This window comes from Dasypus novemcinctus, unplaced genomic scaffold (genome assembly GCF_030445035.2).
Source record: "Dasypus novemcinctus isolate mDasNov1 unplaced genomic scaffold, mDasNov1.1.hap2 scaffold_106, whole genome shotgun sequence".
NCBI lineage: Eukaryota > Metazoa > Chordata > Mammalia > Cingulata > Dasypodidae > Dasypus > Dasypus novemcinctus.
The window spans coordinates 1,194,258-1,482,615 of record NW_026688145.1 but is presented as its reverse complement, the minus strand read 5'-3'; the positions used below and the strand labels follow the sequence as shown (position 1 = coordinate 1,482,615).

General features: G+C 39.5%; 1 protein-coding gene across 1 annotated transcript; it reads left to right on the top strand.

Annotated features, from left to right (window-relative positions):
- The first annotated feature begins 60,729 nt into the window (after positions 1-60,729).
- On the top strand, positions 60,730-263,291 carry LOC131277476 (zinc finger protein 596-like). Its single transcript, XM_058292524.2, has 9 exons — positions 60,730-60,951; positions 65,415-65,481; positions 66,072-66,163; positions 126,714-126,828; positions 243,013-243,105; positions 255,405-255,531; positions 256,774-256,875; positions 257,383-257,474; positions 257,924-263,291. Exons 5-9 carry the CDS (start codon positions 243,094-243,096, stop codon positions 259,160-259,162), a joined length of 1,572 nt encoding a protein of 523 aa, XP_058148507.1. The 5' UTR covers positions 60,730-60,951; positions 65,415-65,481; positions 66,072-66,163; positions 126,714-126,828; positions 243,013-243,093; the 3' UTR covers positions 259,163-263,291.
- The last annotated feature ends 25,067 nt before the right edge of the window (positions 263,292-288,358 follow it).

Below are 288,358 nucleotides of genomic sequence, written 5' to 3'. Positions count from 1 at the left end.
TGAGCCTATCTTAACCTGTGAAATGGGAATATTAAATACTGAACAAGGGAGATCTAGCATCTGTGTATATTGCTGAAATTTCCCAAGCCTACAGTTTCCAAAAACTGCCCAACATTATAAGGTAAGCTAAATAGTCAAATCACTTATTGCAACTTTCACATGCCTTGATTTCAATCTGTTGGGTGTTTTATATAAACATAAAATGACAAGATTTTCTTGAAACCCAAGTTTAATTCACATGTGTCCACTAGGCAACTTATGAATAAGGGGATCAAAAATTTAAACTGTAAATAAAGTAATAATGTTCCTACCTTTGACTTTAAGTCACCAACAGCTCTTTCAATCATGAATGATTTTCCCAGGCTTTTGTTTTAAGGATAAAAAGTGAAAATTTGTTTCTTAGTGTTGGCCGCCGCTGCGGCGCTGCAGGCAGGTCGCTGCAGGCAAGTCGCTGCCGGGGATCGGGCCTACGCCACGGCCGGACCGGGGCGACAGTGGGCGTCTCAAGGCTTGGGGGACGCGCGGTTCGATGGAAGAAGAACCACGGAGACGAGGTCTATGCGCAGGTCTGATTTTATTCGGGAAGTACATGAGGTTTTATAGTGTCATGGAGGCGGGGAGGTTGTGGGAGGGGCATGTCCGCGGGGCAGCTGAGGATTGGCTGCAGAGGCAAGGGCGGACCTGCGGTTTATGACGTAAGCCATTGATGGCAGGGGGGGGTTGTTTCCGAGGTTGTGCCGGGGCGGATCCGGGATGAGGGCAGTTGGAATGAGGCGGGGAGAACAGCGATCGGCTGGGAGGGGGAAGATAACAGTGGCTGGGAGGAGGGGCAGAGGGAGGCAGCAGCACAAACTGCTGCTGAGAAGGGCCATAATACAGGGAGGTTACGAGGAACAGGCGGGCAAAGTATAAGGAAGCGAAAGGCAGGGTGGGAGCAGGGGACATCTTAGTCAAAAACCTACACTGCCCATGACACCAGTCCATCAGTAGCATGAAAATCACTATCTGCCCAAGAAGAGGGAGCATGGGAAGATATCACCGAGGAACTGCCCGACAGTTGGTAATATGGAAATGCAATCATGTCGATTCAAGAATAATGACTGCAGTTTATTCAGTCCCATATATAGGGAAAATCCATAAAATGCCTAAGCCATATTCTTCTTTTACATGTGAACATTTTAATTTATTAATTAAATCAGAAGTGCCACAATCACAGAATTAAGGATGCATTTACAACTCAAGATTGGTTCACATCTAATAGTGGACAGTGTTTCAACCCAAAGTGTAGACATTAGTTTATTTTTGAACATTAGATGACATACATCCCTCCTGTGGCAGTTTAATATTATTTATGAACTCCAAAAAGAGATATTGATCATGGTTGTAATAACCTGGTCTGTTCCAGTGGGCATGATACCTCTCTGATTATATTAAATTTAAAGGTTTCACTGTTACTGTATTAAATCAAGATTAGGCAGATGTTCGTTCAGGGAGAACACAGAAAAAGATGCAGAGAAGAAGAATACAGAGATAAGCCTGATACTTTGGAGCTGAAGAAAAGAGAGCAGCTGAGAAGCCCTGAGAGCTCAGCCTCATGCCAGCCTACAGTTGAGATGGGAGGAAGCTGGGATGATGGAGCCTTAAGGGAAGAAGGAAGACTGGACCCTTGCAGACATGCCCACCATCTTGTTTCATCATGTGGCAAATGGCTTTGGGTAACAAAGTACCTCTTATAGTACCTTGAGAGGGACTCTTTAGGGCTTTCTGACAGTATGATTCTACCCCAAATAAATACCCTTTATAAAAGCCAACAGATACCTGATATTTTGCATCAGCACCACTTTGGCTAATACACCTGAAATAATGCTTCCATATTTTGAAAAAATTAACACTTTATTCAGAGCAGTTTTAGATTCACATGAAAATGAATACTTTAGATAGTTCTAAAGTTCTTACATCTTCCCCTCCCATCTTTCCCCTCCTTGCTCAGCATATTGCATTAGTTGTTTAGTTTGCACAATTACAGTGCTGGTTTCAACAATCCCTATGAAGGCTCAATATCTGTTGAAAAGCTCTGCAGGCTCTGACCAATGTATATTGTCTCATACTGTGGAAAACAGTGGAGAAATCCCTCAAAAAGTGAAATATAGAGTAACCATATGAGCAGCAATCTAACAAATCTATATACAGACATGTACACACATATATAACTATGTTTTGAAAAATGGGACTACAGATACTCTCAAACCAATGTTCATGGCAGCATTATTCACAATAGCCAATGACCACAACTATGCAAGTGTCCACCAATAGATGAATGAGCACCAAAAGAAAAAGTGCTATATCCATATAAGGGAATTCAACCACAGAAAGTAATGGAAGTTCTGAGACGTCCTACTACATGGACGACTCAAATTATACTGAGTGAAATTAGATGATACAAATGACAAAGAGTGTATGATTCTGCTTATGTAAAACATCTAGAAAAAGAAACAGAGAAGAAAGGAGGTTAAGGATTATTAATAGGAATTAGGGGGAAAGGGCAATGAGAGTAATACCTATAGATAAAAGAGTGTCCATTTCAGGTAATGAAGAAATTTTGGAGATTAATGGTGATGTTAAAGATTGTTAACCTAATTAATGCCAATGAGTTAATTATACCAAAAAAAATGATTAAAATGGGAATTTTCTTTACAGACATGTCAACTTATAACATTTAACAAAATCTTATAAAATACATGGGACAGGCAAATCCATAATGAACTTGAAGTCAAGGAGCTACAGGAGAGTACAGGGTGAGGCGGTGCAAGATAGCATCTGAGTGAGAGAACCTCATAATCCCTCCTGCAAAGAAGCGGCTGAGTAGGGTCGGAGTACTGCTGGACTGGGCTGTTTCGGGAGCTTGCAGGGCAGGAGGTGTCTGGATGTGGATTTGGTGAGACAGTGACAGAAGAGATTCTTGCAAGAGGTAGAATTTTGGGTCTTTTACACAGAGGTCAGAAGTCGTGGGTGGGACCCTTCCCCCTAGGGCTCGCGGCCTGGCTGCAGTGACCCCTGAAAACTTTGTTGTACTGGGGTGTTCCCAAACACTGAGCAGGCTGTTTTGGGGGCTTGCAGGGCAGGAGGTGTCTGGATGTCGATTTGGTGAGACAGTGACAGAAGAGATTCTAGTGAGAGGTGGAATTTGGGGTTTCTGACACAGAGGACAGAAGTTGTAGGCGGGACTCCTGCCCCTAGGGCACAGCCACAGCAATCCCTGAAAACTTTGTTGTGCTGTGGTGTTCCCAAACCCTGTGTTTACCGGATGCATGGTTCCCAGGTCTGTATCACCTAAACCCTGGTAGCCCACGCTCCAGAGACTCACACACCTTGAGTCTGCAACATCACGGCCTTCCCATTCCCAAATGCACTGTGCCCTAAGGTCCATCTGAGGTACGTGATTACCCTAGCCCTCTGTGTTTTTTTTGCTTTTTTTGTTTGTTTGTTTTTTGTTTTTTCTCCTTGAGCTTGGAGGAGTGTACCAGCTGACTTGGGGAGAGTCTGGGAAGACAGGGGAAGCAAATCTGCTGAAAAAAGGTTCAATTGATATAAACGTCCTGGGATAGGAAACTTGGTCTGGGAGAAGGTAGAGTCAGAAAATCAATTAGACCTCCCCTAACACACCTAAGGGGGAGGGCCTGTAGAACATGCTATCCAAGCTTCCAATAGCATATTTGGGGTTTCTGGTGAGGTGTAGGTGCTCTCACCTGGAAATAGTCATAGTCTTCTGTGTTGAGTTGGTTCAACAAGGACCCACTTTAATCTCCTATGGGACCTCTCAGGCAGCTTTCCTGCTGCCCTGGCAAAGAGAAGTGAGGAAGGGAGAAAGGGGGAAGGTCAGATCCCTAAGTGTATTATTTAACTGCAAATAGGATTCCTAGCTTGAAACGTTGGTTTTTGTTTTTTTTTGTTTTTTTTGTCCTGGTTGCTACTATTGCATTGTCTCCTGGTCTTTTCTCGCATTTTATCCCCCAAGGTCCTTTTTCATTTATTTAGTTTTTTTCTCTTTTTCTTGCTTGTTTCCTCCCCTTTTCTTTACCCCCCTTTCTCTTCTCTTTTTTCCTCTTTTCTCTCTTTTTCTTCTTTTTTATTTCATCTTCTTTATATAATAGGTGCTGCAGGGAGCACTTCACATTTGCTGCGCTTCCTCATCCTCCATTTCCTCTTTTCTGTGTGTATTGACTATGGCCACCTACACTACCCGCTTTTACCTACATCTTTCTATCCTCCATCATCTACTGTTTCCCTTACATTCCACCTATCTTTCTTTGAACCCCAAATTGTCTGACTTCTTATTTCTAATAACTTTGTTCTGTTTTCTGTCTTTTATCCACTCTTGATAGTATTGTCTTTCTTTTCTCTTTCTATCATGAAAACACTGGCCTTTTAATTCATTCTATATTCCTCCCCATATTCAGTTGACTGTCTCATTATAGGTACTCTATTTACTGCTATAACTCTACACAACTTACATGAGTCTAATATCCATTCTCCTAGATCTCACATTGTTGCTCTGTTAACATTTATTACCATTACTACTATAAAATTTTCTTTACTTACTCATTTTGCTTTCCCTGGCCCTAATACTTTCCTTCAAAGTGAACATAGCCAGCAACAAGAAAATAGAGTAAGAAGAACAAAGTGACAAAGAGAAGACCTAACATGCATGAACAACAACTAATTAATCTCCAACACTAGATAAAGAAGCTAAAGAACTGATTAAACCCGTCAAGATAAAAGGATGACCAGACAGCAACAAAAAACTACAAACCAAACCAATAATCAGGACAACATGGCTGAATCCAATGAACAAACTAAAAAGCAGGAAGGGGAACAGAATATCAGACAAGTAATTAAAGATCTCAAAACATATATTAGAGACCAACTTAATGAAGTAAAGGAAGAGATTAACAATATGAAGAAAACACTTGGAGAGAATACATAAGAAACTGCAGACATAAGCAAAAGGGTAACAGATATGATGGTGATGAACACCACAGTTCAAGAAATGAAAAATACACTCTCAGCAAATAGCAAGAGATTAGAAGAGGCAGAGGAGAGAATTAGTAATGTGGAAGACAGTACATCTGAAATCAAACAGATAGTAGAACTGATCGATAAAAAGATTGAAAAAATCCAGCTGGGACTTAGGGAACTGAATGAAAATGCAAAATGCACAAACATAAGTATTATAGGCATCCCAGAAGGAGAAGAGAAGGGAAAGGGGACAGAAAGGGTGTTGGAGAAAATAATGGTTGAAAATTTCCAAAATCTACTGAGGCAGATGGATGTACATATCCACAAAGCACAATGCACCCCAAATACCATAAATCCCAACAGGCCTACCCCAAGACATATACTTGTCAAATTATCCAATGCTCAAGACAAAGAGAAAATTCTAAAAGCAGCAAGAGAAAAGAGAGCCATCACATACAAGGGAGGCTCCATAATATTAAGTGCTCATTTCTCTTCTGAAACCATGGAGGCAAGAAGGCAGTGATATGACATAGTCAAGGTACTAAAAGAAAAAAAATTTCCAACCAAGAATACTCTACCCAGCTAAGCTAGCATTCAAAAATGATGGAGAGTTCAAAATATTCACAGAGAAACAGAAATTAAAAGAGTATGCCAACAAGAACCTTGCCCTTCAAGAAATACTAAAGGAAGTTCTACAGGAAGAAAGAAAAAAAAACAAGAGAGGCACAGTTGGTGGGGAGTGTAAGAGCAACAAAAAAGACAAAAAGAGAAGGAAAAAAACAAACAAAATATGACAAACACAAGTTGAAAAAAATATGACTACCATAAATAAATCCTTGAAAGTAGTAACACTGAATGTTAATGGATTAAACTCACCTGCAAATGATTCAGACTGGGAGAATGGATGAGGAAATATGACTGATCTGTATGCTGTCTACAAGAAACACATCTTAGAACCAGGGATTGAAGGAGGATGAAATTGAATGGCTGAAAAACCATCTTACAAGCAAACAATAACCAAAAAGAGGCAGCAGTAGCTGTGTTAATATCAGGCAAAATAGACTTTAAAGGCAAAACAATTGTGAGAGACAAAGAAGGATACTACATATTAGTGAAAGGGATAATCTTTCAAGAAGAATGAACAATCATAAATAGTTATGCTCCTGACAAGGGTGCCTCCAAATACGTGAGGCAAACACTAGGAAAACTAAGTGAAAGAATACATGCCTCTAAAATTATAGTGGGGGACTTTAATACACCACTATCAACTTTGGACAGAACATCTCAAAAGAGAATCAATAAAGAAACAAAAACTTTGAACAGTATATTAGAAGAGCTGGACCTAAGAGACATATACAGATCATTACACCCAAATACAGCAGGATATACATTTTTCTCAAGTGCACATGGATCACTCTCCAAGACAGACCATATGCTAGGCTACAAAGAAAGGCTCAAAGAATTCAGAAAGATTGAAATCATACAAAATAATATCTCTGACCACAGTGGAGTGAAGTTGGAAATCTGCAAGGGCCAGAGGTCCAGATTTCACACCAAGATATGGAAATTAAACAGCACACTCTTAGAAAAACAGTGGGTCAAAGAGGCAATCTCAAAAGAAATTAATAACTACCTTGAAACTAATGAAAATGATAATACAACATACCAAAACTTATGGGATGCAGCAAAAGCAGGAATGAGAGGGAAATTTATAGCCATAAATTTATACATCCAAAAAGAAGAAGAGCAAAACTTGAAGAACTGCACATTTGGAGGAATTAGTAAAAAAACAACAAAGTAACCCCACAGGAAGAAGAAAGAAATAACAAAGATAAGAGCAGAACTAAATGAAATAGAAAATAAGAAAGCACTTGAGAAGATAAACAAAACCAAGAGCTAGTTCTTTGAGAAGATCAATAAAATTGACAAATGGTTAGCTAGACTAACAAAGAAAAAAGAGAGAAGATGCAAGTACACAAAATAAGAAATGAGAAAGGAGATATCACCACTGACCCCAAAGAAAAAAAGACTATCATAAGAGGATACTTTGAAAAACTATATTTCAACAAAAATGACAATTCAGAGGAAATGGACAAATTCCTAAAAACATACAAGCAACCTATATTGATGAAAGAAGAAATTGATGATCTCAACAAACCAATCACAAGTAAAGAGATAGACTAAGTCATTAAAAACCTACCAACTAAAAAGAGCCCTGAGCCAGACAGTTTCACAGGTGAATTCTCCAAAACATTCCAGAAAGAACTAACACCAATCTTGCTGAATCTCTTCCAAAATACCGAAACAGGAGGAACATTCCCTAACTCATTCTATGATACCAATATTACCCTAGTACCAAAGCCAAACAAAGACACCACAAGAAAGGAAAATTACAGACCAATTTCTCTACTGAACCTAGACGCAAAAATCCACAACAAAGTACTTGTTTACTGTATTCAACAACACATTAAATGAATTATACACCATGATCACCGTGGGATTCATTCTGGGTATGCAAGGATGGTTCAACATAAGAAAATCAATCAATGTAATACACCAAATAAACAGATTGAAGGGAAAAATGACATAATTATATCTAGATGCAGAAAAAGCATTTGACACAATACAGCACTCTTTCTTGATTAAAAAAAAAACTGCAAAAGATCAAATACAAGGAAATTTTCTGAACTTGGTCAAGTGCATATATGAAAAACCCACAGCCAACATCGTTTACAATGGTGAAATCCTAAAATCCTTCCCTCTAAGATCAGGAACAAGACAAGGAGGCCCACTATCACCTCTTCTATTTAACACTGCCTTAGAAGTACTTGCTTGAGCACTGAGGCAAGAACCAGATATAAAAGGCATTCAAATTGGAAAGGAAGAAGTCAAAATTTCATTATTTGCAGATGACCTGATCCCATACATAGAAAACCCTGAGAAGTCTACAACAAAGCTTCTAGAACTCATAAATGAGTTTAGTAAAGTTGCAGGTTATAAGATCAAAGCGCAAAAAACAGTAGCATTTCTGTACACCAATAATGAGCAAGCTCAGGAGGAAATCAGGAAACAAATACCATTTACAATAGTCAATAAAAAAATCAAATACTTAGGAATAAATTTAACTAAAGATGTAAAAAACTTATACACAGAAAACTACACAACACTGCCCAAGGAAATCAAAGAAGACCTAAATAAATGGAAGAATATTCCCTGTTAATGAATAGGAAGACTAAATATTATTAAGATGTCTATCCTACCAAAACTGATCTACACATTCAATGCATTCCCAATAAAAATCAACACAGCATTTTTTACTGAACTAGAAAAACTAGCTAAGAAATTTATTTGGAAAGGAGAGAGGCCTTGAATAGCCAAAGATATATTGAAAAAGAAAAATGAAATTGGAGGAATCACACTACCTGACTTCAAAACATACTATATAGCTACAGTAGTGAAAACAGCATGGTATTTGCACAAGGAGAGACACACAGACCAATGGAACTGAAATGAAAGTTCTGATACAGATCCTCATATATATAGTCATATAACATTCGATAAAGCCACCAAACCCTCCTAACTGGGAGAGAATGACCTATTCAACAAATGGTGCCTCGAGAACTGGATATCCACATGAAAAAATGAAAGAGGATTACCAACTCACACCGTATACAAATATCAACTCAAGATGGATCAAAGACCTAAAGATAAGAGCCAAGACCATAAAGACTTTGGAAAGCAGTGTAGGGAAGCATCTACAGGACCTTGTAATAGGAAATGGCTTCATGAACTTCACACCAAGAGCACGAGCAGCAAAAGAACAAATAGATAAATGGGACTTCCTCAAAACTAAAGCCTTCTCTACCTGAAAGGAGTTTGTCAAGAAAGTGAAGAGAGAGCCTACACAATGGAAGAAAGTATTTGGTAACCATATATCTAATAGGAGACTTATAACATGCATATATAAAGAACTCCTATATCTTGAAAATAAAAAGACAAACATCTCATTTTAAAAATGGGAAAAAGATTTAAACAGAGACTTCTCCAAAGAAGAAATACAAATGGCTAAAAAGCACATGAAAAAATGCTCCAAATCTCTAGCTATTAGGGAAATGCAAATCAAAACTATACAATGAGATACCATCTTACTCCCACAAGATTGGCAGCTATGGAAAAAAACAGAACACTACAAATGCTGGAGAGGATGTGGAGCAATGGGAACACTCATCCACTGCTGGTGGGAAGGCAGAAGGATCCAACCATTCTGGAGGACAGTTTGGCGGCTTCTCAAAAAACTAGCTATAGATTTGCCATATGACCCAGCAATTCCACTGCTGGGTATATACCCGGTAGAACTGAAAACAAGGACACAAACCGATATATGCACACCAATGTTCATAGCAGCATTGTTCACTATTGCCAAAAGTTGGAATCAACCTAAACGCCCATCAACAGATGAATGGATAAACAAAATGTGGTATATACATACAATGGAATACTCAGCTTTAAGAACAAATATACTACATACACATGTGATAACATGGATGAATCTTGAGAAACTTATGTTGAGTGAAGCAATCCAGGCATTTAAGGACAAATATTACATGACTGCAAAGATATGAAATAAGTAAACTAAGGTGCCTCAGAGAGCTAGAGACTGGATGATAGGCTTAAAGGAAATTGGGGGGGTAGAGGAAGGATGTATGCTGACACCTACATGGGTGAAATCTATGATAAGGTGGAGGTAAGTATTTGTACAAGGAAGGGATAAATGGGGGAATAAGGTTACCTTTGGGTGGGGCTTTGTGGGCTTGAGGGGGGTTGGGATGGGAGGATGGGTAATATTGCTCAAGAAATTGGGAGTAGGGCAGGGAACATATAAACATAGGAGACTGTCAGATATTTGGTCGAGACTGAATAATGCTGAGAAAACTTTTTCAAAAATACAATAAGGAGGGTTACCTCTTTAAGGTGCTCTAAGGGGATAATCTGACACAGGACAGGCTTCTAGGGGGTGTGCTAGTGCTCATTTGCCATACTGGGTTATTTCACTGGATAGAGACACATATAACATGAGTGAAGGTATACCCACATCCTGGGGAGGATTGATGTTTTCAAATAGAAGAAATTGTATCTCTTGAGAGAAATGGTGGCTTCCAATGCATTGGGGCAGTTGAGCATTTCAAGCCCTCAACATTGTTGCAAGTATCTCTGAACATGGCCCTTCAAGCAATGAAGATTGACTGTCACTGTGGGCCCTGATGGGAGGGGCAAAGAGGTATTGAATAGATGGAATCAATGTAATTGTGTGGGCAATAGAAGAGTTCCACAAGATTACGCAAGAATGGATATAAGATATGTTAAATTACAACAAAAATGAATAGGGCCCAAAAGGCTAAAATGTAAATCATAATGAAAACATAAGATAACTAAATATTTAGAAAATTGTGTAGTCTAAAATATAAACCACAATGTAAACCCAATGTGACCTTGTTTGAAAGCTATTGTCATAATATCTGTACATCAATTTCAGTAAATATAGTATAAATATGTTTAAAAGATTATTGCTGTGGAAGGGAAAAGGGTTTTATGTTGGATATGTGCGAGTACTGTATATTGTATATATGAATTACTGTGATCTAAAACTTTTGTGACGACGAGCTTAATAATTAGGAAAAGAAAAAGAAAAAGAAAGCACGTAGACTCTGGGGAAAAGATGGAAGAAACTGCCCAGCCAATTTGCATACAGGGCAACACTTATTGCAGTGATGGAAGGCAAAACATAAAAAACAAAGCTTTTGCATTTTTTAATTTTTTGATACCCCAGTTTATTTTTACCTGAGTTTTTCTGAATTAATATGTATTCTATATCTAACCTTTAAACTCATCACTATATTCCATTTTACTATTAATGGGACATGGCAATATATTGGGCTTCATTTTTGAAGAAGTTTTGGATCACAGAGAGGTTCAACAATGGCAGGGGAGGAATACTGGTGTGGGATGTTATCGACAGGGGACACATGGTTAGCAGGGAGTTCTAGAGGGCATATATCCAGGGTACATAAAATTGTCTGGATATTTTCATAGTGGTTACAATTAAAAACAGCAACTGAGGGAGGCCTGAGTTCCTAGCCAGGGGAGCTCTATCAGTCCCTAAAGGAACAGGAGCAATCCCCCAAGTGCAACTAAAAGACCAAAAAAGAAGGAAGGTACAACAATGGGCCCTTGATACTAATGACTATGCTTGTAAGCCTGTACACCTGAAATAAGAACAAGGCCTAGAGCTGCAGGGTGCCTAAGAATTACCTCCTGAGAGCCTCCATGTTGCTCAAATGTGGTCAGTCCCGAAGCCAAACTCAGCATGTAAATGCGCTGACTTCCCCCCAGCATGGAACGTGACTCCCAGGGATAAGCCTACCTGGCAGCGAGGGATTACTACCAAGTACCAGCTAATGGTGTAAGTAGAAAATGATCTTGAATAAAAGGGTCAACTCGGACCACCAGAATATCTCAGTCAACATATAATATCAGGAGTTAAAAATGCTTTTTGACCTGAATAAAAGGGGGAAATGGAAAGGACATACGAGTTTATATGGCTATGAGTCTCCATAAAAGAGCCAGGAGGTTATCAGAGGGGTTGCCTTAAGCACACCTGAGCAGATTCCCAGAGACAGATAAAGTAGATACAACCCCAGGTATTGGTTATTCTGAGGACTACAGAGACCTACAGGTTCTATGGTCATGGCAAATGGAGTTTAGTACCATGTCCTTTCGCCCTACTTTGGAGTTTGTGTTTCTGTGAGATGGAGCTGGACTCAGATGTGATCTTTATTCACAAGCCTCTCCTGTTACTTTTCACGGATCTGTAGTTGGTGCTCAGCTTTGGTGTACACCCAGGGGACCTGAATCTCTGGACTGACCGTGTGATAGCCAGGTCCTGAGCCTCAACAGACTTGCAACTCCTACGCTCTGGTTTATTGGACTTACCCACTCAGCTAACAGGGAGGTGAAGAAGGTCAACCACCAAACCAGGGATCCAAGAGTGCCTACAACTGAAAGCAGGAGAATTGCATCCAGCATTCATGTGGAATCTAAACCCCTCTTGATATAGATGTGGAGTGAACACAACCATTCTAAGGTCCACAGGATGGAGGAATAGAGTATAGATTAGAGTGGACTTACTGATATGCTATTCATGAACTATTGTGATTAGTAATGGAAGAAAATGTGACACTGGTATGGAGAAAGTGACCATGGTAGCTGCTGGCAGCAGGGAGTGGGAGGAAAAGATGTGATGCAGGGGCATATTCGGGACTTGGAATTGTCTTGGGTGGTGCTGCGGGGATAGTTACCAGATATTGTATGTCCTCCCATGGCCCACTGGGTGGACTGTGGGAGAGTGTGGGCTATGGTGTGGACCATTGACCATGAGGTGCAGCAGTGCTCAGAGATGTATTCACCAAGTGCAGTGACTGTCTCATGATGATGGAGGAGGTTGTTATGGGGGAAGGAGTGGTTTGACGGGGGTGGGGTGTATATGGGGACCTCATATTTTTTTAATGTAACATTAAAAAAATAAAGACAAAAAAAGGAGATACAGGAAATTTAGTTGGGCTTCAAAATGGGCAGAAAGGTACAGGCTCTGTGTTTGAGTCAGTGTGTAATTTAGAACCATTATTAGATGAACTATTTCACATTAATTTAGATTGCCTTTAGCTACAAAGCCAAGGACTCTACTTCTGATAATTTTCCTATTCTCATTAGTCTTTCTCACACAGAGGAAGTCTGAGTAGCATCACATGCATGCTTTCTAACCAAACAGTCCTGATCACTATAGGTTCTTGTCCTAGTTAAAATTCCCCAGGTAATGTATGAATTGCAACCCAGTGTACTGACAGCTACTGTTTCCCTCAAGCTCCCATCGAAGACCTGAGGGAGGGGCCTCCTAGTGACAGGGAGATGAAGGGACTGCCTCTAATGCTGAAGTAAGGCCACCTGTTTTTCTCTAAGACTGTAATGTTTCTTTCTCACATTCCCTTTCACATTGAGTACAGATCTTACTACATGCTGCTGTTTTATGGAGGGAAGAACTGAAAGAGAGAATCCCTGACACAAGAGGGCTTTAAAAATGTCAGCATCTGGTTATAAACCAAATAGAAAGGTTATTTTAATTATCAGAGCACCATTTTCCCTCTTTTGACTAAGACTTTTGGAATTGCCTATTTTGGTAAATAGACGTGTGAATCACATACTCCAGGAAGAGCTTCAGCCTTTCCCACAAGTGTCTACCATATTTATTCATGGAGTCTTTGACTTTACCACTGCCTCCCACCTTTTTATTTAAATCACCAAGAATTGAAAACACAACACAACAGGATCCTATCTTCACTGTATTTTTTTTTCTGCATTGCAGGTAACCTACAGAGGAAATGAAAATGGTAACCACTCTGGGCTCATCCAAATATTGTGGGAAAAACTGAGATAAAACAGGGGGCTTCCCACAAGCCATAGGCTGTTGACCTAGCCTGATCCCAGCCTCACTGTGAAATGGGGATATGGGATATGATGAAAGGTTTTCCATTAAGGAGTTCTCTCCTTCCTTCCACAGTCCCCAGGAGTGGATCTGCTCCCTTTGGGGTTACAGTTTAGGCTGTGTGGAAGGCTTAAGGGATTCCATGTGTGAGTCTCCGTATTGTGACTGTTAGCTTGAGGGGGTGACTGTGTGAATTTCCCCCAAGTGAGATGGATTGCTCAAGCTATGGTGCTCCAAGGGAACAGACCTGAATGTGAACCGAGGATGTAGCACAAGAGACTGAGCTCCTGCCTACCACACGGGAGGTTTGCTTCTTGGTGCCTCCTAAAGAAGACAGAGAGCTTGCATGATAGGCAGGCATGGCAACCTGATCCAACAAGATAATGCAACAAGAGACACAAGAGGAAAAACATAATGACCTAAACAACAAAGGCAGGGAACAGAGGTGGTTTAACTGATTAGACACCTCCCTCTCACATCAGTGGTCTGAGGTTCAGTTCCCAGTGTCTCCTAAAAAAACAAAAGAAGATGGATAGAGACAGCAAGTGTAAACAGTGAGGGAGTAGGGAGAAATAAAGAAACTAAAATAAATCTTAAAAAAAACAACCAAAGAGAAGCCAAGAAAACAAACACAACAACAAAAAAAGAAACCATGCAAGGGACTTGCACCTTCTGTGCATGTGCTTACAATTGAGTCTACAGAGAGATCAAATTGTCCATCTTTATAAAGTGGCCTCCAGATCACAGGGCCTAGGGAAGCCAGCTGTGCAGATAACCTCAGAATCTGGCATACTTCCTTATGTCCACAATAAAGGAAAATCCACACTACTCTGCATTAAATCAAAGTCCTGAGAGTTGTGAGACATCACATAGAATGACCTGTCAACCCTCATGATGTCACAGCCAAGAGCTCTGCCACAGCACACAGGCATTGGGAAGATGAGTTAGTGCATTGGATTTTATCATTACCATGGATCCTCTAGATGCTCAAACCCTATGAGGGTCTCTGACAAGTAAAAACTCATATTTCACTTGGTTCTTAACCTGGTGTCCACAACGTCTGTTATAATCCAACTAGAGAGCAACCTTAGAGGCTGTTAGCATTTACCCTCTACGTCCCTCCATAATGACCGTCGAACTGTTAAAGGCCGAAGACGGAGAGTCAGTAAGTCAATGAATAAACACACCTGGTGGAGAAAAGGAAGACTGATGGAAAAATACACTGTTATTAAGTGATGATTTTTAAATGGCAAGATATCAATATTTTCATATCTATAATTATTATGTTTACCACAAAGATGAATGAGTAGAGGTAATAGAATGGACTGCCTGCAATTGAATTGATTCCACCAAAAAATCCTTGCCTCAAATCGAGTAGAAATTCCTGTAGTATATTTGGTTAATGCAGAGTCAGTTTATGCAGGTCTAAGGAGGCTGAAATCATTGGAGATGTAAAGAAGACACCAGCAAGGACTTCCAAGAAGTTGGCAGAGTGGAAAGACAGGGGACTCTCTCATCCTCCAGAAAAGTAGCTGGAGGACAGGCTGAAATGGACTGGAAAAAGATCTTCTAGGCATTGGGACAGCAGGAAAACACCAACAGAGGAACAGTGACAGCTCCTTAGACACAGCAGAAGCCATGAGGAGAGGACAGAGCTGTTTGCCTGATATTCTACAGCTGACCTTGTGAAGAGAGGCAATGCTTAGAGAGCCTCATAGCCTAGAGATGACCTTGTGGTGAAAACAGGAGCTGATCCTGGAAATTAACCACAATAGGAGAGAACCTGAGAAACCGAAGCCTTGCAGACATCAGCAGCCATCTTGCTCCAATACGTGGTAAAAGACTTTGGTGAGGGAAGTAACTTATATTTTATCGCCTGGTAAATAAGTTTCTACCCCAAATAAATATCCTTTACAAAGGCCAGCAGATTTCTGGTATTTGGCCTCAGCGCTCCTTTGGCTGACTAAGACACTGGGTCCAGAGACCAGTTTTGAGTAACTAACAGGGACAAGCCTAATGACCCAGGTTGAAACAAGAATCAAAGAGCAGCAATAAAACACAGACTCCCACCAACAAATCCCAAGAAAAGGGAAAGAAATTGAGCATCTGAGTAACCTGCATCCTAATCAGATGCCTAACGTGAGCAAAAATTTACAAGCCAGACTAAGAAAACAGAAAACATGGCCCAGGAAAAGGAATACATCAAAGCACCAAAAGACACACAAAACTTGAGAGAACTAATTAACAAGATGCGTGCAAATTCTCATCTCAATTAATGAGATGAAAAAAATATATGCTTAAGAAATGAATGACATCAAGAAGATACTGATCAAGCACAAAGAAAAATGTGAAATCTGACATAAAAAAGTAACAGAGCTAATGGGAATGAAAGACACCATAAGTGAGATTAAAAAAACACATTAAAGGCATAAAACTGCAAACCTGAAATGATAGAAGAAAGAATAAGTCATACTGAAGACAGAACAGCTAAAACAGGAGAGAGGAAAGAATGGAAAAAAATAAGCAAGGGCTCAAGGAGTTGAAAGACAATGCAAAAAGCAAGAATATTCATGTCATAGGAGTTCCAGAAGGAGACGAGAAAGGAAAAAGGGGAAAAAAGGGTATTTGAGGAAACAGTAGCTGAAAATTTACCAACTCTCATGAAAGTAATGAACCTACATTTCTAAGAAGCCCACCATATCCCAATCAGAATAAATGCAAGTTGACCTATTCCAAACACATACTACTCAGAAGGTCAAATGTCAGAGATAAAGAGAAAATTCTGAGAGCAGTAAGGGAGAAGGGTATCATCACTTACAAGGAACACCCAGTAAGACTCAGTACAGCTGCCTCATGAGAAACCATGGAGGCAAGGAGACAGCAGTATGATACAACTGGGATACTGAAAGAGAAAAACTGCCAGCCAGGAATCCTGCATCCAGCAAAACTGCCCTTCACATAGGAAGGTGGGTATAAAATATTCACAAGCAAGGAGAAACTAAGACAGTTCGTAAAAAAGAATCCATCTTGAAGGCTATATTAGACGACGCCTAGAACCTCAAAGAAAATGACAGGAGAGAGAGGCTTGGGAGAGAGAATAGGAGAAAGAATAGCAGAAAGGATAACCAAGAAAGGAAAAAGACAGACCGAAATCTGATGTGGCATATGATGACCAAAGAAGAAAATGGTGGAAATAAACAATGAACTCACAGTAATATCACTGAATGTGAATGGCTTAAACTCACCAATCAAAAGATGTACGCTGACAGGATGTACTAAAGAAAAAGCACTAGGCATCTATATGCTGCTTATCAGAGACACACCTTAGACCCAGGGATACAAACTGCCTGAAAGTGAAAGGTTTGAAAAAGATACCCGATGCAAATAGTAACCAAAAAAGAGCAGGGGTACCTATACTAATATTGGACAAAACAGATTATAATGGGAAAAAGTTATAAGAGCTATAAAAAAGACACTGAATATTAATAAAAGGACCAACCAAACAGGAAGATATAACAGATATAAATACCTATGCACCTAACCAAGGTGCCCCAAAATACGGGAAACAAACTCTGGGAAAAGTCAAGGGAGAAATAGGCACCTCTACTATAATCATTGGAGACTTCAATGCACCTCTCTCATCATTAGATAGAACTAGACAGAAGATCAACAAGGAAATAGAGAACTTAAACATCATGATGAGTTAGACGTAACAGACATATAGAGAATGCAGCATCCAAACTCAGAGGGTTATACATTCTTTGCACATGCCCATGGATCCTTCCCCAGGATAGACTACATTTTAGGGCACAATACAGCTCTCAATAAATATAAAAAGATTGAAATTAAACAAAGCACCTTCTCAGATGATCGTAAGGGAAGGAAACCAAAAATCAGTAACAGACAGGATAAAGGTGAATTCGCAAATGTGTGTGGAGGCTAAACAACACACTCCTGAACAACCAGTGGGTCAAAGAAGAAATTGCAAGTGAAATCACTAAATGTATTCAGACAAATGAAAACAAGATCACAACTTTTCAAAACTAATGGGATACAGCAAAGGCAGTCTTGAGACGGAAATTTATAGACCTAAAAGCCTAGAGTAAAAAAGAAGAAAGAGCTAAACTCAAAGACTTAACTGAACAACAAGAGAAACTAGAAAAAGAATAGCAAACCAATCCTCAAAAAAAGCAGAAAAAAAATTATGATTAGAGGAGAAATAAATGAAATTGAGGAGAAAAAAACTAGAGAAAATAAAAATCAAAAACTGGTTCTTAGAGATCAGTAAAATTCACAAACCCCTAACAAGATTAACAAAGAAAAATAAAGGAAGCAAACAAATACAATTGGAAATGAAAGGGGAGAAGTTATGACTGACCCCACAGTACTAAAAAGGATCGTAAGAGGATATTCTGCGAAAGTGTATGCTAACAAATTGGACAACCTAGATGAAATGGGCAAATTCCTAGAAATGCACAACCAATCAACACTGATACTACAGGAAATATAAGAACTTGAACCAATCATATTTAAAGTCACTGAATCTATCTTCAAAATCTCCCAACAAAGAAACTCCAGGACCATGTGTCTTCACAGATGAATTCTACCAAATAATTCAAAAAGAACTAACACCAATCCTGTTCAAACTCTTCCGAAAAGTTGAAGAGGCAGGAAAATAACCCAACAATGTTTATGAAGCCAACATCAACATAATACCAAAGCCAAATAAAGACACTGTAAGGAAAAGAAAATTACAGACCAATCTCTCTAACGAACACTGATGAAAAACTTAACAAAATATTTATAAATCGAATCTAGCAGCATATCAAAAGACGTATACATCACGACCAAGTGCGATTTATTCCTCGTAGGCAAGGCTGGTTCAACATAAGAAAATCAATTAATGTAATACACCACATGAATGAACGGAAGGAAAAAAAACCACATGATCATCTCAATCGAGCTAGAAAAAGCACTTGACAAAATCCAGCATCCTTTCTTATAAAAATATTTCAAAAGAGATGAATAGAAGGAAAGTTCCTTAAAACGATGAAATGCACACATGAAACACCCACATCTAACATCATAACCAGTGGGAAAAGGTTAAAGCTTTTCCTCTAAGACTGGGAACAAAACAAGGATGCCCACTAGCACCACTGTTATTCAACATTGTAACAGAACCGCTATGTAGAGCAATAAAAGAAGAAAAAAAATTAAAGGCATGCAAATAAGAAAAGAGGATGACATGATCTTATACTTAGAAAATTTTGAAAGGTCTACAACAAAGCTACTGGAGCTAATAAATGAGTTCAGCACAGTGACAGGCAGCAAGACTGACACAGACAAATCAGTAATGTTTTTGTTTTTCTACACTAGTATTGCACAATCTCAGGAGGAAATCAGGGGAAAATTCCATTTCCAATAAGACAGATTCCTAGGAGCCAATTTAACAAAAGAAGTACTTGACTACCATGGAGAAAATTACAAAATTATGCTAAAAGAAATTTTAAAAGACCTAAACAATCGGAAAGACCTTCCATGTACATGGACTGGAAAACTAAATATCACAAAGATGTGAATCCTACCAAAACTGATTTATAGATTCACGGCAATACGAACACAATTCAAACAATCTATTTTACAAGGAGTGCCCTGCCACACAGGGGTGGCCCCCGCATAGGGGAGCGACACACACAAGCAGTGCACCCCATAAGGAGGGCCGCCAAGCGCGAAAGAAAGTGTAGCCTGCCCAGGAATGGCACCGCACACACGGAGAGCTGACGCCACAAGATGATGCAAAAAAAAGATACACAGATTCCCGTGCCGCTGACAACAGAAGCAGACAAAAAGAACACGCAGCAAATGGACACAGAGAACAGGCAACTGAGGAGGTAAGGGGAGAGAAAGAATTAAAATAAATCGTAAAAGAAAAAAAAGGAATAAACTTGAAATGGATCGAAGACCTAAATATAAAAACAAATACCATAAAACTGCTAGAAGAAAAAGTAGGGAAATATCGAAAGACTTTGTGGTACATGGTAGTTTCTTGGACCTTACACCCAAAGCACAAACAACAAAAGAAAAATTAGATAAATGGGACCTCCTGAAAATTTGAAACTTTTGCACCTCCCAGGACTTTGTGAAAAGGGTTAAAAGGCAGCTGACTCAATGGGAGAAAATATTTAGAAATCTACATGTTTCATAAGGGTTTAATATTCAGGATATACAGAGATATGCTATAACTCAACACTAAAAAGACAAATTACCCAATTTAAAAATGGGCAAAAGACATGAATAGACATTTGTCCAAAGAAGAAATACAAATGGAAAAAACACATAAAAAAATATTCGACCTCATTAATGACTAGGGAAATGCATATCAAAACAACGAGATAGAATTTCAGAGCTATCACAATGGCCACTATTAAAAAGTCACAGAACTACAAGCGTTGGAGAGGATGTGGAGAGACAGCAACACTTACTCACTGTTGATAAGAACACAGAATGGTACAGCCACTGTGGAGGACTGTTTAGCAGTTCCTAAAGAAGCTGAATAACAGGGAGGTGAAGATGGTCAACCACCACACTAGGGAACCGAGAGTGCCTACAACTCCAAGCAGGAGGACCACATCCCTCAACCATGTGGATCTAAGCCTCCTCTCAATATAGAGGTGGAGTGGACATCACCAACCCAGGGTCCATAGGATGGAGCAATAAAATATGGATTAGAGTGAACTCGCCTATATTCTACTATAGACCTACAGTGACTCTAGCAATGGAAGAAATTTTATCATTGATGTGGAGACAGTGGCCACAGTAGTTGCTGAGGGCAGGGAGAGGGAAGAAGAGATATGATGTGGGGGCATTTTGGGGACTTGGAGTTGTCCTAAATGATATGGTAGAGACAGATGTAGGACATTATAGATTCCGCCATAACTCCGTGAATGTACTGGGGGAGAGTGTAAACTACAATGTAATCTATAATCCATGCAGTGCAGCAGTACCCCAAAAGGTATTCACAAAATGCAATGGATGTGCCACAAGGATGAAAGAGGTTGTTGATGTGGGAGGAGTGGGTGGGTGGGTAGGGTGTGGGGTATGTGGGAAACTCTTAGATTTTTTAATGTAACGTTTTTTGTGACAATAGAAAAAAAATTTTTTAATTAACAAAAAAAGAAATTGAATATAGATTTGCCACATGACCTTGCAACACTACTACTGGGTATATACCCCAGAAGAACTGAGAGCGGTGACATGAATAGACATCTGCACACTTACATTCATAGTGGCATTATTCACAATTGCCAAAAGCTGGAAACAACCCAGGTGTCTATCAGCTGATGAATGGATAAACAAACTGTGGGGTATAGATACGAGATGATATTATGCAGTGGTAAGAAGAAATGAAGCGGTAAACCATATGACGACATGGATTAACCTGGAGAAAAGTATGGTGAGTGAAGCAAGCGAGACACAAAAGGACCAATACAGGAAGCTTGCATTACTACGATCTAAATGTATTGTGTAAGATAATGTATGATTCCATTTACATAAAATACAAAAATAAATTAATCCATAGAAAAAAAATATATTTGTGTCAAAATAGCCAGAAATGGGATCTGTTGACGGCAGGGGAAGCATGGAGAGATCGAGAGGTGATGAATTCTTATTTGTTTTTAGTTTCTTCTTATTATTACTGAAATAATGAAAATGCTCTAATGATGAATGAGGTGATTAATGCACAACTATGTGATTGTGCTGAATATCACTGATCGACCACTGTGGATGAACTGTATGCTTTTGAAAAAAAAAAAACAACAAAAAAAGGCAAGCGGCATTTAAAAATGGGAAAATGTGTGAACGAACATTTACCAAAGAAGAAACATTTGATTCTTTTCATCGCTAGGAAAATACAGGTTAAAATCTGCTACACATACTAGAATGGTTAAAATCAAGAGACATAATACCAACTGTTAAAGAAGATGTGGAAAAACTGGAGCCCTTGTACATTTCTGGTGAGAATGCAAAATGGTGCTGCCACTTTGGGAAAAATTTTGTCAGTTTCTTAAAAATATAAGCTTACCATAATTCTTGCTAATTCCACTCCAAGAAATTTATCCAAGACAAATGAAATTGTGTCTATCAATTCCTAGGGCAAGTGCATAGCAGCCAAAACTGGGGGGAAAAAAAAAATGTCTATTAGCTGCTACATGGATAACAAAAGGAGGTATAGCCATAAATAGATCTGCACCTTTATCTAATTTTAGGCACCCTGAGCCTCCCTGGCGCCGAGAGATTACTATCTACTGAACTAGAAAAAAACCTTGAATAAAAGGGAGAAATGGTAAAGACAAATGAGTTTACATGGCCAAGAGACTTCAAATGAGTCGGGAGTTCATCCGAGGGTTTGCACTTACTCATGTCTCAGCAGAATCTCAGAGACAGCCAAAGTAGATACAACCCTAGGTCCTGGTGCTCCTGAGGGTTACGGAGACACACAGGTTCTACGGTCATGACAGCTGGCTCTGGAGTTCAGCGTCTTGCCAGGGGGCCCTACTTTGGAATTTGTGCTCCCGAGTGTGATGGAGTTGGACTCAGATGTGGCCTCTCTACACATGCCTCCTCTGTCACTTTGACTGAACCTGTGGTTGGTGCTGGGGCTGGTGTATGCTTAGGAGACTTGAACCTCTGCGCTGTCCACGTGCCAGCTGGGCCCTGAGCCTCATCAGAGTTGCAACACCTACTCTCCTGTTCGTTGCACTTACCCAGGTCAGCTGACAGGGAAGTGGAGAATGGTCAACAGCCACACCAGGGAACCGAGAGTATCTACAACTGCAAGCAGAAGGATAGCATCCATCAGCCATGTGGGATCTAACCCCCTCTCAATTTAGAAGTGGAGTGGACACTGCCATCCCAGGGTCCACAGGATGGAGGAATATATTAACAATTGGAGTGGACTTGCTGGTGTTCTTCTATGTAACTGTTGTGACTCTAGAAGTGGAAGAAAATATATCATTGACAGAGAGACGACGGCCACGGGAGTTGCTGAGGGCAGGGAGAGGGAGGAAGAGGTGTGATGTGGGGCATTCACTGGGTATAGTCACCAAATGCAATGAATGTTTCTTACTGATGAAAGGGGATGAGAATGTGGGAGGAGCAGGGGTAGGGGGCAGAGACTGCGATATATGGGGACCTCTTATGTTTCTGAATGAAACATTTTGTGTGATCTATTTATCTTTTAAAAAGCCAATAAAATTATTTAAAATAAAAAGCCACGTGTGAAATATGAATATGGATAAAACTGCATATATGACTGTTTTCTTTGAAATTAAACAAATGTATGTTAATGTCACAAAACATGAATATCGTAATGTCACTTATGTTAAGTAAAAGAAACCTGACACAAAGTACTACATACTGTATGATTTAATTTATATAAAACGTAAATCAGTTTATAAAGATGAAGTTGGATCGGTGGTTATGCAGGGCTGGGGAAGGACTGCTATAAGGGGCGTGGGTTTTTTCTCTTTAGAGTACTGAAGAGGTCTTCAAATTTTTGTTGTGATGAATGCACAATATTGTGATTATACTATAAGCCCTGATTATACACTTCGGAGAGATCATATGGCATGTAACCTCTACCAAAAGGAAGAGTGTCCCTGGGACCATGGGGAGCTCTGAGGGAAGCCAAGGCTGAAAGCTGTCCTGGGCCTCCAGTGCAGCCACAGCCAGGAGGGGACAGGATGGGAGTGGGTCCCTAGAACCCAGAGCTCCCATGCCCTGTGTACTCCCAGAAAGCAGAATGCAGTAAAACAGGGGAGGAAGACAGAAAAGGAAAGACTCACCAGGGCTTTGACCCAAAGAATGCAAACACCTAAGAAGAGGAGGAGCCCACACCTGCAGAGTTCTGGGGTCTGATACACACTTTTAGTTGCAACTGTTGTGATCCCGGCAAAATGCCCAGGCTGGACACAAACCTGCACCTGTAGGCCACTCCTGGGAGGGGTCCCCATTCACTGTGCTCCCTGCAGGCACACACCAGGTGTCAGTCACGCTCCCCTGGGTCTTCCCAGGAGCCCGTTCCCTGGGAGTGATCAATTCCCCTCAGCAGTGACCCCTTTAAGAGCCACTGCTGGAGACCAGTCCCTGAGCCTGACTTTTCCAGGTGGGAGGAGAAAGCCAAGCAGCCTCTGCCTGGCTCCAGAGGCAAATTTGAAGTGCACGGCCTGGGAAGGGGGTGCTGAAAGGGGAAGCACCCCAGGGACTTCAGAGGATCAGGAGGGCAGAGGGTGGGGCAAAGGGGTGGACCATGGTGGGGAGTGGGGGAAGGGGGGATGGAGAGGGGAATGCAAGGAGGGAGGGGGGACTGTGGAGGGGGAGAAGGGACCATGGAGGGGGTGGAGGGACTGCAGTGGTGGAGGAGGGGTCATGGTCTGGAAGGGCTGTGGGGGCAGGAAAGAGAGGAGGCAGGAAGGAATGGGGGGCAGGAGGGACTGTGGGGGGAGAAAAGACAATATAGGGGTGCAAGAGGGACCATGGGGGGCAGGGACAATGGGATGGAAAAGGGACCATATGGGAGAGATGAGGGTCCATAGGGGTGGAGGAGGGACTTTGGGGGAGCAGGAGGGATCATGGGGGTGAGAAGAAACTGTGGCAGGGAGGGACCATGGGGAAGCAGGAGTGAAAGTGAGAGTGGAGCGAGCATGGGGGGGTAGGAAGGATGGTGGGGGGCAGGAGGGGACATGGGGAACAGGAGGAGGCAAGGGGGGACAGGAAAGACCATGGGAGTGAGGAGGGACTGTGGGATGACAGGAGGAACAGTGGGGGGGGGGGGAGGGATCTTGGGGTGGAGGAGGAACTGTGGGGTTCCAGGAGGGACTGTAGGGATCATGGGGACAGAGGATCATGGGAAGGAGGGACCACAGAGGATGACCTTTGGGAAGGAGACCATGGGCAGGAGGATCATGGGGGGGAGGAACCCTGGGAGAGGAGGAGGGCCTTTGGAAAGGCAGGAGGGACCGTGAGGGGGATGAGGAACTGTGGGGGGAAGGGACTGTGGGGAGGCAGGAGTGAACAGGAAGCGATCGTGGAGGACAGGAGAAACTGTGGGGGAATGAAGGACCATGGGGAGCACATGAGGGACCTGGGGGGGGTGAGGGACCATAGGAGTGAGGAGGGACCATGGGGGGGAGGGTCTGGGGGGACAGGAGGGACTGTGGGGTGGATGGAAGAGGGAGCGTGGGGGGCCAAGAGGGAGTGGGGGGGCAGAAGGGAGGGTGGATGTGGAAGAGGGAGCATGGGGGGCAAGGAGGGACCATGGGGGGCAGAACCCTAGGGAGACAGGAGGAACTGTGGGAGTGGAGGGAGAATGGCAGAGCAGGAGGTACCATAGGGGGAACAGGAGGGTCCCTGGAGGGAAGAGGAGGAACCCTGGTGGGGAGAAGGTACTGTGGGGGGAGAGTAGAAACCCTAGGAGGGACTATGGGGGTGGAGGAGGGACTTTGGGGGGAGCAGGAGAGACCCGGGGAAGGCAGGAGGAACTGTGGGGGTAGAAGAAGCATAGTAGAACAGGAAGGACCTTGAGGGGAACAGAAGGGACCGTGGTGGGACAAAGGGGATGTTGGAGAAAACAGGAGGAACCTTCGAGGGAGGAGGGACTGCAGGGGAGAGGAAGAACTATGAAGAGGAGGAGGGGCTGTGGGGAAGCAAGAGGGACCATGGGGGGGCAGGAGGGTCTATGGGAGGCAGGGGGGAACAGTGGGGGGAAGGGACCATGGTGGGGAGGAGGGACCAAGGAGGGTCAGGACGGACCTTGTAGGGGCAGGAGAGTCCTTGAGGGTGAGGAGACCTTAGTGGGGAGGGACCTTCGGGAGGTGGGAGTGACCATGAGGGTGGAACGAGCATGGGTGGCAGGAGGGACCATGGGGGGGGAAGGAACTGTGGGGGGACAGGAGAGACCATGGGGAGGAGGAATGTGGGGTGGAGGGAATGGGAGGGCAGGAGAGACTGTGGGGGGAAGAAGGGACAGTAGGGAGTGAGGGACTGTGGGGGTGGAAGAGGGACTTTGGGGGGCACAAGGGATCTCGGGGTGAGGAGGGACCATGGGGAGGTGGGAGGAACTGTGGGGGTGGAGGTGGCATGGCGGAGCAGGAGGGACCATCCAGGAACAGGGGAGCCTTGGAGGGAACAAGAGGAGGGACCTTGGGGGTGAAGAGGGACCTAGGGGAAGGCAGAGGGTCCGCGGGGGGAGGGACGTGGAGTGAGGAGGGATCCTGGAGGACAGGAGGAACCTTGAGGGGGCAGGAATCGTGGGGAGCAGGAGGGGCAGTAGGGGGGGCAGGAGGGGCCATAGGGGGCAGAAAAGATTGTGGGGGTGTGGGATCACGAGGGGGAATGTAGGGGGCGAGGAGGGACTTTGGAGGGGCAGGGATGGAGAGGGGGGCAGGACGGCCTGTGGGGGGGAGAACCATTGGTGGGGACAGTGGGCGGGGATGATCATTGGGTGAGGGACAATAGGCAGGGAGGAGGAACTTTGGGGGGCAGAGGGGACCATGGGGGCCTAGGAGGGACCATATGCGGGGAGGGACCTTAGAACTGGGAAAGGGATCATGCTGGGGCTGGCGAAACAGTGGGCGGGGGGGGGGGAGGGAACATGGGGGGGATGTGGGGGGCAGGGACCTTGCAGGGGTGGGACTGTGGGGGGAGAGGGAGGCACTGTGTGAAGGAGGAGGGGCCACGGGGTTGGAGGAACCCTGGGGGAGGGACTTTCGGGGAGTGGGAAGGACGATGAGGGGGGAGGAAGGGTCCTGGGGAGGACAGCAGGACCGTTGGGGGGGGCGGCTGGAGGGGCCGTGGGGGTGGAAAAGAGCTTGGGGGGAAGGAGGGCCCAAGGTGAGGGGCAGGAAGGAGCGTGGGGGAGGGCGGGACGCCCTTCCCGTGGGCCGCGGGACCCTTATTCTGACACGGGCCCCGCGCCGCAGGCCAGCCGGGCTGGGCCGGGACCCCGGACTGGACCCTGCGCCCCCCGCCCGGCGCCGCCCGCGGAAGCAGCGCCCCCACCCGGCGCGGCCCGTCCGGGTCCCCAACAGGCCCTGAGGGCGCGCGGGACAGGGGCGCCGCGCACAACCTCCCGGGACCCGCGCCCCCCGCAGGCGAGCCGGCAGGAACGTTAGGGGGCGCGGGACGGGCGCCCCTCGACGCAGCAAGGGCAGGCCCGCGCGCCGCCTTCCCGCGCCTCTGGAGGTCCCCGCCCGCCTGCGCCCCGCCCCGCCGCCAAGTCGGGTCCCCAAACTTACTGCTACCGCGGGCCGAGGACACGGACGGGGTCCCGGGGCGCGGAGCCGAGCGCTCCCCGCAGCCCCCCACGCCGGCCGACGACACGTCCCTCCTGCTCTCGGGGTCCCGGGCGGCACCCCCAGAACACGCCAGCAGGTCCTCGTGCGCTCCCCAAACACCACGGGCTCTTAAAGGAGCCGCCGCGCCGTAGACTGGGTGAGACTTGAGGGGCCGGAGCTTCTGCGCCTGCGCCGGCGCCTGGGCCAATGAGCCCTAAGGGGGCGTGACCCTACCCTTGACGGACAGCGCCAGGCACCCAATCACACATTTTTGCTTTCAGGACTTCACCGTGCAAAAATCAAACACTTATGCACACCAATAACGGTCAATCTGAGGAGGAACTCAATTTTTAAAAAATCATGTATACTAGTAACTTAAAAAATCTCTTAGCTAGGAATGAATTTAACTAACGATGTAAATGACATGCACAGAAAACTATACAACACTGTTTAAGGAAATCAAAGAAGATGTAAATAAATGGAAGAATATTCCCTGTTTATGGATAGGAAGAATAAATATCATTAAGATGTCCATCCTACCCAAACTAATCTACAGATTTGATGCAATCCCAATAAAAATCAACACAGCATTTTTTACTGAATTGGAAAAACTACCTATGAAATTTATTTGGATGAGCAAGGGGCCCTGAACAAAGACATACTGAAAAAGGAAAATAAAATCAGAGGAATCATGCTACCTGACTTTGACCTGAATTGAGAGTTCTGATACAGATCCTCACATATACAGTCCCTGATGTTCGACAAGACCACCAAGCCCGCTCAGCTGAGAGAGAATGGCCACTTCAACAAATGGGGGTTGGAGAACTGGACATCCATATGCAAAAGAATGAGAGAGGAACACCAATTCAAACTTTACTCAAAAATCAACTCAAGATGGATCAAAGATCTAAATATAAAAGGCAAGGTCATAAAGACCTTGGAAGATAAGGTAAGGAAGCATATACAGGACACTGTGATAGGAAATGGCTTCATGAACTTCACATTCAAAATAGGAGAAGAAAAATAAAAAATAGTTGAAAGGGACCTCCTCAAAAATTAAAACCTTTTGCACCTCAAAGGAGTCTGTGAAGAAAGTGAAAAGACAGCCTACTCAATGAAAGAAAACATTTGGTAACCATATATCTGATAGGAGCCTAATACCCAGCATATGTGAAGAAATCTTTCATCTGAAAAACAGAGAGACAAACAACCTGTTTTAAAAATGGGCAAGAGATTTGAACAGACACTTCTCCAAAAAAGTACAAATGGCTAAATAGCACATGAAAAGACACTCAACGTCACTAACTATTAGAGAAACGCAAATCAAAACTACAATGAGATACCATCTTACACCAATAGACTGGCAGCTATTAAAAAACAGAGGACCACAAGTGGTGGAGAGGATGTGGAGGAATGGGAACCCTCATCCACTGCTGGTGGAAATGTAGACTGGTCAGGCATTGTGGAAGACAGAGTGGCCGTTTCTCAAAAAACTAACTACAGATCTGCCACATGACCCAGCTATTCACTGCTGGGTATATACCCAGAAGAACTGAAAACAAGGACATGACCGATACATGCACACCAATGTTCGTAGCGGCATTATTCACTATTGCCAAGAGTTGGAATCAACCCAAATGCCCTTCAACAGATGAATGAATAAACAAAACGTGGTATACACATACAAAGGAATGCGTACAATGGAATGAGTACAGTTGTAAGAAGGAATACAGTATTAACACACAGGATAACATGGATGAATCTCGAGAACCTTATGTTGAGCGAAGCAAGCCACATATTAAAGGATAAATATTACATGACCTCTCTGACATGAATTAAGCAAACCGAGCCGACTCAGAGAGCTAGAGTCTGGAAGAAAGGCTTACAGAAAATATAAAGGGAGAAGAAGGTTGTGAGAAAACACCTACACAGACGAAATCTATGATAAAGTGGAATTGAGTGGTTCAGTGAAGGGACGCGACAGGGGTGTAAGGATACTACTGGGTTGGACAGTGCAAGCTTGACAGGATCTATGTTGGGGCAGATGGATCAGAAGGAGGAAGGGGAAAATGTTGGGGGAGCGAACAGGTGAACACAGGGAATTGGCAGGTATGTGGTTGAAACTACAATGCTGAGAAAACCCTTTTGGCAACATAACAAGGAGGGGTTACTGGTTCAGGGGGTTGGATGGAGAGCATCTGGCACAGGATGCACCTGGAGCTGGCTTCTAGGGAGCGTGTGAGCGCTCATCTTGTCACAGTGTGTTATATCAGAGCCATACAATGCGTGGGAAGGTGTTGTACCCCCATCTTGGGGACGCCTGATGTTCTCAAACAGAGGGGAGGGTGTCTCTCAAGAGCATGGGTGGCTCCTAAAGGGGGAGGACAGTCCAGTGTGTCAAAGCACTCTCAGCATTGTTGCAAGTATCTATGAATCCTGTCCTTCAAGCAGTGAAGCTTGGTTGTCACTGTGAGCCCCAAGGTGAGGGGCAGAGATGAATAGAATAGATGGAAGAGGGGCAGCTGGGGGACAATGGAAGTGTTCTGCATGGTCCTGCAATGATGGATACAGGCCATGTTAAATTTCACTAAAAACTTATTAAAAAAATGTGTGGTCCAAAATGCAAATCATAATGTAAACTACTGACCTTGGTTAGTAGCTATGTTTCAATATTTACACATCAGCTGTAGTAAATGTAACATCCGCATGTAAGAAGATCATTGGTGGGGAAGGGGGAAATCGGGGAGGATGTTGAGTATATGGGAGTCCCTTGTATTCTGTATGTGACTTTACTGTGACCTAAAACTTCTTTGAAGACATAATGAAAAAAAATATAAAAATGTGGTAAGACACTGAGGAAGAAATGGAAGAGATGGCCTTGCCACTGTACATACAGGACAACACCTATCTATTATAGTGATGAAAGGCAAAACATCAAAAAAAATTTTTGTAGTGTTTTTAACTTTTTAATACCCCAATTTTTAAACTTTTTTTAGTTTTTTAAATTAATATGTATTTTCTTTCTAATGTTCAAACTAATCATTACTATTTCATTTTTCTATTAGTTGAATTTGGCAATATGTTAGGCTTCATTTTTAAAGAAGTTTTGGATCACAGAGGATGCAACGATGGGAGGGGAGGAGCACTGGTGTGGGGTGTCATTGATGGGGGATGTATGGGAGGGAGTTCACCTTGGCATTCATATAGGGTGTATGGGGTATTGCTGTAGTGGGTAGAGCTTCACAAGACAAGGGTCGGAGGGCTGGGTTCTCATCTGGGGAGCTCTGCCACATTCCCCAATGGAACACCAAGAATCCCCCAAGTGCAAGGGCAATGACCATTGTAGAAGGATGGTCCAATGATGGGACCTTGATACTGATGACTATGCTTTTGAGCCTGTTGTGCTTGAAATTTCAACTTGGCCTATTGTTGCAGGGTGCCTAAGAGTTACCTCTGGAATGTCTCCATGATGCTCCAGTATGGCCATTCTCTGACCAAACAGCATATAAATGCATTACCTTCCCCCAAGCATAGGACATAACTCCCGGGGATGAGGCTCCCTGGCACCGAGGAATCACAACCAAGCACCGCTGGTGATGAAACTGGAAAAAGACCTAGAATAAAAGGTGGAAATGGTAGAGACAAATGAGTTCATATGGCTAAGAGACTTCAAAATGAATCGGGAGGTCATAAGAGGGGTTGTGCTTATGCACGTCTTGGCAGGATCTCATAGACAGCCAAAGGAGGTACAGGACAACCCCAGGTAGTGGTGCTCCTGAGGGCTATGGAGACACCCTGGTCCTATGGTCATGGCAGATAGCTCCAGAGTTCAGTGCCTTAATGGTGGGCCCTAATTTGGAATTTGTCCTCCTATGTGTGATGGAGTTGAACTCAGATATGACTTTCCACACATGCCTCTTCTGTCCCTTTATTGAACCTGTGGTTGGTGCTGGGATTCCTCTATGCCCAGGAGACTTGGATCTCTGGGCCATCCATGTACCAGCTGGGCCCTGAGCCTCAGTGGTGTTGCAGCACCTACACTGCAGTTCATTGGGCTTACCCAGGTCAGCTGATGGGGAGGTGAGAAAGGACAACCACCACACAAAGGAACCGAGAGAGTCTACAGCTGTGGGCATGAGAGTCACATCCACCAGCCATGTGGGAAAGAAGTCCCTACTCAATTAAGTGAAGGAGGAGTAGGCACAGCCATCCCAGGGTCCTCACGATAAGAGGAATAAGATATGGACTAGAGTGTACTAACTGGTATTTTACCATAGAATTATTGTGACTCTAGCAATGGAAGCAATTATATCATAGATGTGGACACAGTGGCCTCTGTAGTTACTGAAGGCAGGGAGAGGGAAAAAGGAGATGTGATATGGAGGCATTTTCAGAACTTGGAGATGTCCTGAATGATATTGCAGGGACAGATGCTGGACATTATATATCCTGCCATAACGCACTGAATGTACAGGAAGAGAGTGTAAACTACACTGTAAATAACAGCCCATGCTGTGTAGCAGTGCTTCAAAATGTATTCGACCGCTGCAATGCATGTACCACACTAATGAAAGAAGTTCTTGATGCGGGAAAAGTGGGGGGTGTGGGGAGTGGGGCATTTGGGAACCCCCTATATTTCGTAATTAACATTTTGTGTGATCTATGTATCTCTTAAAAGTAAGTAAAAAATATACTTTAAAAAATTATCTAGGGGGCGGCAGACTTGGCCCAGTGGTTAGGGCGTCTACTATATGGGAGGTCCGCGGTTCAAACCCCAGGCCTCCTTGACCCGTGTGGAGCTGGCCCATGGGCAGTGCTGATGCACACAAGGAGTGCCCTGCCACGCAGGGGTGTCCCCTGCGTAGGGGAGCCCCACGCGCAAGGAGTGCACCCCGTAAGGAGAGCCACCCAGCGTGAAAGAAAGTGCAGCCTGCCCAGGAATAGTGCCGCACACACGGAGAACTGACACAACAAGATGACGCAACAAAAAGAAACACAGATTCCCGTGCCGCTGACAACAACAGAAGCGGACAAAGATGCAGCAAATAGACACAGAGAACAGACAACCGGGATGGGGGGAAAGGGGAGAGAAATAAATAAATAAATAAATAAATCTTTTAAAAAAAAATTATCTAGGCAAATTATGTTCAACCTGTATCAGTTTTGAAAGAATTGAAAGAAAGTTAAACAAAAAAGATTACCTATATAAAAACAATGATAGAGTTACAGGAAAAAATCCTGAGAAGTCACGCAAGTAAGAAAAGGATTACTTGTAATATAATATGTTTAAAATTTTCAACACTGCATATTGAAGTTCTTTGCATTTAAAGAAATTATGGGGAAACAGACTTGGCCCAGTGGTTAGGGCGTCCGTCTACCACATGGGAGGTCCGCGGTTCAAACCCCGGGCCTCCTTGACCCGTGTGGAGCTGGCCCATGCGCAGTGCTGACACGCTCAAGGAGTGCCCTGCCACTGCAGGGGTGTCCCCCGCGTAGGGGTGTCCCCCGCGTAGGGGAGCCCCACGCGTAAGGAGTGCGCCCGTAAGGAGAGCCGCCCAGCGCGAAAGAAAGTGCAGCCTGCCCAGGAATGGCGCCGCCCACACTTCCCGTGCTGCTGACGACAACAGAAGCAGACAAAGAAACAAGACGCAGCAAACAGACACAGAGAACAGACAACCGGGGGGGCGGGGGAGGGGGGGTAATTAAATAAACAAATAAATTTTAAAAAAAAAGAAAAGAAATTATGCATTAAATCTTAAGAATAAATACTTTCCTAGTTAAAAAAAAAAATGTAGAAGCCTATTGCTAACTGCCACGTCCTAAAAGAAACCTTCAAAATTTGTCAGGGAAAAGGAAAAAGATATAGATCAGAAAATTTCATCTTCTGAAAGAAAGTTAGAGCATCAGTGTTGGAGTAATGAGGTTTAAATAAAATATTTTATTTTCTAACAACAAAAAAAAAGTTAAAATGGTGACTCAGACTCTCAGCATGTGAGTCTAAAGGAACTTCAACCAGAGAAGACCAGCACCATGGACAGTTCTTCAAAGCTGTGGAGCAAATGCAAACAAGCCTGAGGCTTAGAGTGGGAACTGTTTTCAGAATCTGGTTCCATCCTGGTGGGATTACTGGTTCATATGGTAATTCCATTCTTAACTTTCTGAGCGACTGTCAGCCTTCCACAGCAACTGCCACTGCTTTTTATGGCCACCAAAAATGAGCGAATGTTCCTGCTTATCCGTATCCTCTCCAAGCCTTGTAACTGCCCGGGTTTTTTAATAGTTGTCATTTTAGTGGGTGTGAAATGGTATCAGATTGTGGTTCTGATTTGCATTTCCTTAATAGCTAATGATTTCTAGGATCTTTTCATGAGCTTTAGGGCCATTTATGTATCTTCTTTGGAGAAATGTCTATCCAAGACTTTTGCCCATTTTTAAATAGGTTGTTTGCCATCTTTTCATTTCAGAATTGTAGGATTTCTTTAGGTAATTTGAGTATTAAACTCTTACTGGATATGTGCTTTCCAAATACTTTCTCACTCTGAGTGGGTTTTCTTTTTTACTTTCATGATAAGGTCCTTTGATGCACAAAATTTTTAATTTTTATAAGATCCCATTTAGCTATTCCTTCTTTTGTTGCTTGTGCTTTAGGTGTCGAGTCTAAGAAACCATTGCCTAACATAATGATCTGAAGATGCTTCCTTATTTTTTTTCCTTGTTGTTTGTATAGTCCTGGTTCTTATATTTAGGTTTTTTAAGCATTTCGAATTAATTTTTGACTATGGGGTGAGACAGGTGTGCCCTTCTTTCTTTTGCCTATGAATAGCCAGTTTCTCTCAGATTTGTTAAAGACTATTCTTCCCCAATTTTTGTGAACTTAAGTCTTCTAAAAAATCATGTCTATAGACATTAGGCTCTATTTCTGAACTCCAAATTTAGAAATTAGAAGGTAGAAATTTAGGAAATTTCTAATTTAGAAGATTAGAAATTTTGAAGGTAGAAAATTGGTGTTCATGCTTGAAGGCTTTGATTCTACAAACCTCAGACGACCATGACACAAAAACCTCATCGAAGGTTTGTGGAAACAAGCTGATGGGAATGGAAGCAGGGCTGGATCACTGGAGGACAGCAGAGGGGAACATCAGAGAAGGAGTTAAGGGAAGAATGGGAAAAGAATGCACAACTAAGAATTACAGTAGAAGATCAGTTTTGGTAAAGAAGGAATTAACACTGGGAACCTGAGGTGAGCCTATGCTGTCATATGTTGTTAGGGGTTTTGGAAGAGAGGGTAGGAGACATGAGAGAAGTATAGGCGCTGGTGCTAGGGAGGGAGGGGCTTGAACAGACCTTCTGATGGAGCTCAGGTTTGGACAGTGGATCTCACAAGGGCAAAGACCTCTGCAGTGAGGATGGGATATGTACTCCCTCATGCCACACACTTCCATAACCTCCCAAATAATTTTATTTTCCTAATTCTTCAAAAGATGCATTCAAGAGAGACAGGCAAGACAGTGGCAGAGTAGGGAATCTCTAAGAGTCAGCTTGCCCTACAAGTAATCTGAAAGGATCTATCTGAACCCCCTGATTGGTGGGGCCCAGGAGACAGGCAGAGAACTGTGTAACATCATTGGAAGAACTGAAGGATAAGGCTGGCCATCTGTGGTGAAGATTTATTAGTAGCCCACTTCACACTGTGGAGGCCTGTGCCCATTGCCACTGGTGGCCACCTTGGGAGCCACTCCCTGGATGGAGCTGGAAACTCCATTTCTCAACAACAGGGTACGAGGAGATGGTGGGGCACTGACTTCAGATATTGATTAACAAGTTTAGTTGGCTAGAGTCCAATTCTAAGTAAACCTAAAGTTTGAACCTGTCCAGGTCAGAAAGAAGCAGGAAACATTCATTTTAATTCCATCCCTGGCAGAAGTCAAAGGGGAGCTGATTGAAAGTCATAGTGACTTACTGTTTGGTAGGGATCAGATTCCTTCCATCTAGGTAAGATTATTGCCCAAGTCTATGCTCCAATCCCACTCCTGACAGAGGAGGGAAGTGGGTGGTGCTTCACCAGTCCCTTCTGGCAACTACAGACAGTTTCAGCTCACATAGCAGGTAGCATAGATTACTGCCCACACCTCTGGCGCCATTACTGCCCCCAGCGGTGGAGAAATTTGGGTGGAGCTTCAACAGTCTCCCTGGGCAACTGCAGGCACTTTCAGCCTGCATAGTTTAGAATAGCGACCACACCCTAAGTTCTTACCTTATCTCTTGCACAAGAGAAATGGGGGCAAAACCTTTTTAGTTACTGGGGCAATATGAGCAGTTTCAGCCTGCATGGCTCAGATTACCACTTGCACTCTTGGTGCCAACTTCACCACTGTCAGGGTAGAAAGGGCAAGAAACAGAAGAATACCAGCAGAAAAAAATTTGATTGGTTAAATATGAGCTATTACAAAGTCTTAAAATAAGTTTAAATAAGTGTCAAAGAGGAGCTTTAGAACAAACCCAATCAAAAAGGAAGTCTAAAGAGTGAAATTGAGCCCAGAATAAAAACACCAAGAATATCAGATGACAAGACACTAGCAAAAAATTACAGGCCATACTAAGAAACAGGATATATAGCCCAGTCACAGGAACAAATCAAACCTCCAGGCAGCATACAGTGTTTGAGACAATTAATCACAGATATTCAAACAAATCTCCTTAACAAATTCAGTGAAAAGGCTAAAGAAATAAAGGATATTAAGAAGACACTGGGGGTTGGGGGGGACGCACAAGAATTTGAAAGCATGCAAAGAAAAATAACAGGTGTTATGGAATGCAAGGTGCAATAAATGAAATAAAAAATATAATGGAGAAGCTGCCTTGGGAGCTATTCCGTGGTTGGAGCTGCATGCTCCATTTTCCCTCAAAAAAGAAGAGAAGGAAGACACGTCGTGACACTGACTTCAGCTACTGATTAGTGGATTCAGCAGGCTGCAATAGAATCCTAAGTAGAACTAAACTTTGAGCATGTCCAAATCAGAGGGAAGCTGGTGGCCACGATTTCGACTCCACTCTGGGCACAAGGGGAAGCGGGGGGCTGACTGAAAATCACAGTTCTTGTAAGGACCAGCTTCTTTCCACCCAGGCCAGATTGCAGGACTAGCCTAAGCCCCAGGCCCAGCTCTGGCAGGGGGGAAGCTGGGGGAACCTACACCACCTCTCAGGGAAGCTAAAAGCCAAGCCGCAGAGGCTAGTGCCCATCCTACTCTAGGGTGCAAGCTGCCTCGGGAGCTCTTATATATATATATATATATATTTTTAATTAATTTATTGAAATATATCACTCATACACATACATAAGCAATAAGTGTATAATAATAGTTGTGAACTTATAAAACAATCACCTATAAAATCATATAGGCCTCTCATAACTCACCCTACCACCAATAACTTGCATTGTTGTTAAACCTTTTTAAATAATGATTAAAGAGCATTGTCAAAACATTACTACTAACCAAAGTATTTTCCCCCAACTGGCCCTATTATTATTATCTCTATACCATTTACATATGAACATACATAAACAATTAAGTGTATAGTAGAAGTTGTGAACTTACAAAGCAAACATGCATAATATCATACAGGGGTCCCATACATCTACCCTCCACCAATACCTTGCATTGTCTTGCAATATTCGTTACAAATTATGAAAGAATATTGTCAAAATCTTACTACTGATCATAGCCCTCACCTTACATTTGATGTGTTTTCCTCCAACTCACCCTATCATTATTTTTTAAATATATTTTTTATGACAGAAGCTGTAAACGTGCACAACAATCACGCACAGTACAAAAAACCACAATTCTCATCCATCTCTTGGTTTACTGTGCTTTTCGGTTCCTAGATTACTCTCTAACATTCTGTCAATTGGCATTTGCATACCTAGACTACCATTTTTAGCCACATCCCCTTTTATAAACTAGCTGTTATTCACTATGTGTTACCATCCACTCTATACATTTCCGCACTTTCACAGTAAAGCTAATTAAAACTTCTACATACATTAAACATCAGTAGCCCATCTCAGTCCTCCTCTTATCTCCTGTATCTACCACCGACCACCAGGTTTTGGAGAAAGGAGTTTTATGGGTCTTGCTTTTTACTTTTAGGTTTTTTATCCATTTTGAGTTAATTTTTGGATAAGGTGTGAGATAGGGGTCCTCTTTCCTTCTTTTGGCTATAGACATCCAATTATGTCAGCACCATTTGTTGAATGGACTGTTCTGCCTGAGCTGTGTGGGTTTGACAGGCTAGTCAAAAATCATTTGACCATACATATGAGGGTCTGTTTCTGAACCATAAATTTGGTTCCATTGGTCTATATATCTGTCTTTATGCCAGTACCATGCTGTTTTTACCACTATAGCTAGGTAATATGATTTAAAGTCTGGAGATGGGGGTTCACTTTTTCTTTTTATGATTTTCTGGCTATTCAGGACCCTTACCCTTCCAAATAAATTAGATGATGTGTTTTCCATTTTTTTTCAATGCTGGTGGAATTTTTATCGGGATTGCATTAAATCTGTATATCAATTTGAGTAGAATTCACATCTTAATGATATTTAGTCTTCCAATCCATGAGCATGGAATGTTTTTCCAGTTACTTGGACCTTTTTTTCTTTCTTTTAATAGTGAGTTGCAGTTTTCTGAGTACAGGTGCTTTACATTGTTGGTTAAGTTTATTCCTGAGGGTTTGAGTTTTATCTGTCATATTTTATTTTCACCACTCTTTGACACTTTTAGTTACTTTTATTGACATAATCTTCATTTCTAGACCCTCTTCGAGGCCTCTCTCTCCTGTCTTTTCTTTTCAGGCTCTAGCACACCCTTGAGTATTTCCTGAAAATCTCGCCTCTTGCTTAGAAATTCTCTCAGTTTCTGTTTATCTGTGAGTATTGTAACCTCGCCCTCATTTTTGAAAGACAGTCTTGCTGGATATAAGATTCTTGGCTGGAAGTTTTTCTCTTGTAGTATCTTAAATATATCAGACCACTGTCTTCTTGCTTCTATGGTTTCTGATGAAAAATCAGCACTTAATCTTATTGGGTATCTTTTATATGTTATGCATTAATTTTCTCTTGCTGTTCTCAGAATTCTCTCTCTTTGGCATTTGACATTCTGATTAGTATGTGTCTTGGAGTTGGTCTATTTTTGTATTTTTTCAGGTGGGAGTACATTGTGCTTCTTGGCCATGGATATCTCTGTCCTTCCATATGGTTGGGAAATTTTCTTCCATTATTTCTTCAGATATTCCTTCTGCCGCTTTTCACTTCTCTTCTCCTTCTGGGGCACCCATCACACATATGTTTGCATGTCTTTTGCTGTCATTTAGTTCCTGAGACCTTGTTCTATTTTTTCCACTTTTCCCTTCATCTGTTCTTTTGTATGTTCGCTCCCATAGGTCATTTCTCCAAGCTCATGAATCCTTTCTTCTGCCTCCTCAAATCTGCTATTATATGATTCCCATGTTTTCTTAATTTCATTTATTGTACCTTTCATTCCCATAAGATCTGCTACTTTTCTATGTATGCGTTCAAATTCTTTGCGCTCATCCAGTGTCTTCTTAATATCCTTAATCTCTTTAGCCATCTCATTGAATTTATTAAGGAGATTTGTTGGAATATCTATGATTAGTTGTCTCAACTCCTTTATGTCATCTGGAGGCTTATCTTGTTCCTTTAACTGGGCCATATCTTCCTGTTTCTTCATGTGGATTGTAATTTTTGGTTGGTGTCTTGGAATGTGGATAACCAGAGTATTTATTCTGGGTGCAGTTTTTCTCTTTAGTTTGTGGCAGCCTGCCCAAGAATGGTGCCATGCACACGGAGAGCTGATGCAGCAAGATGATGCAAGAAAAAGTTACACAGATTCCCGTGCCACTGACAACAACAAAAGCAGACAAAAAGAACATGCAGCAAATGGACACAGAGAACAAACAATTGGGGTGGGGGAGAGAGAAAGAAAGAAAATAAATCTTTAAAAAAAAAAGAAGAAACTCAAAAGGATCAAAGACCTAAATATAAAAGCAAATACCATAAATCTACTTGAAATAAAAGTAGGGACATATCTAAATAATTTGTGGTACATGGTAGTTTCTTGGACCTTACACCCAAAGTCAAACAACAAAAGAAAAATTAGATAAATGGGACCTTCTGAAATTTTGAAACTTTTACACCTCCCCAGACTTTGTGAAAAGGGTAAAAAGGCAGCTGATTCAATGGGAGAAAATATTTAGAAATCTACATGTTTCATAAGGGTTTAATATTCAGGATATACAGAGATATGCTACAACTCAACAATAAAAAGACAAATTACCCAATTTAAAAATGGGCAAAAGACATGAATAGGCATTTGTCCAAAGAAGAAACATAAATGGAAAAAAACACATGAAAAAATATTCGACCTCATTAATAATTAGGGAAATGCATATCGAAACAGCAAGATAGAATTTCACAGTTATCACAATGGCCACTATTAAAAAGTCAGAGAACTACAGGTGTTGGAGAGGGTGTGGAGAGACCGCAACACTTACTCACTGTTGATAAGAACACAGAATGGTACAGCCACTGTGGAGGATTGTTTAGCAGTTCCTAAAGAAGCTGAATAACAGGGAGGTGAAGATGGTCAACCACCACACTAGGGAACCGAGAGTGCCTACAACTCCAAGCAGGAAAATCCCATCCTTCAACCATGTGTATCTAAGCCTCCTCTCGATGTAGAGGTGGAGTGGACATTACCAACCCAGGGTCCATAGGATGGAGCAATAAAATATGGATTAGAGTGAGCTCTCTTATATTCTACTATAGACCTACAGTGACTCTAGCAATGGAAGAAATTTTATCATTGATGTGGAGACAGTGGCCACAGTAGTTGCTGAGGGCAAGAAGAGGGAAGAAGAGACGTGTTGTGGGGGCATTTTGGGGACTTTGAGTTATCCTAAATGATATGGCAGACACAGATGTAGGATGTTATAGATCCTGCCATAACTCCATGAATGTACTGGGGGATAGTGTAAACTACAATGTAATCTATAATCCATGCAGTGTAGCAGTGCCCCAAAAGGTATTAACAAAATACAATGGATGTGCCACAAGGATGAAAAAGGTTGTTGATGTGGGAAGAGAGGGTGGGTGGGGTGTAGGGTATGTGGGAAACTCTTATACTTTTTAATGTAACATTTTTTTGTGATCTATGTATCTTTTAAAAAAGACAATTTGATAGAAAATAAAAAATAGAACGAGTGTTGTTGGGGGGGAGAGGGGGTTGGGGGGGTGGGGTTGAATGGGACCTCACATATATATTTTTAATGCAATATTATTACAAAGTCAATAAAAAATAAAAAAATTAAAAAAAAAAAGAAAATAAAAAATAAATAAAATAAATAAAGAAATTGAATATAGATTTGCCACATGCCCCTGCAACACTACTACTTGGGTATATACCCCAGAATAACTGAGAACAGTGACATGAATAGACATCTGCACACCTACATTCATAGTGGCATTATTCACAATTGACAAAAGCTGGAAACAACCCAGGTGTCTATCAGCTGATGAATGGATAAACAAACTGTGGGGTAATGACATGAGACATTATTATGCAGTGGTAAGAAGAAATGAAGTTGTAAACCATATGACTACATGGATTAACCTGGAGAACAGTGTGGTGGGTGAAGCAAGCCAGACACAAAAGGACAAATACAGGAAGCTTGCATTACTATGACCTAAATGTATTGTGTAAGATAATGTATGATTTCATTTATATAAAATGTAAAAATAAATTAATTTATAGATGGGAAAAAAGTATTTGTGTAAAAATAGCCAGAAATGCAATCTGTTGACAGCAGGGGAAGCATACAGATATCGATAGGTGATGAATTTTTATTGTTTTTAATTTCTTATCATTATTATTGAAATAATGGAAATGCTCTAATGATGAATGAGGTGATCAATGTACAACTATGTGATTGTGCTGAATACCACTGATCGACCACTGTGGTTGAATTGTATGCTTTTTAAAAACAACAACAACAACAACAACAAAGGCAAACAGCACTTAATAATGTGAAAATATGTGAACACACATTTACCAAAGGAAAGGAGTAAGGTTGAATTCTCTTCATCACTAGGGAATACACATTACAATCTGCTATATGTAACAGAATGGCTAAAATCAAGAGACATGATAACCAACTGTTAAAGAAGATGTAGAAAAACTGAAGCCTCATACATTTCTGGTGACAATGCAAAATATTATTACCTCTTTGGGAAACATTTTGTCAGTTTCTTAAAAATATAAACTTACAATAATTCTTGTTAATTCCACTCCAAGAAATCTATCCAAGACAAATGAAATTGTGTTAATGCAATGATTTCTAGGGCAAGTGCATGCCACCCAAAACTGGAAAAAAAGTATGAATGTCTGTTAGCTGTGCATGGAGATCAAAAGGTGGTACATTCATAAATAGATCTGCATCTGTGGACTGGAAGATTAAGTATCATGAAGATGTGAATCCTACCAAAACTGATTTATAGATTCATTGCAATACCAATTGAAATTCTAACAGTCTACTTTACAGAAATAGAAAAGACAATTACCAAATCATTTGGAAGGGAAAGTGCACATAAATAGCCAAAGGCATTCTAAAATGAGGAGCAACATAGAAGGAATTTCACTGCCTGACCTTGAAACATATTGCAAAGCTACAGTGGTCAAATCAGCATGATACTGCCATGAAGAGAGACACATCAATCAGTGGAACAGAATTTAGAGTACAGGAATAAACCCTCACCTCTATGGTCAACTAGCTTTTGACAAGACCACCAAGTCCATGTTAATGGAAAAAACACAGTCTCTTCAACAAATGCTGCTGGGAGAACAGATTATCTATAACCAAAAGAATTAAAGAGAACCCCTATCTCTCTATATAAACAAGAATTAATTCAAAATGGATCAAAGACCTAAATATAAAAGCAAATACCATAAAATTACTAGAAGAAAATGTAAGGAAACATCTTAAAGACCTTGTGGTACATGGTGGTTTCTTTAATCTTACACCCAAAGCACACGCAAGAGAAGAAAAAATACATGAATATGACCTCCTCAAAATTAAACACATTTGCCCCTCACAAGACTGTCAAAAGGGTGAAAAGGCTGCTGACTTAATGGGAGAAAATACTGGGAAATCATACATCCAATAAGGGTTTAATATCCAGGATATATAACGAGATGTTACAACTCAACAATAAAAAGACAAATGACCCAATAACAAAATGGGCAAAATACATGAATGGACATTTGTCCAACCAAGACATATAATAAGTCTATAGCAGAATACCACTAAGTCTCCTCTAGTTCATAATTTATTCCCCAATCCTGAGGATTCCGGGACGGTGATGTTCACTCCACCTCTAATTGAGAGGAGGCTTCAATCCCATACAGCTGATGGATGGGACTCTCTTGCTTGCAGTTGTAGATGCTCATTTCCTTGGCATGGTGGTTCTTTCCTGGTGTGGAAAAATAAAACTTTTTTTTTTTTAGTGTTTACCTTATCCTTTTTTGGCTTCTTTGGGATTTTTAATATGAAGGATCATATCATCTGAGAATAGTGTTGGTTTTACTTTTCCATTTCAGATTTGAATGCCTTTCTCTTTTTTTTTTTTTTGCCTAATTATCCTAGCTAGAAATTCCAGTATAATTTTGAATAGAAGTGGTGAAAGTGGGCATCCTTGTCTTGTTCCTGACCTAAGGTTTCAGTCTTTCATTGCAAGCTTTCATTCTTTCACCATTAACTATGATGTTAACTGTGAGTTTTTTTTGTATTCATCATATTGTGGATGTTACCCTTTATTCGTATTTTTCCTAGTGATTGTATTATAAAATTATGGTAGATTCATCAGATGCCTTCTCTGGGCTATTAAAGTGATCATATGGATTTTTTCCTTCATTCTATTAATGTGGTGTTATTACACTGACTGGTTTCCTTAAGTTGAACCATCGCTGCATTCCTGGGATAAGTCAACCTCGGTCATGGGGTATAATCCTTATAATATCTGTAGTTTGATTTGATTTGCCAGTGTTTTGTTGAGATTTTTTGCTTCTATATTCATAAGGGAAGTTATTCTGTTGTTTTTCTTTTGATGTATTTATCTGGTTTGGGTATCACAATAATACTAGCCTCATAGAATGAGTTAGGAAGAATCCCGACCTCTTCAGTTTTTTGGAAGAGTTTGGGAAGGATTCATGTTAATTCTTGTTTGAATGTTTGGTAAAATTCTCCCTGAAGCCATCTGGTCTTGGACCTTTCCTTGTTTGGAGGTTTTTTATTATTATTCAATTTTTTTGCTTTTAAAGATCTGTTAAGATCTTTTATTTCTTCTTGAGTCAGTGCAGGTTATTTTTATGTTTCTAGGATATGTTCATTTCCTCTCAATTACCTAGTTTTTTGGCATATGATTATTTATAGTATTCTCTTATAACTCTTAATTTCTGCCAGATCAGTGGTAATGTTCCCACTTTCATTCCTTAAATAGTTATTTGTATTTCTCTCATTTTTCTTTGTCAATTTTATTATTCTTCAAAGAACCAAATTTTGGTTTCATTGATCCTCTCAATTGTTTTGATGTTCTTTATCTCACCCACTTTCAATCTAAACTTTATTATTTCCTTCCTCCTATCTATATGAGTTTTGGCTTACTTTTCTTTCCTCAAGATGTGAAGTTAAATTATTGCTTTGATATCATTCTTTCTGAATGTAGAAATGTATAACTGTAAGTTTCCCAATGAGCAGTGCCTACTCCTTCCCATAGTTTTTGGCTTTTTTTTTGTCTTGTTTTTTTCTATAAGAATTTTTAAATTTCCTTTGTAGGTGAATTTCAGAAAAGTGTCCTATTGATTATTTTTAAATGGGTCATATAATTTCCACTTATTTGTACAATTCCAGTTTTCATTCTGTTATTGATTTTTATATCATTCCATTAGGGTAGGAAAGAAACTGTGTGAATTCAATCTTTTAATTTTTATTGTCTTGTGCCCTAACATGGTCTAGCCTGGAGAATGGTCCATGGACACTTGAGAAGAATGTGTATTCTACTGTTGTTGAGTGGTATTCTATATATATTTGTTAGGTGCAGTTTGTTTATAGTATTGTTCACATCCTCAGTTTCCTTTCTGATATTCTGTCTTGGTTATCACTTCATTCTTGAAAGTGGTGTTTTGAAGTCTCCACCTCTTATTGTCTATTTCTTCTTTCAGTTTTGCCAATGTTATTTCATGTATTTTGTGGCTCTGTGCATATATGTTGATGATTGTTATACCTTCTTGGTAGATTGGCCCTTCTATTAATATATAGTATCCTCTAATTTCTTTTGTTGTAGTTTTGAACTTAAAGACTATTTTTTCTGATAGTAGTATAGCCACCCCAGCTTTCACAGTTACTCTTAGTATGTAATATATTTATCCATCTGAAAATATTATAACTGTTTGTTTCTTTAGACCTAAAGTGAGTCTCTTTAAAATAGCATAGGTGTTCCAAGTATTTTTTTTTTAAATACATTCTGCCAGTATGTGTCTTTTGATTGGTGAGTTTAATGTATTTATTTATTTAATTATGATGTTATTTTTAAAAAGATACTTAGATTACATAACTTGACCCAGTGGTTAGGGCATCCTTCTACCACATGGGAGGTCCACGGTTCAAACCCCGGGCCTCCTTGACCGGTGTGGAGCTGGCCCATGCACAGTGCTGATGCCCGCAAGGAGTGCCCTGCCACGCAGGGGTGTCCCCTGAGTAGGGGAGCCCCACGCTCAAGGAGTGCACCCTGTAAGGAGAGCCGCTCAGCGTGAAAGAAAGTGCAGCCTGCCCAGGAATGGCGTCACACACATGGAGAGCTGATACAACAAGATGACACAACAAAAAGAAACACAGATTCCAATGCCGCTGACAAAAACAGAAGCAGACAAAGAAGATGCAGCAAATAGACACAGAGAACAGACAACTGGGGTGGGGGGGGGGGAAAGGGGAGAGAAATCAATGAATGAATGAATCAATCAATCAATCAATCAATCTTTGGGAAAAAAGACATAGGGAATTCCCATATGCCCTGCTCCATACACCTCCCACATTTTCCCACATAGCAATGTTCTTTATTAGTGTGGCACATTCATTATAATTGATGAATGTATTTTGGAGCATTGCCTCTAAGCATGGATTATAATTTATACTCCCTCCAGTGTAAGATTGTAGGTTATGGCAAGTTATATAATGGCCTGTATCTTGCAATGTCATTCAGAGCAATTCCCAAGTCCTGAGAATCCCCCTTATTACACCTGTTTTTCCCTCTCCCTTCCTCAGAAACTCCAATGGCCACTGACTCTTCATCAATGTTACAAGTTCTTCTATTGCTAGAATTACAATAAGTCTATAGTAGAAGACCTGTAAGTCTACTTTAGTCCATAGTTCATTCACAATCCTGAGAATTCTGTAATGGTGATGCCTATTCCACCTCTGATTGATAGGGGGCTTTGATCCCAGAGAACAGATGGATGGCACTATCTTGCTTGCAGTTACAGACTCTCTTTGTTCCTTGGGAAGGGCATTGTACATCATCATCTCCTTGTTAGTTGTCCTGGCTGAATCCAATGAAATGGAGAGTAGGTGTTTGCAACTCTGTTGCGATTCCAAGCCAGCTGGCACATGGAAGGCCCAAAGACTTAAGTCTCTTGGACATACACTTAATATACACCTAATAATCTATTTTGAAAAAATTAGTTTGAAAAGCAGGATTTATTTAGTCATTTTAAATTCCTTTCTGGTACATCTTATACTTTTTACCCCTCAATTCTTCCTCCATTGCTGCCTTGTTTCTTTTTTTTAATATTTATTTTATTTATTTATTTCCCTCCCTTCCCCTTCTCCTGCCCTGCTGTTTTTCTGCTGTCTGTGTTGTCTTCTTTTCTCATTTTCTCTCCTTTAGGATTCACCAAGATTTGATCCTGGAAACCTCTGATGGGGAGAAAGGTTCCCTGTCAATTGTGGCACCTCAGTTCCTGGTTTCTGCTGTGCTTCACCTTTACTTTTCCCTTGTCTCTCTTTTGATGTGTCATCATCTTGCTGTGTGACTCACTTGTGCGGGGCATTGGCTTACCATGTGGACACTAGCATGGGCACTGACTCACCATGTGGGCACTTGCACATGCACTGGCTTGCCATGTGGGCATGCTTTCTGTTCTTTTTCACCAGGAGACCTTAGGGATTGAACCCGGGACCTCCCATAGGGTAGGCAGAAGCTCTATCACTTGACAAACATCCACTTCCCTCTTTCCTTCTTTTGTTTGTAGTTCATCTTTTGTAGAGAAATAGTTTGATCCCATTCTTATTTCTTTTTCTGTATATTTTTAAGATTTTTTTTGTGGGGTTATGTTGGAGTTTATATTTAACATCACAAATTACTCATAATCTTGTCTGAGTTGACATAAACATACAAATTCAACCCTAATAATAAGAAACTAAAAGTTAGTAATTCTTAGATAAAATACTTATGAACAAAATTTAATTCAAAAAATGAGTTACATTTTAAGACATACAACTGAAAATACCTTTAAAGCTAATTGATCCTGAAAATACATGCACATTTAAAGGCAATAAGTAGATTTCATCAAGATGGTGGCAGATTTTTCCTTTCAAAACAAGAACTTCCTATAGGGGTAAAAATCAGTAATCATATACAGAGTGAAAACAGAAGAGGACAGGTAAAATAGAGGCAGTAAGAAAGAAAACCCATATTTAAGGGTGGGAAAAGTACAGAACCAGGAAATACCCAGAAGAAAGCTGCCATATTTTTTAACATTTTACAGAAACAAAAGGAGAGACAGCTTTGCGAGGTTGGGAAAGCCGTTTTCAATCATAATAACTACCTACAAATTCAAGAGGGAAGCAATATAAAATAGAAAAATTATTCATGTCAGTTGACATACAAAGGTAATATAAGGCAAAAACGGAATAAGTGCAGAGTAGCAGCACTACACAGAAATGAAAAATCTTCATTTCACAGTACTTCATGATGTACTTTTTCAGAAACAAGGTATAAGGCATTAAGAAAATGAAGTAAGATATAAAAAGACATCAGATAAGAAATAACTCAAAGAATGAAGGAAAATGAGGAAAAAATATGAAAAAAGGGAAAATCATTTCATAAATGTATTACAAGCTAGAAGAAACACAGTGAATGATAATACCTTATTAAAAAAAGAAGTTGAAAAGAGAAAAAATATTCTAGAGAAATTGGAATGTAAAAAACTTGAGAAAAAGTGTCAAAAATTAATGATACGTATAGAAGAGTCAATATGTGAATAACTGGAGTGCATGAAAGACAAAATCAAAGCAGAGACCCAAAAACAAATTTAAAAATTATTACATTTTCTAGAAATAGAAGGAATGCTTGAAGCTGCTTATTAAAAGTGAACACTCTTCTTCCCTCTCCCTGCCCTCAGCAACTACTGTGACCACTTTCTCCACATCAATGATACAATTTCTTCCATTGCTAGTCACAATAGTTCTGTAGTAGAATACCAGGAAGTCCACACAAATCCATATTTTATTCCTCCAGCTGCAGTGCTCCAAAATGTATTCACCAAAGGCAATGAATGCGCCACAGTGATGAAAGAGGTTGTTGATGTGGGAGGAGAAGGATGGGATGGGTGTAGAGTATATGGGAACCTCTTACACTTTTTCTTTTTTTGCATTTTTTAATTGTATTTTTTTTTAAGATACATAGATCACAAAAAAATGTTACATTAAAAAATATAAATGCAGCAATCAGTAAGATGGCAGCAGAGTAAGGAGCTCCCACAGTCAGCTCCTGCTACAGGGCAGTTAGTAAACACCCAGAGCTCTCTGGAGCTAGCTGTTTAGGGGCTCCAGGAGGACAGAAGAGCATCCTGCCACGTCCTTGAAGGAGTGGAAGAAGGAGACTGCTTATCTGTAGAGAAGACTCATAAGTAGAGCACTCCATGCCCTGGAAGTCAGTGCCCATTCTCCACTGGAGGCACAAGCTGCCTCAGGAACTGTTCCAAAGCTGGAATTGAAAGCTCCACTTCCCAAAAACAGGGGAGGAAGAGATGGATGGACAACTGCTTCAGCTACTGATGAGTAAATTCAGCAGGCAAAAGTATAATCCTGAGAACAGCCAAAGTCTGAGCATGTCCAAATCAGAAAGAGGCTGGGAGCCACCATCTTAACTCTGTGCCTGGCACAAGGGGAAGTGGAGTGGGCCGAAAATCACAGTGGGGACCAGCTTCTTTCCATCCAGATCAGACTGCAGGTCTAGCCTTGGCCCCAGTGTCACCCGCAGCAGGGAGGAAGGTGCGGGGACCTGTGCCAGCCTTTCCCCAGGAAATTACTGGCCAAGTTGTGGAGTCCAGTGATTGTCCTACCCTGGCGGCATGAGCTGCCCCAGGAGCTATTCTGTGGCTGGAATTGGAAGCTCCATTTCCCAAAAACAGGGGAGGAGGATACGGTAGGTTGTCAGTTTTAGGTACTGATTGGTAGACTCTGCTGGCTAAGATATAACCGTGGGAACAGCTGGGGTGTGAATCTGCTCAAGTCAGAAAGAGGACAGCAGTTGCCATTTTGACTCCACCCCCAGACTGAGGGGAAGCCAGGACCAAAAATCAGTGACAGTAGGGGCCAGTTTCTTTCACCCATCTCAGTCTGCAGCCCTAGAAAAGGCTTCAGTCCCACCTCTGGCAGGGAGGAGGCTGGCAGGCCCTGCGCCAGCCTATCTAGGCAACTGTAGGTACCTTTAGCTGGCACAGACTGAAAATCGGGGGTCTGCTGGGGCAACTGCAGTCATCTTTGACTCGCACTGCATAGATTGCGGTCCACTCCTGAAGTTCCATCCCTGTTCCAGGCAGAGGAGAAAGGGCCTTGAAGTTTCATTAGTCTCTCTGGGCAACTACAGTCTAGGCCTACACTACTTGGGTTATTCTATATAGCTGTGACTCTGTCCCTACCCCTGGCAAAGGAGGAAGTTGGGAGAAGCTTCATCGGTTCCTGGGGCAATGAGGGTAGCTTGGGCTTCCACAGCTTATAGCACCAATTTCAACCTTGGCTCCTACTGCGGAACCAGCAGGGGGAAGGGCAGGAAGCCATAAACTAAAGAGAAAAACTGCACCCAGAATAAATACTCTGGTTATCCACATTCCAAGACACCAACCAAAAATTACAATCCACATGAAGAAACAGGAAGATATGGCCCAGTTAAAGGAACAAGATAAGCCTCCAGATGACATAAAGGAGTTGAGACAACTAATCATAGATATTCCAACAAATCTCCTTAATAAATTCAATGAGATGGCTAAAGAGATTAAGGATATTAAGAAGACACTGGATGAGCGCAAAGAATTTGAACGCATACATAGAAAAGTAGCAGATCTTATGGGAATGAAAGGTACAATAAATGAAATTAAGAAAACATGGGAATCATATAATAGCAGATTTGAGGAGGCAGAAGAAAGGATTCATGAGCTTGGAGAAATGACCTATGGGAGCGAACATACAAAAGAACAGATGAAGGGAAAAGTGGAAAAAATAGAACAAGGTCTCAGGAACTAAATGACAGCAAAAGACATGCAAACATATGTGTGATGGGTGCCCCAGAAGGAGAAGAGAAGTGAAAAGCGGCAGAAGGAATATCTGAAGAAATAATGGAAGAAAATTTCCCAACCATATGGAAGGACAGAGATATCCATGGCCAAGAAGCACAATGTACTCCCACCTGAAAAAATACAAAAATAGACCAACTCCAAGACACATACTAATCAGAATGTCAAATGCCAAAGAGAGAGAATTCTGAGAACAGCAAGAGAAAATTAATGCATAACATATAAAAGATACCCAATAAGATTAAGTGCTGATTTTTCATCAGAAACCATAGAAGCAAGAAGACAGTGGTCTGATATATTTAAGATACTACAAGAGAAAAACTTCCAGCCAAGAATCTTATATCCAGCAAGACTGTCTTTCAAAAATGAGGGCGAGGTTACAATACTCACAGATAAACAGAAACTGAGAGAATTTCTAAGCAAGAGGCGAGATTTTCAGGAAATACTCAAGGGTGTGCTAGAGCCTGAAAAGAAAAGACAGGAGAGAGAGGCCTCGAAGAGGGTCTAGAAATGAAGATTATGTCAATAAAAGTAACTAAAAGTGTCAAAGAGTGGTGAAAATAAAATATGACAGATAAAACTCAAACCCTCAGGAATAAACTTAACCAACAATGTAAAGCACCTGTACTCAGAAAACTGCAACTCACTATTAAAAGAAAGAAAAAAAGGTCCAAGTAACTGGAAAAACATTCCATGCTCATGGATTGGAAGACTAAATATCATTAAGATGTGAATTCTACTTAAATTGATATACAGATTTAATGCAATCCCGATAAAAATTCCACCAGCATTGAAAAAAAATGGAAAACACATCATCTAATTTATTTGGAAGGGTAAGGGTCCTGAATAGCCAGAAAATCATAAAAAGAAAAAGTGAACCCCCATCTCCAGACTTTAAATCATATTACCTAGCTATAGTGGTAAAAACAGCATGGTACTGGCATAAAGACAGATATATAGACCAATGGAACCAAATTTATGGTTCAGAAACAGACCCTCATATGTATGGTCAAATGATTTTTGACTAGCCTGTCAAACCCACACAGCTCAGGCAGAACAGTCCATTCAACAAATGGTGCTGACATAATTGGATGTCTATAGCCAAAAGAAGGAAAGAGGACCCCTATCTCACACCTTATCCAAAAATTAACTCAAAATGGATAAAAAACCTAAAAGTAAAAAGCAAGACCCATAAAACTCCTTTCTCCAAAACCTGGTGGTCGGTGGTAGATACAGGAGATAAGAGGAGGACTGAGATGGGCTACTGATGTTTAATGTATGTAGAAGTTTTAATTAGCTTTACTGTGAAAGTGCGGAAATGTATAGAGTGGATGGTAACACATAGTGAATAACAGCTAGTTTATAAAAGGGGATGTGGCTAAAAATGGTAGTCTAGGTATGCAAATGCCAATTGACAGAATGTTAGAGAGTAATCTAGGAACCGAAAAGCACAGTAAACCAAGAGATGGATGAGAATTGTGGTTTTTTGTACTGTGCGTGATTGTTGTGCACGTTTACAGCTTCTGTCATAAAAAATATATTTAAAAAATAATGATAGGGTGAGTTGGAGGAAAACACATCAAATGTAAGGTGAGGGCTATGATCAGTAGTAAGATTTTGACAATATTCTTTCATAATTTGTAACGAATATTGCAAGACAATGCAAGGTATTGGTGGAGGGTAGATGTATGGGACCCCTGTATGATATTATGCATGTTTGCTTTGTAAGTTCACAACTTCTACTATACACTTAATTGTTTATGTATGTTCATATGTAAATGGTATAGAGATAATAATAATAGGGCCAGTTGGGGGAAAATACTTTGGTTAGTAGTAATGTTTTGACAATGCTCTTTAATCATTATTTAAAAAGGTTTAACAACAATGCAAGTTATTGGTGGTAGGGTGAGTTATGAGAGGCCTATATGATTTTATAGGTGATTGTTTTATAAGTTCACAACTATTATTATACACTTATTGCTTATGTATGTGTATGAGTGATATATTTCAATAAATTAATTAAAAATATATATATATATATATATATAAGAGCTCCCGAGGCAGCTTGCACCCTAGAGTAGGATGGGCACTAGCCTCTGCGGCTTGGCTTTTAGCTTCCCTGAGAGGTGGTGTAGGTTCCCCCAGCTTCCCCCCTGCCAGAGCTGGGCCTGGGGCTTAGGCTAGTCCTGCAATCTGGCCTGGGTGGAAAGAAGCTGGTCCTTACAAGAACTGTGATTTTCAGTCAGCCCCCCGCTTCCCCTTGTGCCCAGAGTGGAGTCGAAATCGTGGCCACCAGCTTCCCTCTGATTTGGACATGCTCAAAGTTTAGTTCTACTTAGGATTCTATTGCAGCCTGCTGAATCCACTAATCAGTAGCTGAAGTCAGTGTCACGACGTGTCTTCCTTCTCTTCTTTTTTGAGGGAAAATGGAGCATGCAGCTCCAACCACGGAATAGCTCCCAAGGCAGCTTCTCCATTATATTTTTTATTTCATTTATTGCACCTTGCATTCCATAACACCTGTTATTTTTCTTTGCATGCTTTCAAATTCTTGTGCGTCCCCCCCAACCCCCAGTGTCTTCTTAATATCCTTTATTTCTTTAGCCTTTTCACTGAATTTGTTAAGGAGATTTGTTTGAATATCTGTGATTAATTGTCTCAAACACTGTATGCTGCCTGGAGGTTTGATTTGTTCCTGTGACTGGGCTATATATCCTGTTTCTTAGTATGGCCTGTAATTTTTTGCTAGTGTCTTGTCATCTGATATTCTTGGTGTTTTTATTCTGGGCTCAATTTCACTCTTTAGACTTCCTTTTTGATTGGGTTTGTTCTAAAGCTCCTCTTTGACACTTATTTAAACTTATTTTAAGACTTTGTAATAGCTCATATTTAACCAATCAAATTTTTTTCTGCTGGTATTCTTCTGTTTCTTGCCCTTTCTACCCTGACAGTGGTGAAGTTGGCACCAAGAGTGCAAGTGGTAATCTGAGCCATGCAGGCTGAAACTGCTCATATTGCCCCAGTAACTAAAAAGGTTTTGCCCCCATTTCTCTTGTGCAAGAGATAAGGTAAGAACTTAGGGTGTGGTCGCTATTCTAAACTATGCAGGCTGAAAGTGCCTGCAGTTGCCCAGGGAGACTGTTGAAGCTCCACCCAAATTTCTCCACCGCTGGGGGCAGTAATGGCGCCAGAGGTGTGGGCAGTAATCTATGCTACCTGCTATGTGAGCTGAAACTGTCTGTAGTTGCCAGAAGGGACTGGTGAAGCACCACCCACTTCCCTCCTCTGTCAGGAGTGGGATTGGAGCATAGACTTGGGCAATAATCTTACCTAGATGGAAGGAATCTGATCCCTACCAAACAGTAAGTCACTATGACTTTCAATCAGCTCCCCTTTGACTTCTGCCAGGGATGGAATTAAAATGAATGTTTCCTGCTTCTTTCTGACCTGGACAGGTTCAAACTTTAGGTTTACTTAGAATTGGACTCTAGCCAACTAAACTTGTTAATCAATATCTGAAGTCAGTGCCCCACCATCTCCTCGTACCCTGTTGTTGAGAAATGGAGTTTCCAGCTCCATCCAGGGAGTGGCTCCCAAGGTGGCCACCAGTGGCAATGGGCACAGGCCTCCACAGTGTGAAGTGGGCTACTAATAAATCTTCACCACAGATGGCCAGCCTTATCCTTCAGTTCTTCCAATGATGTTACACAGTTCTCTGCCTGTCTCCTGGGCCCCACCAATCAGGGGGTTCAGATAGATCCTTTCAGATTACTTGTAGGGCAAGCTGACTCTTAGAGATTCCCTACTCTGCCACTGTCTTGCCTGTCTCTCTTGAATGCATCTTTTGAAGAATTAGGAAAATAAAATTATTTGGGAGGTTATGGAAGTGTGTGGCATGAGGGAGTACATATCCCATCCTCACTGCAGAGGTCTTTGCCCTTGTGAGATCCACTGTCCAAACCTGAGCTCCATCAGAAGGTCTGTTCAAGCCCCTCCCTCCCTAGCACCAGCGCCTATACTTCTCTCATGTCTCCTACCCTCTCTTCCAAAACCCCTAACAACATATGACAGCATAGGCTCACCTCAGGTTCCCAGTGTTAATTCCTTCTTTACCAAAACTGATCTTCTACTGTAATTCTTAGTTGTGCATTCTTTTCCCATTCTTCCCTTAACTCCTTCTCTGATGTTCCCCTCTGCTGTCCTCCAGTGATCCAGCCCTGCTTCCATTCCCATCAGCTTGTTTCCACAAACCTTCGATGAGGTTTTTGTGTCATGGTCGTCTGAGGTTTGTAGAATCAAAGCCTTCAAGCATGAACACCAATTTTCTACCTTCAAAATTTCTAATCTTCTAAATTAGAAATTTCCTAAATTTCTACCTTCTAATTTCTAAATTTGGAGTTCAGAAATAGAGCCTAATGTCTATAGACATGATTTTTTAGAAGACTTAAGTTCACAAAAATTGGGGAAGAATAGTCTTTAACAAATCTGAGAGAAACTGGCTATTCATAGGCAAAAGAAAGAAGGGCACACCTGTCTCACCCCATAGTCAAAAATTAATTCGAAATGCTTAAAAAACCTAAATATAAGAACCAGGACTATACAAACAACAAGGAAAAAAAATAAGGAAGCATCTTCAGATCATTATGTTAGGCAATGGTTTCTTAGACTCGACACCTAAAGCACAAGCAACAAAAGAAGGAATAGCTAAATGGGATCTTATAAAAATTAAAAATTTTGTGCATCAAAGGACCTTATCATGAAAGTAAAAAAGAAAACCCACTCAGAGTGAGAAAGTATTTGGAAAGCACATATCCAGTAAGAGTTTAATACTCAAATTACCTAAAGAAATCCTACAATTCTGAAATGAAAAGATGGCAAACAACCTATTTAAAAATGGGCAAAAGTCTTGGATAGACATTTCTCCAAAGAAGATACATAAATGGCCCTAAAGCTCATGAAAAGATCCTAGAAATCATTAGCTATTAAGGAAATGCAAATCAGAACCACAATCTGATACCATTTCACACCCACTAAAATGACAACTATTAAAAAACCCGGGCAGTTACAAGGCTTGGAGAGGATACGGATAAGCAGGAACATTCGCTCATTTTTGGTGGCCATAAAAAGCAGTGGCAGTTGCTGTGGAAGGCTGACAGTCGCTCAGAAAGTTAAGAATGGAATTACCATATGAACCAGTAATCCCACCAGGATGGAACCAGATTCTGAAAACAGTTCCCACTCTAAGCCTCAGGCTTGTTTGCATTTGCTCCACAGCTTTGAAGAACTGTCCATGGTGCTGGTCTTCTCTGGTTGAAGTTCCTTTAGACTCACATGCTGAGAGTCTGAGTCACCATTTTAACTTTTTTTTTGTTGTTAGAAAATAAAATATTTTATTTAAACCTCATTACTCCAACACTGATGCTCTAACTTTCTTTCAGAAGATGAAATTTTCTGATCTATATCTTTTTCCTTTTCCCTGACAAATTTTGAAGGTTTCTTTTAGGACGTGGCAGTTAGCAATAGGCTTCTACATTTTTTTTTTTAACTAGGAAAGTATTTATTCTTAAGATTTAATGCATAATTTCTTTTCTTTTTTTTTAAAATTTATTTGTTTATTTAATTACCCCCCCTCCCCCGCCCCCCCGGTTGTCTGTTCTCTGTGTCTGTTTGCTGCGTCTTGTTTCTTTGTCTGCTTCTGTTGTCGTCAGCAGCACGGGAAGTGTGGGCGGCGCCATTCCTGGGCAGGCTGCACTTTCTTTCGCGCTGGGCGGCTCTCCTTACGGGCGCACTCCTTACGCGTGGGGCTCCCCTACGCGGGGGACACCCCTACGCGGGGGACACCCCTGCAGTGGCAGGGCACTCCTTGAGCGTGTCAGCACTGCGCATGGGCCAGCTCCACACGGGTCAAGGAGGCCCGGGGTTTGAACCGCGGACCTCCCATGTGGTAGACGGACGCCCTAACCACTGGGCCAAGTCTGTTTCCCCATAATTTCTTTAAATGCAAAGAACTTCAATATGCAGTGTTGAAAATTTTAAACATATTATATTACAAGTAATCCTTTTCTTACTTGCGTGACTTCTCAGGATTTTTTCCTGTAACTCTATCATTGTTTTTATATAGGTAATCTTTTTTGTTTAACTTTCTTTCAATTCTTTCAAAACTGATACAGGTTGAACATAATTTGCCTAGATAATTTTTTTTTAAAAGATTTATTTATTTATTTATTTATTTCTCTCCCCTTTCCCCCCATCCCGGTTGTCTGTTCTCTGTGTCTATTTGCTGCATCTTTGTCCGCTTCTGTTGTTGTCAGCGGCACGGGAATCTGTGTTTCTTTTTGTTGCGTCATCTTGTTGTGTCAGTTCTCCGTGTGTGCGGCACTATTCCTGGGCAGGCTGCACTTTCTTTCACGCTGGGTGGCTCTCCTTACGGGGTGCACTCCTTGCGCGTGGGGCTCCCCTACGCAGGGGACACCCCTGCGTGGCAGGGCACTCCTTGTGTGCATCAGCACTGCCCATGGGCCAGCTCCACACGGGTCAAGGAGGCCTGGGGTTTGAACCGCGGACCTCCCATATAGTAGACGCCCTAACCACTGGGCCAAGTCTGCCGCCCCCTAGATAATTTTTTAAAGTATATTTTTTACTTACTTTTAAGAGATACATAGATCACACAAAATGTTAATTACGAAATATAGGGGGTTCCCAAATGCCCCACTCCCCACACCCCCCACTTTTCCCGCATCAAGAACTTCTTTCATTAGTGTGGTACATGCATTGCAGCGGTCGAATACATTTTGAAGCACTGCTACACAGCATGGGCTGTTATTTACAGTGTAGTTTACACTCTCTTCCTGTACATTCAGTGCGTTATGGCAGGATATATAATGTCCAGCATCTGTCCCTGCAATATCATTCAGGACATCTCCAAGTTCTGAAAATGCCTCCATATCACATCTCCTTTTTCCCTCTCCCTGCCTTCAGTAACTACAGAGGCCACTGTGTCCACATCTATGATATAATTGCTTCCATTGCTAGAGTCACAATAATTCTATGGTAAAATACCAGTTAGTACACTCTAGTCCATATCTTATTCCTCTTATCGTGAGGACCCTGGGATGGCTGTGCCTACTCCTCCTTCACTTAATTGAGTAGGGACTTCTTTCCCACATGGCTGGTGGATGTGACTCTCATGCCCACAGCTGTAGACTCTCTCGGTTCCTTTGTGTGGTGGTTGTCCTTTCTCACCTCCCCATCAGCTGACCTGGGTAAGCCCAATGAACTGCAGTGTAGGTGCTGCAACACCACTGAGGCTCAGGGCCCAGCTGGTACATGGATGGCCCAGAGATCCAAGTCTCCTGGGCATAGAGGAATCCCAGCACCAACCACAGGTTCAATAAAGGGACAGAAGAGGCATGTGTGGAAAGTCATATCTGAGTTCAACTCCATCACACATAGGAGGACAAATTCCAAATTAGGGCCCACCATTAAGGCACTGAACTCTGGAGCTATCTGCCATGACCATAGGACCAGGGTGTCTCCATAGCCCTCAGGAGCACCACTACCTGGGGTTGTCCTGTACCTCCTTTGGCTGTCTATGAGATCCTGCCAAGACGTGCATAAGCACAACCCCTCTTATGACCTCCCGATTCATTTTGAAGTCTCTTAGCCATATGAACTCATTTGTCTCTACCATTTCCACCTTTTATTCTAGGTCTTTTTCCAGTTTCATCACCAGCGGTGCTTGGTTGTGATTCCTCGGTGCCAGGGAGCCTCATCCCCGGGAGTTATGTCCTATGCTTGGGGGAAGGTAATGCATTTATATGCTGTTTGGTCAGAGAATGGCCATACTGGAGCATCATGGAGACATTCCAGAGGTAACTCTTAGGCACCCTGCAACAATAGGCCAAGTTGAAATTTCAAGCACAACAGGCTCAAAAGCATAGTCATCAGTATCAAGGTCCCATCATTGGACCATCCTTCTACAATGGTCATTGCCCTTGCACTTGGGGGATTCTTGGTGTTCCATTGGGGAATGTGGCAGAGCTCCCCAGATGAGAACCCAGCCCTCCGACCCTTGTCTTGTGAAGCTCTACCCACTACAGCAATACCCCATACACCCTATATGAATGCCAAGGTGAACTCCCTCCCATACATCCCCCATCAATGACACCCCACACCAGTGCTCCTCCCCTCCCATCGTTGCATCCTCTGTGATCCAAAACTTCTTTAAAAATGAAGCCTAACATATTGCCAAATTCAACTAATAGAAAAATGAAATAGTAATGATTAGTTTGAACATTAGAAAGAAAATACATATTAATTTAAAAAACTAAAAAAAGTTTAAAAATTGGGGTATTAAAAAGTTAAAAACACTACAAAAATTTTTTTTGATGTTTTGCCTTTCATCACTATAATAGATAGGTGTTGTCCTGTATGTACAGTGGCAAGGCCATCTCTTCCATTTCTTCCTCAGTGTCTTACCACATTTTTATATTTTTTTTCATTATGTCTTCAAAGAAGTTTTAGGTCACAGTAAAGTCACATACAGAATACAAGGGACTCCCATATACTCAACATCCTCCCCGATTTCCCCCTTCCCCACCAATGATCTTCTTACATGCGGATGTTACATTTACTACAGCTGATGTGTAAATATTGAAACATAGCTACTAACCAAGGTCAGTAGTTTACATTATGATTTGCATTTTGGACCACACATTTTTTTAATAAGTTTTTAGTGAAATTTAACATGGCCTGTATCCATCATTGCAGGACCATGCAGAACACTTCCATTGTCCCCCAGCTGCCCCTCTTCCATCTATTCTATTCATCTCTGCCCCTCACCTTGGGGCTCACAGTGACAACCAAGCTTCACTGCTTGAAGGACAGGATTCATAGATACTTGCAACAATGCTGAGAGTGCTTTGACACACTGGACTGTCCTCCCCCTTTAGGAGCCACCCATGCTCTTGAGAGACACCCTCCCCTCTGTTTGAGAACATCAGGCGTCCCCAAGATGGGGGTACAACACCTTCCCACGCATTGTATGGCTCTGATATAACACACTGTGACAAGATGAGCGCTCACACGCTCCCTAGAAGCCAGCTCCAGGTGCATCCTGTGCCAGATGCTCTCCATCCAACCCCCTGAACCAGTAACCCCTCCTTGTTATGTTGCCAAAAGGGTTTTCTCAGCATTGTAGTTTCAACCACATACCTGCCAATTCCCTGTGTTCACCTGTTCGCTCCCCCAACATTTTCCCCTTCCTCCTTCTGATCCATCTGCCCCAACATAGATCCTGTCAAGCTTGCACTGTCCAACCCAGTAGTATCCTTACACCCCTGTCGCGTCCCTTCACTGAACCACTCAATTCCACTTTATCATAGATTTCGTCTGTGTAGGTGTTTTCTCACAACCTTCTTCTCCCTTTATATTTTCTGTAAGCCTTTCTTCCAGACTCTAGCTCTCTGAGTCGGCTCGGTTTGCTTAATTCATGTCAGAGAGGTCATGTAATATTTATCCTTTAATATGTGGCTTGCTTCGCTCAACATAAGGTTCTCGAGATTCATCCATGTTATCCTGTGTGTTAATACTGTATTCCTTCTTACAACTGTACTCATTCCATTGTACGCATTCCTTTGTATGTGTATACCACGTTTTGTTTATTCATTCATCTGTTGAAGGGCATTTGGGTTGATTCCAACTCTTGGCAATAGTGAATAATGCCGCTACGAACATTGGTGTGCATGTATCGGTCATGTCCTTGTTTTCAGTTCTTCTGGGTATATACCCAGCAGTGAATAGCTGGGTCATGTGGCAGATCTGTAGTTAGTTTTTTGAGAAACGGCCACTCTGTCTTCCACAATGCCTGACCAGTCTACATTTCCACCAGCAGTGGATGAGGGTTCCCATTCCTCCACATCCTCTCCACCACTTGTGGTCCTCTGTTTTTTAATAGCTGCCAGTCTATTGGTGTAAGATGGTATCTCATTGTAGTTTTGATTTGCGTTTCTCTAATAGTTAGTGACGTTGAGTGTCTTTTCATGTGCTATTTAGCCATTTGTACTTTTTTGGAGAAGTGTCTGTTCAAATCTCTTGCCCATTTTTAAAACAGGTTGTTTGTCTCTCTGTTTTTCAGATGAAAGATTTCTTCACATATGCTGGGTATTAGGCTCCTATCAGATATATGGTTACCAAATGTTTTCTTTCATTGAGTAGGCTGTCTTTTCACTTTCTTCACAGACTCCTTTGAGGTGCAAAAGGTTTTAATTTTTGAGGAGGTCCCTTTCAACTATTTTTTATTTTTCTTCTCCTATTTTGAATGTGAAGTTCATGAAGCCATTTCCTATCACAGTGTCCTGTATATGCTTCCTTACCTTATCTTCCAAGGTCTTTATGACCTTGCCTTTTATATTTAGATCTTTGATCCATCTTGAGTTGATTTTTGAGTAAAGTTTGAATTGGTGTTCCTCTCTCATTCTTTTGCATATGGATGTCCAGTTCTCCAACCCCCATTTGTTGAAGTGGCCATTCTCTCTCAGCTGAGCGGGCTTGGTGGTCTTGTCGAACATCAGGGACTGTATATGTGAGGATCTGTATCAGAACTCTCAATTCAGGTCAAAGTCAGGTAGCATGATTCCTCTGATTTTATTTTCCTTTTTCAGTATGTCTTTGTTCAGGGCCCCTTGCTCATCCAAATAAATTTCATAGGTAGTTTTTCCAATTCAGTAAAAAATGCTGTGTTGATTTTTATTGGGATTGCATCAAATCTGTAGATTAGTTTGGGTAGGATGGACATCTTAATGATATTTATTCTTCCTATCCATAAACAGGGAATATTCTTCCATTTATTTACATCTTCTTTGATTTCCTTAAACAGTGTTGTATAGTTTTCTGTGCATGTCATTTACATCGTTAGTTAAATTCATTCCTAGCTAAGAGATTTTTTAAGTTACTAGTATACATGATTTTTTAAAAATTGAGTTCCTCCTCAGATTGACCGTTATTGGTGTGCATAAGTGTTTGATTTTTGCACGGTGAAGTCCTGAAAGCAAAAATGTGTGATTGGGTGCCTGGCGCTGTCCGTCAAGGGTAGGGTCACGCCCCCTTAGGGCTCATTGGCCCAGGCGCCGGCGCAGGCGCAGAAGCTCCGGCCCCTCAAGTCTCACCCAGTCTACGGCGCGGCGGCTCCTTTAAGAGCCCGTGGTGTTTGGGGAGCGCACGAGGACCTGCTGGCGTGTTCTGGGGGTGCCGCCCGGGACCCCGAGAGCAGGAGGGACGTGTCGTCGGCCGGCGTGGGGGGCTGCGGGGAGCGCTCGGCTCCGCGCCCCGGGACCCCGTCCGTGTCCTCGGCCCGCGGTAGCAGTAAGTTTGGGGACCCGACTTGGCGGCGGGGCGGGGCGCAGGCGGGCGGGGACCTCCAGAGGCGCGGGAAGGCGGCGCGCGGGCCTGCCCTTGCTGCGTCGAGGGGCGCCCGTCCCGCGCCCCCTAACGTTCCTGCCGGCTCGCCTGCGGGGGGCGCGGGTCCCGGGAGGTTGTGCGCGGCGCCCCTGTCCCGCGCGCCCTCAGGGCCTGTTGGGGACCCGGACGGGCCGCGCCGGGTGGGGGCGCTGCTTCCGCGGGCGGCGCCGGGCGGGGGGCGCAGGGTCCAGTCCGGGGTCCCGGCCCAGCCCGGCTGGCCTGCGGCGCGGGGCCCGTGTCAGAATAAGGGTCCCGCGGCCCACGGGAAGGGCGTCCCGCCCTCCCCCACGCTCCTTCCTGCCCCTCACCTTGGGCCCTCCTTCCCCCCAAGCTCTTTTCCACCCCCACGGCCCCTCCAGCCGCCCCCCCCAACGGTCCTGCTGTCCTCCCCAGGACCCTTCCTCCCCCCTCATCGTCCTTCCCACTCCCCGAAAGTCCCTCCCCCAGGGTTCCTCCAACCCCGTGGCCCCTCCTCCTTCACACAGTGCCTCCCTCTCCCCCCACAGTCCCACCCCTGCAAGGTCCCTGCCCCCCACATCCCCCCCATGTTCCCTCCCCCCCCCCCGCCCACTGTTTCGCCAGCCCCAGCATGATCCCTTTCCCAGTTCTAAGGTCCCTCCCCGCATATGGTCCCTCCTAGGCCCCCATGGTCCCCTCTGCCCCCCAAAGTTCCTCCTCCCTGCCTATTGTCCCTCACCCAATGATCATCCCCGCCCACTGTCCCCACCAATGGTTCTCCCCCCCACAGGCCGTCCTGCCCCCCTCTCCATCCCTGCCCCTCCAAAGTCCCTCCTCGCCCCCTACATTCCCCCTCGTGATCCCACACCCCCACAATCTTTTCTGCCCCCTATGGCCCCTCCTGCCCCCCCTACTGCCCCTCCTGCTCCCCACGATTCCTGCCCCCTCAAGGTTCCTCCTGTCCTCCAGGATCCCTCCTCACTCCACGTCCCTCCCCCCGCGGACCCTCTGCCTTCCCCTAGGTCCCTCTTCACCCCCAAGGTCCCTCCTCTTGTTCCCTCCAAGGCTCCCCTGTTCCTGGATGGTCCCTCCTGCTCCGCCATGCCACCTCCACCCCCACAGTTCCTCCCACCTCCCCATGGTCCCTCCTCACCCCGAGATCCCTTGTGCCCCCCAAAGTCCCTCTTCCACCCCCACAGTCCCTCACTCCCTACTGTCCCTTCTTCCCCCCACAGTCTCTCCTGCCCTCCCATTCCCTCCACCCCACATTCCTCCTCCCCATGGTCTCTCCTGTCCCCCCACAGTTCCTTCCCCCCCCATGGTCCCTCCTGCCACCCATGCTCGTTCCACCCTCATGGTCACTCCCACCTCCCGAAGGTCCCTCCCCACTAAGGTCTCCTCACCCTCAAGGACTCTCCTGCCCCTACAAGGTCCGTCCTGACCCTCCTTGGTCCCTCCTCCCCACCATGGTCCCTTCCCCCCACTGTTCCCCCCTGCCTCCCATAGACCCTCCTGCCCCCCCATGGTCCCTCTTGCTTCCCCACAGCCCCTCCTCCTCTTCATAGTTCTTCCTCTCCCCTGCAGTCCCTCCTCCCTCGAAGGTTCCTCCTGTTTTCTCCAACATCCCCTTTGTCCCACCACGGTCCCTTCTGTTCCCCTCAAGGTCCTTCCTGTTCTACTATGCTTCTTCTACCCCCACAGTTCCTCCTGCCTTCCCCGGGTCTCTCCTGCTCCCCCCAAAGTCCCTCCTCCACCCCCATAGTCCCTCCTAGGGTTTCTACTCTCCCCCCACAGTACCTTCTCCCCACCAGGGTTCCTCCTCTTCCCTCCAGGGACCCTCCTGTTCCCCCTATGGTACCTCCTGCTCTGCCATTCTCCCTCCACTCCCACAGTTCCTCCTGTCTCCCTAGGGTTCTGCCCCCCATGGTCCCTCCTTGCCCCCCATGCTCCCTCTTCCACATCCACCCTCCCTTCTGCCCCCCCACTCCCTCTTGGCCCCCCACGCTCCCTCTTCCATCCACCCCACAGTCCCTCCTGTCCCCCCAGACCCTCCCCCCCATGGTCCCTCCTCACTCCTATGGTCCCTCACCCCCCCCAGGTCCCTCATGTGCTCCCCATGGTCCTTCATTCCCCCACAGTTTCTCCTGTCCTCCACGATCGCTTCCTGTTCACTCCTGCCTCCCCACAGTCCCTTCCCCCCACAGTTCCTCATCCCCCTCACGGTCCCTCCTGCCTTTCCAAAGGCCCTCCTCCTCTCCCAGGGTTCCTCCCCCCCATGATCCTCCTGCCCATGGTCTCCTTCCCAAAGGTCATCCTCTGTGGTCCCTCCTTCCCATGATCCTCTGTCCCCATGATCCCTACAGTCCCTCCTGGAACCCCACAGTTCCTCCTCCACCCCAAGATCCCTCCCCCCCCCCCCACTGTTCCTCCTGTCATCCCACAGTCCCTCCTCACTCCCATGGTCTTTCCTGTCCCCCCTTGCCTCCTCCTGTTCCCCATGTCCCCTCCTGCCCCCCACCATCCTTCCTACCCCCCCATGCTCGCTCCACTCTCACTTTCACTCCTGCTTCCCCATGGTCCCTCCCTGCCACAGTTTCTTCTCACCCCCATGATCCCTCCTGCTCCCCCAAAGTCCCTCCTCCACCCCTATGGACCCTCATCTCTCCCATATGGTCCCTTTTCCATCCCATTGTCCCTGCCCCCCATGGTCCCTCTTGCACCCCTATATTGTCTTTTCTCCCCCCACAGTCCCTCCTGCCCCCCATTCCTTCCTGCCTCCTCTCTTTCCTGCCCCCACAGCCCTTCCAGACCATGACCCCTCCTCCACCACTGCAGTCCCTCCACCCCCTCCATGGTCCCTTCTCCCCCTCCACAGTCCCCCCTCCCTCCTTGCATTCCCCTCTCCATCCCCCCTTCCCCCACTCCCCACCATGGTCCACCCCTTTGCCCCACCCTCTGCCCTCCTGATCCTCTGAAGTCCCTGGGGTGCTTCCCCTTTCAGCACCCCCTTCCCAGGCCGTGCACTTCAAATTTGCCTCTGGAGCCAGGCAGAGGCTGCTTGGCTTTCTCCTCCCACCTGGAAAAGTCAGGCTCAGGGACTGGTCTCCAGCAGTGGCTCTTAAAGGGGTCACTGCTGAGGGGAATTGATCACTCCCAGGGAACGGGCTCCTGGGAAGACCCAGGGGAGCGTGACTGACACCTGGTGTGTGCCTGCAGGGAGCACAGTGAATGGGGACCCCTCCCAGGAGTGGCCTACAGGTGCAGGTTTGTGTCCAGCCTGGGCATTTTGCCGGGATCACAACAGTTGCAACTAAAAGTGTGTATCAGACCCCAGAACTCTGCAGGTGTGGGCTCCTCCTCTTCTTAGGTGTTTGCATTCTTTGGGTCAAAGCCCTGGTGAGTCTTTCCTTTTCTGTCTTCCTCCCCTGTTTTACTGCATTCTGCTTTCTGGGAGTACACAGGGCATGGGAGCTCTGGGTTCTAGGGACCCACTCCCATCCTGTCCCCTCCTGGCTGTGGCTGCACTGGAGGCCCAGGACAGCTTTCAGCCTTGGCTTCCCTCAGAGCTCCCCATGGTCCCAGGGACACTCTTCCTTTTGGTAGAGGTTACATGCCATATGATCTCTCCGAAGTGTATAATCAGGGCTTATAGTATAATCACAATATTGTGCATTCATCACAACAAAAATTTGAAGACCTCTTCAGTACTCTAAAGAGAAAAAACCCACGCCCCTTATAGCAGTCCTTCCCCAGCCCTGCATAACCACCGATCCAACTTCATCTTTATAAACTGATTTACGTTTTATATAAATTAAATCATACAGTATGTAGTACTTTGTGTCAGGTTTCTTTTACTTAACATAAGTGACATTACGATATTCATGTTTTGTGACATTAACATACATTTGTTTAATTTCAAAGAAAACAGTCATATATGCAGTTTTATCCATATTCATATTTCACACGTGGCTTTTTATTTTAAATAATTTTATTGGCTTTTTAAAAGATAAATAGATCACACAAAATGTTTCATTCAGAAACATAAGAGGTCCCCATATATCGCAGTCTCTGCCCCCTACCCCTGCTCCTCCCACATTCTCATCCCCTTTCATCAGTAAGAAACATTCATTGCATTTGGTGACTATACCCAGTGAATGCCCCACATCACACCTCTTCCTCCCTCTCCCTGCCCTCAGCAACTCCCGTGGCCGTCGTCTCTCTGTCAATGATATATTTTCTTCCACTTCTAGAGTCACAACAGTTACATAGAAGAACACCAGCAAGTCCACTCCAATTGTTAATATATTCCTCCATCCTGTGGACCCTGGGATGGCAGTGTCCACTCCACTTCTAAATTGAGAGGGGGTTAGATCCCACATGGCTGATGGATGCTATCCTTCTGCTTGCAGTTGTAGATACTCTCGGTTCCCTGGTGTGGCTGTTGACCATTCTCCACTTCCCTGTCAGCTGACCTGGGTAAGTGCAACGAACAGGAGAGTAGGTGTTGCAACTCTGATGAGGCTCAGGGCCCAGCTGGCACGTGGACAGCGCAGAGGTTCAAGTCTCCTAAGCATACACCAGCCCCAGCACCAACCACAGGTTCAGTCAAAGTGACAGAGGAGGCATGTGTAGAGAGGCCACATCTGAGTCCAACTCCATCACACTCGGGAGCACAAATTCCAAAGTAGGGCCCCCTGGCAAGACGCTGAACTCCAGAGCCAGCTGTCATGACCGTAGAACCTGTGTGTCTCCGTAACCCTCAGGAGCACCAGGACCTAGGGTTGTATCTACTTTGGCTGTCTCTGAGATTCTGCTGAGACATGAGTAAGTGCAAACCCTCGGATGAACTCCCGACTCATTTGAAGTCTCTTGGCCATGTAAACTCATTTGTCTTTACCATTTCTCCCTTTTATTCAAGGTTTTTTTCTAGTTCAGTAGATAGTAATCTCTCGGCGCCAGGGAGGCTCAGGGTGCCTAAAATTAGATAAAGGTGCAGATCTATTTATGGCTATACCTCCTTTTGTTATCCATGTAGCAGCTAATAGACATTTTTTTTTTCCCCCCAGTTTTGGCTGCTATGCACTTGCCCTAGGAATTGATAGACACAATTTCATTTGTCTTGGATAAATTTCTTGGAGTGGAATTAGCAAGAATTATGGTAAGCTTATATTTTTAAGAAACTGACAAAATTTTTCCCAAAGTGGCAGCACCATTTTGCATTCTCACCAGAAATGTACAAGGGCTCCAGTTTTTCCACATCTTCTTTAACAGTTGGTATTATGTCTCTTGATTTTAACCATTCTAGTATGTGTAGCAGATTTTAACCTGTATTTTCCTAGCGATGAAAAGAATCAAATGTTTCTTCTTTGGTAAATGTTCGTTCACACATTTTCCCATTTTTAAATGCCGCTTGCCTTTTTTTGTTGTTTTTTTTTTTTCAAAAGCATACAGTTCATCCACAGTGGTCGATCAGTGATATTCAGCACAATCACATAGTTGTGCATTAATCACCTCATTCATCATTAGAGCATTTTCATTATTTCAGTAATAATAAGAAGAAACTAAAAACAAATAAGAATTCATCACCTCTCGATCTCTCCATGCTTCCCCTGCCGTCAACAGATCCCATTTCTGGCTATTTTGACACAAATATATTTTTTTTCTATGGATTAATTTATTTTTGTATTTTATGTAAATGGAATCATACATTATCTTACACAATACATTTAGATCGTAGTAATGCAAGCTTCCTGTATTGGTCCTTTTGTGTCTCGCTTGCTTCACTCACCATACTTTTCTCCAGGTTAATCCATGTCGTCATATGGTTTACCGCTTCATTTCTTCTTACCACTGCATAATATCATCTCGTATCTATACCCCACAGTTTGTTTATCCATTCATCAGCTGATAGACACCTGGGTTGTTTCCAGCTTTTGGCAATTGTGAATAATGCCACTATGAATGTAAGTGTGCAGATGTCTATTCATGTCACCGCTCTCAGTTCTTCTGGGGTATATACCCAGTAGTAGTGTTGCAAGGTCATGTGGCAAATCTATATTCAATTTCTTTTTTTGTTAATTAAAAAATTTTTTTTCTATTGTCACAAAAAACGTTACATTAAAAAATCTAAGAGTTTCCCACATACCCCACACCCTACCCACCCACCCACTCCTCCCACATCAACAACCTCTTTCATCCTTGTGGCACATCCATTGCATTTTGTGAATACCTTTTGGGGTACTGCTGCACTGCATGGATTATAGATTACATTGTAGTTTACACTCTCCCCCAGTACATTCACGGAGTTATGGCGGAATCTATAATGTCCTACATCTGTCTCTACCATATCATTTAGGACAACTCCAAGTCCCCAAAATGCCCCCACATCATATCTCTTCTTCCCTCTCCCTGCCCTCAGCAACTACTGTGGCCACTGTCTCCACATCAATGATAAAATTTCTTCCATTGCTAGAGTCACTGTAGGTCTATAGTAGAATATAGGCGAGTTCACTCTAATCCATATTTTATTGCTCCATCCTATGGACCCTGGGTTGGTGATGTCCACTCCACCTCTATATTGAGAGGAGGCTTAGATCCACATGGTTGAGGGATGTGGTCCTCCTGCTTGGAGTTGTAGGCACTCTCGGTTCCCTAGTGTGGTGGTTGACCATCTTCACCTCCCTGTTATTCAGCTTCTTTAGGAACTGCTAAACAGTCCTCCACAGTGGCTGTACCATTCTGTGTTCTTATCAACAGTGAGTAAGTGTTGCTGTCTCTCCACATCCTCTCCAACGCTTGTAGTTCTGTGACTTTTTAATAGTGGCCATTGTGATAGCTCTGAAATTCTATCTCGTTGTTTTGATATGCATTTCCCTAGTCATTAATGAGGTCGAATATTTTTTTATGTGTTTTTTCCATTTGTATTTCTTCTTTGGACAAATGTCTATTCATGTCTTTTGCCCATTTTTAAATTGGGTAATTTGTCTTTTTAGTGTTGAGTTATAGCATATCTCTGTATATCCTGAATATTAAACCCTTATGAAACATGTAGATTTCTAAATATTTTCTCCCATTGAGTCAGCTGCCTTTTAACCCTTTTCACAAAGTCCTGGGAGGTGCAAAAGTTTCAAATTTTCAGGAGGTCCCATTTATCTAATTTTTCTTTTGTTGTTTGTGCTTTGGGTGTAAGGTCCAAGAAACTACCATGTACCACAAAGTCTTTCGATATTTCCCTACTTTTTCTTCTAGCAGTTTTATGGTATTTGTTTTTATATTTAGGTCTTCGATCCATTTCAAGTTTATTCCTTTTTTTTCTTTTACGATTTATTTTAATTCTTTCTCTCCCCTTACCTCCTCAGTTGCCTGTTCTCTGTGTCCATTTGCTGCGTGTTCTTTTTGTCTGCTTCTGTTGTCAGCGGCACGGGAATCTGTGTATCTTTTTTTTGCATCATCTTGTGGCGTCAGCTCTCCGTGTGTGCGGTGCCATTCCTGGGCAGGCTACACTTTCTTTCGCGCTTGGCGGCCCTCCTTATGGGGTGCACTGCTTGTGTGTGTCGCTCCCCTATGCGGGGGCCACCCCTGTGTGGCAGGGCACTCCTTGTAAAATAGATTGTTTGAATTGTGTTCGTATTGCCGTGAATCTATAAATCAGTTTTGGTAGGATTCACATCTTTGTGATATTTAGTTTTCCAGTCCATGTACATGGAAGGTCTTTCCGATTGTTTAGGTCTTTTAAAATTTCTTTTAGCATAATTTTGTAATTTTCTCCATGGTAGTCAAGTACTTCTTTTGTTAAATTGGCTCCTAGGAATCTGTCTTATTGGAAATGGAATTTTCCCCTGATTTCCTCCTGAGATTGTGCAATACTAGTGTAGAAAAACAAAAACATTACTGATTTGTCTGTGTCAGTCTTGCTGCCTGTCACTGTGCTGAACTCATTTATTAGCTCCAGTAGCTTTGTTGTAGACCTTTCAAAATTTTCTAAGTATAAGATCATGTCATCCTCTTTTCTTATTTGCATGCCTTTAATTTTTTTTCTTCTTTTATTGCTCTACATAGCGGTTCTGTTACAATGTTGAATAACAGTGGTGCTAGTGGGCATCCTTGTTTTGTTCCCAGTCTTAGAGGAAAAGCTTTAACCTTTTCCCACTGGTTATGATGTTAGATGTGGGTGTTTCATGTGTGCATTTCATCGTTTTAAGGAACTTTCCTTCTATTCATCTCTTTTGAAATATTTTTATAAGAAAGGATGCTGGATTTTGTCAAGTGCTTTTTCTAGCTCGATTGAGATGATCATGTGGTTTTTTTTCCTTCCGTTCATTCATGTGGTGTATTACATTAATTGATTTTCTTATGTTGAACCAGCCTTGCCTACGAGGAATAAATCGCACTTGGTCGTGATGTATACGTCTTTTGATATGCTGCTAGATTCGATTTATAAATATTTTGTTAAGTTTTTCATCAGTGTTCGTTAGAGAGATTGGTCTGTAATTTTCTTTTCCTTACAGTGTCTTTATTTGGCTTTGGTATTATGTTGATGTTGGCTTCATAAACATTGTTGGGTTATTTTCCTGCCTCTTCAACTTTTCGGAAGAGTTTGAACAGGATTGGTGTTAGTTCTTTTTGAATTATTTGGTAGAATTCATCTGTGAAGACACATGGTCCTGGAGTTTCTTTGTTGGGAGATTTTGAAGATAGATTCAGTGACTTTAAATATGATTGGTTCAAGTTCTTATATTTCCTGTAGTATCAGTGTTGATTGGTTGTGCATTTCTAGGAATTTGCCCATTTCATCTAGGTTGTCCAATTTGTTAGCATACACTTTCGCAGAATATCCTCTTACGATCCTTTTTAGTACTGTGGGGTCAGTCATAACTTCTCCCCTTTCATTTCCAATTGTATTTGTTTGCTTCCTTTATTTTTCTTTGTTAATCTTGTTAGGGGTTTGTGAATTTTACTGATCTCTAAGAACCAGTTTTTGATTTTTATTTTCTCTAGTTTTTTTCTCCTCAATTTCATTTATTTCTCCTCTAATCATAATTTTTTTTCTGCTTTTTTTGAGGATTGGTTTGCTATTCTTTTTCTAGTTTCTCTTGTTGTTCAGTTAAGTCTTTGAGTTTAGCTCTTTCTTCTTTTTTACTCTAGGCTTTTAGGTCTATAAATTTCCGTCTCAAGACTGCCTTTGCTGTATCCCATTAGTTTTGAAAAGTTGTGATCTTGTTTTCATTTGTCTGAATACATTTAGTGATTTCACTTGCAATTTCTTCTTTGACCCACTGGTTGTTCAGGAGTGTGTTGTTTAGCCTCCACACACATTTGCGAATTCACCTTTATCCTGTCTGTTACTGATTTTTGGTTTCCTTCCCTTACGATCATCTGAGAAGGTGCTTTGTTTAATTTCAATCTTTTTATATTTATTGAGAGCTGTATTGTGCCCTAAAATGTAGTCTATCCTGGGGAAGGATCCATGGGCATGTGCAAAGAATGTATAACCCTCTGAGTTTGGATGCTGCATTCTCTATATGTCTGTTACGTCTAACTCATCATGATGTTTAAGTTCTCTATTTCCTTGTTGATCTTCTGTCTAGTTCTATCTAATGATGAGAGAGGTGCATTGAAGTCTCCAATGATTATAGTAGAGGTGCCTATTTCTCCCTTGACTTTTCCCAGAGTTTGTTTCCCGTATTTTGGGGCACCTTGGTTAGGTGCATAGGTATTTATATCTGTTATATCTTCCTGTTTGGTTGGTCCTTTTATTAATATTCAGTGTCTTTTTTATAGCTCTTATAACTTTTTCCCATTATAATCTGTTTTGTCCAATATTAGTATAGGTACCCCTGCTCTTTTTTGGTTACTATTTGCATCGGGTATCTTTTTCAAACCTTTCACTTTCAGGCAGTTTGTATCCCTGGGTCTAAGGTGTGTCTCTGATAAGCAGCATATAGATGCCTAGTGCTTTTTCTTTAGTACATCCTGTCAGCGTACATCTTTTGATTGGTGAGTTTAAGCCATTCACATTCAGTGATATTACTGTGAGTTCATTGTTTATTTCCACCATTTTCTTCTTTGGTCATCATATGCCACATCAGATTTCGGTCTGTCTTTTTCCTTTCTTGGTTATCCTTTCTGCTATTCTTTCTCCTATTCTCTCTCCCAAGCCTCTCTCTCCTGTCATTTTCTTTGAGGTTCTAGGCGTCGTCTAATATAGCCTTCAAGATGGATTCTTTTTTACGAACTGTCTTAGTTTCTCCTTGCTTGTGAATATTTTATACCCACCTTCCTATGTGAAGGGCAGTTTTGCTGGATGCAGGATTCCTGGCTGGCAGTTTTTCTCTTTCAGTATCCCAGTTGTATCATACTGCTGTCTCCTTGCCTCCATGGTTTCTCATGAGGCAGCTGTACTGAGTCTTACTGGGTGTTCCTTGTAAGTGATGATACCCTTCTCCCTTACTGCTCTCAGAATTTTCTCTTTATCTCTGACATTTGACCTTCTGAGTAGTATGTGTTTGGAATAGGTCAACTTGCATTTATTCTGATTGGGATATGGTGGGCTTCTTAGAAATGTAGGTTCATTACTTTCATGAGAGTTGGTAAATTTTCAGCTACTGTTTCCTCAAATACCCTTTTTTCCCCTTTTTCCTTTCTCGTCTCCTTCTGGAACTCCTATGACATGAATATTCTTGCTTTTTGCATTGTCTTTCAACTCCTTGAGCCCTTGCTTATTTTTTTCCATTCTTTCCTCTCTCCTGTTTTAGCTGTTCTGTCTTCAGTATGACTTATTCTTTCTTCTATCATTTCAGGTTTGCAGTTTTATGCCTTTAATGTGTTTTTTTAATCTCACTTATGGTGTCTTTCATTCCCATTAGCTCTGTTACTTTTTTATGTCAGATTTCACATTTTTCTTTGTGCTTGATCAGTATCTTCTTGATGTCATTCATTTCTTAAGCATATATTTTTTTCATCTCATTAATTGAGATGAGAATTTGCACGCATCTTGTTAATTAGTTCTCTCAAGTTTTGTGTGTCTTTTGGTGCTTTGATGTATTCCTTTTCCTGGGCCATGTTTTCTGTTTTCTTAGTCTGGCTTGTAAATTTTTGCTCACGTTAGGCATCTGATTAGGATGCAGGTTACTCAGATGCTCAATTTCTTTCCCTTTTCTTGGGATTTGTTGGTGGGAGTCTGTGTTTTACTGCTGCTCTTTGATTCTTGTTTCAACCTGGGTCATTAGGCTTGTCCCTGTTAGTTGCTCAAAACTGGTCTCTGGACCCAGTGTCTTAGTCAGCCAAAGGAGCGCTGAGGCCAAATACCAGAAATCTGCTGGCCTTTGTAAAGGGTATTTATTTGGGGTAGAAGCTTATTTACCAGGTGATAAAATATGTTACTTCCCTCACCAAAGTCTTTTACCACGTATTGGAGCAAGATGGCTGCTGATGTCTGCAAGGCTTCGGTTTCTCAGGTTCCTCTCCTATTGTGGTTAATTTCCAGGATCAGCTCCTGTTTTCACCACAAGGTCATCTCTAGGCTATAAGGCTCTCTAAGCTTTGCCTCTCTTTACAAGATCAGCTGTAGAATATCAGGTAAACCTCTCTGTCCTCTCCTCATGGCTTCTGCTGTGTCTAAGGAGCTGTCTCTATTCCTCTGTTGGTGTTTTCCTGCTGTCCCAATGCCTAGAAGATCTTTTTCCAGTCCATTTCAGCCTGTCCTCCAGCTACTTTTCTGGAGGATGAGAGAGTCCCCTGTCTTTCCACTCTGCCATCTTCTTGGAGTCCTTGCTCGTGTCTTCTTTATATCTCCAATGATTTCACCCTCCGTGGATCTGCATAAACTGAGTGTACATTAACCAAATATAGTACAGGAATTTCTACTCGATTAGAGGCAAGGTTTTTTTTGTGGAATCAATTCAATTGCAGGCAATCCATTCTGTTACCTCTACTCATTCATCTTTGTGGTAAACATAATAATTATAGATATGAAAATATTGATATCTTGCCATTTAAAAATGATCACTTAATAGTGTATTTTTCCATCAGTCTTCCTTTTCTCCACCAGGTTTGTTTATTCATTGACTTAATGACTCTCCGTCTTCGGCCTTTAACAGTGGGACAGTCATTATGGAGGGACGCAGAGGGTAAATGCTAACAGCCTCTAAGGTTGCTCTCTAGTTGGATTATAACAGACGTGGATACCAGGTTAAGAACCAAGTGGAATATGAGTTCTTACTTGTCAGAGACCCTCATAGGGTTTGAGCATCTAGAGGATCCATGGTAAATGATAAAATCCAATGCACTAACTTGTCTTCCCAATGCCTGTGTGCTGTGGCAGATCTCCTGGCTGTGACATCATCATGAGGGTTGACAGGTCATTCTATGTGATGTCTCACAACTCACAGGACTTTTATTTAATGCAGAGTAATATGGACTTTCCTTTATTGTGGATATAAGGAAGTATGCCAGATTCTGAGGTTATCTGCACAGCTGGCCTCCCTAGGCCCTGTGATCTGGAGGCCACTTTATAAAGATGGGCAGTTTGGTCTCTCTGTAGACTCAATTGTAAGCACATGCACAGAAGGTGCAAGTCCCTTGCATGATTTCTTTTTTTGTTGTTGTGCTTGTTTTCTTGGCTTCTCTTTGGTTGTTTTTTTTTAAGATTTATTTTAGTTTCTTCATTTCTCCCTACTCCCTCACTGTTTACACTTGCTGTTTCTATCCATCTTCTTTTGCTTTTTTTGGGAGACACTGGGAACTGAACCTCAGACCGCTGATGTGAGAGGGAGGTGTCTAATCACTTAAACCACCTCTGTTCCCTGCCTTTGTTGTTTCTGTCAGTATGTTTTTCCTCTTGTGTCTCTTGTTGCATTATTTGTTGGATCAGGTTGCCATGCCTGCCTATCATGCATGCTCATTGTATTCTTTAGGAGGCACCAAGAACCAAACCTCCCATGTGGTAGGCAGGAGCTCAGTCTCTTGTGCTACATCCTGCGTTCACATTGAGGCCTGACCCCTTGGAGCACTACAGCTTGAGCAGTCCATCTCACTTGGGGGAAATTCACACAGTCACCCCTACAAGGTAACAGTGACACCACAGAGACTCACACATGGACTCCCTTAAGCCTCCACACAGCCTAAACTGTAACCCCAAAGGGAGCAGATCCACTCCCGGGGACTGTGGAAGGAAGAACAGAACTCCTTAATGGAAAACCTTTCATCATATCCCATATCCCCATTTCACAGTGAGGCTGGGATCAGGCTAGGTCAACATGCTCCGGCTTGTAGGAAGCCCCCTATTTTATCTCAGTTTTTCCCACAATACTTGGATGGGCCCAGAGTGCCTACCATTTTCATTTGCTCTCCAGGTCACCTGCAATGCAGAAAAAAAAAAAAAAAAACAGTGAAGATAGGATCCTGTTGTGTTGTGTTTTTCAATTCTTGGTGATTTAAATAAAAAGATGGGAGGCAGTGGTAAAGTCAAAGACCCCATGAATAAGTATGGTAGACACTTGTGGGAAAGCTGAAGCTCTTCCTGGAATATGTGATTCACACGTCTATTTACCAAAATAGGCAATTCCAAAAGTCTTAGTCCAAAGAGGGAAAATGGTGCTCTGATAATTAAAATAACCTTTCTATTTGGTTTATAACCAGATGCTGACATTTTTAAAGCCCTCTTGTGTCAGGGATTCTCTCTTTCAGTTCTTCCCTCCATAAAACAGCAGCATGTAGTAAGATCTGTACTCAATGTGAAAGGGAATGTGAGAAAGAAACATTTCTGTCTTAGACAAAAACAGGTGGCCTTACCTCAGCATTAGAGGCAGTCCCTTCATCTCCCTGTCACTAGGATGCCCCTCCCTCAGATCTTCGATGGGAGCTTGAGGGAAACAGTAGCTGTCAGTACACTGGGTTGCAGTTCATACTGTACCTGGGGAACTTTAACTAGGACAAGAGCCTATAGTGATCAGGGCTGTTTGGTTAGAAAGCATACATGTGATGCTACTCAGACTTCCTCTGTGTGAGAAAGACTAATGACAATAGGAAAATTATGAGAAGTAGAGTCCTTGGCTTTGTAGCTCAAGGCAATCTAAATTAATGTGAAATAGTTCCTCTAATAATAGTTCTAATTACACAGACTCAAACACAGTGCCTGTACCCTTCTGCCCATTTTGAAGCCCACCTAAATTTCCTGTATCTCCTTTTTTTTGTCTTTATTTTTTTAATGTTACATTAAAAAATATGAGGGAAGCAGACTTGGCCCAGTGGTAGGGCATCCGTCTACCACATGGGAGGCCCACGGTTCGAACTCCAGGCCTCCTTGACCGTGTGGAGCTGGCCCATGTGCAGTGCTGATGTGCACAAGGAGTGCCATGCCACGCAGCGGTGTCCCCCACATAAGGGAGCCCCATGTGCAAAGAGTGTGCCCTGTAAGGAGATCCGCCCAGTGCAAAAGAAAGTGCATCCTGCCTAAGGATGGCACTGCCCACATGGAGAGATGATGCAAGATGATACAACAAAAAGAAACACAGATTCCCATGCCACTGATAACAACAGAAGCAGACGAAGAAGACACAGCAAATAGACACAGAGAACAGACAACCAGGGCGGGGGTGGGGGGGATAAGGGGAGAGAAATAAATAAATAAATCTTAAAAAAAATAAAATGAGGTCCCCATATGCCCCCACCCCCTCCATCCACTCCTCGCCCCATAACAACCTCCTCCATCATCATGAGACAGTCATTGCACTTGGTGAATACATCTCTGAGCACTGCTGCACCTCATGGACAATGGTCCACACCATAGCCCACACTCTCCCACAGCCCACCCAGTGGGCCATGGGAAGACATACAATATCCGGTAACTATCCCCGCAGCACCACCCAGGACAATTCCAAGTCCCAAATATACCCCCACATCACGTCTTTTCCTCCCACTCCCTAACCCCAGAAGCCACCATGGTCACTTTCTCAACACCAATGCCACATTTTCTTCAATTACTAATCACAATAGTTCATGAATAACATATCAGTAAGTCCACTCTAATCTATACTCTGTTCCTTCATCCTGTGGACCTTAGAATGGATGTGTCCACTCCACATCTATATCAAGAAGGGGCTTAGATTCCACATGGATGCTGGATACAATTCTGCTTTCAGTTGTAGGCACTCTTGTCTTGCTGGTGTGGTGGTTGACCTTCTTCACCTCCCTGTTAGCTGAGTGGGGTAAGTCCAATAAACCAGAGCATAGGAGTTACAAGTCTGTTGAGGCTCAAGACCTGGCTATCACATGGTCAGTCCAGAGATTCAGGTCCCCTGGGTATACACTAAAGCTGAGCACCAACTACAGATCCATTAAAAGTAACAGGAGAGGCCTGTGGACAAAGATCACATCTGAGTCCAACTCCATCTCACGTGTGGTTGCCCCGGCCAGCGGGGCATGGGACGGGGGCTCGTGTTTGTGTGGAGGAGAATGGTGAGACAGGAGACGCAAGGAATGACAGCGAGACAGGGTGAGGATCAAGCTGCGAAATTTTATTGAGGGAATAATGCATATATACTCTTGAGAAGGGGAGGAGTGGTGGGTGAGGAGGTAGAGGCTAGGAATTGGTTGTCACTGTTGCTGGGGTAAGTGGCAGGGTTTAGGGATTGGTAGCTGCTGTTGCTGGGGTGGAGGGCAGACTTCAGTTTCGCACCTTGTGCCTGTGTACTGCCTTATCAGCCTGGGCAGTGGCGGGAAACGGAGAACAAAGCAGTGGGGAGGAAGAAGAATAAGGAAGTGGGCTCCGCTCTGGCGGCCATGTTACTGGCATTGCTGAACTCAGTGTATACTCGTATTGACTGCTCCCAACACACACGGAAACACACACTCCAAAGTAGAGTCAACTGACATCTCACTGAACTCCATTTGCCATGACCATAGAACTTGTGGGTCTCTGTAGCCCTCAGAAGAACCAATACCTGAGATTGTATCTACTTTATCTGTCTCTGGGAATCTGCTCAGGTGTGCATAAGGGCAACCCCTCTGATAACCTCCTGGCTCTTTTATGGAGACTCAGCCATATAAACGCATATGTCCTTTCCATTTCCCCCTTTTATTCATGTCAAAAAATATTTTTAACTCCTGACATATGTTGACTGAGATATTCTGCTAGTCTGAGTTGACCCTTTTATTCAAGGGCATTTTTTAGTTACACCATTAACTGGTACTTGGTAGCAATCCCTCGCAGCCAGGTAGGCTTATCCTGGGAGTCATGTCCCATGCTGGGGGGAAGTCAATGCATTTACATGCTGAGTTTGGCTTTGGGACTGGCCACATTTGAGCAACATGGAGGCTCTCAGGAGATAATTCTTAGGCACCCTGCAGCTCTAGTCCTTGTTCTTATTTCAGGTGCACAGGCTCACAAGCATAGTCATTAGTATCAAGGGTTCATTGTTGTACCTTCCATCTTTTTTGGTCTCTTAGTTGCACTTGGGGGATTGCTGCTTTTCCTTTAGGGACTGTGATAGAGCTCCCCTGGCTAGGAACTCAGCCCTCCCTAAGTTGCTGTTTTTAATTGTAACCACTATGAAAATATCCAAACAATTTTATGTACCCTGGATATATGCCTTATAGAACTCCCTGCTAACCATGTGTCCCCTGTCAATAACATCCCACACCAGTATTCCTCCCCTGCCATTGTTGAACCTCTCTGTGATCCAAAACTTCTTCAAAAATGAAGCCCAATATATTGCCAGGTTCAGTTAATAGTAAAATAGAATATAGTGATAAGTTTAAATGTTAAATATAGAATACATATTAATTTAGAAAAATTAAGGTAGAAATAAACTGGGGTATCAAAAAATTAAAAAATTCAAAAGCTTTGTTTTTTATGTTTTGCCTTCCATCACTGCAATAAGTTTCACCCTGCATGCAAATTGCCTAGGCAACTTCTTCCTCAGTGTCTACGTCCTTTCTTTTTCTTTTCCTAATTATTAAGCTTATCTTCTCAAAAGTTTTAGATCACAGTAATTCATATATACAATATACAGTACTCCCACATATCCAACATAAAATTCATTTCCCTTACACAGCAATAATCTTTTTACATGTTCATACTATATTTACTGAAAGTTATGTACAGATATTGAGACAATAGCTTTCAAACAAGGTAACATTTGGGTTTACATTGTGGTTTATATTTTAGACTACACAATTTTCTAAATTTTTAGTTATCTTATGTTTTACATTATGATTTACATTTTAGCCTCTCAGCCCCTATACATTTTTGGTGTAATTTAACATGTCTTATATTTATCTTTGTGTGATTTTGTGGAACACTTCTATTGCCCACACAATTACATTGATTTCATCTATTCAATACCTCTTTCCCCCTCCCCTTTGGGCCCACAGTGACACTCAATCTTCATTGCTTGAAGGGCCATGTTCAGAGATACTTGCAATAGTGTTGAGGGCTTGACATGCTTAACTGCCCTACTGCATTGGGAGCTACCATTTCTCTTGAGAGATACAATTCTATTTGAGAACATCAGTCCTCCCCAGGATGTGGGTATACCTTCACTCTCATTATATGGGTCTCTATCCAATGATATAACCCACTATGGCAAAATGAGCACTCACACACTCCCTAGTAGCCTGTTGTGTGTCAGTTATCCCCTTTAAGCATTTTAAACAGGTAACCTTCCTTATTATATTTTTCAAAAAGTTTTCTCAGTGTTATCCTCTCAACCAAATACCTGACAATCTCCTATGTTCATATGTTGCCCCACCCTTGGGCAACATTACCCATCCTCCCCTCCCTAGCCCCCTCAAGCCCACAAAGCCCCACCTGAAGATAACCCTATGCACCCATTTTATCCCTTCCTGGTACAAATACTTACCTCCAGCTTACCATAGATTTCACCCATGTAGGTGTCGGCTTACATCCTTCCTCTAACCCCCAATTTCCTGTAAGCCTATCCTCCAGTCTCTAGCTCTCTGAGGCAGCTTGGTTTACTTATTTCATATTATTGAGGTCATGTAGTATTTGTCCTTCTATGCCTGGGTTGCTTCACTCAACATAAGGTTCTCAAGATTCATCCATGTTATCACATGTGTTTGTAGTGTATTCATTCTTAAAGCTGAGTAGTATTCCATTGTATGTATATAACACATTTTATTTATCCATTCGTGTGTTGATGGGCATTTGGGTTGATTCCAACTTTTGGCAATAGTGAACAATGCTGCTATGATCATTGGTGTGCATATATTGGTTTGTGTCCTTGTTTTCAGTTTTACTGGGTATATATACTCAGCAGTGAAATTGCTGGGTCATATGGCAAATCTATATCTAGTTTTTTGAGAAACTGCCAAACTGTCCTCCAGAATGGCTGGATCCTTCTGCATTCCCACCAGCAGTGGATGGGTGTTCCCATTCCTTCACATCCTCTCCAGCATTTGTAATCTTCTGTTTTTTTTTGTAGCTGCCAGTCTTATGAGAGTAAGATGGTATCTCATTGTAGTTTTGATTTGCATTTCCCTAATAGCTAGAGAATGGGAGCATTTTTTCAAGTGCTTTTTGGTCATTTGTACTTCATTGGAGAAGTGTCTGTTTAAACCTTTTTCCCATGTTTTGAAAGGGTTGTTTGTTTTTTTATTTTTGAGATATAGGAGTTATTTGTGTATGCAGGTTACATATTACAAGGTCCTGTAGATAATTCCCTACATTGCTTTCCAACGTCTTTATGGTCTTGCCTCTTATATTTACATCTTTGATCCATCTTGAGTTGATTTTTGTATAAGATGTGAGTTGGTAATCCTCTTTCAGTCTTTCACATATGGATATCCAGTTCTAAAGGCACCATTTGTGGATTAGGCCATTCTCTCCCAGTTAAGAGGGTTTGGTGGCTTTATCGAATATTATATGAGAATCTATATCAGAACTCCCAATTCGGTTCCATTGGTCTGTGTATATCTCCTTGTGCCAATACCATGCTGTTTTCACCACCGTAGCTTTGTAGTATGTATTGAAGTTAGGTAGTGTGATTCCTCCCATTTCGTTTTTCCTTTTCAATATGTCTTTGGCTATTTGAGGCCTCTTTCCTTTCCAAATAAATTTCATAGCTATCTAGTTCATTAAAGAATGCTGTGTTGATTTTTATTGGGATTGTGTTGAATGTGTAAATCAGTTTTGTTAGGATAGACATCTTAATAATGTTTAGTCTTCCTATCCATGAACAGGGTATATTCTTTCATTTGTTTAAGTCTTCTTTAATTTCCTTGAACAGTGTTGTGTATTTCTCTGTGTGAAAGTTTTTTACATCTTTAAATTTATTCCTAGGTATTTGATTTTTTTATTTACGATTGTAAATGGTATTTGTTTCTTGATTTCCTCCAGAGCTTGCTCCTTATTGGTGTACAGAAATGCTACTGATTTTTACACATTGATCTTATAATCTGCAAATTTACTAAACTCATTTATGAGTTTTAGAAGCTTTGTTGTAGACCTCTCAGGGTTTTCTATGTATAGGATCATGTCATCTGCAAATAAGGAAATTTTGACTTCTTCCTTTCCAATTTGAATGCCTTTTATATCTGGTTCTTGCCTCAGTGCTTGTGTAAGTACTTCTAAGACAATGTTAAATAGAAGAGGTGATAGTGGGCATCCTTGTCATGTTCCTGATCTTAAAGGGAAGGATTTTATGATTTCACCATTGTAAACAATGTTGGCTGTGGCTTTTTTAATATATACTCTTTATCAGGTTCAGAAAATTTCCTTGTATTCTGATCTTTTGCAGTGTTTTTATCAAGAAAGGTTGCTGCATTTTGTCAAATGCTTTTTCCGCATGTATAGATATGATCGTGTGATTTTTTTCCTTCAATCTGTTTATATTTTATATTACATTGACTGATTTTCTTATGTTGAACCATCCTTGCATACCTGGAATGAATCCCACTTAGTCATGGTGTGTAATTCATTTCATGTGTTGTTGAATATGATTAGCAAGTATTTTGTTGAGGATTTTTCATCTTGGTTCATTAGAGAAAGTGGTCTATAATTTTCCTTTCTTGTGGTGTCTTTGTTTGGCTTTGGTACTAGGGTAATGTTGGCATCATAGAATGAGTTACATAATGTTCCTTCTGTTTCAAATTTTTGGAAGAGGTTCCACAAGATTGGTGTTAGTTCTTTCCAGAATGTTTTGTAGAATTCACCTGTGAAGCCATGTGGCCCAAGGTTCTTCTTAGTTGGTAGGTTTTTAATGGCTAATTCTATCTCTTTACTTGTGATTGTTTTGTTGAGATCATCAATTTCTTATTTCATTAATATAGGCTGTGTATATGTTTCTAGGAATTTGTCCTTTTCCTCTGAATTGTCATTTTTGCTGGAGCATAGTTTTTCAAAGTATCCTCTTGTGATAGTCTTTATTTCTGTGGGGTCAGTGGTGATATCTCCTTTCTAATTTCTTATTTTGCGTATTTGCATCTTCTCTCTTTTTTCTTCATTAATCTAGCTAAGTGTTTGTCAGTTTTTTTGATCTTCTCAAAGAACCAGCGCTTGGTTTTGTTGATCTTTTCAAGTGCTTTCTTATTTTCTATTTCATTTAGTTATGCTCTTATCTTTGTTATTTCTTTCTTTTTCCTGTTGGGTTACTTTGTTGTTTTTTTACTAATTCTTCCAAATGTGCAGTTAGTTCTTCAATTTTTGCTGTATCTTCTTTTTTGATGTATGAATTTATGGCTATAAATTTCCCTCTCAGTACTGCTTTTGCTGCATCCCATAAGTTTTGATATGTTGTGTTATCATTATCATTAGTTTCAAGGTAGTTATTAATTTCTTTTGAGATTTCCTCTTTGATCCACTGTTTTTCTAAGAGTGTGCTGTTTAATTTCCATATCCTGGTGTGAAATCTGGCCCTCTGGCCCTTGCAGATTTCCAGGTTTGGTCCACTGTGGTCAGAGATATTATTTTGTATGATTTCCATCTTTCTGAATTCATTGAGCCTTTCTTTGTGGCCTAGCATATGGTCTATCTTGGAGAATGATCCATGTGCACTTGAGAAAAATATATATCCTGCTGTATTCGGATGTAATCGTCTGTATATGTCTTTTAGGTTCAGCTCCTCTAATATACTGTTCAAGGGTTTTGTTTCTTTATTGATTCTCTTTTGAGATGTTCTGTTCAAAGTTGATAGTGGTATATTAAATCCCCCCACTATAATTGTAGAGGCATCTATTCTTTCACTTTGTTTTTCCCATGTTTGCCTCACGTATTTGGAGGCACCCTTGTTAGGAGCATAACTTTTCATGATTGTTTGTTCTTGAAAGATTATCCCTTTCACTAATACGTAGTATCCATCTTTGTCTCTCACAATTGTTTTGCATTTAAAGTCTATTTTGTCTGTTATTAATATAGCTACTCCTGCCTTTTTTGGTTATTGTTTGCTTTTATGATTGTTTTCCAGCCATTCACTTTCTACCTCCTTGAATCCCTGGGTCTAAGATGTGTTTCTTGTAGCCATCATTAGATGGGTCATATTTCCTTATCCAGTCTTCCTGTCTGAATCTTTTGATAGGTGAGTTTAATCCATTGACATTCAGTGTTATTACTTTCAAGGAATTATTTATGTTAGCCATATATTTTTTGGAATTGTGTCTGTCATGTTTTGTTTGTTTGTTTTTTTCCTTCTCTTTTTGTCTTTTTTGTTGCTCTTAACAATCTCCTCCATCTCTGCCTCTCCTGTTTTTTTTTTTTTCTTTCTTTCTGCACTATTCCTTTTAGTATTTCTTGAAGGGCAAGGTTCTTGTTGGCATACTCTTTTTATTTCTGTTTATCTGTGAACATTTTGAACTCTCCATCATTTTTGAATGGTAGCTTAGCTGGGTAGAGTATTCTTGGTTGGAAATTTTTTTCTTTTATTACCTTGACTATATCATACCACTGCCTTCTTGCCTCCATGGTTTCAGATGAGAAATCAGTACTTAATCTTATGGAGCCTCCCTTGTATGTGATGGTTCTCTTTTCTCTTGCTGCTTTTAGAATTTTCTCTTTGTCTTGCACATTGGATAATTTGACAAGTATATGTCTTGAGGTCAGCCTGTTGGGATTTATGGTGTTTGGGGTGCATTTGGCTTCCTGGACATGTACATCCATCTCCCTCAGTAGATTTGGAAAGTTTTCATCCATTATTTCCTCCAAAACCCCTCTGCCCCTTTCCCTACTCTTCTCCTTCTGGGATGCCTATAATACATATGTTTGTGCATTTTGCATTGTCATTCAAGTCCCTAAGTCCCAGTTGGATTTTTTCTATCTTTTTATCAGTTCTACTATCTGTTTGATTTCAGATGTACTGTTTTCCACATCACTACTTCTCTCCTCTGCCTCTTCTAATCTGCTGCTATTTGCTGTGAGTGTATTTTTGATTTCTTGAACTGTGGTGTTCATCACCATCATGATATCTGTTATCTTTCTGCGTATGTCTGCAATTTCCTCTCCAAGTGTTTTCTTCATATTGTTAATCTCTTCCTTTATTTTATTCAGTTGGTCTCTAATATATGTTTTGTGATCTTTAATTACTTGTCCGATGTTCTGCTTCTCTTCCTGGTTTTTAGTTTGTTCATTGGATTTGGCCATGTTTTCCTGATTATTGGTTTGGTTTATAGTTTTTTGTTGCTGTCAGTCATCATTTTATCTTGACGGGGTTAATCAGTTTCTTAGCTTCTTTGTCTAGTCTTGGGGATTAATTAGTTGTTGTTTGTGTATAAATGTTATGTCTCCTCTTTGTCACTTTGTTCTTCTTAATCTATTTTCTTGTTGCTGGCTAAGTTAAGTTTGAAGGAAAATATTAGGGCCAGGGAAAGCAAAATGAGTAAGAAAAGAAAATGTATAAAGTAGTGTTGGTGATAAATATTAACAGTGCAACAATGTGAGATCTAGGAGAATGGATATTAGACTCATGTAAGTTGTGTAGAGTTACAGCAGTAAGTAGAGTACCTATAATGAGATAGTCAACTGAATATGGGGAGGAATATAGTATGAATGAAAAGGCCAGTGTTTTCATGAGAGAGGGAAAGAAAAAAGAAAGACAGTAATATCAAGAGTGGATAAAAGATAGAAAACAGAACAAAGGTATTAGAAATAAAATGTCAGACAATGTGAGCGCCAAAGAATGGGAGATGGAATGTAAGAGAAACAGTAGATGATGGAGGATAGAAAGATGTAGGGGAAAGGGGATAGTGTAGGTGGCCAAAATCAATGCACATAGGAAAGAGAAAATGGATGATGAGGAAACACAGCAAATGTGAAGCATTCCCTGCAGCACCTATTATATAAAGAAAATAAAAATAAAGAAGAGAAAGAGAGAAAAGAAAAAATAGAAGAGAAAAAGAGGGGCAAAGAAAGGGGGAGACAGACAAGAAAAAGAAAAAGAGAAAAAACTAAATAAATGAAAAAGGACCTTTGGGGATAAAATGAGAGAAAAGACCAGGAGACAATGCAGTAGTAGCAACCATGATGAGAAAAGAAAATAAAAGAAAAAAGAAAAGAAAAGAATGTTTCAAGCTAGGAATCCTCTTTGCAGTTAAATAAAATGCTTTGGGATCTGACTTTCCTCCTTTCTCCCTTCCTGACTTCTCTCTCTCCCAGGGCAGCAGGAAAGCTGCCTGAGATGTCTGGTAGGAGATTCAAATGGATTCTTGTTGAATCAACTCAAAACAGAAGACTATGACTCTTTTTCCAGCATGAGAGCGCCTACACCTCACCAGAAACCCCAAATATGCTATTGGAGGCCTGGATAGCATGTCCTACAGCTCCTCCCCCTTAGATGTGCTAGGGTAGGTCTAATTGATTTTCTGACTCCACCTTCTCCCAGACAAAGTTTCATATTCCCGGATGTTTTTTAGTAAATTGGGTTTCCTCAACAAATTTGCCTCTCTTTTCTTCCCAGACTCTCCCCAGGTCAGCTGGTATACTCCAAGCTCAAGGAGAGAAAAAAAACCAATACAAAATGTGGAGAGCTAGGGTATTTGAGGACCTCAGATGGACTTCGGGGCATGGTGGATTCGAGAATGGGAAGTCTGTGATATTGCAGACTCAAGGTGTGTGAGTCCCTGGAGTGTGGGCTACCACGGTTTAGGTGATACAGACCTGGGAACCACGCATCCTGTTAACACAGGACCTGGGAACACCACAGCACAACAAAGCATCAGGGATCCCTGCGGCTGGGCTGCCAGCCCTAGGGGAAGGGGTCCCATCCACAACTTCTGACCTCTGTGTCAGAAACCCAAAATTCCACTTCTCTCTAGAATCTCTTCTGTCACTGTCTCACCAAATAAACATCCAGACACCTCCTGCCATGCAAGCCCTCGAAACAGCCTGCTCAGCATTTGGGAATACCACAGCACAACAAAGATTTCAGGGATCACCATGGCCAGGCTGCCAGCCCTAGGGGGAGGGGTTCTGCCTACAACTTCTGACCTCCATGTCAGAAATCCAAAATTCCACTTCTTGGAAAAATCTCTTCTGTCACTGCTTCACCAAATCGACATCCAGACACCTCCTGCCCTGCAAGCTCCTGAAACAACCTGCTCAGGGTTTCAGAACACCTCAGCACAACAAAGATTTCAGGAATCAGTGCAGTCAGGCCTCCAGCCCTAGGAGGAAGTGTCCCACCTACAACTTATGACCTGCGTGTAAGAGACCCAAAATTCTACCTCTTGCAAGAATCTCTTCTGTCACTGTCTCACCAAATCGATGTCCAGACACCTCCTGCCCTGCAAGCACCCAAAACTGCCTGGTCCAGCAGGACTCTGACCCTATGCAGCTGCTGCTTTGCAGGAGAGATTATGAGGTTCACTCACTCAGATGCCATCTTGCCCTGCCTCCTATATTTTTAAATGTAACTCTTTTTGTGTTCTATGTATCTTTTACAAAAAAACACAATTAAATAAAAATTTAAATTTTTTTTTAGAAAGCTAAAAGGGAAACAATATGTAACAGTGATGGATTTTCTCATTTAAACATTCAAATGCTTCCCAAACATCTCCAGAGACATAAATGAAGCAAATGGCAACAGCAAAACTGGTGAAAAAATTTGCACTTCTAAATTTGAAAGAATTCAATATTATGAATAAAAATCCTGAGGCAGCAGGATATAAAGTCCAGACATGAACAGTTTTCAATAGAGGAAGTAAATGAGTAATGAGCCTCCATTAATCTAACTCTATCAATAAGGAAATAATTGCTAAGCAAATGATACAGTATTCCTCTTTCTCTATTAAGTGAAAATAAATTCCTTCTCAGTACCCTACTGAGAGTTTGTGTATCATGAACTACTGTTGCAAGGTAATATCTACACCCACTGAATTAATAAATATAAAGAAATATATCTCGTCTTTTAAAAAATACTAAATATAATTCACTCACTTCACTACACATTCTTGCACTTTTAAAACCCTGTTTTTTCTTTCTCCCCTTAAGAGCAAAGCTCCTTGTAGACAGATTCCTGGAACTAGTTTATCCCTCCCTGAAATTTCCCCCTTCAAATTGGACTCTCATTCTCAATGCTTAATTGCCAACAAGGAACTGATATTTTTGAATCAAATGGGCACTTTCTTTTAACCTCCAAAATTACTTGGTCATTAATTAGGCAAATGCAATACAAGCACGAAGGTATTTCAGCTTGGTCTAGGCTGGGTTGCTTCTCAGGTAAAAGCTCTCCACTTTCATTCTCTCTGAACCCCTTCCTGAAACAGCTCCTGAGCTCACTGACTTACTTGGATGGGATCTCTAAGAAGAAAGTCTTTGTGGGTAAGCCTGAGTTCTTCTCTGGGAGTTTGATGATGATGTCTGTAGCTCTATCCCCTGGCATCAGTTCTCTAGGCCAAACACAGACTCAAAAGAAAAAACCATGTCTGGACTAGCCCAAGGTTTCATAAACTGATAATAAGGCTTTCCTATATATACTAATGAGAGCATTTTCTTCTTACTTTCACTCATTAACCATCATTTCCCTATAGGACATTGATCTGAACAGAAAATAAAATTTTCAGGTTGATAATCTGTTTTCAGGAGACAAGACTGTAAGTCAGGTGAATCCAGTTTTTCTTATCTCTTCTCCATGGACTCTTCTGCCTTCCTAGCAACCTACCCCATGCAATGACTTAACTTTCACTTCAAAGTTGAATGCTGAGGGACCGACCTGGACTAGGTCCCTGTCATCTCCAAAGCACAGACATGAGGAAAGGTACAGTCCTGGTTTCACCTTCAGAAACTGGCTATTCTTCTCTTGAATAAATTGGAAAACAGTTCATTGTATATAAAACCAAGGGCATTGCGTCATTTTCCTTGATGATGCTTTGTAAAAGCAACTAGCATGTCAAGCTTGCAACATAAATCTGAACCTGTCATTTAGTTCCTCACTTATAATAATTTTTTTAATTATAAAAATATATTTAAATCTTCTTATGCATCATGGATGTGCCTAGCACATTTTAGGGATGCTTCAATCGAATCCATTCATGTTTTAAATTATGCTCAATTTAATTATTTAATAGATCTATTAATATTTCTAGTGACAAACTGTAAACAAGAAATGTAAACTTTAATACATTTTTTCTTTTAATATCATAAATGCAGCTGACATTTCCCTTTTTAACCCTGTTCAAGTCACATTTCACTGGTAATTATTACATTCACTATATTGAAGTATCTTCATCCACATTCTAACTCAAATGTTTCCATCACCTCAAGAGAAACTCTGAATCCATTTAGAAATAATTCCTAAAACCAGGACTTTCCAACCCCTGGAATCCTGTAATTTACTATTAATTGCCTTAATTTACTATGTAATTGCCTTTATGAACTGGATTTTTCTAGGTATTTCATATAAGAGCACCACACAATATTTGGCTTTTATGTCTGGCATAATTCATTCAGTGTGAAGTCTCCAAAGGTTATACATATTGTAGCATGCATCACAATCTCATTCTTTTTCATGGTTAAATAACACTCCATAAAATGAACATACCACATTTTATTTATCCTTTTATTCATGAATGGACACCTGAATTCCTTCCACCTTTTGGCTATTGTGAATATTGGGGCCATGAATGTTGTACAAACGTGTTCAATCTTTCAGCAACTGTGAATAATGCCACTATGAACATCAGCATGCCAATAACTGTTTGAGTCCCTGCTTTCAATTATTTGGTATATACCTAGTAGCAGGAATGCAGGTCTTGTGGTAATTCTATACTTAGCTTTCTGAGGAACTGCCAAACTGTCAACAGCTGCTCCACAATTCTACATTCTCAAAAGCTATGAATGATTATCTCTATTTATCTATATTCTCTCCACTTGCAAAATTCTGAGTGTTTTTAAAATAGTAACCATTCTTGTGGGAGTGCAATGGTGTCATAGTGTCATTTTGATTTGCATTTTCCAATAAACAAGTGATGTTGAGGATATTTTTACATGCATTTTAGCCATTTGTATATCCTCTTTAGAGATGTGTTCAAGTCTTTTGCCTATTTTTAAATGTTTTTTTAATTGTTGAGTTGAAATTATTCTTTATGTAGTCTGTATATTAAACCCTATTTTATATGTGACTTCCAAATATTTTCTCCCATCCTGAGAGTTTCATATTCATGGTTTTTACATTTAGGTCTTTGAAAATCAGTTGGCCATAGGTGTATGGTTTTATTTCTGAAGTCTCCATACTCTTTCATTTTTCTAAAAGTCTATCTTTATGACAGTACCACAAGGTTTTTGCTTACTGTGGTTTTGTAGTAAACTTTGAAGTCAGAAAATGTGAGATCTTCAACTTTGTTATACTTTTGCAATATTGATCTACCTATTTGGTGCCCATTTTATCCCATATGAATTTTAAGATTGCCAAAAAAAAAAAAAATGCTGCTGAGATTTTGTAAGTGTTGTGTTGAATCTGTAGATCTCTTTGGTAGTATTGATATTTTACCAGTATTGCATTTCAATCCATGACATGACCTGTCTTGACCTTTATTTTGGTCATCTTTAATTTCTTTCATTAACATTTTGTAGTTTTCTATCTATAAGTACCTCAACTCTTTGATTATATTTATTTCTAGGTATTTTATTCTGTTAGAGGCTATTTTAATCAGAGTTATCATTTAATTTCAATTTGGAAATTTTTTTTTGCCATGAGTGGGAAGGCAAATAAATTTTGTTTGTTACTCTTATAACCTATATTTTTGCTGACTCTGTTCATTAGCTCTAGAAGTTTTCTTTTGGATATAGAACTATCTTTTGGATGTTCTATATAAAATATCATATCATCTGTGAAAAGAGATAATGTTAACTCTTCCTTTCCAATGTGGGTGGATTTAGTTCATTTTAATTTGTTTTGTTTGGTCTAATTGCTCTGGCTTGAATTTGCAATACAATGCTTAATAATGTGGTGAAAGCAGGCAACTTTGTGCTGTTTCCACCCTCAGGGAGAAGGTTTTATTCTTTCATGACTGAGTAGGTTATCTGTGAGTTTTTCATATACTCCCTTTATTGTTTTGGAAAGGTTCCCTTCAAATCCATTTTCTGAGTGTTTTTCCAAAAAGGGTACTGTACTTTGTCAACTGCTTTTGCTCATTAGTTGAGATGATTATGTCAATTTCTCCTTAATTTGACTAATGTGGTGCATTACATTGATTGATTTTCCCATGTTGAAATGCCCTTGCATTCCTGTAATAATCCTCCTTGGTCATGATCTAGAACCTTGTTCATATTTTTCTGAATTCATTTTGCTCATCTTTTGAAAAACTTTGCATATCTATTCATAAAAATTTGCCATGTCTTTGTTTTCTTTTGATGACTTTATCTGACTTTGGTGTTAGGGTAATTTTAGCTTCATACACTGAGTTATGAGTAGTTCCATCCTCTTCAGTATTCCAGAAGCTTTTTTTTGAGAGCCAGAAACATAAGCTATGAATGTACTGTTCTAGATAGACTGAGCATTTGGGTAGTTCTTCTCCAGAAATCCCAGGGGAAGAAAATAATGTCAATAATTTTGACATTATACATTATACATTCATATAAGTAATTTTATCTATTGTGCAAAGAAACGGCCATCTGGTCCCCAGGAGGTTCTGAGCCTGCATTAAGACTTTCCATTTCACAACCATAGCTTCAGGTCCTTTCAGATATTAGGAGAGCTCCAAGAGGCTGTGATCATGGGTACCTATGGTGCCACAGAACTTTGGCCTCCATTTAAGCTCTGGTGCTTGAGCTGTGTAGGAACTGTGGTTGCTGGTTTCCTGGTCCCTGCTGAGGTCTTGTCTGAGGTCTTGTGCAGCCACTTCAACAGCTGTTTTAAGAGGAAAGCTTAAAAATGGGACTGTGTAACATAGTGAAACCTCATGTAAAATATGAATATGGGTGACATTGCATATATAAGACTTTTTACAAACTATAAATACAAATAAACTGGAGAGAAGAAAAAAGAGTGTAAGGCTGCTGTATCTGCGAGGTAGCAGTAGGGGTGGGAGGCAGTTCCCTTTATACTTGATCCCTGCCATCTTTGCCCGATCCTGTTCATTCTGATTTGGAATTTGCAGCATTCTCGTGTAGTCCCATTCTGATTCTGGTACCGTGTGGCCAGCCCTTTATACAGTTTTGGGATCAAGTCCTTCTCCTTGAGCCAGAAGTCAGCCATGCACATGGCTTGTTCACTGGTGTCTCCCAACTTCCCATAGTCGATGAGCCTGAACTCTGCAGCCCTAACCCGTCTTCATTTTGAGGCACCAGAGGTATGGGCTCAGTTTGGGGAACTCCAGAAGATTGTAAGAAGGATTGCTGTTAATTCTCCTATGAATTATTTGTATTTATATATTCTGAATTGCTGGCTCAAATCTCTTCATGTTTTCTTAAATATAGTTGTGGTAACACAATTTTTACATGTATACAGCGTTGTATGTTTTTATTTTTGCTTCATTTTTATTTTTTAATACATTTTTAGTTATTTTTAAAAGATACATAAATCATACAAAATGTCACATTAAAAAATATAAGAGGTTCCCATATATCCCCACTTCCTACCTTCCCCTACTCCTCCCACATCAACAACCTTTTTCATCAGTGTGGTACATTCATTGCATTTGATGAATACATTTTGGAGCACTGCTACAGAGCATGGATTATAGTTTACATTGTAGTTTACACTCTCTCCCAGTCCATTAAATGGGTTATTGTAGGATATATAATGTCCTGCATCTGTCCCTGCAATATCATTCAAGACAATTCCACATCCTGAAAATGCCCCAATATCACACCTCTTCTTCCCTCTCCCTGGCCTAAGCAATTCCCATGGCCACTGTCTCCACATGAATGATGCAGTTTCTTCCATTGCTAGAGCCACAATAATTCTATAGTAGAATACCAGTAAGTCCACTCTAATAGATATTTTATTTTATCCTGAGGACCCTGGAATGGCAATGTCCGCCCCACCTCTAACTCAAGATGGGGCTTAGATCCCACATGGCTAATGGATGGAATTCTCCTGTTTGCAGATGTAGACTTAGTTCCTTGGTGTGGTGATTGACCAAACCCAACTCCCTCTTAGCTGACTTCAGTAAGTCCAATGAACCATAGGGTAGATGTTGTGACTGCTGAGGTTTAGAGACCAGCTGGCTTACAGGCACTCCAGAGATTCAAGTATCCTGAGCATACATCAACCCCAGCACCAACCACAGATTTCAGTGAAAGTGACAGAAGAGGCATGTGTAGAGAGGTCACATCTGAGTCCAACTCCATCACACTCAGGAGCACAAATTCCAAAGTAGGGCCCACTGGCAAGACATTGAACTCCAGAACCATCTGTCATGACTGTAGGACCTGAATGTTTCCATAGCCCTCTGGAGCACCACTACTTGGGGTTGTATCTACTTTGGCTGTCTCTGAGATCTTGCTGAGATGAGCATAAGTGTGACACTTCTGATGAACTCCCAACTCACTTTGAAGTCTCTTAGCCCTATAAACTCATTTGTCTTTACCATTTCCCCCCTTTATTCAAGGTCTTTTTCTAGTTACATCACCAGCTGGCATTTGGCAGTAATCTCTGGGTGCCAGGAATGCTCATCCCCGGGAGTCTTGTGCCATGCTGGGGGGAAGGTCATGCATTAAACATGCTGAGTTTGGCTTACATAGTGGCCACATCTGAGCAGCATGAAGGCTCTCAGGGAGTAACTCTTACACACCCTGCAACTCTAGTCCTAGTTGAAATTCCAAGCACAAAGTCTCCTAAGCATATTCATCACTATCAATGGCCAATCATTGGGCCATCCTTTGCTGGTCTTTGCCTTTGCACATGGAGGATTGTTGCTGTTCCATTGGGGAGTGCAACAGAATTCCCTGGAATGGGAAATCAGAGCTCCCTCAGTTGTCCTGTGAAATTCTGCCCACTGTGTCAATACCCAATGAACATCTGAACATATCTATTACCCTATATGCACGCCCTGGAGAACTCCCTCTCACTGATGCTTCCCCCATCAATGACACCCCCGTATGTGGTCATCCTCTGCCATAGTTGAACCCTTCTGTGATCCAAGACTTCTTCAGAAATGTAGTCTAATATATTGCTGAATTCTATGAATAGGAAAATAAAATAGAAATGATAGGTTTAAAGATTAGAAATAGAATACATAATGATTCAGAAAAACTAAACTCAAGCAAAAAATAAATTGGGGTATTAAAAAATGAAAAATATCATTAACTGTTTTCCATCTTTATTTAAATTTATTCCTAGGTATTTGATTTTTTAATTTACTATTTAAATGGTATTTTTTCTTGATTTCCTCCTCCATTTGCACATTATTGGTGTACAGAAATGTTACTGATATTTTGCATTGATCTTATAACCTGTGACTTTACCGAACTCATTTATAAGTTCCAGAAGCTTTGTTGTAGATTTCTCAGGGCTATCTATGTACAGGATAACATGGTCTGCAAATAGTGAAATTTTGAATTCTTCCTTTCCAATTTATATGCCTTTTATACCTGGTTCTTGCCTCAATGCTAGAGCAAGTACTTCTAACACAATGTTATATAGGAGGGGTGATAGTATTCTTGTCTTGCTCCTGATCTTGGAGGGAAAAATTTTAGGATTTCACCATTGTAAATGAATTTAGCTGTGGATTTTTCATATATACCCTTGATCATGGTAGGAAAATGTCCTTCTATTCCTTTCTGTTGCAGTGTTTTTATCAGGAAAGGGTGCTGTTTTTGTCAAATGTTTTTTCTGCATCTATGTGGTGTATTACATTGATTTCCTTATGTTGAAACATACTTAAATACCAGGGATGTAACCCACCTGGTCAATTTGTATAATTCATTTGATGTGTTGTTGAATAAATTAGCAAGTATTTTGTTGAGGGCTTTAACAACTAGGTTCATTAGAGAGATTGGTCTGTAATTTTCCTTTCTTGTGATGTCTTCATTTGGTTTTGGTATTAGAGTAATGTTGGCATCATAGAATGTGTTATGTTCCTTCTATTTCAAATTTTTTTTGAAAGAGTTTAAGCAAGATTGGTGTTAGTTCTTTCCAGAATGTTTGATAGAATTAACTGTGAATCATCTGGCCAAGGGCTTTTCTTAGTTGGGAGGTTTTGAATAACTAATTCTGTTTCTTTACTTGTGATTGGTTTGTTGAGATCATCAATTTCTTTCTTCTTCAATGTAGGCTGTTTATGTATTTCTAGGAATTTGTCCATTTCCTCTAAATTGTCCTTCTCATTGGCGTATAAGTTTTCCAAGTATCCTCTTATGATAGTCTTTAATTTTGTGGGGTCAGTGGTGATATCCCCTTTCTCATTTCTTATTTTATGTATTTGCATCTTCTCTTTATTTTTCTTTGTTAATTCTAGCTAAGAGTTTGTCAATTTTTTTGATCTTCTCAAAGAACCAGCTCTTTGTTTTGTCTATTTTTTCTAGTAATTTCTTATTTTCTATTTCATTTAGTTCTGCTCTGATCTTCATTATTTCTTTCTTCTTCCTTAGAGGTTAATTTGATTTTTTTTTACTAATTCCTCCAAGTATGCACTTAGGTCTTCAATTTTAACACTTTCTTCTTTTTTGATATGTGTAATTATGACTGTGAATTTCCCTCTCACTGCAGCTTTTCCTGCATCCCATAAGTTTTGATGTGCTGTGTAGCCATTTTCATTGGTTTCAAGGTTTCTGATTTCTTTTGTGATTCCCTTCTCGACCCACTGTTTGTCTAAAATTGAGTAGCTTAACTTCCATATCTTTGTGTCTCATCTGGTTCTCTGGCCCTTACAGATTTCCAGGTTCATCCCACTGTGGTCAGTGTATGATTTCGATCATTTTTAATTAATTGAAACTTACTCTGTAGCTTAGCATGTCATCTATCTTGGAGAATCATCCATGTGTGCTTGAGAAGAATGTATATCCTGCTCTATTTGAGTGACTGTTCTGTATATCTGTTAGGTCCAGATCCTCTAATATATTATTCAATGTCTTTGCTTCTTTATTGATTCTTTGTTGAGATGTTCTAACTAATGATGATAGTGGTGTATTAAAGTCCCCAACTATAATTTTAGAGGCATCTGTTCCTCCACTTATTTTTTCCAGTGTTTGTCTCATATATTTTGAGATGCCCTGATTATGTGCATAAATACTTATGATTGTTCTTTCTTCTTGAAAGATTACCCCTTTTACTAATATGTAGGGTCCATCTTTGTCTCTCACGATAGGTTTGCATTTAAAGTCTATTTTGTCTGATATTAGTATAGCTACCCCTGCCCTCTTTTGGTTATTGTTTGTTGTAAGATTGTTTTCCAGTCATTCACTTTCAACCTCCTTGAATCCCTGGGTCTAAGGTGGATTTCTTGTAGACAGCATATATATGGGTCGTATTACTTTGTCCATTCTGCCAATCTGTGTCTCTTGACAGGAGAGTTTTATCCATTAACAGTTAGTGTTATTACTCTCAAGGAATTATTTACATTAGCCATAATATCTTTGGATTTGTGTATGTGATACATTGTTTTTATTTCTTTTTGTCTTTTTAGTTGTTCTCACACTCTCCTCCAACTCTCTCTCTCTTGTTTTTTACTTTCCTCCTGAAGAACTCCCTTTAGTATTTCTTGAAGAATAGGTTTCTTATTGACATATTCTTTTAGTTTCTGTTTATCTGTGAATATTTTGAACTCTCCATCATTTTTGAATGCAAGGTTTGCCAGACAGAGGATTTTTAGCAGGAAATTTTTTTCTTTTAGTACCTTATGTCATACCTTTGCATTCTTAACTCCATGGTTTCAGATGAGAAATCAGCACTTAATCTTTTTGAGCTTCCTTATATGAGATGGTTCTCTTTTCTATTGCTGCCTTCAGTATTTTCTGTTTGTCTTGAGCATTGTATAATTTTAAAAGTATATGTCTTTGGGTATACCTGTTGGGATTTATACTGTTTGGGGTGTGCTGTTCTTTTGGACATGTATATCCATCTCATTCAGTGTGTTTGGGATGTTTTCAATCATTATTTCTTCCAACACCCCTTCTTCTCCTTCTCCCTTCTCTTCTCATTCTGGGATGCCTATAATGCATAGGTTTGTGTGTTTTGTGTTTTCATTGAAATCTTCAAGTGCCTGTTGTTGTTTTTCTATCATTTTACCAATAAATTCTAAAATCTGTTTGCTTTCAGATGTACTGTCTTCCATATGATTAATTCTTTCCTCTGCTTCTTCAAATTTGCTGTGATTTGCTGAGAATGTATTTTTGATTCCTTGAATTGTGCCTTTCCTTACCATCATATCCACTATTTTTTGCATATGCTTACAATTTCTTCATATGCTCTCCCAGTGTTTTCTTAATATATTTAATCTCTTCTTTTACTTTATTATGTTGGTCCATGATTTTTGTTTGGAAAGCTTTGATTAGTTGTTCGATGTTCTGCTCCTTTTGTTTGTTTTTACTGTGTTCATTGGACTGGGACATGTTTTCCTGATTATTGATATGGTTTGTGTTTTTTTTGCTGTCCATTTCATCTTTTTTTCAGATGATAAGCTTCTCCCTGTAGTCTCAGGTTTAATTTAGGTGCCATTTGTGTGTGTGTGTTAAGTTTTCTCTTTGACACTTTTTTCTTCTCATTCTGTTTCCTTGTTGTTATCTAAGTTCCCTTGAAGGATAAGATTAGAGCCAGGGAAAGCAAAAAAGGTAAGAAAATAAAAAGTGTAATAAAAGTATTGATAGTGAATTTTAGCCGAAGTTCTGTATACAACCTAGGAGAAATAAATATTAAACCCATGTAAGCAGTGTTGTTATAGGAACAAAAAAGTGGAGTAGCTACAATGAAATGGGAAATTGAATATCAAGAAGTATATACTACGCATTAAGAGGCTAGCATGATCATGAGGGAGGGAAAGATAAATGAAAGAAAATAACAAAAAGATTTAATAAAAGATAGAAAACAGAAGTGTTAGAAATAAAAACCCAGAAAATTGGGGGCTAAACAAAGAGCAGCAGAATGTAAGAGCAACAGCAGAAGGTGGAAGGTTGAAAGATGTAGAAAGGAAAAGAGATAGCATTTGTAGCTAATTTCAGTACACACAGAAACGTGGAAATTGAGGCCTAAGTAGCACAGCAAACAGGAAACAAGCTGACAGCACCTGCTTGAAAAAGAAAGAGGTGGGGGGAAGGAAGGAAGAAAGGAAGGAAGGAAGGGAGGGAGGAAGGAAGGAAGGAAGGGAGGAAGGAAGGAAGGAAGGGGAAAAAGGGTGGGGAATAAAGAGGAAGGAAAGACAAGAAAGAAAAAAAAAAAAAGAACAGACAAGCCATCAAGGGAGGAGTCATCCAAACAAGAAAAAACAGAAGTTCCTCTTAAGCTCTTATTTAGGAAAAAGAAGAGACCCAAGGGAAGCTAATACAAGGATAATGCCCATGTTTTCCTTGTCTCAAAGTATCAGCTATATCCCAATGGGTCTGTACTCTAAGGGGAGCTGGGAACTGAACCAGAGACATTGCTCATTCAAGGATGAAACTCCTCCACTAAGCCAAACTCTCCTTTCAGCTCAACCTGCTCCTTAAAAAGAGTCCCCTTCCAGGGGAAGTTTTGGCTCTGCAATTGGATAAACTGATTAGGAAGCTAATCTTCCCCCTTTCTCCCTTTCTCACTTCCCTCCCACACAGGGCAACAGGAAGCCAGTGTGAGAGCTCCCCTCCAAAACCAAATTGGTAAACCAAATCACTATGGAAAATAATGACTCTCAGCCTCTTTGAGAGAGAGAACCCACACCTTGCTGGGATCCCTAAATATGCTCTTGGAAGTCTACCAACTACTTCCTATTCTATCCCTCCCTTAGGTGTGTTGCACAGAATTAGTTAATTGCCTGGTTCCACCTTATCCCAGGCATAACCCACAGAGGTTAGGTAAATCATGTTGCCTCAGTAGTTTTGCCTCTCTCCTCTTCCTGGTTTCTCCTCAATCCACCTGGTATGCTCCTCACAGCTCAAAAAGGGGTTCCAAAAAATTGAACCCTCACTCAAAGGTCCCCTCTCCATCCTTCACCAGAGCCCCCACTCTTGGAGTTTTTTTCCCCTCTGGCAATGTGACCAGCAAAGTTCTTGGAAAGCCATCTTCTTGCCTTGGGGGAGGGGCAGAAACCGGTGGTTTTACCTTGAGCTATCACTATTTTTGTTGGGCTCTCTCTGCATTGATGTCCAGCATCTTTCTGCTTTATGGGTTCCCAAACAACTCAGACAGGATTTTGTCCTCACTCATCTGCTTTTTTGTAGGAGAGATGACGTGGGTGCACTTACTCTGTTGCCATCTTGTCCTGCCTCCCATACATTTTATAATGTAGAGTTTGTTCTAAATATTTCCCTACTTTTTATTTTGTGATTTATTTTCATTGACTGTTTTGATATATAGGTTCTTAAGGCATTTGAGTCTATTAATTATTTTTCCAGTTCTTTCTTTTATGTTTTATACATCTCAGTTTATGCTCAGAAATGCAATTGATATTTATTCTGAAATATTATACTCTTTTAGATCTTTCCTCCAAATACAATTTTGAATTTAACTAGTGTTGATATATGAACATAAACTTTTACTTCTTACAGTAAGTAATTAAATGCCCTAGCACAAATTATGTTATTGTACTTCATTTCCTCATTGGTTATAACACCACTTTGTAATAGTTCATCATTTTAATGGACTTGTGATTGTTCTGATGCATTAATATATCTGTTTTTCTCAAGAATAATTTTGAAGTGTTGGGACCAATACAGCTTATTATAAATTTTCATAACAAAAAGGCCAAATCTCCCTTCTTTTTCTTGGAATTATCTTGCTCTAATTGGCTTTGTGTGAAACCTGGCTAAGTTCCATTTCCAAAATTCATCTGAAATTTTCTTTCATAGCAGAAAACTGATTTTTATATGGGGCAAAACAGCTAAAACTACCATTTAGTGTTTCCAGTGTGTATCAGTTTCTATTGCTGCTGTAACAAATTAACACGAACTGGTAGCACAAAACAACTCAAATTGATTACCTTTTAGTTTAGAGGCCAGAAATACAACATGGACTGACTGGTCTAAAATCAATATGTTAGGAGGGATATTCCTTTACAAAGCTCTAAGTAAATATTTTTTTTTGGAGTTTTTTTGTCTTAATTTTTTAAATATTACATTAAAAAAATATGATGTCCCTATATACCACCCCACCCCCCTCACCCCACTCTTCCCCCCATAACAATCTTTTCCATCATCATGAGACATTCATTGCACTTGGTGAATACATCTCTGAGCACCGCTGCACCTCATGGTCAAAGGTCCACATCATAGCCCACACTCTCCCACATTCCACCCAGTGGGCCATGGGAGGACATACAATGTCCAGTAACTGTCCCTGCAGCACCACCCAGGACAACTCCAAGTCCCGAAAATGCCCCGACATCTCATTTCTTCCTCATTGCATCCAGCATCCATGTGGAATCTAAGCCCCCTCTTGATATTCCAAGGTCGACAGGATGGAGGAATAGAGTATGGATTAGAGCGGACTTACTGATATTCTATTCATGAACTATTGTGATTAGTAATCAAAGAAAATATGGCATTGGTGTGGACTAAGTAAATAATTTTTATTGCCTTTCCTGGATTCTAGAGGATGTCCACAATACTTAGCTCAATAATGTCTTCCATCTGAAAAGCTGGTAGTGAATGGTCAAGATATTCTCAAATTGTATCTCTCTAACACTGACTTTTTGGCCTTTATCAATATTTTAGGTCCATTTTTGTTATACTGGGTCCATAGACATAATCTAATTTAACCTCCCAAGTTTATGCTTAGGTAATTAGCAGCCTTACCTCCATGAGCTGCTTCATTGCTCTTTGTGAGGTAACCTAATTTACTCCAAGTTTCTGTTGTTCTGTCTTCCATAATATGGGATGCAATTTTGGCCAATTTGATGCAAATTGAAATATTTTAGATGAGTCTTCTTGACACAAAATTTCCTAACAAAAGAAAACACACACAAAAAACAGATGCAGACAATAAAGCCGAGCAAAATAACTCAGATTCAAATTAATATGTATTTTATTATTCCATTTATCCAAAATCAAATTGTAAATATTTTTAATACCACAGAAGTGTATGCATGCAAATAATTAAAATAGGAAATTTTGGAGAAAGAGAGAGAGAGAAAGGTGACTGATGGAATCACATAAGAAAAAGACAAAAAGCATATGCTCGTAGTGTTTCAGATAATGATGACCCAGGTGAAAGGAGTGATCAATTGATTTAAGCAGTTTCTATAGTGGTATCTAGAGCTCATAATATTCTAGTGCTTGTTTTGCATTCTGGCTATGTAGAATATAAGTTTTTGAAATTCACTCAGCATATGATATGGCATTTTTTCACACATATACTATACTTCAATAAAAGGATATGCTCACAAAGGTCAACCTTTTACTCCATTGGAACATGCCCTTGTTTCTTCTCTGATTCTTTCTAACCAGCATATGGATTTGGTATGTGGAGTTACAGCCCATATTCTGTGACCTGGATGATTAAAAACATATAATGAGAAAAGTTCATGAAAATGAGTCTCTGGCATTGTTAATGAGATGCTGTAATAGCACTGAACACCCTAACTTGGGAAGTGGGGATTAATAAAGACATCATTTATGTAAATGACGGTTTTCTTTGGACTTGCTTTTACATGAAGCTGTTATCTCTAATTTAATTCACAATTCATGACATAGATGATAAGTGTTAAAATTTAACCATTTATAAAATGCAGGCATTAAGTTCTAAAAATTATTATAGCCATGTCTACTTAATGATAACAGCCAAATTTCACTGAATTTTAACCTTTGATGGTCTCTACACATGAAAAAATTCCTTGACAAATATGAGATCTCATAAGAAAGCTATAAAATAGAGAAAATCCAAGGACTTGTTATAGCTGAACCTCCTTTGATCATGAAATTTGATAATTTTGACATTAATAAAATAAACGGTTAGAGAGTAAATACATAGTCTTTTCTTTCACTTAGCCTTTAATGTTTTCATAATATTTAATAAAAGTGCAGATAATTTGTTTAGAGGAATAAAGCATCATATTTGTAGGCATCACTGGAAGTTTCATGCTGAAGTGGGAATATAATCCAATAAAATAATATAGAATAAATAACACAGTCCTGCACCAAAAAGAACATAGTCCCCTAAATATGAGCACAAATATTCCATACTACAATGAGTGCACATACATCATCAGAATAAAATCCATTTATATTTGAAAAGTGCATGATTGAAAATTTTCCTTCTACATATTTAGGATCATCTGTGATTCTAAGACCATGTTACATAATATGTCTTCAAATTTGTCCTCTAGTATACTTCACTTAAACAGTGTGTATTTGGTAAACAAAATTTGCTTTAGTACTCTATGCCAGAGACCATCCATGATAAGCACTGTGGGCTTTGATCTGAACAGAAGAACAGATAGTAAGAAGAATATAACCCAATAATCAGGTATAAAAATCACAATATAAGAATGTTGACATTAGTACAAATTTCTCTCTAAGGTTCATATATAGAATGGGATAACAGACACAAAAGTGAAATGCTTCACTGACATGCTTTCCTTTCCATTAAAATTATATAATGTATATTTATAGAGGCTTAAATGAGAGGATATGAATGAAGAATATTAGAAAGGGTAAAAAATAAACTACAGTATGATAAGATAATGGAAAACCAAAGGTCAAATGGATGAAGTAATGCCTTTATAGTTATAACATGGAATGTTAATGGCTTGAGATCCCCAATCAAAAGATATAGACTGATGGATTAAACAATATGACCCATCAATATGTTGTCTACAAGGGACTCACCTCAGACCTAAGGACATAACCAGGTTAAAAGTCAAAGGTTGGAAAAAGATAGTCCATGCAAATAGTAACCAGAAGAGAGCTGGAGTAACAAGACTAATGTCATTAGGCTTATTGGTGTACAGAAATACTACTGATTTTTGGGCATTGATCTTATCACCTGTGACTTTACTGATCTCATTTATAAGTTCCAGAAGCTTTGTTGTAGCTTTCTCAGGGCTGTCTATGTATAGGATAATGTCATCTGCAAAAAGTGAAATTTTGACTTCTTCCTTTAAAATTTGGATGTCTTTCATATCTAGTATTTGCCTCAGTGCTCAAGCAAGTACTTCTAACACAATGTTATATAGGAGGGGTGTTGGTGGGCATTCTTGTTTTGTTCCTGATCTTGGAGAGAAAGATTTTAGGATTTCAACATTTTAAGTTAAGTGAGCTGTGGTTTTTCATATATACCCTTTATCATGTTCAGAAAGTTTCCTTCTATTCCTATCTTTTGGAGTGTTTTTATCAAGAAAGGGTCTTGTATTTTGTCAAATCATTTTTCTGTGTCTATGATATGATCACGTGATTTTTTCCCTTCAATCTATTTATATGGTGTATTACATTAATTTATTCTGTCATCATGAACCATCCTTGTATACCAAGGATGAAACACACTTGGTCATGGTGTATAATTCATTTGATGTTTTGTTGAATATGATTAGCGAGTATTTTGTAGAGGTTTTTCACATCTAGGTTCAAGAAAGAGATTGGTCTGTAATTTTCCTTTCTTGTGGTTTCTTTGTTTGGCTTTGGTATTAGAGTGATGTTGGCATCATAGAATGAGTTAGGCAATGTTCCTTCTATTTCAATTTTTTTGGAAGATTTTAAGCAAGATTGGAGTTAGTTCCTTCCAGAATGTTTTGTAAAATTCAGATGTGAAGCCATCAGGCCCAGGGCTCTTCTTAGTTGGGAGGTTTACAATGACCGATTCTATCTCTTTACTTGTGATTGGTTTGATGAGATCAAAAATTTCTTTTTTCATCAATGTAGCCTGCTTATATATTTCTAGGGATTTGTCCATTTGTTCTAAATTGTCCTTCTTATTGGCATACAGTTTTTCAAAGTATCCTTTTATGATAGTCTTTATTTTTGTGGGGTGAGTGGTGATATCCCCTTTCTCATTTCTTTTTTTTTTTGTGTGTGTGTATTGGCATCTTCTCTCTTTTTTTTTTTGTTAGTCTAGCTAAAGAATTTGTCAATTTTATTGATTTTCTCAAAGAACCAGCTCTTTGTTTTGTTTTTTTTCTAGTTATTTCTTATTTTCTATTCCATTTAGTTTTGTCCTGATCTTTGTTATTTCTCTTTTTCTTCTTCCTTTAGGGTTAGTTTTTAGTTTTTTTTTACTAATTCTTCCAAATGGGTAGTTAGGACTGAATTTATGGATATGAATTTTCCTCTCAGTACAGCTTTAGCTGCATCCCATAAGTTTTGATATGTTCTATTGTCATGTTCATTGGTTTCAGTGTAGTTTCTGATATCTTTTGAGATTTCCTCCTTGACTCACTGTTTTGTACAAGAGTGTGTTTCTCAACTTTTATATCTTTGTGCCTAATCTGCTTCTTTGGCTCTTGCAGATGTCTAGCTTCATTCCACTCTGGTCAGAGAAATCATTTTGTATGATTTCAATCTTTCTGAATTCATTGAGACTTTCTCTGTGGACTAGCATGTGGTCTATCTTGGAGAAAGATCCATATGCATTTCAGAAGAATGTATATCCTACTGTATTTGGATGTAAGATTCTGTATATGTCAATTAGGTCCAGATCCTCTAATATATTATTCAAAGTTTTTGTTTCTTTATTGTTTCTCTTTTGAGATGTTTGGTCAAAAGATGATAATGGTTTATTAAAGTCCCCCACTATAATTGTAGACGCATCTATTCCGTCACTTAGTTTGTCCAGTGCTTGTCTCACATACTTGGAGGTGTGTTGGCTGGGAGCATAAATGTTTATGATTGTTCTTCTTGAAAGATTACTCCCTTTACTAATCCATCTTTGGTCTCTCACAGTAGTTTTGCATTTAAAGTCTATTTTGTCCTATATTAATATAGCTAGTCCTGCCCACTTTTGGTTATTGTTTGCTTGTAAGTTGTTTTCCAGCCATTCTCTTTCAACCTCCTTGAATCCCTAGGTGTAAGATGGGTTTCTTGTAGACAGCTATAGATGGGTCATATTTCCTTGTCCATTCTGCCACTCTGTGCCTCTCAATAGGTGAGTTTAATCCATAGACATTCATTGTTACTACTTTCAAGGGATTTCTTGCATTAGTCATATTTTCTTTGGATTTTCATGTCATATGTTGTTTTTATTTCTCCTTTTGTCTTTTTACTTGTTCTTCCATTCTCCTCCAACTCTTTCCTGTTTTTTTCTTTCCTCCTGCAGAGTTCCCTTTAGTATTTCTTAAAGGGCAAGTTTCTTGTTGGCATACTTAGTTTCTGATTATCTGTGAATATTCATAACTCTCCAACATTTTTGAGAGATAGCTTTGTTGGATAGAGAATTCTTGGCTGGAAATTTTTTTCTTTCAGTACCTTGACTATGTCATACCACTGCTTTCTTGCATTCATGGTTTCAGATGAGAAGTCAGCACTTAATCTTATTGAGCTTCCCTTGTATGTTATGGGTCTCTTTTATCTTGTGGCCTTCAATATTTTCTCTTTGTCTTGAGCATTGGATAATTTGACAAGTATATATCTTGAGGTTGGACTCTTGACATTTATGCTGTTTGGGGTGCATTGCACTTCTTGGACATGTACATCCATCTCCTTCAATAGGTTTGGGACGTTTTCAGCCATTATTTCCTCTAACACCCTTTCTGTCCCCTTTTCCTTCTCTTCTTCTGGGGTGTGTGTAATGCATATTTTTGTGCATTTTGCATTGTCATTCAGATCCCTAAGTCCCTGCTGGATATCTTCTTTTTATCAATTGATTATACTATCTGTTTGATTTCAGATATACTGTCTTCCACATCACTAATTCTTTCCTCTGCCTCTTCAAATCTGTGGTTATTTGCTGAGAGTGTGTTTTTGATTTCTTTGAATGTACCATTCATTACCATCATATCCATTACAATTTCTTCTGTATGCTTTCCATATGTTTTCTTAATATCCCTAATCTCTTCCTTTATTTCATTAAGTTGGCCCATGATTTGTTTTTGAGAGCTTTGATTAGTTGTTCAATGTGCTGCTCCTCTTCCTGGTTTTTAGTTTGTTCATTGGATTGGAACATGCTTTCCTGATTATTGGTATGGTTTGTAATTTTTTGTTGCTGTCTGGTCATCACTTTATCTTGATGCCTTTGTGCAGTTGCTTAGCTTTTCTGTCTAGTCTTGGGGTTTATTTAGGTGCTCTTTTTGTGTGTGTATTAAGTCTTATTTTTGACAGTTTGTTCTTCTTATTCTATTTCCTTGCTGTTGTCTAAGTTCCCTTGAAGAAAAAAGATTAGGGCCAGGGAAAACAAAAGAGGTAAGAAAAGAAAAAGTATAATACTAGTATTGATAATAAAGTCAGCAGAAGAATCATGTGAGACCTAGGAGAATGAATATTAAACTCATGTAAGCTGTGTAGAGTTATAATAATAAAAAAGTAGAGTACCTATAATGAGATGGGAAACTGAATATAGAGAAGAATATAGTATGAATTAAAAGGCCAGTGTGATCTGGAGAGAGGGAATGAGAAAAGAAAGGACAATAACATAAAGAGGGAACAAAACTAAACAGAATAGAGGTGTTGAAAATAAAAAGCCAGAAAAATTGGGGCTAAACAAAGAGGTGGAATGTGAGAGCAACAACAGAAGTTGGAAGTTAGAAAGATGTTAAGAAAAGGGGATAGCATTGGTGGCCAAAATCAGTAGACAGATAAAAGAGGAAATCAAAGATGAAGAAGCACAGCAAACAATAAACACTGCTTACAGGAGCTAATAGAAAAAAGTAAAAGGAAAGAAAAAAAGGGCAGTGAGGGAATAAAGAGGAATGAATGACAACAAAAGAATAAAAGCCAGGCAAGCCTTCCAGCAAGGAATCCTCTTTGCAGTTGAATAAACTGCATAGGAATCTGTCCTTCCCCTTTTCTCCCCTTCTCACTTCTCTCTTTCCCAGGGTTTAAGAACTAGCACCCACACCTTGCCTAATATACTACGGGAAGGCTACCAAACATGTCTTATTGTCTTCTTCCCTTAGATGTGTTGCATAGGACTTACTCCTCTTTCTCCCAGACCAATTTTCCCTGTCCCAGGGCATTTTAGGTAAATTGGGCTGCCTCAGCAGATTCCCCTGTCCTCGCTTCCTAGCCTCTCACCAAGCCCACTGGCATGTTCCTCTAAGCTAAAAAAAGGGGGAACCAGACAATTGAATCAGCACTCCTTGAGCCCTTCTGCACCTCTTACCAGATACCTCCCACTCTCAGAGTTTTTCTGAGACCAGAGCCTAGGGGAATGCCAGTGTTCAGGGGGCACTGGGTTCAGAGAACACAGGGTATGGAGAATCCAGTGTCCATAGAACACTGGGTTCAGGAAATGTGGGTTCAGGGATAGTGGGTTTTGGGAAAAAGGGTCTCATGAATGCAGCCATGTGACCAGCAGTGTTCAGGCTATGCTGCAGCTATCAGCCCTAGGGGAAGAGTTTAGCCTTACCACAGCTTCAAGCACAAGTGCCAGAAACCCATGGTTTTACCTTGAACAAGCACTACTTTTGTTGCATTCTTTCCAGATCAATGTCCAGAAACCTCCTGCTTTGTACATTCCCAAAACATCTCACTTAGGCAGGATTCTGCCCTCACTCAGCTGGTTTTTTGCAAAAGAGATGATGAAGGTGCACTCACTCAGTCACCATCTTGCCCCACCTCCCCCTTACTTCTTTTAAAACCCAGAAAGTTCTTTATCTTTTGAGTTAATGAATCATCTTTTGTAATTACTGCCTTGTTGTTTTCACACCACTGTTTTCTTTATATAACTTTTCCTCTCTTGTGATTTAATCTATATCTAAAAGTAGCATCACATGTTGCCATCATTCAGATGGCATTCTTTAAATTGGTCAATGAATAGACTTTATCTTATTTATTAGCATATTTGAATCCACATTCTTTTTATAGAACTAAACAATAAGTTTAGCTACTCCTTGCTGCATTTTTAAAAAGTGTATATGTGTATAATTTTATTTCCAAGTCTTTACCAATTTAATAATCAATTTTAATGTATCAAATTATTGTTATTGTCCATCTTTTATTTCAGATATTCTGTAAGATATCCCGTTCAATTTTGCTTAATACAGTTGCTTTGAAAAAGCATTTAACTTAATTTCAATTTTGGTGTCATTCCATTGATTTCATCATAACACATTTTCTTAAATAATTTTCTATATGACTGCATATGTTTTCACAAACCATAGTGAAACCAGACAAGTGAACAAAGCAGGGAACATCCTTGCTTATTCGGATCTTACATTATACTGTAGAAACCAGAGAACAATGAAATAATTGAGTGTATGATATCATGCCTTAATGGACACATGATTTGAAGAAAGTTGATCAGGCTGAGAGGATAGATTTTCATTGTATGTGTGGGACTTTATAAAGCACAGTGTGGGAAGTCCTTTATATTTAAGAGAAACTATACATGCAAGACAGAAGTGTGTTATTTGATTCCTCAAAAAAAGATATCAAAGTGCAAAGTCCTAGAAAAACAGAGAAAAGACTGATGAAAAAGACAAACGAGAGGGAAGCAGATGTGAAGGTGTCTGGACATTGATTTGGTGAGACAGTGACAGAAGAGGTTCTTGCAAGAGGTAGAATTTTGGGTTTCTGACATGGAGGTCAGAAGTTGTGGGTGGGACCCTTCCCCCTAGGGCTGGTGGCTGCAGCAATCCCTGAAAACTGTTGGTGGTGTGGCAGTGTTCCAAAACCCTGTTTCCTGGATGCATGGTTCCCAGGTCCATGTACCCTAAACCCCCATAGCCCACACTCGACAGACTCACATACCTTGAGTCTGCAATATCTTGAACTTCCCATTCCCAAATCCAGCATGCCCTGAGGTCCATCTGAAGTCCGTGATTATCCTAGCCATCTGCTTTTTTTTTTTTTTTTTTTTTTTTTGACCTTGGAGGAACATACCAGCTGGCTTAGGGAGAGTCTGGTAAGAAAGGAGAAGAGAATCTGCTGAGAAAGGCCAATTTACCTAAACACCCTGGGATAGGAAACTTGGTTGGGGAGAAGGTGGAGTCAGAAAATCATTTTGCCCTCCCCTAGCACACCTAAGGGGGAGGGATTGTAGGACGTGCTTTCCAAGTTTCCAATAGCGTATCTGGAGTTTCTGGTGAGGTGTATGTGCTCTCTCACTGTAAATAATGAGTCATTGTCTTCTGTGTTGAGTTGGCTCACCAAAGACCCACTTGAATCTCCTACTGGACCCTTCATGCAGCTTTTCTGCTGTCCTGGGGAGAGGGAAGTGAGGAAGAGAGAAAGGGGAATGTTGAATCCCTAAGCATTTTATTTAATGCAAAGAGGATTCCTAGCTTGAAACTTTGGTGTTTTTGTTGTTACTGCTGCATTGTCTTCTGTTTTTTCCTTCCTCTTTATCCACCCCCAAGGCACTTTTTCTTTTTTTCCTCTTTTTCTTGCTTACTCCCCCCCCTTTTTGTCCCCCTTTCTCTCTTTTTCTTCCTTTCTCTTTTTATTTTATTTTATTTATATATTAGGTGCTGCAGGGAGCACTTCACATTTGCTGTGTTTCCTCATCCTCTATTTCCTCTTTTTTGTGTGTATTGATTTTGACCACCAACACTATCCCTATTCCTCTACATCTTTCCATCCTCCATCATCTATTGTTTCTCTTACATTCCAAGTTGTCTGACTTTTTATTTCAAATACCTTTGTTCTGTTTTCTGTCTTTTATTCACTCTTTATATTATTGTCTTTCTTTTCTCTTTCCCTCTCTCATGAAAACACTGGCTATTTAGTTCATACTATTATCCTCCCAATATTTGGTTGACTGAATCATTATAGGTACTCTACCTACTGTTATAACTCTACACAGCTTACATAATCTAAATCCATTCTCCTAGATCTCACATGGTTCCTCTGTTAACATTTATTATCACTACTATTATACATTTTCTTTTCTTACTCATTTTGCTTTCCCTGACCCTAATATTTTCCTTCAAAGTGAAGTTAGCCAGCAACAAGAAACCAGAATAAGAAAAACAAAGTGACAAAGAGGAGACATAACATGTATGCAAAAACACCAACTAATTAAATCCCAAGACTAGAGAAAACAGGTAAGGAACTGATTAAACCCATCTAAGAGAAAATGATGACCAGACAGGAACAAAAATTACAAACCAAACCAATAATCAAGAAAACATGGCCCAATCCAATGAACAAACTAAAAACCAGGAAGAGGAACAGAACATCGAACAAGTAATTAAAGGTCTAAAAACGTATTAGTGAACAATTTGATGAAGTGAAGGATGAGATTAAGAATATGAAGAATTAGAATACAGAAGAAATTGCAATCATACCCAAAAAGATAATGGATATATCGTAATGAACAGCACAATTCAAGAAATCAAAAATACACTCTCAGCAAATAACACCAGATTAGAAGAGGCAGAGCAGAGAATTAGTGACATGGAAGACAGTATATCTGAAATCAAACAGATAGTAGAACTGATTGATAAAAAGATAGAAAAAATCCAGCCGGAACTTAAGGACATGAATGACAATGCAGAACACACATATACAATACAGGCATCCCAGAAGGAGAAGGGAAGGGAAAGGGACAGAAGGGATTTTGGAGGAAATAATGACTGAAAACTTCCCAGATCTGCTGAGGGAGATGGATGTACATGTCCAGGAAGTCCAGTGCACCCCAAACATCATAAATCCCAACAGGCCTACCCCAAGACTTATACTTGTCAAATTATCCAATGCTCAAGACAAAGAGAAAATTCTGAAAGCAGCAAGAGAAAAATCACATACAAAGGAGGCTCCATAAAATTAAGTGCTGATTTCTCATCTGAAACCATGGAGGCAAGAAGGCAGTGGTATGGCATAGTCAAGATACTAAAAGAAAAAATTTTCAACCAAAAATACTCTATCCACCTAAGCTAGCATTCAAAGATGATGGAGAGTTCAAAATATTCACAGATAAACATAAACTAAGTGAGTATTCCAACAAGAACCTTGCCCTTCAAGAAATACTAAAGGGAGTTCTGGAGGAAGAAATAAAAAAACAGGAGAGGCAGAGTTGGAGGAGAGTGTAAGAGCAAGTAAAAAGACAAAAAGAGAAGAAAAAAACAACATGACAAACACATGTCCAAAGAAAATAAGGCTAATATAAATAATTCCTTGAAAGTAATAACACTGAATGTCAATGGATTAAAGTCACCTATCAAAAGGTTCAGACTGGAAGATTGGATAAGGAAATATGACTCACCTATATGCTGTATTCAAGAAACATATCTTAGACCCAGGGATTCAAGGAGGTTGAAAGTGAATGACTGGAAAACAATCTCACGAGCAAACAATAACCTAAAAAGGGCAGGAGTAGCTATATTAATATCAGACAAAATAGACTTTAAATGCAAAACAGCTGTGAGAGATAAAGATGAACATTACATATTAGTGAAAGGGATAGTCTTTCAAGAAGAAAAAACAGTCATAAACATTTATTCTCCTAACAAGGGTGCCTCCAAATACCTGAGGCAAACACTGGAAAAACTAAGTGAAAGAATAGTGCCTCTACAAGTGTAGTGGGGGACTTTAATACACCACTATCAACCTTACACAAAACATCTCAAAATAGAATCAATAAACAAAAACTTTGAACAGTAGGTTAGAGAAGCTGGACCTAAGAGACATATATAAAACATTACACCCAAATACAGCAGGATATACATTTTACTCAAGTGCACATGGATCATTCTCCAGGATAGACCATACGCTAGGCTGCAAAGAAAGTCTCAATGAATTCAGAAAGATTGAAATCATACAAAACAATATCTCTGACCACAGTGGAGTGGTTGGAAATCTGGAAGGGCCAGAGATCCAGATTTCATGCAAAGATATGGAAATTAAACAACACACTCTTAGAAAAACTGTGGGTCAAGGAGGAAATCTCAAAAGAAATTAGTAACTACCTTGAAACTGATGAAAATGATAACACAATATACCAAAACTATTGGGATACAGCAAAAGGAGTACTGAGAGGGAAATTTATAGCTATAAATTGATACATCAGAAAAGAAGAAAGTTAAAATTGAAGAACTAACTGCACACTTGGAGGAATGTTAAGAAAAAACCAAAGTAACCCCAAAGGAAGAAGAAAGAAAGAAATAACAAAGACAAGCATTACTAAATGAAATAAAAGATAAGAAAGCACCTGAAAAGATAAACAAAACCAAGAGTTGGTTCTTTGAGAAGATCAATAAAATCGACAAACCCTTAGCTAGACTAACAAAGAGAGAAGAGGCAAATACACAAAATAAGAAATGAGAAAGGAGATATCACCACTGATCCCACAAAAAGACTATCATAAGAGGATACTTTGAAAAACTGTATTCCAACAAGAAGGACAATTTAGAGCAAATGGACAAATTCCTAGAAACACATAAGCAGCCTATATTGATAAAAGAAGAAATTGCCAATCGCAACAAACCCATCACAAGTAAAGAGATTGAGTCAGTCATTAAAAACCTTCCAACTAAGAAGAGCCCTGGGCCAGATGGCTTCACAGGTGAATTCTACAAAACATTCTGGAAAGAACTAATGCCAATCTTGCTGAAACTTTTCCAAAAATTGAAAGAGAAGGAATATTACCTAACTCATTCTATGATGCCAACATTACCCTAGTATCAAAGCGAAACAGAGACATCACAAGAAAGGAAAATTACAGACCAATTTCTCTAATGAACTTTGACACCAAATCCACAACAAAATACGTGCTAATTATATACAACACATTAAATGAATTATACACCACGACCAAGTGGGATTCATTCCAGGTATGCAAGGATGGTTCAACATAAGAAAATCAATCAATGTAATACATCATATAAACAGATTGAAGGAAAAAAAATCAAATGATCACATCTATAGATGCAGAAAAAACATTTGACAAAATACAGCACCCTTTCTTGACAAATACACTGCAAAGGATAGGAAAACAAGGAAATTTTCTGAACATGATTAAGGGTATATATGAAAAACCCACAGTCAACATCATTTACAATGGTGAAATTCTAAAATCTTTCCATGTAAGATCAGGAACAAGGAAAGGATGCCCACTATCATCCCTTCCCTTTAACATCATCTTAGAAGTACTTGCTCGAGTGCTGAGGCAAGAACAAGATAGAAAAGGCATTCAGATTGGAATGGAAGAAGCCAAAATTTCATTATTTGCAGATGAAATGATCCTATACATAGAAAACCCTGAGGAGTCTACATGAGAGCTTCTAGAACTCATAAATGAGTTCAGTAAAGTTGCAGGTTATAAGATCAATGCGCAAATAAAGTAGCATTTCTATACACAGACAATGAGCAATCTGAGGAGGAAATCAAGAAACAAATACCATTTACAATAGTCAATAAAAAATCAAATACCTAGGAATAAATTTAATTAAAGATATAAAAAACTTATACACTGACAACTACACAACACTGTTCAAGGAAATCAAAGAACACCTAAGTAAATTGAACAATATTCCCTGTTCAAGGATAGGAAGATGAAATATTATTAAGATGTCTATGCTTCCAAACCTGAACTACAGATACAATGCAATCCCAATAAAAATCAACATAGCATTCTTTAATGTACTAGAAAAACTTGCTCTGAAATTTATTTGGAAAGAAAATAGACCCCAAATAGCCAAAGACATACTGAAAAAGAAAAATGAACTTGGAGGAATCACACTACCTGACTTCAGAACATACTACAAAGCTACAGTAGTGAAAACAGCATGATATTGGCACAAAGATAGACACAGTGACCAATGGAACTGAATTGAGAGTTTTGATATAGATCCTCATATATACAGTCATATAATATTCAATAAGGCCACCAACCCCTCCTAATGGGAAGAGAATGGCCTAATCAACAAATGGTGCCTGGAGAACTGGATATCCATATGTAAAAGAATGAAAGAGGATTACCAACTCACACCTTATACAAAAATCAACTCGAGATGGATCAAAGACCTAAATATAAGAGCCAAGACCTTAAAGACTTTGGAAAGCAATGTAGGGAACCATCTACAGGACCTTGTAATAGGAAATGACTTCATGAACTTCACACCAAGAGAGCAAGCAGCAAAAGAACAAATAGACAAATGGGACTTCCTCAAAATTAAAGCCCTCTGCACCTCAAAGGAGTTTGTCAAGAAAGTGAAAACAGAGCCTACACAATGGTAGAAAATATTTGTTAATGACGTATATGATAGATTTATATCCTGTGTATTAAAGGAACTCCTATATCTTGAAAATAAAAAGACAACCCATTTTAAAAATGGGAAAAAGATTAAACAGGTCTCCAAAGAAGAAATACAATTGGCTAAAAAGCACATGAAAAAATGCTCCAAATATCTAGCTATTAGGGAAATGCAAATCAAAACTACAGTGAGATACCATCTTATTCCCATAAGATTGGCAGTGATGAAAAAAGCAAAAGACTACAAGTGTAGGATAGGATGTGGAGGAAGGGGAACACTCATCCACTGTTGGTGGGAATGCAGAAGGATCCAGCCATTCTGGAGAACAGTTTGGAAGTTTTTCAAAAAACTAACTACAGATTTGCCATATGACCCAGCAATTCCACTGCTGGGTATATATCCATTAGAACTGAAAACAAGGACACAAAACAATATATTCACACCAATGTTCATAGCAACATTGTTCACTATTGCCAAAAGTTGGAATCAACCCAAATGCCCATCAACACATGAATGGATAAATAAAATGTGGTATATACATACAATGGAATACTACTCAGCTTTAAGAGCGAAGGTACTACAAACACATGTGAAAACATGGATCAATCTTGAGGACCTTATGTTGAGTGAAACAAGCCAGGCATTGAAGGACAAATACCACATGACCTCAATGATATGAAATACGTAAACCAAGCTGCCTCAGAGAGCTAGAAACTGGATGATAGGCTTAAAGGAATTTGTTGGGTAAAGGAAGATTGCGAGCTGACACCTACCTGGATGAATCTATAATAACCTTGAGATAAATATTTGTACAAGAAAGGGATAATATGGGGGTATAGGGATACATTTGGGTCGGGGTTTGTGGGCTTAAGAGGGTCTAGGGATGGGAGGATGGGTAAGATGACCCAAGAATTTGGGGGGAGGGTGGGGTAACATATGAATATAGGAGATTGTCTAGTATGTGGTAGAGAGTATAATGTTGAGAAAACTTTTTCAAAAATATAATAAGGAAGCTTGCCTGTTTAGATGCTTAAAGGGAGAATATGACACAGGACAGGCTTCTAGAGAGTGGTGAGTGCTCATTTTGTCATCGTGGGTTATATCATTGGATGGAGACCCACTCAATGAGAGTGAGGGTATACTCACATCCTGGGGAGGACTGATGTTCTCAAATAGAGGGTATTGTATCTCTCGAGAAAAATGGTGGCTCCCAATGCATTAGGGTAGTCGAGCATGTCAAGTCCTCGGCATTGTTGCAAGTATCTCTGAAAATGGCCCTTCAAGCAATGAAGATTGACTGCCACTGTGAGTCCTAAGGGGAGGGGGAAAGAGTTATTGAATAGATGGAACCAGTGTAACTATGGGGCAATGGAAGTGTTCCACAAGATTATGCATGGATGGATATAGGACATATTAAATTATACCCAAAATGTATAGGGGCCTATAGGCTAAAATGTAAATCATAATGTAAAACATAAGGTAACTAAAATTTTAGAAAATTGTAGAGTCTAAAATATAAACCATAATGTAAACACAAGTGTAACCTTGTTTGAAAGCTATTGTCTCAGTATCTGTACATCAGTTGCAGTAAATACAGTATGAACATGTAAAAAGATTATTGCTGGGGAAGGGACAAAGTGTCTGATGTTGTATATGTGCTAGTGCCATATATTGTATATATGAATTACTGTGATCTAAAACTTTTGCAAAGACAAGCTTAATAATTAGAAAAAAAAGAAAACGAAAGGATGTAGACACTGAGGAAGAGATGGAAGAAGGTGCCTTGCCAATGTGCATACAGGGCAACACTTATTGCAGTGATGGAAGGCAAAACATTAAAAACAAAGCTTTTAATTTTTTTAATATTTTGATACCCCAATTTATTTTTACCTTAATTTTTCTAAATTAGTGTGTATTCTATATCTAGCCTTTAAATCCATCACTATATTCCATGTTATTATTAATGGAACCTGGCAATATATTAGGCTTCATTTTTGGAGAAGTTTTGGACCACAGAGGAGTTCAATAATGGCAGGGGAAGAATACTGTTGTGGGGTGTTATTGATAGGGGCACATGGTTTGTAGGAAGTTCTCCAGGGCATATATACAGGGTACATAAAAATGTTTGGATATTTTCACAGTGGGTACAGTTAAAAATGATGACTAAGGGAGTGCTGAGTTCCTACCCAGGGGAACTCTATCACATTCCCTAATGGAACAGCAACAATCCCCCAAGTGCAATGGCTAAGACCAATAAAGAAGAATGATCCAACAATGAGCCCTTGATACTAATGACTGTGCTTGTGAGCCTGTGTGCCTGAAATAAGACCTAAGCCTAGAACTGCAGGGTGCCTAAGAGTTACCTCCTGAGAGCTTCCATATTGCTCAAATGTGGCCAGTCTCGATGCCAAACTCAGCATGTAAGTGTGTTGCCTTCCCCCCAGTGTGGGATATGACTCCCGGGGATGAGCCTCCCTGATGCCATGGGATTAATACCAAGCATCAGCTGATGATGTAACTAGAAAAAGACCTTGAATAAAAGGGTCAACTCAGACTAGCTGAATATCTCAGCCTGCATATATCAGGTATTAAATATGGTTTTTGACCTTGAGTAAAAGGGAGAAATGGAAAGGGCAAATGAATTTATATGGCTATGAGTCTCCATAAAAGAGCCAGGAGGTCATCAGAGGGGTCACCTTAAACACACCTCAGCAGAGTCCCAGAGACAGCTAAAGTAGATACAACCCCAAGTATTGGTTCTTCTGAGGGCTACAGAGACCCACAGGTTCTACGGTCATGGCAGATGGAGTTCAGTGCCATGTCAGTTGGCCCTACTTTGGAGTTTGTGTTCCTGAGTGTGATAGAGTTGGACTCAGATGTGATCTTTGTCCATAAGCCTCTCCTGTTACTTTTACTAGGCCTGTGGTTGGCACCAGGGTTTAGTGTATACTCAGGGTACCTGAATCTCTGGACTGTCCATGTGATAGCCAGGCCCTGAGCCTCAACAGACTTGCAACTCCTACATTCTGGTTTATTGGACTTACCCCAGCCAGCTAATAGGGAGGTGGAGAAGGTCAACCACCACACCAGGGAGCTGAGAGTTCCTACAACTGTAAGCAGGAGAATTGCATCCATCGTCCAAGTGAAATCTAATCACCATCTTGATATAGATGTGGAGTGGACATAACATCCCAGGGTCCACAGAATGGAGGAATAGAGTATGGATTAGAATGGACATACTGATATTTTATTCTGGAACTATTGTGATTAATAGTGGAAGTAAATGTAGCATTGATTTGGAGAAAGTGGCCATGGTAGCTAAGTGTAGGGAGTGTGATGAAGAGATGCGATGTGTGGGCATTTTCAGGACTTCGAGTTGTCCTGAGTGGTACTGCAGGGACAATTACTGGGCATTGTACATCCTCCCATGGCCCATTGGGTGGACTGGGGGAGAGTGTAAATTATAACGTGGACCACTGACCATGTGGTGCAGCAGTGCTCAGAAATGTATTCACAAAGTTCAGTGAATGTCCCATGCTGATGTAGGAGGTTTTTTTATGGGAGGAGTGGGGTGAGGGGGGTGGGGGGTATATGGGGACCTCATATTTTTTAATGTAACATTAAAAACATTAAGGCCTATAGGAGATCCAAGGGTTTAATGCCCAGTGTCTCCTGACTCATGTGGAGAGCTGGCTCACATTCAGTGCTGCTGTGCACAAGGAGTGCTGACTCACTCAGGGATGCCCCTGTATAAGGGTGCCCCTGCTCAAGGAGTGGCCTCCATGCAAAGAGAACCACCCTGCATGAAACCACAGCCCACCCAGGAGACGTGCCACACATACAGAAAGCTGGTGCAGCAAGATGGTGCAACAAAAAGACACAGATCCCCAGTGCCACCTGATGAGAATACAAGCAGACACAGAACACACAGTGAATGGACGCAGAAAGCAGGCAATGGGGGGAGGGGAGAAAGGGAGAGAAGTAAATAAATCTTAAAAAAAAAAAGACAAGTGAGAGAGGGGCCTGCTTCATCTCCTATAGGATCAGATAAAACCAGTGTGGCCAGATAAATATGTGAAACGTCCAGGAATTGCAGGTAGATCAGGGTGTGATTTGGAGACCCCATCAAGGCAGGAGTAGCAAGAACACCTGTTTTATCCATAGCCCTTGAGTCTGGAGTAGTCTCAGGTCACTCTGACTGCCAGTTCTCTCTCCCGCCTTGATTTTGCATTTGTCTCTCCATTTATATGAACTTTCCTGTCAGTATGTAGTGGTCTTCTTTTTTTAAAAAAAATTAGTGCATTGGTTTCCATAATTTTGACATGCATGCACATAAACACATGCCTGAACAAGGAGATTCATAGATTTTGCATTTACTCATACTATGAGTGGAGGCACTCTATTTCTTAAGGTGGTTTATTTACTCTTCTATAATTTTTCCAATATGTCATTTTGACCCACATATAGGCTCTCATCTCAGGGTATGGAAAACATGCCTTCTAGAATGTCTTCATGCATGTTTTAATATTTCCGTTTTTTCCCTTTTATCATTTCCAGTATGTGTGAAACTACATGCTTTTATTCATTCACACAATATTTTTTAATTCAGCTTCTGTTATAAACCAGGCAGGAAGTAAACAAAGTCAAGAGTTGCAAAACTTTGTAGAATATTGTTATCTCCCTTGAGAGACTCACAGGCTACAAGGTAAAGACATGGATTTCAATGAAGGCAACACACAGGGATTGTCCCTACATGCTAAATTATGTGTGTGAGAGAATTTGTTGTCTTCCTATGAGGATTTTATAAATTAAGTTTCAAAAAGTAGATGACTCCAGGCTAATCTGAAAAGGTGTCGGATTTTCCAGATGGAAAAGGAGTGAAAACAATTAAGAGGAACAGAGAGTCCCGATGCCGAGTGAAATTGCTATATAAATCCACTTAGTAATCCTGAAAATTATGGAAACTATGGAACTTTGGTGAAAGTGCAAGTCAAGGTCAAGGTCTTGGGCATCAGTGTCCTTGAGTTCAGCCACAGTGTGATAGGACACTGACAGGATGGCCAAGGAGGGTCAAACTTGCATTGAACTGTGGTGTTTTGACTTCATTGTCCAACTGGGAATTATAGATAGTTTTAAGTTATGGAATTTAAAGATCACCTTTGAAATGAAGAAGATCCCTCTGAGTCAGTGTGGATATCAGTTACAGGGTTTTTGGTTTGCAATTGATGGGAGAGATCAAGAAAAAATAAAACAGGAACATGAACCTGGGGACAGGAAGGTGCAGAAAGAAACATTTGAGTAATGTAAGAAAAATCAGCCTTATCTTGTCATCAGTGGTAACTGTTCATTTACCAAAAGGAAAGATATTTGCTAAGTTTTTAGATGCATTGTTTGAGTTTGTCAACATTCCTAGGATGGGGGAAGCCATAATATGTAATATGTTGGAGAAGGTATTAAGACTTAGAATGTTTTGCTTCCTGTCCAAGTTCATCATATAATAGGTGATTGATTGGAGTTTCTAATGTTTTTACTTTTAATATCATTTAAAATCTCTTCCACTGCTTCATGTAAAACAATCAGATTTGCTGTAGTTTTATTTGTGTGTGTGTGTGTGAAAGGTTGGCACATTCCCTTTAATCAGATTTTTCTGGCAATGTTCAATCTGTATGGTATTTAAACACTAATAAGATATCATGGGTTTTGACTTTTCTTCATCTTTCTTGGAATCCAGATACTAAAACTTGTATTAGAATACTGCTAGAACCAAGTTAAGTTTTCATCATCACTGTCTCTGAGGTTTCACCTTAGTTTATCATATATATATATATATATATATATATATATATATATATATATATATATATATATATATATATATATATATATATATATTTACCTTTATGCAGTGTGGTGGTTAGGCTATTGTGTCAACTCAGCCAGGTAATTGTGCCCAGTTGTTTGGTCAAGCAACACTGGGCTAACTTTAATACAAGAGCATTTATGGAATTTAGTCACTATTGACTTTACTGCAGTGGTAAATCTTAGACAGCTGGTTATAATTACATCAGTAAGGGAGATTGCCATCAGCAGTGAGTGATGCTTAACCCGATCAGTTGAATGCCTTAAATGGGGAAGTGATGCCAGCATTGAGAATTTCCCAGCTCATCTTTAGACAGCAAACATCTCCCAGATCTTGTCAAGAACCTTCACTGGACTTTCATTAAGGCCCCTGGTTGCAGCCTGCCTGTGGAACCTAGACTTGTGCATCTCCACGGTCATGTGAGAGACTCTTATAGAATTGCATGCTATTGACAGATATCTCTTATTGATTCTATTTCCCTAGCGAACCCTGACTTAATACGGCTTGGTTCCAGGAGTGGTTCTGGAGGAACAGTCTTAAACATGGGAAATCTGAAGTGGCTCTGGGAGATTTGCAATTGTCTGTCTACTCTAATTGGACTCAAGGGCACTGATGACTCCTTTTCCAATAACGAAGAGGCTGCTAACAGTCCGTAGCATGAGTTGGCAATTGAGATATGCAAAACAGCATCACTGGATTCCCCTACTTCCACACTTATAAGAAGCAAGGATATGGTGAAAGTGTTTTCAACACTTTAACAGAGTTTTGTGAAGTCAAATGGTATAATGATGTTGGATGGCTCCTCCTACATACTCTGGATACTGTTACAAAAGAAAGAGATGAGTTAAAGTCTTCAGATTTGAAACTTAAACACCAAATGGATGATGTGAAATTTTCTATATGTGCTCTGAAAGAAAATCTTGTCTCCTGTAACCACAGGATTGAAATACCTGAGAACTAAACTGAGACTTCTGTTGTATGAGTAGCAGAGTTACAAGGGAAACTAAAATCTCAACCCCACAGAGTTCCTGCAGTTAAAGTGAAGGCAGTGATGGAAAAGAGTGGAATCCAAAGAATTGGGATGGACACATATGGGATGATGACATAAATGGAGATATTGGAATCCTGAATTCTGAGACTTTACCAGATAAGCCTGCCATGGCCTGCCCTGTCCAGGCCACACTTTGCCAACCTTGTATCATCCAGCCTCCAGCTTGCCGAGAGAGTTTGAAACAGCTTCAAGCCCTGAGGTGGGTACCAGCCAAACCGAAGCCTGCTCTGCCCAGCCTCTGGCCTGCCCCAGGGAGTCTGAAGCACCTTCCAGCCCTGAGGGACTTACCAGATGAACTCAAGCAAGTACTGCTGAGCCTCCAGTCTGCCCTGAGGGAACTGCCTTCCAACCACTGCCTGAAGAGAGTAATCCGGTTTCACCAGAAGAAAATGCAAGGGAATACCCTGAGGACAGTGGCTTGCAAGGCATTTCTAATCCTTCTCCTTACCCACTCCCACCACCTCTCTTGTCTTTGAGACCTAGTACTAGACTAAAATCACAAGCCCTCAAAGGTGAAATATAAAGTGTGACCCATGAGGAATTAAGGTATACTCTGAAGGAGCTGCATAAGTTTTCCAACTTACATATATAGAAATCAGGGGAATATGTGTGGGAATGGATACTATGGGTACAGGACAATGGTGGAAGGAATATAAAGTTGGATCAAGCTGAATTTATTGATATGGGCTCACTAAGCCAAAATTCTCATTTCAACGCTGTCACTTGAGGGGTTAGAAAGGGTTTGTTTTGGTGGCTGGTTGAAACATGGGCCAAAAGATGGCCTAGCATGTCTGAAGTTGAGATGCCCAATTTGTCCTGGTACACATAGAAGAGGGAATTCAAAGGCTTAGGGAGATTGGAATGCTAGAATGGATTTACCACTTGAGAGCTGCCCACCCACCCCAGGAATGTCTAGAGAACACACCTTTAACCAGGACTGTGAGGAATAAAATTTGTAAAAATAACTACATCTTTCCTGAAGAGCTCTGTGGTTGTTCTTCTCTGTAGTCCAGATATTACTGTAGAGAGGGTTGTGATGGAATTAGAATCCTTAAACATTATGGAGATGATCCGATGTCAGTCTGGTAAAAAGTATCGGCAGTTAATCACCAAAGTCAAGGTGGGCATGGCTACTGGAATGAAAAGCAGATTCAAAAAAGCACTCAATATAGTCTGAGTCATGTAAAGTTGTGGCATTGGCTAATACATCATGGGGTACCTGGCAGTGAAATAGACTGGCAGTCTACTACATTTCTTCTGGATCTGCATGAACAGAAAAATTTTAGGTTGACTGAGTGAAACCCTAACTCAAATTACAGATGCAGAGAATCACAGTCCTTTAATCAATTCCCAGACTTGAGACAGTGTACATACCGAGAACCCCTTGAATGAGGAGGAGGCCAGGTATCCTTGGGAAGGATCCTGTTAAACTGCCCAAAATTTATACTGTTAATCTTCCACCTTTCCCCCAAGGAAATCTACAGCCTTTTATGAGAGTAACTGTGCCCTGGGGAAAAGGAAATGATCAGACCTTTTGGGGATTATTAGACACTGGCTCAGAAGTGACACTAATTCCAGGAGACACCAAATGTTACTGTGGTCCACCAGTCTGAGTAGGGGCTTATGGAGTTTGGTGATTAATGGAGTTTTAGCTCAGATCTGTCTCACAGTTGGTCCAGTGGATCCCAGACCCATTCTGTGATTATTTCCCCAGTTCCATAATGCATAATTGGAATAGACATACTCAGTAACTGGCAGAACCCCTTCTTTGGATCCCTCACTTGTGGAGTGAGTGCTATTATGGTTGGAATGGCTGGGTGGAAGCCACTAGAACTGCCCTTACCTAGCAAAATAGAAAAAAAGCAATACCAGCTTCTTAGAGGGACTGCAGAAATTAGTGCCACCATCAAGGATTTGAAGGATGCAGGGGTGGTGATTCCCACCACATCCCCATTCAACTCTCCTATTTGGCCTGTACAGAAAACAGATGGATCTTGGAGGATGACAGTAGATTATCATAAACATAAACATATCATAAACATAGGCATAACTCCTATTAACAGCTGCAGTCCCAGAAGTGGTATCATTGCTTGAGCAAATCAACACATCCCCTGTTACCTTGTATGCAGTGGTTGATCTGGCAAATGAATTTTTCTCAATTGCTATTAGTAAGGACCACCAGAAAGAGTTTGCTTTCAGCAGGCAAGGCCAGGAGTATACCTTCATTGTCCTGACTCAGGGGTATATCAACTCTCCAACCCTATGTCATAATGTCTGCTGGGACCTTGATCATCTCTCCTTCCCACAGGTATCACACTGGTCCATTATACTGATGATATCATGTTGATAGGACGTAGTGAGCAAGAAGTAGCAAAGACTCTTGACTTATTAGTAAGGCATTTGTGTGAGAGAGGATGGGAAATAAATCCAACTAAAATACAAGGTCCTTCCACCTCAGTGAAATTTTTCAGTGTCCAGTGATGTGGGACGTCAAGATATCCCTTCTAAAGTGAATTACAAGCTGTTGCATCTGGCTCCTCCTATGATCAAAAAAGAGGCACAATGCTTAGGTGGTCTCTTTGGACTTTGGAGACAACTCATTCCTCATTTGGGAGGGCTACTCTGACACATTTACTGGGTGGCCAGAAACACTGCTAGTTTTGATTGGGGACCAGAACTAGAAGAGGCTCTGTATCAGGCCCAGGCCACGGTGCAAGCTGCACTACCACTTGGGCCATATGATCCAGCAGATCCAATGGTGCTGGAAGTTTCAGTGGCAAATAGAGTTGCTTTCTGGAGTCTTTGGCAGGCCCATATAGGAGAATCACAATGCAGACCCTTGGGATTTGGAGCAAAACCCTGCCATCCTCTGCAGATAACTACTCCTCTTTTGAGAAACAGCTTTTGGCCTGAATGCTTAACTATGGGCCATCAAGTTACCATGAGACCTGAGTTGCCTATCATAAGCTGGGTATTGTCTGACCCACCAAACCATAAGGTTGGGTGTGCACAGCAGCACTCCATAATAAAGTGGAAGTAGTATATATGAGATAGGGCTCAAGCAGGTGCTGAAGGAATGAGTAAGTTACATGAGGAACTAGCCCAAATGCCCAAGGTCACCACTCCTGCCTTATTACTTTCTCTTTCCCAGCCCACAGCTTTGGCCTCTTGGGTAGTCCCTTACAATCAGTTGACTAAGAGAAAACTCAGACCTGGATTACAGATGGTTCTTGTGGGTACCACCCAAAAGTGGACAGCTGTAGCACTGCAGCCCTTTTCTAGGACATCCCTGAAGGACACTGGTGAGGGCAAAACTTCCCAGTGGGCAGAATGTCGAACAGTGCCCTGGGTAGTTCATTTTGCTTGGAAGAAGAAATGGCCAGAGGTGTGTTTGTACACTGATTCATGGGCTATTGCCAATGATTTGGCTGGATGGCCAGGGACTTGGAAGGAACATTATTAGAAAATTGGTGACAAAGAGTTCTGGGGAAGAGGTATGTGGATTGACCTTTTTGAGTGGACAAAACATGAAAATTTTTGTGTCCCACATGAATGCTCACCAAAGGGTAACTTCAGCAGAGGAAGATTTTAAGTGGATAAGATGGCCTGCTCTGTGGCTAATGCTCAGCCTCTTTCCCCAGCCATTCCTATCATTGCCCAGTGTGCTCATGAGAAAAGTAGCCGTGGAGGTAGGGGTGGAGTTTATGCATGGGTTCAGCCACATGGACTTCCCTTTACCAAGGCTGACTTGGATACAGTCAATGCTGAGTGCCCAATCTGTGAATAGCCGAGACCCACACTCAGCCACCAGTATGACACCCTTCCTTGAGAAAACCAGCCTGCTGCCTTGTGGCAGGTTGACTACACTGGACCACTTCCACCATGGAAGTGGCAGTGATTTGTTTTAACTGGAATAGACACATATTCTGGATACAGGTTAGCATTTCCTGCATGCAATGCTTCTTCCAAAACTACCATCAATGGACTTACCAAATATCTTATCTACCACCATGGCATTCCACACAGCATTGCTTCTGATCAAGGTACCCATTTCACAGCAAATGATATGCAAGAATGGGCACATGCCCATGGAATTCACTGGTCTTACCATGTTCCCTATCACCCTGAAGCAGCTGTATTGATAGAAGAGTGGAATGGCCTTTTGAAGACTCAATTACAGTGCCAACTAGGTGGCAATACCTTGCAGGGCTGGGGCAGTGTTCTCCAGGAGGCTGTGTATGCTCTAAATCAGTGTACACTCTCAGGTGCTGTTTCTCCCATAACCAGGATCCATGGGTCCAGGAATCAAGGGGTGGAAATGGGAGTGCACCACTCATTATTACCCCTGGTGACCCACTAGTAAAATTTTTGCTTCTTGTCCCTGCAACCTTAAACTCTGATGGTCTACAGGTTTTAGTTAAAAGGAGGAGTGCTGTCACCAGGGAATACAGCAATGATTCCATTGAACTAGAAGTTAAAACTGCTACCTGGCCAGTTTGGGCTCCACTTACCTCTAATCAATGGTCAAAGAAGGGAATTACTGTATTGGCTGGGGTGATCGATCCTCACTATCAAGGGGAAATAGGATTGCATTTACATAATGGGGGTAAAGAAGATACTGCCTGGAATACAGGAGATCTTCTAGGGCATCTACTAGTACTGCTATGTCTTAAGATTAAAGTCAATGGAAAATTGCAATAACCCAATCCAAGCACGACTAACAATGGCCCAGAATCTTCAGGAATGAAAATTTGGGTCACCCCACCAGGGAAAGAACCATGGCCAGCTGAAGTGCTTGCTGAGGGTAATGGAACCATGGAATGGGTAGTGAAAGAAGGTAGTGATAAATATGGACTTGGACCATATGACCGTTACAGAAATGAGGACTACAATGGTCATGAATCTTTCTTCCTTGTTTCATTATGACGGTGGTTGTATATGTACACAAAAATTTTTTCTTCCCCAAACTTTCCCCTTATCATATAACAAGTTGTATTCATTTCATGTTACAATATTTGAGGATGTCAAGATTGAGCGTGACTATTATCCAAGAACTTGCACCCTATTCTGTATGGAATTAATGCATTTCTGGTTGTACACAGGAGAGTTGAACATTGATAGGTGGAAATATATATATATATATATATATATATATATATGCATGTCTGTTATTGTTTTACTTAGAGGCTATCTAGGATTTAAGGTAATGTGTATGGTTGCCAAGTTGACAAGGGGTGGACTGTGATGGTTAGGCTATTGTGTCAACTCAGCCAGGTAATTGTGCCTAGTTGTTTGGTCAAGTAAGCACTGGGCTAACTCTACTACAAGGACACTTATAGACTTTAGTCACCATTGGCTCTACTGCAGTGGTAAATCATAGATAGCTGGTTATAGTTACATCAATCAGGGAGATTACCATCAGCAATGAGTGGCCCTTAATCCAATCAGTTGAATCCCTTAAAAGGGGAAGTGATTCCAGCATTGAGAGAGAATTTCCCAGCTCATCTTTGGACAGCCAACATCTCCCAGAACTCATCAAGAACCTTCACTGAGCTTTCATCACCTACCTGCAGAACCTGGATTTGTGCCTCTTCACAGCTGTGTGAGAGACTCTTATATAATCACATGTTATTGACAGATACCCCTCGTTGATTCTGTTTCCCTAGAGAACCCTGACTAATACAGACTGCTATTTGACCTTAGTAAGACTGAATGTTTAGGCATGGACCACCAAGTTACAATGAGATCTGAGTTGTCTATCATGAACTGGGTATTGTCTGACCCACCAAAACCATAAAATTGGGCATGCACAGCAGTGCTCCTTCCTAAGTGGAAGTAGTATATATGATATAGGGCTTGAAGTGATCCAGAAGGCACAAGTAAGTTACATGAGGAAGTGACCAAAAGGCCCATGGTCACCACTCCTGCCACATTACCTTCTCTTTCCCAGCCCACAGTTAATGGCCTCTTGGGGAGTTCCTTACAATCAGTTGATGGAGGAAGCAGAAACTTGACGCTGCTTTTCAGATGTTTCTGCATGATATGCAGGTACCACCCAAAAGTAGATAGCTGCAGTAGTGCAGCCTCTTTCTGGGACATCCCTGAAGGACAATGGTGAGGGCAAATCCTCCTAGTCTTTGAGCATTTTACCTAGTTTTTCACTTGGCTTGGAAGGAGAAATGGTCAGAGGTGCATTTGTACAGTGATACATGGGTATTGCCAATGGATTGACTGGATTGTCAGGGACTTGGAAGGGCCATAATTGGAAAATTTGTGAAAAAGAAGTATGCAAAAGAGGTATGTGGGAAGACCTTTCTGAATGGGCAGAAAAATATGAAAGTATTTGTGTTCCATGTGACTCTTCACCAGTGGGTCACTTCAGCAAAGGATGATTTTAATAATCAAATGGATAAGATGACCCACTCTGTTGCTAACATTCAGACCCTTTCCTCAGCCATTCCTGTCATTGTCCAATTGTGCTTTTGAACAGTGGCCATAGTGGTAGGGATGGAATTTATGCAAGTGCTCAGCAACATAGACTTCTCTTCACCAAGACTGACATGGTTACATTCACAGCTGACCCACATTTGGTTCCTGATATGACATCTCCACATAGCATTGCTTCTGATTAAGAAACCCACTTCACAGCAAATGATGTGCCGAAATGGGCACATGCCCATGGAATTCACTAGTCTTACCATGTTCCCCATTGTCTTGAAGCAGCTGAATTAAAAGAACATTGGAATGGCCTTTTGAAGACTCATTTATGGTGCCAATTAGGTGACAGTGCCTTGCAGGGCTGGGGCAATATTCTCCAGGAGGCTGTGTATGCTCTACATCAGCATCCCCCACTATGTTGCTATTTCTCCCATTGCCAGGATTCATGGTTCCAGGAACTGAGAAGTCATAATGGGTGTGACATCACACACTAAACCCCTAGTGATCCACTAGGAAAATTTTTGCTTCCTGTTCCTTCAATCTTAAGCTCTGTTGATCTACTTTTCTTAGTTCCAAAAGGAGGAGTGCTTCCACCAAGGAGTACTACAGTGATTCCATTGATCTGGAAATTAAGACTGCCGCCTGACCACCTTGGGCATCTGTGCCTCTGAATCAACAAAGAAAGGTATTGATGTGCTGGATGGAGGGATTGATCCTACACAATGGAGGTAAAGAAAAATTTGCCTGGAATGCAGGAGATCCCCTAGGGGTCTCTTAGTATAACCATGCCCTGTGAATAAAGTCAATGGAAAATTGCAACAACCCAATCCAAACGGGACTAACAATGGCCCAGAATTTTCAGGAATGAAAATTTGGGTCATATCACCAGGCAAAGAAACCACTGACAGCTGAGGTGCTATCTGAGGATAAAGGAATATAGAATGGGTAATGGAAGAAGGCAGTGATAAATATGAACTTCAACCATGTGGCCAGTAAAAGGGAATGAAAACTGTAATGGTCATGAATATTTCTTCCTTGCTTTGTTATGAGTATATTCGTATATATACATAAAATGAGTATCTTTGTTTTCTTCCCTAACCTTTCACCTTATCATGTGATATAATTTGTATTAGTTTCATGGCATAATAATTAAGAATGTCATGTTGAAGACTGAACATTACCCAAGTACTTGCATCCTATTCTGGAGGGATTCAGTACACTTCCAGTGGTAAGACAGTCGAATATTTGTTAGACAGAAATATATATATATATATATATATATATATATATATATATATATATATATAATTGCTTTTATTTGAAAACTAAGTATGGTTTAAAGTGATGTGTATGGCTTCCCAGTTAACAAGAGATGGATTATCAGTCAAGTTGTTGTAGAAGTCGAGAGAGGTTCAATTATTTGTAGGTAGAAAGGCCAGGACTCAGGAATGATTTTGAGAAGGAAAAAATGCTTTATTGATGGATTTATTGATGGACGGTTGGACTAGGGAGCTTTCTGTTTCAAATCTGAGCCCTGAACAAGATTTTTGACTTCCTTTCATACAGACGAAGGGCCAAATCATTCTTTGTTTCAGTGCTCAATGGGCTTGAATTAGCATATATCTTCCACATCCTAGGTAAGTTTCTAGCATGGACTTCATACATTCTAGATATGCTTTTAGAATGTTTGGTTTGCATTTTCCTTGAATATTTAAAGAATATAGAGTTTGCATTGCTAAACTGTTCCTCCAGGACTGGAGTCAATGCCTTGGTCACCAAGGGCAGTGCTGCAGCCTATCACTGTCCCACACCCATAAGTCAGGACACATACAGCTTAAGGTATCTATGGAGAGATGAACTGCTTCCCACCCATAGCCCACATCAAAGTAATGGTGCCCAGTAGTTTGGTCAAGCAAGCACTGGACTAGTTATGTAAGGACATTTCATGGACTTTAATCATCAGTAAGTTTATTGCATAGATGACTAGTTAGATCTACAATCAACTGAGAATATTGCTGGAACTGGTGCTGATTGTAGAGATCTTATAGGAGAATACAAAATGTAGCCTGCAACTACTAGGTGGGAATACAAGGAGGAAAGGTTAGGGAGGCTTCTGTGCCAAGTTTTAGTACACTGATGGTCCTGACATTTGCTGGAAAGGTGAAATGGAAGAAAAGAGGGACATGATGCACTTTATCCTGTGCATTCTTGGAAATTGCTTCTGCAGGTGACACATGCCCAGAATGAGGATGGAGAAATAAAGTCATCATTATTCTGGCCCTCTTTTGCAGTGTGTGTGCAGGACTTATGCATGAGCATTTGTGTCTTCAAGGGCACTAATTTGTAGGCATGAAAGTACTTGCCTGATACACATTTGTGGGGGCATGAGAACCCACTCCTGTGCATCTGTTCACATGTATGCATTATGGTCCTGGTTGCAGTGTTGGGAAAGTGTGGGGAGGAATGTAGCTGGGACAAAGGTGATGGAAGTTGGAGTCAAAGCCACAGACAAGTACCATGGAAGGGAGGAACCTGCCATGCAAACCCTCCTGGCCCTGGCATTTCTCCAGGTAGGACAAGCCACTCTTGGTCCAACACACAAAGCTTAGTAGATGAGACAGTGTCGTGTCCCTTAGGTCCCTGGACAGCAGGGTCCTTCCCAGGCCTCTTCTAGCTGCATGCTTGAAAGAGGAGCATCCCACCATGGGAAAGACCAAGGGTGGAAGATGCCCCAGATTGTCACCAGAAAGCCTTCCAAAGAGACTTTCATTCTAAAAGAATGAATGACATATGACCCAATCTTTTGTTCCTTGAGAGTCACAGATGTCTTATGGACAGAACTGAGGACAGGGCCCTGGACTCAATTTTGACAGAGGTGGCCAGCAGGCATCTGGGGAAGGGAGAGTGCAGGGCCTTGGAACTGTGAATGCAGGGGTGTGTGGAAGACACAACTGCCCAGGGAATCAGTTTCTAAACCACTTCTGGGAAAAGCAGGGTTGAGAGTTTCCCTCACCCTCTGGTCTGTGGGTGCTTTCACCATGAAGAAACTGAAGTCCATCCAACATTCACCTACCAATATGGATTAAGCCCTACCATGTGCTAGACATTCTAGAATCCTCCTTGAGATGAGCCAACAATCCAGTGAAGGTGATAAAGAGGCACAAGTGGGAGTAAGACAAATACACAAAGTGAGCACATGATGAAAGGGAAGGAGAGACCCTCTGAGCCCCTGAGGGGAGGACTCAGGAGGCACCACATCAGGATCCCTAAAAATAGGTGGTGTGAGAGGAGCACCAGTTAGAGGACAGGCTCAGGAGCCAGATTCCAGGCTCCCAGTCCTAGACCTGCCACCTCCTCACTGTTTGTCCTTTTGCAAAGTACTTAGCTTATATGTGCCTCAGTTTCATCAACTTCAAATACCATAGACCTCAGAGAATATTCCTGAGAGTTAAATTAGTTAGCACAACTCAGCACTGGGAAGGCTGTCCCTGCATATCTTCATAGCATCTGTCACCAGGCTGCATTGTAATGGGTGGGGGCTGGGAAACTTGAAGGATAAATGGTGGATGGATGAGCATCCCCTTCTGCCATGCTGCTCAAGGGCTTTCAACCAGGGTTCAGATGGTAGATGGATGGCACCCAGGTCTGCAGCTTCAGGGAGAACTTGGATAGGACTCATTCTGGAGGCTCAATCCACCCCTTCCACTCTTCCCACCTTGGGTACCCAGAACAGACCTTGGGGTCACCAGCTAGGACATGAGCAGGTGACATTTCTACTAACCAGGGTCATTGCTGGGCCATATGCCACCCCTGATATCAGCTCAGGCACTAGTAAGATCTCGGAAGCAAGAAGTCAAACACGAAGACTCTTAGAATAGAATATATGGGAAGTTCCTTTGCGATCTCCTTAGAAGAAAATTTATTGAATATGGAACACAGAACCAAACCATGTAGCAAAGGTTGATAAATGTAAATGCTTGAAAAATTGAAAATGTCTGTAAGAGGATTGGCTGTAGCTCAGTTGTTGAGAACCTGCTTCACATGTATGAGGTCCCATGTTCAATCCCTGGTAACTCCTTAAAAAAGGTACCTGAAAAATAAAACAGGGGGAAGCCAAGATAGTGGCAGAGTAAAGAGATCCTGGAGTCAGCTTGTGCTACAGAGCAGTTAGTAATCACCCAAAGCTACCAAAAGCACCTGTTTGGGGGCTACAGGAGACCAGAAGAGTATCCTGCAACATCTTTGAAAGTGTAGAAGGGTGCGACTGCCCGTCTGCAAAGAGGATTCATAAGTAGAGCCCTCTATGTCACAGAGGTCAATGCCCATGGTGCAAACCACCTAGGGAGCTACTCAATGGCTAGAGTTGGAAGCTCCATTTCCCAAAAAATGGAGAAAGACACAATGTAGCACCAACTTCAGCCACTGATTATTAAATTTGGGAGACTAAAGTGTAGTCCTAGAACAACTAAACTTTGAGACTGTCGAGGTCAGAAGGAGGCCAGTTAACTGCCATTTTGACTCTGCCCCATACTTGAGGGGATGTGGGCTTGATTGAAAATCACAGTGCTGGTAAGGACCAGCTTCTTTCAACCCAGGTTGGATTGAAGGTCTAGCCTAAAGCCCAGTCTCACCTCTGACAGAAGTGAAGCTGGGGGACCCATATAACCTCTCTGGGAAACTGCAAGTCATGCAAAAGAGGGCAGTGCCTATCCTACTCTAGCAGCTAAAACTCCTAGTCTTTGACTTTTCTTTTTAGTTTCTCAACAATGTCTTTCGAAGAAGAGGATTTCTTCATTTTGAGGTCAAATTTGTTGATTTTTCCTTTCATGTGTTGGACTTTTGGTGCCATGTATACTAAAGTATAAATCAGCAATGAGAGGGATCAAAGCACTGAAAACAATGATGTGGATAAGTCTCAATGGCACTAAGTGAGTGAATGAAGACAGAATTCCAAAGGCTACATTCTGTGTGATTTTGCTTTTATGACCTTCTGGAAAAGGCAAACTTAAAGGGACAGAAAATAGATCACTTGTTGCCAGCAGCTAGGGGGAGGTGTTGTCTACAAAGTGTGGAAGGTTTATTTTTCCATAATGCAACTGTTCTGTACCTTGGTTGTGGTGCTAGTTTCATGCTGTATGTGGTTGTTAAAACTTGCAGAATTGCCCAATAAAAAGGGTGAATTTTACTATATGCAGATGATGCCTTAATTTTAAAAAAAAACAAGTTTATACCTCATTGACCTCCAATTGCATTTTAGTTTCTTCGGGGAGGAGTTCCAAAAAGCATCAAATGTAATGCATGTTTATTTTGTAAGCTCACAACTTTTACTATACACTTATTTATGTATGTTCATGTATAAATGATATAGTTCAAATAAAATTGTAAAAAGCAAAATAAAGCTAATAAAAAAGCACCAAGGGCAGAGTGAAAAGAATTTAAGAGTTTAAGGAAGGAACCGTACAATCCTATCTTACAGCTGATAATACAGACTGGAAGCATTTCCCAAGAGCAGGATATAATCACATGCCCCATGTTGATATGGATGGTGGGACATGGGGGCTCACTGTTATTTCCTAAAACCCTTTCCTCTACCTCCAGAGCACAGTGCCAGATGACCATTTTCAGTCTCCCGTACAACAACAAAATCCTGCAGAGGTTATGTATGTAACTTCCCAATCTGGCTCATCAAAACCTCTTGCTAGTCTCCACTCTTTCTCTTCCCCCCAAATCTGGATGGATACAGATGATCCAACAAGAGCTATCCAGGCCCTAAGGAATGGTGGTGCCAAAAGCTGGGAGGAGTAATTAAGGGGTTGGGGACATGAGTAAGAAATGCACTTTTATTTTGTTTCACCAACTGAGATTTATGAGACTTTATTACAGTACTTTGTGGTAGTTACCCCAACCCATATGGTGAAATCCTATTTCCTTGCCTGTTTGGGCATATTAAAATGTTGGGATTCTTGTTAAGAATAATGAGGTGATAAACACATGAGGGTGGAGAGTTCTTCAGATTATTTTGGAAGGGGTATTTTTGGTTGGAATTTTTGATTTTACTTTATTTTTGTTTTTTTGTTTTATTATCTTTGTAAAAAATACATGGATCATGCAAAATGTTACATTGAAAAATATAAGAGGGTGCCATATAACCCACTCCATACCCCCCCCACTCCTCCCGCATCAAGAACTTCTTTCATGAGTGTCGTACTTTCATTGCATTTGATGAGTACATTTTGGAGGATTGCTACACAGCATGGATTATAGTTTATGTTGTAGTTTACACTCTCACATTCCATTCAGTGTTTTATGGCAGGATATGTAATGTCCTGCATCTGTCCCTGCAATATCATTGAGGACAACTCCAAGTCCCCAAAATGCCCCAATATCACACCTTTTTCCCTCTCCTCATCTTCAGCAATTCCTGTGGCCACTGTCTCCATATTAATGATATAATTTCTTCCATTGCTAGAGTCATAATATTTCTATAGTAGATTACCAGTAAATCCACTCCAATCCACATTCATTCTTCCATCCTGGAGACCCTGGGATGGCAACATCCACTCCACCTTCAAATCAAGGTGCCTAGATCCCACATGGCTGATGGAAGGAACTCTCCCACCCACAGCTGTAGACACTCTCAGTTCCCTTGTGTGGTGGTGGCTGACCATCCTCACCTCACTATCAGCTTACCTGGGTAAGTCCAATGAATCAGATAATAGGTTTCACAACTCTGATTAAGCTCAGGATCAAGCCAGCACACAGACAGTCCAAAGATTCAAGTCTCCTAAGCATACACCAACCCCAGCACCAACCATGGGTTCAGTAAAAGTGACAGAAGAGGCATGTGTAGAGAGGCCACTTCTGAGTTCCTCTCCATCACACTCAGGTGCACAAATTCCAAAATAGGACCCTCTGGCAAGGCAATGAACTTCAGAACCTTCTGTCATGACTGTAGGGCCTGGGTTTCTCTGTAGCCCTCAGGAGTACCACTACCTGGGGTTGTATCTACTTTGGTTGTCTCTGAGGTCCTGCTGAGATGTGCACAAGCATGACCCCCTGATGACCTCCCAACCCACCCTGAAGTCTCCCAGCCATACAAACTCACTTGTCTTTACCATTTACCCCCTTTTTCAAGGTCTTTTTTAGTTGAATCACCAGCTGGTTCTTTTTTTTTTTTTTTTTTAAAGATTTATTTATTTATTTAATTCCCCCCCCTCCCCTGGTTGTCTGTTCTTGGTGTCTATTGGCTGCGTCTTGTTTCTTTGTCCGCTTCTGTTGTCGTCATTGGCACGGGAAGTGTGGGCGGCGCCATTCCTGGGCAGGCTGCTCTTTCTTTTCACGCTGGGCGGCTTTCCTCACGGGCGCACTCCTTGTGCGTGGGGCTCCCCCACGCGGGGGACACCCTTGCGTGGCACGGCACTCCTTGCGCACATCAGCACCGCGCATGGCCAGCTCCACACGGGTCAAGGAGGCCCGGGGTTTGAACCGCGGACCTCCCATATGGTAGACGGACGCCCTAACCACTGGGCCAAAGTCCGTTTCCCACCAGCTGGTTCTTGATAGTAATCCTTCAGTTCTAGGGAGGCTCATCCCCAGGAGTCATATCCCTTGCTGGGGGGAAGGTCATGCATTTACATGCTGAGTTTGACTTAGAGAGTGGCCACATTTGAACAACATGGAAGCTCTCAGGAGGTAAGCCTTAGGCACCCTACAGCTCTAGGCCTAGTTGAAATTTCAAGAACAAAGGCCCGTAAGCATAGTCATCAGTATCAAAGGCCCATCATTGGGCCTTCCTTCTTCACTGATTTTTGCTCTTGTACTTGGGAGATTATTTCTGCTCCATTGGGGAGTGCAACAGAGTTTCCCAGAATGGGAACTCAGCACTCTCTCAATTGTGTGAAATTCTACCCCCTATGTCAATACCCAATGAACATTCACACATATCTATATACCCTATATGCATGCCCTGGAGAACTTCCCACCCATGCACCTCCCCATCTATGACAACCCACATCAGTGCTCCTCCCCTGACATAGCTGAATCCCTCTGTGATCCAAAACTTCTTAAAAAATGAAGTCTAATATATTACCAAATTCAATTAATATGAAAATGAAATGGTAATGATAGATTTAAAGATTAGAAATACAATATACAATAATTTAGAAAAGAAAAAATAAAATAATAAAGTGTGGTATTAAAAAATGAAAAGCATAAGAAAATTTTTTGACATTTTGCTTTTTATCAGTGTAATAGGTGTTGCCATGTATGCACAGTGGCAAGGCAGTCACTCCATTTCTTCCTCAGTGTCTACATTCTTTTTCTATTTTTCAGTTATATCTTCAAAAAAGTTTTAGGTCACAGTAAAGTCACATATAGAATATAAAGCACTCCCATATACTCAACATCAGAACATTTTCTCCCTCCCTCAGCAATTATCTTTTTACATGTGGAGGTTACATTTGCTTCAGCTGATGTACGGATATTGAAACATAGTTATTAACCACAGTTACTTTATGGTTTACATTATAGTTTTTATTTTAAACTATACACCTTTATAAATTTTTGGCCTGTATCCATCATTGTAGGATCATTTAGAATACTTCCATTGTCTCTAGTTACCCCCTCTTCCAACAATTCTATTCCTCTCTCCCCTTCCCCTTAGGTCCCACAGTGACAACCAAACTTCACTGCTTGAAGGACAAGATTCATAGATACTTGCAACTATTCTGAGGGCTTGACACACTAGTCTGCCCTCCCATTTTGAGAGCCACCCATGCTCTCAAAAGTCACCCTCCATTCTGTTTGTGAACATCAGGCCTTCCCAGGATGGGAGTATAACACCTTCCCACTCATTGTATGGGTCTCTACCCACTAATATAACACACTGTGACATGATGAGCACTCACACACTCCCTAGATGCCTGCCCAGGTGCACCCTGCCCCAGGTGAACATTGGAGATTGTTAGGTATGTTGTTGAATCTATAATGTTGAGAAAACTCTTTACAAAATATAAAAAGGAAGGCTTACTGGTTTAAGATGTTTGATGGGGGACATCTATCACAGGGTGCTCCTGGGGCAGGCTTCTAGGTTGGAGTTTTCTCTCTCTCTTTTTTAAAATGTTACCTTAAAAAAATATGACATCCCCATATACCCCCAACCCCCTCACCCCACTCCTCCCATATCAACAACCTCTTTCATTATCATGGCACATTCATTGCATTTGGTGAATACATTTTGGAGCACTGCTGCACCACCTGGATAGTGGTTTACATTGCAGTTAACACTTTCCCTCAGTCCACTCAGTGGGCCATGGCAGGACATACAATGTGTAGCATCTGTCCCTGCAATACCAACCAAAACAGCTCCAAGTCCTGAAAATGCCCCCACATCATATCTCTTCTTCCATCTCCCTACCCTCAGCAGTTACTGTGGCCACTTTCTCCACATCAATGCTACAATTTCTTCCATTACTAATCACAATAATTCCATAGTAGAATATCAATAACTTCACTCTAGTCCATATTCTATTCCTTCATCCTGTGGACCCTGGGATGGTTAAGTCCACTCCACCTCTATATCGAGAGGGGGCTTAGATTTCACATGGATGATGGATACAATTCTCCTGCTTGCAATTGTAGATATTCTTGGCTCCCTGGTGTTGTGGTTGACCTTCTTCACCTCCCTGTTAGCTGGCTGGAGTAAGTCAATAAAGTTGCAAGTTTGCTGAAGCTCAGGGCCTGACTGTCTCATGGACAGTCCAGAGATTCAGGTCTCCTGAGTATACAGCAACCACAGCACAAACCACAGGTCCGGTAAAAGTAACAGAAGAGGCATGTGTAGAAAGGTCACATCTGAATCCAACTCCATCACACTCAGGAACACAAACTCCAAAGTAGGGCCAACTGACATGGCACTGAACTCCAGAACCATCTGCCATGACCATAGAACCTGTGGGTCTCTGTAACCCTCAGGGGAACCAGTACCTGGGCTTATATCTACTTTGGCTGTCTCTGGGACCCTGCTGAGGCGTGCATAAGCATGACCCTTCTGATGACCTCCTGACTCTTTTTTGAGGGTATCTTTTGACCTATGACTTTTAGGAACTTTTTTTGGACTTTTATTTGGGCTACATTGTTATAAATTGCCTGATTCATTTATTGATTAATGGAGAGATGCATTAGAAACATTACCCTATGGTGGTAGATTTTTTTCCCTTATCTCCTTGTGTTTCTATTTTTCCGTTAGACTGATTGAGCTGATAATTGCATATAATTTTGGAATTTTTAACTCTTTCATGTGTATAGAAATTTTTATCCTTTGATTTGACCTTTTTCTATTAATGCTTCTAGTTTATAAACAAATTATTTTGTGCTAGTGGAAGTTTGCAAGCTTTCCTTTGGTATTTCCTTAGCATATAAATTGGTATTTTTGCTTTCATAATTCCTTTATATTATATTTTAGACATATTGCCTATAAACAAGACATAGCTGCATATAAAAAGAAGTTTGCAATTTTCATCCTTTTAAAATTGGGATATTTAAAACAAAATAATCAATATAATAATTTTTGTAATTACTAATATATTTGGATTTATCTCTATCATTTCATTTTGTGATCTCTATGTGGCTCACTTTCATTTTTTCCCCAGTTTTTAAAATTAAATTCTTAGAGTAGATCAATCATACATAAACATACATAGACAATAAGTGTACAGTAATGGTTGTGAACTTACAAAACAAAAATAAATAACATCTAGGACTCTCATACCTCACCCTACCATCAATGCCTTGCATTGTTGTGAAACATTTTCAATTAATGATCCAGAGCATCATTAAAATATTACTATTAATCAAACTATTCTTTTCTCAACCCACCCAATTATTATTTTTTATAGTAGTTTTACATGAACACAAATAGTACATGTAGAATAAAAGTTGTCAACGTACAAAGCAAACATGAATAATGTCATACAAGGGTCCCATACATCAACCCACCAACATCTTGCATTGTGAGATATTTGTTACAAATTATGAAAGAATACCATCAAATTCTTAATAACTATAGTCCTTATCTTATATTTGCTGTATTTCTCCCAACCCACCCTATTGTTTTTTTAAAATATAGTTTTATGACAGAAGTTTTAAACTTAGAAAACAATCAAGCACATTTGCAGAATTCCCAAACAGCATACCTCTATCAACCCAACACACCATGGTGGAATATTTACAACAGATTAAGAGATAATATATTCAGATTATTACCAGGTCCACAGCATATATTTGGCACACTTTTTCTGTACTCCCCCATTATCAACATCTTTGGCATAGATGCATGGATATTACATTATTACTGTTAACCACAGTCCATAGGTCACACCAGTTGTTTTTTCCCCATGTTTCTCCACATTCCCCATGCCCCGCAAAACTGCTGTATATCTGCACAGCTCACAAAGGACACTCTTGCTCCTGTACCATCAACCACAATTCTCACCCGCCTCTGGATTTATTGTGCTATTAAGTCCTTAGATTATTCTCTAGCTTTCTGTCAATTGTTATTTAAATCCCTAGACTACACTTCTCAGGTACATTCCCATTTATAAACCAGCTGTTAGTATGATATGTTACACTTAACTCCATATATTTCCACACTTTTACAGTAAAGTTAATTAAAACTTCATACATTAAACATCAGTAGTCCATGTCAGTCTTCCTCATATCTTTAAGAATCCACCACCTACCACCAGGTCTTGAAGAAAATTTTGTATATTTTCTTCTAGAAGGTTTATGGTTCTTGCTTTTATATATAGGTTTTTGATCCATTTTAAGTTAATTTTTTAAGGTGTGAGATAGGGGTCCTCTTTCCTTCTTTTGGCTATGAATATCCAGTTCTCTCAGCACCATTTTTTTGAATGGACTGTTCTTCCCAAGCTGGTGGGTTTGACAGGCTAGTCAAAAATCACTTATCCATAGATGTGAGGGTCTGTTTCTGAACCATCAATTTGGTTCCATTGATCTATGTGCCTATCTTTATGACAGTAGCATGTATTTTTACCACTCTAGCTAGGTAACATGATTTAAGGTTCAGAAATGAGAGTCCTTCAACTTTGCTTTTTCTTTTTAAGATGTTTCTGGCTATTCAGAACCCCTTAATCTTCTAGATAAATTTGATAAACATGCTCTTCATTTATTTAAAAAATGCTGGTGGAATTTTCATTAGGATTGCATTGAATCTTTATATCATTATGAGTAGAATTGCCATCTTAATGATATTTATTCTTCATATCTGTGAGCATGGAATGTTCTTCCAATTATTTAGGTCTTTTTTGATCTTTACCAATGAGTTGTAGTTTTCTGAACACAAGTGCTTTATATCAGTAGTTAAGTTTATTACTGATCATTTGGGTTTAATCTGCCATACTTTATTTTCACCATCTTTTGACACTTTTAGTTACTTTTATTGATATCTTCATTTCTAGACTCTCTTCCAGGCTCTCTTTCCTATATTTTCTTTCCAGGCTGTAGCACAGCCTTTAGCAATTCCTGCAAAGCTGGCCTCTTGGTTACAAACTCTCTCAGTTTCTGTTTTTCTTGCAAATATTCTAAACTCACTCTCATTTTTGAAAGACAATCTTGGCAGATATAAGATTCTTAGCTGGAAGTTTTTCTCTTGCAGTATCTAAAATATATCATACCACTCTCTTCTTGCCTCCATGGTTTCTGATGAGAAATTGGCACTTAATCTTATTGACTATCCCTTATATATTATGCATTGCTCTACTCTTGCTGCTCTCAGAATTCTCTTTGTCTTTGGCATTTGAGATTCTGATTATGTCTTGGAGTTGGTATATTTGGATTCATTCTAATGAGAGTACATTGTGCTTCTTGGACATGGGTATCTATCTCATTAAGTAGGGTTAGGAAATTCTCCACCATTATTTCCTCAAATATTCCTTCTCCCCCTTATCCCTTCTCTTCTACTTCTGGAGCACCCACAACACATATGTTTGCACATCTCTTGCTGTCATTTAGTTCCCTAATATCCTATTCAAGTTTTTCCATTCTTTTCTTCATCTGTTCTTTCATTTGTTCACTTTCAGAGGCCATTTCTTCAAGCCAAAACTCCTTTCTTCTGCCTCCTCAAATCTGCTATTATACGATTCCTGTGTATATTTAATTTCATTTATTGTACCTTTCATTCCCATAAGATCTGCTATTTTTCTACATAAACTTTCAAATTCTTCTTTGTACTCATCCAATGTCTTCTTTATATCCTTAATCTTTCTAGCTATCTCACTGAAATTATTAAGGAAATTTGTTTGAACATGTATGATTAGTTGTCTCAACTCCTTTATGTCATCTGGAGGCTTATCTTGTTCCTTTGACTGGCCCATATCTTTCTGTTTCTTGGTGTGGATTGTAATTTTTTGTTAGCATCTTGGCATCTGCTTTACTACAGTATTTATTCTGGGTGGCGTTTCTCTCTTTAGGGCTTTCTTGCCCGTTGTCCCTTGCTGTTTGTGTTGCAGAACCAAGGATGTAGTTGGTGCTGTAAGCTTTGGTGGCTCAAGCTGCCCTCATTGACCCAGGGACCAATGAAACTTCTCTCAACTTTCTCCTTTGCCAGATGATGGGACAGAGCCACAGCCATGTGTAATAATACAAGTTGTGCAGGCCTACACTGTAGTTGCCCGGAGAGACTGGTGAAGCTTCATGCCCCCTTCTTCACTGCCTGGGGCAGGGTTGGAGGTGCAGGTGTGAGCAGCAATCTATGTTGTGTGGGTGCAAAATGACCATGGTTGTCCTAGTAGATGTCTGACTATTCCATCTGTGCCAGCAAAATGTGCCTGTAATTACCTGGAGAGGCTGGTGCAGGATGTACCAGCTTCCTCCTTGCCAGAGTTGGGTCTGAAGATTAGGTTAGGGCTACAGGCTGATCTGAGTGAAAGAAGCTGTGTCCTACATCACTATTTTCAGTCAGCCAGCTTCCCCTCATGCTGAGGGTAGAGTCAAAATGGTGGCTATCTATCTCTTTCTGACTTGTACAAGTTCAAACTTTAGCTTTTCTTAGGATTACACTTCAGTCAGTTGAATTTACCAATCAGTACCTGAAATCAGTGGCCAACAGTCTCTTTCTCCCATGTTTTTGGGGAATAGAGCTTCCAACTCCAGCCACAAAATAGCTGCTGTGGTGGCTTGTGTCATCCTAGTAGGATGATCACTGGCCTCTGCATCATGGCCTGTATTTTTCCAGACTTTCTGCCAGAGGTGGGCCTGGGGCATATGTTATCTGCAATCTGATCTGGATGGAAAGAACCAGTTTCTAGCAGCTCTGTGATTTTCACTCTGCCCTGCTTCCCCTCATGTCAGGGGCAGAGTTAAAATGGTAGCTACCAGTCTATTTTAGACTTGGGCAAGCTCAAACTTTGGCTGTTCTTAGGATTATATTTTAGCCCACCAAGTTTACTAATCAGAATCTGAAGTTGGTGTCCAACTGTCTCTTTCTTCCCAATTTTTGGGAAATGGAGCTTCCAATTCCAGTCATGCAATAGCTCCTGAGGTGGCTTGTGCCACCAGTGGAGGATAGCCACTGGGTTCTGGGGGCATGGAATGCTCTACTTATAATCTTCTGTGTAGATGGGCATCTCCTTCCATGCTTTCAAGGATGTTGCAGGATGGTCTTCTGGTGTCCTTGAGCCCTAGACAGACAATTTACATAGCTCTGGGTGATTAATAACTGCATGTAGCATGAGCAGACTGTATGAGCTCCTTACTCTACCACCATTTGCTAGTCATGCCTCACTCCTGTTTTTTTCTTTTTTTCTTAATTACTTCAATTTGAGTGTTTGATTTCATTCTATTTTTTCCTTTGTAAGTCATATCTACTTCTATGCTTTTTGTTTCTCCCTAGAGATTTTTTTTATCCCCCCTTGTGGTTTTTTGCTTGCAACATGTAAGCAAACCTGCCTTTAGAAGGAGTCCCTGGGATGTGAAACCAGGGCCTCCCATATGGTAGATGGGAGCCCAACTAATTGAGCCACAGTCAATTCCCTCTCCCTAGAGATTTTAAGCTGCATATTTAACTTGTTAAAAACTGTTAATAAATATCTTTTTTCTCTACTGGTGTAATTCAAGGATTCAGACACAACCCTCCTCTTTGCTTATATACTGTGACAGATACTGTAGCTTGTTCATTGAAAATTCATTGTGTTTTTCTTTTGATTCAGTCTTAAGCTACATTTTCAACCCTTTCTCATAATTATCTACAACCAGGTGACAGAGAACTGGTACATTCCATCTCCAGGCCTGGCTCATGAAAGCCTCCATGCTTGTTGTGTAATTTAGCTTTATAAATATTTTTAATTCTTTAACATATTATTATGATTTTTAGCATTCAATATTTGGTTGCTTTTACATCTGTATTTAACATTTTCTTTGTTTATCATTTCTTATTTCATCTTAGACCTTCCTCTTAGTATCTTGTTTCCTTTTCCTGAAGCATACTCTTTAGATGTTCTTAGCAAGGGTCTGTAAAATTTTTAATGGCAAATAGCTTCAATTTTTATCTGAATATTTTTTCTCTTGAACAAGATTTTCATTTGTCATTCAAAAATCATAAAATAGTAAAATATTTTTAAAAGAAATACAATCCATCTTCATCAAAACCCACAGAATTTTGGTGAAAGTAAAGACTAAAAATGGGGTAGTGTATCATTTTATGAATTGGAAGACTCTATAGTACTAAGATATAAATTTCTTCCAATTTGGTCTATAGATGTAGTGTAATCCCAATGTAAATTCTAGCAGAATTTTTGGCCAAATAGGTAAGATGATTAAGCTGAATTTAAAATTTTTGTGGAAATAAAAATGACCTAGAATGTTTAAAAGCATTTCAAAAAGAACAAATTTGAGAAACCAGCAAGATGGCAGCAGAGCAAGGAGCCCCTAGAGTTAGCTCCTGCTACAGGGCAGTTAGAAAACACCCAGGGCTCTCTGGAGCTAGCTGAAGCACCTGTTTGGGGGCTCCAGGAGACCAGAAGAGCATCCTGCAATGTCCTTGGGGGAGTGGAAGGAGGAGACTGCCCATCTGCAGAGAAGACTCATAAGTAGAATGCTCCATGCCATGGAGGCCAGTGCCCATCCTCCACTGGAGGCACAAGCCACCTCAGGAGCTGTTTTGCAGCTGGAATTGAAAGCTCCACTTACCCCAAATGGGGGAGGAAGAGATGGTTGGGCACCAATTTCAGCTATGACAAGGAAATTCAGTGGGCTACAGTATGATCCTAAGAACAGCTACGGTTTGAGTCTGTCCAGATCAGAAAGAGGCTGGGAGCCACCATCTTAACTCTGTGCCTGGCTTGAAGGGAAGTGGGGCAGACTGAAAATCCCAGTACTGGTGGGGGCCAGTTTCTTCCCATCCAGATCATATTGCAGATCTAGTCTAGGCGCCAGTGTCACCTCCAGCAGGGAGGAAGCTGCAGGGACCTTTACCAGCCTCTTTGGGAAATTACTGGCCAAGCCGTGGAGACTGGTGATTTTCCTACTCTGGAAGCCACCACAGGAGTTGCCTGTGACGGGAATTGGAAGCTCCATTTCTCAGAAACAGGGGAGGAGGAGATGGTTGGCTGCTGATTTTCAGCTTCTAATTGGTAGACTTGGCGGGCTAAAAGATAATCCTGGGAACAGCTAGGGGTAGAACCAGCCCAAGTCAGAAAGAGGCCAGTAGCCACCATTCTGACCCTGCTCCCAGCCTCAGGGGAAACCGGGATGACAGATTCTTCCACACAGATCAACCTGCAGCCCGGGAGGCTTCAGCCCCACCTCTGGCAGGGAGGAGGCTGAGGAGCCCTGCACCAGCCTATACAGGTAACTGCAGGAACTTTGGCTGGCATAGACTGAAAATCAGAAGTCTACCAGGGCAAGTGTGGTCATCTTAGGACCCACAGTGTTTATAATTGCTGCCCACACCTGCAGATCCATCCCTGTCCTAGGGAGGGGAGAAAATGATGTGAATTCCCATCAGCCTCTCTGGACAACTACAGTCTAGGCCTGCATGTGGATTACTCCACATAGCTGTGACTTTGTCCCTACCCCTGGCAGAGGAGAAAGTTGAGAGAAGCGTCATTGGTCCCCAGTGCAATGAGCGTAGCTTGTGCCTACACAGCTTACAGCACCAATGACATGCTTGGCTCCTACTGCATAACCAGCAAGGGAGAAACAATAGGAAGCCCTAAACTATAGAGAAAAACTGCACCCAAAAAAAAAAAAATACTCTAGTAAGCCAGATGCTAAGACACCAAGAAAAAATTGCAATGCACACCAAGAAATAGGAAGCTATGGCCCAATTAAAGGAAGAAGATAAGCCTCCAGATGACATAAAGGAATTGAGACAACTAATTATAGATGTTCAAAGAAATTTCCTTAATAAATTTAATGAGATGGCTAAAGAGATTAAGTATATTAAGAAGACATTGGATAAGCACAAAGAAGAATTTGAAAGCGTACATAGAAAAACATCAGATCTTTTGGGAATGAAAGATGCAATAAATGAAATTTTTAAAACTTTGGAATCATATAATAGATTTGAGGAGACAGAGAAAGGATTGATAAACTTGTACAAATGGCCTCTGAAAGTGAACATACAAAAGAAGAGATGAAGAAAAGAATGGAAAAAAATGAACAAAGTCTCAGGGAACTAAATGACAGCAAAAGACATGCAAACATATGTGTCATGGGTGTCCCAGAAGGAGAAGAGAAGGGAAAAGAGGCAGAAGGAATATTTAAAGAAATAATGGTAGAAAATTTCCCAAACCTATTGAAGGACATACGTATCCCTGTCCAAGAAGCACAATGTACTCCCACCTGAAAAAATCCAAATAGACCAACTCCAAGACACATATTCATCAGAATGTCAAAGGCCAAAGACCGAGAATTCTGAGAGCAGCAAGAGAAAAACAATACATAACATACAAGGGATACCCAATAAGATCAAGTGCTGATTTCTCACCAGAAACTATGGAGGCAAGAAGACAGTGGTCTGATATATTTAAGATACTACAAGAGAAAAATTTCCAGCCAAGAATCTTATATCCAGCATGACTGTCTTTCAAAAATGAGGGTCAAATTAGAATATTCACAGATAAACAGAAACTGAGAGAATTTCTAAGCAAGAGGCCAGATTTTCAGGAAATACTAATGGGTGTGCTAGAGCCTGAAAAGAAAAGACAGGAGAGAGGGGTCTGGAAGAGAGTCTAGAAATGAAGATTATATCAATAAAAATAACTGTCAAAAGAGTGGTGAAAATAAAATATGATAGATAAAACTCAAATAGTTTGAAATAAACTTAACCAATGATGTAAAGGCCTTGTGTTCAGAAAACTGCAACTCAATGTTAAAACAAATCAAAAAAGCCCTAAATAACTGGAAAAACATTGCATGCTCATGGATTGGAAGACTAAATATCATTAAGATATTAATTCTACTCAAATCGATATAAAGATTTAATGCAATCCCAATAAAAATTCCACCAGTATTAAGGAAAAAATTAAAAACATGATCATCAAATTTATTTGCAAGGGTAAGGGGTCTTGAATATCCAGAAACATCATAAAAAGGAAAAATGAACCCTCACCTCCAGTCTTTAAATCATAATACCTACCTAGAGTGGTAAAAACAACATGGTACTGGCCTAAAGACAGACACAATAGACCAATGAAACCAAATTTATCATTCAGAATTGGACCCTCACCAGTATGGTCTAGTGATTTTTGGCTAGCCTGTCAAAGTCACACAACTTGGGCAGAACAATCCATTCAACAAATGGTGCTGAAAGAAGGAAAGAGGACCCCTATCTCACACCTTATCCAAAAACTAACTGAAAAAGTATAAAAAATAAAATAAAAGCAAGAACCATAAAACTTTTAGAAGAAATTATTGGAAAATATCTTCAAGACCTGGTGGTAGTTGGTGAATTCTTAAAGGAGATAAGAGAAGGACTGAGTGCACTATTGATGTAATGTATGTAGAAGTTTTAATTAGCTTTACTGTAAAATTGTGGAAATGTATAGAGTGGATGGTAACACATAGTAAAGCTAGTTTATAAATGGGGATGTGACTGAAAATGGTAGTATAGTTATGTAAATTCCAATTGACAGGATGGCTGAGAATAATTTAGGAACTGAATAGTACCATAAACCAAGAGGTGGGTGAGAATTGTGGTTGATGGTATATATGGAAGAATGTCCTTTGTTAGCTAGAGCAAGTGTTTATCACTACTGCAGGGTGTTGGGAATGTGGGAAGCTGGGGAAAATATAGCTGGAGTGACCTATGAACTGTGGTTAGTAGTAATAATATAATATTCTTACATCTATGCAAAAGATGTACTGTGTTGATAGTGAGGCAGTAAGGAAAATATGAGTCAAATGTACACTATGGACATGGTAACAATCAGATGATATTATCTTATCTGTAACAAATGACACACCACATTGTGGTGTGTTGATGGAGGGGTGTTGTTTGGGAATTCTGCACATGTGCATGATTGTTTTATAAGTTTACTACATCTGTCACAAAAAAATATATTTAGAAAGTAATAATAGGGTCAGCTGGGGGAAAACACACCAAATGTAAGATAAGGACTATGATTAGTAGTAAGATTTGGACAATGTTCTTTCATAGTTTGTAACAAATGTCTCATGACAATACAAGATGTTGGTGGAGGATTGATGTATGGGACCCCTGTATGATGTTATGCATGTTTGCTTTGTAAGTTCACAACTTTTACTATACACTTAATTGTTTATGTATGTTCATATATAAATGATATAAAGATAATAATTGGATTTATGGGGGAAATTTTTGACAGTGCCTTTAATCATTAGTTAAAATGGTTTAAAAACAATGCAAGTTATTGGTGGTAGGGTGAGATGTTATATATGTTTGATGTTATATATGTTTGTTTTTTAAGTTCACAACTATACATTTATTATGTATGAGTGATATATTTCAATAAATGAAAAAAATTATTAAAAAATATAAAAAGAACAAATTTAAAGGACATATATGACCTGATTCAAAGATTTACTATAGAGCTAAATTAATAAAAAGACATTATGGTTTTGGTGAAGGAGTAGACATATAGATCAATAGTTCAGAAATTGAATCACACTTTTACGGTAAATTGATTTTCAACAAAGGTGTGAAACAATTTACTGGGAAAAGGAGCATCATTTCATAATGGTGCAGAAACAAATATATATCCATATGGAGAAATGAACATCAGCCTTTACTTCACCTTATACACAAAGATTAACTTGAAATGCAGTAGAGACCCAAATGTAAATGTTAAAAGTATAAGACATCTTGAAGAAAACAAATGATAAAATCTTTTTGCAGTGTTGGATTTGAAAATTCTCTTAGATATACAGAAAAAGCATAAACCATAAAAGAAAAACTTGGTAAAATTGAATTTATCAAAGTTAAAATGCTTTGCTCTTCAAAAGATAAAATTAAGGAAATTAAAAGACTAACTATAGAATTGAAGAAAAAGTCTGCAATAAATTTAGATGCCAACACAGTTATCCACAATATATATGAAGACACAATTCAAATGTAAGAATACAAATGCACAGTTTAAAAATGAACAAAAGGTTTAAAAAGATATTTTACAAAAGAATGGTCAATGGGGATGTGGAAATATGCTCAGCATGACTGATTATAAAGAAAATGAAAATTAAAACCACAATGAGAGGTGACTGCACTCATTAGGATGCTGATAAAATGACTGAGAATAAAAGTATTGAAGATGTGAAGGAACTCTCATACCCTTATCCTAGTAATAAAATGATGCAACTGCTTTAATAATTAAATGTACTCCTATCACATAACCAAGCATAACACTTTAGGTATGAAATGAAAACATGTCTACCCAGAGAAAACAGTTCATAACAGCTTTACTCACAGTAACAAAATGTGGAAACAACCTAGATATCTTTAGGGAATAAACAAAATGCAGTATATCCACACAAGAAAATACTCCTCAGAAACAAGAATGAACTATTGATACATGACACAGCATGTATGAGCCTTAAAATCATTATTCTAAGTGAATATAATCCTGACAGAATAAACACTGTATGATGTCATTCATATGAAAATTTTAGGAAATGCAATCTTATCTATAGTTTGAGACCAGTGGCAGATGGTGGCATGTATTATGAAGAGTCTTGAGGAAACAGCTTTTTCAGTGACTGATATGTTCTTTATTTTATTTCTGGCAGTGGGCTCACCGGTATGTGATCAAAAAATATCATTGTATTCTAAAATCAAAAACAAAGAAAAACACTAGGCAAGAGAAAGAAATTGATGAACAGAGTAAAATCACCACCACAATCAAATGCATAGATACCAACAAAAAATAATGAGACATACTAAGAAACAGAATGATAAAATCAAGCAAAGGAACAAACCAAGAATTGAGATGAAATATAGGAGTAAAGAAGACTAATCAATGATGCTCATACAAATCTCTTTAATCAGTTCAAGAAGTTGAAGGAAAATATGACTAATGATGTGAAGGATTGTAATGAATATAATAAATACTGGAATAGTCAAAAGACAAAAAAGAGTAAGATATGGAAACAGAAAGCCAAGGGATAAAGTGTACAAGGTGAGTAATGCCTTTACAGTAACAAAATTGAATGTTAATTGAGCTCCTCAATCAAAAGATACAGAATGACAGGAAAAAAATATGAGCATCTATTTGCGGACTACAACAGACTCACTTATTTTTAGCATTTTTAAGGAGGTGCTAGGGATTGAACAAAGACCTCATACATGGGAAGTAGGTTCTCAGCCAATAAACTACATCCACTCCCCAAGAGAGTCAGGCTAAATTTTTAAAAGTTTTTAAATTTAAAAATTTCATATTATATACATTAAAAAATTGTAAAGATACTTAAATTTTACATGTAAAATATAGAGAATTCCCATATGCCTCTCTCCCTACCCCTCCCACACTTTCTCACATTAACACCATACTTCATTATTGTGGTACATTTGCTACAATTGATGAACGCGTATTGGAATATTGCCATAAAATGTGGATTATATTTTACATTATAGTTAACACTTTCTGTAACACAAGTTTTTAAGTTATGACAGTATATATAATGACCAGTATCTGTCATTGCAATGTTATTCAGGACAATTCCAATATCCTGAAAATGCACCCATATTACACATGTATTTCCCTCTCCTTCACCACAGAACCTCCAGTGGTCACTGCCTCTACATCAATGATAAAAGTTATTTCATTGCTAGAATAATAAGTATAGTAGAATAACAGTGAGCCTACTCTAGGCCATCTTTCTATTTTTAAATAGATTTTTAAAATTTACTTTTTGAAGATACATATCATAAAAAATGTTACATTAAAAATATAAGAGGATCCCATATACCCCCACTGCCCATCCCCCACAAACACACACTCCTCCCACATCCCTGAACTCTTTCATCCATGTGGCACATTCATTGCATTTGATGAATACACTTTGGAGCACTGCTGCACAGTGTGGATTTTAGTTTACATTGTAGTTTACACTCTTTTCCAATTCATTCAGTGGATTATGGCAGGGTATATAATGTCCTGCATCTGTTCCTGTAATATCATACAGGACAACTCCCAGTACTGAAAATACCCCATATCACACCTCTTCTTCCCTCTCCCTGCCATCAGCAGTTCCTGTGGCCACTGTCTCCACATGAATGATACAGTTTCTTTAATTGCTAGTGTCACACTATTTCTATAGTAGACTACCAGTAAGTTCACTCTAATCCATATTTTATTCCTCTGTCCTGAGGACCCTGGGAGGGTGATGTTCACTCCACCTTTAACCCAAGAGGGAGCTTAAATCCCACAAGGATGATGAATGGAATTCTCATGCCTGCAGTTGCAGATACACTATGTTCCCTGGTTTGGTGGTTGACTATCCCCACCTCCCTGTTAGCTGAGCGGGCTAAGTCCAATGAACAAGAGTGGGTGTTATAACTCTGCTGAGGCTCAGAACCTAATATCCATCACATATTAAAAAATCCTCTATCTTGAAAATAAAAAGACAAACCATTCAAAAAATAGGCAAGAGATTTGAACAGACATCTCTCCAAAGGAGCAATACAAATGGCTATAAAGCACATAAAAAGATGGTGAAAATCACTAGCAAATAGGGAAATGCAAATTAAATGACAATGATATACCATCTTATGCCAATTAGACTGGTGGCTATTAAACAAAGGATTACAGCCATTGGAGAGGATGTGGAGGAATGGGAACACTCATCCACTGCTGGTGGGAATGTAGAAGGATCCAGCCATTCTGGAGGACAGTTTAGTGTTTCTCAAAAAACTAGCAATAGATTTTCCATATGACCAAGCAATTCCACTGTTGGGTATGTACCCAGAAGAACCAAAAATAAGAACTTGAACCAATATATGCACACAATATTCATAGTGACACTATTCACTATTGCCAAAAGTTGGAATCAACCCAAATGCCCCTCAACAGATGAATGGATAAACAACGTGGTATATATATACAAAGGAATATTACTCAGCTGTAAGATGGAATGCAGTACTAACATATGGGATAGCATGAATGAATCTTGATGACCTTATGTTGAGTGAAGCAAACCAGGCTTTAAAGGACAAATAATAAATTACCTTTCTGATATGAATTAAGCAAATTAAGCTTTCTCAGAGAGCTAGAGACTGGAAGATAAGATTATAGGAAATAGGGGAGAGAGGTAAATTGTGAACTAATGCCCACACAGGCAAAATCTATGATAAAGTGGAGGTAAGTAGTTGTGCAGTGAAGGAATAAGATGAGTGTATAGGGATACTATTGGCTTGCACATTGCAGGCTTGAGCGGGGGTAGGGTTGGGAGGATAGGTCGGCTGGTCCTAGGAATTGGGGGAGGGTTGGGAGAGCAGGTGCACATGAGAGATTGTCAGATATGTGGTTGAAACTATGATGTTGAGAAAACTCTTCAGAAAATATAATAAGGAAGTGTTACTGGTTTAAGGTGTTTTATGGGGGCATCTAGTCCATCTTTCATTCCCCAATCCTGAAGATTCTAGGAAGGTGATGTCCACTCCACCTCTATGGACAGGGGGCTTAGATCCCATGGGAAAGATGGATGGAACTATCTTGCTTGTAGTTGCAGATGCTCTCTGTTCCTTGGGATATTTGTTGTCCATCATCATCATCTTGTTAGTTGTCCTGGGTGAATCTAACAATATGGAGTGTAAATGTTGCAACTCTTTTGAGATTCAGGGCCCAACTGGCACATAGATAGCCCAAAGTATGTCTCTTGGACATACGCCTATCAACTTTAGTACTAATTATAGGTTAAATAGAAGGGGCAGAAGCACCATGTGTAGGGAGGTCACAAGTGAGTCCAAGTCTGTCAGATTGCAGAGCATAAATTCCAAAGTAGAGCACACTGACAGTGTGTCAAAAGCCTGTGCTGTCTGCACTGCCTATAGTGTCTAGTTGTTTACAGACATCTAGACTGTCAGGAGCCCTGCTATTTGAGGCAATATTTACTGTAGCAGTCAAGGAGAGCCTTCTGTGACATGCATAAATGTAACCTCGGGAATAACCTTCTGACTCACTTTGAAGTCCCTGCGTCATAAAACTCATTTGTATTAGCCTTTTTCCCTTTTGGTCAAGGTCTTTTTCTAATAGCATTTCCACTTGACACTTGGTAGCAATCCCTTGGTGCCAAGGAGGCTCATCCCTGGGGAATCATGTTCCATGCTGGGGGAAAGGTAATGCATTTATATGCTGTGTTTGGCTTAGAGAAAGTCCATATTTGAGCAACAAGAAGGCTCTTAGGAGGTAAATCATAGGCAACATATAATACTAGCATAAGTTTCAATTTCAGATGAGATTATAAGGCTGTGAGTCTCTAAAAAAGAGTCTGGGGGAGACTTCCGGCAAGATGGTGGCTGAGTGAGCTTGCCTTGCCGTCTCTCCTGGGAAGAGGCAGCTGGGCACCGCTGGAGGTTCTCCGGGACCAGGCTTTTTCAGGATTTTTTCAGGGCAGGAAGTGTCTGGACATCGATTTGGTGGGAAGGTAACGGAAAGGACTGGTCTATAAGATATAATTTGGGACTTTTCAGGAGGGGGAGGCAAGATGGCGGCTGAGTGAACTTCCCGGTTACTAGCTCCTGGGGGGAATCGGCTGGGAGGCGTCGGAGACTCTTTGGGACCGGCTGTTTCGGGATTTTTCCTGGTCCGGAGGTGTCTGGACATCGATTTGGAGGGAAGGTAACAGAGAGGATCCATCTGTGAAATATACACGGAGATCCCAGCTATGTGTGGAGGACTCCCTCCTTGGGTAGGCGGAGCCGAGGCAGCTAGCACCCTGGCGGGCGGCGGGCGGGAGAGCTGAGCCGCGCTGCGCCGCGGCGGCAGGCGGTGGGCGGGGAAGCCGAGTCCGGCCGAGCCCGGCTGAGCCGCGGCGGGCGGGGGGGCCAAGCCCAGCTGAGCTCGGCCGAGGCCAGCCGCGCTGCACTGGGCGGCGAGCGGGAGAGCCGAGTTGCGCTGCGCCGCACTGGGCGGCAGGCGGGAAAGCTGAGCCCAGCCGAGCCGCGGCGGGCGGCAGGCGGGGGACCCGAGCCCAGCCGAGCCCAGCTGAGCTGCAGCGGGCGGCGGGAGGGGGACCGGAGCCCAGCTGAGCCCAGCCGAGCCTGGCGGCGGGGTTTCTGTTCTTTGGGTTTTTTTTTTTGGTTTTTTTTTGTTGTTGTTGTTCTTGTTCTTTTTTTTTTTTTTCAATCCTCTCTTTCTTGTCCCCAATATTCTTCTTATACTATTTTACCTTAACAATACAATAGGTCCTACAGGAAATACCTCACATTTGCTGGGTTTCCTCACCCTCCACTGCCTCATTTCTCTGTGAATAGATTTAGCCTATCTACACTATCCCCTTTCCCCTACAACTTGATATCCTCCACCATCTGCTATCTCTCCTATATTCCATCTCCCTTTCTTTGATCCACAAAGTGTCTAACTCTTAATTTCTAATACCTTTGTTTAGTTTTCCATCTGGTATTCATCCCTGAAATTATTACCTTTCTTTTCTCTTTCCCTCTCTCACGAAAACAATAGCCTCTTAGTATGTACCACATTCCTCCCATATTCAGTCGTCTACCTCATTATAGGTACTTTCCTACTACTATAACTCTACACAATTTACATGATCTAACCTCCATCCTCCCAGAACTCATATTGTTGCTTTGTAAACATATATCACCAATACTACTTCACACTTTTTCCTTCCTTACACAATTGACTTTCCCCAGCACTAATACTTTCCTTTAAAGTGAGCTTAACTAGCAATAAGAAATTGGAATAAGAAGAACAAAGTGACAAAGAGAAGATATAACACTTACGCAAAAACAACAGCTAATTAATCTCCAAGACTAGACAAAGAAGCTAAGGAACTGATTAAACCCGTCAAGAAAAAATGTTGACAAGACAGCAACAAAAATCTACAAACCAAACCAGTAATCAGGAAAACATGGCTGAATCCAATCAACAAACTGAAAATCAGGAAGGGGGGCAGGACTTCGCACAAGCAATGAAAGATCTCAGAACATTTATCACCGACAAATTTGATGAAGTAATGAAAGAGGTAAACAGCGTGAAGACAACACTTGGAGGGGAAATTGCAGACATGCGCAAAAAAATAACAGATATGATGGAAATGAACACCACAATTCAAGAAATCAAAAATACACTTGCAGCAAATATCAGCAGACTAGAAGAGGCAGAGCAGAGAATTAGTGATGTGGAAGACAGTGCATTGGAAATCAAACAGATAGTAGAAGTGGTCAATAAAAAGGTAGAAAAAATCCAGATAGGACTTAGGGACCTGAATGATAACGCAAAACACTCAAACATACGTATTATAGGCATTCCAGAAGGAGAAGAGAAGGGAAAGGGGTCAGAAGGAGTGTTGCAGGAAATAATGAATGAAAACTTCCCAAATCTACTGAAAGAGACAGATGTACATATCCAAGAAGCACAGCGCACTCCACTGGTCATAAACCCCAACAGGCCCACCCCAAGACATATACTTGTCAAATTATCCAATACTCAAGACAAAAAATTCTAAAAGCAGCAAGAGAAAAGAAAACCATCACATACAAGGGAAACTCCATAAGATTAAGTGCTGATTTCTCATCTGAAACGATGGAGGCAAGAAGGCAGTGGTATGATATAGTCAAGGTACTAAAGGAAAAAAATCTCCAACCAAGAATACTCTATCCAGCTAAACTAGCATTCAAAAATGATGGAGAGTTCAAAATATTCACAGATAAACAGAAACTGAAAGAGTATATTAACAAGAAACCTCCCCTTCAAGAAATTCTTAAGGGAATTCTGCAGGAAGAAAGGAAAAAACAGGACAGTCAGAGATGGAGGAGAGTGTAAAAGCAACAAGAAAGACAAAAATAGAAGGGGAAAATAAAATAATACAAACAAAATATAACAAACACAAATCCAACCAAAATATGGCTACCATAAATAACTCTGTAAACGTAATAACACTGAATGTCAACGGATTAAACTCACCTATCAAAAGATTCAGACTGGGACACTGGATAAGGAAATATGACCCATCTATATCCTGCCTACAAGAGACACATCTTAGATCCAGAGACTCATGGAGGTTGAAAGTGAATGGCTGGAAAACAATCATACAAGCAAACAACAACCAAAAAAAGGCAGGAGTAGCTATATTAATATCAGACAAAATAGACTTTAAATGCGAAACAATTGTGAGAGACAAAGAAGGATACTATATTTTAGTGAAAGGGACAATTTGTCAAGAAGATCGAACAATAAGAAATATTTATGCTCCTAACAAGGGCGCCTCTAAATATGTGAGGCAAACGCTGGAAAAACTAAGTGAAAGAATAGATGCATCTACAATTATAGTGGGGGATTTTAATACACCACTATCAACTCTGGACAGAACATCTCAAAAGAGAATCACTAAAGAAACAAACCATTTGAACAGTATATTAGAGGAGCTGGATCTAATAGACATATATAGATCATTACACCCAAACACAGCACGATATACATTTTTCTCAAGTGCGCATGGATCATTCTCCAAGATAGACCATATGCTAGGCCACAAAGAAAGGCTTAATGAATTCAGAAAGATCGAAATCATACAAAACAATATCTCTGACCACAGTGGAGTGAAGCTGGAAATTTGCAAGGGACAGAGGCCCAGATTTCACACCACAATTTGGAAATTAAACAGCACACTCTTAGAAAAACAGTGGGTCAAAGAGGAAATCTAAAAAGAAATCAATGACTACCTTGAAACAAATGATAATGATAACACAACATACCAAAATTTATGGGACGCAGCAAAAGCGGTACTGAGAGGGAAATTTATAGCCATAAATTCATATATCAAAAAAGAAGAAAGAGCAGAAATCGAAGAATTAACTGCACATTTGAAGGAATTAGAAAAACAACAACAAAGTAACCCAACAGGAAGAAGAAGGAAGGAAATAACAAAGATAAGAGCATAACTAAATGAAATAGAAAATAAGAAAGCACTTGAAAAAATAAACAAGACCAAGAGCTGGTTTTTTGAGAAGATCAACAAAATTGACAAACCTTTAGCGAGACTAACAAAGAAAAAAAGAGAAAAGATGCAAATACAGAAAATAAGAAATGAGAAAGGTGATATCACCACTGACCCCACAGAAATAAAGACTATCATAAGAGGATACTTTGAAAAACTATATTCCAACAAAAATGACAATTTAGAGGAAATGGACAAATTCCTAGAAATACATAAGCAGCCCATACTGACGAAAGAAGAAATTGATGATCTTAACAAACCAATCACAAGCAAAGAGATAGAATCAGTCATTAAAAATCTCCCAACTAAGAAGAGCCCAGGGCCAGACGGCTTCACAGGTGAATTCTACAAAACATTCCGGAAAGAACTAACACCAATCCTGTTGAAACTATTCCAAAAAATCGAAACAGAAGGAACACTGCCTAATTCCTTCTATGATGCCAACATTACCCTAGTACCAAAGCCAAACAAAGACACCACAAGAAAGGAAAATTACAGACCAATTTCTCTAATGAACCTAGACGCAAAAATACTTAACAAAATACTTGCTAATCGTATACAACAACACATTAAACGAATTATACACCATGACCAAGTGGGATTTATCCCAGGTATGCAAGGATGGTTCAACATAAGAAAATCAATCAATGTAATACACCATATAAACAGATTGAGAGAAAAAAACCACATGATTATATCTATAGATGCAGAAAAGGCATTTGACAAAATACAGCACCCCTTCCTGATAAAAACACTCCAAAAGATCGGAATACAAGGAAACTTTTTGAACATGATAAAGAGTATATATGAAAAACCTAAAGCCAACATTGTTTACAATGGCGAAATCCTGAAATCCTTCCCTCTAAAATCAGGAACAAGACAAGGATGCCCATTGTCTCCGCTCCTATTTAACATTGTCTTGGAAGTACTGGCTCGAGCACTGAGACAAGAACCAGATATAAAAGGCATTCAAATTGGAAGGGAAGAAGTAAAAATTTCATTATTTGCAGATGACATGATCCTATATATAGAAAACCCTGAGAGATCTTCAACAAAGCTCCTAGAACTCATAAATGAGTTTAGCAAAGTCGCAGGTTATAAGATCAATGCGCAAAAATCAGTAGCATTTCTGTACACCAATAATGAGCAAGATCAGGAGGAAATCAAGAAACAAATACCATTCACAATAGTAAATAAAAAAATCAAATACTTAGGAATAAATTTAAAGAGGTAAAAAACTTATACATCGAGAACTATACAAGATTGTTCAAGGAAATCAAAGAAGACCTAAATAAATGGAAGAATATTCCCTGTTCATGGATAGGAAGACTGAATATTATTAAGATGTCTATCCTACCAAAAATGATCTACACATTCAATGCAATCCCAATAAAAACCAAAACAGCCTTCTTTAAGGAACTAGAAAAACTAACTATGAAATTTATTTGGAATAAAAAGAGGCCCTGAATAGCCAAAGACATATTGAAAAAGAAAAACGAAATAGGAGGAATCACACTTCCTGACTTCAAAACATACTACAAAGCTACAGTAGTGAAAACAGCATGGTACTGGCATAAGGAGATACACACAGACCAATGGAATCGAATTGAAAGTTCAGATATAGAACCTCATGTATATAGCCATATAATATTCGATAAAGCCACCAAACCCTCTCAACTGGGAGAGAATGGCCTATTCAACAAATGGTGCCTGGAGAACTGGATAGCCATATGTAGAAGAATGAAAGAGGATTACCATCTCACACCTTATACAAAGATCAACTCAAGATGGATCAAAGACCTAAATATAAGAGCCAAGACCATAAAGACCTTAGAAAGCAGTGTAGGGAAACATCTACAGGACCTTGTAATAGGAAATGGCTTCATGAATATCACACCAAAAGCACGAGCAGCAAAAGAACAAATAGATAAATGGGACTACCTCAAAATTAAAGCCTTCTGCACCTCAAAGGAGTTTGTCAAGAAAGTAAAAAGGGAACCCACACAATGGGAGAAAATATTTGGCAACCATATATCTGATAAGAGACTTATAACTTGCATATATAAAGAACTCATATATCTCGAAAAGAAAAAGATAAACAACCCATTTAAAAAATGGGAAAAAGATTTAAACAGACACTTCTCCAAAGAAGAAATACAAATGGCTAAAAAGCACATGAAAAAATGCTCCAAATCCCTAGCTATCAGGGAAATGCAAATCAAAACTACAATGAGATACCATCTTACTCCCATAAGATTGGCAGCCATGAAAAAAACAGTAGAATACAAATGCTGGAGAGGATGTGAAGAAAGGGGAACACTCATCCATTGCTGGTGGGAATGCAGAAGGATCCAACCATTCTGGAGGACAGTTTGGCAGTTTCTAAAAAAATTATCCATAGATTTGCCATATGACCCAGCAATACCACTGCTGGGTATATACCCATCAGATCTGAAAACAAGGACACAAACCGATATATGTACACCAATGTTCATAGCAGCATTGTTCACCATAGCCAAAAGTTGGAATCAATCCAAAAGTCCATCAACAGATGAGTGGATCAATAAAATGTGGTATATACACACAATGGAATACTACTCAGCTGTAAGAACCAATACACTACAATCGCACGTGATAACATGGATGAACCTTGAGAATCTTATGTTAAGTGAAGCAACCCAGGCATTGAAGGACAAATACTATATGACCTCAATGATATGAAATAAGTTAACTGCCTCAGAGAGCTAGAGTCTGGAAAAGTGGCTTACAGGAAATCGGGGGGTGGAGGAAGGATGTGAGTTAACGTCTGTAGGGGTGGAATCTGTGATGAGCTGGGGGTAAGTATGAGCACAAAGAAGGGACAAAATGGGGGCAAGGGGTTACCTTCGTGTGGGGTTTTCTGGGTTTGAGGGGGGCTGGGGATGGGAAGAGGGGTAATATGGTCCAAGAAATAGGTGGGAGGGAGGGGAAACATACAAACATGGGAGAGTGCCAGAAGTTCGTTGAGAACTAAATGTTGAGTAAAACGTATCAAAGTATAAGTAGGAGGGTCACCTGATTAGGACGCTCAGGGGGTATGGTCTGATGCGGGACGGACTCCGGAGGGAATAGCTGAAGGCTCATTTTGCCAAGGTGGGTTCTACCATTGGGTGGGGTGGACCCATATCCTGGGGAAGACTAATGCCGTCGAATAAAGAGAACTGTATCTTTCGTGAGAAAGGACGGCTCCCAGGGCATTAGATTGGCAGGCATTGTGGGCCCTAAGGGGAGGGGGAAATGGACGTGCAATGGATAGAACAAAGGTAAATAAGGGGGCAAAAGAGGAGTTATGTGAGAGTACACGAGGATGAATATAAAACAGCTAATATTACACCAAAAACACATAGGGGACGACAGACTAATAATGAAAACCATAAGACAAAACATAGGATAACTAAAAAATTTAGAAAACTGTACAACCTAAAGTATGGACCACATAGTAAGCACAAATGTTACCTTGTTTGAAAACTATAGTTTTGGAATCTGTACATCAGTTTCAGGAAATATGATATGAATAAGTTAAAAGATTATTGCTGTGGAAGGGAAAAGGTTTTATGGTGGATCTGGGGAAATACTGTATATTGTATAGATGAATTTTGGTGATCTAAGACTCTTCTGAAGCTGACATTATGTTGGGATTCACTTTACGGGAAGTTTTGGATCACAGAGTGGTTCAACAATGGCAGCGGAGGAATACTGATATGAGATGTTATTGACAGGATATATATGGTTGACAGGGAGTTATACAGGGCATATGCCCAGGGTATATGGTAATGTCTATATATACTCATAGTGGAAACAATTAAAAACAACAGCTGGGGGGGTACTGGGCTCCTGGCCGGGGGGTCACTGTTGTGGGCCCTGGGAGAGCAGTGGCAATCCTCCAGGTGCAACGGCAAGAACCAGGAAGGAAGGAGGGCCCAACAGTGGGCTCTTGATACTAATGGCTACACTTTTGAGCCTATGCACCTGCAATAAGAACGAGGCCTAGAGTAGCATTGTGCCTGGGGGTTTCCTCCTGAGAGCCTTCATGTTACTCAAATGTGGCCACTCTCACAGCCAAACTCAGCGTGTAGATGTGATGCATTCCCCCCAGCGTGGGACACGACACCCGGGGATGAGCCTCCCTGGCACCGAGGGATCACTACCACATACCAGCTGAAGAAGCAACTAGAAAATGACCTTGAATTAAAGATTCAATGTGGAACAGCAGAATATACCTGTCTACATATAATAACATGACTTCGGGAAGCAATTTGACCTAATGCAAGGGGGAAAGGTAAAGGAGAAATGAGATTATAAGGCTGTGAGTCTCTAAAAAAGAGTCTGGAGGTTGTCAGAAGGAATACCCCTATGTACAACTGAACAGAGTCTAAGAGACAGATAGGGTGGATACAACCCCAGGTATTGGTTCTTTTGAGGGATAAAGAGACCCACGGGTTCTATGGTCATGGCAGAAGGGGTTCACTGCCATGACAGATGGCCCTTCTTTGGAGCTGGTGTTTCTGTGTGATGGAAATGGACTCAGAGGGGATCTCTTCACAAGACTTGCATGCTACTTTATTGGAATTGTAGTTGGTGCTGAGTTTAAGATATATGTAGGGAATTTGAATCTCTGGACTGATAATATGACACCCAGGCCCAGAGCCTCAACAGACTTCAGCTCCTACACTTTGACTTATTGGACTTACTCCACTCAGCTAACATGGAGTTGAAGAAGGTCAACCACCACAACATGGAGCCTAGAGTGTCTACAACTAGAAGCGGGAAGAGTGCATCCAGTACCCATGTGGAATCTAAGCCCTCACTTGACATAGGTGTGCAATGGACACAAACAATCCAATGTCCACAGAGAAAATGTGGAATGGGTGTGGGAACGGTAGCCATGGGGGCTGCTGGGTGTGGGGAACGGGAGGAAGAGATGAGGTGTGGAGACGTTTTCGGGAAGTGGAGTTGTCCTGGATAGTGCTTCACGGACAATTACGGGACACTGTAGATCCCCCCAGGGCCCACTGGATGGAACGTGAGAGAGTCTGGGCTATGATGTGGACCATTGACTATGGGGTGCAATGATTTTCAGAGATGAACTTACCAGGTGCAATGGATGTATCACGATGATGGGAGAGAGTGTTGCTGTGGGGGGAGTGGGGGGCGGGGGCGGTGGGGTTGAATGGGACCTCATATATTTTTTTTAATGTAATTAAAAAAATAATAATAAATAAATATTAAAAAAAAAAAAGAGTCTGGAGGTTGTCAGAAGGAATACCCCTATGTACAACTGAACAGAGTCTAAGAGACAGATAAGGTAGATACAACCCCCGGTATTGGTTCTTTTGAGGGATAAAGAGACCCACGGGTTCTATGGTCATGGCAGAAGGGGTTCACTGCCATGACAGATGGCCCTTCTTTGGAGCTGGTGTTTCTGCGTGATGGAATTGGACTCAGAGGGGATCTCTTTTCACAAGACTTGCATGCTACTTTATTGGAATTGTAGTTGGTGCTGGGTTTAAGATATATGTAGGGGATTTGAATCTCTGGACTGATAATATGACACCCAGGCCCAGAGCCTCAACAGACTTCAGCTCCTACACTTTGATTTATTGGACTTACTCCACTCAGCTAACATGGAGTTGAAGAAGGTCAACCACCACAACATGGAGCCTAGAGTGTCTACAACTAGAAGCGAGAGGAGTGCATCCAGTACCCATGTGGAATCTAAGCCCTCATTTGACATAGGTGTGCAATGGACACAACCAATCCAATGTCCACAGAGAAAATGTGGAATGGGTGTGGGAACGGTAGCCATGGGGGCTGCTGGGTGTGGGGAACGGGAGGAAGAGATGAGATGTGGAGGCGTTTTTGGGATGTGGAGTTGTCCTGGATAGTGCTTCACGGACAATTACGGGACACTGTAGACCCCCCCAGGGCCCACTGGATGGAACGTGAGAGAGTCTGGGCTATGATGTGGACCATTGACTATGGGGTGCAGTGATGCTCAGAGATGAACTTACCAGGTGCAATGGATGTGTCATGATGATGGGAGAGAGAGTTGCTGTGGGGGGAGTGGGGGTGGGGGCAGTGGGGTTGAATGGGACCTCATATTTTTTTAAAATGTAATTTAAAAAATAAATAAAAAAATAATTAAAAAAAAGTTTCAATTTCAGAAGAAAAGGTTAAATAAATAGAGTCATCAATATCAAGGGCCCATCAATGTTCCACCCTGTTTCCTTAGACTCTGCCCCCATTCTTGCAGGATACATGCCATCCCATTAGTGAATGTGTCAGAGCTCCCCAGAATGGGAATTCCATATTCTTTGGGTTATTGTGTGGATCTTCACCCACCATGACCATGCCCCATGAACACTTGAACACATTCATGCTTTATAAGTATACCCCAGAAGAACCTCCTCACATGCATCCCCATCACTGACACCCCACACAAATGATCGTCACCTGCCACAGTTGTAACCTTTCTGTGATCCAAAATTCTTTGAAAATGAAGCCAACAAAATAAGCAAATAAAATTAATAAGAAAGTGAAATAATGATAGTTTTCAAAATAACAGTTAAAAACATTTTTAAAAACTGAAATTAAGAATATTTTTTAAAAATTAAAAAAATTGACATTGTGTCTTTCATCACTGTAAGATCTATAGTCATATATATAGTGATGTTTTATTCCACATATTCCCATGGTGCCTTATTTTTCCATTTTAACTTCAAAGAAACTTTAGGTTACAGAAAAGTCACATACAGAATATAAGGGATTCACATATACCCAAGATCTTTCCCTTTCCCCTTTCACCTATTAATAACATTTTATGTGTTATTAACAAATGCAGTACATTTGTTAAAATTGATGTACAAATATTGAAGCATTGCTACTAACCATGGTCAATGATTTACATTATGGTTTAAATTTTGGACCAAACTCTCAATATAAATTTGATGAAATTTAACATGGTCTGGGTCCATCATTACAAGATAAAGTAGAATAATTCCAATATCCCTAAACATGCCATGTTCCATCAATTCTATTCCTCCTCCCCCCTCCCCTTTAGAACCCACAGCAACCACCACCCATTGAAAAACAAGATCCATAGTAACTTGCAACTACATTGAGGGCTTGATATACTGGTCTGTCCTCCCCTATTAGGCATAGCCTATGCTCTTTTTTATTTTTAAAGATTTATTTATTTATTTATTTAATTCCCCCCTTCCCCAGTTGTCTGTTCTCTATGTCTATTTGCTGCATCTTGTTTCTTTGCTTCTCTTGTCGTAAGTGGCACGGGAAGTGTGGGCGGCGCCATTCCTGGGCAGGCTGCACTTTCTTTCGCGCTGGGCGGCTCTCCTTACGGGGTGCACTCCTTGCACATGGGGCTCCCCTATGCGGGGGGCACCCCTGCGTGGCAGGGCACTCCTTGCACGTATCAGCACTGCTCATGGGCCAGCTCCACATGGGTCAAGGAGGCCCGGGGTTTGAACCGCAGACCTCCCATGTGGTAGACGGACGCCCTAACCACTGGGCCAAGTCCGTTTCCCAGCCTATGCTCTTAAGAGACTTTGTTCCTTGCTTTGAGAACTTAGCAGGACTCCCTAGAATGTAAGTCCAACAACTGGACATTTACCCAGTGATACAACACCCTGTGACAAGATGATCATTTGCAGTCGCTAGAAGCCTTTCCCAGGTATGCCCTGTCCTACATACCCCATACATTTGACTCCGTAATCCAGTAACCATACTCTTATTTCCTAAAAGAACATTCTCAGTGTTGTACTTTCAACCACATACCTGCTAATCCCCGGAGTTCACCTTCTCCCTCACCCACCCCTCCCTGCCAGTTCCTTCAACAGTCAAAATTACCCCCATCCTACCCATTCACACTCCAGATCCACCCAACCCAATAACATCATTGCACCACTCTCATGTCCATCCACTGCACAACTACACCTTTCTACCTTTTCATAGATTTTGCCCATATGCACATTGGCTCACAACCTCTAAACCCTTTCTGTTCCCTGTAAACCTATTTTCCAGACTCTGTCTCTGTGTGTCTGCTCAATTTATTTATTTCATATCAGTGAGCTCATGTGCTATTTGATCTTCAGGGCCTGGCTTGCTTTCCTCAACATAAGGTCTTCAAGTTTCATCCGTGTTAATATGCTAATATTAATGTTAATATGTTAATATGTTAATATTGCTCTCCTTCTTACAGCAGAGTTTGCTTATCCATTCATCTGTTGATGGACATTTGGGTTGTTTTCAAACTTTAGCAATAGTGAATAATGCTGCCATGAACATTGGTTTGCATATCTGTTCATCACCCTGCTTTCAATTCTTCTGGATATATACCCAGAAGTTGGGAATACTGAATCATATGGTAGTTCTGTAGTTAGCTTCCTGAAGAACTACTAAACTGTCCTCCACAATTGCTGCACCACTCTATATTCCTACCAGGAGTGGTGAGGGTTCTCATTCCTCCACATCCTCTCTAACACTAGTAGTCCTCTGATTCTTTAATAGCCACCAGTCTACTGGTATAAGATGATATCTCACTGTAGTTTGGATTTGCAGTTTCCTAATAGCTAGTAATCGCATCTTTTCATGTGCTAGTTAGCCATATGTGTTCTTCTTTTGAGAAGTATCTATTCAAATCAGTTGCTCATTTACTAGGGTTTTTTTTTTTCTTTTTTCTTTTTGAGATGTAGGATTTCTGTATATATTCTGGATATAAGGTCAATATTGGATAGGTGATTACCAATTTTTTTTCCCATTACACAAGCTGTTTATTCACTTCCATGATAAAATACATTGTGGTACAAAATTTTTTATTTTGAGGTGGAACCAGATCTTATATATGCTTCCCTACATTATCTTACAAAATCTATATGGTCTTCGTGCTTATATTTATATCTTTGATTCATCTCGAGTTAATTTTTGTATAAGGTGTGAGGATGGTGTTCCTCTCTCATTCTTTTGGGCATGGATATCCAGTCTAGCACCATTTTTTGAAGAGGCCATTCTCTCCCAGTTGATTAAGCCTTGGTGGCCTTGTTGAATATCAGTTGACTGTATATGTGATGATCTATATCAAAATTCTCATCTTAGTTCCATTGGTCAATTGTCTATCCTTCTGCTATTAGCAATTTTGACCACTAGATTTGACCACTGTAGATTTGTAATCTGTTTTAAAGGTAAGTAGTGTGGTTCCTCCAATTTCATTGATTGATTTTCTTGTGTTGAACCATCCTTGCAGTTGGATGAAATCCAATTGGTCATGGTGTATAATTCATTTGATATGTCCTTGAATAAGATGAGCAAGTATTTTGTTGAGGATTTTAGCATCTAGGTTCATTAGAGATAATGGTCTATAGTTTTCATTTCTTGTGCCATCTTTTTTTGGCTTTGGTATTAAGGTGATGTTGCCATGATACAAATGATTTGGGCAATGTTCCCTTCACTTCCATTTTCTTTGAAAGAGTTTAAGCAGTATTGTTGTTAGTTCTCTCTAGAATTTTTTGTAGAATTCACCTATGAAGACTTCTGGTCCTGGGCTCTTTTTGGGGGGAGTTTTATTTTTTTGTCTTTATTATTTTAAAGTTACATTAAAAAAATATGAGGTCCCTATATATCCGCCACCTCCCTCACTTCACTCCTTCCCCCATAACAACAACCTCCTCCATCATCATGAGACATTCATTGCATTTGGTGAATACATCTCTGAGCACCGCTACACCTCATGGTCAGTGATCCACACTGTAGCCCACACTCTCCCACAGTCCACCCATTGGGCCATGGGAGGACATACAATGTCCAGTAACTGTCCCTGCAGCACCACCCAGGACAACTCCAACTCCCAAAAATGCCCCCACATCACATCTCTTCCTCCCACTCCCTACCCCCAGCAGCCACCATGGCTACTTTCTCCACACCAATGCCACATTTTCTTCGATTACTAATCACAATAGTTCATGAATAGAATATCAGTAAGTCCACTCTAATCCATATTCTATTCCTCCATCCTGTGGACCTTGGATTGGTTGTGTCCACTCCACATCTATATCAAGAGGGGGCTTAGATTCCACATGGATTCTGGATGCAATTCTCCTGTTTTCAGTTGTAGGCACTCCTGGCTTGCTGGTGTGGTGGTTGACCTTCTTCACCTCTATGCTAACTGAGTGGGGTAAGTCCAATACACCAGAGAGTAGGAGTTGTAAGTCTGTTGAGGCTCAGTGCCTGGCTATCACATGATCAGTCCAAAGATTCAGGTCCCCTGGGTATATACTAAACCCCAGCACCAACTACAGATCTGTTAAAAGTAACAGGAGAGGCTTGTGGACAAAGATCACATCTGAGTCCAGCTCCATCACATAGAAATACAAACTCCAAAGTAGGGCCAAATGACATGGCACTGAACTCTATCTGCCATGATCATAGAACCTGTGGGTCTTTGTAGCCCTGAGAAGCACCAATACCTGGGGTTGTATCAACTTTATCTGTCTATGGGACTCTGCTGAGGTGTGCATAAGGGCAACCCTTCTGATAACCTCCGGGCTCTTTTTGAATACTCATAGCCATATAAACTCATTTGTCCTTTCCATTTCCCCCTTTTATTCAGGTGAAAAAGCATTTCTAACTCCTGACATTATATGTAGACTGAGATATTCTGCTGGTCTGAGTTGACCCTTTTATTCAAGGTCATTTTCTAGTTACACCATCAGCTGGTACTTGGTAGTAATCCCTTGGTGCCAGGGAGGCTCATCCCTGGGGGTCATGTCCCCCACTGGGGGAAGGCTACGCATTTACATGCTGAGTTTGGCTTCGAGACTGGCCACATTTGAGCAACATGGAGGCTCTCAGGAGGTAACTCTTAGGCACCCTGCAGCTCTAGGCCTTGTTCTTATTTCAGGTGCACAGGCTCACAAGCGTAGTCACTAGTATCAAGGGCTCATTGTTGGACCTTCCTTCTTTTTTGGTCTTTGCCGTTGCACTTGGGGGTTTGTTGCTGTTCCTTTAGGGACTGTGATAGAGCTCCCCTGGCTAGGAACTCAGCACTCCCTCAGTTGTTTTTAATTGTAACCACTAAGAAAATATCCAAGCATTTTTATGTGTTCTGGATATATGCCCTGTAGAACTCCCTGCCAACCATGTGTCCCCTGTCAATAACATCCCACACCAGTATTCCTCCCCTGCCATTGTTGAACCTCTCTGTGACCCAAAACTTCTTCAAAAATGAAGCCGAATATATTGCCAGGTTTATTAATAATGGAATATAGTGATGAGTTTAAAGGTTAGATATAGAATACATATTAATTTAGAAAAATTAAGGTAAAAATAAATTGGGGTATCAAAAAATTTAAAAATGCAAAAGCTTTGTTTTTGATGTTTTGCCTTCTATCGCTCCAATAAGTGTTGCCCCATATGCAAATTGGAAAGGCAACTTCTTCCGTCTTTTCCTTAGTGTCTCCGTCCTTTCTTTTTCTTTTTTCCCCCTACTTATTAAGCTTATCTTCACAAAAGTTTTAGATCACAGTAATTCATATATACAATATACAGTACTCCCACATAACCAACATAAAACCCTTTTCCCTTACACAGCAATAATCTTTTTACATGTTCATACTATATTTACTGAAACTGATGTAAGATATTGAGACAATAGCTTTCAAACAAGGTAACATTTGGGTTTATATTGTGGTTTATATTTTAGACTACACAATTTTCTAAACTTTTAGTCATCTTATATTTTACATTATGACTTACATTCTAGCCTATCAGCCCCTATATATTTTTGGTGTTATTTAACATGTCATATTCATCCTTGTGTAATCTTGTGGAACACTTCTATTGCCCACACAATTATATTGATTCCATCTATTCAATACCTTTTTCCACCTCCCCTTAGGGCCCACAGTGACAGTCAATCTTCACTCCTTGAAGGGCCATGTTCAGAGATACTTGCAACAGTGTTGAGGGCTTGACATGCTCAACTGCCCTTATGCATTGGGAGCCACCATTTCTGTCGAGAGATACAATTCCCTTTATTTGAGAACATCAGTCCTCCCCAGGATGTGGGTATAACTTCACTCCATTATATGGGTCTCTATCCAATGATATAACCCACTATGGCAAAATGAGCACTCACACACTCCCGAGGAGCCTGTACTGTGTCAGATTATCCCCTTTAAGCATCTTAAACAAGTAACCTTATTATATTTTTGAAAAAGTTTTCTCAGCATTATACTCTCAACCAAATATCTGACAATCTCCTATGTTCGTATGTTTCCCCACCCTCCCCCCCAATTTCTTGGGCAATATTACCCATCCTCCTATCCCTAGCCCCCCTCAAGCCCACAAAGCCCCACCCAGAGGTAATCCTATGCCCCCATTTTATCCCTTTCTTGTACAAATACTTACCTCCAGCTTATCATGGATTTCACCCATGTAGGTGTCAGCTTACATCCTTCCTCTCTACCTGGGGGAGTTTTTTGATAACTAAAACTTACCAATTCTCATTGAACTGTTGAGTTCATAAATTGCTACTTTCATCAATGTAGGCTGCATGTGTGTTTCTAGGAATTTATCCATTTCCCTTAAATTATCCATCTTGCTGTACACTTTTTCAAAATATCCTCCTTTGATACTTTTTTCTGCCCTGTGGGGTCAATCATGATGTTCCCTTCCTCATTTCTTATTTTATATATTTGCATCTTATTTTTTTTTCTTTTTAGTCTAACTAATGGTTTGTTGATTTTATTAATCTTCTCAATGAAACAACTTTGTGTTTTGTTTATGTTTTCTAGTACTTTCCTATTTCTATGTCATTTAGCTCTGCTATAATCTCCATTATTTCCTTCTTTCCACCTTCTTTGGGGTTAATTTAATTTTAGCTCTTCTTTTTTTATATACACGTTTATGGGTATGAACTGCTTTTACTGGATCCCATAGGTTTTTATACATTTGGTTTCCATTTTCATTTATTTCAGTGTAGTTACTGATTTCTTCTGCAATTTCCTCCTTGACCAACTGACTAACTTGCACATCTTTGTGCTTAATCTGCTTCTCTCACCCAGCTTCATTCCACTGTGGTGAGATAAATTACTTTGTATTATTTCAGTCTTCCTGAATTCATCGAGATTTTCTCTGTGGCCTAGCATCTGGTCTATCCTGGAGAATGGTCCCTATGTGCTCAAGAAGAATGTATATCCAATACTATTTGGGTGTAATATTTCTGTATATATCTATTAGGTCTGGATCCTATAACATATTATTCAAGGCCTCTGTTTCTTATTGTCTATCAAGATGTTCTGTCTAATGGTGATAATGGTGTATTAAAGTACCCCACTATAATTGTAGAGGCTTCTATTTCTCCACTTAGTTTTTCCAGTGTTAGCCTCATGTATTTTGAGGTACCTTGGTTAGGTGCATAAATGTTTATGATAGTTCTTTCTTCTTGATAGATTACCACACTTATGAATATACAGTGTCTTTCTTTGTCTCTTACAACAGTTTTGCATTTTCAGTCTATTTTGTCTGATATTAGTATAACTACACCCAGCAATGTTTGGTTATTTTTTGCATGAAAAATTGTTTTCCAGCCATTCAATTCAGCTTTCTTGTATCCCTAGTTCTATAGGGAGTTTTTGTTGACAGCATATAGATAGAACATATTTCCTTATCCAGTCTGCCATTCTGTGTCTCTTGATTGGAGAGTTTAACCATTAATGTTCAATGTTATTACTTACATTAGTCATATTTTCTTTAGGTTTTTGTATGTCATTTGTTGTTTTTATTTCTCTTTTTATCTTTTTAGTTATTCTTACCAATAATTTTGTTTCTTAGAGTCTCTTCTACTCTCTCTGTCCTGTTTTATTTTTCCTTTCAACCTGCAGAACTGTCTTAATATTTCCTGAATGACAGGTTTCTTATTGACATCTTCCTTTATTTCTGTTTATCTGTGAATATTTTGAACTCCCCATTTTTGAATGCCAGCTTTGCTGGATACAGAGTTCTTGGTTGACATTTTTTTTCTTTTAGCACCTTAAATATGTCACACCACTGCTTTCTTGCCCTATGGTTTAGATGAGAAATCAGCTCTGAATCCTATCAATCTTCCTTTGGATGTGATGGATCTCTTTTCTCTTGCTGCTTTCTTTTTGTCTTTAGCATTGGACAATTTGGTAAGTTTATGTTTGGGGTAGGTCTTTTAGGATTTATACTGTTTGGTATGCACTGTATTTCCTGGACATATACATTCAGGTCCCTCAGAAGAGTTGGGACATTTCCAGTCATTATTTCCTCCAGTGCTCCTTCTGGTTCCTTTCCCTTCTTTTCTCTCTCTGTGATGCCTATAATGTCTGTGTTTGTGCATTTCATGTCATCATTAAAATCCTTAAGTCTCTTCTGGATTTTTTCTTTTAATCTCTTTGTTCTACTGTTTCATTTCAAATGTACTGTATTCCACATCACTGATTCTTTCATCTGCCTGTTGAAAGCTGCTATTATGTGCTTCCAGTGTATTTTTTACCTTCTTGCATTTTGCTATTCATCACCATCATATTTGTTATCTTTTTACATATGTTTACAATTTCTTCAGTATGTTCCCCCAGTGTCTTCTTAATATCCTTAATCTCTTCCTTCAGTTCATTAAGTTGGTTAGATATTTGTTTGGCCAACTCTGGTTAGCTGTTCCATATTCTGCATGTCATCCTGTTTTTAAGTTTGTTCATTAGACTAGCCCATGTCTTCCTGTTTCTTTGTGTGGCTTGCAGTTTTTGTTGCTGTCTAGGTATCTGTTTGTCTTTATGGGCTTGTTTGGTTGCTTAGCTTCTCTTTCTACTCTAGGGTTTTATTTTGTTGTGTGTGTGTTGTGTGGTAAGGCTTCTCTTTGACACTTGATTCCTCTTATTCTATTTCTTGCTGTTTTCTGTGTGCCCTTGAAAAATAAATAATAGTATCAGAGAAAATGGAAGAGATAAAGAAGAGAAAATTAATAATAAAACAAAGGTAGAAGAGGAACCATGTAAGATTAGGAAAATTAATAACTAATATGAATAAAAAGTAACAAGTACAAAGGATTAAGAATAAAAATAGGATAGAAAAAATGAAATGAGAAACAAAAAGAAGAAATATGTATAGAATGAATTAAAAGGCTGGAATGATGAGAAGAGAGGAAAAGAAATAAAAAAGATAGGAAACAGAGAGATAAATTTAAAAAATTGAAGGCCAAATGAAAAGAGGTGAAGTGAAAGAAGAACAACAATAATAACAACAAAAAAGAGAAGAATAGAGGAAAGAGAAGAAAAAAAGTAAATAGAAAAAATTAGGTAAAAAAAAGAAAGGAAACAAAGAAAGGGTAAACACAACAAATGGGACACATATACCAGACAACAAACCAGGAAAACCAATCTTTCCTCTTAGGCCCCTAAGCTTTTCAGGCTCCCAGAGTTCACCAGTCACCCAGCAGTTTGCCTTCTGGAGGTGATGAATCGGGTTTTAGCAAATAAAATAAGGGGAAGGAAAAAAAAAGGGGCCTTTAAAAAGAAATTAACAGACCCAAGAAAATAAAACAAGATGAAAATGTTTATATGTTCCCTATTATAAGGTATCAGCTGGTCATTGATAACCCAGTGAATCTCTCTCTGGATCACTTCTCTACATAAACTTGGGAATCAAACCAATGACCTCATATACAGAATTCCTCCACTGAACTCAACTGGCTCCACAGGTTAATTAGGCTTCATAAAGCTTATCTGGCTCAATCCACCCCCTTTCCTTCAGGTGGGATAGAATTGCTAGAGCCCTGCTGTTTTGGCACCCATCTCTGCCTACTCACTAATTTAGTTCTTCTCTCATCCTAGATGGCCTGGAGTGACAGTGTGCCTGAGCAGATACCCCTCCCATCTCTCTTTCATGTTGGGATCCCTTCCAGGACTCATAGAGGCCTCAGCTGGATAAGCTCATTGTAATATAACCACTCTCTGTCAGATCCCTCTTCCTCCTTGGGAAAACTCCCTCCCACTCTTTTGGCAGCAGCAAGTCAGGGGCTCCAGCAAGGCCACTTGCCCTGATGGAGAGGCACAGGTGCTGTTTTCAGCCACAGGGGCAAGGAACTTACTGATTTCTTTGGGCTTCTTTATCTGTCCAGTTCCTTCCTGGATGATGCAGAGCACTTTCTCATTCTTTATACATTCAAACAACTCCCTTGGACAGGTTCCCACCCTTTCTCTTCTCCTTTCTGTGAGAGAGTAGGGCCCTACCTACCTCCCTTGAGAATATTTTTCTGCATGTCTGAGATTTTATGAATGTAAAGACACAATCAGGCAGGAAGGAAAAGGTTGGAGAAAGTTATTCCATGAAAATAGTAATCAAAAAAGATCTGAAGTAGTGATACTAATATCAGATAAAATACATTTTAAGTGCAAAACTTTTATAGTGGATGAAGAAGGTCACTATATATTAATAAATGGGACAATTCAAGAAGAAATAAAAATAATAATTATGCACTTAACTTAGGTGCCCCAAAATACAAGAGGCAAACACTGGCAAACCTGGGGGAAGAAATTGATGTCTCTACAATAAAAGTTGGAGACTTCAACACTCTCAGCATTAGATAGAACATCTGCTCAGAGGATAAATAAGGAAACAGAGAGTTTGAATAATATGATAAATGAAGTAGACTGGACATGCAATTATAGAATATTATATCCCAAAACAACGTGACATACATTCTTTCTCCAGGGTAGAACTTTTGTGGGGACATAAGTCAGATCTCAATAAATTTAAAAAGATTGAAATTAAAGAAAGCACTCTGATAACAATGGTATTAAATTGGAAATTAATAACAGGTTGGAAAAGGAAATTCATAAATATATGTAGATTAAACAATACACTATTAAATAATCAGTGATTCTAAGAAGAAATTGCAAGCAAAATCAGTAAATATCTCAAGATGAATGAAAACAAAGACACAGCATATAAAACCTTATAGCCATGGAGCAGATATAGCTCAAGTGTTTGAGTATCTGCTTTTAATGTATGAGGTGCTTGGTTCAATCCCCTGTGCCTGCTAAAAAACTGTGGCACTCCTGAGAATAAAATTTATAGCCTTTAGTGATTACTTTAAAAAAGAAGAGCTAAAATCAAAGCTCTAACTGCATATCTAGAAAAAGAGCTGCAAACCATCCCAACAGCAAGGGGAAGAAAAGAAATAATAAAGATGAGAGCCAGAATAAATAAAATGGATAATAAACATGGATATAAGAGAAAGTCACCAGAACCAAAAGTTGGTTCTTTCAGGAGATTAACGAAATTGAAAAATCCTTATCTAGTTCAAACAACAAAAAAAGAGAGAAGGTGCAAATAAAATCAGAATGAGATGGGGACATAAACACTGGCTCAGTAGAATTTAAAATTTCAAAAAAGGATGCAGGGAGAGGGAAGAAAAGATGTGATGTGGGGGCATTTTTGGGACTTGGAGTTGCCATAAATGATATTGCAGGGACAGATGCTGGAGATTACATAGCCTGCCATAACCCACTGACTGGACCAGGGGAGAGTGTAAACTACAATGTAAACTATTATCCATGTGGTGCAGCAGTGCTCCTAAATGTATTCACCTAATGCAATGAATGTGGCACAATGATGAAAAAGGTTGTTGATGTGGGAGGAATGGGGTAAGGGGGTTGGGGCTATATGGGAACCTCTTATATTTTTTTAATGTAACATTTAAAAAAAGATGGTAGGAAAAAAATAAAAATAAAATAAAAATATGCAAGAAAAAAAAACCCAAAACAACTGTATGACAACTTAGGTGAAATTATTCATGAAATGGATGAATTGTAGAAACCCACACTGACCCTAGAAGAAATCAAAGACCACAATAAGCCAACCACAACTTTTAAAAATGAAGCAGTCATCACCATCCTCCCCAAAATGAAAGTCCCAAGGCCAGATGGCTACATAGTGAATTCCAGCAATCAATAAAAAATGATCTAATACCAATCTTGCTCAAAGTTCTTCCTAAAAATTGAAAAGGAAGGAATGCTACAAAATTTAGGCTCTGAAGCCAATATCACCTTAATATTAAAGCCAAATAGAAATATTATGAAAAAAGAAAATTATAGACCAACATCTCTAATGAATATAGATTCAAAAATCTTCAACAAAATATTTCCTAACCGAATTCAAAAGCACATTAAAATTATACACCATGATCATATATATATATTTTGATTTGTGGTACTGGTGCCAGGGATTGAAACCACAACATGGGAAGCTGACACTCAAGCACTGAGTCACATTGGCTACTCTGAGTTAGTTTTTCTGTTTGCTTATTGGTTGTTTTTATTTTTAGGAGGCACCAGGAACTGAATACAGGACCTCTCATGTGGGAAGTAGGTGCTCAACTGCTTGAGCAACATCTACTCCCTGAACATATGAGTTTAATAAGAGGTATGCAAGGTTGGTTCAACATGAGAAAATCAATCCATGTAATATACCACATTAATGAATGAAGGAAAAAATCAGTTTATTATCTCAAATGATCCAGAAAAGGCATTTGACAAAATATGAAATCCCTTCTTCATAAAAACTCTGAAACATAGCAACAGAAGAAAACATTTTCACTATGAAAAAGATCACTTATGAAAAACCCATGAACTAACATTGTACTGAATGGTGAAAGACCATTTTTCCCAATGAGATTGGGAAAAAACAAGGATGTCTACTCTTTCTGCTGTTATTCAATATTGTGCTAGATGTTTTAGGTAGAGCAATTAAGCAAGTGAAAGATATAAAATGCACCCAAATAGGAACAGAAGAAGTAAAAGTTTCACTATCCCCTGATATGATATCTTAGAAAATCCTTAAAAATCCACATCAAAACTAGAACTAATAGACAGCATCAGCAAAGTGGTAGAATACAAGATTAATATGCAAAAAAATCATAGAGTTTCTATACACTACAAATGAGCAAACTGAGGAGGAAAAAAACTCCATTTACAATATTGACTAAAATAATCAAATATTTAGGAATAAACAACCAAGTGCAGAAACCAAGGTAGATCTCAATAAATTAAAGGGCATTCTATGTTCATGTGTTGGAAGACTAAATATCACTAAGATGTCAATTTTACCCAAAATGATCTATAGATTTGATGCAATCCTAATACAAATTTGAACAGCCTTCTTTGTAAAACTGGAAAAAACAATTATCAAATTTAATTTATCTTGAAGCACATGTGTCCCTAAATAGCCAAAACTATCTCTAAAAAGAAGAATGAAGTTGAAGGATTCTTATTTCCTGACTTTAAAGCATATTATTTACCTAAAGTTATAATAAACAGCATATACTGGTATAAAGATTGGTGGGGTTGAAACAAGAGTTTAAAATAGACCCTCACATCTATGGCCAAGTGATTTTTGACAAGACTGTAAAACCAACCAAGCTGAGTTAGAACAGCCTACTGAACAAACAGTGCTGGGAAAACCGTGTACCCATATCACAAAGAAAGAAAAGGATCCCACTATCACATGTCATTAACTTAAATTAACTCAAAATTGGTCAAGAACCTAAATGTAAAAATCTAAAACTATAAAACTCCTGGAAGAAAATGTAGGGAAACGACTTTTAAGATGTTGAGGAAAGTGGTGGTTTCTTGGCACTTACACCCAAAACACAAGCAATGAAAGAAAAAAAAAATAGATAAATAGGACTTAGGGTTTCCTAAAATGAAACACTTTTGTGTTTCGAACAAATTGTTAAGGTGAAAATGCAGACTATTCAATGGGAGAAAATCTTCAGTAACCACATATGCAAAAATGGTTTTATTTCCATGTTGTATCAAAAGATCACATAACTTAATGACAGAAATACAAAAACCTAATTAAAAAATGGTCAAAAGACTTGAATAGACATTTTTTTCTAAGGAGAAATACAAATGGCCAATATAGCACATGAAAATATGTCCTGCATTACTAGCTATCTGGAAATGCTGATCAAAAGTACAATGAGATAATTTTTCATGCCTTATAGAGTGGTAATTTAAAAAAATAGAAATATGTGCTGGAGAGGATGTGGAGAAATATGAACACTCCTTCACTGTTGGGAATGTTAATGGTGTGCTTCTGCAGAGGATGATTTGATGGTCCCTCAGGAAGTTGAATATAGAAATGCCCTCTGCTTCAGCCATCCTACTACTAGGAATATATACAGTAGGGCTGAAAGCAAGGATGCTAACAGATATTTGCACACTCATGTTCACAGTGGTAATACTGACAATTGCTAAAAGATGGAAACATTAAATGCCAATCAACTGATGAAGGGATAAAATGTGGTATATACATTCTGTGGATTACTTTTTGGGTGTAAGAAGAAAGGAAATCAGGATTCATGTGACAACAAGGATGAACCTTGATGATACTATGTTGAATGACATAAGATAGAAACAAAAGGATGAATATTGTATGTTGTCAGTGACATGGACTAAGTACAATTAGTAAATTTAAGGAATTACATTATAGTGTATAGATTAGTAGGAGACAGAATGCTGGTTAAGAAGGGGAAATGATACTGAACATATGTAGAATGTTTAATAAGGTCAATTATAAATATGTTGTAATGGATAGAGTTGTTAATAGCACATTATAATGACTATTACACACACTGCTTATTTATAACCTAGGTTTGTACTTGAAAGATAATCTGGGAAGTGGACTTGGCTCATTGGTTAGGGCATCCATATACCACATGGGAGGTCCGCGGTTCAAACCCCAGGCCTCCTTGACCCACGTGGAGCTGGCCCACATGCAGTGCTGATGTCACAAGTAGTGCCCTGCCACACAGGGGTGCCCCCTGCATAGGGGAGCCCCATGCGCAAGGAGTGTGCCCCGTAAGAAGAGCCACCCAGTGCGAAAGAAAGTTCAGGAATGGTGCCACACACAGGGAGAGTTGACACAGCAAGATGATGCAACAAAAAGAAACACAGATTCCCGTGCTGCTGACAACAACAGAAGCGGACAAAAACAAGAACACGCAGCAAATGGACACAGAGAACAGACAACTGCTGGGAGGAGGGGAGGGAAGGGGAGAGAAATAAATAACATTTTAAAAAAAGAAAAATATAATCTAGGGAGCTTAATGTTAAATGAATGACAGCATGAGTGTAATCTAAGGGTGGCATAAAATAGTGATTTTGGTGGTAGATGAGGATTGTGGTTAATGCTATAAATACAAGAATGTTCTTCAATTATAAGATGTTAAGAATTTGGTGATAAATAGGAAAAGTACAACTAATATAATTTGTAGACTATATAGTTAGGAGTAATATTGTAATATTTTTGTGGAAATGGTAAAGAAGGTATTATATCTTTGCCAAAGGTTTAAAAAATTGTTTAGTGTTATGAACTATTAATAAGTTTGAAGATTTATTCTTCAATTTCTTCATTAAGAAGGAGTCGTTGGTCATGACATTTAACCTATGTCTAATCATTCATGTATCTTCTTATGGGCAAAAAATACCTTGTTTCAAAGGCTGTGGCAGAACAAACCAAAATTAGGACTTTTCCATGTCTGGATCTATAAATGAGCCTTCAACAGTTATGAAGCACACAACCCAGTGTCCACATACTCTCCCATCCCGCTGGTCAGAAAATATCTAATTTTTAAAATCTTCTGTAACGTAAGCCCACTGTCCAAGATACTCAAGTATTGGAATTCCTTTTCATTTTGGCTAATATTCAAACGTAAAAATACTACTACTACTACTACTAACATAGACGCCTCACCAATAGTTTTATTCAATAACACTCCAACCCACTGAAAAAGACAACCATCCCCCTTCAGGGAGCTGGCAGGTGTGCAGGCGGTAGGGCTCCACCTGGAAAACCAAGCAGCCCAGTCCCGGGAGGAAGGACAGTGTCGCGGGGCAGGGCCGAGGCACGGGACTAGATCTAAGGGCGGCCCAACCACGCCGCCACCAGTGAGCGGAGGTGGGGAGAGAGCAACCCCTGAACCCTCAGCCCCGCCTGGCCGTGTTCCGTCCACACCGGCTTGGGCCTCGGCCGGGGAGAGCCCGAGCTTAGAGAAGTCCCAGCGCCGAGCCCGGGCACCGGCTCTGCCCTTAGCCGGGAGGAGGGGAGGCTGGAACCAGGGACGGCGCCCCGGACCTGGCCTCCCCGCCGCCTCCCGCGGAGGAGAGAGTGGGTCTGGGGAACCAGGCGCCCGCCCTCCCTCCGGTCGAGGCCGGCCGGCGGGACGCAGCCCGAAAAGCAGCGGCGGCGGCGGGAGTGGCGCCCGGACCGGTCCCGCCTCCTCACCCCCCGGCTGGTCTCCACGGACGGAGCCTGCGGGCGACGGGGAACCCATTTATGTGTCTTCCTTAACACTGGAGAAACAACTGAGTTTGTTTTTAGGATTAAATAAAAGTGACTAGAGAGAATCTTTTACATTAATACTTCCCTAAATTGTTAAACTTCTTTTTGTCTACTATTTTATTTTTTTGAACTTGACATAAAGTTAGAAAAAAAGTCAATGAGGGAGTTGGTTCCCTGCTTCCCATGTAGGAGGTTCTGGTTTCAATCCCCGGTACCTGCTGAAAACAAAACAAACATTAAAAAATCCACTTTCATTGGGGAGCAGATGTAGCTCAGTGGTTGAGCACCTGTTTCCCATATACAGGTCCGGGGTTCAATCTGTGGTACCCGTTTAAAAAAATTCAATGGGGGAGGGGTGACGTCATCAACATAGCGACGGAAGTCACATCCTGAAAAAAACCTCCCCTGATTCTCTGAAGAATGGAGAGGCTGGAGGACTCCACAAATGCGGAATAGAAGAAAGGGAAAAATATCAGGTAGGAAACGCCCATCCAGGACCTACAGGTCCTCTTCCCTTCCCTCTCAATGGGTCCTAAGCAAAGCTTGGGCATTCTCCAGAGGCAGCCTGGATCCCTCTTACCCAGGAAACAGATTTTAGAGGACCTCACAGCAGTGCGATAGAACCCCGTGCATATCCAGGTGCAGGAGGGTGGGAAGTGAAGTCGTAGCAGAATGGCTATGGCTTCGTGATGCCCTCACTCAGTCCAGATAGTTACTGTTGGTGGAATTAATTAAATGCAGAATGGACTCTTCTGGGGGTCCCACATAACTGGAATGACCCTGCCTGACTCTCAGAGGCAGCATAACCTAGTAGGGAAGAAATTTTTGGCAGAAAAGCCTCACCAAGAAAAATAGAGTGAGAGGGTTGAACTGCTGCTAGATTGGAGAGTCCCAGAAATGAAAAGTGTAACAAAAATGGGGCATTGAGTGAGGACGAGAATTTAAACAAATCATAGGAGCTGGGGACACATATCTGCACAAAAATAAACAGAACAGATCAAGATTCCTGGAGAAGGTGGAGAGGAAATAACCTGGCAAGTTATGGCAGGTTATGTTTCAAGTTCTGGGGAAAGAAACACTTAAAAGAGGTAGGAACTAAGTTAAGCTTCAGTTTTCTGATGTAGGGTTTAGCATGAAGGACTCCAGCTAGGGCCCCCAGTTTGATCTGGCCATTGAGAGCTGTGATCAAAATGTAAAGCGTTGAGCCCATTTTTAGTTACTGTCTAAAGTCTTGGTGTAGCACTTGCAGATTATTTTCATGTTGGTCTCATAGATGGTCATGATGCCTGTTTTTCCATGATCATTTTTATGTCATCCCAGACATAAAGAAATCATTGGCCGGATCACAAGTGGCTAGGGACACACAAAACCCTTGAGAGAAAATAACACACCAGGGAGACTACAATGAGTACTAGAGTGATAAAAGGCCCAGCTGCCTACATCATAGTTGTCTCATAAGCCCAGGACCCATGATTTGCCCCAACTGAAATCAATGTGATCAAATCAGGGCCTTGAGGAAGGCCTTACCTGTGTAAACCATGTGGTCTTTTGAATTATTTCATGCAACTGTGTCTCAACTTCCTCAGAAGTGTGTACCCAGGTATAACAGGTCATGTTGGCAATGGCAAAAATGCCTCCTTGTTTCAGCTAATAAGTAACAAGTTGGGTAATGCTATTGTCTAAAACAAGTTTAATTTTTTGAAGAAATTTGCACTTGCTTCTTTGCATTCTGTTTTCACTGGAAATATTAGAATTTTGTTTTCCTTAATTCCTGGAGTTATAGGAGTATTGATTTATATATTAGTGCTTATTTATCTTTAAGCCAACTTGAATAGAGCTCTTCAAAGGAATTCCATAAGTTACTTTGGTAATAGCAGTCAGAGGTAGGAAAATGTCATACATCAAACATACAGACAGACACAAATACAGAGCTTATATCTTCCATTAAAACTTAACTTATCTATTTGTTAGACACAAAAAGAAACAGAGAAAACGTCAAATTCCTCTGAGCCTAAACTTTCTCATTTCTTTTTTGTAGAGTCCTTTAAAGAAAGTATTTTTCTTGCATTTCTTAGTAAATTCTGAGTATTAAATATAGTAGGTATTCCATTTAGATGTTTAGTTTTGGAGCTCCTTTTCTTGAGTGATGGGCAATTTTGTCAAATTAGACCTTTCCCAAAATGGCCATGGTAATTCCAGATTGTCTTTGGTGAGATCTTGCCATTTTGTTAGATTGATACAGCTTCAGGCCAAAAATTTTTAAAAAGAGACCTTAGGTTATATAGGTGCTACATAAAAATATAGGGGATTCTCATATGTCCCACTCTGTCCCCCTACCACACTATCCCACATTAACAGGATCTTATATTAGTGTGGTACATTTGTTATAATTTATGGACAAATGTTTGAGCATTGCCATTAACCATGGAGTATAGCTCATAGTATAGCTTATACTCTGTCATGCACAATTTTGTATGTTATGACAAAATATATAATGGCCTATATCTGTCATTGCAGTTATTCAGGACAATTCTAATATCCCCAAAATGCCCCCATATTACACCTATTTCTTCCTCCCCCTCTGTACAGAACCTCCAGTGGCCACTCCCTCCATACCAGTGCTAAAAGTTCTTCCATTTCTCAAATAATATATTTATAATAGAATAATATTAAGTCCATTTTAGTCCATTGTTCGTTCCCCAATCTTGAGGATTTTGGAATGGTGATGCATACACTGCCTCTAATTGAAAGGGGACTTAGATCCCTTTGGACAGATGGATGGAACTACCTTTCTTCCAGTTGCAGACTTTCTCTGTTCCTTGGGATGGGTTTTGTCTTTCATCATCACATTGTTATTTGTCCTGGGTGTGTCCAATGAATTGGAGAGTAGATTTTGCAACTCTGCTGACATTCAGAACTCAACTGCCATGTGGACAGACCAAAGATTTAAGTGTCTTGGCATATACCTATCAAGTATAATACTATAGCTTCTAATAGAAGAGGCAGCAGAGCCATGTGTAGGGAAACCACAGATGAGTCTAACTCTGTCACAACGAGGAGTATAAATTCCAAAATAAGACCCACTGTCAGAGTGCCAAACTCCTGAGCTGTCTGCCCTGCCTCTAGTGTCTGGATATCTCTAGAGTCCACAGGAGCCCCACTATTTGTGGCACTATTTACTGTGCCAGTGAGATCCTTCTGAGATGTGCGTAAGTATAACCTCTGGAATGACCTCCTGTCTCACTTTGAAATTTCTTAGCCATAAAAACTCATTTGTATTTACCATTCTTCTCTTTGGTTAAGGTCTTTTTCCAGGTTTATTGCTAGTTGGTGCTTGGTAGTAATTCCTAAGTGCCAGGGAGGCTCATCCCCAGGAGTCCTGTTCCTTGTTGGAGGGAGATAGTGTGTTTATATACTGAGTTTGATTTAGAAGTTACATTTGAACAACAAGGAAGTCCTCAGGAAGTAACTCTTAGGCAACATATGATTTATTTAATTGCAGAAAATTTTATCAAGTCCAAAGGAATCCTCATACATTCAAAAGGAGTTATTCCATGTTTTCCACTCCTGTCAATCCCTGTCAACCATTAATCATCTTTCTGTCTCTATTGATCTGCCTCTGCTGGATATTATGTGTAAATGGAATCGTTAAAAAATGTGACCTTTTCTATTGGCCTAAGTTTTGAAAACACAGCATGTTTTCAAGTCTATTCCATGGTGTAGCTTATACATTCATTCCTTCCATTTTATGGCTGAATATCTTTCCAAAGTATGGATATTACACATTTTGCTTATACAATAATTAGGTGATAGAAATTTGGGTTGTTTCTACCTGTCATTGTAAATAATTCAAATATGAACATTGGTACACAATTACTGGAATATCTTTCTTTAATTTTGGGGGTATCTAACAAGGAAGAGAGCTACTAGATCATTAGTAAATTCTGTGTATATCTTATTGAAGAATTGCATAAATGTTTTTCATTTGGTTGTACCATTGTACATATCTACCACTTGTGTACAAGGATTCCAATTTCTCCACATCTCATCAACAGTTATTTTAGACTTTCAAAAAAGTATAACTACCCCAGAAAGTTTGAAGTGATGTCATATTTTGGTGTTGATTTCCATACCCCTATTAACTAAAGATGTTGAGCATTATTTCATGTGTTTTTATCCAATTGTATATATTCCTTGAAAAAAATGTCTATTCAAGTGCTTTGCCCATTTTTAATCAGATCATTGTCAAGATGTCATTTCTACCAAGAGCAATTTATAAATTGAATATAACCCCATCAAAATTGCATGGACCTTCTTTGCAGAAATGGAAAAGCCAATCACCAAATGTATATGGATGGGTAAGTATTCCCTAATATTCAAATCTATCTTGTAAAAGAAGAATAAAGTTCATAGGATTAATACTTCCAAATCATAAAATTTCTTAAAAAGCACAGTAATGAAATCATGGTACTGGCATGAGATCAAACATATAGACCAATGGGATTCAATTGAGGGCTCAGACATCTACCCATACTTTGATGGATTACTGATTTTTTTTTTTATTGACTTTGTAATAATATTACATTAAAAATATATATGTGAGGTCCCATTCAACCCCACCCCCCCACCCCCCCTCTCCCCCCCCCCCAACAGCACTCATTCCCATCATCATGACATATCCATTGGATTTGGATTACTGATTTTTGATAAGTGGGCCAATTCCTCCTTTGGGAATGGAAGAGTCTGTTCAAAAAATGGTGCTGGAAAATTGGATTTCCATTAGCAAAAGATTGAAGGAGGACCCCTTCCTCATATCATATACAGAAATCAACTCACAATGGATCAAGGTGTTACATATGAGCCAGAACTTTGAAATGCCTGGAAGAATATGTGTGGAAGCATCTTTAAGAGATTGCATTAGGCAATGGTTTCTTAGACTTTATATCCAACACACAAGCAAAAAAGAAAAATTAGATACATGGGGCCTCATCAAAATTAAAAACCTTATTATGATTGGAGGTAGCTCAAACCATTGGGCACCTCTCTCCTACATGGGAGGTCCCACATTCTGTTCCAGGTGCCTCCTTAAAAAAAAGAAAAAAGAACGAGCACATAATGAACTGACACAGAGACCAGTCAGTGAGTGCAAACAATGAGAGGAGGAGAAAAAATTAAATTAATTAAAAAAAAATTTTTAAAACCTTTCTGAATCAAAGAACATAGTGATGAAAGTAGAAAGACAACTTATCCAATGGGAGAAAATATTTGAAATTGCATATCCAATAAAGCTTTAATGTCCAGACTATATTAAAAAACCCTTAAAATTTTCAATGAATAGAGAAATATTTACCTGTTTGACATACAGAAAAAGGATCTGAACAGGTATTTCTACAAAGAGGATGTACAAATGACCAAGAAGGCCATGAAAACTTGCTCTTCATCATTAACATTTATGGTAATGCAAATTAAACCATTTCACACTCATTGAAATGGCTGCTATTAAAAAATGGATAATACAAATGTTGCAAAGGATGTGGAGAAATAGGAACACTCATTCATTGTTGGTGAGAATTTAAAATTGTGCAGCTGCTGTGGAATAAAGATTGGCAGTTTTCAGAAAGTTAGGTATAGATCCAGTAATCCCATGATTAAGTATAATAAAAGAATGGATTCAGAGATATTTGCACATACATTATCATAGCAGCATTATCATCAAGTGTCAAAAGATGGAAGAAATCCAAGTGTCCATCAAGTGATGAATGGATAAATAAAATGTGGTAAGTACATAATATGTATTGAATATTATTCAGCAATAAAAAGAAATGGAATTTTGAGGAGACATGGGTGGACATTTAAGACATCCGACTGAGTGAAAAATTCAGTCACAAAAGGACAAATATTGTATAAGCTCACTGATATGAAATAATTAGAACAAGAAATCACTTAAAATCTGAACCTAGAATATAGTTTACCATAGGAACAAGACATGAAATGAGTTAGAGCTCAAATAGTACAGGGTTTCTATTTGGGTGGAGTGTAATGTTTTTGTAATGGAAGGTGGTGATGGTATTACATTGTGAATGTGATTAACAGGACTGAATTACATATTTTTTTGTTGTTTAAGGGGAAATCTTATGTTCTATATATGCTACTGTAATATTTTAAAAAGCATACGATTGTACAATAGATTCTGGGAGCAATATTGTAAATAATGGACTATAGTTAATAGTACAATTTTTAATATATTCTTTGAAGAATTGTAACAGTTCTACATATGAATTCAAGGTGTTAATTATAGGGTGATATATGTGAACTCTGTATTTTATGCATGATTGTTAGCCAAACCCATAAATTTCTAATAAAAAATAAAATTAATTTTTAAAAATTGAAATTGGAAAAAAACTGAGGGAGAGTTAAGGCATCCCCACATAAATAAAAGTTGTGGGAATCTGTGGCCACTATACAGTGCCTAGAAGAAATGCAAAAGGAAGTTCTTCAGGTTGAAAGGAAAGGACACTGGGCAATAGATTGAAGATTCATGAGAAAATAAAAATCTTCCACAGAGGAAATGACATGAGTAAAAGTAAATGTGATTACTATTTTTGGGGGGTGGATTTATAATTCCACATTTTCCTTACTACAGTATCTAAAATGCAAATGCATGAAAAGTAGGTCACAAATCAATGGCTTTTGACTTATATATAATTAAGTAATTTGTGACAGTAAGTGCATAACTGTGGAGGGACAAAAGGGTATAGGAATATAGCATGTATATCATATTGAAGTTTCACTGATATAAAAACAAATGATATTGTTATAGGTTTAAGATTTAAATTTAAGTCCCAATGTCATCACAAAGAAGTAGTGGAAAAAATGCACACTAAGAAATGAGAAGATTTTCTCAAGTATTTTCTATTAAAATAGGCATAGGACTTGAATAGACATTTATCCATAGAGGTTGTACGTGTGGCCATGAGCATATGTAAAGATATTCAACGTCATTGACCAATGGGGAGATATACATCAAAGCCTCAGTGAATTACTACCTCACGACCCCTAGAATGACTACTTATTAAAAATGAAAAGTAACCAGAGCTGGTGAGAACACAGAGAAATGGGATAAAGTACAGTGTTGGTGGTAATGTGAGATGATGCAGCTGCTGTTTGGAAGTTGAATATTGACAAAGCAATCCCAATTTTAGATATATACCAAAATAATTGAAAGCATGGTCTGGAATAGATATACATGCACCAATGTTAATAGCAGCATTGTTCAGAATGTCAAGGGGTGGAGGGAATCATAAATGCTAGAATCAAAGAAAATGAAACAAATTGCAAAATTATGCAAGGAAAATCACTATACTAGCTAGAAATTTGTATACAGCTAAACTTAGCAATCAATAATATTTGGACAATGATACAAAAAATGAAATAATTTACCTAAAACTGTGACTTTATTTTTAACATATTATGTTGGGCAGATTTGCTGTGGGAATGCTAAAATTTTGGTATTTTAAGTATTTGTTAGGAGAAATAAATTTTAAAATGAATGTATTTGAATTTTGAAATGCATGTAATTTTGAAATGCATGTAATTGAAACATGAAGATATGCACAAAAAGAGTTCAAGTATATAGAATCTGTTACATCAGAAAATATGGAAAAATAGGACAAACCCCTGTCATTCTATGATTTTCTGTATTAGACAGTATTTAAACAAAGAATACTTTATTTTGAGATAAAATCCAAAGCAGGAGAAAGACTATGGGAAACTAGGAGCTTGGCACATAACTCAGGGTATCTTAATTTTGTATAGTCAAATCCCTGGGATTATCTTTATGTGAAATGTCAGTTTTCTTTTTTCAGCAAAGATTCATTTTCATATGAAACTATTATCACTAATTATGATCCCTAGCATGTATTTGGGGTATTTTTCCATATTCTCCTATTATTGACACAGTACATCTTTGACATTGAAGCAAGAATATTATAGTATTGCTGTAAACTGTAGTTCATAGGTTACATTAATCATATTTTCCCATGCTTCTCCACATTCCCACTACCTTGCAATAGTGACAGACATCTGTTCTCATTCACAGGACATTTTTGCTTTTGTACTATTAATAATAGTGCTCATCCATGAATGGGTTCACTGTATTCATTCCCTAGATTATTTTCTAGCTTTCTTTCCATTGACATTTACATGCCTAGATTACCCTTTCAGCCACAATCCCATGTATATAACAGTTACTACTCACTATAATGTGTTACCATCAATTCTGTCCATTTCCATATTTTCACATTCAAGTTATTTAAAACTTGTACATACATTATGCATCAGTTCTCCTTCTCATTCTTCCTCTTATCTTGTAAACCACAGAAAGCAGTGGAACCAGTAATAAACCCGATAGTCAACAGAATGGTATGCACTTGCATTCCATAGGCTTATTCTTGTTTTATACTGCCTCCGCACACCCACCTTGTCATGCATTATTAACTGTAATATTAATTGTCTGATTTCACTGTGATGGGATAGGGTTTTTGCTCCCTCATTTTCTAATGTGACCATCATTTACCAAGTAGAGTTGCTTATCTCCCTTCTTGGCGGTACACACTTTATGTAAATGGCCCAGGAGCAACAATTTAAATTTACTGAAGGAGATTATGGGGGAAGAGTAATCATCCATCCCTTATATCTGAAAAATTTTGAACATAGTTAGGTGGTGAATTTTAGGTACAAATGACTCCCATAAGAAAGGGTTCCATAAGAGATTTTTGGGTTGTATGATAGATAATATATCATTAATGGGCTCCAGGAGAGTATCTTCCCTCATCTGGCCTTCAGTCCTTATGGGTTGGGACATGATAGAAAATTATATTCATGAGAAAAAATATTGGAGGGACTCATACAGAATTTTCATAAACATGAAGGTGGACATGCTCCATATAAATACATAAAGGAGAAGAGGAATGGTTGCAAAAATTAGTATGTGATGCAACTTTTCCCAAAGAATTAAGAGAAATTATTTTTTTGGGAAAAAGTGAAACCCAAGCAATAAGAATCAGTGGTGAGACTTCTTGGATGATGACATCAAAGTTCAGACAGGGTGCAGTTCTCTTACAAAATAGGGAGAAAGCAAAGAAGTCAACCCAGGAATCTGGCTTTGGGACCTGCAGACCAGGAGAGTGCTGCACACATCATTGGGGGGACTGGGAATGGAGAAACTTAAGAGGTCAAAAGGAAAACTGGGTTGCTGCCCTAATGTCTGGGAATAATGCCCATCATCACTCCCTTGAGGAAAACAGCCTTGCTAAAACCTGTGGCTTAAAAGCCAAAGGAGAGGGGAAAGAACATATTACCCTTCAGGAAGTGTGATTGTGCATCAGAGGACTGTGTTTTCTCTTCTGTGAGTTTAACTACCATAAGCCAGTTTTGAATCTCTGGCTCAGAAGCTCGGGTCAGTGGAAACTGAAGGAGTCTACTCAGGTTTATCAAAGGTTTCCATCTGGTGGACAGTAGGGAAAGTGAAAGAAGACAAGCCTTGACTCTCATTTTCATTTCACAGATAACTTAGATCTGGTCTACTCCTCATTAGTGGCTCCCTGCCCATTTGTTGATGACTTTAACAGGGCAAGCTTAAGGTTTCAAAAAAATTTGAAACAAAACTCAAAGAAGAGCTGTGAAATAAAAACACAAAAGAGAAATTGATCAACAGAGTAAAAAGTCAACGCAACCAGATCCCTACATGACAATAAAAAAAAATGCAAGTCATACTTAGATACAGGAAGATATGGCCTGGCCAAAGGAACAAACCAGGATTCCAGATGAGAAACAGCATTGAAGAAAACTAATGAACCATGTTTACACAAGTCTTCTTAAGCAATTCTAGTTATTGAGGGAAAATATGTCTAAAGAGCTAAGGGATATTAAGATGACACTATGTGAACAATTTGGAAGTCTGAAAAGGAAAATAACAAAGCTTATAGGAAGGAGAGACACAAATGGATGACATTTAAAATATATTAGAGATGGGAACTGATGTGGCTTATGGGTTGAATGTTGATTTCCCACATATGAGGTCCTAGATTCAATTACCATCCTCAGTACCTAAAACAAAAATACATTAGAGGCATATAAGAGATTTGAATTGGTTGAGATCAGAATTAGTGAATTGGAAGACAGAGCATCTGAACTTGAAAAGACAGACAAAACAGAACAAGGAAAGAATGGAAAAAATTGAACAGGCTTTCAGGTAATTCAATGATAAAATGACCTATACAAACTTATGCATTATAGGTGTCCAAAAAAAGAGAAGAGAGTGGGAAAGGGGCAGAAAGAATATTTGAGGAAATAATGGCCAAACATTTTCCAATCCTTATGAAAGGCAAAAATATCAATATTTAATAAGTACAATTGTGATGGTTAGGCTAATGTGTCAACTTGGCCAGGTAGTTGTGCCCAGTTGTTTGGTCAAGCAAGCACTGGGCTAACTGTAATACAAGGACATTTATGGACTTTAGCAATTGGTGAGTTTACTATATATGATCAACCAGGGAGATTGCCTTCAGCAATGAACATCATTTTATCCAGTCAGTTGAATACCTTAAAAAGGGAAGTGAATTCAGCCTTCAGAGAGAATTTCCAAGCTCATCTTTTTGATGGCCAACATCTCCAAGAAGCACAAGGGATTCATTGGACCTCTGACTGAGAGTATATTAACTTGCATATCTTCATGCATAATCTCTTTTTCTGCCCCTTACTGATTTCCGGCTTCATTCTATTGTGGTCCAAGAAATTATTTTGTATAATTTCAATCTTTCTGAATTTATTGAGAGTTATTCTGTGGCCTAGCATGTGGTCTATCCTGGAGAATGATCCATGTGCACTTGAGAAGAAGGTATATCCCACTGTATTGAGGTATAATGTTCTGTATATATCTAATATTTCCAGATCCTCTAATGTATTACTCAAGGTTGTTGGAGACTAGGGCCTGAAGGGTACCAGGAATGAAACAAAGAGAGAAGGGCTCAGGGGATCTGTGAGCAGAGACTCATCAGATAAAATTATTGCCTCAGAGGGATTTCTATGTATACCCCAGCATACGTATGAACAAGCAGTTACATGTAGTTAACCATTGATATTACCTATAACCTATGGAATTCAATCAACTGTTGTCTGAAGTTACCCATCCGTCCGAAGGAACTAACAGGTCTTATCTCGGAGTACAAAGTCTAGATGTTCTTTATAACTACAAAGTAAATAATTCTTGTAACCTATGACAGCTTCGTCCCCCTTGAGTGTTGTTGCCCAACACTCCCAACTGCCAAACTTCTTACATTCCAAGTGTTACCAGGGAAACAGCATGTTTTTCCATATGAGATCAATTATGTCTTTGTTTCTAACACAAGGTCTCAATTTCTTCATTTTTTTTCTGTTGAGATGTTATTTCTAGTGGTGGTAATGGTGTATTAAATCCCCCATTATAATTGTAGAGGCATCTACATCTCCACTTAGTTTTTCCAGTGTTTGCTTCAGGTATTTTGAGGAGACCTGATTAAGTGCACAAAGTTTTATTACTGTTCTTTCTTCTTGAGAGATTATCCCTTTTATTAATATAGTGTCCTTATATGTCTCTAGTTTTGTCCTAGTTTTTCATTTAGAATCAATTTTGTCTGATATGTGTATAGCTATAACTGCAATTTTCTGATCACTTGCATGTAAAATTGTTTTCTAGCCTTTCACTTTTACCCTCCTTGCAATCCTGGGTATAAGGTGAATTTCTGGTAGACAGCATATAGACAGTTATATTTCCTTCTTCATTCTGCCAATTGGTGTCTCTTGATTGGAGAGTTTAATCTTTTAACATTCAATTGTTGTTACTGTCAAGGAATTATTTACCACAGCCATATTTTCTTGACATTTATGTATACCATATATTGTTTTTATTTCTCTTTTTACCTGTTTAGTTGTTCTTACATCCCCTCCAATTCTCTCTGTCCTGTTTCTTCCTTTCAACATGAAGAACTTCCTTTGGTATTTCTTGAACGGCATGTTTCTTATTGACATACACTCTTAATTTCTGTTTACCTGTGAATACTTTGAACTGTACCTCATTTTTAAATGTTACCTTTTCTGGATGGAGAAATCTTAGCTGGAAGGATTTATTTTCCTTCTTTTGGTACCTTCACTATGTCATACCCCTGTCTTATTGCCTCCAAGGTTCATATGAGAAATCTGCACTTAATCTTATTGAGCTTCCCCTATATGTGGTTCATCTCTTTTCTCTTGCTGCTTTCATTACTCTTTGTCTTGAACACTGGGCAATTTGATAAGTATATGTCTTGTAATAGGCCTGTTAGTATTTATACTGTTTGGGGTGTCTGCACTTTCTAGACATGTACATCAGTGTCCCTCAATATAGTTGGAAAATGTTCAACCATTATTCACCCCCCTGCCCCAAATTAAACACTTTTACACCTCAAAAGACTGTCAACAGGGTGAAAAGTCAGTCAATTCAATAGGAGAAAATATTTGTCTATCACATATCTGATAATGGTTTGATACCCACGATATAGGAAGAGATCATACAATTCAATAATAAAAAGACAAACTACCCAATTAAAAAGCAGGCAAAAGATTTGAAAAGACAACCAAAGAAGAAATACAAATGGAAAAGAATCACGTGAAGAAATGTTCAACATCACTAGGGATTAGGAAAATGCACATCAAAACTACAGTGAGATATCATTTCACACCTATTAGACTGGCCCCCATTAAAAACCCAGAAAACTGTAGATATTGGAGAAGATGTGCAGAGATAGGAATACTTATTCACTTTTTTTTTTAATAAGTAGAATGATACAGTCTTGGTGGAGGAGTATTTGGCTCTTCCTCAGGATGTTGAATATGGACTTGCCATTTCACAATACTGTTGCTAGGTATATACCCAGGAAAATTGAGTACATTGCCACGAGCAGACATCTGCACACCAATGTTCATAACAATGTTATTCATGATTGCCTAATTTTGAAACAACCCAGGTGTGTATTAACTGATGAATGGATATCCAAATTATGGTGTAAACACGATTGAATATTATGCAACCATAGGAAAAATGAAGTCATGAAGCAGGTGATCATGTGGATGAACCTGGAGAACCTAACATTGATTGAAGCAAGCCAGACACAAAAGGACAAATACTGTATGATTGTGCTGTTGTGAACCAAATATTTATGTGAACTCATGGAATGAATGATTAGAATATAAGTAACCAGAAAATAGAATGAGGGTAGAAAATGGAAAGCTGATGGTTATTCTGTGCAGAAGTAGTTAAAAGTTTTGTTTTTTTTTAATCATTGGAAGTGAATGGCAATGGTGTGAGCATTTCATAGTGTTTGTGACTAGCAGAGATATTATATGTGTATGGGAGTGTCCAAAAAAGAAAATCTGAGGATATATATATTACTAGAAGGAAAATTAAAAATTGTAACATAGTGAAACCTCTTATAAAATACAAATATGGGTGATATTGCATATATATGGCTGTTTTGCAAAATATAAATACAAGTATGCTAGAAAGAAAGAAACAGCACTCCTCCCATATCAACAATCTCTTTCATCATCATGGGACATTCATTGTATTTGGTGAGTACATTTTTGAGCACTGCTGCACCACATGGATAATAGTTTACATTATAGTTTACTCTTTCCCCCAGTCCACCCAGTGGGCCATGGCAGGACATAAAATGCCCAGCAACTGTCCCTGCAGTACCACCCAGGACAATTCCAAGTCTTGAAAATGCCCCCACATCATATCTCTTCTTCCCTCTCCCTACCTCAACAGCTACCATGGCCACTTTCTCCACATTTTCTTCCTTTACTAATCACAATAGTTCCAGAGTAGAATATCAGTAAGTCCACTGTAATCCATACTCTATTCCTCCATCCTCTGGACTCTGAGATAGTTATGTATACTCCATTGAGAGGGGGCTTAGATTCCTCATGGATGATGGATGCAATTCTCCTGTTTGCAGTTGTAGGCACTCTTGGCTCCCTGGTGTGGTGGTTGACCTTCACCTCCTTGTTAGCTGGCTGGGCTAAGTCCCATAAAGCAGAGGGTAGGATTTGCAAGTCTGTTGAGGCTCAGGGCCTGGCTATCACATGGACAGTCCAGAGATTCAGGTCCCCTGAGTATACACCAAACCCCAGTGCCAACCACAGGTTGGTAAAAGAAGAGGCTTGTGAATAAAGATCACATCTGAGTCCAACTTCATCACACTCAGGAACACAAACTCCAAAGTCGGGCCAACTGACATGGCACTGAACTCCATCTGCCATGGCCATAAAACCTGTGGGTCTCTAAAGCCCTCAGAAGAACTAATACCTGGACTTGTATCTACTTCAGCTGTCTCTGGGATGCTGCTGGGGCATGTGTAAGGGCGTCCCCTCTGATGACCTCCTGACTCTTTTTTTGGAGACTCATAGTCATATAAACTGATTTGTCCTTTCCATTTCCTCTTTTTATTCAAGGTCAAAAACCATTTTTAGCACCTGATATTATATTTAGGCCGAGATATTCTGCAGGCCTGAGTTGACCCTTTTATTCAAGGTCATTTTCTAGTTACATCATCAGCTGGTACTTGGTAGTAATCCCTTGGAGCCAGGGAGACTCATCCCTGGGAGTCATGTCCCACACTCAGGGGAAGGTAATGCATTTACATACTGTTTGGCTTTGAGAGTGGCCGCATTTGAGCAACATGGAATCTCTCAGGAAGTAACTCTTAGGCACCCTGCACCTCAGGTTTAGTTCTTATTTCGGGCACACAGTCTCACAAGCATAGTCATTAGTATCAAGGGCTCATTGTTGGACCATCTCTCTTTATTGGTCTTAGCATTGCACTTGGGGGATTGTTGCTGTTTCATTGGGGAATGTGATAGAGCTCCCCTGGCTAGGAACTCAGCATTCCCTCAGATGTTTTTAACTGTAACCACTATGAAAATATCCAAACATTTTTATGTATCCTGTATACGTGCCCTGGAGAACTCCCAACCATGTGCCACCTATCAATAACACCCCACAGCAGTGTTCCTCCCATGCCATAGTTGAAACTCTCTGTGGCCCACAACTTCTTCAAAAATGAAGCCTAATATATTGCCAAGTTCCATTAATACTAAAATGGAATATAGTGATGAGTTTAAAGGTTAGATATAAATTACATACTAATTTAGAAAAATTAAAGAAAAATAAATTGGGTATTAAAAAATTTTTAAATGCAAAAGCTTTGTTTTTGATGTTTGCCTTTTATCACTGCAATAAGTGTTGCCCTGTATGTACAGAGGCAAGGCAATTTCTTCCATTCATTCCTCAGTGTCTGCATCCTTTTTCTTTTTCTTTCTTTCTCATTATTAAGTTTGCCTTCACATAAGTTTTACATCACAGTAATTCATATATACAATATACAGTACTCCCACATACCCAAAATCAAATACTTTGTCTCTTCCCCAGCAATAATCTTTTTACATGCTTATTTTATGTTTGCTGTAATTGATGGGCAGATATTGAGACAATAGCTTTCAAACATGGTTACACTTGGGTTTACATTATGGTTTATATTTTAAACTCTACAATTTTCTAAATTTTTAATTATCTTATATTTTCTGTTATGGTTTACATTTTACCCTATAGGCTTTTATAAATTTTTGATGTAATTTAACATGTCCTATATTCATCTTGGTGTGACCCTGTGGAACACTTCCAGTATCTCACAGTTACACTGATTCCATCTATTCAACATCTCTTTCGCCCTCAACTCAGGACCCACAGTGACAATAAATCTTCATTACTTGAAGGACCATATTCAGAGATATTTGTAACAATGTTGAGGGCTTGACATGCTCGACTGCCCTAACCCATTGGGAGCCACCATTTCTCTTGAGAGATACAATTCCCTCTATTTGAGAACATCACTTCTCCCCAGGATATGGGTATACCTTCACTCTCATTGTATGGGTCTCCATCCAATAATATAACCCACTATGACAAAATGAGCACTCACACGCTCCCTAGAAGCCTGCCCTGTGTCAAATTCTCCCCATTAAGCATCTTAAACAGGTAACCTTCCTTATTATATTTTTGAAAAAGTTTTCTCAACATTATACTTTCAACCACATACCTGACAATCTCCTATGTTCACATGTTCCTCCCACCCTCTCCCCAATTTCTTGGGCCATCTGACCCATCCATCTATCTCTAGCCCCCTTCAAGCCATCAAAGCCCCACTGAAAGGTATCTGTATGTCCCCATTTTATCCCTTCCCTGTACAAATACTTACCTCCAGCTTACCATAGATTTCACCCAGGTAGGTGTCAGCTTGCAAACTTCCTCTACCCCTCAAATTCCTTTTTGCCTGTCATCTGGTCTCTAGCTCTCTGAGACAGCTTGATTTACCTATTTCATATCAGTGAGGTAATGTAGTATTTGTCCTTCAATGCCTGGATTGCTTCACTCAACATAAGGTTCTCAAGATTCATCCATGTTATCACATGTGTTTGTACTGTATTCATTCTTATAGCTAAGTAGTATTCCATTGTATGTATATACCACATTTATTTTATCCATTCATCTGTTGATGGGCATTTGGGTTAATTCCAACTTTTGGCAATAGTGAATAGTGCTGCTATGAACATTCGTGTGCCTATATCAGTTTGTGTCCTTGTTTTCAGTTCTACTGGGTATATGCCCAGCAGTGGATTTGCTGGGTCATATGGCAAATCTATAGCTAGTTTTTTGAGAAATCGCCAAACTGTCCTCCAGAATGGCTGGATCCTTCTGCATTCCCACTGGCAGTGGATGAGTGTTCCCATTCTCCACATCCTCTCCAGCACTTGTAATATTCTGTTTTTATTCATAGCTGCCAATCTTATGAGAATAAGATGGTATCTCATTGTCGTTTTGATTTCCATTTCCTAATAGCTAATGATTTTGAGCATTTTTTCATGTTCTTTTTAGCCAATTGTATTTCTTTGGAGAAGTGTCTGTTCAAATCTTTTTTCCCATTTTTAAAATAGGTTGTCCTTTTAATTTCAAGATATAGGAGTTCTTTATATATGCAGGATATAAGTCTCCTATCAGATACATGGTTACCAAATATTTTCTCTCATTGTGTAGCCTCTCTTTTCACTTTCTTGGCAAACTTCTTTGAGGTGCAAAAGGCTTTAATTTAGAGGAAGTCTCATTTATCTATTTGTTCTTTTGCTGCTTGTGCTTTGGGTGTGAAGTTCATGAAGCTATTTCCTATTACAAGGTCCTGTAGATGCTTCCCTACATTGTTTTCCAAGGTCTTTATGGTTTTGGCTCCTCTATTTAGGTCTTTGATCCATCTTGAGTTGATTTTTGTATAAGGTGTGAGTTGGTAATCCTCTTTCATTCTTTTACATATGGATATCCAGTTCTCCATGCACACTTTTTGAAGAGACAATTCTCTTCCAGTTGATTGGGTTTCATGGTGTTGTTGAATATTATATGACTGTATATATGAGGATCTATATTAGAACTCTCAATTCAGTTCCATTGATCAGTGTATCCTTGTGCCAATACCATGCTGGTTTCACTACTATAGATTTGTAGAATGTTTTGATGGCATGTAGTGTGATTCCTTTAATTTCATTTTTCTTTCTCAATGTCTTTGACTATTCAGGGCCTCTTTCCTTTCCAAATAAATTTCATAGCTAGTTTCATAGCTAGTTTTCTAGTTCATTAATGAATGCTGTGTTGATTTTTATTGGGATTGCATTGAATGTATAGGTCAGTTTTGGTAGGTTATACATCTTGATATATTTAGTCTTCCTATCCATGAACAGGGAATATTCTTCCATTTATTTAGGTCTTCTTTGATTTCCTTGAACAGTGTTGTGTAGTTTTCTGTGCATAAGTTTTTTACATCTTTAGTTAAATTTATTCCTTGGTATTTGTTTTTTTTATTTACTATTGTAAATGGTATTTGTTTCTTGATTTCCTTCTGGGTTTGCTCATTATTGGTGTACAGAAATGCTACTGATTTTTGCATATTGACCTTAAAGCCTGAGACTTTACTGAACTCATTTATGAGTTCTAGAAGCTTTCCTGTAGACTCCTGAGGGTTTTCTATGTATAGGATCATGTCATCTGCAAATAATGAAATTTTGGCTTCTTTCTTTCCAATTTGGATGCCTTTTATATCTGGTTCTGCCTCAGTTCTTAAGCAAGTACTTCTAAGACAGTATTAAATACAAGGGGTGATAGTGGGCATCCTTGTCTTGTTCCTGATCTTAGATGGAAAGACTTTAGGATTTTACCTTTGTCAATGATGTTAGCTATGGATTTTTCATATATACCCGTTATCATGTTTATTTAAACTTTATCCTAAAGTTTCCTTCTTTTCTGATCTTTTGTAGTGTTTTTATTAAGAAAGGGTGCTGTATTTTGTCAAATGCTTTTTCTGCATCTATAGATATGATCATGTGATTTTTTCCTTTAATCTGTTGATATGGTGTATTACATTAATTGATTTTATTATGTTGAACCATCCTTGCATACTAAAATGAATCCCACTTGGTCATGGTGTGTAATTCATTTAATGTGTTGTTGAATATGATTAGCAAGTATTTTGTTGAGGATTGTCATGTCTAGGTTCATTAGAGGGATTGGTCTGTAATTTTCCTTTCTTGTGGTGTCTTTGTTTGGCTTTGGCACTAGGGTAATATTTGCATCATGGAATGTGATAGGCAATGTTCCTTCTCTTTCAATTTTTTGGAAGAGTTTCAGCAAGATTGGTGTTAGTTCTTTCCAAAATATTTTGTAGAATTCACCTGTGAAGCTGTCCGGCCCAGGGCTCTTCTTAGTTGGGAGGTTTTTAGTGACTGATTCTATCTCTTTACTTGTGATTGGTTTGTTGAGATCATCAATTTTTTCTTTCATCAATGTAGGTTGCTTATGTGTTTCTAGGAATTTGTCCATTTCCTTTAAATTGTCCTTCTTGTTGAAATATAGTTTTTCAAAATATCCTTTTATGATAGGCTTATCTCCTTTCTTATTTCTTATTTTGTGTATTTGCATCTTCTCTCTTTTTTTCTTTGTTAGTATAGCTAAACGGTTTGTCAATTTTATTGCTCTTCTCAAAGAACCAGCTCTTGGTTTTGTTTATTTTTTGAAGTGTTTCCTTATTTTCTATTTCATTTAATTCTGCTCTTATCTTTGTTATTTCTTTCTTTTGGGTTACTTTTTTGTTTTTTTACTAATTCCTGCAAGTGTGCAGTTCTTCAATTTTAGCTCTTTCTTTTTCGATGTATTAATTTATGACTATAAATTTCCCTCTCAGTATTTGTTTTACTGCTTCCCATAAGTTTGAATATGTTGTGTTGTCATTTTCATTAGTTTCAAGGTAGTTATTGATTTCTTTTGAGATTTCTTTCTTGACCCACTGTTTATCTAAGAGTGTGTTGTTTAACTTCCCAATCTAGGTGCCAAATCTGGGTCTCTAGCCCTTAGAGATTTCCAGCTTCATTCCACTGTGGTCAGAGAAATTATTTTGTATGAGTTGGATCTTTTTGAAATCATTGATACTTTTCTGTGGCCTAGCCTGTGGTCTATCTTGGAGAATGATCCATGTGCACTTGAGAAGAATGTATATTCTGCTGTATTTGGGTGTAATATGTTCTGTATATGTCTATTAGGTCCAGCTCCTCTAATATACTGTTCAAAGTTTTTGTTTCTTTATTGATTCTCTTTTGAGATGTTCTGTCCAAAGATGATAGTGGTGTATTAATGTCCCCCAGTATAACTGTAGAGGCATCTGTTCTTTCACTTAGTTTTTCCAGTGTTTGCCTCACATATTTGGAGGTGCTCTTGGTAGAAGCATAAATGTTTGTGATTGTTCATTCTTCTTGAAAGATTATCCCTTTCACTAATATGTAGTGTCCATCTTTGTCTCTCACAATTGCTTTGCATTTAAAGTCTATTTTGTCTGATATTCATATAGCTACTCCTACCCTTTTTTGGTTATTGTTTGCTTGTAAGATTGTTTTCTAGCCATTCACTTTAACCTCCTTGAATCCCTGGGTCTAAGATGTGTTTCTTGTAGCTAGCATATAAATGGGTCATATTTCCTTATCCAGTCTTCCAGTCTGAGTCTTTTGACAGGTTTAATCCATTCACATTCAATGTTATTACTTTCAAGGATTTTTTTATATTAGCCATATTTTCTTTGGATTTGTGTTTGTCATATTTTGTTTTTCTTTTTCTCATTTAGTCTTTTTAGTTGCTCTTACCCTGTCCTATACCTCTGCCTCTCCTCTTTTTTCTTTCTTCCTGCAGAACTCCCTTTAGTATTTCTTGAAGAGCAGGATTCTTGTTTGCATACTCTCAGTTTCTGTTAATCTGTGAATATTTGGACTCTCCATCATTTTTGAATGCTAGATTAGCTGGATAGAGTATTCTTATTTGGAAAATTTTTTCTTTTAGTATCGTGACTATGTCATTCCACTGCCTTCTTGCCCCTGTTGTTTCAGGTGAGGAATCAGCCCTTATTCTTATGGAGCCTCCTTTGTATGTGATGGTTCTCTTTTCTCTTGCTGCTTTTAGAATTTTCTCTTTGTCTTGAGCATTGGATAATTTGACAAGTATATGTCTTGTGGTAGACCTGTTGGGATTTATGCTGTTTGGAGTACATTGTGCTTCTTGGACATTTACATCCATCTCCCTCAGTAGATATGGGAAGTTTTCAGCCATTATTTCCTCCAATACCCCTTCTATCCCCATTCCTTTCTCTCCTCCTTCCTGGGTACCTATAATGTATATGTTTGTGCATTTTGCATTGTCATTCAAGTCCCTAAGTCCCAGCTGATTTTTTCTATCTTTTTATCATCCCATTCTACTATCTGTTTGATTTCAGATGGACTGTCTTCCACATCAGTATTTCTTTTGTCTGCCTCTTCTAATCTGCTGTTATATGCTGAGAGTGTATTTTTGATTTCTTTAATTGTGCTGTTCATCACCATCATATCTGTTATCTTTTTGCGTATGATTGCAATTTCTTCTGTATTTTCTCCACGTGTTTTCTTCATATTCTTAATCTCTTCCTTCACTTCATCAAATTGATCCCTAATATATGTTTTGAGAGCTTTAATTATTTGTTCAATGTTCTGTTCCTCTTCCTGGTTTTTAGTTTGTTCATTAGATTGGGACATATTTTCCTGATTATTGATTTGTTTTATAGTTTTTTGTTGCTGTCTGGTCATTATGTTATCTTGATAGGTTTAATCAGTTCCTTAGACTGGGGTTTAATTAGTTTTTGTTTATGTGTTATGTCTTCCCTTTGTCATTTTGTTCTTATTCTATTTTTTTTTGTTGTTAAGTTCACTTGAAGGGAAATATTGGACCAGGGAAAGCAAAATAAGTAAGAAAAGAAAATGTATAATAGTAGTAATGATAGTAAATGTTAACAGAGGAACCATGTGAAATATAGGAGAGTGGATATTAGACTCATGTAAGCTGTGTAGAGTTATAACAGTAAGTAAAGTAGAGTGCCTATAATGAGACATTCAACTGAATATGGAAAGACTATAGTATGAATAAAATGGCTGGTGTTTTAAGGAGAGAGGGAAAGAAAAGGAAGACAATAATATAAAGAGTGAATAAAAGACAGAAAACAGAACAAAGGTTTTAGAAATAAATATTCAGAAAATTTGGGGGCCAAACAAAGGTGGAATTTAAGAGAAACAATAAATGATGGAAGATAGATCTAGAGGAAATGGGATAGTGTTGGTGGCCAAAATCAATTCTCATAGAAAAGAGGAATGGACAATGAGGAAACACAGCAAATGTGAAGCATTCCCTGCAGCACCTAGTATTAAAAAAATAAAAACAAAATATAGAGAAAGGAAGAAAAAGAAAAAAAAGGGGGGGGTGACCAAAAAACTGGGGGAAGCAAGCAAGAAAGAGAAAAAGAGAAAAAAAGAAAAAGGAAAAGAAAAATTGCTTTCCAGGGAAAAGAGGCATTAAAAAACAAGAGGACAAACAAAATAAAAACCAAAGTTTCAAGCAAGGAATCCACTTTGCAGTTCAAGAAAACACTTAGGAATCTGACATTCCCCCTTTTTCTCTTCCTCACTTCCCTCTCTCCTAAGGCAGCAGGAAAGCTGTGTGAGGGTCTGGTAGGAGATTCAAGTGGGTCCTTGGTGAACCAACTCAACACAGAAGACAATGACTCTTTATTTCCAGCAAGGGAGCACCTGCCTCACCAGGGACCCCATGTATGCTTCCAATATTGGAAGCTTGGAAAGCACATCCTACAGTCCCTCTCCCTTAGGTGTGTTAGGAGAGGGCTAATTGATTTTCTGACTCCACCTTCTCCCAGACCAAGTTTCGTATCCCAGAGCATTTAGGTAAATTGCACCTCCTCACTAGATTCTCTCCTTTCTTCCCAGGCTTTCCCCAAGCCAGCTGGTATGCTCCTCCAAGCTCAAAAAAAGGAGGATGACCAGAAAATTGAGCCTGCACTTGCCTGGCCCCTCTACATCTCCCACCAAATCTCTCACACTCACAGTCAGTCCAAAACCAGAGGGCTAGGGCAGTCATGGACCTCAGAGAGCACTGGATTTGGGAATGGGAAGTTTGGGATATTGCAGACTCATGGCTTGTGGGTCCAGACCTGGGAACCACACATCCAAGAAACACAGGGCTTGGGAATGCCACTACACAACCAACAGTTTTCAGAGAATGACACAGCTACCAGCCCTAGGGGGAAGGGTCCCACCTCCCCACAACTTCTGACCTCCATGTCAGAAACCCAAAATTCTACCTCTAGCAAGCACCACTTTTGTCATTCTCTCTCCAAATCAATGTCCAGACACCTCCAGCCCTGCAAGCCCCTAAAACAGCCCACTCCAGCAGGACTCCAACTGTACTCTTAGTGGATTTTTAAACTCTGAATATAGTTTTGGAAATATCCCTAGGAAAACCTTGTGAGATATATAAACACATACTGATAGATATATATGACAATAAATTTCTTTTTATTAACATATGCAGTTATGTAAGGTGTGAGATAGTGGTCCTCTTTCTTACATTTAGACATGGCTATCCAGTTTTCCCAGCATCATTTTTTGAATAAACTGTTCTTGTCTAGCTGGAGCGCTTGAAAACCTTGTCAAAAATCACTTTTTTAAAAATGATTTTTAAATTATATACTTTTTTATTTTTAAAGAAGCTTTACATTATATAAATCCTACATATAGGGGATGACCATATGCCCCACCCCATCCTATTCCCAAACTTTCCTACATTAGCAACATCCTTCATTAGTTGGAATATTTGCTGCAATTGATAAACACATATTGAAACATTGCTCCCAAACATGATCTTTAGTTTACATTTGACTCTACACTCTGTCCCACACAATTACATATATATATAATTGCCTGTCTCTGTCATTGCAATGTCATGTTGGGCAATTCGTGTCCAAAAAATGCCCCCAAATTGCTCCTTTTCTTCCCTATCCCTCCCCTCTGAGCCTGTGCTGGCACTGTATGCACATCAATGATAAGAGGTCTTCCATTGCTAGAATAACAATAAGTCTATAGTAGAATAACATGTCTACTTTAGTCCATTGTTCATTTCCCAATCTTGAAAAGTTTGGGATGGTGATGCCAACTCTGCCTGTCATTGAGAGGAGGCGTAGGTCCCATGGGGCAGATGGATGGAACTCTCACTTGTAGTTGCAGACACTCTCTGTTCCTTGGGATGGTTTTTGCCCATCATCATCTCATTGTTAGTTGTCCTGAGTGAGTCCAATGATGCAAGTCTGCTCAGATTCAGGGATCAACTGGTACATGATCAGATTTAAAAAATTAAGTCTCTTGGACTTATATTTTTCAAGTACATTGCTAATTATAGGTTCCAATAGAAGGGGACAGAAGAGCCATATGTAGGGAAAATATATGAATGTAACTCCTTTACACTGAGGAGAATAAATTCCAAAGTAAAGCACAGTGAAAGGTTTCCAAATTCCTGAGTTATGTGCCCTGCTTATAGTTTCAATATGTCTCTAGATCCCTCAGGAGCCCTGCTATTTGAAGAACTATTTACTGTGGCATTCAATGAACTTCTGCTGAGATGTACATGAGCATAACTTCTGGAGTGACCTTCTAACTCACTTGGAAACCTCTTAGCCACAAAAATTCATTTGTATTTACCACTTAATGCTTATCATCAAAGTCTTTTTTCAGATGCATTGTTGTTGTTTGATAATAATCCCTCAGTGCCAGGGAGGCTTATCCCCAGGAGTCATGTCCCTCACTGGGGTAAGGTGGTCCATTTATATGCTGAATTTGGCTTAGAGAGAGACCATATTCAAGCAGCAAGAAAGCTTTTAGGAGGTTACTCAGGCAATATATAATACTAGGCTAAGTTTCAGTTTAACAAGAAAAGTTTCATAAGTATAATCATCAATGTTAAAAATCTGTCTTCCTTCATTAGGCACTGCCCTTGTACTCAGGATTCTTGCTGTCCCATTAGAGAATGTAGAAGAGCTCCCCAGGATGAAAATTCAATGTTCTTTCAGTTACTATGTGGATCTCCCCTGACCTTGACAATGCATCATGAACACTTGAACATATTCATATGCCTTAGGGGCAAGCCCCAGGTATACCCTTACACATGCATCCTCCCATCACCAATAGCCCATACTTATGATCATTCCCTGCTGCAGTTGTGACCCTTCTGTGATCTAAAGACTCCCAAATGAAGCCAACAAAATAACCAAATAAAATTAATAAGCAAATTAAGTACTAATAGCTTTAGAAAATAAAATATAAAATTAAAGATAATTTGAAATAAAATTTTTATACACTATGTCTTTCATCACTGAAAGATCTGTTGTGTACAGTGCTATTTTCTTCCATATATTATGATAGCATCATAACTGGAGCTCCAGCCACAGCTCATAGTGCTGAATTTAAACTTAGTCCATATTGGTATGGGTCCCTTATCATATTTTATCTGTTTCATTAAGTGGCCATTCTTTTTTAAAAAAAAATAAACAGTTAAAACAATATCCTGGTCCATAGTCTAAAACTGCATGACATGACTGGTAAGCAGTTTCTTGGTCACTGTCAATTTGGACTGGCATCCCATATAGGACACTTACATTTTCTAGGCAACAAATAGTAGCTGGCTGGTTACAAGAGACCCATTGCAGGGTCTGTAGCAGTAAAAGCATTTCTTGCCCCTTCAAAAATAGGTGGGGATCAATGTCATTGAGTTAGCACAATGGACACTCATGGGGTATGTTTATGAGCAGTTGGTGAGTAACAGGCAGCTGGAAGTGCTTCCACAGGGTTCAGGGCCATGATGTCCATTTTCATGTGGAGTCACTCCCCTGCTTCTTATGTCTCAGTGATATAGCTCTGTATCTCTGTGAGGGCATCTACCCCAACAGTCTGAGTGGAGTGTTAGAGGAGTGGGCAGAGACATGATAGAAAGTTACCTGCTGTTGCTGGCAGGCACTCAAGACATCCTCCCACAAATTTCTTCCATACAGAAGGCAGCTTATGACAGTCCATTGTTCTTGTCTCACTTTTAGTATTTATAGTCCACCCCTGGATAGGGATGGCAGTGTTCAGAGTGACTGGACATTACTGGGTCAAGCCCTTCACTTGCATCAGGTCTTAGGCTATACATACTTGCTTTTATAAGGGGCTATATTGTACTTCGGCCCCTTCCCACTATTGTGACTAAAACCCAAGGGTTATTTGTTTAGAATATTGCGTTTCCTACAAACCCCACTCAAAGCCTTTGTTCATGCTAGCCACTCCAATTAACAGGGTAAGTCAAGGTCCACCCCTTTACTTCTTGAGACTTTGTTATTGCCCTCTTTTACCTTTTTTTAAAGCAGCCTGTTGGGATGTTCTCATTTCCATGCACAACATTTCCTAATTAACACATACAATGGTTTTAATATCTGAGCTGAATGAAGAATGAAGAGTCTTCAGTATGCCAAAAACCTTAGAAAGACCATGAACTTTTTTGGAGTTTATAGTGTGGAAAAACATGATACTTTAACAACACTTAAGGGTTTGAAAGAGCAGCATGGACTGTGTAGTTTGTCCCAGTTGTTTGCCCATTCCAGGCACTTGGGATAAGACACCATTACTTCTGATTCTTCTTTTAACTCTGATAGAATTACTGACTAATATATCATCAGTATAATGAAATAGAGTTAGAGCCACAAGTTTTCTTTCCATTCAGCCAGAGTCTTTGCCACCAAGACAAATGGTTGGGCTATGCACATTCCCTTGGGGAAGCAATGCAAAATCCACCATTGCCCTTTTCACATGAAGATGAATGCACACTGGCTTCATTTTCCTAAGGAGATACTAAAGAAAGCTTTAGCAAGTTCTAAAACAAAGCAGTAATGATGTAACTAGATATTAATTTCTTGCAACTGACTAGCAATATTTGGAGCTGCTGCATATAGCAGTGTTGTTACTTTAATTCATGATAATCTACTGTTATGCACCACCCCTGGCTGTCCCCAATCACCACTTTCTTTCTGTAGCCATAGAGCTGCTCCTTTAGTGGAGGTGGGATAAATCAGATGAATACAAGCCAAAGAATCTGCTGCTTGATTTTCAGGAAGAGAGGTTGTTTCTTTAACACATAACATTTTTTAAAAATAATTAAGACCATAATTAGAAATGTTATACTTTTATCTAATATTATGCTGAAACATTATTAAATTTCCATGAATTTTATACACTTTAAGTATTCATATGAACATTGTATTCATACAACTTTCATTAACAGAGAGTTAAGGAATCTGTCTTAAGTAAACATTTTTTATTCACTTAAAATGAACTTAACCATCTCATTAGTTTACTTTTCTCTTTCACACCTTTACCATGATTACATTAATTAACAGGTATTTTATTTTTGCAACACAGGAAAAAATGCTTTCTCCATTATTTTATGAAAACCTAAGATTTCTAATGGAATCAAGATTATCTTCTTCCTACTACCACTTTAATATGCAGATTCAAGTGGCCTGCTACAAGTTTTCCTGGTATGAAGTTACCTTTTGTTATTAGCATCAATTCAGTTTCTGTTTGATAATGACTTCCTGGAATTAGCTGGTTAAATATTTCATTAAAACAATGCTTCTACAAACTCCTTATAACTATTCATAACCACATAGACTATAGGTACTTCATCTTAAGACAAATTGCACCCTCGCAGCTCACAGAACACATTCCTTTACTTGATGGCCCCTCCTACAATACATTCCACAAGTTTAGTTCCACATATTTCCTTTCTACCTTGTGAAAACCAGCCATTTTTTCTTGTCTGCACCTGTTCTCATGCTAATTTTGATTTCTTAGTTAAATTCTCCCTCTGATCTACATACATCAGTCAGAGATCCTGTTCCAACTCTTAACTCTTCCTCCACTCACCTTTCCTTTGCTTTGGCTGCTAATGGCTTGTTAGTACGATCATGCAAGGCAAGGAGGAAAGGCCATGCAATGTCTGAAACCACTATACATTGCTCTTTCTTTTTTTTTTCTTTTTTTTTATTGATTTTGTAATAATATTACATTAAAAATATATATATATGAGATCCCTTTGAACCCTACCACCCCCTCCCCACTTCTCCCCCCCCCCAGCAACACTCCTTCCCATCATCATGACATATCCATTGCATTTGGCAAGTACATCTTTGGGCACCTCTGCACCTCATGGTCAATGGTCCACATCATGGCCCATACTCTCCCCCATTCCATCCAGTGGGCCCTGTGAGGATTTACAATGTCCGGTGATTGCCCCTGAAGCACCATCCAGGGCAGCTCCATGTCCCAAAGACGCCTCCACCTCTCATCTCTTCCTGCCTTTCCCCATACCCATCAGCCATCATGTCCACTTTTCTCAATCAAATGCCACCTTTTCTATGTGGACATTGGATTGGTTGTGTCCATTGCACCTTTATGTCAAGAGGAGGCTCAGATTCCACATGGATGCTGGATGCAATCCTCCCACTTTCAGTTGTAATCACTCTAGGCTCCATGGTGTGGTGGTTGTCCTTCTTCAACTCCATCTTAGGTGAGTGTGGTGAGCCCAATAAGTCAGATTGTAGGTGCTGGAGTCTGTTGAGGCTCAGGACCTGGCTATCACATTGTCAGTCCAGAGATTCAAATCCCCTAAATATATCTTAAACCCCGACACTAACTGCACCTCCAGCACATTAGCATGAAAGTCTTATGAAGAGAGATCCCATCTGAGTCCAGATTCATCACACATAAACACCATTTCCAAAGAGGGGCCATCTGACCTGGTAGTTAACCCCATCGGCCATGACCATAACTCCCATGGGTCTCTTTAGCCCTCGAAGGAACCGATATCTGGGGGTTGTATCTGCTTTATCTGTCTCTCAGACTCTGCTCAGTTGTGCATAAGGGCAATCCTTCTGACAGCCTCCAGACTCTTTTTTAGAGACTCATAGCCATATAAACTCATTTCTCCTTTCCATTTCCCCCTTACATTAGGTCAAACAGCATTTTAAAGTCATGCTATTTTATGTAGACAGGGATATTCCACTGATCCGCGTTGAACCTTCCGTATGAGGTCATTTTCCAGTTGCATCATCAGTTGGTAGTTGATAGTGGTCCCTCGGTGCCAGGGAGGCTCATCCCCGGGTGTCATGTCCCACGCTGGGGGGAAGGCATTGCATTTACATGCTGAGTTTGGCTTCGAGACTGGCCACATTTGAGTAACATGAAGGCTGACAGGAGGAAATTCCCAGGCACAATGCTGCTCTAGGCCTTGTACTTATTTTAGGCTTATCAGCTCACAAGCATAGTCATTAGCATCAGGGGCTCACTGTTGAACCGTCACTCCCTCCTGGTCCCCGCTGCTGCACCTGGGAGACTGTCGCTGCTCCCCTAGGGACCACGACAGAGCACCACTGGCCAGGAACCCAGTACCCCCCCTGCTGTGGTTTTTAATTGTTGCCACTATGAGTATATCCAAACATTACCATGCACCCTGGACATATGTTCTGTACAGCTCCCTGTCAGCCATATATCCCCTGTCAATGGTATCCCATACCAGTATTCCTCCATTGCCTTTGTTGAACCACTCTGTGATCCAGAACTCCCTGAAATTTGAAGCCCAATATAATGTCAGGGTCCCTTACTAGGAAATGGCATATAGCGATGGGTTTAAAGGTTATATAAAGAATACGTGTTGACTTGGAAAAAATTCTATATCCTATCTTTCCCCCCCCCTAATTATTGAGCTTCTCTTCACAGGAGCCCTAGACCACAGCAATGCATATATATAGTATACAGCACTCCCATACATCCACCACAAAACCTTTCCCTTCCACAGCGATACTCTTACACCCTATTCACATCATATTTACTTAACGTAATGTACAGAGTCTGAGACAATAGCTTTCAAACAAGGTGACATCTGTGCTTACATTGTGGTGCATACTTTAGGATACACAGTTTTTTACATTCTTAGTTATCCTATGTTTTACATTATGGTTTACATTATCAGTCTGTCATCTCCTATATGTTATGGTGTAATATTACATGTTTTATATCCATCCTTGTGTACTCTCACGAAACTCCTCTCTTACCCCCCATTTACCTTGGTTACACACATTTAACATCCATTTTCCCTTCCACCTTGGTGCCCACAGTGACAGCCAACCTCTGTTTCCCGAGGAGCCCCTTCCAGATATAGATGGAATAGTGTTCAGGGTCTAACTTGCTAAACTGCCCCATTACCCTGGGAGCCACCCTTTCTTTTGAGGGATACAGTTCCCTCTATTTGATGGCATTAGTCCTCCCCAGATGTGGGTCCACCCCCACTCTCACTACTTGGGTTTCTACCCCATGGTGTCACCCACTCTGGCAGAATGAGCATTTAGACATTCCCCAGGAGCCTGTCCTGCATCAGACCCTCCCCTCCGAGCATTCTAAACAGGTAACCCTCTTTATTATATTTTGATATGATTTTCTCGGCATTTTACTCTCCACCAACACCTGACCCTCTCCTGTGTTCATATGCTACCCCTCCCTCCCCCCACTTTTGGATAATGTTACCCATCCACCCATCCCCAGCCTCCCTCAAACCCGCAAAGCCCCAACCAAAGGCAACCCCTGCCCCCCTTTTATCTCTTTGTGTTCATACTTACCACCATCTCGTCTTAAATTCCACCCCTGCAGACATCGGCTCACATCCTTCCTCCACCCTCCGATTTCCTGTAAGCCTATCTTTCAGTCTCTTGCTATCTAGGGCAGCTTGGTTATTTCAAATCATTGAGGTCATGTAGTATTTGTCCTTTAATGTCTGGGTTGCTTCACTCAACATAAGGTTCTCAAGATTCATCCATGTTATCACATGTGTTTGTAGTGTGTTTGTTCTTACAGCCGAGTAGTATTCCATTGTGTGTATATACCACATTTTATTGATCCACTCATCTGTTGATGGGCATTTGGGTTGATTCCAACTTTTGGCGATAGTGAACAATGCTGCTATGAACATTGGTGTACATATATCAGTTTGCGTCCTTGTTTTCAGTTCTGCTGGGTATATACCCAGCAGTGGTATTGCTGGGTCATATGGCAAATCTATGGCTAGTTTTTTGAGAAACCGCCATACTGTCCTCCAGAATGGTTGGATCCTTCTGCATTCCCACCAGCAGTGGATGAGTGTTCCCCTTTCTTCACATCCTCTCCAGCACTTGTATTCTTCTGTTTTTTTCATAGCTGCCAATCTTATGGGTGTAAGATGGTATCTCATTGTGGTTTTGATTTGCATTTCCCTGATAGCTAGAGATTTGGAACATTTTTTCATGTGCTTTTTTGCCATTTGTATTTCTTCTTTGGAGAAGTGTCTGTTTAAGTCTTTTTCCCATTTTTTAAATGGGTTTATCTTTTTATTTTCAAGATATAGGAGTTCTTTATATATGCAAATTATAAGTTTCTTATCAGATATATGGTTGCCAAATATTTTCTCCCACTGTGTGGGCTCCCTTTTTACTTTCTTGACAAACTCCTTTGAGGTGCAAAAGGCTTTAATTTTGAGGAAGTCCCATTTATCTATCAGTTCTTTTGCTGCTCGTGCTTTTGGTGAGATATTCATAAATCCATTTCCTATTACAAGGTCCTGTAGATGTTTCCCTACACTGCTTTCCAAGGTCTTTATGGTCTTGGCTCTTATATTTAGGTCTTTGATCCATCTTGAGTTGATCTTTGTATAAGGTGTGAGATGGTAATCCTCTTTCATTCTTCTACATATGGCTATCCAGTTCTCCAGACACCATTTGTTGAATAGGCCACTCTCTCCCAGTTGAGAGGGTTTGGTGGCTTTGTCAAATATTATGTGGCTATATATGTGAGGTTCTATATCAGAGCTTTCAATTCGATTCCATTGCTCTGTGTGTCTCTCCTTATGCCAATACCATGCTGTTTTCACCACCGTAGCTTTGTAGTATGTTTTGAAGTCAGGTGGTGTGATTCCTCCAATTTCGTTTTTCTTTTTCAGTATGTTTTTGGCTATTCGGGGTCTCTTTCCTTTCCAAATAAATTTCATAGTTAGTTTTTCTAGTTCCTTAAAGAAGGCTGTGTTGATTTTTATTGGGATTGCATTGAATGTGTAGATCAGTTTTGGTAGGATAGACATCTTAATAATGTTCAGTCTTCCTATCCATGAACAAGGAATAGTCTTCCATTTATTTAGGTCTTCTTTGATTTCCTTGAACAATCTTGTATAGTTCTCGGTGTATAAGTTCTTTACTTCTTTAGTTAAATTTATTCCTAAGTATTTGATTTTTTTATTTACTATTGTGAATGGTATTTGTTTCTTGATTTCCTCCTAATCTTGCTCATTATTGGTGTACAGAAATGCTACTGATTTTTGCGCATTGATCTTATAACCTGCCACTTTACTAAACTCATTTCTGAGTTCTAGAATCTTTGTTGTAGATCTCTCAGGGTTTTCTATGTATAGGATCATGTCATCTGCAAATAATGACATTTTGACTTCTTCCTTTCCAATTTGAATGCCTTTTATTTCTGGTTCTTGCCTCAGTGCTCGAGCAAGTACTTCTAAGACAATGTTAAATAGGAGCGGAGACAGTGGGCATCCTTGTCTTGTTCCTGAGTTTAGAGGGAAGGAGCCTAGAATTTCTCCATTGTACACAATATTGGCTTTAGGTTTTTCATATATACTCTTTATCATGTTCAAAAAGTTTCCTTGTATTCCAATCTTTTGGAGTGTTTTTATCAAGAAAGGGTGCTGTATTTTGTCAAATGCTTTTTCTGCATCAATAGATATAATCATGTGATTTTTCCCCTTCAATCTGTTTATATGGTGTATTAAATTGATTGATTTTCTTATGTTGAACCATCCTTGCATACCTGGGATGAATCCCACTTGGTCGTGGTGTATAATTCATTTAATGTGTTGTTGAATATGATTAGCAAGTATTTTGTTAAGTATTTTTGCCTCTAGGTTCATTAGAGAAATTGGTCTGTAATTTTCCTTTCTTGTGGTGTCTTTGTTTGGCTTTGGTACAAGTTAATGTTGGCATCATAGAAGGAGTTGGGTAATGTTCTTTCTGTTTCAATTTTTTGGAATAGTTTCAGCAGGATTGGTGTCAGTTCTTTCCGGAATGTTTTGTAGAATTCACCTGTGAAGCCATCTGGCCCTGGGCTCTTCTTAGTTGGGAGATTTTTAATAACTGATTCTATCTCTCTGCTTTTGATTGGTTTGTTAAGATCATCAATTTCTTCTTTTGTCAATATGGGCTGCTTATGTGTTTCTAGGAATTTGTCCATTTCCTCTAGATTGTCATTTTTGTTGGAATATAGTTTTTCAAAATATCCTCTTATGATAGTCTTTATTTCTCTGGGGTCAGTGGTGATATTGCCTTTCTCATTTCTTATTTTGTGTATTTGCATCTTCTCTCTTTCTGTCTTTGTTAGTGTCGCTAAAGGTTTGTCAATTTTGTTAATCTTCTCAAAAAACCAGCTCTTGGTCTTGTTTATCTGTTCAAGTGCTTTCTTATTTTCTATTTCATTTAGTTCTGCTCTTATCTTTGTTATTTCCTTCCTTCTTCTTCCTGTTGGGTTACTTTGTTGTTGTTTTTCTAATTCCTTCAAATGTGCAGTTAGTTCTTCAATTTTTGCTCTTTCTTCTTTTTTGATATATGAATTTATGGCTATAAACTTCCCTCTCAGTACTGCTTTTGCTGCATCCCATAAATTTTGGTATGTTGTGTTATCATTATCATTTGTTTCAAGGTAGTCATTGATTTCTTTTGAGATTTCCTCTTTGACCCACTGTTTTTCATAAGAGTGTGCTGTTTAATTTCCAAATCGTGGTGTGAAATCTGGGCTTCTGTCCCTTGCAAATCTCCAGCTTGACTCCACTGTGGTCAGAGATAATGTTTTGTATGATTTCAATCTTTCTGAATTCGTTCAGCCTTTCTTTGTGGCCTAGCATATGATCTATCTTGGAGAATGATCCATGTGCGCTTGAGAAAAATGTATATCCTGCTGTGTTTGGGTGTAGCAATCTATATATGTCTATTAGATCCAGCTCCTCTAATATACTATTCAGATGTTTTGTTTCTTTGGTGATTCTCTTTTGAGATGTTCTGTCCAGAGTTGATAGTGGTGTATTAAAATCCCCTGCTATAATTGTAGATGTATCTATTCTTTCACTTAGTTTTTCCAGTGTTTGCCTGACGTATTTAGAGGCACCCTTGTTAGGGGCATAAATATTTATGATTTTTCGATCTTCTTGACCGATTTTCCCTTTCACTAAAATGTAGTATCCTTCTTTGTCTCTCACAATTGTTTCACATTTAAAGTCTATTTTGTCTGATATTAATATAGCTACTCCTGCCTTTTTTTGGTTATTGTTAGCTTGTATGATTGTTTTCCAGCCATTCACTTTCAATCTCCATGCGTCTCTGGGTCTAAGATGTGTCTCTTGTAGACAGCATATGGATGGGTCATATTTCCTTATCCAATGTCCCAGTCTGAATCTTTTGATAGGTGAGTTTAATCCGTTGACATTCAGTGTTATTACTATCAAGGAATTATTTGTGTTAGCCATATTTTGATTGGATTTGTGTTTGTCATATTTTGTTAGTATATATATTTTTTTGTCTTTTTTGTTGTTGTTGTTGGTCGTATACTCTCCTCCAACTCTGCCTTTCCTGTTTTTTCCTTTCTTCCTGCAGAACTCCCTTTAGAATTTCTTGAAGGGGAGGTTTCTTGTTGGTATACTCTTTCAGTTTCTGTTTGTCTGCGAATATTTTGAACTCTCCATCATGTTTGAATGCTAGTTTAGCTGGATAGAGTATTCTTGGTTGGAAATTTTTTTCCTTTAGTACCTTGACTATATCATACCACTGCCTTCTTGCCTCCATGGTTTCAGAAGAGAAATCAGCACTTAATCTAATTGAGCTTCCCTTGTATGTGATAGTTTTCTTTTCTCTTGCTGCTTTTAGGATTTTCTCTTTGTCTTGAACATTGGATAATTTGACAAGTATATGTCTTGGGGTGAGCCTGTTGGGGTTTATGACTAGTGGAGTTCGATGTGCTTCTTGGATATGTACATCTGTCTCTTTCAGTAGATTTGGGAAGTTTTCAGCCATTATTTCCTGCAACACTCCTTTTGACCCCTTTCCCTTCTCTTCGCCTTCTGGAATGCCTATAATACGTATGTTTGAGCGTTTTGCATTGTCATTCAGGTCCCTAAGTCCTAATTGGATTTTTTCTATCTTCTTATTGACCCCTTCTACTATCTGTTTGATTTCTGATGTACTGTCTTCCACATCACTAATTCTCTGCTCTGTCTCTTCTAGTCTGCTGATATTTGCTGCAAGTGTATTTTTGATTTCTTGAACTCTGGTGTTCATTCCCATCATATCTGTTATGTTTTTGCGTATGTCTGCAATTTCCCCTCCAATTGATGTCTTCATGTTGTTAACCTCTTTCATTACTTCGTCAAATTTGTCGGTGATAAATGTTCTGAGATCTTTCACTGCTTGTGCCAAGTTTTGCTCCCCTTCGTGATTATTGGTTTGTTGATTGGATTCAGCCATGTTTTCCTGATTACTGGTTCGGTTTGTAGATTTTTGTTGCTTTCTGGTCATCTCTTTATCTTGACGGATTTAATCAGTTCCTTAGCTTCTTTGTCTGCTCTTGGAGGTTAATTAGCTGTTATTTTTGCATAGGTGTTATATCTTCTCTTTGTCCCTTTTTTCTTCTTATTCTAGTTTCTTGTTGTTGGTTAAGTTCACTTTAAAGGAAAGTATTAGTGTTGGGGAAAGGCAATTGTGTAAGCAAGGGAAAAGTGTAAAGTAGTATTGGTGATATATGTTAACAAAGCAAGAATATGAGATCTGGGAGGATGGAGGTTAGATTCATGTAAATTGTGTAGAGTTATAGCAGTAGGTAGAGTGCCTATTATGAGGTAGATGATTGAATATGGGAGGAATATGGTATGAGCTAAAAAGCTATTGATTTCGTGAGAGAGGGAAAGAGAAAAGAAAGGTAATTGTTTCAAGAGTGGATAACAGACAGAAAACAAAACATAGGTATTAGAAATTAAGACTTAGGCCCTTCGTGGATCGAAGAAAGGGAGGTGGGAGGTGGAATATAGGAGAGCCAGTAGATGATGGCGGATATCAAGATGTAGGGGAAAGAGGATAGTGTAGGTAGCCTAAATCAGTTCACACAGAAATGAGGCAGTGGAGGATGAGAAAACCCAGCGAATGTGAGGTGTTTCCTGCTGCACCTATTGTATAATTGAGTGAAAATAAACTAAGTAGAATATGAGGGACAAGAGGGAGAGAGACAACAGAAAAAAAGAAAGAAAAAAAAAGAAAGTGGGGGGAAGGGACGAGAGGAAGAAAGTAAAAGGAGGTGGGCAGAGGGTGGGGAACAGGTAGGGGAAAGAAAAAAAAAACAGATATGCACGACCCAGAATTAAAACACCCACTACACAGCACCTACCACGAAACAAAGCCTTAAATAACTGAGCAAAAGAAAGACTTTGGGGGATACACTGTGAGAGAAGACTAGGGGATAATGCGGTGTTAGCAATCAGGAAATTGAAAAAAGTAAAGCATAAGTCAAAATGAAAATAAAAACAAAACAAAATGAAATGATAAAGAAAGAACACCAACGTTGAAGGCTTGGGCACTTAAGGACCTCAGATGGACCTCAGTGCATGATGGATTCAGGGATCGAAAGTCTGAGATATTGTGGTCTCAAGAGATGTGAGTCTCTGTGGTGTGGGCCACCAGATTTTAGGGAATTCAGACCTGGCAACCTCCAATCTGGTCTACAGGAAGCCTGGGAGCCCCGCAATGTAACACAGCCCTCAGGGATCCCCACAGCTGGGTGCCAGCCTTAAGGGGGAAGTCAGATCCGCACACTCTATATTATGACTGAACCCTGCAATTCATTTACTTAGCTGGGCTCATTAGTATATCTCACTTCAGCTTTTGGACAGCTCCCATCCTGTGATTCCAAACCTCTGCCACTAGAGGGCGCCTCTACACCGCAGCCACTTTGCTAGTACAGATCTGAAGCCCGGCCTGTGACGCCGAAAACAGATTCGAAAACCAGAATTCCCAAGCTTAGCAAAATATTCCCTAATCGGCTTCCAGACGTGTCCCCCTCCCTTGCCGCAGCCTAAAACAACTTTCCGATTATGTCTCTTTATTGCCTACAGCCTATTTGTGTCAGAGACCGGCTGCCGGGCTTTTGAGGGTGGGGCTTCAGGTGGAAGTGCTATTGTTTATGTTCTCAATCACAAGTTTCTCCCGCTTCACAACAAAACACTGTCTATCTTCCCAAATTGCTCTGCAAAGGCGACCCGTCGCATCAACCCACCCACAGCTCGCCCAGAACTCGAAAACTCCTTAACAGCTCAGAGCCGTCTAAATGCTGTGCCGCCGGGCTGGACCGCGGTTCCCCCCACCCCCAATAGGGAGGAGCCCGTGTGCGGGTCTCACCTATGGGCAATAGAACCCAAATTATATCTACTAGACCAATCCTCTCCGTTACCTTTCCACCCAATCGATATCCAGACACTTCTGCCCTGCAAAAATCCTGAAAAAGCCCGGCCTTGGAGAGCCTGTAGCCACGCCCAACCGTCTCTTCCCGGGACCTACCGCAAAGGTAAGTTCACTCAGCGACCATCTTGCCTCCTCCTAGCACATTGCTCTTTCTTAATAAAAGTTCGCTTTACTCTTTGCTCTAACTGCACTAATCCAGCAGGAGTTTATGGGGCATCCCCCAACTCCCTCATGTGTCCTCAATCATCTCTCAGCCAGGCAAGCTCATATTACATAGAAGTGAATGATTGCCCAGGATCCCACCCACAGCAGACTCCCCAGTGTAATGTAAGTCTCCCTAACACTATCTGGAATGGCTGGCATGGTTTCAACTGCCTTATCCCTGGTGAGATTCTCTGGAACATCCTGGAAACTATGCTAGTTGTAACACAGGAGGATCAAGCCTGGTAAGGCCAACAAAATTTTTTTTATATTCCAAAGAATCCACATGGAAGCTATGAGGCCAGCAGAAGCCATGCCATTTTATTTACTCACATGTCCCAGTGATGGCCATCAGGCAGTGACTGTACCCATGCAGTAGGGAAACAAAGCAGCACAGAGAGGGTTGCAAGCTAATACATAGCCCATGGAATGATTAATAGTGAGTGCTTACCTATGTGGGCTCCCAGAACAGTAAATAATGGTTTGAGCTATTAACATTCTTTTGTAACAGACCAGTTGTTCTCTTGGTGCCAGTCTCTATCATACTGAGGGGGAATGGACCATCAGCCAATATGGCCCTCCCCCTCCCAGCCCTTCTGCAGGCAGCTCAAGAAAAGGCCACTCCTTCTGTATACCCTACACTTACATTTTGGTGTATGCACTTTGATACCATTTGATGAAATTTAAAATGGCCTGTACCATTATTGGAAGATTGTGCAGAACAATCCTAATGCCCTAAAAAAGCCCTACATTCTATCTATTTAATTCTCTCCTCCCTTTCCCATCAGAACCTATGGTAACCACAAAGGTTCACTTTTTGAAGAACAAGAATCATAGTTATTTGCAATAATACTGACAACTTGACATATTGGTCTGTTTTCTTTTTATTAGACACTACCTGTTCTGGAGGGATTGTTGTCCATCTAATTTAGAATATAACAGGGCTCCTCAGGATTGGAGTTGAATATTTTCTCATTTATTGTGTGGGTCTCCACCCACTGATATTACATGCTATGACAAGATGAACACTAACATATTCCATAGACTGCTGTCCCATGTGCACCCTGACCCATATACACCCTACATCCAATACCCTATGCCAGTAATCCTCCCATGACATATTTGCCAATAGAACATTACCAATGTTGTAGTTTTTCACCTCCTCCTTCCCCCAGCTTTCCCTCAGATCTGGAACAAGACAAGGATGCCCACGGTCACCTCCCTTATCTAGCATTGTGTTGGAGTATTTGCTCAAGAAAAATAAATAAAAGTCATCCAAATAGGAAAGGAAGAATAAAAATTTCACTATTTGCAGATGACATGATCCTAGGCACAGAAAGCCCTGAGAAATCCACAAAGATTCTAGAACTCATAAATGAGTTAAGTAAAGTGTCAGCATAAAAGATTAACATTCAAAATTGATTAGCATTTCTATACACCAATAATGAGCAATCTGAGGAAGAAATCAAGAAAAAATCCCACTTACAATAGTAATCAAAAAAATCAAATTCCTGGGAATAAACTACCTAAAGATGTAAAGGATTTGTGCACTGAAAACTACACAACATTGTTAAAGGAACAAAAGATGACCTAAATAAGGGGAAGAATATGACCTGTTCATGGATAAGAAGACTAAATATCATTAAGATGTCTATCCTAACCAAACTGATTTACAGATTTAATGCTATCCTAATAAAAAATTACCACAGCATTTTTTACAGAATTGGAAAATATGCTATTCAATAGATTCAATAGGAGCCTAATTTCCAGCATATATTAAGAAATCCTATATCTCAAAAGTAAAAGGACAAAACACCACTTAAAAAAATGGATAGGAGATTTAAATACACACTTCTCCAAAAAAGAAATACATATGGCCAAAAGGCACATGAAAAGATGTTCGACATCATTGATCATAAGGGAAATGCAAATCTAAGCTGAAATGTGATATAATCTCACACCCATAAGACTTGTAACTATTTTAAAAATAGAACACTACCAGTGTTGGAGAGGATATGGAGGAAAGGGAACCCTTTTCCACTGCTGGTGGGAATGTAGAATGGTCCAGCCATTGTGGAGGCCAGTTTCATGGTTCCTCAGGAAACTAACTATAGAACTCCTGTATGATACAGAAAACCCACTGCTGGGTATATACTCAGAAGAACTGAAAGCAGAGATATGAACAGATATATGCACACCAATGTTCATAGAAGGATTATTCATTATTGCCAAAAATTGGAAGCAGCCCAAATACCCATCATCTCATGAATGGATAAGCAAGCTGTGGTATATGCATACAATGGAATATTACTCAGTTGTAAGAAGGAATGCAGTATTAACACAAGGGATAACATGGATGAATTGTGAAGTCCTTATGTTGAGTGAAGCATGACAGACACTGAAGGACAAATGATACAGAGCTAGAGTCTGGAAACAGAAAGGGAGTAGAGATTGTTGAGTCATTGCTCATATGGGAAAATCTGTGATAAGGTGTTAGTTTGTGTTAGGCCAGTGGAGTGGTGTGAGAGCGGAGTAGTGTTGTGAGGGGTTTATCGTGCTGATTCGTGAGGGTGAGTAAAGCAATGTGTGCATCGGACTATCCATTGAAGGTGGAAGAGTGTAGTTCTGAAGTAGATGGGCATGACAGTGGTGCTGCAATGTAATTGGATTCAGCAGTGCTGGTCTGTGGGGTAGATTGTGGAGTTGGGTTGGATCATGATTTTTACGTCTTTAACTTATCAATGTGATTTATTTCACTAATTGATTTTCTTGTGTTGAAACACCTCACTTACCTGGTATAAAACCCAGTTAATCATGTTATATAATTCTTTTTAATCTGCTTTTGGAAGTATTCTGCAAGTAATTTGTTGAGGATTTTTGCATCTATATTCATTAGAATTATTGATCTGTAATTTTTCCATAATACATTTTTTTGCTTTTGGTATTAGGGTGATGTTAAGTTCATAGACTGAGTTTCATAGCATTCTTTCTTCTTCAATGTTTTTGAAGAGCTTGAGCAAGTTTGGTATTAGACTGTTTTTGAATGAATGGTAGAATTCACCTCTGAAGCCATTTGGTACTTGGCTATTCATCTGTGGTGATTTTTGAGTGTGTTTATGTTAGTTAACTGTTGTTGTTATTTTTTAAATAAGTAACAGGTTTACCTTTTTAAAAATAGATATATAGATTATGCAAAATGTTACATTAAAATATATATGAGGTTCCCATATACCCCCACTTCCCCTCACACACTTCCCACATCCACAACCTCTTTCATCGGTGTGTCACATTCATTGCATTTGATGAATATATTTTGGAACACTACTACACAGAATGAATTATAGTTTACATTGTAGTTTACATTCTCTCCCAGTCCATTCAGTGGGTTATGGCAGGATATATGATGTCTTGCATCAGTCCCTGCATTATCATTCAGAACAACTCCAAGTCCTGAAAATGCCCCCATATCACACCTCTTCTTCCCTCTCCCTGCCCTCAGCAACTCACATGGCCACTATCTCCACATAAATGATACACTTTACTCCGTTACTAGAATCACAATAATTCTTTAGTAGTATACCAGTAAATTTGCTCTAAATATTGTTTTATTCCTCCATCCTGAGGACCCTGGGATGATGATGTCCCCTCTACCTCCAAATTGAGAGGGTGCTTAGATCCTACATGGCTGATGGTTGGGATCCTCTTGGTTGCAGTTGTAGACTCTCTTGATTTCCTGGTGTTGTGGTTGACCATCCGCACCTCCCTGTTAGCTGATCTGGGTAAGCTCAACAAAGAGTAGGTGTTGCAACTCTGCTGAGGCTCAGGGCCCAGAGCTGGCACATGGACGGTTCAGAGATTCAAGTCTCCTGAGCATACACCAACCCCTGCACCAACCACAGTTTAGGTAAAAGTGACAGAAGAGGCATGTGTAGAGAGGTCACATCTGAGTCCATCTCCATCACACTTAGGAGCTCAAATTCCAAACTAGGGCCCCCTGGCAAGGTACTGAATTCCAGAGACACTGTCCATGATTGTAGGACCTCTGGCAATATTTTGATAACTGCTTCAATCTCTTCACTTGTGATTGATTGTTAAGGTCTTCTATTTCCTCTAGTGTTATTGAAGCTGATTAGTATTTTTTTTTCTAGGAATTTGTCCACCTCATCTACATTATATAGTTTTTTTGGCTTACTGTTTTCATAGTAGATCTCTATTACTCTCATGATCTCTATTACTTGAGGTGCCAGTTGTAATGTCCCCTTGTCATTTGTGATTTCATTTGCATATTCTGTCTTATGTTATCAATTTAATGGTTTTTTTTTCTTTTAAAGATTTATTTTTATTTATTTAATTCCCCTCCCCTCCCCCGGTTGTCTGTTTTCTGTGTCTTTTTGCTGTGTCTTGTTTCTTTGTCCACTTCTGTTGTCGTCAGTGGCACGGGAAGTGTGGGCGGTGCCATTCCTCGGCAGGCTGCTCCCTCCTTCGCGCTGGGCGGCTCTCCTTATGGGTGCACTCCTTGCGCGTGGGGCTCCCCTATGTGGGGGACAGCCCTGTGTGGCAGGGCACTCCTTGCGTGCATCAGCACTGCGCATGGGCCAGCTCCACACGGGTCAAGGAGGCCCGGGGCTTGAACCGCGGGCCTCCCATGTGGTAGACGAATGCCCTAACCACTGGGCCAAGTCCGTTTCCCTGGTTTTTTGTTTATCTTCTCAAAGAACCTACTTTTGGTTTGTTGAGATTCTCTATAGTTTTATGTTTTCTATTTCATTTATTTCTGCTCTTATTTTTACTATTTCTTTCCTTTGGATTGGTTTGATTTGGGAATAGTTTACTGTTCTGTTTATATTTCTTCCAGGGGTGCAGTTAGAAATTCAGTTTTAGCTCTTTTTTTTTTTTTTAGGAGGTTCTGGGGATTAAACCTAGGAACTTGTTCATTGTAAGCAGGGACTCAACCACTGAGCTATTTCTATTTCCCAGTGAGGGTTGTTTTTCCATTTGTTTTGTTTTGAGGAGGTACCAGGGATCAAATCCAATCCAGGACCTACTATGTGGGAGGTAAGTGCTCAACCACTTGAGCTACATCCACTCCTCTCTTTCATCTCTTTGGCCATTAGATATAATTTATTGAGAAAAGATGGGAAAGAACAGAGCATGCTGAGAAATGGGAGAGAAGGATGGAAATATGCATCAAGATTTCGTGTGGGCTCTTGCAGGCAGACAGAGCAATCTGTGTGATTACCCTTATTAATCTATTCAGTACCCTGCCCCTTGCTAATTCTAAACATATGGACCCCAGCTGCCATTGGCTACCTCACTAATGGGGGTGAATGTTGAGGACTTTTGGGAATATCTTGGACCAAGTCCCAGAGTAGGTCCCAAAAAGGGAAACTGGGACCTCATGGTTAAGGTCAAGATCTTGGTGGTGCCTTATGGGCATGTTGTCCATTGGCCATTTTGTCTGTGGCTCATATTCTCATTTCCCTGTACTAACTGCCTCAACTCCTCCCCCAGAGAGTTCATTTGCTTATTCTTAATCAGATGCTCATTATTCTGTAGTTATTTCCTGCTGGTTAGGGCAATACTCCCTGTCTGACAGGGCATAAAACTCTTTGGCTGTTCTATTCAGAGTGAGGGAAGACAGGTCCAGCAAACTGTTTGGAGCAAGATCGAATCCCCATTGACTAAAGCATGATTCTGTAAGAAATAAAATTAATTAGAATTTTGAAGATACATTGTCCCACAGAAAGGATAGAGGATGGTGATGAACAGACCCCAAAAGGGGACCAGCCATGACATACTGTTCCAAAAAATTAAGAATGGCCATGTGCCTTCAGAGACTGCATCTTCCCAAAGTTGATGGAAAACATCATTCTTCCTTGAGTTCTTTTATTCTGTTGGTTAATTCTAGGGAGAGAATGGGGTAGACCTGCTTGGTTTGGGTATAAATTGCCAACCCCAGTTCCCATAGCAGTGCTTATGCATAGAACAGCTGGGAGAGGTAAGAAGAGAGGCATTGCCCTAATCATAAACTCACAATGACAGAATAGGCAATAACAAGACATGCATATGGTAAGCAATATAGAGACAGTACTTAAGAAAGCAATTCTTTTGTTTTATAGGCACATTGATTAATTACTTAGAAAATGAATTAAATATATGAGGACTTTGAACATGTTCAGTTTCCCTCTGCATATGATCTAGAATAGAAGAGATATAGGTACAGTACGTAATACTAATTGATGCACTCATCAATGCATAAGTTTCTCTTCTAGCTGCAGTTAATAGATCTAAGCTCCATATTTGCAATACCATAAATATTATCTCTCCATAGGAGCAGGCCATAAAGCCAATTGTGTTTAAGCTCTACTTAAATTACTGTGGCAATCATTGCTCTACTTGGTATGCTCTTCACCCAACCAGCATGCTGTAGCACCATTGACCTCAGAGAGAAGCTAGGAGTGTAGACTCTAATGTATCATGAGTGGGGTGCATAGCACCCTTCATCACTATGAAGCAGAACTTGTTTGGAGGTAATGCCCATTGTACTCCTGGCCAAACTGAGCCATTGCTGGCTTCTGCATTCAAATTGCATCATACTCTCCATCCACTTCATGAACATGTTCAGAGATGTAATAGGTACTTTTACTGTTTTAGGGGTCAGTGACTGACCTAGACAATAATTCAAACGAAGAGGCAAAATGCAGTACATGGAAGGCATGGTTTAAATATGCAAGAGAGTTGATGATACTGAAGTCTATTTCTTAAGTTTTGAATACTTTCTGAATACTTCAATGCAATGTATAACCTATCAAATGAACTTAACTATTTCAGTACTTTGCTTTTTACTTTTACACCTTTACCAGGATTATATTAATTGTCAGGGTTTTCTTTAGCAGCACAGGAAAAACTACTTTCTCCATTATTTTATGTAAACTGAAGGCTCCCAATTTAAACTGGTATCTTTCCTTACCATCACTTTAATATGAGACTGAGGTGGCCTCTGACAAGTTTTCCTCTTATGAAGTTATCTTTTGTTATTAATATTGATTTAAGTTCTTATTAATAATGTTGTTCAGGAATTAGCCATTTAAATGCTTCAGTTTAGAAGAAGCTTTCACAAACTTCTTATAAGTAGAAGTTACTTTAACTGTAAACAAGTTTGTTAAATTACAATTAGTAACCAAAGACATTTACTTTAACCACTTTAAAAGCAGGTAAATCTCTATTTCCTCTTTAACTTAATTTCATTGAACATGAATGTACAACTTTCATTATCCTAAAGATTTAATACATATAATGCTAATTTATCTAATTGGTATCCTATAAAGCTAGGGTGATTATACACATGCTAAATAAAATTGAAACCAATATAGTTTATGCAAGGAATATTCTTTTCCTCCCCTTACAGGAGGCTAAAACCTCTATTCTTTAATAAAATTATAAATGTGTGAATAATCTCAAAACATACTGACTGCTAGGTTTTAGAATATAATTGTTTAAATTGTTTAAAAAGATATTTCCATAGCTTTCAAAGGCCTTTCCTTCATTTATTGAAATTTGGTAATTGGGTTATTAACCACCTTTATTTTAAGGCTGACAGTTTTAAATTGGGGAATTACAGGACAAACTGATTCTTAATTCCACAGCCTAGAAGATACAATTTGAATCTTTCACAGCTAGACCCTCCCTCAGAGCTCTTGCAAATAGAAAGCCTTGAGGATTGGGTAGGTCAAAGATCTAGGAAAGTGTTTTTCCCTTTCCCAATTGTCTCTATATTCAGATTTTTATATGACATTTTCATCCTGCTTGGCCTAATTTGAGTTCCAGGAATACTTATTCATATATATAAATGTGAATTTAATTTTGCAATTTGAATAGATCTCTTTTAAGGGTTTTTAGTTGCTAACATGATATTACCATCTTGGTCCAATTCCCAACCTGAATATTCAAGCTGGGTTGACCCTAGGAAAGGACCTGGCTAGAGATCTTTCTTTTGCCCTCTTTAGAAGTCTTAGGAGTCAGAAACTAATCTCGTAGTGACTCCCAGAATCTGAGTTCTGCAGTTAAACCCAACATTAAAAGCCCATGAATAAAACTACAGACTCATTATTCTGTGACTTTCCAGAAAGCAGATTCAGGGAGCTACCAATGGTGGAACTTATTCCTTGCTAACAAAGACAATTTCAGTTTCTAAGGCATTCTAAAGCATCTCACAGGCCCAACATGAGTACAGCAGTAGTTGGAAGAGTAAAGACATTTCTAGTTAAAGGGAGTTAACTAGTGGCCTAAAGAAATGTTATATAATGGGTGGTAACCATTCTGAACTCACAAAGAGGGCCAGGTAAACTCCCAATGGACTCCTGTTTGACTTAGTTCACTTGCCCAGTCAAGTCACAAGGACTTTTTCACCTGTCACCCAGAACTTCCTTGGATCTACATGGCATGGGGGCTTGCCTACCACCTCTGTAGAGGGAGCAGACTTAGTTTTTGTCTGGTGGGAAACTATCCAGGAACCCCTTTAAAATGGCAGAACCAAAAGAGTGCATAGACAGGCTTCAATTAAATTTCACCCATCTCTGGTGGAATGGGGGACCACTACTTTCCTTTCTGTCTCCTGGCAAGAGTTTGCCAAGTGAGGCTGGGGAAGTATTGGATTCCTCTAGGTCCATGGCTATATTGCATAAAAGAATTTTAGAATATGCCAGTTGGGATAGCCCAATAAAAATAATTTATTAGGAAATGGAGAAGAAGAACAGAGCTTGCTAAGAAATGGTAGAGAAGGATAGAAATATGCACTGATATTTTGTGGGGGCTCCTCTAGGCCAAAAAAGCCTCATTCTCCTTTTAAAATGTAAGCATTTGGGATTATAAATTTCCCTTTCAGCATTCTTTGCTGTTTCCCAAGGGGTTGTGGTATATTATGTCCACATTTTCTTATATGTCAAGATATTTGGAGAATTCTCTTGCAATTTCTTCTTTGACCCACTGATGATTTGAGTGTGTTTTTAAATCTCCATATATTTATGAATTTCCCTTTTTCTGTCCATTATTTCTTTCCAGCTTCATTCTGTTACGATCAGAAAAAGTATTTTGTATCATTTCAATCTTTTTCAATTTACTGAGACTTGTCTTGTTACCTAATATATGGTCTATCTGGGAGAATGATCCATGAGTCCTTGTAAAGACTGCTGTTTTGGGGTGCAATGCTTTATAGATGTCTTACAGACCTTGTTTATTTACCATATTATTCATGATCTCCATTTCTTTATTTATCCTCTGTCCAGATGTTCTGTTCAATATTAAGAGTAGTATATTGAAGTCTCCAAATATTATTGTAGAGACATCTGTTTCTCCCTCTTGTTTTGCCACTGTTTGTGTCATGTATCATGGGGCACTCCATTTAGGTGCCTAATGTTTACTATGGTTTCTTCCTCTTGGTGAATTGGCCCTTTTATTGATATATAATCACCTTTTCCTCCTTTTATAACCATAGTGTACTTAAAATCTTTTTTTTTTTGTTACTATTATCATGGAATATCTTTTCCACCCTTGCACTTTTAACTTAGTTGTGTCCTTATGTTTCAGCTGAGACTCTTGTAGACATATAGATGGCTTATTTTTTATCCTTTCTATCAATTATGTCTTTTGATTGGAGAGTCCAAGTCATTAGCACTCAATGCTATTATTGTAAAGACATTATTTACTTCATCCATTTTGTCCTTTGGCTATCTTTTTCATATCTTACTTTTGTCTGTCTTTTTACCCTTTAATTTAGCCTTCCCAATAATCTTCATTTCTTTTTTTTTTTAAGGTTTATTATTTTATTTTATTTATTTCTCCCCCCCCCACCCCAGTTGTCTGTTCTCTGTGTCTATTTGCTGTGTCTTCTTTGTCCGCTTCTGTTGTTGTCAGCGGCATGGGAATCTGTGTTTCTTTTTGTTGCGTCATCTTGGTGTGTCAGCTCTCTGTGTGTGCGGCACCATTCCTGGGCAGGCTGCACTTTCTTTTTTTGCACTGGGTGGCTCTCCTTATGGGGCACACTCCTTGTGCATGGGGCTCCCCTCTTGTGCACATCAGCACTGCACATGGGCCAGCTGCACATGGGTCAAGGAGGCCTGGGGTTTGAACCGCTGACCTCCCATGTGGTAGACAGATGCCCTAACCACTGGGCCAAGTCCACCGCCCATAATCTTCATTTCTACATTTTTCACCAAGGCTCTTGCCTTCTTTTCTTTCAGGCTGAAGCACTCCCTGTACTATATTTTGTCATTCTGGTCTTTTGGTAGCATATTATCAGTTTTTGTCTGAATACTTTGATCTCACCATCATTTTTGAAGGACACTTTTGATGGATACAGATTTCTTGGCTGGCACTTTTCTTTTTCAATTCCTTTTATAATTGTTTATCTCATTATTAATAATCTCATTTTTTCATGTATTGTTTTCCTGATATCCTTTAATTCATTTTTGGTGTTTTCCTTTAGTTCATTCATCCTATTTATGAGAGTCGGTCTAAGATTTTTGATTAGTAATTCCAGAGACTTTCCTTGCTCCAGAATATTTTCCATCAAATTCTCTTTGTCCTGTGACTGGGCCATACTTTCTTGTGTTTGTGTACATTTTATAATTATATTGTTGAGAACTGGACATTCTGAAAATTTTGTTGAGGTTACTCTGGGAATCTAGTTATCTCATTCTTTAGTTTGTCATACTAAGAACAAAAAAAAAGAGTAAGGAAAAGGAAAAAAAGAAAGGAATGAAGACACAAAAACACTAACAAAACACCCACAATAATAGAGGGAAAAAAATGATGTGATTCTCACCTCCATGGTTTGTTATGAGAGGTCATCATTTAATCTAATTGAGGTTCCCTTGTAAGTGATGTTTTTCTTTTCCTGCTTTCAAAATTTTCAGTTTATCTCTGTTATTTGTCATTATGAATACTAGGTGTCCCAGGATATGTGTATTCGGATTTATACTGTTTTATTTACATTGTCCTTAGATATCGATATTTTTTCTGTTTTTCATAAGGGTTTGGGAGTTTTTTTTTCATTATTTCCTCAAATATTCTTTCTGCTCCTTTTCCATTCTCTGCTTCTGGGACACTGATAATGTGTATGTTTGTGCATTTCTTGTCATCATTCAATTCCCTCTACCATTTTCCCATTCTCTTTTTCTGTACTCCTCTTTTCCAGTTCAGATGTTCTGCCTTCAAAATCACTAATCTGTCTTCAAGCAATTCAAACTTGCTCTTACATGCCTTTTTATATTTTTAATCTCATCCATCATGGTTTTCATTACCCTTAAGCTCTGTTACTTTTCTTTGCAGGCTTTCAAATTGTTCTTTATGCTCACCCATTGGCTTCTTAATTTACTTTATCTCTTTATTCATATTTTCTTTCAATTCTTCAAAATGATTTAGGAGAGTTGTGTGATTATTACTGATTAATTGTCTTAAATCTAATATCTCTTCAGGATATTTGGTTTGTTCCCTTGGCTGGGCCATCTCTTCATTTCCTAGTATAGCTTGTAATTTTTTGCTCATATCTAGGCATCTGAATATGTTGTTGAATTCACTCTGATGGCCACTTTCTTTCCTGCCTTTTCCCCCACAGCTCTTCTTTGATACATGGTTCAACTCATTTTAAGTCTTTAAAACTTCTCAGCTTAAGTTATCAAAATCATGCTAGGTATTCACTAATGGTGTGCAGATTTTTGTCCAGGAGTTAGGGTACAGAGAAACCCCAAAGCGGTTTTGTCCATGTAACTTCCAGACTGTACAGCAGATGGCACTCATTAGTTTACCTTTTCATGAAGGTGTTTCACTCTCCAATTTCCTTCATTTTGCTCTGCCAGAGCTGAAATTCTAAGCAGGGTCTGCTTGCTGAATTTACTTAAGAGAAGTCCCCTGATTCTCTCTCCCATTTCTCTTGTAACAGCTTATAGGGAGGAAGATGTCTGTTCCCCTCTCTGTTGACTGTAGTGAGACTGGGGTTTTAGCCCCACCTAATACATTTGGAGTGAGGGAGGGGAACACTTCCCAGGCACTGTGGGGTTTGGTAATTCACATTTGTTGTTTTGTGTTGTTCATCTCTCTGACCCTTAACCTCCTGGGGTTTTGTAGTACTGTCCTGATCTGCTGAGCTCCGAAGCAGATCCTTTGGAAACTTTTGACTCTTTCTCTATTTTTTTGACAGAGTTGAGCTGTGCCTGCCTACTCAAAGATGATCTTCCCAGAATGCTTCATTTTATTTTTAATCCCAGTCTTCCTCCAGGGAATTCAAACTCTTTTTCCATATAGAACCAGGATATATGGTTCACTGTTGTATCTCCAGTACTTTGAATGTCTCCTGTTGCAAAGAATGAACTGTGAAGTATTATTTGGATTAGTTAATAAAGTAGTCTTTCAATCATCCTTCTCAGTGGCCTTACCTCTTCATTTTCCATCATCTTAAGAGGATTTCAACTTCTTAATTATCTTGTAAATCAGATCAACATGAACAGAATGCATCTCAATGAATGAAACCCTGATTAAGTCCTGTATCTATAGTCTATGCAATCAAGGTTTTCTCCCTGAAATGGATCACACATTGGATTATTAGACATTTTCCTATACAAAGGGAATACAATTGGCAGTTGCATTTTCCCAGAAATAAATAAGCTGTACAGCACAGACCTTTGGCAGAAGAGCAAAGTGTGGTTTGCTCTAGAACTTGCCTCAGAATTGAATAGACCTCAAGGTGGATTCTTATTTTTTATTTTCTTGGGAGTTCCCCAAATTATGAAAAGTGACCTGGCCTTTCCCCATTACCATTATAAATACTGCCAATTTTCAAACATTGGTTCTATCAAAAATACTATCTTAAAGTATTTAAATTTTATTGACATGCAATTTGTACTTCTCCAGTTATTAAACTCTCTTCCTATTTGAGGTCAACCTTGTTCAATGAATTGCAGTTAGTGAATTTGTCTTCACCTCCTGCTTCCTCCTCAATGCACTCTGATATGGCATACACTTACATGCACTATCCTTGAGAATCTGCTTACATCCATCTCAATCAAATTACTGAAAGCATCTTCACCTTACAAGACCCTTCAACAAATTCCCCAATTTTCTCCTATTATCCATTTCTGTCCTGGTCTCCTAGGTCACAACACACTCTTGGATTTTTTTCTGGACTCACATTACATATTTCCAAGCTATTTCTGAAATAGGAAATGTTGAAACTCATTAGAACATAGTCCCAATCCTTCCTTTATTTCCGTCTTTCTACCTAGGCAATATTTGACAATCCTTTCATTTATTTATTATCTATGGTTATAAAATTTACATATTCCTGTCCAAATATCTGACTTCCAGAGCTGAAAATATATTCTGCACTGAGTTTCTCATTGTTTTATCATCAGTAATTTAGAAGGACTCATCACCTTTTGAAAATCTTTCTCTTCTTTAATAATCCAAACCAGATTAAATGAAATTTCCTGCCACACAGTTGCTCAGTAAAGAAACTTCAGTGTTATTCTTTTAAAAAATATTGTCATTTCTATGAGATATTTACTATCTCCAAAAATGAAATAGATCTAGATCATTTAACAAATAACCTTGCATTTTTTCCTATACATTGTCTCTTCTTAAGTGGCTTTTAAAGTGCATAGGGCCAGATTGTAATTTTATTTGCTAGAATGACTATGCTTTTGAACAGGCCTAGCTCAGACTTGTTTTCCAACATATACATATTTGTATTTTAAAAAATCACTTTCTTGAAAAATATTTCCTTCAATTGACAGTTATCAGAAGGATCTGTGGGCTTGGTGCTTGGCATAGCATAATAGACACACCAAACTAGGCTAGGCAGGAAAATTGGCTTCGTTGTCTAGTGGAAAACAGATCTAACTAACCAGAAATTTGCCACCTTGTTGAGATTTTCTTACAACTTTTATATAAGTTTGAAACACAGGAAAGTAATCATTAAGTTGGGCACTCTGAGAATGGGCTGGCATGTTTCACTAATGTTTTTCTTTAGTTAACATAAAAATACATAATACTCCTAGGGTCTCTAATTCTCATGGTAAACAGATCGAGTGAAGCATTTAATGTTTTCATTTTTTATTAACAAAGATGAACAGGTAATTTTAATATCAAACTAGACAGTTCCATGTGCTTTGTTACAGACACTTAATAGGTACTCTATGATGCTTGATAGGTTTCACATATATTGCATTTTAAACTTGCTATGGAAACTAGGCTGAAAACACATAGAGCTATATAAGAAAACCATGAAAATGGAATAATTGATTAACCTAAAATTCATGATAGAAAATTAATGAAATGAAATTAACTTAATTTTGGTAGAGTGAATTTTTAAAATGACAAAATATGTGTTTGTTTATATATACCTTTGCCTAAAATGCATTGCTTCATTTCTCTACAGAAATAATTTATTCTGTTTTTCAAGATATTTGAATAATTTTGTAATCAACTCATATAATTGCTACTAACTGGAGAGATAACTAGGACTAGGCAAAGTGAGATCATAGTCAGGAGATGACTTCTAACCTCTACACCTTTTCAAAAGTGCTTTCAGTAAATCTTGCTCTAGGGAGACTAAAATGAAAAATAAAGATTGTGAGAGAGAAGCAGATTACTGCCCTGAATTTCTGTCATTAATTGGCTTATCTTAAAAAGAACTAAGTGGAAATCACTGACAAATATTACCTGTGAATTCTTTAGATTTTGTTCTTATGTTCTTGTGTTGCATTAGGGTATTTCCTCCCTTAATGTCATGTTTTACTTGTACTGCTAGTAGGTTTTAATTTGTGCACTAAAATCCATGGTCATTGAGCATTGATTAAGATTACCAGAATGCTACCATTGTTTGCTCATTTATGTGTCTTGAGGATTAAAAACAAAAGAAAATAAGCATATTGTAATGTTAATACCTACTAGAAATTACAATTTTTTGGAGAAATGTGTCACTGCCATCTTTTTCATAAAGGCCCATACTTATGGAAGCCACTTATCTGGGGGAATGGATTATAGAACAATATGTTACAGACTGGATATTCTGATAGAAATCAATGCATAGTGCCTAATTATATTAAATAGTCCTAGTGCCTTAAAATATAGAATGTTGCTCTGATTACACTCCTGCATCTAAATGGTCAAAAGGAAAAATATTTTCTGGAGCAGGTTCTTTGATAGTGTCAGTAATTATTTACCACTACAAAATAGTAAGCTTTGTTAAAATTCAAAATAAATTGAATGTATTGTTAAAACATACAAGCATACATTGATAATAATTTTAGTTTATGAAGTTATTTAAAACCCAACTTATTCATAGGAAAATCAACAATGAAATTTAATCATTTCTTTTGGAAACCCCTAATATTTTAAAGTTTGAATGTAGATGTGACATAACGAGACCTATACTGGATAGTGTTTCCCTTGCTTGATAGTAAAATATGCAAACTCTAGAACAATTAAAAATTTCCTTGTATATTTTTTCAGCACAAATATTTCAACTCATATGGAGTCATATGGATGACTGAGAAAGTAATTGTAGCTTTATGTTCTTCTCAGATATACACATTAGTAAGAATCTTCTTGGTATAGGTGCTTTAGAGTACTTACCAAGGACAACCAAAATACATTAAAAAATATGGGGTGTCTTTGAAAAAGCAGGAAGATTGGTTGTGAGAGTTTTAGAAAGAAGAGAATGACACAAGGTGTGCCTTGAGTAGATTTATCTTGACTAACATCCAGGTTAATCAAGATGTGTCGAGAGTCAAAGATGGTTGTTGAGTGAGAGTCGAAGATGGTGGTTGAGTGATTGCACCTGATGTCTCTCCTGCAAAGAAGCGGCTGGGCAGCATTAGAAATTCTTCAGTACCAGGCTGTTTCAGGATTTTGCAGGGCAGGAGGTGTCTGGACATTGATTTCATGGGAAGGTAACAGAAAATTCGTGTTAAAGATAAAATTGAGGTTCTCTTACACAGAGTTAGGGGCTGCACATGGGACACTCCCCCCTGGGGTGGGCAGAATCGTGGCACCAGCACTGCGGCAGCGATTCCTGGAGACTGTGTGGTACTGGGGAATTCATAAGACCTGAGCGGGCTATTAAGGGGCTAACAGGGCAGGAGGCCTTCGCAAACCGATTTGGTGAGGCAGATGGGAGTTATTTGCAAGGCGGGGAATTTTTGATTTCTGACACGAATAATAGTGCTTCCAGCTAGAGCCCCGCCCCCAAGGCCGGCTGCTGATCTGCAGTGCCCTTAAATTGCTCGCAGTAAAGAGACATCACCAGGAGGCTATTTCAGGGAATTGCAGGGTGGGAGGCAACTGGAAGCCGATTAGGGGAATCTTTTGTGAGGCGTGGGATTTTCAGTTTTGGACACTGATACAGCGCTTCCCGCTAAAGCCCTGCCCCCTAGCCCTGGCTGCAGATCTGAAGCATCCTTAAATTGACTGCAATATAGAGGCACCCCTAATTGGCTGTTTTGGGGGCCTTCAGGGTGGGAGGTGTCCTGAAGTCGAATTGGTGATACAGCCACAGAAGAGACCCTAGTGAAGGGGAATTGTGGGTTTTGGACACATAGGACACAGTTTGCGGATGTGACCTCTCCCATAGGGCTGGCACCCAGCTTCGGGGATCCCTGAAGGCTGTGTTGCACTGCGGTGTGCCCAGGCTTCCTGTTAACCGGATCTGAGGTTGCCAGGTCTGTGTCCCCTAAACCCTGGTGGCCCACACCCCACAGACTCACACCTCTTCAGTCTGCAATCTCAGACTTTCCATCCCTGAATCCACCATGCACTGAGGCCCATCTGAGGTCCTTGATTGTCCTAGCCCTCAATGTTTACCTTTATTTTTTAATTTTAATTTTAAATTTTAATTTTTATTTTTCTGGTTGCTAATATTGCATTATCTCCTAGTCTTTTCTCCCACTGTATCCCCCAAGGTCCTTTTTTTTTTTCATTTATTTAGGGGTTTTTTGTTGTTGCTGTTGTTGGTGTTCTATATCTTCTTTTCTTTTCCTCACTTGTTCCACTCCCTTTTCTTTACCCACCCCCCCCATTTTTCTTTCTTTCTTTCTCTTTTTTTTTCTCTCTTTGTCCCTCATTTTCTTCTTATTTTATTTTATCATAATTATATAATAGGTGCTTCAGGGAACACCTCACATTTTCTGGGTTTCCTCATCCTCCATTGCCTCATTTCTGTGTGAATTGATTTTGGCTACCTACACTATCCCCTCTCCCCCACATCTTGATATCCTCCATCATCTACTGTCTCTCCTATATTCCACCTCCCTTTCTTTGATCCCCAAATCATCTAACTCTTAATTTCTAATACCTTTGTTTTGTTTTCTGTCTTCTATCCACTCTTGAAACTATTGCCTTTCTTTTCTCTTTCCCTCTCTCACAAAAACACTAGCTTTTTAATTCATACCGCATTCCTCCCATATTCAGTTGACTACCTCATTATAGATACTCTACCTCCTGCTATAACTCTACACAACTTACTTGAATCTAATATCCATCCTCTCAGATCTCATATTGTTGCTCTGTTAACATTTAGTACCAATATAACTTTACACATATTCCTTTCTTACACAATTGCCTTTCCCTGGCCCTGATACTTTCCTTCAAAGTGAACTCAGACAGCAATAAGCAATTACAATAAGAAGAACAAAGTGACAAAGAGAAAATATAACACTTACACAAAAACAACAGCTAATTAATCCCCAAGACTAGACAAAGAAGCTAAGGAACTGATTAAACACATCAAGATAAAATGATGACAGACAGCAATAAAAATCTACAAACCAAACCAGTAATCAGGAAAACGTGGCTGAATCCAGTGAACAAACTAAAAACCAAGAAGGGGAGCAGAACTTCGCACAAGTAATTAAAGATCTCAGAACATATATCACAGACAAATTTAATGAAGTAAAGGAAGAGGTTAACAATATGAAGACAACACTTGGAGGGATAATTGCAGACATACGCAAAAAGATAACAGATATGATGGGCAGGAACACCATAGTTCAAGAAATCAAAAATACACTCACAGCAAATAGCAGCAGATTAGAAGAGGCAGAGCAGAGAATTAGTGATGTGGAAGACAGTACATCGTAAATCAAACAGATAGTAGAATTGATCGATAAAAAGATAGAAAAAACCAGCTAGGACTTAGGGACCTGAATGACAATGCAAAATGCAAAAACATACGTATTATAGGCATCCCAAAAGGAGAAGAGAAGGGAAAGTGATCAGAAGGAGTGTTGCAGGAAATAATGGCTGAAAACTTCTGAAATCTACTGAGAGACAGATGTACATATCCATGAAGCACAATGCACCCCAAACATCATAAACCCGAACAGGCCCACTCCAAGACATATATTTCTCAAATTATCCTGTGCTCAAGACAAAGATAAAACTCTAAAAGCAGCAAGAGAAAAGAAAACCGTCACATATAAGGGAAGCTCCATAAGATTAAGTGCTGATTTCTCATCTGAAACCATGGAGGCAAGAAGGCAGTGGTATGATATAGTCAAGGTACTAAAAGAAAAAAATTTCCAACCAAGAATACTCTATCCAGCTAAACTAGCATTCCAAAATGATGGAGAGTTCAAAATATTCACAGATAAACATAAATTGAAAGAGTATACAAACAAGAAACTTCCCCTTCAAGAATTTCTAAAGGGAGTTCTGCAGGAAGAATGGAAAAAACAGGACAGACAGAGTTAGAGAAGAGTGTAAGAGCAACAAAAAAGACAAAAAGAGAAGAAAAAGCAAACAAAAAAATATGACAAACACAAGTCCAGTCAAAATATGGCTAACATAAATAATTCCTTGAAAGTAATAACACTGAATTTCAATGGATTAAACTCACCTATCAAAAGATTCAGACTGGGACATTGGATAAGGAAATATGACCCATCTATATGCTGTATACAAGAGACACATCTTAGACCCAGAGATTCATGGAGGCTGAAAGTGAATGGTTGGAAAACAATCTTACAAGCAAACAATAACCAAAAAAAAAGGCAGGAGTAGCTATATTAATATCAGACAAAATAGACCTTAAATGCGAAACAATTGTGAGAGACAAAGAAGGATACTACATATTAGTGAAAGGGACAGTCAAGAAGAATGAACAATCATAAATATTTATGCTCCTAACAAGGGCGCCTCTAAATACGTGAGGCAAATGCTGGAAAAATTAAGTGAAAGAATAGATGCATCTACAATTATAGTGGGGAATTTTAATACACCACTATCAACTCTGGACAGAACATCTCAAAAGAGAATCACTAAAGAAACAAAATATTTGAACAGTATATTAGAGGAGCTGCATCTAATAGACATATACAGATCATTACACCCCAACACAGCAGGATGTACATTTTTCTCAAGTGCACATGGATCATTCTCCAAGATAGACCATATGCTAGGCCACAAAGAAAGGCTTAATGAATTCAGAAAGATAAAAAATATACAAAATTATATCTCTGACCACAGTGGAGTGAAGCTGGAAATCTGCAAGGGCCAGAGGCCCAGATTTCACACCAAGATATGGAAATTAAAAAGCACGCTCTTAGAAAAACAGTGGGTCAAAGAGGAACTCTCAAAAGAAATCAATGACTACATTGAAACAAATAATAATGATAACACAACATACCAAAATTTATGGAATGCAGCAAAAGCAGTAGTGAGAGGGAAATTTATAGACATAAATTCATACATCAAAAAAGAAGAAAGAGCAAAAATTGAAGAACTAACTGCACATTTGGAGGAATTAGAAAAAATCAACAACAAAGTTATCCCACAGGAAGAAGAAGGAAGGAAATAACAAAGATAAGAGCAGAACTAAATGAAATAGAAAATAAGAAAGCACTTGAAAAGATAAACAAGACCAAGAGCTGGTTTTTGGAGATCATTAAAATTGACAAACCTTTAGTTAGACTAACAAAGAAAAGCAGAGAGAAGATGCAAATACACAAAATAAGAAAGGAGAAAGGAGATATCACCACTGACCCCACAGAAGTAAAGACTATTATAAGAGGATACTTTGAAAAAATATTCCAACAAAAATGACAATTCAGAGGAAATGGACAAATTCCTAGAAACACAGAAGCAGCCTATATTGAATAAAGAAGAAATTGAAGATCTCAACAAACCAATCACAAGTAAAGAGATAGAATCAGTCATTAATAACCTCCCAACTAAGAAGAGCCCAGGGCCAGACGGCTTCACAGGTGAATTCTACAAAACATTCCAGAAAGAACTAACACCAGTCCTGCTGAAACTCTTCCAAAAAATCGAAACAGAAGGAACATTGCCTAGTTCATTCTATGATGCCAACATTACCCTAGTACCAAAGGCAAACAAAGACACCATAAGAAAGGAAAATTACAGAACAATTTCTCAAATGAACCTAGATGCAAAAATACTTAACAAAATACTTGCTAATAGTATTCAACAACACATTAAATGAATTATACACCACGACCAAGTGGGATTCATTCCAAGGATGCAAGGATGGTTTAACATAAGAAAATCAATCAATGTAATACACCATATAAACAGATTGAAGGAAAAAAATCACATGATTATATCTATAGATGCAAAAAAAGCATTTGACAAAACAGAACGCCCTTTATTGATAAAAACAATCAAAAAGAGCAGAAGACAAGGAAATTTTTGAACATGATAAAGAGTATATGTGAAAAACCCACAGCCAACATTGTTTGCAATGGAGAAATCCTCAATCCTTCCCTATAAAGTCAGGAACAAGACAAGGATGCCCATTCTCTCCTCTTCTATTTAACATTGTCTTAGAAGTACTTGCTCGAGCACTGAGGCAAGAACCAGATATAAAAGGCATTCAAATTGGAAAGGAACAAGTCAAAATTTCATTATTTGCAAATGACATGATCTTATACATAGAAAACCCTGAGAGGTGTACAACAAAGCTTCTAGAACTCAGAAATTAGTTTAGTAAAGTCGCAGGTTATAAGATAAAAGTGCAAATATCAGTAGCATTTCTGTACACCAATAATGAGCAAACTCAGGAGGAAATCAAGAAACAAATACCATTTACAATAGTAAATTTAAAAATCAAATATTTAGGAATAAATTTAACTAAAGATGTGAAAAACTTATACACCGAGAACTATAGAAGACTGTTCAAGGAAAGCAAAGAAGACCTCAATAAATAGAAGATTATTCCCTGTTCATGGATAGGAAGACTAAATATTATTAAACTGTCTATCCTACCAAAACTGATATACACATTCAATGAATCCTAATAAAAATCAACACAGCCTTCTTTAAGGATTAGAAAAACTAACTATGAAATTTATTTGGAAAGGAAAGCGGCCCTGAATAGCCAAAGACATATTGAAAAAAAAAACAAAAACAAAACGAAATTGGAGGAATCAAACTACCTGACTTCAAAACATAGTACCAAGCTACAGTTGTGAAAACAGCATGGTATTGGCATGAGGAGAGACACACAGACCAGTGGAATCGAATTGAAATTTCTGATATAGAACCTCATATATATAGCCATGTAATATTCGATAAAGCCACCAAATCCTCTCAACTGGGAGAGAATGGCCTATTCAACAAATGGTGCCTGGACAACTGGATATCCATATGTAGAAGAATGAAATAGGATTACCATCTCATACCTTATACAAAGATCAACTCAAGATGGATCAAAGATCTAAATATAAGAACCAAGACCATAAAGACTTTGGAAAGCAGTATAGGGTAACATCTACAAGAACTTGTAATAGGAAGTGGCTTTATGAACTTCACACCAAAAGCACGAGCAGCAAAAGAACAAATAGATAAATGGGACTTCCTCAAAATTAAAGCCTTCTGCACCTCAAAGGATTTTGTCAAGAAAGGAAAAAGGGAATCTACACAATGGGAGAAAATATTTGGCAACCATATATCCGATAAGAGACTTATAACTTGCATATATAAAGAACTCCTATAGCTTGAAAATAAAAAGATAAGCAACCTGTTTAAAAAATGGGAAAAAGATTTAAGAGATACTTCTCCAAAGAAGAAATACAAATGGCTAAAAAGGCACATAAAAAATGCTCCAAATCTTTAGCTATCAGGGAAATGCAAATCAAAACTACAATGAGATACATTCTTACTCCCATAAGATTGGCAGCTATGAAAAACAAGAATACAAATGCTGGAGAGGATGTGAAGAAATGGGAACATTCATCCACTGCTGGTGGGAATGCAGAAGGATCAAACCATTCTGGAGGACAGTTCAGTAGTTTCTCAAAAAAGTAACCATAGATTTGCCATATGACCCTGCAATTCCATTGCTGGGTATACACCCAGCAGAACTGAAGGCAGGGACACAAACTGATATATGTACACCAATGTTCCTAGCAGCATTGTTCCCTATCGCCAAAAGTTGGAATCGACCCAAATGACCATCAACAGATGAGTCGAACAATAAAACATGGCATATACATAAAATGGAATACAACTCAGCTTTAAGAACAAATACACTACAAACACATGTGATAACATGGATGAATCTTGAGAGCCTTATGTTGAGTGAAGTAACCCAGGCATTGAAGGACAAATATACATGGCCTCAATGATATGAAATAAGCAAGCTGCCTCAGAGAGCTAGAGGCTGGAAGATAGGCTTACAGGAAATCGGGGGGTAGAGGAAGGATATAAGCTGACATGTACATGGGTCAAATCTATGATAAGCTGGAGGTAAGTATGTGTACAAGGAAGGGATAAATTGGGGGCATAGGGTTACCTTTGGGTGGGGCTTTGGGGGTTTGAGGGGGGCTAGGGATGGGCAGATGGGTAATATTGCCCAAGAAATTAGGGGGAGGGTGGGGCAACATACAAACATAGGAGATTGTCAGGTGTTGGTTGAGAGTATAATGCTGAGAAAACCTTTTCAAAATATAATTAGGAAAGTACCTGTTTAAGATACTCAAAGGGGATAATCTGATGCAGGACAGACTCCTAGGGAATATGTGAATGCTCATTTTGCCAGAGTGTGTTATACCATTGGGTAGAGACCATATAATGAGAGTGAAGGTAGACCCACATCCTGGGGTGGACTAATGCCATCAAATAGAGGAAGCTGTATCTCTCAAGAGAAAGGGTGGCACCCAGGACATTAGGGCAGTTGAGCAAGTCAAGCCCTCAACAGTGTTGCAAGTATCTTTGAACATGGCTCCTCAAGAAATGAAGATTGGCTGTCAATGTGGAACCCAAGGGGAGGGGGAAATAGATATTGAATAGATGGAACCAGTAACTGTGAGGGCAAAAGAAGTGTTTCTCAAGGGTACACAAGGATGGATATAAAACATGTAATATTACACGAAAAACATGGGGGACGACAGACTAATAATGTAAACCATAATGTAAAACATAGGATAACTAAAAAACTTAGAAAACTGTATAGCCTAAAGTATAAACCACAATGTAAACACAAATGTTACCTTGTTTGAAAGCTATTGTCTCAATATCTGTACATCAGTTTCAGTAAATATGATATAAATAAGTTAAAAGATTATCGCTGTGGAAGGGAAAAGGTTTTATAATGGATATGTGGGAGTACTGTATATTGTATATATGAATTACTGTGATCTAGGGCTCTTGTGATGAGAAGCTCAATAATTAGGAAAAAAGAAAAGAAAAAGATAGGATGTAGAATTTTTCCAAACCAATATGTATTCTATATCTAACCTTTAAACTCATCACTACATTCCAATTTACTAGTAAGGGAACCTGACATTATATTGGGCTCCACTTTTCAGGAAGTTTTGGATCACAGAGTGGTTCAACAATGGCAGCAGAGGAATACTGGTGTGGGAAGTTATTGACAGGGGACATATGGTTGACAGGGAGTTTTACAGGGTATGTGTCCAAGGTGCATGGAAATGTTTGGATATACTCATAGTGGAAACAATTAAAAACAACAGCTGGGGGGGTACTGGGTTCCTAGGTGGGGTGGGGCTCTGTCATGGTCCCTAGGGGAGCAGCGATAGTCCCCCAGGTGCAGCAGCAAGGACCAGGAAGGAATGAAGGTCCAACAGTGAGCCCCTGATACTAATGACTATGCTTGTGAGCCTATACACCTGAAATAAGAACAAGGCCTAGAGCAGCACTGTGCCTAAGAGTTCCCTCCTGACAGTCTCTGTGTTACTCAAATGTGGCCAGTCTCAAAGCCAAACTCAGCATGTAAATGCAATGCCTTACCCCCCAGCGTGGGACATGACACCCAGGGATGAGCCTCTCTGGCACCAAGGGATCACTACCATGTACCAGCTGATGATGTAACTAGAAAATGACCTTGAATTAAAGGTTCAACATGGACCAACAGAATATCCCTGTCTACATATAATAACAGGAGTTAAAAATGCTGTTTGACATAAAGTAAGGGATTAATGGAAAGGACAAATGAGTTATATGGCTATCAGTCTCTAGAAAAGAGTCTGGAGGTTGTCAGAAGGATTGCCCTTATGCACACCTGAGCAGAGTCTCAGAGACAGATAAAGTAGATACAACTCCAGTTATTGGTTCTTTTGAGGGCTAAAGAGACCCACAGGTTCTATGGTCATGGCAGATGGAGTTCACTGCCATGTCATTTGGCCCTTCTTTGGAGTTGGTGTTTCTTCATGATGGAGCTGAAATTGGATGTGATCTCTTTTCACAAGCCTTTCATGCTACTTTACTGGAATTGTAGTTGGTGCTGGGGTTTAAGATATATCTAGAGGATTTGAATCTCTTTACTGACAATATGATAGCCAGGCCCTGAGCCTCAACAGACTTCAGCTCCTACGCTCTGATTTATTGGACTTATCCCACGCAGCTAACATGGAGTTGAATAATGTGAACCACCACACCATGGAGCCTAGAGTGCCTACAACTGAAAGCAGGAGGATTGCATCCAGTATCCATGTGGAATCTATGCCCCGTCTTGACATAGTTGTGCAATGGACATAACCAAGCCAAGGTCCACAGGAAGGAGGTATACAGTAAGGATTAGAGTGGACTTAATGATATTCTATTCATGAACTATTGTGGTTAATAATTGAGAAAATGTGGCATTGGTGTGAAAAAAGTGGCCATGGTGGCTGCTGGGTGCAGATAATGGGAGGAAGAGATGAGATGTGGAGGCATTTTCGGGACTTGGATTTGTCCTGGGTAGTGCTGTAGGGACAATTGCCGGACATTGTATGTCCTCCCATGGCCCACTCGTTGGAACGTCAGAGATTGTGGGCTGTGGTGTGGACCACAGGTCATGGGGTGCAGCGATGCCCAGAGATGTACTCACCAGATGCAATGGAGGTATCATGATGATGGGGGAGTGTGTTACTGTGGGGGGAGTGGTGGGTTGGGGGTGGTGGGGGTGAATGGGGACCTCATATTTTTTGAATGTAATATTTTTAAAAAAACGAATAAATAAAATGAAATTTAACAGATGTGTCTTTTGAATTATGACTGGTGATATTATCAAGTACATAAAAAAGTTATTTTGCTATCAAAATGGTGCTTTTTGTAGATAGTAACAAACTCCGAAGTACACATTCTGAAATCAGGTTCATTAAGAACTGGGTTTTTTGCGTTTTCAGTCTATTTGATTTCCATGAATAAGGGAAGGAATTTTCTCCAGGTGGGAGAGTCCTTATTTATTTTGTAAATGATTTTAATTAGAAAGTATTCTTTAATTTGACTGCAGGCCCTGGGCATGTGAGGTCAGGTTAACTTATTGTGTGTATACAATATTTCTGTATTTAAAATTATTTGATAACTTTCAGAGGGAAAATTATTTAATCTATTACCATTCAAAGAAGCATGTATGCAATTAGACAAGGGGTAGAGACCAAATTATGAACAAACAAATAAATATACAGTGAAAAATTCTATGTGTGACCTGAAAGAATAGTAGAATTGTAATATAAACTATTGGAATGGCAAAGAATACTTTAGGTTGGGGCTCAATGAAGAGATCTCCAAGGAAATGACAAAACAGAGACTGGAGCAACATGAGTATGATATGGGAAAGTGTTTGAGGGGATTTCCATGGAAATGAAAGATGGTTATAGTGTTCAGTGCTGAAATAATAGCAAATATGAATGTATCTGTGTTTTTCTGAGTGACAAATCCTTATTCATTTCTTTGGATGCCTGGAGGAGTCCTAACTTAAAATTACTTAATTTGAAGTGAAATACTTTATTAAAGTGGAAAACCTGATTATATCAATCTTGATTGACATCTAGATTAATTAGTAAGTTTTAGAAGAAAAGAATTTATTTTAGATTTCTGAGGTCATGGTTGTATCCTATTTTAGAGTCATCAGTGGAATAATTTGAAGAAATTGAATAGTTGTCTGAGATTGTCATGATAGTGTGCAGAAATCAGAGAGAAAGTGGGTTACAATTCATCCTTGAGATGTTCTAATACTCTAGTAATGTCATGCAGAACACAAGAGAAGGAGTGACTAGAATATTTTGATTGCACCCAATGGACTGAGATGTCCAAGGAGTCTAAGAAAAAGAAAGTTCCCAAAAGGTCCAATTTGTCTTTACTTCCAAGTTATAGACTGAAGCCCATACACTTGATTTATTCATGAGAAACTATTGGAGATGTTAACGTGATTTACTTAAGTAGTCCATGAGGTTATTGACTCATCATTTAAGGCTGTGTGAGAAAAGGATAAAAGTGCTCATGTCAGTTGAAGGAAAATATCAGGCACAGGGGAGCATTTGGGTTCATAATACAAGATACAATAAGAGTAGATGATGAGGTGATTGTGATAGAGATTTCAAAAAAAAGTGGAAAAGAAGAATTCACTAGAGATATTCAACTTAATCAGGTGACAAGCTTCTTCAGTAAGAGAGGAGTAACTAATGGGTATAAGCACATGAGTAACTAAACATTGTGGTATTAAGTTGTGATTTTCAAAAAGATTACATCCTTCTCCTGGTTATTATGATGTTAATCTCATCTGATAAAATTAATGTGAAATATGAGAATATGTGGTATTCAAATGATCAAATTTGAAGTGATTATGGAAGATGGAAGAAAAAGTCAATTATCAAGACATAGCCCTTTTCCCAGATATATTTGAAAGCACTAGGAGTTGTGATTCAGTATTTAATTATAAAGCAAGATCTTAGTAATGTGCTGTGTCACATGCTGTAATAAATATGACAGGAAATTAGAATCACCTCCTATATGGGTAGATGTGGAAAATATTAAGATATTTATTGATGTATTGAGTAAATACAGTTCTCAGGATGCATATGCTGAAATATGTAGGTTGGAATACATCTGGAGTGAATATTACATGAGGTGGAAGCTAATGTTTGGGAAGTGGGTTTCATGTAATGGAGGTTTCCTTGTGACAGGAGAACCTGTGCATGGGTTTAATTGTAACAAACAATATGAAGAGGTAGTTTTGAGAACAGGGAAAGTTTCTCACTACTTAAATGAGGTATGACACTCCATGCCATACCTAGGTGTGGCATGTAACCCTTAAAATATTTGAAATTGGAATATACAAAGAAAATAATTAAATCTAGTTGTGTCTTTTTCTGGCCACATAAGATTATATTACTTCAGCTTTCTGAACCTCTCTTTGGGACATTTCTTAAATGAGTAAATTAACCTTTATCAAGTAGGTTAATGAGAAGATTAAATTATTAAAATGTGTAATTCTACAAACATGTTGAATATAATCATTTTCTTCCTGGACTTGAGGGACAAATGGCTAAGTTAATCCTAGATCTGGTCAACCCCATAATAATACATATTTTTTCTCTTTACTTTTAATAATATATATTCCTAAGTTTCTTAGTTGATTTCCAAATATAATGGGGTGAGATCTAAAACTCAGCATTAAGGAGGTGGCATTGTTATACATCACATATGGAAGAACTAAGATGTTTAATGACAAACATCAGTTCAGGTTCATGGTACATCAGGAAATGAGTGAGATACCAGAAGACAGAAATGAATGTGAGAGAACAAATGCTATTGCAAAAACCAGTAATAACTGAGAAATTCAAGTCTGCTTCCTTTTGTGGTGAGAACCCAATTCCAGATGAGATTTTGATCAGGATTTCCTATGTTTTGGAATCAGGAAAGAATTAAAAGTCTATGAATATGATGGGCTAATTAATAAATATAATTCCTGTGTTTTCATGTCCTCATCTGTACAATGAAGGTAATAATATCATATTCACCAGCCAGAGAAGACAAGACTTCCGGAATCTTGTCTCTGGGAAAGGAAAGTCCTCCCCTTATTTCTCTTGAGCACATCTCATGTTCTCTTTATTGATTGGGCTGGTGATACTCCTGGGTGAAGCTTTAGGCATTTAGAACAAGTGGGCCTGAAAGTTGTGATGAACAGTTGAATCTTAAGATTCTTTCTCCATTCTCAGCTATCCCACCTTCTGCTCATCTCATTGTGAGTGAAAATCCAGATGAAGATAGATGCCAGCTAAGGTATTGTTAATGCAATCATGCAATCACAGGTGAGTAGAGAATTCTTCTTTAACTGAAATTCCACCTCTGTTGCTAGCAGAAGGGAATATTTCTCCTTTGGGGTGGATATTCCAAGGGTACTCAGGAGATATTCAAGGATCTGAACTTAAGTTTATACAGGACTCTAATAGTTATGGTATGTTAGGGACTGAGCATTGAGTAATCTTGCAAGATAATTACAATAGTTGGCTCCAGGTTCTACAAGACTGTATTCTCAGTATTTTCTTTTTCTCACACACCCCATGACCTCATTGGATAAATAATGAATTCATGGATCATGTTAGAATGTGAAATTGACCCTGCAACTTTTTGAATACAGGGATATAAATGAAAATTAAGGGAAGTTGATAGTAGACAGGCTGAGTTTTCATCTGCGGTGTCAATCCAACCTTAAAGGTACTGTGGTGTAGGGGTAGGCATATCTGCAAGTAGCTTGAGAATGATAGTAAATTAAGGGAAATGAGGAATGATTTATGTTCCCTTAATTTCCTTAAATTTTTTTTTCCTTTTTTGTCTTTATTTTTTAAATATTACATTAAAAAAATATGAGGTCCCCATATAACTCCCACCCCTCTCACCCCACTCCTCCCCCCATAACAACAATCTCCTCCATCATCATGAGACATTCATTGCATTTGGTGAATACATCTCTGAGCACCACTGCAACTCATGGTCAATGGTACACATTATAGCCCTCACTCTCCCACATTCCACCCAGTGGGCCATGGGAGGACATATAATGCCCAGTAACTGTCCCTGCAGCACCACCCAGGACAACTCCAAGTCCCAAAAATGCCCCCACATCTCATCTCTTCCTCCCATTTCCTACTCCCAGTAGCCACCATGTCCACTTTCTCCACACCAATGCCACATTTTTTTGATTACTAATAACAATAGTTCATGAATAGAATATCAATAAGTCCACTCTAATCCATACTCTATTTCTCCATTCTGTGGACCTTGGAATGGTGATATAGATGTAGTCCACTCCTATAGATGTGGTCCACTCCACATCTATATCAAGAGGGGGCTTAGATTCCACATGGATGCTGAATGCAATCCTCCTGCTTTCAGTTGTAGGCACCCTTGGCTCCCTGGTGTGGTGGTTGACCTTCTTCAACTCCATGTTAGCTGAGTGGGTAGGTCCAATAAACCAGAGTGTAGGGGCTGAAGTCTGTTGAGGTTCAGGGCCTGGGTATCATATGGTCAGTCCAGAGATTTAGGTCCCCTGGGTATATATTAAACCCCAGCACCAACTATAGTTCTGGTAAAAGTAACAGGAGAGGCTTGTGACCAAAGATCACATCTGAGTCCAGCTCCATCACACAGAAACACAAACTCCAAAGTAGGGCCAACTGACATGGCACTGAACTCCATCTGCCATAACCATAGAACCTGTGGGTCTCTGTAGCCCTCAGAAGAACCAATTGCTGGGGTTGTATCTACTTTATTTGTCTCTGGGACTCTGCTGAGGTGTGCATAAAGACAACCCCTCTGATAACCTCCTGGCTCTTTTTGGAGATGCATGGCCATATAAACTCATTTGTCCTTTCCATTTCCCCCTTTTATTCAGGTCAAAAAGCATTTTTAACTCCTGGTATTATATGTAGACTGAGATGTTCTGCTGGTCTGAGTTGACTCTTTTATTCAAGGGCATTTTGTAGTTACATCATCAGCTGGTATTTGGTAGAAATCCCTCGGCACCATGGAGGCTCATCCCCGGGAGTCATGTCCCACACTGGGGGGAAGGCAATGCATTTATGTGCTGAGTTTGGCTTCGAGACTGGCCACATTTGAGCAACATGGAGGCTCTCAGGAGGTAACTCTTAGGCACCCTGCAGCTCTAGGCCTTGTTCTTATTTCAGGTGCACAGGCTCACAAGCATAGTCATTAGTATCAAGGGCTCATTGTTGGACCTTCCTTCTTTTATGGTTTTGCCATTGCACTTGGGGAATTGTTGGTCTTCCTTTAGGGACTGTGATAGAGCTCCCCTGGCTAGGAACTCAGCACTCCCTCAGTTGTTTTTAATTGTATCCACTATGAAAATATCCAAACATTTTTATGTACCCTGGATATATGTGCTGGAGAACTCCCTGCTTGGTTTTGTTTATCTTTTCAAGTGATTCTTATTTTCTATTTCATTTAGTTCTGCTCTGTGATCCAAAACTTCTTGAAAAGTGAAACCCAATATATTGCCAGGTTCCATTAAGAGTAAAATGGAATATAGTGATGAGTTTAAAGTTTAGATATAAAGTTTAGATATAGAATACATGTTAATTTAGAAAAATTAAGATAAAAATAAACTGGGTATTGAAAAATTTTTAAATGCAAAAGCTTTGTTTTTGATGTTTTGCCTTCCATCACTGCTTTAAGTGTTGCCCTGTATGCAAATTGGCTAGGCAAGTTCTTCCATCTTTTCCTCAGTGTCTATGTCCTTTCTTTTTCTTCTTCTCTTCCTAATTATTAAGGTTATCTTCTCAAAAGTTTTAGATCACAGTAATTCATATATACAGTATGCAGTACTCCCACATATCAAACATAAAACTCTTTTCCCTTCCACAGCAATAATCTTTTACATATTCATACTATATTTACTGAAACTGATGTATAGATATTGAGACAATAGCTTTCAAACAAGGTAATGTTTGTGTTTACATTGTGGTTTATATTTTAGACTATGCAACTTTCTAAAATTTTAGTTATCTTATGTTTTACATTATGATTTACATTTTAGCCTATCAGCCCCTTTGTATTTTTGTTGTAATTTTACATGTCTTATATCCATCCTTGCGTAATCTTGTGGAACACTTCTATTGCCCACACAGTTACATTGGTTCCATCTATTCAATACCTCTTCCCCCTCCCCTTACAGCCCACAGTGACAGTCAATCTTCATTGCTTGAAGGACCATTTTCAGAGATACTTGCAACAGTGTTGAGGGCTTGACATGGTCAACTGCCATAATGCACTGGGAGCTACCATTTCTCTTGAGAGATACAATTACCTCTATTTGAGCTCATCAGTCTTCCCCAGGATGTGGGTATACCTTCACTCTCATTATATGGGTCTCTATCCAATGATATAATGCACTATGGCAAAATGAGCATTCACATATTCCCTAGGAGCCTGTCCTGCCTCAGATTATCCCCTTTAAGCATCTTAAACAGGTAACCTTCCTTATTATGTTTTTGGAAAAGTTTTCTCAGCATTATACTCTCAACCAAAAACCTGACAATCTCCTATGTTCATATTTTGCCTCACCCTCACCCCAATTTCTTGGGCAATATTACCCATCCTCCCATCCTTAGCCCCCCTAAAGCCTGCAAAGCCCCACCCAAAGATAACCCTATGCCCCCATTTTATCCCTTCCTTGTAAAAATACCTCCAGTTTATCATAGATTTCACCCATGTAGGTGTCAGCTTACATCCTTCCTCTACTCCCCAATTTCCTTTAAGCCTATCATCCAGTCTCTAGCTCTCTGAGGCAGCTTGGTTTACTTATTTCATATCATTGAGGTCATGTAGTATTTGTCTTTCAATGCCTGGGTTGCTTCACTCAACATAAGGTTCTCAAGATTCCTCCATGTTATCACGGGTCTTTGTAGTGTATTCATTCTTAAAGCTGAATAGTATGCCATTGTATATACCACATTTTATTTATCCATTCATCTGTTCATGGGCATTTGGGTTGATTCCAACTTTTGGCAATACTGAACAATGCTGCTATGAACATTGGTGTGCATATATTGGTTTGTGTCCTTGTTTACAGTTCTACTGGGTATATACCCACCAGTAGAATCACTGGGTCATTTGGCAAATTTATGGCTAGTTTTTTGAGAAACTGCCAAACTGTCTTCCAGAATGGCTGGATCCTTCTGCATTCCCACCAGCAGTTGGTGTTCCTGTTCCTCCACATCCTCTCCAGCACTTGCAGTCTTCTGTTTTTTTCATAGCTGCCAATCTTATGGGAATAAGATGGTGTATCATTATAGTTTTGATTTACATTTCATTTCCCTGATAGCTAGAGATTTGGGGCATTTTTTCAAGTGCTTTTTAGTCTTTTATATTTCTTCTTTGGAGAAGTGTGTGTTTAAATCTTTTTCCCATTTTTTAAATGGGTTGTTTGTCCTTTTATTTTGAAGATATAGGAGTTCTTTATATATGCAGGTTGTAAGTTTCCTATCAGATATATGGTTACCAAATATTTTCTCCCATTGTGTAGGTTCACTTTTCACTTTCTTGACAAACTCCTTTGAGGTGCAGAAGGCTTTAATTTTGAGGAAGTCCCATTTATCTATTCTTTTGTTGTTCAGCCTTTGGGTGTGAAGTTCATGAAGCCATTTCTTATTACAAGGTCTTGTATATGGTTCCCTACACTGCTTTCCAAAGTCTTTATGGTCTTAGCTCTTATATTTAGGTCTTTGATCCATCTTGAGTTGATTTTTATATAAGGTGTGAGATGGTAATCCTCTTTCATTCTTTTACATATGGATATCCAGTTCTCCAGGCACCATTTGTTGAAGAGGCCATTCTCTTCCAGTTGAGAGGGTTTTGTGGCTTTATCGAATATTATATTGCTGTATATATGAGGATCTATATCAGAACCCTCAAATCAGTTCCATTGGTCTGTGTGTCTCTCCTTGTGCCAGTACCATCCTGTTTTCACTACTGTAGCTTTGTAGTATGTTTTGAAGTCATGTAGTGTGATTCCTCTAATTTCATTTTTCTTTTTCAATATGTCTTTGACTATTGAGGGCCTCTTTCCTTTTGAAATAAATTTCATAGCTAGTTTTTCTAGTTCCTTGAAGAATGCTGTATTGATTTTTATTTGGATTACATAGAATGTGTAGAACAGTTTTGGTAGGATAGACATCTTAATATTTAGTCTTCCTATCCATGAACAGGGAATATTCTTCCATTTCTTTAGGTTTGCTTTGATATCCTTGGACAGTGTTGTGTAGTTCTCTGTGTATAAGTATTTTACATCTTTAGTTAAATTTATTCCTAGGTATTTGATTTTTTATTGACTATTGTAAATGGTATTTGTTTCTTGATTATTGGTGTACAGAAATGCTACTGATTTTTGTGCATTGATCTTATAACCTGTGACTTTACTAAACTTATTTATGAGTTCTAGAAGCTTTCTTGTAGAACTCTCATGGTTTTCTATGTATAGGATCATGTCATCTTCAAATAATGAAATTTTGACTTCTTTCTCTCCAATTTGAGTGCCTTTTATATCTCATTCTTTCCTCAGTGCTCAAGCAAGTACTTCTAAGACTATGTTAAATAGAAGAGGTGATAGTGGGCATCCTTGCCTTGTTCCTGATCTTAGAAGGAAGGATTTTAGGAATTCACCATTTTAAATGATGTTGGCTGTGAGTTTTTCATACATACACTTTATCATTTTCAGAAAATTTCCTTGTATTCCAATCTTTTGCTGTGTTTTTATGAAGAAAGTGTGCTGTATTTTGTCAAATGCTTTTTCTGCATCTATAGATATAATCATGTGATTTTTTCCCTTCAATCTGTTTATATGGTGTATTACATTGATTGATTTTCTTATGTTGAACTATCCTTGCATACCCGGAATGAATCCCACTTGGTCATGGTGTATAATTCATTTAATGTGTTGTTGAATATGGTTAGCAAGTATTTTGTTGAGGATTTTTGCATCTAGGTTCATTAGAGTAATTGGTCTGTAATTTTCTTTTCTTGTGGTGTCTTTGTTTGACTTTGGTACCAGGGTAATGTTGGCATCATAGAATGAGCTCAGTAATGTTTCTTCTGTTTTGATTTTTTGGAAGAGTTTTAGCAGGATTGGTGTTAGTTCTTTCCAGAATGTTTTGTAGAATTCACCTGTAAAGCTGTTTGACCCTGGGCTCTTCTTAGTTGGGAGGTTTTTAATAACTGATTCTATCTCTTTACTTATGATTGGTTTGTTGAGATCATCACTTTCGTCTTTTGTAAATATAGGCTGTTTATGTGATTCTAGGAATTTGTCCATTTCCTCTGAATTGTAATTTTTGTTGAAATATAGTTTTTCAAAGTATACTCTTATGATAGTCTTTATTTCTATGGGGTCAGGGGTTATATCTCCTTTCTCCTTTCTTATTTTGTGTATTTGCATCTTCTCTCTTTTTTTCTTTGTTATTCTAGCTAAGGGTGTGTCAATTTTATTGAGCTTCTCAAAGAACCAGCCCTTGGTTTTGTATATCTTTTCAAGTGCTTTCTTATTTTCGATTTCAGTTTGTTCTGCTCTTATTTCTGTTCTTTCTTTCTTTCTTCTTCCTGTAGGGTTACTTTGTAGTTGTTTCACTAATTCCTCCAAATGTGCAGTTAGTTCTTCAATTTTTGCTCTTTCTTCATTTTTGATGTATGAATATATGGCTGTGAATTTCCCTATCAGTACTGCTTTTGCTGCATCCCATAAGTTTTGGTATGTTGTGTTAGCATTTTCATTAGTTTCAAGGTAGTTATTAATTTCTTTTGAGAGTTCCTCTTTGACCCACTGTTTTTCTGAGAGTGTGCTGTTGCTTTTCCATATCTTGTTGTGAAATCTGGCCCTCTGGTCCTTGCAGATTTCCACCTTCACTCCACTGTGGTCAGAGATATTATTTTGTACAATTTCGATCTTTCTGAATTCATTGAGACTATCTTTGTGTCCTAGCATATGGTCTATATTGGAGAATCATGCATGTGCACTTGAGAAAAATGTATATCCTGCTGTATTTAGGTGTAATGATCTGTATATGTATTTTAGATCCAGCTCCTCTAATATACTGTTCAAAGTTTTTGTTTCTTTATTGATTCTCTTTTGAGATGTTCTGTCCAAAGTTGATAGTGGTATATTAAAGTCTCCCACTATAATTGTAGAGGCATGTATTCTTTCACTTGCTTTTTCCCATGTTTGCCTCACGTATTTGGAGGCACCCTTGTTAGGAGCATGCATATTTATGATTGTTCATTCTTCTTGAAAGATTATTCCTTTCACTAATATGTAGTATCGTTTTTTGTCTCTCACAATTGTTTCATATTTAAAGTCTATTTTGTTTGTTATTAATATACCTACTCCTGCCTTGTTTTGTTTTGTTTTGTTTTGTTATTGTTTGCTTGTAGGATTGTTTTCCAGCCATTCACTTTCAACCTCCGTGAATCCCTGGGTCTAATATGTTTCTTGTAGACAGCATATAGATGGGTCATATTTCATTATCCAATTTTCCAGTCTGAATCTTTTGGCAGGTGAGTTTAATCCATTGACATTCAGTGTTATTACGTTCAAGGAATTATTTGTTAACCATATTTTGTTTGGACTTGTGTTTGCCATATTTTGTTTCTTTTTTTTTCCTTCTCTTTTTGTCTTTTTTGTTGCTCTTACACTCTCCTCCAACTCTGCCTCTCCTGTTTCTTTCTTTCGTCCTTCAGTACTGCCTTTAGTATTTCTTGAAGGGCAGGCTTCTTGTTGGCATACTCTTTTCATTTCTGTTTATCTGTGAATATTTTGATCTCTCCATCATTTTTGAAAGCTCGTTTAGCTGGGTAGAGTATTCTTGGTTCGAAATTTTTTTCTCTTAGTACCTTGACTATATCATACCACTGCCTTCTTGCCTCCATGGTTTCAGATGAGAAATGAGCACTTAATCTTATGGAGTCTCCCTTGTATGTGATGCTTCTCTTTTCTCTTGCTGCTTTTAGAATTTTCTCTTTGTCTTGAGCATTGGGTAATTTGACAAGTATATGTCTTGGGGTGGGCCTGTTGGGATTTATGTTGTTTGGGGTGCATTGTTCTTCCTGGACATGTACATCTCTCAGTAGATTTGGGAAGTTTTCAGCCATTATTTCCTCCAACACCCCTTCTGTCCCCTTTCCCTTCTCTTCTCCTTCTGGGATGCCTATAATACATATGTTTGTGCATTTTGTATTGTCATTCAGGTCCCTAAGTCCCAGTTGGATTTTTTTCTATTTTTTCTCAATCAGTTCTAATATCTGTTTGATTTCAGATGTATTGTCTTCCACCTTGCTAATTCTCTCCTCTGACTCTTCTAATCTGCTGCTATTTGCTGAGAGTGTATTTTTGATTTCTTGAACTGTGGTGTTCATCCCCATCATATCTGTTACCTTTTTGCGTATGTCTGCAATTTCCTCTCCAAGTGTTTTCTTCATATTTTTAATCTCTTCCTTTACTTCATTAAGTTGGTCTCTAATATATGTTTTGAGATCTTTAATTAGTTGTGTGGTGTTCTGCTCCCCTTCCTGGTTTTTAGTTTGTTCGTTGGATTCGGCCATGTTTTCCTGATTATTGGTTTGGTTTGTAGTTTTTTGTTGCTGTCTGGTCATCATTTTATCTTGATGGGTTTAATTTGTTTCTTAGCTTTTTTGTCTAGTCTTGGGGATTCATTAGTTGTTGTTTGTGCATAAGTGTTATGTCTTCTCTTTGTCACTTTGTTCTTCTTACTCTTATTTTCTCATTGCTGGTAAAGTTCTCATTGAAGGAAAATATTAGGGCCAGGAAAAGCAAAATAAGTAAGAAAAGAAAATATATAAAGTAGTATTTTAGTAGTATTGGTAATAAATTTTAACAGAGCAACAATGTGAGATCTGGGAGAATGGATATTAGACTCATGTAAGTTGTGTAGATTTATAGCAGTAAGTAGAGTAACTATAATGAGACAGTCAACTGAATATGGGGAGGAATATAGTATGAATTAAATAGCCAGTGTTTTCATGATAGAGGGAAGGAGAGAAGAAAGACAATAATATCAAGAGTGGGTAAAAGACAGGAAACAGAACAAAGGTATTAGAAATTAGAAGTCAGGCAATTTGAGGGCCAAAGAAATGGAGGTGGAATGTAAGAGAAACAATTGATGATGGAGGATTAAAAGATGTGGGGGAAAAGGGATAGTGCACATGGCCAAAATCAGTACACACAGAAAAGAGGAAATGGAGGATGAGGAAACACAGCAATTGTGAAGCGCTCCCTGCAGCACCTATTATATAAAGAAAATAAAATAAGTAGAAAAAGAGACAAAAGAAAAAAGAAAAGAGAAAAAGGGAGTGGGCAAAGATAAGGGACGGAAACAAGCAAGAAAAAGAGAAAAAAATCTAAATAAATGTAAAAGGACCTTGGGGGATAAAATGGGAGAAAAGATCAGGAGACAATGCAGTATTAGCAAATAAGGCAAAAAGAAAAAAAAAAAGGAACCAACGTTTTAAGCTAGGAATCCTCTTTGCAGTTAAAAAATACTTAGGGATCTGACCTTCCCGCTTTCTCCTTTCTTCACTTCTCTCTCCCAGGGTAGCAGGAAAGCTGACTGAGAGGTCCGGTAGGAGATTCAAGTAGGTCCTTATTGAACCAACTCAACACAGAAGAGTTTGGCTCTTTATTTTCAGTGTGAGAGCACCTACACCAAGCCAGAGACCCAGTATGCTATTGGAAGCTTGGATAGCACGCCCTACAGACTCTCCCCATTAAGTGTGCTAGGGGAAGTCTAACTGATTTTCTTACTCCACCTTCTCCCAGACCAAGTTTCCTATCCCAGGGCGTTTAAGTAAATTGGGCTTTCTCAGCAGATTCACCTCTCCTTTCTTCCTAGACTCTCCCAAAGACAGCTGGTATACTCCTGCAAATTCAAGGAGAGATAGAGAGAAAGATAAAACACAAATGCTGAGAGCTAGGGTAATCAAGGACCTCAGATGTACATTAGGGCACGATGGATTCAGGGATGGGAAGTCTGTGATATTGCAGACTCAAGGTGTGTGAGTCTTGAGCGTGGGCCACCAGTTTTAGGGGACACACACCTGGGAACCACACATCTGGTTAACAGGGGGCCTGGGAGCACCACAGCACAACACAGCCTTCAGGGATCTGTGCAGCTGGGCACTAGCCCTACTGGGAGGGGTCCCACTGACAACCTCTGACCTCTGTGTCAGAAACCCAAAATTCCACCTCTCTCAAGATTCTCTTCTGTCACTGTCTCAAATCAACATCCAGAAACCTCCTGCCCTGCCAGCCCCTGAAACAGCCTGCTCAGGGTTTGGGAGCACCGCTGCACAACAAAGATTTCAGGGACTGCTGCAGATGGGCCACCAGCCCTAGGGGAAGGGGTTCCACCTACAACTTTTGACATCTGTGTAAGAAACTGAAAGTTTCACCTCTTGCAAGAATTTCTTCTGTCACTGTCTCAACCAAATTGACATCTAGACACCTCCTGCCCTGCAAGCCAGTGAAACAGTCCACTCAGGGTTTGGGAACACCCCTCACAACAAAGATCCCAGCAATCACCGCAGTCCAGCCACCAGCCCTAGGGGTGGGACTCCACCCAGAACCTCTGACCTCTGTCAGAAACCCAAAATTCCACCTCTTGCAAGAATCTCTTCTGTCACTGTCTCACCAAATCAACTTCCAGATACCGCCCACCCTGCAAGCCCCTGAAACAGCCCGCTCAGGCCCTGGTAACACCCCAGCACAGCAAAGCCTTCAGGAATCCCAGCTGCTGGGCCTCCAGCCCCAGGGGGAAGGGTCCTGCCCACAACCCCTACCTCCATGAAAGAGACCCAAAATTCTACCTCTTGCAAGAATCTCCTGTCACCGTCCCACTAAATTGATGTCCAGACACCTCGTGCCCTCCAAGCACCTGAAACAGCCCAGTCCAGCAGGACTCCAACCCTACTCAGCCACTTCTTTGCAGAAGAGATTATGATGTGTACTCACTCAGACACCATCTTGCCCTGCCTCCTCCTTAAAATTTTGGTGGAATATATTTGCACCTTCTGAAATATTTTTTCAAACAAATTTAAATTCACCTTACCACTAATGTTAAAATTTCCCAACTTCAATTTTCTAAATAAAATTTATTCCAATTTTATTAATGGATGTAATGTATGGGTTTTTTCCTTCATCATGGCTATGGTTTTAGGATCTTTATTATAGGTAGAATAAAATTTTTTCTCCAAAAATTTTTGAAGTCTTGGAGAAACCAGAAGCAATGAATAGGATTCTTTTCATCTTTCACACAGAGATGAGATGAATATAAAAGTGAGACAATAAAAATGTAGACCACAGAAAAAGTTGAGATTGTGAAGTCTCCTTCCACAGGAATTGTTAGTATAAGGCAATGTATCAGTACAACTCTCTCAGGAGTGCCTATCCCATGACCCTAAACCCTCTGTATTTAACATTATAATGAATGCTTATGTTATGTAGCTCAGAGGAATGCAGCACTTACTGTTTTGGTATGTAATCAGTTTAGCAGAATTCTGGATATTTCTTCAAGTTTCTCTGCCATGTCAGTGAATAATAGGCCTCTGAATTGAATTTAGATAGAAAGCAATTCATACATTAACTTGCATTTGTCAAAATGCAAAACATACTCTTAAATGATTTCATAAAGGAGAGGAAAATGAGTTCATCTGTACAAGGGAAGACTCTAAGCATATGCATTTTTAAACATGAAATACCATAGGGAAGCAGACTTGGCCCAGTGGTTAGGGTGTCTGTCTACCACATGGGAGGTCTGCGGTTCAAACCCTTGTCCTCCTTGACCCATGTGGAGCTGGCCCATGTGCAGTGCTGATGCACGCAAGGAGTGCTATGCTCTGCAGGGATGTCCCTCATGTAGGGAGCCCCACATGCAAGGAATGCACCCCATAAGGAAAGCTACCCAGCATAAAAGAATGTGCAGCCTGCCTAATGGTGCCACCCACATGGAGAGGTGACACAACAAGATGATGCAACAAAAAGAAGCACAAATTCCCATGCCACTGACAACAACAGAAGCAGACAAAGAAGAAGACGCAGCAAATAGACACAGAACAGACAACCGGGGCAGGGGGGTTGGCTGGAAGGGGAGAGAAATAAATAAATAAATCTTTAAAAAAATAAAAAAGAAATACCATGTACATTGCTTGCCTTACAATACGTGTGTAAATTTTCTTAAAATTGTTTGGAAAGATTGGTTTTGTTTTGAATGTTTGAATGAATGCTTTATAATCAGCAAAAAGAAGGCATATTTGCAAGTTTATTGGGAAATTTTCATATATATTTAACATCCCATGTCATGTGATTTTCTTTTACAATGGGGTGTTATGTATTCAGAGTTTGTATGTGTCTGAGAGTGCATCTGAAAAGCAGATGACAATTAAGCATTGGTAGTGATGTTACTGTAATTCCATACACATTTTTGAGTTTTATATATTGTTTCTGCTTCTTTAGTGCTGTTATTTTGCTCATCACACTCAGGATATTTGTTAGGATAATGCTGTGTGAACACAAATTTCCATGGTGTTTTAGGGGTATGTGACCTTCAAGGATGTGGCTGTAGACTTCACCCAGGAAGAGTGGGACCTGTTAGACACATCCCAGCAACAGCTGTTCAGAGAAGTGATGCTGGAGAATATAAATAATCTGGTCTCAGTAGGTGAGACTCTCAAAATTTATCTACCATCTATATCTCTCTTACCTATCTACCATCTATCTAGCATATTTATCTACTTATATATTTATTATAACTCAACTTCAATTTATTGATTCAAATATAAGCTTCTTCATATTGTATAATTTTTATTGTCTCTTACATTTTATATTTTATAATTTTAATACATTTATATTGGGCAATAAAAAACTGTCTAAATGGATGTTTACTTATTTTTTTTAATTTCTAAGTTCATTTTTGTTTTTTTTCTTATCTTTTTAAAGATATATTATATATCCCACTCCCCATGTCCCCACTCCTCCCACATCTACAACTTATTTCATTAGTGTGGTATATTCATTGCATTTAATGAGTACACTTTGGAACATTGCTATACAGTTTATGCTGTAGTTTACACTCTCTCCCAGTCCATTTAGTGGGTTAATACAGGGTATAAAATGCCCTGCATCCACCCCTGCAATATCATTCAGGACAACTCCAAGACCTGAAAATGCCCAAATATCACACTTCTTTTTCCCTAACCCTGCCTTCAGCAACTCCTGTGACCACTGTCTCCACATCAATGATACACTTTTTTCCATTGCTAGAGTCACAATAATTCTGTAGTGGAATACCAGTAAGTCCATTCTAATCCATATTTCATTCCTTCATCCTGAGGATGCTGTGATGGTGATTTTATATATGTCTAGTTCATCCAATAGAATTTAATCTTCTTGACTACAAATTAATGTCTTCCTTGAATCTCAATTTCTAACCCTCAGTGCTCTTTTGAGAACTCAGTGAATACATTTTGACTGGATAAGTAATTGACTATGGTGAAATAACTTTCTGCTCCAGGGGCTATAATGATGCTTCAGAACATAGTAGTAAAAACATTGCAAATATAATTTTCAATATAGAATTTAGATCATCTTTTCAGACTTATGCTAATTGGGTTATTTTTTAACATAATATTCAATCACTTCAGAAACATAGATTTCTCCCCATTTAGAATACAGATGACACTGCAGTTTCTTTTTGTACTAGTGCATGGGTAACAATAACCAGTAGTCCTTACTGAAATGGGCAAGAGTTACAACTTCTGTTGAGATATTATCAATGATCTGAGTTCTAGGTTTTGTTGTATTGCTGGCCTTCAATGCTTACATTATTCTTTCGTAAACTGCCATGTACATCATGATGATGCTCTGTTACTAACAAAATTCAAAATCCAGGTAACTTGTTTAGCACAAACAGGATATCAAGTCTGGAAAAAAGATGTGCTTTCCCAGCTGGAACAAGGAGAAGTGTGGAGAGAAGGATTAGGATTTCCTCAATACCACATTTCAGGTGATCTTTAAGGACCTGTACATAAGAGCGGTCTCATTAAATAGTGTGTATGTGATTTCTATAGGTTTCTTTAGAACACTTATGATATATAAAATGTAGCTATGGGTATTGGGGAAATTTTAGTCACATGTTTATTCCATGTACTTCTCAAGATTTATCAAATGTCATTGGCATTGTGAAAAGGATATTCAGTTGTTTTTGCAATTAAACCTTCACATTATCCTTTTCCTGGTTCTATTATTGGAATATTCCCCCCCCCCTTTTTTTTTTTACCTCCCTGACATCCCAACTTCCTTTTTCTCATATTCTATGCCTGAAAATCTTTTATGATCATAATGTCATATAACATTAATTTTCATATCCCTAAAGTATTCATTAATTAAATATTCTTTCCCTGCTAATTGTGAATGTGGAAATATACTGAAAGAGATACTTGAAAATTTCCAAAATTTTGTCCCCCTAATGCTTTTCTAACTATTTATTTTCTTTTTTTTCCAATTACTCCAGGGAGGAAAAGTGCCTTTAAAACATATGATATGATAGAAATGATAGACTACCAACCTACTTTTAGGAAAAACTCTTCTAAAATCATGGCATTGGTAAGCTTAATTTTTTGAACCCTGGTAATCAAAATAGATACCTAGGGATAGAATGAATTAGGATTTCAATAAAACAATAAAATTTTACTTAATGTTGGGATTAAATACAATCCAGCAAAAATCTGATAGTTTGAATTAAGGTAAAAACTAACCTAAACATGAACTCTTACCTGAGTTCTTAAAAAAACAAATTGCATAAACATGTTTAACATACATAATCTTTGAAATATCATGAAGCTCAAACTTAAGCAGATACCTCTGCAATTAGATTGTTATGACGGAGAATATCTGTGTGTAAGGAGTAGAATAAAGTGTATATGAAAGAAACATGGCAAATATTTTCATTGAAGAGTGTCACTAGAGGATTAGTCTTGGTTTCAAGTGTAGGGAAATGAAGAAATTCATTTCATGGACAAATGTTTTACAGTCTCACATCTCATTCTTCACAGCAGAGATCTCACATCCAAAAAAATTCCTTTGAATATAACTATTTGGAAGAAGATTCCTCTCACACTTCCACAGTGAACCAACATGCATTAATTCACATAACAAAGAAATCCTATTTCAGAAAACCACCTCCAGCTGTCCACAGTGATCATTCATCTTTTAATCAACATAAGCATTTTCACCCTAGAAGTAAATCATACGAATGTTCCCAAAATGCTAAAAATTGTATGCAATGCTCTAACCTCAGACAATTCAATGGAATTCCCTTTGAAGAGAAACCCCATGAATATCATGTATGTGGGAAAGTTTTCAGTCAACATTCCCATTTTCAACGACATGAGAGCACTCATACTGGAGAGAAATCCTATGAATGTCATTTTTGTGGGAAAGCCTTTAGTCAGTCCTCTTTCCTGAAAATACATCCAAGAACTCACACTTGCAAGACTCCATATGAATGCCATCTTTGTGGGGAAGCCTTCAGTCAAAATACTTCTGTAAGACAACATCAGAGAACTCACACTGGAGAGAAACCATATCAATGCAATCTTTGTGGGAAAACCTTCAGTCGCACCTCTTTCTTAAAACTTCATGAGAGAACTCACACTGGAGAGAAATCCCACAAATGTCATCTATGTGGGAAAGTCTTCAGTCAATACACTCGTCTTAAAAAACATCAGAGAACTCATACTGGAGAGAAACCCCATGAATGTCATCTATGTGGGAAAGCTTTCAGTAAATATGCTTATCTTAAAAAACATGAGAAAACTCACACTGGAGAGAAGCCCCATGAATGTCATCTATGTGGGAAAGCCTTCAGTTACTCCTCTTCCTTAAAACAACATGAGAGAACTCATACTGGAGAGAAACCCCATGAATGTCATCTATGTGGGAAAGCTTTCAGTAAATACGCTTATCTTAAAAAACATGAGAAAACTCACACTGGAGAGAAGCCCCATGAATGTCATCTATGTGGGAAAGCCTTTAGTCATTATTCTTCCCTTAGAAATCACAAGAGAACTCACACTGGAGAGAAACCCCATGAATGTCATCTGTGTGGGAAAGCCTTCAGTCAAATCTCTTCCTTAAAACACCATGGGAGAACTCACACTGGAGAGAAACCCCACAAATGTCATCTATTTGGAAGAGCCTTTATTTATTATTCCCTTAAATATCATGAGAGAGCTCACACTGGAGAGAAACCCCATGAATGTCATCTATGTGGGAAAGCCTTCATTAAATAGTCTTATCTTGAATTACATAAGAGAACTCACACTGGAGAGAAACCCTATGAATGCCATCTTTGTGGGAAAGCCTTCCCATATTCCTCTTCCCTAAAAAATCATCAGAGAACTCACACAGGAGAGAGACCGTATGAATGCCATCTATGTAGGAAAGCCTTCAAGCAATCCTCTCACCTAAGAAAACATGAGAGAACTCACACTGTAGAGAAACCCTAAGAATGTCATTTATTCAGGGAAGCTCTCTGTCAACATTCCCATCTATAATGACATGCAATAACTCACACTGGCGAGAAACCATAGCAATATCATTTTTGTGGGAAAGCTTTCATTCAAGCCTCTTCCCTAAAATGTGAAAGAACTCATACAGGACAGAAGCCCTATGAATGTCATATATGCAGGGAAGCTTTCAGTTGATGTTCCCATCTTCAATGACATGACAGAATTCACACTGGAGAGAAATACCATAAATTAATATATTTGGGAAAGTCTTATTTCATCCCTCCTCAATAAAATAATACATGTAAGAATTCACCCTGGAGATAAACACTGAATGTTATCAATGTGGGGAAGCATTCAGTATTACTTTAAACTTAGATGATGTAAAAGAGTTCAAACTGGAGAGACACACTATAAGTTTCATCAGTGCAGGAAAGCTTTCAGTCATCATTCCCACCTTCAACAAAAGAGAACTCACTCTAGGGAACCTTCAATTTTCTTATCTTAAACACCATGAGAGAACTCACACTGTAGAAAAGACAGGAATATTATCTATTTAGGAACTTTTTCACCTGTATTTCTGCTCTCAGGCAACATTACAAAATTCATGTTGGATGGAAACGATAATAACATGCATATGAGAAAACCTTAGTTTTTCTAGAATAAAGTGATAGGAGATTACACAAATGTTCAAATGGAGAGAATCTGTATGAATGTCAACAATTTGAGAATGTCATTGGTCAATATTATTTTAAATGTAACATTCACAGTGTAAATCTTTTGCACATTTAAGAGACTTGAGCCATAAATTTAACCTTTTAACATACCAGGGAACTCATATTCTAAAGAAATACTTTTTAATGTGTTCAGAAGTCCTTGTAGTCATCCATACATCTCCAGATAACCTAATAGCATTCATACTGGTGAGAATCCATATGCATGTTATTTATGAGCAAAGCCCTTAATAGGTAAATAATATACTATGTGAGAAAGCAAATAATGTAAATATAATGGAATTAGAGAGGGCTCTTCTACTACTCTAATAAGCTAATCAGAAAAATCACATGTGAGGATATCTACACCTCTACTCAATGTGGGAATGTGTTAATTCCTAATTTATCCTTTAAATTAAATGAGTGAAACACAAGGTCTGTAATCACTGTGCACTATCATTCAGACAAAACTAAGCCTTATTGTGCTAAAGGAAACTCAGTTTAAGAATAACCACAAAGATAAAACCCCAGATAGTGGTGCTCTTGGGCTACAGAGACACCCAGGTCCAACAGTTATGACAGATGGCACTGGAGTTCAGTATCTTGCCACTGGGGCCTACTTTGGAATTTGTGCTCCTGAGTGTAATGTGGTTTGACTCAGATATTACCTGTCTACACATGCCTCTTCTGTCACTTTTACTGAAAGTATGGTTGCAACTGGAGTTGGTTTATGCTCAGGAGATTTGAATCTCTGGACTGTCCAAGTGACAGCTGGGCCCTTAGCCTCAGCAGATTGCAACTCCTATTCACTGGTTCATTGAACTTACCCAGGTCAGCTAACAGGAAGGTAAGGATGGTCAACCACCACACCAGGGAAACCAAAAAGTCTATAACTGCAAGCAGGAGAATCCCATCCATTAGTCATGTGGAAGCAAAGCCCCCTCTCAATTTAGAGGTGGAGTGGACATCACCATCCCAGGGTCCTCAGGATGGAGGAATAAAATATGGATTACAGTGGACTTACTAGTATTCTACTATAGAATTATTGTGACTTTAGCAATGAAAGAAACTGTACCACTGATGTGGAAACAGTGGCCATGGGAGTTGCTGGGGACAGGAAGAGGGAAGAAGAGGTGTGATATGGGGACATTTTCAAGACTTGGAGTTGCTATGAATGATACTGCAGGGTTAGATGTAAGACATTATATATCCTGCAATGAACCACTGAATGGACCAGGAGAGTTTAAACTGCAGTATAAACTATAATCCATGGTGTGTAACAGTTCTCAAAAAATATATTCATGAAATGCAATCAATTTGCCAAACTCATGACAGTTTGGTGAAGTGGGAGGAATGGGGGATGTGGTGAGTGGGGTATATGGGAACCTCTTACATTTTTTAATGTAAAAGTTTTTGTGATCTATGTGTCTTATAAAAATATAATAAAATGGGGAAAAATTTACTACCACCACCCAAAACCCTTTTAATACAAATTAAAAAAATTGAAAAGGAGGAATAAGACTTTATTAGGAGGAACCCTTGAGGAATTTCCTGAAAATTCACTGTGGAGAATGCAATGAAAAATCATGGGATATCATTTATTCAGAGATTGGGAAGTTGCATGCGTCAGTAATTTTGTTTCTGTGTTGGATATTTATAGATGGGTTTGGCAAGTGTGTATCTGACAGCTGACTGGAAAGTTCATAGGTTTGGGCATAAGAAAATTGTGAAATTGGTGATTTAGGCATCTTTCCCTCATAAATGAATGTGGTTCTCTGGTTGCCTTTCCTGGCTCAGTGATTAAATAGCTGAAGGTGAGGAAAAGATATGGTCACTTTTTCCTAATGTTAGTCACTTCTGCGACTACAATTGTTATCAGTAGGTGTGATAATAGTGCACACAGTACTAACTATGGATTCAAATAGAAGGGACAGAAGAGTGATGTGCTGGGAAACCACAACTGAGTCTAATTCTGCAACACTGAGGAGCATAAATTCCAAAGTAGGGCCCATTGGCAGGGCACCAAAATACTGGGCTATCTTCCCTGACTATAGTGTATGGATAGCTCCAGAACCTTCTGTAGTCCCACTATTTGAGACAATATCTACTATGGCAGTCAATTGCATCTTGCTGAAACCTTCATGAGAATAAGCTCTCAGATGATCTCAGCAGAAGTTTGATGTGGTTCATGAATTTTAAAATAGATATTGGATTATGTTTGTAAACTGTTCTGTACTTGGGCATGATTAAATTATTAGCAACTCCCAAGGTCAAAATATATCCATTGATGTGGAGACAGGTTGAGGGAGAAAGCATATGCTATTGGGGCATTTTGGGACCTGGAGTTGTCCTGAGTGATACTGCAGGGACAGATGCAGGACATTATACACCCTGCCATAACCCACTGAATGAACTGGGAGAGAGTGTAAACTACAACATAAGCTATAATCATGCTGTGTAGCAATGCTCCAAAATGTATTTATCAAATGCAATGAATGTACCACACTACTGAAAGAAGTTCATGTGGGAGGTTGTAGGGAGTGGGGTATATGGGAAACTGTTACGGTTTAATGTAACATTTTGTTTGATTTGTGCATCTTTAAAGAAGATATTAAAAATGATATGATTAGGGCTTTAATTAAGTCACATCTGTAGGGTGTTGAGTCTCTGCCTCTTGGTGGATGGGGATTCACAGATGAAAGACATGGCAAAGGAAATAGTTGAAGTTTTGATGCTGGGGTCTTGAGCTGGAGCCCCAGGATGTAAGCACACAGAGGAGTTTGGTCATAAGGAAAGAGAAAAGACCCCAGGAAGAGAAACAAACCATTCATCTAATAGTCTACAGTTTGTCTTGTGGAGAGAGGCAAAGCCTAGAGAGCATCATAACCTACAGTGAACTTGTGGAGGAAACAGAGGACCTGAGCTAAGAAAGAAATGAACCCCAGGAAGAGAGGAACCCAGGAATCATGAAACCTGGCAGACATCAAGAACCATTTTGCTCCAACATGAGGCAAAAGACTTTGGTGAGGGAAGTAACGTATGCTGTATGTCCTGGTAACTACAAGCTTCTACCCCAAATAATTACCCTTTATAAAAACCAACTAATTTCTGGTATTTTGCATCAGCATCCCTTTGGCTGACAAATACAACTTCCTAACTCACTTTGAAGTCTGTTAGCCATATAAACTCACTTGTATTTATCATTTCCTATTTTTTTCCAAGGTCTTTCTCCAGTTGCATTGCTAGTTAATGCTTGATAGTAATCCTTTGGTACCAGTGAGCCACATCCCCAGGAATCATTTCCCATGCTGAGGGGAAGGTAACACATTTATATTCTGAATTTGGCTTAAAGATTGGCCACATTTGAGCAACAAGGGGGCTCTCAGAGGTAACATTTTTTGTCCTTATTTTTTTAATATTACACTAGAAAATATGAGGGCCCCATATACCCCCCATCCCCTCACCCCACTCCTCCCCCATAACAACAATCTCCTTCATCATCATGAGACATTCATTGCATTTGGTGAATACATCTCAGCACCACTGCACCTCATGGTCAATGGTCCACATCATAGCCCACACTCTCCCACAGTCCACCCAGTGGGCCATAGGAGTACATACAATGTATGGTAACTGTCCCTGCAGCACCACCCAGGACAACTCCAAGTCCCCCAAAACACCCCCACATCTCATCTCTTCCTCCCACTCCCTAACTCCAGCAGCCACTATGGCCACTTTCTCCACACCAATGCCACATTTTCTTCTATTACAATCACAATAGTTCATGAATAGAATATCAGTAAGTCCACTTAATCCATACTCTATTGCTCCATCCTGTGGACCTTAGAATGTTTGTGTCCACCCCACATCTATATCAAGAGGGGGCTTACATTCCACAAGATGCTGGATGCAATTCTCCTGCTTTCAGTTTTAGGTACTCCTGGCTCCCTGATGTGGTGGTTGACCTTCAACTTCATGTTAGCTGAGTGGGGTAAGTCCAGTAAACCAGAGTGAAGGAGCTGAAGTCTGTTGAGGCTCAGGACCTGGCTATCATATGGTCAGTACAGAAATGCAGGTCCCTTGGGTATATATTAAACCCCAGCACCAAGTATAGTTCTGGTAAAAGTAACAGGAGAGGCTGTGGACAAAGATCACATCTGAGTCCAGCTCCATTACACAGAAACACAAACTCCAAAGTAGGGCCAACTGACATGGCACTGAACTCCATCTGCCATGACCATAGAACCTGTGGCTCTCTATAGCCCTCAGAAAAAACAATACCTGTGGTTGTGTCTACTTTAGCTATCTCTGGGACTCTGTTGAGTTGTGCATAAGGGCAACCCCTCTGATAACCTCCTGGCTCTTTTTGGAGACTCATAGCCATATAAACTCATTTGTCCTTTCCATTTCCCCCTTTTATTCAGATCAAAGAGCATTTTTAACTCCTGGTATTATATGTAGACAGGGATATTCTGCTGTTCTGAGTTGACCCTTTTATTCAAGGTCATTTTCTAGTTATGTCATCAGCTGGTACTTGGTAGTGATCCCTCGGCATCAAGGAGGCTCATCCCTGGGAGTCATGTCCCATGATGGGGGGAAGGCAACGCATTTACATGCCGAGGTTGGCTTCAAGACTGGCCACATTTGAGCAACACGGAGGCTCTCAGGAGGTAACTCTTAGGTACTCTGCAGCTCTAGGCCTTGTTTTTATTTCAGGTGCACAGGCTCACAAGCATAGTCATTAGTATCAAGGGTTCATTGTTGGACCTTCTTTCTCTTTTGGTCTTTGCCATTGCACTTGGGGGATTGTTGCTATTCCTTTAGGGAATGTGATAGAGCTCCCCTGGCTAGGAACTCAGCAGTCTCTCAGTTGTTGTTTTTAATTGTATCCACTATGAAAATATCCAAACATTTTATGTACCCTGGATATATGTGCTGGAGAACTTCCTTCTTGATTTTGTTTGTCTTTTCAAGTGCTTCTTATTTTCTATTTCATTTAGTTCTGCTCTTATCTCTGTTCTTTCTTTCTTCTTCCTGTTGGGGTACTTTGTTGGTTTTTTTTACTAATTCCTCCAAATGTGCAGTTCTTTAATTTTTGCTCTTCTTTTTTGATGTACGAATTTATGGCTATAAATTTCCCTCTCAGTACTGCTTTTGCTGCATCTCATAAGTCCTGGTATGTTGTGTTATCATTTTCATTAGTTTCAAGGTAGTTATTAATTTCTTTTGAGATTTCCTCTTTGATCCACTGTTTTTCTAAGAGTATGCTGTTTAATTTCCATATCTTGGTGTGAAATCTTTTTTTTTAATTATTTATTTATTTTTTAAAATTACATTAAAAAAATATGAGGTCCCATTCACCCCCACCGCCCCCACCCCCCACTCCCCCCACAGCAACACTCTCTCCCATCATTGTGACACATCCATTGCACCTGGTAAGTACATCTCTGAGCATCACTGCACCCCATAGTCAATGATCCACATCATAGCCCACACTCTCCCACGTTCCATCCAGTGGGCCCTGGGGGGATCTACAATGTCCCATAAATGTCCGTGAAGCACCACCCAGGACATCTCCTCGTCCCGAAAATGCCTCCACATCTCATCTCTTCCTCCCGTTCCCCAAACCCAGCAGCCACCATGGCTACCCTTCCCACACCCATTCCACATTTTCTCTGTGGACATTGGATTGGTTGTGTCCATTGCACATCTATGTCAAGTGGGGGCTTAGATTCCACATGGATACTGGATGCAATCCTCCTCCTTTCAGCTGTAGACACTCTAGGCTCCATGGTATGGTGGTTGACCTTCTTCAACTCGATGTTAGCCGAGTGGGGTAAGTCCAATAAATCAAAGTGTAGGAGCTGATGTCTGTTGAGGCTCTGGGCCTGGGTGTCATATTATCAGTCCAGAGATTCAAATCCCCTAAATATATCTAAAACCCCAGCACCAACTACAATTCCATTAAAGTAGCATGCAAATATTGTGAAACGAGATCCCCTCTGAGTCCAATTCCATCATGCAGAAACACCAGCTCCAAAGAAGGGCCATCGGACATGGCAGTGAACCCCATCTGCCATGACCATAGAACCCGTGGGTCTCTATTCCTCTAAAGAACCTATACCTGGGGTTGTATCTACTTTATCTGTCTCTCAGACTCTGCTCAGTTGTGCATAAGGGGATTCCTTCTGACAACCTCCAGACTCTTTTTTAGAGACTCATAGCCTTATATTCTCATTTCTCCTTTCCATTTCCCCCTTACATTAGGTCAAACAGCATTTTGAAGTCATGTTATTATATGTAGACAGGGATATTCTGCTGATCCGTGTTGAACCTTTAATTTAAGGTCCTTTTGTAGTTGCATCTTCAACTGGTATGTGGTAGTGATCCCTCGGTGCCAGGGAGGCTCATCCCCGGGTGTCATGTCCCATGATGGGGGGAATGCGCTGCATCTACATGCTGAGTTTGGCTGTGAGAGTGGCCACATTTGAGTAACATGAAGGCTGTCAGGAGGAAACTCCCAGGCACAGTGCTACTCTAGGCCTTATTCTTATTGCAGGTGTATAGGCTCCAAAGCATAGCCATAAGTATCAGGAGCCCACTGCTGGGCCCTCCTTCCTTCCTGGTTCTTGCCGTTGCACCTGGGGGACTGCTGCTGCTCCCCCAGCCTCCACGATAGTGACCCCCTGGCCAGGGGCCCAGTACCCCCCCAGCTGTTGTTTTTGTTTCCACTATGAGTATATCTAGACATTACTATATACCCTGGGCATATGCCCTGTATAACTCCCTGTCAACCATATATATCCTGTCAATAACATCCCAGATCAGTATTCCTCTGCTGCCGTTCTTGAACCACTCTGTGATCCAAAACTTCCCATAAAGTGAATCCCAACATAATGTCAGCTTGGTGTGAAATCTTGATCTCTGGCCCTTGCAGATTTCCAGTTTCACTCCATTGTGTTCAGAGATATTATTTTTTATGATTTTGATCTTTCTGAATTCATCAAGCCTTTCTTTGTGGCCTAGCATATGGTCTATCTTGGAGAATGATCCATATGCACTTGAGAAAAATATATATCCTGCTGTATTTGAGTGTAATTATCTGCATATGTCTATTAGATCCAGCCCCTCTAATACACTGTTCAAAGTTTTTGTTTCTTTATTGATTCTCTTTTGAGATGTTCTGTCCAAAGTTGATAGTGTTGTATTAAAGTCCCCCATGGTATTGTAGAGGTATCTATTCTTTCACTTCGTTTTTCCAGTGTTTGTCTCATGTATTTGGAGGCACCCTTGTTAGGAGCATACATATTTATGATTGTTCATTCTTCTTGAAAGATTATCCCTTTCACTAATATGTAGTATCCTTCTTTGTCTCTCACAATTGTTTCACATCTAAAGTCTATTTTGTCTGATATTAATATAGCTAGTCTTGCCTTTTTTTAGTTATTGTTTGCTTGTAAGATTGTTTCTCAGCCATTCACTTTAAACCTCCATGAATCCCTGGGTCTAAGATGTGTTTCTTGTAGACAGCATTATAGATGGGTCATATTTCCTTATCCAGTCTTCCGGTCTGAATCTTTTCACAGATGAGTTTAATCCATTGACATTCAGTGTTATTATTTTCAAGGAATTATTTACGTTAGCCATATTTTGTTTAGACTTGTGTTTTTCTTTTTTTTTTTTTTGTTTTTTTCCTTCTCTTTTTGTCTTTTTCATTGCTCTTGCACTCTCCTCCAACTCTGCCTTTCCTGGTTTTTTCATTCTTCCTGCAGAACGCCCTCTAGTATTTCTTGAAGGGAAGGCTTCTTGTTGGTATACTCTTTTAATTTCTGTTTATCTGTGAATATTTTGAACTCTCCATCATTTTTGAATGCTACTTTAGCTGGGTAGAGTATTCTTGGTTGGACATTTTTTTCTTTTAGTACCTTGAATATATCATACCACTGCCTTCTTGCCTCCATGGTTTCAGATGAGAAATGAGCACTTAATCTTATGGAGCCTCCCTTGTATGTGATGGTTCTCTTTTCCCTTTCTGCTTTTAGAATTTTCTCTTTGTTTTGAGCATTGGATAATTTGACAAGTATATGTCTTGGGGTGGGTCTGTTGGGATTTATGGTGTTTTGGGTGGGTTGTGCTTCCTGGACATGTACATCCATCTCTCTCAGTAGATTTGGGTAGTTTTCAGCCATTATTTCCTCCAACACCCCTTCTCTCCCCTTTCCCTTCTCTTCTTCTTCTGGGGTGCCTATAATACGTATGTTTGTGCATTTTACATCATCATTCTGGTCCCTAAGTCCCAGCTGGATATTTTTCTATCTTTTTATCGATCAGTTCTATTATCTGTTTGATTTCAGATGTACTGTCTTCCACGTTGCTAATTCTCTCCTCTGCCTCTTCTAATCTGCTGCTATTTGCTCAGAGTGTATTTTTGTTTCTTGAACTGTTCTGTTATCTTTTTGCATATGTCTGCAATTTCCTCTCCAAGTATTTTCTTCATATTGCTAATCTCTTCCTTTACTTCATTAAGGTGGTCTCTAATATATGTTTTGAGATCTTTAATTACTTGTCTGATGTTCTGCTCCCTTTCCTGGTTTTTACTTTGTTCATTGGATTCAGCCATGTTTTCCTGATTATTGGTTTGGTTTGTAGTTTTTTGTTGCTGTCTGGTAATCATTTTATGTTGATGGGTTTAATCAGTTCCTTAGCTTCTTTGTCTAGTCTTGCAGATTAATTAGTTGTTGGTCATGCATAAGTGTTATGTCTTCTCTTTGTTACTTTGTTTTTCTTACTCTATTTTCTTGTTGCTGGCTAAGTTCACTCTGAAGGAAAATATTAGGGCCAGGGAAAGGAAACTGTAAGAAAAGAAAATGTGTAAAGTAGTATTGGTAATAAATGTTAACAGAGCAACAATGTGAGATCTGGGAGAGTGGATATTAGACTCATGTAAGTTGTGTAGAGTTATATCAGTAAGTAGAGTACCTATAATGAGACAGTCAACTGAATATGGGCAGGAATACAGTATGAATTAAAAGGCCAGAGGTAACTCTTAGACAGCAAGAATACTAGGCAAACTTCTAATTTCAAAATTAAAGGTTCATAAATACACTCATCAAAATCAAGGACCCATGAATGTTCCAACCTGCTTCACCAGTCAATGTCCCTGTACTTGGGCTATTCTTGCTGTCACATTAGAGAATGTCACAGAACACTGCAGGTTGTTAACTGGATATTCTTTTAGCTATTGTGTGGATCTCTACCCACCATGAAATGCACCATGAACATTGGAACTCTTATATATGCCTTATAAGTATGCCCCAGGTGAACTTCCTCCCACGCATCCCACATCACTGACACTGCACCAATGACCCTCCCCTGCCACAGTTGTAACACTTCTGTTATCCAAAACTTCTTCAAAAATAAAACCAATATAACAAAAAACATTTTTAGGAAAATGAAATAATTATAATTTTAAAAATGGCAAATATACAACAAAAATAATTTGTAATAATAAAAAAATTAGAAGTGTTTGGCATTATGACTTTCATCACTGTAAGATCATTGTATGTAGTGACATTTTCTTCCATTTATCTCCCATTTATAATAATGAAATTTTCACTTCTTTCTTTTCAACTTGGATGTCTTTTATGTATTTTTCTTGACTAGATCCTTGAGGAGGAACTTCTAAATCAATGTTAAACAAGAGTGGTGACAGTTTGCATCTATAGAAATTATCACGTGATTTTTTTCTTTTGATCTGTTGATAAGGTGTATTACATTGATTTTCTCATGCTGAAACTTACTTGCATAGGAAGGATGACACTCACTGAACATGTTGCATAATTTGTTTGTTGTGTTGTTGAATACAATTACCAAGTATTTTGTTTGGCAATTTAGCATCTAGGCTCATTAGAGAGATTGGTCTGTAGTTTTCCTTTTTTGTGGCATCTCTGACTTTGGAATTGGAGTGATGTTGGCATCATAGAATGAGTTAGAAAATATTCCCTTCACTTCCAGTTTTTAGAAGAATATAAGCAGGATTGTTGTTAATTCTTCCTAGAATATAAGGTAGAATTCATATGTGAACTCATCTGGTCCTGGGCTCTTCTTATTTGGGAGCTTTTTTGATGATTTATTCCATCTCATTACTTATGATTTTTCTGTTGAGCTCATGAATTTTTTCTTTCATCAATGTAGGGTGCTTGTGGGTTTTAGGAATTTGTCCATTCTCTCTAAATTACCCATCTTGTTGGCATACAAATTTTCAAAGTGTCCTTTTATGATATTCTTTATTTCTGTAGCATCTGTGGTGATACCTCCTTCCTCATTTCTTATATATATTCTTTATATATTTGCACCTTCTCTCTTTTCTCTTTATTAGTTTAAGGTTATGTCAATTTTATTAATCTTCACAAAGAACCAGCTTTTGGTGTTTATTTTTCCTAGTGCTTTATTTTCAATTTTATTTAGTTCTGCTCTAATTTTTGTTATTTCCTTCTTTATACTTCCTTTGGGGTTAGCTTGTACATTTTCTAATTCCTCCAGGTTTCCAGTTAGGTCTTTGATTTACCTCTTCTTTTTAAATATAGTCCTTTATGGCTAATAATTTCCCTCTCAGTACAGATTTTGCTGTAACCTATAGGTTTTAATACATTGTATTGTCATTTTATTTAGTTTCAATGTAGTTTCTGGTTTCTTTTGCAATTTCCTCCTTGACTCATTGATTGACTAAGAGTGAGCTGTTTAACATTCATATCTTTGTTCCTAATATTCTTCTCTGTACTTTACCAATTTCCAGCTTCATTTCATGGTTGTCAGAGAAAGTACTTTATATAATATCAATCTTTCTGAATTCATTGAGTTTTTCTAGGGCCTAGAATATCCTGGAGAATGATCCATGTGCACTTAAGAAGAATGTATATCCAGATATATTTGGGTGTAATGTTCCATATATGTCTTTTAGGTCCAGACCCTTTAATGTATTATCCAAGGTCTTTATTTATTTTTTCTCTGTTGAGATGTTCTTTCTAATGCTGATTATGCTGTTTTAATGCCCCCCCCCCAATACTGTGGAGGCATCTAGTTATTCACTTAGGTTTTCCAATGTTTACCTCAAGTATTTTTAGGAGTCTTGGTTAGGTTCATAAATGTTTATGATTGTCCTTTCTTCTTCATTGATTATCCCTTTTTATTAATATATAGTGTCCTTCTTTGTCTCATACAGTAGTTTTCTTTTAAAATGTATTTCATCCAATATTAGTATAGCTACTCCCACCCATTTTTGGTTATTGTTTGCATGTAAACTTCTTTTCCAACCATTTACTTTCAGTCCCCTTTCATCTCTGGGTTTAAGGTGAGTTTCTTATAGATAGCATATAGATGGGTCCTATTTCTGTATCCATTCTGCCAATCTCTGTCTCTCGGCTAGAGAGTTTAATCCATTAACATTCAGTGTTATTACTGTAGAGGAATTCCTTCATTAGCTATAATATTTTTAAGTTTCTGATGTCATATATTGTTTTTATTTCTCATAACATCTTTTTTTTTCTTACACTCTCCTCCAACTCTATCTCTCCTGGTTTTCCTTTCAAACTGCAGAACTCTCTTTAGTATTTCTTGATGTACAGGTTTCTTATTGACAAACACCCTTAGTTTTTGTTTATTTGTGAATATTTTGAACTCTTCCTCATTTTTGATTGTCAGCTTTTCAGGATAGAGATTTCTTGACTGGGAGTTTTTCATTTATCACCTTAACTATGATATACCGCTGCCTTCTTGCCCCTATGGTTTCAGATAAGAAATTAGCACTTAATTTGTATTTGTCAGCCAAAGAGATGCTGATGCAAAATACCAGAAATGATTGGTTCTTATAAACATTATTTTTGGGGGGCTTAATAGCTTACAGTTCCAGGCCATAAAACATGAGTTTATTTCCTTCACCAAAGTCTATTGTTACATCTAGTGGTATGATGGCTGCTATTGTCTGTGAGGGTTCTGAGTTCCTCTGTTCCTCTCTTTCTGAGACTTGCCTCTCTCTGGACTCAGTTGCCCTGCCTGCTTCACAAGGCCAGCTGCGGGCCATCAGGCAAGTGGCTTATCTCTCTCCCTAGGACTTGATTCTGGGTTCAACTGCTTTGCATTCTCCTGTGTGCTTACTTCCCAGGCTCCAGCTAAAATCTCCCAACTCTGTCTTTTGCCATGTCTTTTCTCAGTGAATCCCTGAACACCAAGGGGAAGGGACTCAGCACCATATTCACATGACCCAAAGTCCTGATCATAATTTACTCAATTAAATGTTATATCTCTGACAGAGCATTTTACAAAAATAATCCAATAATTATTTTTGGAACTCATAAACAATGCCAAACTGCTATATAATCTTTTCTAGCTTCCTTTGTATATGATGGTTCTCTTTTCTCTTGCTACTTTCAGTATTCTTTCTGTCTTCAGCATTGGACGTTTTGACAAGTATATGCCTTCAATTAGGCCTGTGGTGATTTATACTGTTTAGTGTGTGCTGCACTTCCTAGACATTTACATCCATGTCCCTCAATAGAGTTGGGAAATTTTCAACCATCATTTCCTCCAACCCTCCTTCTGCCCCTTTCCCATCTTTTTTCTTTCTGGGATGCCTAAAATGCATATGTTTGTGCATTTCATTTTGTCACTCTAGTCCCTTAGTCCCTGATTGCCAAGACCCACACAGTTCAGTTGCAGCTGAACAGGTTCCATGACATTCTGAGGTGAGGAGGTGAGAGGTTGAAGAAATGAAAAATACAAAATAGTGGGGCCAGGTGGACTGTGAGAAACTTACAGGAGCTTGCAGATATCTCAGGAACCCAGCTTAATCATGCACTTTATTTTATACCTTAAGTACCATCAGCATATTCAGCAGTTCTTATGGGAAGCTCTTGTTTCTAAGTCACTACAAATACAATAGTTATTCTTCTTTTCATTAGTCCTCTGATAACACAGTTTTACTGTAATTATTATCCATACTTAGCATATTTTGTTCACATAACCTTGCCCAGGGGCAACTCCTTCTTTATCTACACTTTTCCCATGAACCTTGAAACCTGCCTTGCAGGCTTCTGGGAACCCTGGTTTGCAGGGTGCCCCACACCTGATGGATTTTTTCTATCTTTGTATCTATCTGTCCTATTATTGGTCTGATTTCACATGTACTATCTTCCACATCACTAATTCTTTCCTCTTCCTATTAAAATCTGCTGTTGTGTGCTTTTAGTGCATTTTCTATTTCTTGCATTTTGCCATTCATCACCATCATATCCACTATTATTTTATATGTTTATATTTTCTTTGCTATGTTCTTCAAGTGTCTTCCTACTATTATTAATCTCTTCCTTCACTTCATTAATTTAACTCATAATGTTTGTTTCAACATCTCCAATTTCTTTTTCCATGTTATGCATCTCCTCCTGTTTTTTATTTTATTAGTCTGGGCCATGTCTTCCTGTTTCTTAGTATGGCTTCTAAATTTATTGGTGTCTAGGCATCTGCCTTGATGGATTTGTTCAATTGGTTAACTTCTCTTTCTACTCTAGGTTTTATGTTTTTCTTGTTTTTGTGTGTGTGGTAGGGTTTCCATTTGACACTTAGTTCCTCTTATTCTCTTTCCTTGCTGTTGACTTTGTTCCATTGGGAAAAAAATGAATTAGGATAAGAGAAAAGTAGAGAAAAAGAGTAATAGCTATAATAATAAAAAAGATGGATGAGGAAACATACAAGACCTACAAAAATAAATAACTAACACATGTAAGAGATAATAAGTACATAAGAATAAGAATAAAAAAGGTGAACTAGAAAAAATGAAATGAGAAATAAAATAGAGAAAAATATATATAATGATTTAAAAAGCCAGAATAATGAGAAGAGGGGGGAAAAAACACATAAAAGAAAGAAAAGAGTTGGACAAAAGAGAAAGAAGTAAAAACAAAAATATTGAAAACCAAACTAAAACTGATGGAATAAAAGAAAAACTGAAAATAGAAGATGGAAAAATAAAGGAAAGAAAAATAACATATGTAGAAAAAGTTAGTTTAAAAAAGGGAACAAAGAATAAGGAAACAAAACAAGAAAAAAGCAGCAGCAACTATAAAAAAAAGAACCACCAAGAGCAGCCAATCATCCCTCTTAGGTCCCTAAAGAGCTTCTCAGGCTGCCAGTGTTCATCAGTCAATCATCCTGCACTCTGCACTTTGCAGGTAATATACAGGGTTTTAGTGAGTAAAATAAGGAGAGAAAGAACTTTTAAAAATAACAGTTCCTAGGAAACATAAAATAAATAGAATGTCTACATGTTTCCTGTCATACCTGGATGCCTGATAACCCAGTGAATCATTTCTTCATGTTATTTAGGATCCTGGGGAATCAAACCAGGGGCATTGTATATGTAAAACAGGAATTCTTTCACTTAGCTAAATTGTCTCCTTAGTTTGATTAGACTTCAGAAAGCTTTTTGTCTCCTTTCCCCCAGGACTACAGTTTGTGATCTGCTAATTAGGTACCTGTCTTGACCCCTCTATATTCTAGTTCCTTGCTTTCCCCTGGTGGCTGGGCAAGACGTCTGCCTGAGCACATACCCCTCCCCTCTGCCCATTTGGTCTCAGTCCCTTCTGAGACAAAGGGGGCTCAGCTCACCAAACTCACCAAAAAGAAACCATTCCTCACCCTCTATCATACCCCTCTTTCTCCCTGGGAATGCCCCCTCCCAGTCAGTTGACAACAGCAAGTCAGGCGTTCCACCAAATGCTCCTTGCTCTGAGTCATATGTGCCACCTCGAGCAACAGGTGCAAGCAACTCATGATTTTCCTTTGGTTTCTTTTTCTTTCCAGTACCCTCCTAGATGACTCAGAGGACCTTCCCATTCTATATATATCCAAAGCAACTCCTTTAGATATGACCCTGCCTTCCATTCACTTTTTTGAATGTGAGAAGGTCAGACTCTGCCTACCTACTTCAGCACCATTTTTTCCAGAAGTCTCTACCTATTGTTTTACTCATAGTAATATAGCTGTCCCATCACCATTTGTTGAAGTGACAATCCTTTCCAGATTAAGAGGTCTTTTCCACCTTTTCAGTAATTGACCAGGAATGTGAGGGTTGAATACTGAGGTTTTAATAATATACCATGATTCTATATGTTTGTCATTGTGACAATGTCATGATCTCTTTTTTTTTTTTTTTTTTTTTTTGGTTTGGAACATTTTATTGGCAATACTGGTGTCATATTTAGGAATCACAGACTTTTGTTGGACTTTGTTTGCTTGAATGACAACTATCAGTGGCCAACTATATTTAAAATATTGTTAAAGTACCTACAAATAACAGGCATTGAAAATCACTTCTTTCATTGAAGCAAACCTTTAGAGATTTCATGTCCTCCGTGGGACTGGCATACTGTTATTGTTATTCAGAACTTAATGTAACCTCAACAGCAGCAGAGAGACACTGCAGTCCTCTCATTGTGCCATGGTCTTTTGATTTCTCAAGGTTTTAATTTTTAAGGTTGGAAAGTATGAGGTCTCCAACTCCTGTCTTCTTTTTCATGATGTCTTTGTCTACCCAGGGCCCAATATCCATCCTAATAAATTTTATGATTTTCTTTTTCCATTTCTTCAAAGAAAATTGTTTGCATTTTAATTGGTAATACATTGATTCTACAAATTGCTTTGGGTAGGATTGATATCAGGATGATATCCAACCCATGAACAAGGAATAGCATTACATTTATTTAGATTTCTTAAAATCTCTTTTAGCAAGATTTTGTTGTATTCTGTTTAGAAGTCTTTATATACTTGGTCATATTCTTTTATGTGTGATTTTTTAATTTAATTTTTTTCTTCACTTATTTTAATTGTTTTTTTTGTGTGTATAGAAGCACTACTGATTTTTGGCTGTTGATTTTGTATCCTGCCAATCTGCTGAATTCATTTATTCTAGGAATTTTTTGGTAGATTTTTCAGGATTTTCTGTATATAGGATGTTATGAAGTGCAAATAGGGAATGTTTTACCTTTTCCTTTCCCATTTGGAAGACTTTATTTCTTTTTCTTGCCTAATTGCTCTGACAAGAACTTTAATACAGTATTGAATAACAGAGGATTCACTCCTCTTCCTTGTATTTTCCTGATCATAGATGGAAGGCTTTCAGTCTTTCACCATTGAGTGGGATGTTAACTGTGGGCTTTTCATATAATGCCCTTTACATGTGGAAGAATTTTCTTTCTATTCATAGTATTCTAAGTATTTTTTAAAAATATACAAATGGTGCTGTATTTCATTAAATGCCTTTTCTGTCTTTATTGAGATGATCATGTGGGTATTTTTTTTCATTCTGTTAGAACTGTGGATTACATTAATTGATTTTCTTTTTTTTTTTCATTTCATTCATTTTACTGATGCAAAAATTCCAACTCAGAGAGATTAACTGATTTACCAATATCACACAATTAGAAGTCAAATATAGTAAGCATTCCACAACATTAGTGATTTTCAACATTTTTAGAAATTATGTATTGTCTCATCTTCTCTTTCTTGCCTCACCTCCCATTTTTCTTTTTTCTTTTTATTTAATTTTTTATTCATTTAAAAAAATATATTACATTCAAAAAATATGAAGTCCCATTCAACCCCACCGCACCCACCCCCCACTCCCCCCCACAGCAACACTCTCTCCCATCATCATGACACATCCATTGCACCTGGTAAGTATATCTCTGGGCATCGCTGCACCCCATAGTCAATGGTCCAAATCACAGCCCACACTCTCCCACATTCCATCCAGTGGGCCCTGGGGGGATCTACAATATCCCGTAGTTGTCCGTGAAGCACCATCCAGGACAACTCCAAGTCCCGAAAACGCCTCCCCATCTCATCTCTTCCTCCAATTCCCCGCACCCAGCAGCCACCATGGCCACCCTTCCCACACCAATTCCACATTTTCTTGTGGACATTGGATTGGTTGTGTCCATTGCACATCTATGTCAAGTGGGGGCTTAGATTCCACATGGATACTGGATGTAATCCTCCTGCTTTCAGTTGTAGGCACACTAGGCTCCATGGTGTGGTGGTTGACATTTTTCAACTCCATGTTAGCTGAGTGGGGTAAGTCCAATAAATCAGAATGTAGGAGCTGAAGTCTGTTGAGTCTCAGGGCCTGGCTATCATGTTGTCAGTCCAGAGATTCAAATCCCCTAAATATATCTTAAACCACAACACCAACTACAATTCCAGTAAAGTAGCATGAAAGTCTTGTGAAAAGAGATCCCATCTGAGTCCAGTTCCATCATGCAGAAACACCAGCTCCAAAGAAGGGCCATCGGACATGGCAGTGAACCCCATTTGCGATGACCATAGAACCCGTGGGTCTCTTTAGCCCTCAAAAGTACCAATATCTACTTTATCTGTCTCTGAGACTCTGCTCAGGTGTGCATAAGGGCAATCCTTCTGACAACCTCCAGACTCTTTTTTAGAGACTCGTAGCCATATAAACTCATTTCTCCTTTCCATTTCCCCCTTACATTAGGTCAAACAGCATTTTAAAGTCATGTTATTATATGTAGACAGGGATATTCTGCTGATCCACATTGAAACTTTAATTCAAGGTCATTTTCTAGTTGCATCTTCAGCTGGTATTTGGTAGAGATCCCTCGGTGCCAGGGAGGCTCATCCCCAGGTGTCATGTCCCATGCTGGGGGGAATGCACTGCTTCTATATGCTTAGTTTGGCTTCGAGACTGGCCACATTTGAGTAACATGAAGGCTGTCAGGAGGGAACTCCCAGGCACAATGCTGCTGTAGGCCTTGTTCTTCTTGCAGGCATATAGGCTCACAAGCATAGTCATTAGTATAAGGAGCCCACTGTTGGACCCTCATTCCTTCCTGCTTCTTACCGTTGCACCTGGGGGACTGCCGCTGCTCCCCTAGGAAGCACAACAGAGCCCCCCCAGCCAGGAACCCAGTACCCCCCAGCTGTTATTTTTAATTGTTTGCACTATGAGTATATCTAAACATTATCATGCACCCTGGACATATGCCCTGTATAACTCCCTGTCAACCATATATAGCCTGTCAATAACATCCCATACCAGTATTCCTCAGCTGCCATTGTTGAACCACTCTGTGATCCAAAACTTCCTGTAAAGTGAATCCCAATATAATGTCAAGTTCCCTTACTAGTAAAATGGAATATAGCGATGAGATTAAAGGTTAGATCTAGAGTACATATTGATTTGGAAAAATTTCTACATCCTATCTTTTTCTTTTCTTTTTTTGTAATTATTGAGCTTCTCTTGACAAGAGTCTTAGATCACAGTAATTCATATATACAATATACAGTACTCCCACACATCCACCATAAACCTTTACCCTTCCACAGCAATAATTTAACTTATTCATATCATATTTACTTAAACTGATGTACAGACTCCAAAACAATAGCTTTAAAACAAGGTGACATCTGTGCTTACAATGTGGTCTATATTTTAGGATATACAGTGTTCTAAATTTTTTAGTTATCCTATGTTTTACATTATGGTTTACATTATTAGTCTGTTATCCCATATATGTTTTTGGTGTAATATTACATGTTTTATATTCATCCTCGTGTACTCTTGCCAGACTCCTCTCTTACCCCCTCATTTACCTTGGTTCGATCCATTCAACATCCATTTTCCCCTCCCCTTGGGGCCCACAGCGACAGCCAGTCTCCTTTTCCCAAGGAGCCACGTCCAGAGATACTTGCAACAGTGTTCAGGGCCTGACTTGCTCAACTGCCCTACTGCCCTGGGAGCCACCCTTTCTCTCGAGAGATACAGTTCTCTCTATTTGATGGCATTAGTCCTCTCCAGGATGTCAGTCCACCCCAACTCTCACTTCTTGGGTCTCTACCCAATGGTACAACCCACCCTGGCAAAATGAGCATTCAGACATTCCCCAGGAGTCTGTCCTGCATCAGACCATCCCTTCCGAGCATCCTAAAGAGGTAACCCTCCTAATTATATTTTGATACAATTTTCTCAGCATTTTACTGTCAACCAACACCTGACACTCTCCTATGTTCATATGTTGCCCCTCCCTCCCCCCAAATTTGTGGGCAATATTACCCCTCCGCCCATCCCCAGCCCCCCTCAAACCTGCAAAGCCCCACCCAAAGGCAACCCCTTGCCCCAATTTTATCTCTTCTTTGTGCTCATACTTACCACCAGCTCATCATAGATTCCACCCCTGCAGACATCGGCTCACATTCTTCCTCCACCCCCCGATTTCCTGTAAGCCTATCTTCCAGTCTCTAGCTCTCTGAGGCAGCTTGCTTATTTCCTATCATTGAGGTCATGTAGTATTTGTTCTTCAATGCCTGGGTTGCTTCACTCAACATAAGGTTCTCAAGATTCATCCATGTTATCATGTGTGTTTGTAGTGTAATTGTTCTTTCAGCCCAGCAGGATTCCATTGTGTGTATATACCACATTTTATTGATCCACTCATCTGTTGATGGGCAGTTGGGCCGATTCCAACTTTTGGCGATAGTGAACTATGGTGCTATGAACATTGGTGTACATGTATCAGTTTGTATCCTTGTTTTCAGTTCTGCTGGGTATATACCAAGAGGTGGTATTGCTGGGTCATATGACAAATCTATGGTTAGTTTTTTGAGAAAGCGCCAAACTGTCCTTCAGAATGGTTGGATCCTTCTGCATTCCCACCAGCAGAGGATGAGTGTTCCCCTTTCTTCACATCCTCTCCAGCATTTGTATTCTTCTGTTTTTTCATAGCTGCCAATCTTATGGGAGTAAGATGGTATCTCATTGTAGTTTTGATTTGCATTTCCCTGATAGCTAGAGATTTGGAGCATTTTTTCATGTGCTTTTTAGCCATTTGTATTTCTTCTTTTGAGAAGTGTCTGTTTAAATCTTTTTCCCATTTTTTAAATGGGTTGTTTATCTTTTTATTTTCAAGATATAGGAGTTCTTTATATATGCAAGTTATAAGTCTCTTATCAGTATATGGTTGCCAAATATTTTCTCCCATTGTGTGGGTTCCCTTTTTACTTTCTTGACAAAGTCCTTTGAGGTGCAGAAGGCTTTAATTTTGAGGAAGTCCCATTTATCTATTAGTTCTTTTGCTGCTCATGCTTTTGGTGTGATATTCATGAAGCCATTTCCTATTACAAGGTCCTGTAGATGTTTCCCTACACTGCTTTCCAAGATCTTTATGGTCTTGACTCTTATATTTAGGTCTTTGATCCATCTTGAGTTGATCTTTGTATAAGGTGTGAGATAGTATAATCCTCTTTCATTCTTCTACATATGGCTATCCAATTCTCCAGGCACCATTTGTTGAAGAGGCCATTCTCTCCCAGTTGAGAGGGTTTGGTGGCTTTATCCAATATTATATGGCTATATATATGAGGTTCTATATCAGAACTTTCAATTCAATCCCATTGGTCTGTGTGTCTCTCCTTATGCCAATACCATGCTGTTTTCACTACTGTAGCTTTGTAGTATGTTTTGAAGTCAGGAAGTGTGTTTCCTCCAATTTCGTTTTTCTTTTTCAGTATGTCTTTGTCTATTCACGGCCTCTTTCCTTTCCAAATAAATTTCTTAGTTACTTTTTCTAGTTCCTTAAAGAAGGCTGTATTGATTTTTATTGGGATTCATTGAATGTGTAGATCAGTTTTGGTAGGATAGACATCTTAATAATATTCAGTCTTCCTATCCATGTACAAGGAATATTCTTCCATTTATTTAGGTCTTCTTTGATTTCCTTGAACAGTCTTGTACAGTTCTCAGTGTATAAGTTTTTTACCTCTTTAGTTAAATTTATTCCTAGGGATTTGTTTTTTTTATTTACTATTGTGAATGGTATTCGTTTCTTGATTTCCTCCTGATCTTGCTCATTATGGGTGTACAGAAATGCTACTGATTTTTGCTCATTGATATTATAACCTGCGACTTTACTAAACTCATTTATGAGTTCTAGAATCTTTGTTGTAGCTCTCTCAGGGTTTTCTATGTATAGGATCATGTCATCTGCAAATAATGAAATTCTGACCTCTTCCTTTCCAATTTGAATGCCTTTTATATCTGGTTCTTGCCTCAGTGCTTGAGCAAGTACTTCTAAGACAATGTTAAATAGGATCGGAGACAATGGGCATCCTTGTCTTGTTCCTGAGTTTAGAGGGAAGGATTTTAGGATTTCTCCATTGTAAACAATGTTGGCTGTAGGTTTTTCATATCTACTCTTCATTATGTTCAAAAAATTTCCTTGTATTCCGATCTTTTGGAGTGTTTTTATCAAGAAAGGGTCCTGTATTTTGTCAAATGCTTTTTCTGCATCTATAGATATAATCATGTGATTTTTTTCCTTCAATCTGTTTATATGGTGCATTACATTGATTGATTTTCTTATATTGAACCATCCTTGCATACCTGGAATCAATCCCACTTGGTCGTGGTGTATAATTCGTTTAATGTGTTGTTGAATACGATTAGCATGTATTTTGTTAAGTATTTTTGTGTCTAGGTTCATTAGAGGAATTGTTCTGTAATTTTCCTTTCTTGTGGTTTCTTTGGCTTTGGTACTAGGGTAATGTTGGCATCATAGAAGGAGTTCGGCAATGTTCCTTCTGTTTCAATTTTTTGGAATTGTTTCAGCAGGATTGGTGTTAGCTCTTTCTGGAATGTTTTGTAGAATTCACCTGTGAAGCCATCTGGCCCTGGGCTCTTCTTATTTGGGAGATTTTTAATGACTGATTCTATCTCTTTGCTTGTGATTGGTTTGTTAAGATCATCAATTTCTTCTTTCGTCAATATGGGCTGCTTATGTGTTTCTAGGAATTTGTCCATTTCCTCTAAATTGTCATTTTTGTTGGAATATAGTTTTTCAAAGTATCCTCTTATGATAGTCTTTATTTCTGTGGGGTCAGTGGTGATATTGCCTTTCTCATTTCTTATTTTGTGTATTTGCATCTTCTCTCTTTTTTTCTTTGTTAGTCTCACTAAAGGTTTGTCAATTTTGTTGATCTTCTCAAAAAACCATCTCTTGGTCATGTTTATCTTTTCAACTGCTTTCTTATTTTCTATTTCATTTAGTTCTGCTCTTATCTTTGTTATTTCCTTCCTTCTTCTTCCTGTTGGGTTACTTTGTTGTTGTTTTTCTAATTCCTTCAAATGTGCAGTTCTTCAATTTTGCTCTTTCTTCTTTTTTGATATATGAATTTATGGCTATAAATTTCCTTCTCAGTACTGCTTTTGCTGCATCCCATAAATTTTGGTATGTTGTGTTATCATTATCATTTGTTTCAAGGTAGTCATTGATTTCTTTTGAGATTTCCTCTTTGACCCACTGTTTCTCTAAGAGTGTACTGTTAAATTTTCAAATCGTGGTGTGAAATCTGGGCCTCTGTCCCTTGCAAATTTCCAGCTTCACTCCACTGTGGTCAGAGATATTGTTTTGTATGATTTCGATTTTCTGAATTCATTAAGCCTTTTTTGTAGCCTCGCATATGGTCTATCTTGGAGAATGATCCATGCGTGCTTGAGAAAAATATATATCCTGCTGTGTTTGGTTGTAATGATCTATATATATCTATTAGATCCAGCTCCTCTAATATACTGTTCAAATGCTTTGTTTCTTTAGTGAATCTCTTTTGAGATGTTCTGTCCAGAGTTGATAGTGGTGTATTAAATTCTCCCACTATAATTGTAGATGCAGCTATTTTTTCACTTAGTTTTTCCAGCATTTACCTCACATATTTAGAGGCGCCCTTGTTAGGAGCATAAATATTTATGATTGTTCGATCTTCCTGACAGATTGCCCCTTTCAATAAAATGTAGTATCCTTCTTTGTCTCTCACAATTGTTTCATATTTAAAGTCTATTTTGTCTGATACTAATATAGCTACTCCTGCCTTTTTTTGGTTATTGTTTGCTTATATGATTGTTTTCCAGCCATTCACTTTCAACCTCCATGAGTCTCTGGGTCTAAGATGTGTCTCTTGTAGACAGCATATAGATGGGTCATATTTCCTTATCCAATGTCCCAGTGTGAATCTTTTGATAGGTGAGTTTAATCCATTGACATTCAGTGTTATTACTTTCAAGGAATTATTTGTGTTAGCCATATTTTGATTGGATTTGTGTTTGTCATATTTTGTTTGTATTTTTTCCTTCTATTTTTGTCTTTTTTGTTGCTCTTACACTCTCCTCCAACTCTGCCTGTCCTGTTTTTTCCTTTCTTCCTGCAGAACTCCCTTTAGAATTTCTTGAAGGGGAGGTTTCTTGTTGGCATACTCTTTCAGTTTCTGTTTATCTGTGAATATTTTGAACTCTCCATCATTTTTGAATGCTAGTTTAGCTGGATAGAGTATTCTTGGTAGGAAATTTTTTTCCTTCAATACCTTGACTATATCATACCACTGCCTTCTTGCCTCCATGGTTTCAGATGAGAAATCAGCACTTAATCCTATGGGGCTTCCCTTGTATGTGATGGTTTTCTTTTCTCTTGCTGCTTTTAGAATTTTCTTTGTCTTGAGCATTGGATAATTTCACAAGTATATTTCTTTGGGTTGGCCTGTTGGGGTTTATGACCAGTGGAGTGCGCTGTGCTTCTTGGATATGTACATTTGTCTCTTTCAGTAGATTTGGGATGTTTTCAGCCATTATTTCCTGCAACACTCCTTCTGACCCCTTTCCCTTCTCTTTTCCTTCTGGAATGCCTACAATACGTATGTTTGAGCATTTTGCATTATCATTCAGGTCCCTAAGTCCTAGCTGGATTTTTTCTATCTTTTTATTGACCAATTCTACTATCTGTTTGATTTCCAATGTACTGTCTTGCACATCACTAATTCTCTGCTCTGACTTTTCTAGTCTGCTGATATTTGCTGCAAGTGTATTTTTGATTTCTTGAACTGTGGTGTTCATTTCCATCATATCTGTTATCTTTTTGCGTATGTCTGCAATTTCCCCTCCAAGTGTTGTCTTCATGTTGTTAACCTCTTCCTTTACTTCATCAAATTTGTCGGTGATAAATGTTCTGAGATCTTTCATTGCTTGTGCGAAGTTCTGCTCCCCTTCCTGATTTTTAGTTTGTTGATTGGATTCAGCCATGTTTTCCTGATTACTGGTTTGGTTTTAGATTTTTGTTGCTGTGTGCTCATCATTTTATCTTGACATGTTTAATCAGTTCCTTAGCTTCTTTGTCTAGTCTTGGAGATTAATTAGCTGTTGTTTTTGCGTAAATGTTATATCTTCTCTTTGTCACTTTGCTCTTCTTATTCTAATTTCTTATTGCTGGTTGAGTTCACTTTAAAGGAAAGTATTAGTGCCGGGGAAAGGCAGTTGTGTAAGCAAGGAAAAAGTGTAAAGTAGTATTAGTGATATATGTTAACAAAGCAACAATATGAGATCTGGGAGGATGGAGTTTAGAGTCATGTATATTGTGTAGAGTTATAGCAATAGGTAGAGTGCCTTTAATGAGGTAGACGACTGAATATGGGAGGAATATGGTATGAACTAAAAAACTGTTGTTTTCGTGAGAGAGGGAAAGAGAAAAGAAAGGTAATAGTTTCAAGAGTGAATAACAGACAGAAAACAAAACAAAGGTATTAGAAATTAAGAGTTAGATACTTTGTGAATCAAAGAAAGGGATGGGGAATATAGGGGGGACAGTAGATGATGGAGGATATCAAGATGTAGAGGAAAGGGGATAGCGTAGATAGCCAAAATCTATTCACACAGAAATGAGGCAGTGGAGGATGAGGAAACCCAGCAAATGTGAGGTGTTCCCTGCAGCATCTATTGTATAGTTAAGATAAATAGAATAAGAAGAAGATGGGGGACGAGAGAGAGAGAAGAAAAAAAAAGAGAGAAGAAAGGAAGGAAGAAAAAGGGGGTGGGTAAAGGGCGGGGAACAGATAGGGAAAAGAGAAAAAAGATATACACCAACCACCACAGCCACAGTGCCAATAAAAAAAAAAACCCCTTAATAACTGAAAGAAAAAAAAAAGACTTTGCGGGATACGCTGGGAGAAAAGACTAGGGGATAATGCAGTGTTAGCAATCAGAACATTAAAAAAATAAAATAAAAAATAAAAATAGAATAAAAATAAAAACAAAACAAAACAAAGCAAAAAAGCAAAAACACAAACGTTGAGGGCTAGGACATTCAAGGACCTCAGATGGACCTCAGGGCATGATGGATTCAGGGATGAAAAGTCTGAGATATTGAGGACTCAAGAGGTGTGTGTCTCCGGAGTGTGGGCCACCAGGGTTTAGGGGACTCAGACCTGGCAACTTCAAGTCCAGTTAACTGGAAGCCTGAGAGCACCACAGTGCATCACAGCCTTCAGAGATCCCTGCAGCTGGGTACCAGCCCTATGGGTGAGGTCACATCCACAAGCTCTATCCTGTGTTCTGTACCCCAGAATTCACTCACTCACTCGGATCTATTCTGTGGATATATCACCAATTGACTTCAGGACCCCTCCCACCCTGTGATCCCCCAGAACGGCCACCTGGGGGCGCCTCTAGGCTCCAGCCAATTTAATGATGCAGATCAATAGCCAGGTCCAGGGGAGGGGCTCCAGCCAGAAACGCTAATAACAGAGTCCAAACCCAAAATTCCCATGCTTCGCAAAATATTCCCCTAATCAGCTTCCAAATGTCTCCCACCCTGCCAGACCCTGGTGGCGTCTCTTTATTGCTATCACTTTAAGTCCACTGTAGATCGGCAGCCTGGTTTGGAGTGGGCGTGGCTCCAGGCAGAAGCACTATTGTTTGTGTCCACAATCAAAAATTCCCCCTGCTTTGCCATAAAACTCCTGTTTGTCTCCCCAAATCGGTCTGCAAGGGCCTCTGTCCTATTAATCCCCAATAGGCTGCTCAGGGCTTATGAATTCCCCAGTACTGCAGAGCCTCGAAAAAAAAAAAAAAAAAAAAGCCCACCGCGGCTCTGCCCACCCAAGGTGGGAACTTTCCACGCACAGCCGGGACCTCTGTGTATATTTTATAGACTTATTTTCTCTGTTTCCTTCCCACCAAATCGATGTCCAGACACCTCCTGACCTGCAAAAATCCTGAAACAGCCTGGTCCCGAAGAGCCTCCAATGCTACCCAGCCACTTCTTTGCAGGCTGATTTTCTTATGTTTAGCCAACTTCACATATCAGGGATGATTACCTCCTCATCGTTGTGTATAACTCTTTTAAGATGCTGCTGGGTTCAGTTTGCTAGTATTTCATTTAGAATTTTTGTTTCTAAATTAATGAGATTTGGTCTGAAAATTTCCTTTCTTGTGATATCTTTAAATGGACTAGCGATGAATGTAATGCTGGTGTTGTACTATAAGAAAGTTATTAAAAATTGTGCATTTTAAGTTTTCTAATCAATACTCTCTGCTGTTTCAGCCTAGAATTGTGAATGATTAACTTATCCTTTGTCCTTTGGAATATTATGCTGCAATGCAGGCTACCCCATCATTCATTACCCAAAGAACAAATGTTTAAAAAGAACAAGTTACTAGATATGGTATTTGCATGTCCAGTTTGCATCCCCTGTAAATTTAACATCAAGATAAAGCTAATGTTAAAGTACCACAAACAGAATAAAACAAAAGACTCGTCAAGACACTGTGCCTTTCCTGTGGAGGGCTGGCCACTCCCACACTAAATGGATTTGATTACTTTTAATGAGGTGATTCCTCCCATGTTGCAACTTTCATTGGGGTTCTGAGGATTGGAGCCTAACAGGGATAGCCCCTAAGTTGCCAGTTGAAGTATGACCCAGGAGAGGATACTCTGCCTGGGACCATTTTTCCAATTGGGACTCTGATGACCTGTAAAGAGACTTCCCAGCCTCATGAAAGATCAGGTATTGTGTTTCCCCAATTTGGTGAGTGAGTGTACATACTTTCATTCTTTCCTATGTCATTTAATTGACACTCTTCTTTTCTGTGATTGCTTAATTGTTATAATCATTTGTGATAACCTGAAACTCATTTGTTTGAAAAAATCTGCCTTTGCATAACATTTAGAGTTTCTGCCTCTTCCTTAGCAAAATAGCTGGCTTCATAGAATGAGTTAGGTAGTTTCTCCTCCTCTTCAGTTTTTTTTTTTTTTTTTAAGATTTAAAGCAGAATTAGTTAAGTCTTCTTTAAATGTTTCCTAAAATTTTCCTGTGAAGCCATGTGGTCCTGAACTATTCTTTGTTCAGAGCTTTTTTATTATGGATACAATCTCTTTATTAGTCATAAGTTTGTTAGATTTCCTATTGCTTCCTCAGTCAATGTAGGTAGATTATGTGCTTCTTGGGGTTTTTCTTTTTCACCCAGGTTATATAATTTATTGACATATATCTTGTGACAGTTTGAATTTCTTTTATGCCTCCCAAAAAGTAAAAGATTAGGTTTTTTACTAACCCCTTCCTATGTGTGCCAATTCCTTTTGATTGGATTACAACATTGAAGTGTGACACAGTTTGGGATTCTTCCAACTTGCTGGGACTTATGTAAATAGAGACAAAGAAAATGGAAGCTATCATTTTTGCTCCTGCCATATAAGAGGACATGAGGATCAACTGCAGCCAAAATTTAAGCACAATACCCCCAAAAGAGGGGCCAGAAGAACAGTTCTTCACTGAAGAGATGAACCATTTGCCTTATAACCCACAGATGAACATGAGAATAAAGCAGAACAGCCAAGACTGGAGAGAAGGAACTGAGAGAGAAGCACTATGACTGCTTGTCCACAGTTGAGCTCCTGGAGATGGTAGGTTCTGTAAGGGAAAGCTGAGAGCTTGATAGTAAATGATGACAATCGTGCTTTGCCATGTGGGAGGCTAGCTAAAAGTGATGAAAAAGCATCTCTGCTGATACTTTGATTTGGACATCTCATGGCCTCAGAATTGTAAGCTCTTATACCCTAAATAAAATTTCCATTACAAAACCCAAACATTTCTGATATTTTGCATCAGCAGCCTGTGACAAATATAAAAATTAAGACTTCTGTTCATAGAATTCACACTTGGCCCTCTTCTATTTCAGTAAGTTTGGTAGTAATATCTCCTTTTTCATTTCTGATTTTCTTTATTTGTATCCTCTCTCTTTTATTCTTTGTCAATCTAGCCAAATGTTGGTTTTATTAATCTTACAAAGAATCAACTTAATGGTTTTGCTAATGCTTTATTGTTTTCCTATTTTCCATTTCATTTATCTCTGCTCTTATCTTTATTTCCTTCATTCTCCTTGCTG

Excerpts from the sequence above, each read along its gene's own strand:
- LOC131277476 (XM_058292524.2), top strand. Across the intron at positions 255,532-256,773 it reads AAATAATCTGGTCTCAGTAG|CACAAACAGGATATCAAGTC; the intron begins GTGAGACTCTCA and ends TAACTTGTTTAG. Across the intron at positions 257,475-257,923 it reads CTTCTAAAATCATGGCATTG|CAGAGATCTCACATCCAAAA; the intron begins GTAAGCTTAATT and ends CATTCTTCACAG.